Genomic DNA, 244,369 nt, shown 5'->3' on the forward strand with positions numbered 1-244,369 from the left:
CAGTTTAATTCGGAGTTATGGCCGATTATTTGAAGACTTACTAATTCTGTATTGTTTAAAAACTGCTTTTGTAAAGATAGGGAAATCCCGGAGATTCGGAATAAATCACAATTCAATATTTTTGTTGAAAATTATTTTTGCGTCAACATCACTAACTTCCATAATATTGGTGATATTGCCACAACTGCCACATGATATAAACAGTCTAATCACAGTCATTTACTCACTCTCAAGAGTTTCAAGTTCAGGCACTTAACTGTAAAATATTATAACAGCTGATGCTTGGGTTGCAGATCATTAAAATTTATAGTTTTATATACATAAATACAACGGCGGATCCAGCAACCTTGCAAGGAGGGGGCAATGAATAAACATTTTCTCCTCACTCGCGTACGCTGGATTCTTTTTCGGTATGGGCTGTTACTTTATTTTTCTTTTATGTACTTTCAGAACGTTGGTTACTATCATAGCTATCTTAATTTTATTCACTGCCACCCTAAATCAACCACGACCTGCTTCTTCGTCCTGGACTGCGTTTGCCTTCTATTTTCAATTGCATAATATTTTGTAGCAACCTATATTTGAAACTTGCGAAAAGAGCGAAAAAACACGTTTTTTTGTCAAATGGGCACTTTTCAAATGTCTGTAGTAGAGCTTCACGATACGATACAATATCGATACTTTTTAAGTAGGTATTGAGTATTGTATTGGTTATGCCAATGAAGTATCGTATCGAGTATCGATATCGGCAATACTTTCTTATAAAAATATCGTATTGATATTGATTTCGATACAATATCGATACAATACTCGATAAAATATCGACATAAAAATAATTATACATCTGAGCTGTGTAGGCTCTTTGTGCCCACTTTTGCTTGCTTAGCAAATGGACATTATTCTAAAAATATTACGAATATTTCTTAAAACTTATAGATTTTTATAAAAATTCAATATGGATGAATGCTTCTTTGAAAGTCGACTAATACTTACTAATTCTGTATTGTTTAAAAACTGCTTTTGTAAAGATAGGGAAATCCCGGAGATTCGGAATAAATCACAATTCAATATTTTTGTTGAAAATTATTTTTGCGTCAACATCACTAACTTCCATAATATTGGTGATATTGCCACAACTGCCACATGATATAAACAGTCTAATCACAGTCATTTACTCACTCTCAAGAGTTTCAAGTTCAGGCACTTAACTGTAAAATATTATAACAGCTGATGCTTGGGTTGCAGATCATTAAAATTTATAGTTTTATATACATAAATACAACGGCGGATCCAGCAACCTTGCAAGGAGGGGGCAATGAATAAACATTTTCTCCTCACTCGCGTACGCTGGATTCTTTTTCGGTATGGGCTGTTACTTTATTTTTCTTTTATGTACTTTCAGAACGTTGGTTACTATCATAGCTATCTTAATTTTATTCACTGCCACCCTAAATCAACCACGACCTGCTTCTTCGTCCTGGACTGCGTTTGCCTTCTATTTTCAATTGCATAATATTTTGTAGCAACCTATATTTGAAACTTCTCATTTCATGTCCAAAATACTCCACTTTTCTCTTCTTGATGCCTTCCATAATCTCAGTAGTCTTCTGAGACGTTCTAGTATCGTGGAATTTCGAGAATCTTCTTCACCCAAGATACTTTTAAAATTCTTCTATAGAACCACATTTCGAAAGCCTCAAGGCGATTTAGGTAAGTAGATCGATTTTATTTACAGTCCAAGACTCGACACCATACAGTAACACCGAGAACACGTACTTTGGAGAAGGAATTCTGTTTTATGTTTTATTCCGTTATTCAGTTGTCAACAGGACACAAAACTCACTATTTATTTTCAATCGTAAATATCTCTTTCTTAAAAAAAAGGCGACACAAGGCGAAGTCTCAAGGAGGGGGCAATTGACCCCATTGACCCCCCCTTGGATCCGCGCCTGCATAAATAATTACTTATGATCTAAATATTCCCCAAAATATAATCCAAACAACTGTGGCGTTTTATTTTTTTTTTCTCGATATCGATATCGATATTTTCAATAATATCGAGGCAAGCGTATCGACAATACAAGAGTATTGTATTGATTTCAGATAATAATTATCGTATCAACATTATAATATTGCTAAGGTATGTATTGTATCGATATCGTATTGGTTTTCGATACGATATCAATACAATATCGATATTTTTATCGAATATCGTGAAACTCTAAAAAACTTTACATAACAAAGTTGTAGATCTTTTCGAAATCTTTCGATTCGTTACTGATTATTGCCTAATTATGGTTGCGTCACTTAAAAGCTATTTAATAGCCATTTGAATATAGATAATTTTTGGTGAAAATTAGGTTTACTATAATTTTTGCAAAAAGGCGCCTTGATATTTGACAAAATGAAAAAATTCACATGAAAAGTAGGCATCAGGTGCAAAAACATGACGTTTTCTAAATCATTTTTGGTAAAGAGGGACCTGAGAAAAAAATTCTTCAAAAACCATTAAAAATGGCTATTTTTGGGCATTTTAAGGCTCACAGAAGGGGCCTCTAGGCGCAAATAAATCTGAAAAAATTCAGAGTTCCTTTTTTTGTAATTACAACCACATTCTAAAATTTTGGGAAAATCGGTAGAGCTCCCCCACAAAATTATAGAAAAAGTTAAAATATTGCTCATATTAGCATAAAAGGAAAATTTGTAGAATGATAAATATTGATGGAACAGGAGAGATATGGAGACACAGGTTACAAAATAAAAAAAATATTAATTGAGATATAGGTACAGTCACTAGATATACACTTTTGAGAGTAGGCGAACAAAAGAGGGAGATTATATTCTGCTATATTAAACCAAATCATATCGAATAAAAAACTTCAATAAGCCGGTCCCATTTTTATTTCTATTCAATATTATCCTCAAAAGATATTATCATCATCCCTTATATAAACCGATTTCTTTCTAAATGTGTCATCACTTTAAAGACATCAACATAGGTAATTTTATAAACACCCTTAATTTAAATAAGTTCCGAGATTACCTGCAGGGCTTATAACCCTCTATATGCCTCTATCATCCCGCCCTGATACACACCTACCGATTCCATATCAGTAGCTCGTTAAAAAATTTTAAAAGGTGAAAATAAAACAATTTTTGGCGATTTCTAAAAAAGTAATTTAGAGTTTTCTATGTTTCTTTTTTTATTTGCAAATATAAAATTTATATTTCGGTAAAATTATTTTTCGTTTTTTACCCAATTGCGCATTAGCTGAGGCATTTTTGAGATTACAAATTCCCCATCATTCAGTTCCGTACATTTAGCGGTATTATGGATGTTTTATAGAATTTTCCCTTCAGATTCATTGGAATTTTTCCGTCACTCACACAACACACCACTTGCTTCTTTCCATTTTATCCATCCAACTCTAATTTTATTGCATGCATCTCCATATATTTCCCCATTACTCTGTAATACGGACCCTAGGTATTTAAAACCCTCACTTTTCACAATCATTTCACCATCCAAAGATATCATTTTATTTGTAATAACTCCATCTTTGAACGAACATTCCAAATACTCCGTCTTTGTCCGGCTAAGTTTTAAACCTTTTTCCTCAAGAGCTTTTGTCTCCACTGTTCCAGTTTTTGTTCTTAGTCGCCTTAACAACACCACATCATGGTGAATACTACCAGGGAATATTACCCTGTAGTTTCGCTGTTATCTGATCTAAAATTAATGAGAATAAATAAGGACTAAGTACCGAGGCTTGGTGCAATCCTACTTTCACAAGAAATTTATCAGCCTCTCTCACACCTGTTCTAATACTAGTTGTTACTCCCTCATACCTATCTCTCACAATCTTTACATATTCTCCTTTCTTATTTCGTGTCCACCAAAGAATCTCTGTGGAAATTTATTGTTCGCATTCACAAGGTATTTTATAAATACAATTCTTTGTTCTTTCTTGTTCATTGTTAGGTTTAGTTTTAGATAGAATATATCTCAACGTGTTTGTTGTTTTGAATGTTGTTGAATTTATTTCCTATTATTTTAAGTTTCTCGGATAGTCCTTTTATATATCGATGGGTTTTTGACAAAACATCGTAACCGACAAAACGCACATCTTACAGGAGACGACTTTTTCTGCTACCGACTTTTTGGCTAATATAATTAAAATTTTGAAACTATGATAAATTTGTACATAAAAAAATATTAATTTAAGAGAAAAAACTCTAATATAACATTCTTTTATTAAATGATGTAACATACGATACTTTGTCAGACCTTGTCTGTGTAAATTTTAGTTGAAGCTTGTCGCTTAAGATAAACATACTATAGTTTCAAGGTATCATTCTATAAATGAATATTCATAAATATCGTAAGTATCTTAACAGAAAAAATATTATTAATAATAAAAATCGACAAAGAAAAATAAAATTTAATACGTATATTAATCTGTGACACTGTACTAAATGATGTACCTACTATTCACAATTATGTACTATTAAAAAAAATCTCAAAAATTTAATTCAAATGATACGACGTCCCAAAAAATAAATTTTTGAGAACTTCGTAGTTTTACAGAATTACTAAGAAAGATATAAAAAAATGTAATACAATAACCCAAAAATATCAGTTAAAAAACTGTTTGTACAAAGTCATCAAAACCTTTTTCTGTACAACTTACCTAAAATACATTTAATAACAAGCTTTTTGAGCTCCTATACAGTATGTCTGCGTAACTTGGAACCTATTGATAACTTTTTATTATCAGTTTATATAAAATTATCAGATATTAAATTTTATTAATTCCATACGAGGTATGTCAAAAAATATGTATCTTGTTCAAGAGTAAAGTAGCTTTATCAATATCGAAAATTGCTAATAAAAAAGTTGTTTGGAATTAAAAACTATGTTTCAATATTCGTTCTATATTAACTCCCCTACATTTGTTTCAGGTTTCAGTGAACGTACTATAAGTTGATATATTTTTGTTGCAAATATAATATTTATGATATTTGCACAAGAACAACTAAAAACATAGGTTGTCATTATCAAATTAGTAAATTAGACTTAAAATTCTATTAAAAAGACAATAAACCATAAAAACAAGTATTAAAAACTTGACGCATATATTGAATAAGAGGATTTATCAAAACTACCACTATTTTCGTTTTAAATTGTTCTAGAGAAATAAAAAATTTGCACTGACTGAGTTCTAACACATTTAAGATACACTGAGTAATCCTCCTAACGGTCATTTTGGTCATTGAATCTTATCGTAAGCGGCAAAACATGCAAACGTAACCGACAAGATTTATGGCGCTTACTATAATCTGTCGGTACTACCTTGCCGTTTACGATACCAAATGCGATTGAAATGCGGTGGTTACGATAAAAATTAAATTCAATTTTAGACACTTAAGATGGTATTATGGGAAAAATAATTGTGAATTAGCTGTAAACTATCGTAAGGAACCATTTAAGATAAAAATCCCATTTTCGGAAAATTGATGCTTACGATGTTTTGTCAAAAACCCGTAGATATGGTATTGATATTTTTCTCGTATTATTTCTTGTGGCTGTTATAGGATCCCGTTCTACGTTGTTCTGTTCTATTCGATCCAATCTTGACAATTCCTTATTTATAATCGATAATCATTTTTTAATAAATCAGATATTAACAATTGTTTTTCTTTTAACAATGAATTTTCGTTAGAACAGGTAATTTTGGCTCTATCATATAAGGATTTAATGATTCCCTTTTTAACGTTGATGTTGTGATTTGTAATTGAGATCTGTTGGTGTGTGTTGGTATATTTTTATATTCTTTTAATATTGGCAACCAAAGCCTGCCTTATTCTGCAGGCGGATTTGTTACACATTTGTCTTCATCAATCAGGATGCTTCTTTTACTTTTCCTTTTTTCATGGTTATTGATGCATCTTTCCATTGTGGTGTGTGCTCCTTATCTCAAACATGTTAGCATATCTGGGATTTCTTGAAGTATCCGATACTGCAGTAACTAGTCCCATGATCTTTACACTCTTAAGCATTCTTCCTATTTTTAAATGGAATTAAAGTCGAAGTCATCCAGTATTTCGTTATTTTAGTAACATTATTTGCATTAAGCAACTTTCCCGGAGTTTTTCAGTGCATAAAACACTTGTTCATTTGTTATCATTTGGCTCACTATTTGTTTCTTTTGTTGTTATTGGTTTGATCCTCGCGTATTGAAAGAGTTTTTTTATATATTCTTCGTTCTCCCAAGTTTAAGTTTCGTCCGCGTACCCATTGGTATCTACTAGTTTGTTACAGTGTCTGCTTCTGGAATTATTGTATTATTTAAATATAAACATAATTTGTTCTTCTAAAGGTGACATCTTCTAGTAATGTTGGCTACCATATTGACCCATTTTATTCTATTCACAGTGGCTCGAAATAGACCATTTGACGTTAGAGCAGTCCATTTCAACAGATTGGTCAGCCAGGATATGCGTCTACGTCCAGGCCATCTCTTGCCTTGTAGTCCCAGACCCATCTGTATAAGTCGGTGTTTATTATTACGAATAATATGTTCTCTACGATGATAATAATTTTTTGTCTTTTCTTAGCCTCTGGAGAATAGTTGTTAGTTGCGCGGTGTATACAGGGTGTTTGGTAGGTCGATGGAAATTTTTGAAGGGATAATAGGGGACGCCATTTGCAACATTTTTTGCTAATAATGTATCGCTCAAACTGTTAAGGTTTCCCAAATAAAGTTAAATTTGTCAATATTCGACGTTAAAAATTATTCTTTTTATATAGATTTATTTATTTGTCAATATTCTATTTCACGTTTAAAAATTATCTAGGCGTACTACCTCCCTGTTTTACGAATGGAATAAAAATGTTAACCTACAACACTGACTCTTCGCATACAATTTCCATTAGCTATCGTCATTCTCCGAACGCATAACAAACAAAAAACAATCTACCTGCTATGCTAACAAACAATCTACCTGCTATGAAGTGGTTTATTTTGGTTTATAAACATGGTTATTGTATGCGTATGAAAGGTGCGTTTTACTGTTTTTACATCCGAATTGTGTTTGGAGTTGCATTAACAACGAAGGGTTTTTGCAATCTGAGCAAGTAATACGTAAGGCATTTTGTATATCAGGGAAGCATCTCGCTTAGATAATTATTTTTAAAAATAAAATAGACGAGCAGTCTTATTTTCGAATATTGACAAATTAACTTTATTTCGGAAACCTTAACAGTTTGAGCGATACATTATTAGCAAAAAATGTTGCAAATGGCGTCCCCTATTATCCCTTAAAAAATTTTCATCGACCTACCAAACACCCTGTATATTAGACCCTCAACATACATCCGCAGGATCACATTTCAAATGCCTCTTTAGATGCCACGTATAGTGCAGTCAATGCGGTTATTTGGCTCCGAATTCCATCCTACTACATTAATTTACTTGATACTTTCACAGCAAGTAGGGAATAGCTCAACAAACAAAGTCTACTCTATATGCTATGGTGCTTTTTATCTTGGGGGCGGTTCCCATTCCCACCCCTTCTCGGGGGTGAAAGTTTTTTGCCCAAAATAAACACGGAAGTGGCTAGAGAACCTAATTCTAAGCTAAAATCGTTCTATATTTTCTTTTTGAAAACTCGATACTTTTTCAATTATTAGTGGTTGAAAATTGGCGATTTTCATTGAAAAATTACACCTTTTCGGACAGTTTTTTGCGAATACCTGAAAAACTGTGTATATAACTAAAAAACTATAGAAAATATTTTTTAGCTTATAAAAAAATAAAGAGATTCGTTTCTTCATAAATCTTCTAGTTATAACGCAAAAAGAGATATGGTAGGTGAAAAAAGTTTGTTTTTTGGTGCATGCTCAAATCGGCGTATTCAACTTGAAATAACAGAGAAACGGTCGATTTTAGGTATATAATGCTACCAATACCTTTTGTAGTGCTTGAAAAGACCTTTAAAACGATCACTATTACCTGTCGATTACATTCATACTAAGCGAGATATAGTGCAAGAAAAATTGATGACTAATGTATTTTAAGAAAAAATGAGAATTGTATTTAACCCCTCATCCACGAGAATCTAAATGCATCGTTTTTCTTCTACAATACCTTTTATTATAGTGTTATTTCTATGTTTAAAAAGTTGGACGGGTTTAAAATGAATGGTTTTAGAAAATAAGATCAAATTATGGAGAGCATTTTCAAATTTTCTTAAAAATCTTCCTTTTTCTCCATGTAACTTGAAAATGAAAAAAGATGCCATACAAAAATGTAGGATTCTTTTAGGTAAAAATTTTGTTTTATTTTTCATTACTGTATCTCTTATCATTTTTAAGTTACAGGGAGAAAAATGAAAATTTTTAAGAAAATTTAAAAATGCACTCTAATTTTTTTCAAAAACCATTCATTTTAAACCCGTCCAACTTTTTGAACACACAAATAACAACATAATAAAAGATATGGTAGAAGGAAAACGGTGCATTTAAATTCTGGTGGATACTTCTCATTTTTTCTTAAAATACATTAGTCATCAATTTTTTTACGCCATATCTCGCTTAGTATGAATGTAATCGACATTTAATAGTAGTTATTTTAAAGGTCCTTTCAAGCACTACAAAAGGTATTGGTAGCTTTATGGACCTAAAATCGACCGTTTCACTGTTATTTCAAGTTGAATACACCGATTTGAGCAAGCACCAAAAAACCAAACTCTTTTCACCTACCATATTTCTTTTTGTATTATAACTAGAAGATTTATGAAGGAAAGAATCTTTGTTTTTTATAAGCCACAAAAATGTTTAATATAGTTTTGTTAGTTACATGCGTAGTTTTTAAGGTTTTCGCAAAAAAAACATCTTTCAATGAAAATGGCCAATTTTCAACCACGAATAACTCAAAAAATATTGAGTTTAAAAAAAAGATTGAAAATATTGAACAGTTTTTGCTTAGAATTAAGTTCTTTAGCCAATACCGTGATTATTTTACCCAAAAAATTTTCCACCCCCGAGAAGGGGTGGCAACCGCCCCCAAGATAAAAGCACACTTCGGCATAGGGTAGACTTTGAATTAGGAGATAAGTAGAGGCTATTCCCAAAATTTCATTAAAATCCATGCAGTAAGATAGAATTCGGAGGTAATATCCTATTTTTGCTTTCATTGACTGGTGTAGTAAGACACCAGCTTTTTACTCCGTGAAGGATGACACTAAAGGCGTAAGTAATATCTAAGAATTCTTATGCGTATATTGATACTTAAAGATAAGTTGGAGATGATCTTCATAAGACTGTTAAAAGAGCTGCTGGCTTTTTCAAGATGAGTATTTATTTCCTGGCTATGATCTCAGGTATCCTTAATATTGCAGCCAAAAAAAAAAGAATGTGTGTGTACTTTGTACGCACGTAAGAAGTTATACTTCTATTATATGATTTAAACGAAATTAATATACTTTTTATTTATATTTTGTTTAAATATTAAACTAATTTATACTTAATACTTCTCAAACATTTTTATTAGAATAGTGCCAAAAATTAAAATAATAAAAGAATAAAACACACACAAACACATTAAACAAGCCACAAATGATGTCTGAACATTAATTGTCGAAAAATTTTTTAACTAAATACGTATTTTCTGAAAATACAATTATATAATAAATATACTTACAATCATAAAATGTATTAAAAAAAAACAAAAAAGAAAGTTTCTATTGGGACTCGAACCAGCGCTGATAAGAGCGGTTGGTATTGGAATTCATTCGCCTTCTCCGCTTAGCCACGAACACTATGTGTCATTATTTACGAAGATCGACTAACTAAACGGATTAAACTTGTGATATTTTGAAAATTGATCAAATTATTTTAATTTTGAATTGAAATGATTTAGAATTGAAAAAATACAACAAAACATGGAGTAAAAAAACAATATATTAGGTGAATATTGATAGAAATTTTGATGGTAATCAAATTATATAAATAAAAGTATTACATACTATGTATTTTGGCAGATCAAATAGGTAGGTTTATACCCATGATACATTAACAATTATTACGTACCTGTTGCTTTTAAAAACTATTTAAAAGTCACTACAATATTATAAACTTTTTTGTTGCTGTCCTCACAACAATAAAACTAATATATTATACATTTGTTTACCTTTACCTCCAAACCACAGCTGCCATATCGGATAATTTTTGACATGTCATTTGAACATCCAATCAGAACAAAGTTATAATGCGCATGCGCCGGGCTGATAGGTTTTAACGTATAAAAAAATCACCCTCTATCGCCGGTAAAGAAATATAATTTCAAAAAGTATATTTTCTACATTCATTTTAACGGTATATCCCTTATTGGTATTGAAATTTGTGTTGGTGTTCTTACTAATGGTTATTATTTTTGTCTTCTTCTCCAAGTCTAAAGCTTTTCTAAATCTGCTACAGATACTAAAACTACCGAGATAATCTGCTTAGATAAAACTAACTGAGATTTAAAATTTCATCGCGTCTGACAAATTGTTCGCTTTTTTTTCGAAACAAATTTGTTCTTAAGCAGTAATCTGTTTAGGTGAGCTAAACTGGCAAGAAAAGACGATATTCTTTATTTTTTTACACGTATCATGTAAAACTAAATTCATTATATGCGCATAATAGTGAGTAAATAAAGCTTGTGATGCAATAGTTTTAACTTTTGCCTGGAGACCATTCAATTCACCACACATCACAGCAACGCCATCATAAGTTTGCCCTACCAATTTATTTTTCATATCAAAAAATTTGAATCTGTTCTTTAAAACACCAAAAATATATTCTGCCTTATTGCTTTTACTCACGTCTCTAAAACCTAAAAACCTCTTATAAATATTACCACGTAACGCGTATCGAACAACAATAATTGATAATTGTGAATGACATGATAATTAGAACTTTCATCTACTTCCAGTGAAAAGCAAATGGTTTTCTAAATCTCAGATTCAACAACGTTATTCAAAATGTAACTATTTAATTATATGTATTAGTTCATTCTGTATTACGAATACACTTCGAATCAGAAAGTAAATAGGTATTTCTAAAACAATTTTATTAATTCTCTATAATTACTTTGATTTTTAACAAATGCTTCGATCCATCATGTCCACTAAATGATAATTCCTGACAACTTAAAAAAATTACAATATCAATTAAACGACGTAAAACGGCGTGATTATTTTTACAATTTCTGCCGATGCATGCTTCCAAATGAAACACCGACCGGCAGACCGAAATGTGCTGTACCTGCCGCTTAACCTGCCATGCCGTATCTGCTATTGCCCACGGAGAGAATGTAATGTTCGCTTGCTCATCGATTTGTTATTTCGTTGAGTTTTACGTGTAAATCGTCAAGCTACGGATGAGTTAGGGACGGCTAGCCGAAAAGTCAGATGAATGGCTCGGATCATTCATTTTTTGAGAAGTCTCGCAGGGATCACTTAACGCTCGGATTGATCAAATCCTTTTAAAAACCATGAATAAAATTTAGTCTGCATTATCTGATAGATTTTTTTTATTTCACAGATACGAATATTAAAAAAATCTATATCTATAAATATGTGGGTCGGCACTGCCGACCCTGACCGGCCGCCACTGTGCTGTTATTCCGGTTGTTAAGGATTTGCATAATTAAAGAACAATAATTATCTTAAATATTTAATCATTTAAACACAACACATACTATAAAATAAAGTATTATTTTTAAAATACTGTCACAATTATTGCATAAAATTTGTTTCAAGCTGGCAGTAAATCGAAATCATCCGACACGTGTACCATCGGCACGTGAGTTTCGTCAATCTTTGGCGTCGACTTTCGATCACAAAGACTTAGTTCCTTCAATTTCCACTCCCAATCCATTTTCTGGACGGCGTGTAGAGATTCAGCTTCGTTATGATGTCTTAACAACATGTGTTCTTTAATTTTTTCCCATTTATCATCTACATCTTGTAGCCAGCTTAAAAAGAGACGACCTACAACCAATGAAAATCAATTAGTACCTTAACTTTGATATAAAGGGCCTAGCCGGGTAAGATGGTGAAAAGTGCCCCCAACTTTATTTAAATTCCATATAGGCCACTTTTTAGCACATATAGAGGAACTCACTTTCTGAAATTTTTAGCCCCCTAGGTGGTCACGTGACCCCCCTAGAGCCTAATTAGGCTTTTTATGTTTTTATTTTTTATCTCAGCCGCATCAAGAGCTAGCCAAAAACTTTATTGAAAAAAGTTGTAAGTTTCAAAAAGATCTATATGAAAAATTTTTTTTTTATTTTTTGGCGGGAAATTCGAATTTTTGGAACAATTTTAGACTTTTAAATAACTCTGAAAAAAAAACTAAGACACTCGTTTTTACGAAAATCAATTATAACGTGTATTTTTGCACAATATTTCACCCTGAATTTTTTCAGATTTTTAAAATTGGTGAAACGTACCTTTAAAAATAAAAAACCGCATTTTTTCGGTTTTTTTTTTCGTTTTTTTGATACAATTTTATACATATTTTTCAAAAAAGGTAACACCGTCACTAGAATAGGTAAAAAACTCAAAAATAATTGGGGTTTGCTTTATAAAATTTTTTTGTAACGCCATCCATTTTCAAGATACAACGGTCTTTAAATTATAATATTATATTATGTAGTTCCTATATTGACAACTATATGTTTATGGAATATGGTACATATTTAGCTTTACTTTCTTACCATTATAGCGAGATCTAGCGTTTCTGTCCTTCTCTTCTTGTTCGGGTGTTATAAGATTGTATACTTCTTCATCCCTTAAAATGGTACAAACTGAAAATGGCAAAGACTGATTGGCTAAAGCTCTTGCAGCTCTGCCATGTACTCTTAGAATTTCTTGTTCAACAGACAATACTAGTTTCTCTTTTTCTATCACATGCTAAAAAAATACATAATTTATACGTAAAGGGGTACATTTATAAACAACTAATAAAAAATATTCCAGACAAACCCATATTTTTGCAAGTAAACTGAAATTGAACAATTCAAAAAGTTATGCATATTATTAGTCTTTTAACTGACTGATAGGGTTCTGATCCAAAAATATTAGGAAAATAACCTTAACAATTTTTCATTCACCCTTCGGTAGCAATATTTATTAAGGAGATAGGCGCAACATCTTAGTGCAATGTCTCTTAAAATAAACAAAAAGGTGCTTTTGAATGAGATATTTGAGATTAACAATCATTAAATTTTCTCCTTTCTTTTCACTCTTATAACTCATTAAAATAAACATTATAGAAGTTTTCAGGGACTTTCGGCCCTCGATAATAACGTAATCTTTCATTCTGCGTTTAAATTTTTCAAAAATACTTATTAGTTTTCTCAGGATTCGAAAAAAAATTAATGCATTTAAATAATATTGCACCAAGATTTTGCGCCTACTCCTTTAATAAATAGCCTCTATTTTGAAATTGGACGAAGGCTATCTGCTGAGTCCTTCTTGATTCTTATTAGTGTTAGATCACATATCAAGGTAACACTACACGGTGCTTAATGTATGCTGATGATGTCGTGTTAGTAGGACAAAGTGAAAGCGATTTAGAACAAAAACTGAAACAGCGGAGACAAGCTTTTGACGAAAAACGTGTTAGGACTTTTAACCTTTATAAAAAATGGCAACGGTGGCAACACCGCGCGCGCCTCAGTGACACCTAAAAACTAGAATTCGGGAACTAATGTTGTTAAGAGTGTAGACAAGAGAACAGACTACAGACGAATACGCGAACCAAGAAGTGTATTTTGTGTAATTTGTACCTCTTTCAATTAATTACAAGTATCATACAGTCCACTAGTGTTTATTTCGATTATCAGCGACAGGAAACGAGTAAATTCCAAACATTTTGGTCAAAAGAGCCGAATTTATTATCTATTAGCCGGCATGAGGCAATATTAGCGCCAAAAACTAGTAGACGCTAACCAAGTTAATAGTTCCAAGTTCTAGTGTCATTTCCAGTGGCCCAATTCAGCGAAAGAGAAGTACGTACAGCAAGGTACGCGACAAGCGACAGCTATTCATCAGGACCACTGCAAATAAAGGTCAGATCCTTCCATTTTTATATATTTCATTCTTAACCGATCATTTTATAATTAGTTGGTTTATTTGACAATAATTATAAACGATTTTATGCAATTCTATCAATATCAATCTAGTTAAATGATATTACCTTCTGTTTGCGATATTTGTGTACAATTATATATGTGTTTTCATATTTAATTTCAATAATAATCCATAGTTAAATTATAAGTACCCATTTGTCGAGTTTATCAATTTTATTTACTAAGATGGCGACCTCAAATGAAGTAGTAGTAGTAGACGATTTAAAAGATTTAGTTAGACTTCGTGGAACAAATAAACAAAAGTTAACTTTGCTAGAGAAATTCATTACTAAAACAAAAGACAAGGGTGACTTTGATATTCAAGATGTTCAATTTAGATATGATAATCATATAAACTTATTAAATGATTTTGATATAGTTCAAACAGAGATAGAAAAGAAATGTTCTGAGGGTCAATTACCGGAGCACTATTCAGAAAGAGAGGAGTTTGAAAATCGATTTTATGCGGCACAAGCATATTTAAAAACCATTTTAAGACCGGTAGCGGTAAACAGTAATAACGTACAATACGGTCAATTAGGTCAATCTAGTGAATTTAAAGCAGTGAGTGATCCCCTGCAAAATGTCCTATTACCGAGAATAAAATTGCAAACGTTCTCTGGGGAGTTTCAATTTTGGGTTAGTTTCAAAAATAGCTTCAATGCGACCATTGCGAATAATGCATCCCTTAGTGATGGGCAGAAGTTTCATTTCTTGAAGGCTTCCTTGCAAGGGTACGCAGCCAGTTGTATTGAAGGTTTAGAGAGCGTAGATCAACCATTTCAGAAAGCCTGGGATTTATTATGCGATAGGTTCGATAAAAAACAGTTTTTAATAGACAGCCACTTTAAATCATTACTAAATTTAACCATGATGCAAAAAGATAATTATAATTATGCTAGTTTTCGAAATATGTTAGACGAGATATCCAAACATTTAACTTCCTTGGAAGGTATAGACGTACCAAAAGAAAAGTTATATGATTCATTTATGATACATATCTTAATCAACAAGTTCCAGAAAAATACTATACGCGAATGGAAAGAAACTAAGGTTGCAAACGATTTGCCTACTTTAGAACATTTTATCAATTTTTTAAAAAATAAGACGGACATACTACAAAGTTTGGATGAATCTCAAACGGCTAAATCACAGTCTTCAAGTTCAAATAAGTATCATAACAGATCTAACAATCTAGTGCACTTTGCGGTTAAAAACCGATGTAAGTTTTGTAGAAAGGAACATTCAATTTATAAATGTCCCACCTTTAAAGCGTTATCAGTCGAAGAGAGGTTTCGGGAAGTTAGAAAACTTAAATTATGCGAAAATTGTTTATTAAGTGGTCATGATAAGAGAAATTGTAAATTTGGTCCATGTCCTGTTTGTAAGACTCACAAACATAACACGTTGCTTCATAAAGATTATGCAGAAGTTTCAATTCGTGACACTAATCATCAAGTAAGTTCACCTAGTACTTTTGATCATAGAAATGATGGTGTAGAACAGCAAATAAGTATAAATTTTGCAAAAAATGAGAAACAAGTTTTACTAGCTACAGTTATGTGTAATATTAAAGACCAAGATGGTAAGTTTCATAAGTGCCGAGCATTACTTGATTGCGGTGCACAAATGAATTTAATCACCGAACGCTTTTGCAATAAATTAAAACTACAATTAACTGATACAAACTGTTCAATTACTGGTATTAGTCAGCGTTCTTCTAACATTAGTAAACAATGTTCATTAAAAATATCTTCACAATTTTCAGATTTCAATTCTAGTATATCATGTCTTGTAGTACCCGTTATTTCAAGTAGATTACCTGCTTATCCTATTGATATGAATAATATTCGATTACCTCACAATATTAATTTAGCAGATCCAGAATTCAATTGTCCTAAAGAAATTGACTTGTTATTAGGCGCTCACATTTTTTGGGATCTTATATTGCAAGATAAAATATCATTAGGTAAAAATCTTCCATTACTAATCAATACTCATTTAGGTTGGGTTGTAACAGGTACAGTTCCAATTAATTCAGATAAATATGTATGCAATTTTGTTGAAGTACACATCCCTGAAGATGATCAATTAAAAAAGTTTTGGGAACTAGAGGATGTTCAAACCAAGAATGAATTTCTGTCTCAAGACGATCTCATTTGCGAATCTTTATTTAAACAAGACACATCTCGTAATGAGAATGGACAATTCGTGGTAAAATTACCATTAAAATATTCTCCTAGTCTATTAGGTGATTCAAAGCAAACAGCTATTAAAAGATTTAAGTCATTAGAATCAAAATTCTCCAATTCCTATTTTAAACAACTCTATTTTGAATTTATTCATGAATATGAAAACCTAGGTCATATGAGTAAAATTTCTATTAATTCAGAACATTCCTATTTTTTACCACATCATGGTATATTAAAAGAGTCTAGTGTAACTACAAAACTTAGAACTGTCTTTGATGGAAGCTGCCAGAGCTCATCAGGATATTCTCTTAATGACCTTCAATATGTAGGTCCTAAAGTGCAAAACGATATTTTAAACATTTTGCTAAGATTCAGAATTTATAAATATGTTGTATCAGCAGATATTTCTAAAATGTACAGACAGATACTCATACATCCAGAACATAAATATTTACAACAAATTCTTTGGCGTGAAAATAATAATGAAGAATTTTCTATTTATCAACTGAATACTGTCACATATGGCACTAGATCAGCACCTTATTTAGCAATTAAATGTATCAGAACATTAGCTGAAGACAATTTAGACAAGTTTCCATTAGCTTCTAGCACAATTTTAAATGATATGTATGTTGATGATTTATTAACAGGATCTAATGATCTAAGCGAACTACAAGAAAGATGCAAATCTATTTACAATATGCTCAAATCAGCTCATTTTATTCTGAGAAAATGGATTTCAAATGATCAGCAAGTAATTACAGATTTTCAAGAATCCGATGTCTCAAATTCAGTATTAAATTTGGGAGATCACGATAGTTGTAAAACATTAGGTGTCCAGTGGCTAAATTCTTCTGATTCGTTTACCTTTAACATAAACAAATTACGTAGTCACGAACCATTTACTAAAAGACATATTCTATCGAATATTGCGCAAATATATGACCCTCTAGGTCTGTTAAGCCCGTCTATTATTATTGCAAAAATGCTCATTCAGCAATTATGGACTCTTCATATTTCGTGGGACACTCCAATCCCTTTGGATTTGCAACAGACTTGGTTACAATTTCAAAATAATATTAATATTTTTAATCAGATATCTATTCCTCGTAAAGTTGTCTCGAATACTTTACTTGACATTCATTGTTTTTGTGATGCATCAAAAGCTGCATATGCTGCGTGCATTTACCTTCGAAGCATCGATGATTCAAATCAATATCACGTTAATCTCTTGTGTTCAAAAACTAAAGTTGCACCAATCAAACTTGTAACTATTCCGAAACTAGAACTCTGTGCTTGTTTATTAGGTGCACAACTAATAAACACCGTAACAGAAGCCATTCAAGTCAATGTTCCTATTTTCATGTGGTCTGATTCTCAGGTAGCACTAAGTTGGATTCATACGGATCCTAGTAAATTACAAGTTTTCGTTGCTAATCGAGTATCCAAAATTCAATCGTTGTCCAACACATTTACCTGGAATTATGTTAACAGTTCAAGTAACCCAGCAGATATTGCATCTCGTGGTATTATGCCTGAAAAATTAATTTCCAATACAATTTGGTGGAACGGACCACTGTTTTTGCAATTGCCACAGTCAGAATGGCCTAATGTGGATTTTAAGTTAAAAACTTCAGAACTGACAGAGTTGAAAAAGACTTCTAAAGTGTTTCAAGTTATATCAGTACAATTGTCAGATTTAATCACTAGATACTCAGATTTTATTACACTTCAAAGAATAACAGCCTATTGTTTACGTTTCATTTACAATTTAAGAAATAAATCTAATAAACGTACGGGTAATGTATCTATTGCAGAATTAGATGAAGCCCATATTAGTATCGTCAAACAAGCTCAATTAGAGTCATTTGCTGACGAATTATCCTTTTTCAAAAGGGGCAAGCAACTTCCAAAAAATAATAGACTTTCTTCATTAACTCCATTTTTGGATAATAAAGGAATTCTTCGAGTAGGTGGAAGACTCAACAATACGTATTTATCGTTCAATACTAGACATCCTATTCTTCTGTTATCCAAACACTATTTTACTAAGTTAATTTTCGAGTATAAGCATAAGCAACTATTTCATCCAGGTCCTCAATTATTGCTTGCATCAGTAAGACAACGTTACTGGCCTATAGCAGGACGTGTCTTAGCAAAACAAACTGTCAAAAATCGTTTGACTTGTTTCAAGTTTAATCCTACACCCTTTTTAAGTCCAATGTCAAATCTACCAAATAATCGAATTAAACCTAATTTTCCATTTGATGTGACTGGTATAGATTATGCAGGTCCTTTTAATATTCTTAGTAAAAAGGGGCGCGGAGCTAAACTATTAAAATGTTATTTGGCATTATTCATTTGCTTTTGCACAAAAGCTGTCCATTTAGAAGTTGTGTCGGACCTCACAAAAGAGAATTTTTTAGCAAGTTTAAAAAGATTTACCGCTCGACGTGGTATACCTAGTACTATTTATTCAGACAACGGCAGTACCTTTGTAGGAGCCAACAATTATCTGAAACAGTTCGGACATTTTTTACAGAAAAATTACAATTCTATTGAAACGGCTACAAGCGAGCTACGAATAAAATGGATCTTCATTCCTCCTTATACACCTAATCATGGGGGGCTGTGGGAAGCAGCTGTTAAAAGCACTAAGCATCATTTGAAACGAATATTAATTAATAATAATGTAACATTTGAAGAATTTAACACCCTTATCGTACAGATAGAAGGTATATTAAATTCACGACCATTGTTTGACATGTCAAATAATCCTAATGACTTATCTCCTATTACACCTTCCCATTTCCTAATTGGTAGACCTCTTACGTCATTGCCAGAGTATGACGTTCACAATATAGCCAGCTGTCGCTTAACCAGATTCCAACATGTGCAGCAGCTGTACCAGCAATTTTGGGGTCAATTTTCCAAACAATATATGTCTCAATTACATCAACAGTACAAATGGAAGGATCCAGCTAGCAAAATTCGATTAGGAACCCTGGTTCTTATTAAAAATGATTCTGTTCCTCCTTGTCAATGGATTACTGGACGAATCACTAAGTTATGTCAAGGTAGAGATGGAGAAACCAGAGTAGCAGAAGTAACCACCATGAAGGGATCAGTTACTCGTTCAGTAAGACATTTGTGTCCTTTACCAATGCAAGAAGACATCAACAATTGACAATTATTTGTGTTTGTTTTATTTTTTGTGTATTTAGATATTTTACTATTCAATATTTTATGTATATATTTTTGAAGGTGCCCTTCAAAAGGGGGGCTATGTTAGGACTTTTAACCTTTATAAAAAATGGCAACGGTGGCAACACCGCGCGCGCCTCAGTGACACCTAAAAACTAGAATTCGGGAACTAATGTTGTTAAGAGTGTAGACAAGAGAACAGACTACAGACGAATACGCGAACCAAGAAGTGTATTTTGTGTAATTTGTACCTCTTTCAATTAATTACAAGTATCATACAGTCCACTAGTGTTTATTTCGATTATCAGCGACAGGAAACGAGTAAATTCCAAACAAAACGTTTAAAACTTAGTAGGATAAAAATGTATTTGGAATGTTCATTTAAACATGGAGTTACTACAAATGAAATGATATCTACGGATAGTAAAATTATTGTGAAAAGTAATAGATTTAAGTATCTAGGATCGGTATTACAGAGTAATGTAGAATTTTTTTTTTTTTTTTTTCATTTAATGGCATAGACATTAGTCATTCAGCCAGTTGCAATAACAATTCTATTCCTAATACAAAATATAATAGATAATTAAAACAATATGGAAATACAATAAATAATAAAATACAATAATAATGCAATAAAAACAATACTGGATCTCGGATAAACTGTTATAATATTTATGATAAAAAAGGATGCAAATCTAAACTTAAATCATAAAAAATTTCATGCTCGCGTATAAATCTTATAGGACCGTGCATGTATCTGACAAGAAATCTATAAGAACTCAATGTTGGGCAGTAAAAAAGAAAGAGGAACAACGAAAGCATGTGGTGGAAATGAGAATGCTTAGATGGATGAGTGGAGTGACAAAGAAGGATAAAATTAGAAATGAGTATATTATGGGAAGTCTAGGTACGGCACACTTTCGTTGAAGAGACTGGACCAGAAATAAAAGAAAGTGAAGTAAAACACACCATTAAAGAACTGAAAACTGGTAAAGCTGTAGGACCGGACGAAATACCGACAGAAATATTGCAACTTATAGCCGACTGCAATATACATGTAATTGTCGAATTATTTAATATCATATACAGAACAGGTATATTACCTAAAGAATTGCTTCTATCAACATTCGTGACTATACCGAAAAAGAGAAACGCCAGACAATGTTGCGAACACCGTACCATCAGTTTAATATGCCACATGCTCAAAGTATTTCTAAAGATTATTCATCATAGTAGTCCAGAAAGCCACTGCGCATCCGCTAGGAAAAATATTCTAATTCGGATTTTATGCACAATCTTACTCAAAAAGGACTCCTTTTAACAAATTTGCATGTTGCCAGGACCAAAAGGTGGTCAAAAATTTTTTAAACGTTTTTTTTTTTTGTTTTTTTCCTAAAATTATTATTTTTGCATGGAAAAAAGTTTTTTTAGGTTTTTTGGATGATTCCAAACAGAAAAGGTCTTTAGTGACTTTTCTCTAAAAATGATAGTTTTTGACATATAAGCGATTAAAAATTGAAAAATTGCGAAATCGGCCATTTTTAACCGTCAAAAACTATGTGAAAAACTGAAAATTTGAATGTTGCCAAGGTAGGTAGATATTCTTTAAACATCGATTGATGAAATCCCGAAGAATTTTTTGCAATACAATATTCAAAACTCCTTTGTTTTTTAATTGCTAATCAAGCGTGCGCGACAATATTTTCCACCGACAGTATGGTGCAAATGAAAGGAATAAATTCGTTATTTCGTAAACTGGCGCTTAAAGGAAAAATCCCGAAACAGGTCGATTTTTATTTTTAAGTTATGATATTGTGGCATATATGGTATACTAGTAACGTCATCCGTCTGGGCGTGATGACGTAATCGATGGTTTTTTTAAATGAGAATAGGGGTCATGTGCTAGTTCATTTGAAAGGTTCTTCAATTCTCTATTAAGTAATATAAACATTTACATAATTATTTATACAGGGTGTCCAAAAAAATTTTATTAAATTAAATTATTTGACAAAAAAATAAGTAGAAGGACACCCTGTATAAATAATTATGTAAATGTTTACATTACTGAATAGAGAATTGAAGAACCTTTCAAATGAGCTACCACACGACCCCTATTCTCATTTAAAAAAATCATCGATTACGTCATCACGCCCAGATGGATGACGTCACTAGTATACCATATATGCCACAATATCATAACTTAAAAATAAAAATCGACCTGTTTCGGTATTTTTCCTTAAAGTCGCCAGTTTACGAAATAACGAATTTATTCCTTTCATTTGCACCATACTGTCGGTGGAAAATAGTGTCGCGCACGCTTGATTAGCAATTAAAAAACAAAGGAGTTTTGAATATTGTATTGCAAAAAACTTTTCGGGATTTCATCAATCGATGTTTAAAGAATATCTACCTACCTTGGCAACATTCAAATTTTCAGTTTTTCACATAGTTTTTGACGGTTAAAAATGGCCGATTTCGCAATTTTTCAATTTTTAATCGCTTATACATATGTCAAAAACTATCATTTTTAGAGAAAAGTCACTAAAGACCTTTTCTGTTTGGAATGATCCAAAAAACCTAAAAAAACTTTTTTCCATGCAAAAATAATAATTTTAGGAAAAAAACAAAAAAAAAACGTTTAAAAAATTTTTGACCACCTTTTGGTCCTGGCAACATGCAAATTTGTTAAAAGGAGTCCTTTTTGAGTAAGATTGTGCAAAAAATCCGAATTAGAATATTTTTCCTAGCGGATGCGCAGTGGCTTTCTGGACTATAGAATATACAAAAAGTTAGAACAAGACATTGGACAAACTCAGTTCGGATTTAGAAATGCTCAAGGAACCAGAGAAGCATTATTTGCAGTAAATGTGCTAATACAGAGATGTTTAGATGTAAATCAGGACATCTATGTCTGCTTCCTAGATTATAACAAGGCATTCGATACGGTGAAACATAATCCGTTAATAAAACTACTAAGAACAAAGAACATCGACACACGGGATATAAGAATAATAAATAAGCTGTATTATGAACAAGAAGCTGTCATAAGAATAAATAATTTAAACACCAATAAAATAAAAATCAAAACGGGCGTTAGACAGGGCTGTGTCTTGTTGCCATCACTGTTTAACCCTTAAACGCCCAACCTTTTTTAGGTTCCATGTACGCCCAAGGGTGGGTAAAAAATGTCCACCTCGAAAATAGCTAATATATTTATTGAGAGTTGTTGAAAATGGATTAAACTTACGGATCTTATGCTTAATAAACACAGCATTTTGTAAAATATTAATATAAACAATTTACAAACCTTACAACAAAATTTACAATGTACATCAAAATTAACATACCAGTAAAAGCCAGTAATTCAAATTTGTCTATTTTCTCCACATTTTTCCTTTCAGCCTCCTCATTGGCGGATAATTATGTCGATTATGTAATTATACGTCTATAATTATATGGATTATGTTCCTACCAACGAGAAATTATATAGAAACCTTTAGTAACAAGTTTTACCAAGGGTGTACTTTATATGCCCACCCATATTTAACTCAAGTTATTACTTTTATTTTCAAAAATATCGGTAGAAACAATTTAACATTCGATAAAAGGCTGTCTTTTTAACAATAAATAATTTTTGGAAAATTTTTAAACACGTAATAAATATGTTTCAAGGGAATACGCATTAGGTGGACATTTTTTACCCACCCTTGGGCGTTTAAGGGTTAATGCATACTCAGAAGATATATTCAAAAAAGCATTAGAAGATGAAGTAGCAGGCATAAAAATAAATGGCCTACCCATAAGTGAAATTAGATACGCCGATGACACAATACTAATAGCAGAAACTACTACAGATCTACACAGAATTTTAGTTAAGATTGTTGCAACGAGTGAAGAATTTGGTCTGTCACTAAACATAAAGAAAACGAAATTCATGGTTATATCAAAGAAAAATATTAGAAACATCAATCTACACGTAAATAATAAGACGATAGAACGAGTTCAGAATTATAACTATTTAGGGACAAACATTAGTGAAACAAACGATTATCCCAAAGAAATCCGAATTAGAATAGAAAAGGCTAGAAGTGCATTCAATAATATGAAACAAATATTATGTAGTAGAGACCTCAGCCTAAATCTTAGAAAGCGAGTACTAAAATGTTATGTATTTTCTGTTCTTTTGTATGGTGTGGAGACATGGACTCTCAATAAACAATGCCTCAATAGATTGGAAGCATTTGAGATGTGGACGTATCGAAGAATGCTGAGAATCTCCTGGACAGACAGAATAACCAATGAGGAAGTACTAAGGAGAATACGGAACAGCAGGGAGATACTGGATTCGATCAAAATAAAAAAACTTCAATACTTGGGTCATATAACACGTCGTGACAGATATGAACTCTTAAAATTAATTATGCAGGGAAAGATTCAAGGAAGGCGCAGCATACGTAGGAGCAAAATGTCCTGGCTGAGAAATCTCAAAGAATAGTTTGGATGCAGCCCAACTGAACTCTTTCGGGCTGTAGTGTCAAAAGTGAGAATAGCAATGATGATTGCCAACCTTCGTCGCGGAGATGGCACGTAAAGAAGAAGGTATGGCACCAATTGATGCCAAAATGAGAGAGCATATATTAAGATGGTTTGGTCCTTTTTAACGTTGAGACGTTAATCACACAATCTGAAGAATTGCTAAAGTGCAGATTCCTTGAAGGAGTAGGAGAAGAAGACCAAAGAAGACCTTGGGGGAGACGATTAGGCAGGACATGTTGGTAAAGTGGATTAACTCTTACCTGAGTTCTCAGTCTATACCTCTCCTTTTCTTGGTCGGTAAACAAATCTTTCATCTGTGGTGGTAATGTTTGCGGATACGTAATATTTGGAGTGGTAGGAGCAGTACCCGCCAATACATACGTACATCTGTTCATTAAATAATCTTTAAAACCTTGAGGAGGTTTGGGTTGTACCGGAAACAATCCTCGGCGCCTCTTGGCAATCTAAAAATAAGATTTCAGTTAATTAAAAACACAAAAGCAAAAAGAATCTTTTTACATGATAAACATGTTTAAGGTTATATTTTAAAGGTAAAATTGGCTGGGTAAAAGTCCATTGTATCCTGTTGTAACCGAGTTGTAGAGAAAAAAAATCGTATATTGTTTTAACATAGAAATAGAACAAAACAGGATTATCTAAATGTAACTATTGTACATAATGAGAATTTTCTGAATGGATTTATGGAATGGAGTTATGCCATCGATTAAGGTAAAATATGTACTAATCCAGTCTTCGATTTAAAAAACATATAAAATAATGTAATAAAAATGTATAGGTACCATTTTTATTCAGTTGCAACGCGAAGGCAAAACTGTCTTAATCTTTACTTAGTTCAGAGAGCGCAAACCAGGACTCTAAATCGAAGATTTTCGCCTCTCGCATCATCAGAGAGGCATAGGTTTGCTTGTCTCTGTCCTTAGAGAGCGTTCAAGTATTACGTAACGCGATTTTTGACCCCCCCTCCCCCCCTTCAACGTCAACGTAAAGGTCGCCATTGGATAGCCAGAAAAAATCCTAGATTACTAGTACTTTTATTTAGTCCAAACTTCTACATGTTGCCAGATAACCAGTAACTCAGGGAATTGGAAACAGAGATATGTCAACAATCCCAGAGAGGCGGCAGCCATCATAGGCTAGAGAGAAAGCTAAGCGCCGGTAGAGAGACATAGATAGACCACCGACCCGAACTGTTCCACGTTACGCTATTTTTCGGACTGGCCTAATCTATTCTGTTATAATATCTATGATTGGAATATCCGGTAAATCTTACAATTTTCTGAGTTTGTGCCTCTATATCTTGAAAATCCTCAATACGACCGAGATGTGCCCATGAGAACTTTTTATCAGGATGATTCAAAGAGTATTTTCCCAAAGTATGAACTAAATCCACTGGGACCTATTTTCCATAAGGTTTGTGCGGGGTACTTTCCAATGAAAAGGTCACCAACAAAAGTGTTTTCATTGAAGAATTAATCTACAGTTGAGTCCGCGAATCTTTACCCGTGAATTATGGTGCAATAATCCCAGAGGTCAGCGATCGCAATCGGCAGTTTTACTTTTTATTCAGCATTTTGATTTTATATAAAAGTAATATCATTGTAATTAATTTCAGTTATTTTCGATCAATTAAAAGTGAAGTATATTTGTAAAAGTTAATAAAGGGTCTTTTTAAAAAGTACCTTAGTGAGTTTAAACCTTTAAGTCGTGCGTCATCATTTAAAGCAGGGGTTCCCAACCGGTGGTACGCGTACCACTGGTGGTACGCGGGATTTCAGGTGGTACGCATCGCGTGTGTGAAACAAGCCAATACGCTGGACCTCTGTCTGCGGAAGTGCCAGTGCTACATTCCTTGAAATATCTCAAATACCAGATGTAGTGGTTGATATAATTTTTCACTTGAAATCTCTTCAAGAAAGTTTTAATAAATATTTCTCTGAAGATTATTCCAAACTTGACAGGATCAGAAATCCTTTTGCAGGAACCTCATCAAATGAGTTGTAATTGCAGGAAACATTCATCGGTCTAACAGAAAATGAAAGACAGCTTTAAAAATAAATCCTCAATTGACTTCTGGATCGGGTGTAAATCCGAGTATCCAATGCTCTTCCGGCAAGATATGCTGTTTTTGATGCCATTTGTTACTAGTTACTTGTGTGAGAATGGTTTCATTGAACTTTTGTATATATTTTTAAATTAAAATTACACCATAAATTGTTTCTTAATAAAAGCATGGAAAAGTGAATGAATAATGGACTATAAAGTTATATTAGTTATTTAATTAAAGTAAAACAAGACAATGGACATGTTTCTGATAGTAAATATGTTTAGAAATTAGGATCGGGGGGAGTGGTACGCAGTTGCTAAAAGGTTGGGAACCCCTGATTTAAAGCATACGAAATAAGTCGATTATAAGTCGGAAATTGAAATTTACTAAACGCAACAGCAAGTGACAGTAAGTGACTTGCTGTTGCGTTTAGTAAATTTCAATTTTCGACTTATCATCGACTTATTTCGTATGCTTTAAATGATGACGCATGGGTAAAGCTTCGCGGACTCAACTGTATCATTGGAATCACAATGAAAAATTAAAGCAAAGTGAATTTAACTGCATTCAAAGTATGCCAAGACGGGTACAAGCGGTAATCAAAGTTAAAGGGAGCTCAACAATATGTTCAAAAAATATAAACATATATGTGATATTTTTAAATGTTTTATTACTATTTATTATTAAATACATTATATTTAATAATAAACAGCAATAAAATATTTGAAAATATCACATACTTCTATTGTTTTAATATGGCCATGTCCGTGTCCATGGACTCCCTAATAACCGCCTTGGCAAGATAATCTTGGAGGAAGCCCCCGCAGGAAAAAGCCCCTTAGGACGCTCACGAATGCGATGGAGAGACAATATATGGTCAGATTTAAGAACAATGGGGCTACCCACTGACTCAACTATCATGGACGGCCGCTCGAGATGGAAGCGAGTTGTGCAATCAGCACAACTCCCCAACGACTACGAACTCCCCCACGCTATCTAGATTTTAATGGGTTCAGTTTTATAGTAGGATTAAAAGCGACTACGAACTGCCCCACGCTACCTAGGTACCTACTCAGATAATATTTTTGTGATAATATTTTATTTTACTTTATTGTATTCCAAAAGGAACCCAATTCCCAAAGCATGAGCGAAAATTTTAAATGATTAAATAATGAAACTATAACAATATAATCGAATAAAGTTTATTTATAAATCTACATTAACTTATATATACAATAACAAAAACTACAGTTAAACAATAACAATGCTTAATTCTAATGTCTGATTAGTGATTAAAATAAGTAAGAGTGAAATATTTTAGATTTTAAAAGTTAGCTGCATAATAATTGCAAACTGACTTAATGAAGTCTAATTTAGTAATGTTTTGATTAACGTAATATTCATTTAGCCTATTTTCAATAAAATCAACTTTTCTTTTTGCCGTTTTATCAAGTTTTTTTTTCGAATCTATGTGCAGTTCTAATTTTCACATATACTTCTGCTTGAAAATTTAACAAAATGTCTGTAAATTTAAATGTCAGGATGTGATTTATAATAACATTAGTTAAATTTCGAGTGAAATGATTCACATGCGTTTGTAGTAAATATAAGAGATGATGAATTTGAAGCCCACCGTAAGGTGGAAATGTTGAATCTTCCGTTAAATTATTATCAACTAGGTAATCACAAAATTGTAAACTTCTGTCATCTTTTGGCATAATATTAAAAAGTTCATCAGAAAAAAAGTCACCAACATCATTTGGATCTAAATAAGGAATGCCGAAAAACAATTTTAAATATTTTCCAATAACAGTTTGATTTTTATATTCCGAGGACAAACCTAAATTTTGAATTTTTCGGTACCAATTTTGTGTTAAATGAAATTTGCAACAAAAAATAATAATGTCGGGTCACACTAACTTGGCTGCATTTTGAATTGCTATTTCAAAATCAGAAATTATTCGCTTCGGTTTTAGTACTTTTGTACGATTGCTGTGATTTATTTGGTAATTAAACTTGTAACAAAATACTAGAGGAACATAAAAACCATTTTTGTAGCCATGTATAGTAAACATCTGACAAAAATATTTATACCAGTATTGAAAAGTTCCATATACAAAGAATCTACATTACACAAAAAGTAAAGATTTGTGAAACAACTAAAAATTGCGGAATTTTTTTTCGTAGATAATAAAAAGTTTTCACCTGTATTTGTTTTTGAATTTAAGTTCACTAACACTTGTAGAACTTCTTCCTGTGACTTGGGCAATAATGGTGTGGATTCTCGCCTTGCAGCATAGATATTTCTTCGAACGCAAGAAATGTCTTTCGTCGTCAGCGATAAATTGCTGAAATTTTCCTTCCTCAATTCCTCGTGGACAATCTTTAAAGGTCTTTCACATATATCTTCTACAGCTTTCCTCTTGGTAGAATTACTAAAAATTTGCCGGTCAACGTGGATATCTGGAGCATAATTATGCTTCACCGATGCTTTTTCAAGAATAACGTAATTTTCATCACCTTCATTTGTGTACACTTTTTGTTGACACCCTTTTTGATGCATCGCCATCTAACTTTTCCATCTTTGGAGACATGGGCCTTTGAATATTTATATTCATTAATTATTAATAAAAGTTCTCCCCTTTGACTAAACATAGTCGTTGGATTCGCCATTTAAAAGTTAAACACTAACGGACAAAACCAGACACTATACCGTATAGTCCAGGGTAATAAGGTTTTTTCCATGACACTCGAGCAGCCAGGGTACTGAAGGGTTTTTTCGACAGGTAATACCTATAAGAGCAAATTGTAACTATTTCCTGCGTAGGATCTGGCGGCCATTTTTATTTATAAACAATTAAGTGTCAAAAATGGCATTTTTCCCTTTTTTTTTTTCAAATCAATGAAAAAAACAGTAAAACTTATGGTTTTTTTAGTACAAATATCTTTGAGATTATGGAAAAAGCTTTAAAATGACGTATTACAAAGTTTGATATACTCATTTATTGTTAATATAATTGCGAAAAAAGGTCGGGATTGCAAAAAAAATTAATTTAGCAATATCTATTGTAAAAATTAGTGTACAGCTTTGACATTTTTGTCATATAAGGGTTCTTTGGTGCTTAATATGTGATAAAAATTTCAAAGCGATTCATTCAATTGTTTAAATTTTATTCAAATTGTTTATCCCAGAGAGCATTTTTTTGCAATAACATAAGTCAGAAAAAAATGACGTTAGAACCATTCCACAGGTGTCAAATGAAAAAGCATGAGCTATATTTTCAACTTGGTTTAAAAAAAGCGAATAAAAAATGCATTTATTAGTAATAAATAATTATGCAAAAGTATCGTAAATCTTTCCTTATAAACTTTTTATTTTGTTATATAAGAAATAATATATATTTATTACATGTTTTCATCAATTATGATATAAATAACATTACTTGGTAGTTGTGCACTTAAAACAGGGTAAAAAAGTTAATTTTTTTGGAAAAAGTTATTCGAAAAGTTTATAAGGAAATATTTACGATACTTTTGCATAATTATTTATTACTAATAAATGCATTTTTTATTCGCTTTCTTTAAACCAAGTTGAAAATATAGCTCATGCTCTTCCATTTGACACCTGTGGAATGGTTCTAACGTCATTTTTTTCTGACTTATGTTATTGCAAAAAAAATGCTCTCTGAGATAAACAATTCGAATAAAATTTAAACAACTGAATGAATCGCTTTGAATTTTTTATCACATATTAAGCACCAAAGAACCCTCGTTTGACAAAAATTTCAAAGCTGTACACTAATTTTTACAACAGTTATTGCGAAAATATTTTTTTTTGTAATTCCGACCTTTTTTCGCAATTATATTAACAATAAATGAGTATATCAATTTTGTAATGTGTCATTTTAAAGCTTTTTCCATAATCTCAAAGATATTTGTACTAAAAAAATCATAAGTTTCACTGTTTTCCATTGATTTGAAAAAAAAAGGGAAAATGCCATTTTTTGACAGTTAATTGTTTATAAATAAAAATGGTCGCCAGATCCTACGCAGGAAATAGTTACAATTTGTTCCTATAGCTATTACCTGTCGAAAAAACGCTTCAGTACCCTGGCTGCTGAAGTGTCACGAACAGGGTATATTTTTGTCTTATTACCCTGGCCTAGTAATACTTGCAACTGAAGTGAATAACTGAAAATATTTATATTCTTACTTTCAACTATAATCAAATTTGGAATTTCCGGTCAATAAGACTTAATCCCCAAATTTCTCGGCGATGGGGCAGCAGGTACTTGGGATTAATGGGCAGGTAGTTCGTGGGGCAGTTAGATAACGCCAGTCAGCAAAGACCCACTCCGGATTGTAGTACTACGAGAAGAAGAAGAATTTATTATCTTACCTGTTGCCGAATATTCAAATACAACCGATAGCAATTCGTAATGGGCTGCTCATGTGGATGCACTTGCGTTTCAGCTGAGGACTCCTGTGAGTCACTTGGTGGAGGAGGAACGTCTTTGTTCTGCTTCATTTTGCGTTTGCGTGGATGAAGTTCTACTTGGGGTGGTGCTGGTGGAGGTGGCGCAGATGTTGACGCTGATGAAGATGAGGTTTCAGCATCCGCATTTGACTGAGCCTGTAAATATTTGACAAATTTGAGCATATAAAAAATTTAGAATAGATTATAAAAATCTGAAAATTATATTTATTTATATAACAATGGAAATTATTTGTAAATATCGAAAAGTACAAAAAACACTACTTTAAGCATAAACTAGAAGAATTATCATGATTAAAGAACCTGAGGAAATGGTTCTCCACAACAACTAATCTATTTAAAGCGTCAGTTAAAAAAATAATTATAGCCAGAATGATCGCTAATATTCGAAACGAATAGGCATCAAAAGAACAAGAGGCATAAATAGCGATGTAAAATTTCCGGGAAGATTCAAACGCCGGAAGTTTCCGGAAACTTTCCGGGAATATTGGAAACATGGAAATATTGTATTTTTTCTTGTTAGTCTATTGTACGTTAGTGTGTATTGTTTGTATGTTGTATGTCTACTGTATGTTAGTTCTGTAAAAATATTTTCTTTTTTATCAATAAACTTGGGATGGTTGGTTAATATTTTGTCTATACACTGCTTAGCTAATATATGCTCTTTATCACTGATGCTTTGTCCTATTAAAACAATCAAGTAAGTTTGCAACATAGTGCACAGGCTTCACTGCCATTTTTTTCTTTTTTTTTTCTAATTTAGATATAAGCATTCCTTTTCCTCAGGCTTACTGATTGGAAGTAATGGAATATTCTCGGTAAAAATATTTGCTATGTCCTTAAATGCCTCGACAACCTGGGATATTTTAAACATGTTGCCTGCCAATAAAGTAATCCATGTTACAATAATTATTATTGGTGTTAGCACAACTGCTACTTTTTGCAACTTTATTCAAAATATTTGATCATCCAGACAGTTTTATTTAAAATTCCGTGAAAATTTTAAACTTTCTCCCTCTATGACCATAAGCATTTGTAAGGCACTTTCAAACACAATAAGGCTATTTTACAATTAAGGATTGAAGGAAGTTTTAATGATATAACTTTATTGTAGTTTTGAAGCTAGATTGTATTAAATCGGACAAGAGATATGTGGGAATTAGTTACCCTTTTTTCAATTTCTTTATAACATGCCTCAACATTTTTAAGAGAATGTAGGTTCATCAAATCAGACACCAGCAAATTTACCGTATGAGAAACACAGGAATATGCTTCAATAAAATTACATTTGATTTTTATCGATCATTTTGCCTTTGGCAAAATAATCCATTGGTGCTGTATTGTCTGTAACAATCCCACAAAATTTTTCTGGCCGACTTCTCTTATATTATATTATTTATTATTTCTTGTGAAAGATATTCAGCTGTGTGCCTTTCACAATCTGTAAAAATTGTTAAGTATACACATTACTGGTGCAGGTGTTGTCAAAGCAGCTATAAATCGCAGCAATTTATCGATATCAATCGAGTTGTTTCAATTTATCGTTGAGTGTAAACTGTACATTGCAGCGATTTATCGGAATTGTGGGATTGGAGTTGGTATCGGATTGCATCAATTTATTGTAACGATCGAGTTGTTTCAGTTTATAAGGCAGCGTTTAGACACAGCGATAAATCCATGCAATTTATCGATATCAATCGAGTTGTTTCAATTTATCGTTGTGTGTAAAAGGTACATCGCAGCGATTTATCGGGATTGGAATTGGATTGGAGTTGGTACCTATCGGATTGCATCAATTTATTGTAACGATAGAGTTGTTTCAGTTTATAATCAATAGCGACAATATATCGCAGCTTCTAAACACCTTTATAAAAATCAATAAATCGTAGCAATTTATCGTCACAATAAATTGCTCGAATTTATCACGGCGCGGCGCCTAAACGCCACTTAATTGATCGCAACAATTTATCGCAGCGTCTAAACAGCTTTAAAGAAAATCAATAAATCGTAGCAATGTATCGTCACAATAAATTGCTCGAATGTATCGCGGCGTCTAAACGCCCTTAAAGTTAATAACAGATTGGTTTCTTATATTTGACCAGCCATCACACTGAATGCCTAATGTAAATGCTTTATATTCTCAAAAGTTCTCGGAAATATTATGGAAAGTTCTCGGAAATATTCTCGAAAGTTCTCGGAAATATTCTCGAGAATTTTCAATTGAAAGTTTCCGGGAATATTCGCGGTCAGGAGAATATTTCCATTTTTTATAGGCGAATATTCTCGGAAACTTTCCAATGTTCGCGAATATTCGCTTGGAAATATTCTCGACTCGCATCACTAGGCATAAACTGGATTAAAGATAAAAAAATGCGATATTACCTTTAAAAGAGATAAGATATTTAAGTAAAAAAAGGCATATTTATAGTTATATATGAGAACAATGTTTAAACATCATCCGCGAAGATTATCAACATGGTTTTCGCCTGGAGGACGTAACAAAAATCAAATAGATTATATTCTTGTCACTAAACGATGGAGGAGCAGCTCAGTAACCAATGTGCATACAAAACCAGCTGCAGACTATGGTTCGGACCATAAAATTTTAAAAGCAGAATTTAGCATTAAGTTGCATAGTAAAACAATTCCAAATAAAAGACAAAAATTGGTTCCAAAACACCCGGGAAGTTTAGAGAAGCACTATCAAAAGCTGACTTACCAGTGACTACCGGAGACCCTGACAAAACGTGGGAATACACAAAGAAGTTGATCACGGAAGCCACCAACAACACAAACCCAAAGAAAAAATAGATAGGAAAAAACATTGGATGACTAAAAAAAACTCTCAACATTGTAGAAGACGACAACTTAAAAACGGTACATCAAATTCAATACAAAAAGAAATAGAGATAGGCGCCATAAATACAACTATAAAACATTTGTGCAGAAAGAACAAAAATAGTGTAACAAATTACATGGAAAACACTACATTCTTACGAAGGAGAAAATATAGAGGAGGAGGATGAAAACAAGCTTGTACTATCAATAACTATTATGTTTTTACTTACTTCATCTGAGGTAGCCCCACTATTTTCCTTTTTGTCTTCACTTTTACTGGTGTTCGCACTGCTTTCGGGACTATTAGTCGTTGCACTGGAATCTTTTTCTTCGGTATTGGTGGAACTTGGAACTACATACGGTAGATGTGATCTTTGCGAACTATTCTTACCATTACGCCCAGCACCGCTTTCTTGCTCGGCGTTACTGGTTTGAGGAATGACGATTTTCAATGGAGGAACCTATAGAGTAAAAAAAATTGCCATAAATATATGATCACGGAATGTTTTTATGCAAAACGTTGAATTATAAACAACTGTTAGGTGTGTGATGTAGTTATTATATAAAAAGGCGAGCAAAATCTATGAGAAAAGTACTAATCATTAAAAAAAAAGACTCTCGATGAAACTCTCTTTATCTCATAGTCTAAGAACTAGTGAACCCTCCGACTAACGGTCGTCCTGTAAGGCTAGAAATTTGTCTAGTGACAATTCATAGCACACCAAGGCTAAAAACCATGACCTGGCAGGCCTCAGCGGTGCACGTGTATCTACCAGGTGAATCGAAAAGTGCAAATTTAGGGGGTAAAATAAACTTTCTCCTGTAAGGTTTAAATTTAAGTATGTGTTTGAGTAAGTCATTTAGAAGAAATGTGTACAATGACAGGCGATTCTGAAGAGCATAAGACCTTGCCAGGCGAGGGGAAAGAAGGCGAGGGGGTTCTCCTAAAATTATTATTTTTGCATCAAACAAATTTTTTTTAGGTTTTTTGAATCATTCCAAACAAAAAAGGTCTTTAGTGATTTTTCTCTTAAGTTAATAGTTTTTGTTATTAAGCGATTGAAAATTTTGATAATTACGAAATCGGCCATTTTTAATCCTAAATCGGACATTTATCTAAAAATTTCAATGTTGCCAAGATACGTAGATATTCTTTAAATATTGATTGATGAAATCCCAAAGAGTTTTTTGCAATAAAATATCGAAAACCCCTTTGTTTTTTTAATTGCTAATCAAGCGGGCGCGACACTGTAGTATAAGTGAGGACGTTTGAGTTTGCATAAATTCATTATCTCGAGAATGGGCAAATTTCAAGAGAAATCCTCAGACAGGTCGATTTTTATTTTTGAATTAGGACTTTTGGCATATACATAATACTAGTGACGTCATCCATCTGGGCGTGATGACGTAATCAATGATTTTTTTAAATACGAGTAGGGGTTGTGTGATAGCTCATTTGAAAGCTTATTTAATTCTCTATTCAGTAATATAAACATCAACATAATTATTTATACAGGGTGTACAAAAATATGTTTTCTTCTATTTGTCAAATTTAATCAAAGTTATTTTAATAAAATTTTTTTTTTGTACACCCTGTATAAATAATTATGTTAATGTTTATATTAGCGAATAGAGAATTAAATAACCTTTCAAATGAGCTATCACACAACTCCTACTCTCATTTAAAAAAATCATCGATTACGTCATCACGCTCAGATGGATGACGTCACTAGTATTATATATATGCCAAAAAGTCCTAATTTAAAAATACAAATCGACCTGTCTGAGGATTTCTCTTGAAATTTGCCCATTCTCGAGATAATGAATTTATGCCAACTCAAACAAAAAATAGGATAATACTGAGGTTGGGGCCTGGTTACCTCTAAATAGGAAATGGAGGAAAAAACCAGGAGCTCGCGTGGGCAGGGGCGCTAAATCCCTGAAGTAAGTCTGCTCTCTATCGGGATCATAGAGGGGTACCTACCCACTACCACCATGAACATGATTAGTTAAAAATATTGTTTTGTTTGCTTCCATTCTAAATTTTCAGAGTTCATTTCTAAGATTAGGACAAGAGGAACACACACTCTGAGAGACTGAGCTAAGCTAAGGGTGTAGCGATGGCTTTATTATTTTGAATTGTTAATTTAACACTGTACATTCGCTGCAGATAAGTTATACGTAGAGAGAGGTTGATAGAGTTGGCAGAGTTAGGTCAAAACAAAAATCTAATGACTTAAGGAAAAATGGGCTAATCAGAGTGCAATTTTGTGGCAACCCCTGAAGCCCTAGAGAATTTTATATAATTTTAGTGTTCAGAACATTACACAAGAATTAGTTGAAATTATTCAAACAGCTATTTTGTAAAGAAGACTTATACAGGGTGTAACAAAAATACAGGTAATAAATTTAATCACATATTCTGGGACCAAAAATAGTTCTATTGAACCTAACTTACCTTAGTACAAATGTGCACATAAAAAAGTTACAGCCCTTTGAAGTTACAAAATAAAAATCGATTTTTTTCCAATATATCGAAAACTATTTGAGATATTTTATTGAAAATGGACATGTGGCATACTTATGGCAGTAGTATCTTAAGAAAAGATTATAGTGAAATTTAGACATCCCATTTAGACATTTTATGGAAGTTTTGTTCCTTTAAACCCCCCCAAACTTTTGTGTACGTTCCAATTTAATTATTATTGTAGTACCATTGGTTAAACACAATGTTTTAAAAACTTTTTTTGCCTCTTGGTACTTTTTCGAAAAGTCGAGTTTTTATGGAGATATTTTGAATATTTGTCAAATCCACCACATATTTGTATATGGTTGTACGATTATGGAGACTTTGTAATAATATGAAAATTTATTTATGATTTACATTTTTAGGTATATTTTGAACCATATTAAAAAAGAAGGCCACATCTCGATAAAAGAAGACATATCAGAAAAATACAAAGAGGCAAAAAAGTTTTAAAAATATTGAATTTAACTAATGCTACCACAATAATAATTTCTTTGGAACGTACACAAAAGTTTGGGGGAGTTTAAGGGAACAAAATCCCCATAAAATATTTATGGGGTGCACAAATTTCACTATAATTTTGTTTTAAGATGTTCCTGCCATAAGAATGCCCCATGTCCATATATAATAAAAAATCTCTAATAGTTTTCGATATATTTGAAAAAATCTATTTTCATTTTGTAACTTCAAAGGGCTGTAACTTTTTTTATGTGAATATTAGTACTAAGGTAAGCTAGGTTCATTCGAACTATTTTTGGTCCCAGAATATGTGATTTAATTTATGACCTGTATTTTTGTTACGCCCTGTATAGTACACGATTAATTTTGCCGTCGTCTATAGTTTATTTATATTATTCATACCTTTAGGTCTGTTTTTCCATCTTCCACTTCAGGATCAGATCCAGGAGGTTTTGGACTAGAACACGGGCTCTTTTTATCCGCACTGGCTTTTGATGAAGTTGAAGCTCCTGATCTAGTTTGACCTCCAGTGGATTGCTTACCACCTTGCCCCTTATTCTGTCCTGTTAATATAAAAAAAAGATATAATAGGCAATGTATTAAATCAATACTTAGAGATTAAAATAAATGAAAAGTCGTACAAATCAGTCATAACGTTTAGTGTTTTCTACTAGGTACACTTCGCATATTACAACGAGATATTTTATGTGTAAGCATTTTGGAAGACGACGTCGCATGTGACAGTAAAAAAAATGCATCCACAACGTGTCCACTGTATGTCACCATAAAAATGCATAGCGATAGAACACCTAGTAGAATGACTAGTATGGTGGGACATCGGCCAGTAGGAAGATCAAGGAACAGGTGGAAAGACGAAGTGAGAAGCGATGTATTGAGGGTGAACAACTGGAGGAGAGCAGCCACGAACAGAGATACTTGGAGGTGGATGCTGGGGAGGTCAGGGCCGACTTGGGCTGTAGCGCAATATGGAGAAAAAGCGCCAACGTCGAAAAAAAAGTATTTTAAGACAACTGTTATTTAATATATTATTCCCTATGCTTCCTCGAACACCGTACCGGCCATCCGGCTACTGATACAGGTTGCGTTCATTACTGCGCAGCACACTTGTACAGGTAAATATATCGAATTTAAAATTATTGTAAGACGAAAAATTTTTTTTTCATTACTTTTTAAACATTATCAGAAATATGAACTATAATTGCCAGACATTTCTGTGGTTTAAAAAGTAATGACAGAAAAATTTTTCGTCCTAAAATAATTTAAATTCAATATACAGGGTGATTGATGAGTCTGATAAAGTTCAGTAGATCCGCTATAGCAATAGATAGAAATAAAAGTTAATAACAAAAATTGTAGCCAACTTTTAGTTTCACATTACGAAATTAGTTAGAATGTTACAGGGTTCGATAACACAGTGGCACACCAAACTTATATTTTTTTAAATAAAACACCCGATATTTTATTTTATATTCAAAATCCTCTTAACTTCCCCATCACAAAAATATAAAGGTTTGTTGTTATATAGGGCTTTTACAAAGTTATAACCAATTTTTTATGAAAATCGTAACAAGTTCAGCTTCCTATATAAATAAAAATAAGCACAACAGCAATGGTTTATTGGTGCCACATTTTTTTGTTGATTGTGAAAATTTTTAAGAATTGTTAATATTGCTAATTTTCCTTATATCGAATACAGGGTGAGTCAAAACGCAGGTACATTCTTCTCAAAAATTTTAAATGGAACACCCTGTATTTTATATCACCATCGAAAAATATCATTACCGTACTTTAATTTTTGTATAATATTCCCTATGCCTAAATTTGTTAGTTTTCGAGATATTTTCATTTTATAGAGCAAGTTATTAATTAGGGTGTTTAGGCTATTTAAAATGACTGTGAAAATAATGTACTTGAGTTTTGACTCACCCTGTATTCGATATAAAGAAAATTAGCAATATCAACCATTTTTATAAATTTTGACAATCAACAAAAAAATATGGCACCAATAAACCACTGCTGCTGTGCTTATTTTTATTTATACAGGGAGCTGAACTTATTACGATTTTCATAGAACATTGGTTATAACTTGTAATACCCTGTATGACATAACAAACCTTTATATTTTTGTGAAGGGGAAGTTAAGAAGATTTCGAATATAAAATAAAATATGGGATGTTCCATTTAAAAAACAAAAGTTTGGTCTGCCACTATGTTATCGAACACCCTGTAACATTCTAACTAATTTTGTAATGTGAAGCTCAAAGTTGGCTACAATTTTTGGTATCAACTTTTATTGCTATCTATTACTATAGCGGATCTACTAAGCTTTATCACACTAATCAATCACCCAGATTTTGTATTTACCTGTACAGGTGTGCTTCGCAGTAATGAAGGCAACCTGTATCAGCAGCCAGATGGCCGGTACGGTGTTCGAGGAAGCATAGGGAACAATATATTAAATAATCAGCTGTCTTATAATACTTTCTCGAAAACGTTGCTAGCTCTTAGACCAATAGGAGAGTGTCACTGTATGGTACGGATTCTGGACTGATGGCATCTCATTGAACAATACTTCTTTGAAAATAACGCTGGTCAAGCAGTATCTGTTACTGGTTCTCGATATTGCAACAGGATAACAGAGTTCTGTCTGCCTAAATTGGATAATATGGATGTATACAGACGGCATCAACAAGACTATGCCACATTCCATACAGGCCGAGAAACAATTCAATTACTGCCTGAGACATCCGTGCAGTTTTGGTTTCGGAAATCAGAAGTAGCCCCCAATATCGTGTGATTTAACACCAGTCGATTTATTTTTATGGAGTTATTTGAGGTCTATGCCAACAAGCCTACAAAAACCCTTTGAAGGAGGAAATTCAACGATGAATCAATGAAATTCAGACATATTTATGTAAAACAGTCGTGGAAAATTTCAAAAAAAAAATGAGTATGTGTCAGCAAAGCCGTGGAGGCAATTTACCTGATGTGTGATTCCATACATAACCATATCATTTGTAATTTATGATTCAATAAAAAATTATAATCTAAAGAAAAAATTAATATGATTTATACTCAATGCAAATCTCGCGAAAATTTTGGGACACCCTTTATAAAATAATATAAAATCAGAAACAAATAACAATAAAGGCAGATAACTAAAATAAGAAATAGAACTATGTGACCATGAACAAGCAAAACATTTTTAATTTTTGTTTAACTTTATAAACTCTTATGCAAAAAATCAATGTTCTGAATGGCAATACATACATATTTACAAAATAAAACAAAATCAGAAATAAATAAAAATAAAGGCAGAAAACTAAAAAAAGAAATAAAATTATGAATGGGCAGGGCAAAACATTTGTTATTTTGTTTGACTTCATAAACTCTTATGCAAAAAATCAATGTTCTGAGTGCCAATATTATCAAAAATAAATATAGATGTAGAACTTACTTGACGACTTATGTCTACGTCTTCGTATTATAAATGTAGACATCATGGAATACAAACGCGAATAATACAGAGACTTTCAACCGAAATCAAAAGAAAATACCAATATTTCTTCCTAGTTATTTAATGCATTCAGTTTTTTTTAATAATATAATACAACTTTTTGCTTTAAAGTTAATTAAGTTTTTATTGGTACATATTAGTTCATTAAATTTGTAACCTGTTGATAATCAAAAGTAAAAACTTTGTTAGTCTTTATATCCTAATTTAATACACTGCTTAAAATAATTGAAAAGGTAGTTAGAAATATTGCACAGACTATGCAATTATTAAATATTGCATTATGTAGGGTTCTCTCCAAATGCTATTAAATTTATTAAACATTATCTTACTAACAGATCTCAGTTTGTGGAAACAAGTTCCGGAATATCTAACAAAAAAAATATATTTTGTGGTGTACCCCAAGGTTCAGTTTTGGGACCGGTTTTATTTTGTCTATATGCAAGTAACGTATCTACTGTTTCAGAAAATTGTAAAGCTTACATTTATGCAGATGATACTCAGATAAAAATTAGTATAACCGAGTTCGATAGTATTATCACAAATGAACGTATTAATACAGAATTGTCAAAACTCGTAAACTTTTCAAAAAGACATCAGTTAATCATAAATCCCACTAAAACTCAAATGTTAGTGTTCGGAAAAAACAAAGACGTCATTTCAGAGCAACTATCAGTCTCAATTGATGGTGTTGATGTATTATCTGTTAATGTGGCACGAAATTTAGGTTTAGAATTAGATACAGATCTCAAATTTGGCAGTCATGTGAATAAGTGCATTAAACGGGCTTATACCAATCTAAAAATGCTTTTTCCGCATCGTCACATTTTAGATCAAAAGACAAAAATTTTATTGTGTGATACAATGGTTCTCAGTCACTTTAATTATTGTGATACAGTATATGGTCCGTGCCTTGACAATATAGAAACAACACGTTTAGCCATAAACTGATTGAAGCTAAATGGTTAAATATAAAGAGTAGAAGAGAGTTACATTTGACCACATTGTGTCATAGAATAATATTATATAAGTCTCCACCATATTTATACAATAAAATTACGTTTCGCAGTGATGTGCACAACATACATACTCGTTTCAGAGGCCAAATATCACCACCTGCTCACCGAACTACTAAATTTCAAGGATCATTCACATATATGATTTTTAAAATATATAACCAAGTACCCCAACATCTAAAATATCTACCAATAAGTACGTTTAAGACTAAGTACAAAAGTATTTTACAAGAAAGTAAATAGCAATTCTTTTTCTTTGTATTTTTTTTTCATGTCATATATCATTTGTTTTTGTTTATAGTAATGAAGGGATGACACTTCATTGTATCAGCCTAGCTGTTTGTCATCTCTTTTTTGCAGAAATGTATTATTAAATTTAATATAAATATAAGTATTATAATGTATTGTTACATATCATTCTGCAAATAAAAACATATTATTATTATTATTATTACTAATTTAGGAATTTGAAGATATGGTACAAACTCTTTCAAAAGCGTAAAAACTTTCCCTAGTGCTGATATTGGTTCCGATCATAATCCAGAAGTGGCGCAGATGGAAGTGCGATTAAAAATATGTAAACCACCACAAAAGAAGACTATTAGACGCATATCCGAACAACTCAATGATGAAAAAACCAAAAAGAAAACAGAAAAGCAGCTGAACAGCAAACTTAAAGAAATTACCAACAAAGAAGACAGAGCACAAGATATAGAACAAAACTGGGAGGAAATCAGACACGCCCTTGCAACGGCAACCGAAATGATAACAGAACAACGACCACGAAAGCAAAGATGGATCACAGAGGAAATATTGGATTTAATGGATGAAAGAAGAAAATGCAAACAGCACAAAGCAATGTACAAAGCAATAAATAGAACCATTAAACAAAAAATAAAAATTGCAAAAGAAACATGGATAACAAAACAATGTGAAGAGATCGAAAACTTATATAAAAAACATGATGACTTCCATATTCATAAGAAACTCAAGGAATTCACAGGCACGACATACTCACAAGGACCAAATAATCTAATCAACGCAGAAGGAAAAGTGATTTCAAGCCCTGAGGAACAGGGGCGGTTTCTCCATTGGTTCACTTGTGCAGTGAACACCCAATCAAATTTCATTAAACTACATATTTTTAAAAATCTCATAAATATCATTAAAATATTTTTTCTTAAATCTCATAAATATCATAGTATCATTAAAATATAACTGTATTTATTAATCACATAATTTGTTTGCACAACACCGCTACGCTAGATGCACGTGGTAAGTGCAGAATTCAAATTGAACCCAGCCACTATACAGTAACCCTATAGAAGAACGAGAGCTCTTAAATCCGTGAACCAGGGATTCTCCTATCTTAAAACATTGACGATTTGTGCACTGCATACAGAGACCGGGGCGAAGCGTTTCGATTCACAGTTTGGCATTTTCTGTTGTGGGATTTTATTAAATACAATATTGGTAGGTAGTTTTTTTAGAATGGTGGAGCCTTATTCATTGAAGTTTATAAAAGAAAATGCAAATAGTTTTGAAAATCGACTTCTTATAAAAAGAATGGACTAACTTGGCCGGAGATAAACTTGGTACAAGAATGTGCAATAAGAAACAAAAAGTTTAAACATTGTTTTAAAGTTGAACAATATAGAAAAACTTAGTGATTATGTGGGTGTGATAAACTACATTCTTTATTTTGTTTTCCATGTTTAGTATTTTCAAAGAATGAAACTATAATTTCAATCTCGGTCTTTGGATGCCGTTAAAATAAACGGATTTTTAAACAGTTTTGACAAAGCCATTTCATTATTCGTAACTACTGCCTCCACCTTCACCACCGAAGAAGCGCCATCATTCAGTAGGTATCATATTCTGCACAAAACAAAAAAGTGTGTGACATCCTGACTAATCGGGTCAAAGATAGGTTTCATTTTACAGAACATCTTTTGGCGAGGCCCCAAAAATTTTTCGCCTGCGGCGCTTATTCACCGTTTGTATAATTCCATTCTTTAATTGAACACCCTCCTTAAATTACCACGAGCCGCCACTGCTGAAGAACAAATAAACATGTGGGAAGACTATATAAAGGAACTCTTCTATGACATCAGAGAACCTCCTACATTAAATAAAGAAAACGAGGAAGGTCCTGTAATACTAAAGTCCGAATTGGAATATGCTCTACGTCAACTAAAAAACAACATATCTGTAGGAAAAGATGAAATACCAGCTGAGCTATTGAAGTTAATCAACGAGGAAAACTTAGACCTTTTTCTTGGACTATTTAATAATGTTTACAATACAGGGGTGATCCCTAAAACATGGTTTGAATCCGTCTTCATACCACTGCCTAAAAAAAAGAACGCCAAATTATGTCAGGACTTCCACCTTATAAGTATATTAAATAACATTCTGAAGCTTTTTTTGCGAATCATACAGAACAGAATATACAGAGTTGGGATAAAGTATGGAAACAAGCAAATATCTTTGAAACGAAAAGAACAATATTTATGAAACTTTGCATGCAAGTAGTGACGCAAAAGGCATCTGATGCCATATTTTTTGTTACTACTCCACTTCCGGTTTCACCGGAAATACCCTCAACTTATTTACTTTAAATGGGACACCCTGTATATTTTTGCAGATTTTAAAAGAACTTGTTATTTTTAATTCATACATACCAAGTTTGGAAGAAAAAACTATTAAAACAAGAAATAAATCTCTTTACAGTTAAAAAATAGGTTAATTTATTTACGTTAGCGTTAGACCAATGATATTAAAAATAAAAAAAATAATTTCAAATGTTGAAAATGACCTCCTGACAACGTGCAAGGCTATAAATAAATTCGTGAGTCACTTTTTGCAAGATTTCTCCACGTATTAGTTCACATTCATCAATTATTATTCTTTGTCTCAAATCCTGCAAGCATGTTGGTCGCCTAACGTAAACACGTAATTTTAGATAACCCAAAGAAAAAAATCTAACGGGTTGAGGTCTGGAGAACCAGCGGGCCACTCTATGAATCCTCTACGTCCAATCCATGGATTTGGAAAATTCACTTCCAAAAAATGAAAATTCACCATAACCTATTATCATTAATATTTCAATACGATCTTTTCCACTTAAATGAACCATTTTTAATACAACTTATTTCGGTCAATTAGTTCATTAACAGTTTTACCTACTATATAATAAATTCAAATAAGCCATGCAGTGCATGTAAACAACAATTTTAGTCTACAGTATATGTAGATGGTACTCGTTTATTTCCTATTACGTTGTATTAATACAAAAAATTATCTACAGACACTTTTTAACAAATTTTCTCTACCAAATTTGGTATGTATGAATTAAAAATATATAGGGTGTCCCATTTAAATTAAATAAGTTAGGGGTATTTCCGGTGAAACCGGGAGTGGAATAGTAACAAAAAATATGGCAACATATGCCTTTTGCGTCACTGTACTTGCATGCAAAGTTTCATAAATATTGTTCTTTTCGTTTCAAAGATATTTGCTTGGTTCCATACTTTATCCCAACCCAGTATAAAAGATGTGACGAGGTCACCGGTCAAGAACAATTTGGCTTCAGAAAAAGTATGGGGACACGAGAAGCAATATTCTGTCTTCAAACTCTGGCACAAAGATGCAAAGATCAGCAAGCAGACCTTTTTGTCTGTTTTATAGATTTTGAGAAAGCGTTCGATAGGGTGAAGCACGAGACCTTAATAGAAAGATTGAACGACATCGGAGTCGACAAAAGAGATTCTAAAATTATAGAGGCTAGTTATTGGAATCAGACAGCAATCATAAAGACCAATGGTAACACGTCGAGGCCAATTGAGATACAACGAGGTGTTAGACAGGGTTGTGTGTTATCACCCATACTGTTTAACGTCTACTCTGAGGTAATATTTGCGAACGCTTTATCGCACTCTTTAGAAGGAATAAGGATAAACGGTCAAAGAGTAAATAACATCCGCTATGCAGATGACACGGTATTAATGACTGATTCGGACCATAGTCTGCAGATACTGTTGGATAGGGTTACTGAGAGTTGTGAAAAAATGGGGATGAAGATCAATACTGCGAAAACCAAAGTTATGAAAATATCAAGGAACAAAAATTTACCTCTTCCAATATATGTGAAACAGCAACAGCTTGAATACGTAAGCCAATACAAATATCTTGGTTGCTGGTTCAACAATCAACTTGATTATAAACAAGAAGTAAGTGCGATAATAGAGATAGCCCGACAGCGGTTTATCAAAATGAAAAGCTTATTTTGTAACAGTAGCATTAGTATCAACCTTATACTCTATTCCACGAATATACGACCGTGTTGGATTATTTCGACAACGAATATTTTATTGTGCAAAATATGAAGAACGAAAATAAATTGCAAATTACATTGCTGTTTATTGGAATAATTATTAGAGCCATTTAATTTCGTACTTCTGATGTTACACACTGAAATATTCGTTGTCGCGTTAATCCAAAACAGTCGTATGTTGATGGAATGAACCATAGATGTCGTTTTCTGCATTGCTATGTGTGGTCAATACTTTTGTATGGAACGGAGGCCTGGACAATCAACATAACACTGATGAACAAGTTAGAAGCCTTTGAACTCTGGCTTTATAGAAGAATCTTGAAAATACCTTGGACAACCCACACCACCAACGAAGATGTTCTGAGGAGAATGGGTACAGATAGGAAACTGCTGAAAATCATTAAAGTCAGAAAAGTTAGCTACCTGGGACACATAATGAGAAACGAAAAGTACCGCCTCGCGCAACTGATCATCCAGGGTAAGATTGAAGTAAAACGGGGTCTCGGTAGGCGCCAGATTTCATGGCTTAGAAATATCAGAGACTGGACCGGCCTTGATTCAACATCTTTGTTTAGAGCCGCATTGGACAGATACAGATTTGCCAGCGTAGTGGCTAACCTCCACTAAAGAAGAAAGCACCACAAGAAGAAGAAGGTACAAAATGGCAGTGTATATGGCAGAAATGTGCAAATTTAAATGAGATGTGGATAAAGAAAGTAACCCAAAGATTTAAAGGATTGATGTGGAATTCAACCATCAATAGAAAGTTCATATGTACGTTTCTCTACTTCTTTATATTGTTACACTGCCACATGTTCGATATCAAGACTATTATAATTGCATTTACAGTTGTTCGAAACAGATCGTTTCTATGCTTTGTTTTTAAACAAGGAGGAGTAAACTAAAAAGATAGATTCACATCCTAGAAAGTCACTATACTAAAATCACAATAAAGATGCACTAGAAATAAACCAACCAAGACACGTTGAATATTACAGGAGCACTCCCAAATCATGATTTACAATATAAATACATTGTAAATCATGATTCATGAGTGCTCCTCGTAACATTAAACCTGTTTTGGTTTGTTTATTTCTAGTGCATCTTTATTGTGATTTTAGTAAATAAAAATCACCAAATACATCTTCTTTTTTGGTTGATCATATCGGCCTTCGACGGTAATCCATAAATATTATAAACTGCGCGTCATAGAAAACGGGCACCCTAAAAAATGGGTAATTCTTGAGGTTGCGTATCTCCTAAACCTGTTGTCCGATTTAAGTGATTTTTTGAATATGTTATAGCCTTGTTATTTGTCAATATCCCTGTAATAATATTTTTGCTAAACAGGTAAATTTTCATTGTATACCGGGTGTACGAATCAGACTGTGTTTTTTTCTCAAAGTTCGCAACACCCTGTGGAATATCCTAGCATTTATAAAATACTGAAATTAAAACTTAACTATAGCCTCAGGTTTTCTCAACATTCTGTTTTTTGATTCATTCGCTTATGTTGGATAATACAAAAGTTAGGTACTTTAACAATTAGCCATGTTCTTTTTCAGTACAGGGTGTTTCTAAACAAGTGCGTCAAACTTTAAGGGGTAATTCTGCATTAAAAAATAATGACAGTTTGCTATATAATCGTATGTCCGCAAATGCTTCGTTTCCGAGATACGGGATGTTGAATTTTTTCTTACAAACTGACGATTTATTTATTGCTTTAAAACCGGTTGAGACATGCAAATAACATTTGGTGGGTTTTAAGACGTAGTTGTTGCACATTTTTTGACATACAATTAAGAATATACATACGGGTAATAATATGCATCCGGGTAATATACACGCCAATAGTGAATATAAAATTCTTGATTGCAAGTCAAAGAATTCGCAATAACTATCTCTTAAAACCTATCAAATTTCATTTGCATATCTCAACCGGTTTTAGGGAAATAAAATAAATCGTCAGTTTGTAATAAAAATTTAACATCCCGTATCTCGTAAACGAAGAATTTGCGGACTTAATTTTATAACGCAAACTGTCATTATTTTTTCATGCAGAATTGCCCCTTAAAGTTTGTCGCACTTATTTACAGACAACCTTTACTGATGAAGAACATGACTAGTTGTTAAAGTACATAACTTATGTATTATCCAACATAAGAGAATGAATCAAAAAACAAAATGTTCAGGAAAACCTGAGGCTATAGTAGGGATTTCATTTCTGTATTTTTTAAAGACTAGAATATTCCGCAGGGTGTTGCGAACTTTGAGAAAAAAACACAGTTTGATTCGTACACCCGGTATACAATGAAAATTTACCTGTTTAGCAAAAATATTATTACAAGCATATTGAAAAAGAATAAGGCTATAACATATTCAAAAAAACACTTAAATCGGACAACAGGTTAAGATACGCGACATCAAAAAATACCCTTTTTTTAGGGTGCCCGTTTTCTATGACGCGCAGTGTATTATACTAATACGTCGCTAAAGAGTTCTAAAAACAATTGTTTTTATACAAAAGCAGACTAAAAATCTAAAAATTAAAGGAATAACGCAGAAAACACAAAAAATCGCCGATATAACTTAATTAACCTATGAAAGGCCAATAGTGTCAAAATCTCATAAATGTCAATAGTTTCAAAATGTTAAAACAGTGGAGTAAACTTGCCGGCAATTGGACCAAATTACAAACGATCATTACGGCGCGGTAAATTTGAATTACTCCTCCTGGTTTAAAAACAGAGCATAGTGTAGCCAAACAGCTACGGCTTGGATTCCTTTGTCATTTGTCCGAATTTTTTCATGCATTATATTTTGAAGACGTGTGCAGTTTTTCCCCTCATTAGATGGCCAAAATATTCCAATTTCATCTCTTTTTTTTATAGTACGTTTCTCAGCAATTAATAATATTTTTGAGGTATTATTAAAGCCTTCAAAGTTTAATAACTCAACTATAAACTTCAAAGTTTATAACTATAATAACAGTTATAAAAACATGTACTGCCTACTTCCTCGACTTCCGGATAAAATTATAGTATAGTCATTGAACTAAAACATCAAGATATTGTAGGACTTCATTTTGGAAAGTGAATTCTTTCTTCAGATTTACTTCTTTTTCATGTACCTTCTTCTCATCGGAGGTTAGCAGCCATTATCTACAATTCTTCTCTGTCTTGTGCTTCTCGTATAATAGATAACTGTGCCGACCTCCCTGATGTCGAACTACCCAAGTAGCACCGAACGGGTTTATTAAGTCTTTTAAGGATGCTTTAAAACTGTAGAATAAAACTAAAATTAAAACCATTTGGTTTTTAAGTAAACCTTAAGGTTGCAATAAAACCGCTTTCAGCATAAAAGGGTCCACTCTGAAAGAGGTCAATAAAACCAAAAATAAAAACCTTTTTAAAACTTTGTTTTCTTAAGCAACTGGTTTTAACGCTGCTGTGGGGTGCTTTTAAAACCATGTTAAAAGACACTTTAAGTGCAGATAGTTTTATAGCAAACTTAAAAAAGTTTTTTAAATGGAGACTTTTAAAGTCAGTTTACCATATTACATGATTCTTTAAACCCATATATTCCATATGGACCAACACATTTTTACATGTATTATGATAGGTCGATACGTATTTGTAACCATAAAATAATAAAAAGTAATTGGTTATTTCTGACTTTCAAGGTAGAAAACACTTGCGCACTCAACTTTATTGATAATGTTAACAAAAATAGGTGTAAATAACTCACGCCCCCTAAAATTTCTGACTTTTGGCGATTAAAAAATAAAAAGAATTAAATCAGAAAAATATTAATTTGAAAGAAAAATAATTTTATCTACAATTTTAATGTTTTAATGTTAAAATAAATCGAATTTATGTCTTTAAGACGCTTATTTATCATTTTTATGTAAGCCTTATATTGTAATCTATCATGGCTTTCAGCATCTCCAGAAAGCAATATGGCCGAAATCCAAATAAAACTATTTGGTCTATCGACAGAGAATTGTTAAGATCAAATGGTTTTATTTTATACCTTTCCAAGAGTATATATCCTACATAAAAGCAAGGTTGCCTTGGAATTAAAACCGTTTAGTTTTAATGCTGCTGTCAATAATGCCACTCGGTTTTAATGTGAATCTAACCTAACATCGAGGCGTCGTAGTGCTGTGTGTGTATGTTTCTTTTACAATGACCAGTTCGTTTATATTTTAAGTACTTGCGACTTATTTCTTCCATACTAACTGTACTTCCACTTCTGTTTCGCTCTAAAACAAATAGCCGACCATTTTGGATATGAAAGAAGAGGGGATGACTTTAGTATTATTGTTTCTAACAAGAAGCATAGTTTAGTCTTTACGGTAACCAAATTGATTCAGTTAAGAGCGTTTTATGAAAGCAACTTTAAAGAAAACTAAAAAATAGTTTTAAGGCATATGTTTTACTGACATAATAGTCTTGAGATCAAGTAGTTTTAATAATAGGTTATATTAGTCATATTAGGAGAATCTTTAAAACTGCAATAAAACTAAAAGGTAACAAACTAGTATCTAATAAAACCAAACAGTCCGTAAGCTTTTCATAAAACTGATTAGTTTTAAAGTGAACTGAGAATAAACCATTTTAAAACTACAATAAGACAAATTATCTATTAAGATTAATTAGTCTTATTTGATACTCTTATTAGATACTTTAAAACTAGTGACAAATGCTTAACAGTTTTGAAGTTCTGGCAATATATCTACAAGGTAACTTTAAAACCATTATCTTCTTATTTACCACATTAAAACCTTTATAAACCTTAAATAAAACTAAAATGTTTTTATTGTGCTACTTGGGTAGCGCAAACTTCGCAGAAAAGAGATCTTCTTTCGTCCGATGCCATTCTACCTTCGATTTTTTCTTGAACTATTCTTACGATGGACAAAATAAGCTGCTATGCTTAGCTTGACTGTTGTTAGTACATAGTTCCTTATCTTTATTCATTATGTTTTCAACACCCGATGCCCTTTCGATCCAGATCGCAAAAGATCTTTGAAATGTATATCAAAATGTAAAGATTTTGCGATGTATCTGACTCTCGATTCAGATATACACATACCCAAACTTATAAGGAATCACCATGTATTTCTAAGTAATATGTAATTCTTTTGAAAAAACTTGTTATTGTTGCGAAGAATAAAGATTTTTATTGAAAATAAACAAATCGATAAGACAATCAGATACTACAGCACGGTACTGTATAGGTTATTTGCTCGAGTTGCAAATTGAACGAAAATAAATAATCTAACTTTTGCGTCCAAAAACGAAAATATACGTCATGTGGGGTTATGGAACTTACAACGGGGAAAGATTATTGGTCTTCTGAACCAAATAATGTTCTCAGAGGGACATAGCTGTAGAGCTAGGCGTTGCACACGGCGTTCTGTCCAAAACCTATGGTAGGTAACAGGACTAAGAAAGCTCAAAAATAAATCAAGGGAAAGTCACCAAAAAGGAATAACGGCTCGCCACGATCGTTTAATTGTCCAATCAGCTGGAAGAGACTCAACCATTTCTCACCTGTAGCTCCAAAGGCAGCTTTTGTAAGCTACAGGTGTAACTCTTTCAGTTGAAACGATAAGAAGAGGAGTTCGTGCCAAGAAGTATACCTCAGGAGAAAGTTATGGGTTCCCGAGTTATTCGGGCAGCACAAGATTGATCGCCTAAATTGGTGTCTTCACCACCAAAACTGGAACATTGGGAATTGACAAAATGTGCTATTTTCAGAAAAAGTCAGGATTTGTATAAAATCAGATGACCCACGAAATCGTGTACTTAGAGGTCGAGGAAGACAAGCAAGAACAAAAACTGTCAGTTCTGTTCACAAACATACAAGGGGAAGTGTAATGTTCTGGAGAGGAATTGTGATCAGTAAAAAAACTCCTTTAGTTTTCATACAATCAACTTTAAGTGTTCACAGGTAACTTGATAACCTGTAGTTAGGCTCTGGAAAGGTGCAACGGGAGAAAATTTAATTTTCTTGCATGATAATGGACCTCCACATACCATTAGATTGACTAGAGACATCATTGAAGCAGAAGGTATCCCTTGTTTGGAGTGGCCTGCTTGCTCACCCGAGCTTAACACTATAGAGTATTTGTGGGATATGCCTAAAAGAAAATTTAGAGCTCGCCGGGATAATCCACAAAACACCGCACGGCTAGTACAAGCTGCTCTTGAAGGATGGAGCAACCTACCACAACAAAAAGTTGATAATTTGATTAGGAGTGTGCCCAAGCAAACTGAAGCTTGCATAAGGACTATAGGTGATAACACTGACTACCAAGAAAAACAAAAATAACAACAATTTAAACATTATTCGTTTTACATTGAATTTTTTTATGCTATTGATTGTAAAAAACTAGATTCAATTTGTTTGTTAAATACTTTATTGTTTTATTTAATTGTTATGTATTTGTTATTAAATTGCTTTAAAATAAATATTGATTGACTTCGTGTGTTCGTTTTTTAAAATTCGCCCGAAATAATAAGAAATATCAGATGATTCCATATAAGTTTGGGTGTGTGTATTTACGCAAAGAACCTAAACACGGTTGGAAAGTTTACATACCTAGAGTAGTTCACATACATGCCGACGGATCAGAAGATGGAAATATACGGAAGAGAATAACGCAGGCAAACAGAACTTATTTTGCTCTCTCCCATATATTTCGGCCTAAAAGTGTCCACCGAAATACAAAGATGAGAATCTATAAAACCTTAATTCGACCAACAGCATGCTATGGCAGTGAAACATGGGTGCTGAAAGAAACATCCAAAAACAACCTCGACACATTCGAAAGGAAAGAACTGAAGAAAATACTAGGACATATGAGGGAAAACGGGATCTTCAGAATTCGAAACAACAACGAGCTTTATCAACTTTAAAAGGAAATACCCCGGCCAGACTTCATTAGAATACTAAGATTGCAATGGGATGGACATGTGATAAGAATGGGAGAGGATAGGCTACCAAAAAGAGCACTGAATGCTAGAATGCAGGGAAAGAGACCGGCTGCAAAGCCAAGAAAGCGCTGAGAAGACACAGTAAACAGCGACGCACAAGCACTTTTAGGAGTCCGTATATGGAGAAGAGCAGCCACAGACAAACAAGGGTGGAGGCAAAAAATAAAGGAGGCCAAGGCTCAACTTGGGCTGTAGTGCCGTAGAAGAAGAAGAAGAAAGAACCTAAACAACAGACCACATATTCTAACTGAAGAACTTATACAAGAAGAACAAGAGGATTCTGAAAAGAGGACTCATGCAGTAATAATATATTTATAACCAAACAACCCATCGAGAAACGAAGTAAATTTAACGTGAACGTATTGACTTCGAAAAAACTTTTGAACGAGTACTTAAATAAGATACAAAAAATAATGAATGATGACGACTATTTCCATACGGCCGTTATAATAGAAAAAAACTATGTACATATATGATAATTAACTATCCACAGCCAAACCTATCGAATTTTGTAAATATTTATATACAAACCTGCATTTCTTTGATTTGTGGATTTCCCTTCTCTAGCGTTATCTTCCTTACGTTTCTTTCGTTTGGTTTCCTCATCTCCAGTGTTCGCAGGAGCTACAGATTCTTCTTGACCTTCATTACCGTCATAAAATGGCCTTTTTGCAGATGAAGATGATGATTCTTCGGAAGCCTGTGTAGTCGGGCGCGTTACACTAAGAGGATCAGTTTCGTCTGTTTCCATTTCGGTACTTCCAGATCCAGATCCTTGTTTTCTTTCAGCACTTGATGTGTCACCCTATAATGAATTATTGTTATGTCATTATATTTTAAAAGATGGCATTAGTTTAAATGTTAGTTAATATTTAATTATCATTATAGTAGTACTTTAGTATATTTATTTATCATTATTGTACACTGGATTACAAATAACAAGACACTAAACCTATCTAATGTACTTTACAGAATTGAAACTGGACTATTTAAGCGGCCTCAGGAATATTTTAAAATTATAAACAATTTTTTGGCTTATAAACAAATAGAATATCTCGGTAAATATTAAACTAAATTAAATTGTGAAAACGGTATTCGAAACACAGCGGTAGGATGCTTCTTTTAAAAGAAAAACCGTTTAATTGTGACGAGTGGTTCCTGAGATACAACCGGTCAAAGTTGACCGAAATTTACGGCAAAGATATAAAAAATAGGATCATAATTTTCAAACCATCACCTTTTTATTTTTGACCTCTTTCTCCACACCAATTTTCATATCTTTAAAATCCTCATAACATATATTATTATAATAAAAACTGTCGATAATACGTGTGAAAATTGCCAAAAATAGCAAAATTCCAATCAAAAATTAGGTTGGAGAAAATGTAACCATCAAAGTTCAAAATCGGTATACGTTAAAAAAAATGCATTTTCTCGGCTTCCCATGGAGCAATTTTCTTCATTCTTTTTTTGTTCCCAATTAACTCGAGTAGAGCCATCGAACTAACGCATTATTAAATGTCAAACTTGCTTTTGTTTTGTTATAATAAATTAATTTATTTATTATAACAAAATAATTTAATTTGTTTAAATAAAAATTGTTTAAATAATTATACAGCTTTCAAATGAGAATATTTATGTTTTTAACTTTAAAAGGTACACTTGTAGTAAGTTTATCTAAAACAAGCCTACAACTGGAAAAAATATGTAATTTTCTGTTCTTATAAATAAATTAATCTATTATAACAAAACAAAAGCAAGTTTGACATTTAATAATGCGTTAGTTCGATGGCTCTACTCGAGTTACTTGGGAACAAAAAAAGAATGAAGGAAATTGCTCCATGGGAAGCCGAGAAAATGCATTTTTTTTAACGTATACCGATTTTGAACTTTGATGGTTACATTTTCTCCAACCTAATTTTTGATTGGAATTTTGCTATTTTTGGCAATTTTCACACGTATTATCGATAGTTTTTATTATAATAATATATGTTATGAGGATTTTAAAGATATGAAAATTGGTGTGGAGAAAGAGGTCAAAAATAAAAAGGTGATGGTTTGAAAATTATGATCCTATTTTTTATATCTTTGCCGTAAATTTCGGTCAACTTTGACCGGTTGTATCTCAGGAACCACTCGTCACAATTAAACGGTTTTTCTTTTAAAAGAAGCATCCTACCGCTGTGTTTCGAATACCGTTTTCACAATTTAATTTAGTTTAATATTTCCCGAGATATTTTATTTGTTTATAAGCCAAAAAATTGTTTATAATTTTAAAATATTCCTGAGGCCGCTTAAATAGTCCAATTTCAATTCTGTAAAGTACATTAGATAGGTATAGTGTCTTTATGAAAAAATCATAGTTATTCTTATGTATCATAATTATTGTCGTTAGTATAGCGACCGTAAATTTTTAATTAATAATTCAATTGTTGCTAAACTGTTCACTCAATTTCCATCGGCTTCTGGAATTATAATCTTTACGAAAAGGGATTTTACATTACCAAGTTATTTAATTATTGATTAACAATTACTTATCTAAAATTTTAGTTGAAAATTAAAGATTTTGTTGGAAAAACCCGCTTTTTCCGGGGAAAGTTTTCATCGAAGTGAATCGGGAAAATACGTCTCTATGCAGAATTTAATTGCGGTGAATTTTTATTCGGGTATTTTTGGTGTAAAGTTAAAATCTTTGGAGTTATAGAACAAAAATTGAAAAAAACACGATTTTCGGGCGCCATTTTGTTTATAAAAAAAGTAGCACGCTATCTGCGGACTTTGCATGCCTATATTATTAATACATACAATAATAAGATTCGATTCCAGCAATAAAATTGCTGGTAAATAACTTTTCCTTGTATTTTGCTAATTAGCCCAGAGTATTACTTAATTTCAAAATTAATGATTAGTAAGTATAACAATAAGGGGGAAAACTCTTTACAAAATTAAATTATCAGAGAGAAAAATGACATTTTTTTATGTACAACCTGTCTGAAGTTTGGAGTGAGTTTAGTACAACTGAGTCTCATTAGAGAGTCGAGATATTCATCTGTCAAGTGAGATCTCTACCGATTTTTAATAAAGTTTATTCTTGATAAAGCGGCTTCGCACACATAAGTTGAGCAAAACATAGTACACAATTTCATGGCCAAACATTTTCAAAATTGCCAAACACTAGGTATATTCTGAATTTATTGACGGTCCGCACAAAACTAGCTCACGGTCCGGATGCGGACCGCGGTCCGCTAATTGGTGACCCCTGGCTTAGGCCACTGTTGCACTCAGGGCCTCATATTAAAAACGATTAAAATAACGGTAGATCGTTGCAAGAATTTTAGTCGAGGCATTGAAGCACAAAAAAAGGCCTTACTGTCGATTTTTGGCGCAGTAAGACGGATTTTAATGCAGTTTGGTGCGTTGGATTCGTGAAAATGTCAGGAAATTTTGTAAACTAATGTAATGAATAAGAAATCTGAAATTGCATTTGTGCATAAGAAAAATTCATTTCAAAAGTGCATTTTGAAATAGGCAATTATTATCAATTTGCAACTCGGTAAATTTTCTTACTCGGGGGTTTTTCGGGTCGCTGAAAACGAATATGAGGTCGGCGAGAGTGTGCAAACTACCTGGTTCCTGCAGCGGGTGTAATAAACGTCTTCCTCTGGAGTATTGTGGTAATTTATCATATAATTGGCTTAAACTCATTACTCGGGGGGTTTTTGGGGTCGCTGAAAATGAATATGAGGTCGGCGAGAGTGTGCAAACTACCTGGTGCCTGCAGCGGGCGTAATAAACGTCTTCCTCTGGAGTATTGTGGTAATTTATCATATAATTGGCTTAAACTCATTACTCGGGGGGTTTTTGGGGTCGCTGAAAATGAATATGAGAGTGTGCACACTACCTGGTGCCTGCAGCAGGTGTAATAAACGTCTTCCTCGGGACTATTATGGTAATTTGTTAAATAATTGGCCCAAACTTGTTACTCGGGGGTCTTTGGGGTCACTGAAAATAAATGTCGCAACGACTAAATTCTAATTTCATGGGATATTATAAAAAAAACAAGATTATTTTGTTCAGGATCTCCATTTTTTTTAATTTGGCGCTTAAATTATGTTGGCAGTATTGATACATTCTTGACTAATTTCATGTAGGATTTATTGCCTTTCTCTCTCACACGTTTGTATACACTAATATAACGGTTATACTGTTAGCAAAACAGAACACGTTTTTTTTCTTATTTTGTTTTCCTGTTATTTAAATAATTTATTATAAAGAAGTGTAAAATTTTTTTTTATTTAAATTAACGTGTTTTAGCAACGCAGGCTCTTGACATGGTTACAAAAGTAAGGTTTACAATATGTTTAAATTACAAGAATTAAGAAAATTAAGAATTTAAATTAAGAAATTACAATATCAGCAAAATGATAAAAAACAACATTTATATGGCGTAGTATAACCGAGTCTTTGAGAAACATTATCACATTATTAAAGTTACTATTATCACTAAGAGTGGTGGTTTGGTCTTCATCCAGTTTACGTTGTCTTCGGGTGTTCGTGTATTGCTGGCACTCAACTAGTATGTGTTTGACGGTGACACGAGTGTTGCAGGTATGACACCAAGGAGGATTTCCCTGGCTCATCAGGTAATCATGTGTAAAATTCTTAGTATTCTCATGACAACTTTGTCCCCTCTACAAAGTGCTGGTATTTGTAAGGCAGGTATTCTGGGTTGAATATTATGGTGTTTTGAGTTTGTTCTATTCCAGAAGTTTTGCCAGACTCTCAATCACATTTGGTTTACTGTATGTTGTACCCCTTAATGAAATTATTGACCACGGCTGCCGACTTCTTATGGCTATGTACAATGCCCCGATAAGTTTCAGGAAACCGAATATTCCTGAGCAGTTTAAACTGAGTAATATCCAATTAGCTGAAACTTACCGATACAGAATGTACTTAATGGCTATTGCCAAAAATAAAAAGATTGTCATTGGAAAAATTCTTTCATCTGTTGATGCATTTACCCAGCATTTAAAAAGGGTATATTTACAAACACAAATTTGGCTGCATGGAGAGGAAAGTAACATTAACATATTAATTCCAGTTAGAATGACTCAGCCACCTGGTCCAGTTAGAATGACCACAAATATTGCATTGGACTCGAGAGAGGAAGGCAATAATGAAGAAGAAAAAATACCACCCTTTTCGATCACTATAGTTACATCGAAGAAAATAGATTACCCCAAAAACCCACGAGTAACGAGTTTAAACTAACTATATGATAAATTACCATAATACTCCAGAAGAAGGCGTTTATTACACCCGCTGCAGGCACCAGGTACTTTGCACACTTTCGCCGACCTCATATTCATTTTCAGCGACCCCAAAAACTCCAGAATTACAAGTTTGGGCCAATTATTTAACAAATTACCATCATACTCCAGAGGAAGACGTTTATTACACCCGCTGCAGGCACCAGGTAGTTTGCACACTCTCGCCGACCTCATATTCGTTTTCAGCGACCCCAAAAACCCCCGAGTAAGAAAATTTACCGAGTTGCAAATTTATAATAATTGCCTATTTCAAAATGCACTTTTGAAATGCATTTTTCTTAGGCACAAATGCAATTTGAGATTTCTTATTCATTACATTAGTTCACAAAATTTTCTGACATTCTCACGAATCCAACGCACCAATCCATATTAAAATCTGTCTTACTGCAAAAAAATCGACACTTGAATCCTTCAATGCCTCGACTATTTCTTGTACTACTGAATTTATCAAACAAAACTTAAAAACTGCAAGATTTAAAGAAAAAAATCAATGGGAAAATCCCAATAGTTGGCTGTATACCATAGTTTAAAAACCAATACAGAAGTAAAAACTTCGAGATGTATTCTGGTATAAAATCGTTTATTTAAAACTATAAAATGTCATCGATTGCAGAACGTTTTCGTTCTAAACAGAACATCTTCAGTGCATCCTGCCGAGTATTTTGAAACTAGCACACTGTAAATAGTGTTAACATCATCATATATGGTTTACATAATGTAATATGTTAAAATGTTATGACTACAAGTCGATGTTAATGGATAAAGTGGAACACATGCTAAAAGGGTGCCATGGTTCCCTGCTCGAAGATGCTAGGTACTTGCCAATTCAATGACCACAGACCACCAATTTAAAGAAAACTTACCTCCTTAGCTGATTTGAACTCGTAGACGTCATCGCCGGTCGTCGTTCCCGAAGCACCCCTTGCCGTTCCGGAGGTATTTCTCGACGATGTCCCAGCCGTCGCTGAGAAAGTACCAGACGCCGTGGAAGTCTTCACTTCCATCGGTTCGTTCTTTTGGGCTTTACCCGATGTTGAGGCGGCAGCACCACTATTTCCGCCGGCAGCGTTGCTGCCACCACTCGCGGTGGAGGCCGTTGAGGTAGATGGGTCGCAGCTTGAGGTGATTTTTTTGTCATCCCTCGATGCGCGAGAAACTACTCTAGAATTCGATGTAGAATCTGAAACAAAGATATTAGATAAAACTATATGTCATTTTCACGATACGAACTATTTTGAACATCACCATCGATGACTTTAACTTTGAGCGCGTTAGAGAATTTAAGTATATTGGAACAACAATAACTGAAGACAATAACGGATCACAAGATATAAACAATAGGATGCATTTATGCCCTTCAAAACCTTATAAAACAAGAAAAAACCACCCAAGTACTTCGAAAAACTAAACATTGAGTCTCTAGAGAAACAAAACACAAAATGGCTGTATAAAAGACGTTTAGAACAAAGATTTGAGATAAACCCAGTAACAACAGGTGAAGGAGTAAATGAGACATGGGCAAAAATAGAATATAATATATTACAAGCCGCAAAGGAAAGCATAGGGGTCAGAAAAATTAACCTGAATGCAACAAAAATATCAAAGCCCTGGTTCAATACTGAAATAAGAGATCTAGCGTATGAGAAGAGGAAAGCATACCTACAATACTGCACTAACAAAACACCAAACAATTACCAACAATACAGAGACACAAGAAATTACATCAATTCTAAGATAAGAAATATAAAAAGGGAATATTGGACACGCTTTACCAAAGAAATGGAACACGATTTGTATGGGCGCAAAGAAAAGTTGGGCGTACATACTAAAAAATAGGAAAAAACCCATTAACGAATATAACAGTTTAAATAAAATAGAAGCAGAACAATGGACCGCCTATATAGAAGAACTATTAGAAGAAGAAACAGGAAATGAAGACGAATCCAACATAGACACAGAACTAGAAATGACAAAAGAAAAAATAAGGAATAACATACGTAAATTAAAAAACAGAAAAGCACCAGGACCCGATGGGATACCAAATGAACTCCTGAAATACGGAGGAGAAACCTTAATCGAAAACATAGAGATTAGAGATCCTCTTTCAAGAAATAATATGTAGCCAACGTGTACCAGACCAGTGGAGGAAGAGTATAACATAACAATACCTATACACAAGAGAGGAAACAGCAAAGACCCTAGCAACTACCGTACCATCACCTTGCTGAGCACAACTCTTAAACTCGTAACAAAAATACTTGCCAATAAAATAAATGAAGAATACACAATTAGTGAGGAACAACAAGGTTTTCGGAAAAATAGGTCCACAATAGACGCCATATTCATAGCCAGACAAATTACTGAGAAAGCACTGGAATATAATAAACCTGCATTTATGTGCTTTATAGATCTGACTAAGGCCTTCGATTGTGTAAGATTGGAAGATGTACTAAGATTGCTAAAGGAGAAAAATCAGCTCAACAAGATGGTAAGGATAATTAAAGACATTAATACGAAGAACAAAACCAGAATAAAAGTCGAGAATGAACTAAGATCGGAAGTAGAAATCAACTCGGGAATCAGACAAGGGGATAGCTTGAGCCCATTGCTTTTTAACTTAGTCATGGACAAAATCATACAAAACATTAAAGGTACTGGAAAAGGATATAAGATGGCGGAAAAACAAATAAAAATCCTCTGTTATGCTGACGACGCAATCTTAATCTCCGATAACGAGGATAACCTACAGCGAATGGCACAAACTTTCAATACAGTGGCGAAGAACTACAACATGAAAATATCAACAGCCAATACAAAATCCCTGGTAGTGTCAAGGGAACCCATAAGATGCAAATTAGTAATTAACAACGAACTAATTGAACAAGTCTCGAGATTCCAATATCTGGGAATCGAAATATGTAGTTATGGAGATGTTAAAGAGAGCGCCCGAAAGCAAGCAAATAAAGCCAATTACGTGTCAGGATGTCTGAGGGATGTCATCTGGAGAAACAAAGATATAAGGTTGGAAGGGAAAGTACGCATATACCTACAAATCATGTGTAAGACCGATCATGACGTACGCGATAGAAACAAGATGTGACACAGCAGAAACCGACAGGATACTGAGAACATCAGAAATGAGAACGCTGAGGTCAATAACTGGGAAAACACTGAGAGACAGAATACCGAACGACAGAATAAGAGATCTCTGTAACATAAAAGATATAGTACGGTGGGGAAGACAGAGACGACGAGAGTGGAATCAGCATGTGACGAGAATGGACAGCGAGAGAATAGCCCGTATAGCCAGGGATTCGAAGCCAACAGGCAAGAAACCAATAGGAAGGCCCTTTAAAAGGTGGCGAGATAGCTGACAGTCAACATCACAGCTACAAATACAAGCTCAAAATCGGTAAGAACAGGCCAAGAGGCCTATTATAAGAAGAAGAAGAAAACCTTATAAAATCGAAACAACTAACAAGATGTAAGAAGATACAAGTGTATAAAACAATCATACGACCCGTTGTGATGTATGGAAGCGAAACATGGACGATAATAAAGGCAAATGAAAAGAGAGACTACGTGTTTGGGAAAGAAAAATCCTAAGGAAGATCTTTGGGCCTGTGCTGGATGAAGCATCAGGGCAATATAGGATAAGAACTAACAAAGAGCTCGAAGAACTTAACCCAGACGCCAACAGCATGAAAGAAATAAAGTCCAGAAGACTCCAATGGGCAGGACACCTCAGAAGATATTCTGACCAAAAAACAGTAAGGCTGGTAAGGGAGGAAGTCCCAACTGGAAGAAGACCACGCGGACGCCCTCGACTCCGGTGGCGAGATAATATAGCAAGAGACCAGAAAGCTATGGGCGTGGAGAATTGGATAGAAGTTGCTCAAGACAGAGAACAGTGGAGGCATGTAGGCGAGCGGCAGACACCCCTAAAATGACCAGGTACTGACCACGGAGAGGTGAATGGCTAATTTTATTCATACTTTATATTTTTGAGGGTGCTGAAAACGAAAATGAGATTTATTTTGAATTTTATGTGGGGGAACATTGTCAAAATCGCAATTTTAACCTAAAAATAAAAAAAAAGAAATCACGTTTTTTTGCGTTTACCTCGCTACAACTCAGTTACCTTATAATATTTTCTTCTGAAATTTTTACAGTATATATTTCTCACCATTCTTAAGAGAATGGTACTTACTTCAAGCTTTCACTCTTATTGTAATCAAAGTTATGAATTTTTTAAAGTGAAAGGTACAGATTTCTGAATTGCAAAGTTCAATCGCAAAAGTTGAGTGACGAAGTTTGAAATTTAGCTTTTTAATCACGTGTATGTTAAAGTATAGAGTACAAAGAAGTTTTTTGGAAAGTTTTAGATCAAAATGTTTTATAGAAAAAAAAATGTGCAACTTTTAATATCAACGTTATAAATCCCCAAAATATCGCTTATTTTTCGAGATATTGACCATAGTGACCATGGGTGGTGAATTGTTAATTTTAATCTTACTTTATGTTTTTGATGGTACTGAATAAGAAAATGAGGTTTATTTTGAATTTTAAGTGAAGAAATATTGTCAAAATCGCAATTTTACCTTAAAAATAAAAACAAAAGTTAAATCACGTTTTTTGCGTTTAACTCGCTACAACTCTGTTCTATTTTAATATTTTTGTCTAAAATTTATACCGTATAAATTGATTTCTACTTGTAGATAATGGTACCTGTTTGAAGCTTCTAGTCTTATAATAAGACCATATTTTTATAATAATAAAGTCTTATAATAATTATAGTAAATGTTATGAATTTTTTAAAGTAAAAGGTGCCGATTCGTGAATTTTAAAGTTTTATCGCAAAAGTTGAGTGACAAAATTTGAAATTTGATTTTTAGTTAGGTTCATATTAAAAGATAGAGTCTAAGTATAAAGAAGTTTTCTGGAAAGTTTGGGATGAAAACGTTTTATAGCAAAGAGGTTGACTCCGCACGCGTCAGCAGCGAACGCGTCTACGGATATAATACTCACATTGTCGTTCGCTAAAACGATTATTACAATTTAAGTGCCTTAACATTTTTTTTTCTAGTGTTTTTTGAAATGTTTCGTATAACATTCGGAATGTTATATAGGTAAAATGTAAATCTGAATATTGGCATTTTATATATTTTATCATATAAAAATAAAAGTATTGTTTAAATATGATGTTACAACTTTATTATAAATTACTATTATTTAAACTTTATATTATATAAACTTTATTATAAATTAAATTCAAAATAAACTTCATTTTCGAAGTCAGCACCACCAAAAACATAAAGTAAGATTAAAATTAGTCATTCACCACCTATGGTCACTATGGTCAGTATCTCGAAAAATAAGCGTTATTTTGGGGATTTACAACATTGATATTAAAAGTAGCACAATTTTTTTTCTATAGGACATTTCGATCTTAAACTTTCCAGAAAACTTCTTTGTGCTCTATATTTTAACATAAACGTGATTAAAAAGCTAAATTTCAAACTTCGTCACTCAATTTTTGCGATTGAACTTTGCAATTAAGAAATCTGCACCTTTCACTTTAAAAAATTCATAACTTTACTCGAATAAGACTGAAAGCTTGGAATAAGTACCATTGTGTTCAGAAAGGTGAGAAATATATACTGTAAAAATTTCAGAAAAAAATATTAAAAGAGAACAGAGTTGTAGCGAGGTAAACGCAAAAAAAAAACGTGATTTCATTTTTTTTATTTTTAGGTTAAAATTGCGATTGTGACAATGTTCTCCCACATAAAATTCAAAATAAACCTCATTTTCGTTTTCAGCACCCTCGAAAATATAAAGTATGAATAAAATTAGCAATTCACCCCTCCGTGGTCAGTATCTCGAAAACTAAGCGCTTCTTTGAGGGTGTGCCGCTCGTGTATGTTGTCAAGTCGGCTAAAACCCACGAAGGGTTGTAACGCCACGGAGTAAGTAAGTAAGAATTATTTTGACTTTTTTTACTGAGTTTGCACCAAATTCACAGTATGTTCTTACTTATGTATTAACATTGTAGTCGCGGACGGACGGACAGACAGGCACGAAGCCCAAAGTATATATTTGTTCTCCTTTTGCTAAGGCGCGTTGAATAATATATCGCTTGTACTATTTCGGCGACTTTAAAACATTACTTCCGGTTGCAACTCTAAAACCGGAAGTCCGGGGTCAAATTTCTCATCTTTAATACCATCCTTGGGTTATAAGCTTCCATTCGACACCTCATTTGTCATTCTACCTCGTATAATGACGGAGAAGTTGTGTTTACAAAGTCCCTGGGACAAACGGACACGGAAAATTCAGTGAAAAACAAAAATGCGTAGAATCACTTAATACCCATTTCTAAATGGATTAAGTACCACTTAGATTTGTAGGGTCAAAGCAATTATCTTAATTGAATATATTTTTATAGAGTAAAATAAGGTGTATTTAATATAATTTAAAGTGATAAACAAAATCGATTTTTGCATGTATATTTGTATATCTAACAAAATATTTACTGGAAAGCATCTTTAGATATTCTTTTATCTCTTTTCGTTCTCCTTAATTTCAATTAGGATATCTTCCCCAACAACTATTATATAAAAAAAAAAGATAAAAGTGAACGCAGTTTATGTTTCCTTTCGATTCAGAGGATATTCACCACCCCTAGACAGCTGTTTCTGTCTCTTAGATGTCTTCAATAGGGTTACGTGAACGCCTCTGAATCAAGACGAAAATAAACTGCGTATTTAATTCGAATTTCAAAAATACTACTATGTATCTTCATATTTTTTACAGGTTTTCTTCTGTTGTATCTGACGGACTGGTTTTAGAGATTCCTATATTAGTTTTTTCTTATCACAATTTTTCATCTCTTATCAACAAAATGCCTCGTCTAGCCAAGATGCCATGAGCCACGACTTATCGACCTTGGTCAAAGTTTGATGTGACGTTCATTTAGGCACACCAGCGACAATCTGGATGGGATACAAAGCATACAAAGCAAAGAAGACAATTATTTCCAAATAGACTTTATTAAAAAAAAACCTTTAACTTTCCTTACTAGTCCTGTCGCCAGTGGGGGTACAACGGCCTCCTTAATTCAGATGGACTTACCTAAGTTTTTTTTATGTATTTTGACCCGTAGAACACTAATTTTTTGGGTAACAGTCGATCCGGATGTCGATAAGGTTGTTATAAACAAAGAACTTGAGGAATCACATAAGAGCGATTTTTCGCAAAACAAAACATTTTTTTGTACTTTCTGGGTCATTCTAAGCAAAAAATGTTTTTACAAGTTTTTTCGTAGGATGCATAGTTTTCGACATAAACGCGGTTAAACTTTTAAAAAATCGAAAAATTGCAATTTTTGAACCCGAATAACTTTTGATTGAAAAATAAAATAGCAATTCTGCTTACCGCATTTAAAAGTCAAATTCTATCGGTTCTGATTACATTCATTGCTACAAATTATTTTTTTTATTGTTAAACAAAGTTATAAACATATAGTGATTGAATGATGTTTTCAATGCATTTCTCATTTGAAATCCAACGAGTAGGCGAGCATACAGACCATTTCTACGTAGATTACGTACATTAAAACGCATGCATTGGGCACGAGAAATACTATGTGTTTATGGCTTTGTTTAACAAATAAAAACTTAATTTTTAGCAATGCAAATAATCAAAACCGATAAAATTTGACTTGAACTTTCAAATGCAGTAAGCAGAATTGCTATTTTATTTTTTAATCAAAAGTTATTCGGGTTCAAAAATTGCACTTTTTCGATTTTTTGAAAGTTCAACCGCGATTATCTCGAAAACTATGCATCCTACGAAAAAACTTACAAGACCATTGTTTGCTGAGAATCACCCAAAAAATACAAAAAAAATGTTTTGTTTTGCGAAAAATCGCTGTTATGTAGTTCCTCAAGTTCTTTGTTTATAACAATCTTATCGACATCCGGATCAACTGTTACCCAAAAAATTTGTGTTCTACGGGTCAAAATCGGAATGGGACGTTTCGATGCCGCCGGTTCATCGCCGGCCGTTTCGATGCCACCGGTTCATCGCCAGTCCATTTCATCGCCGTCATATCTCGCATTTCCTAGAATTTCTAATTAATACTAAAAATAACTAATAATTGTAACTGTCGAAAGTTCGGAAATATATCAGATAGCGATTAATTGACTGGCGATGAATCGGCCGGCATCGGCATCGAACTGGCGGCATCGAAACGGCGGCGATGAAATGTCCTAGACCCGGTCAAAATACATAAAAAAAACTTGGGTAAGTCCATCTGAATTAAGGAGGCCGTTGTACCCCCCCTGGCGACAGGACTATACCTCCTTCACACGGTCTGCGATTCTACGGATCATCACGCAGAGCCGACGACAGACAGACGGCAAGGCACCGCAGACAGAGCTTTTTCCATGGTCCGTGACACTGTGACAGTCTGTGTAGGTCCGTCAGTGTAGTGTTTGATTATACCATTATATTCGCCAGTACTATCCTTTAGTTGATTCTTTATCGACGCTTCCATGCATCGTATATCGTTCCTGTTCTTATGCTCTGGCGCTGTAGAATTCCATAGCGCTGTAGAATTCCAAGTTGGTTCGTCCATTTCATGTTTATAGCAAAAAAACTCCTAAAAACAACTGCAACAAACTTCAGCAACACCACAGACAACTACTCGTGTCAGTGAATGAACAACTTGTGATTCCTGTCTGTTAAAAAAGGGACCGCGTCGCACGGGCCCATGCCGCATATTTGATCTTAAGCGCTGGTTTCCTCGAAAGCGGTGCCGACAACCTCCGATCATAAAACTGCGATGAATGATATCATAAAAAACTGTACCATGCAAAATAATAGCGTTGGTTTCCAAGGATGCGTTGGAAGCCACCGCTTGCTGAGCTTGCACATTCCATTGCCCCAGTGAAGAACCTTGAATTTTTCACCGTAATCTGACGTAATTCATCGCAGTGCTACGATCGCTGTTTGTCGGTGCCGCTTTCGAGGAAACCCAGGCTTTACCGACTCTCGATGGATACCACGCACCAGCACAGACGTGTCTGTGCTTGTGCTACCACCTACCACGGACGGTCGGACGAGGACGAGACACTGAATGAAACACGAAACACTTTCCACGGTGCGTCGGTGAGAGCTGGTCCGCGTTCGTCCTCGATATCGCGGATCGTGGGAAGCCAGGCAGGGTTGCCATATGAAATTTCTGTATCTCCCTAGACGGGAGCTTCAATTTTCCCTAGAAATCCCTAACTCAATTCACAAGCACAGAACATATAATTGTTTACTATTCCGTGTATGATAGAACAAAAAAAAAAGAAAAAATTGGCATTGTCAGCTGTCAATGTCAACAAAAAAAGAAGAAATTGGCATTGTCAGCTGTCAATTTCAACAAAAAAAGAAGAAATTGTCATTGTCATTTTTCAGCTGTCAATGTCAACAAAGAAAAAAGAAGAAATTGTCATTATCAGCTGTCAATGTCAATTTGTAACCCAACATTAAACGTCAACAAAGTTGATTGAAGTTAAAGAAAACTGTATTGCTAAATTTAAATTCTACATGTTTAATCACTGCATGCGGTGGCGCTAGCAATAAATATAAAAATTATGTCACAGTTTAAAAATCCCTAGATTTCAACTATCAATCGAGAAAAATCCCTAGATTTGGGGAAAATCCCTAGACATGGCAAGCCTGAGCCAGCGTTTAGATACCGCAATCTCTATAAATTACCAAATTCGTTTAAAATTGTTTGTTTAAAAATTTACTAATGTTTATCTATGGCTCATTGCTGCTGAATTTATTTTATAGACTTGCACAACATTTGGTTTTCCCTTTTACATTGTAAGGTTCTCTTACTTATCTTAATAACAGAGACACATGTGTGATTTTTGTAATACTTCTAATATTTTAAGTAATTTGTCAGCACACTAAATAGTGTATATGTTACAGTTCAAGTTGATTATCCAGTTGGAGTGGACTCCAACTAGTTGGAGTCAACTCTAACGGCTGGTTTCAGTAAAAGTTGATTATAAATATAAAATGAAGATTTATATTCAACATTTACTAGTAAAAGTAGACTCCAACTAGGAAAAGTATACTCTTCCCAATGCCATTTAGTAAAAGTTGATTCTGATTCACACAAACAGCCGATTCTAGAAATTAAATGTTACTGAATATGTTCAAATTAGTCTAGGCTGTATCGTCGCCCCCGTTAGGTAAATTACTCCGATTCGAATTTTTTGCACAAACTTACTCAAAAAGAGTTCCTTATAACAAATCTACTGGGTGCCAGGCAGTACCTTGATCGATAAATTGTTTAAACACTTTTTTTAGACAAATTTACAAAAATAATTTTTTCTCTTCGAACTTTGGGTTATTCTGAGCAAAAAACGTATTTTGTGATTTTTCTCTAAAATTGATTGTTGTCGAGTTATACGCGATTTAAAATTTGACAAATGCGAAAATAGCCATTTTCAAGGCTTAATATCTCGGTTAAAATCCATTATTATGAAAGTCAGAAAGTGACCAAATCAAAGTTTATAGCCCCTTCTACAAGATCCAGCAGAAATTTTTGTCACTAGTTTATTACTAAGCGTTATCTTTAATTATTAACAATGAGCGCTAAGTGCGTATTAGGCGGCCGTCAATGGTGAGTGCTAAAGAGATGCACCATTCCAGCCGTCCAATAGTGAATCTCACTCGCACTCACATTGACGGCCGCCTCAATACACGGTTAGCGCTCATTGTTGATAATTAAAAATAATATCTTAATAATGAAATAATGACAAAAATTTCTTCAGGATCTTATAGAGGTAGCTTTAATCTTTGATTTTTTTAGTTTCTGACTTTCATAATATATAATATCGTATGGCATTTTTGCCTTTCGGACAGTTCCGGCGCCAATTACATCTTTAACCCTGTTTCAAGTAACTAGTGACGATGTACACTAGCCCAGGGGGACCGACGGCTTAACATGCTCTCCGAGGTACGGTGAGACGGCTCGTGTCATTATTGGAAATGAAAATGGTTTGTCTTTAGGAGGGCTCGAACCCACGTGCACTGGCGTATGAGGCCAGCGATTATGCCGTTACTCCACGGCCGCTCGCTCGACTTTCACAATAATTATCTTTAACCGAGTTATTAAACCTTGAAAATGGTTATTTTGGCGTTTTTCAAATTTTAAGTCGCTAATAACTCGACAACAGTCAATTTTAAAGAAAAAAAGGCCCAACGGATCTGAAAAAAAATTTGTACCAAGTTAAAAAATTACACACACCGGCAAAATTAGCCGAACACCTTAAAAATGGGACATGTTTGATCTCTCGAATTTCCTAAACCTGTTGTCCGATTTGAGTGATTCTTTTAGTAAGTTATAGCCTTATTAGTTAAGAATATCGGTGTATCATTTTCGGCAGTAAAGTAACACTTTGTTGTATTGAAAGAAGAATGTTACTTTACCTGCCGCGATAATTAATCAAATTAACCGAGATTGAATGTAAGTGGTCAATGGCAGAAATCGATTATTTATTTGAGTGAAATTAAAATTTATTTACTTTAATTATTAAAAATATTGTACAAAATTTATCTTATTATTAATAAAATTTATGTCAAAAAGTAAAATTCTGTATGTTTCGCAATTATATTCATACACAATAAATCAAAACTTTACAGATTTAGTAATTAGGTAGGTATACAATATTGATAACTATCGATTAAACATCAAATCCGGCCATCATGCAAAAGTCATTTGTGATTACTGTCATTACTGTCATACGAATTTTTTATTTCGTCTAAACTTAAAAAAATTTCCTCAAAGATGTAAGTAAGTGTTAATGTTTTTTAAGATTGAGGATACAATTTTGTACGCACCACCTCAATACTCTTTATCGAACGCGTCTGTTCCTCTGCTCGTAATATCAGACTCGTTCGATAAAGAGTCACTTTACTGACTGACTTTATTGAACTTTTCGATCGCGGTACCGCGTGACACCCTGCGTATTTGTTATAAGGATTGTTATACGGATGTATTTCTTTAAGTAAGTTTGTGCAAAAAATCGAATCAGAATAATTTACCTAACGGGGGCGACGTTACAGACTATACTAATAAGTAGTTGAAACGGTCAAAACAAAGAAACGCACACTCATTAAAAATGCACTTGAGATTCTCGTATAATCAACATTTACTGAATCGATCCAGGAAGAGTCAACTCCAACTAGTAAAAGTTGATTTAAATTTTTAAAATCAACTTTTACTGCTCGTTTCAGTTGGAGTTGACTCCAACTAGTTGGAGTCAACTCTAACTGAGAATCAACTTGAACTGTAACATATACAAGGTTTGACCTGTTGTCGAAACTCATCAATCTCATGTATAAACTCGAAGAGATTAAGATTTCAAAATATATCCCATTTACAAAAACATAAACCAACATCTTTATAAGTAATAATTTAAGACCAAACCAAAACCAAGATAAATTAGGATTAAGATAAATTTATTAGGGGATTTGTAAACATACATTTAGTAAGGGTGGGTTAATTAAATCAATTTGGTCATAAATAAATCGAACCGTTAGTTTTATTTAACTAAAGGTAGTTACAGTAAACGCTGCAGTATTAATCCTGTCTACCTACTATAAATGCGCCAAAGAGGATTATTATTGTCGGTTTATTACTGCTTTAAAGGATAGCCTTACTAATAAATATGTGTAACAAAGCACTTCTAAGAAAAAAAAAAGATCAATAGGTAAATGTATTACTATTAACATTGTATTTATAACTCAATGCAACTAGTTAAAAATGTTAGGTAAAATCCCGGGTGCGAAACGGTTCGGGTGCGAAACGGTTCGGGGGCGAAACGGTTCGGGGGCGAAACGGTTCGGGGGCGAAACGGCTGGGGACGAAACGGCGGGGCGAAACGTCCGTATCCCATCGTAAAAGGCTGTGCGACTATTTTTAAGCAAGATATGGTTTTTCAAAGTTGTATACTTTTAATGATTTTTGATATATTTTACGATTATTTTTAAATTTCTCATTATAACTTTTTTTATTGTATATATTATATTTAGGTAGGTCCCATTGTGCAATAAAAAAGAAAATTTTATTTACGTTAAAACTGTGTATTGTAAAAAACTCTATGACTATTGTTAAACAAGATATGCTTTTTCAAAATGTCACATACACATTCAGCAATAGGTCCCACTAACTGGAACCATATGGAAATCTTTTTTATTAACTTTATGAAAAAAAGGTATTCTTTATAAAATGCTCTGCCTAGTCTGATACCTAAGATGCTGTATCAGATATAAAATGTTGTCAATAGTGTACGAGGTATGTTAAAAATATGAATTTCGCTCAAGAGTAAAGTAGCTTTATATTTCAAAATATCGAAAAGTGTTATTAAGAAAAGTTATTTGGAATTAAAAATTATGTTATAATGTGCCATTATATTCTTCTAATTGAAAAAAATGAAAAATTTTAAAATTTTTCTCAAATTACGGACACCTTTGGATATCCTACGGATATCTTGTTTAAAAATGGTCCTAAAATTTTTTGCAATACACCATTTTAAAGTAGAGAAAATATGCTTTTTTTATTTTACAATGTATATACCTGAATGTACAAGAAAAAAAGTCATAATGAAAAATTCTAAAAATAATCATAAAAAATATCATAAGTTATAAGTATAAAATCTTGAAAAAGCATAACTTGCTTAAAAATAGTTGTACAACCTTATACAATAGACCATTTTAAAGGTAATTGACTTCTCTTTCTACTAAGTGTACCATGGCATATACCTAGAAATGCGTAGAAAAAAAGTTACAGAACAATGTTTGCGAAATAATGGGGAAAATGGCCCAAAAATGCTGTAAGCGGCAAACTTTGAAAAATCCTATTTCGGAAACTATAAATCCTAGAGACCTCTACCAAACGTCATGTTAACGAGGAAGGATGGTAGATATTTTTCGCAAGGCAATGCCTATACCTATATCCCTGTGGAAAAAAGTTATGGGGCAAAAAACAAAATTGCTTTCTTTTGTGTTTTTTTCTTGTTATTCTTTTGAGTATATTTTTGTAAAAAAAATATTTTTGACTTTAAAATGTGATATTTCGATAGTAAATTTAACCTGGAACAATTTTGCTGTAGACGTGTTTGTACTAAAAGTGCATAGAACTCACCCTAATTCACCCTGTGCCTAGGGGCTAATTCACCCCTTTCTCAAAAACGCACCCATTTAAATGGTAGCACTCCGCGGGTTTTTCAAATTTAGAGGTCCATTGACCATATGAGATAATAAAATCCCATTAACGTTGTAGTTCATTTTAGCTCTCTTATTTTGAACATAATCAATTATTATTATTATCCCAGATTTAGCCATACGGCTCACACTCCCTCTAAGGGGAAAATTGACTCATCCCTAGTGTGACCAACTCCAATTCAGTCGAACTCGGGACAAAGCTGAAAAAAATAACTGCAATCCGGGACTTTTTAATAAAAATCGGGCCATTTTTTTTTAACATAGAACTGTAATATCATTTTATTGATTATTTAACATTTTTATGTTGACAATGATTTTTTTGTTGGGACTAAGCGACAATTGGTTGTAACGATAACTACATTTTTCTTAGTTTTTGACGTTACGACTCCCAATCCGGAAATCGTTCTCAAAAAAGGAAATTTTTGATGTGGTACTAGTATTACAAAGAGCACTAAACGCCAGAATGCTGGGAAAAAGACCGGTTGGAAAGGCAAGAAAACGCTGGGAAGACACAGTAAACAGTGACACACAAGCACTTTTAGGGAGTCCGTGTATGGAGAAGAGCAGCCACGGAAAAACAAGGGTGGAGTCAAAAAATAAACGAGATAAACGAGGTCAAGGCTCAATTTGGGCCGTAGTGCTGCGGAAGAAAAAAAAATTAGTATTACATTCTAGAAATTGTCGACTTTTCTGGGTCCCACCAATTCAATTTGATGTGAATTCTTAAAAGAATAGCGTATTCAAAATTTCAAAATAAAATTTTACCAAAACGTTGAAAATTCGGATGGCCCAGGAGCCTTCTCCGGGACGCCAGGACACTACTTCGTAATTCGGGCCATGTCCCGGATTTTTCGGGCTAGTTGGTCACACTACTCATCCCAGATACCTCTGGTGGGACTCTTTCCGTGTTATCGAGCCCTAGGTGACTTGGAATGCAGGTGTATCTCCCAGAAATTTTCGTACGCATCTGGCCGTCGCGAGTAGTACAGCCTTCTGCATGGTCTTATAAAGATGTTCATTAAGATCCAGCTTTTTTATGCTTTCGAGGAGGGTCTTCGGAATGACTCCAGTAGTAGACATAATAATCGGTATCGTCTGGGTACTTTGCATTCTCCATTGCCTTCGTATTTGAATTTCTAGATCTCTGTACTTGGCGATCTTTTCAGTAAATTTACTACGTAGATTATTGTTGTTAGGTATCGCCACATCAATTAGTGTTGTTTGTCTTGTTAATTTATTAACTAGTACGAGATCTGGTCTATTATGTGCCACTGTTTGGTCTGTGAGCACAGTGCGGTCCCAGTATAGCCTGTAGTTGCCATCCTCAAGCATACTCTCAGGGACGTATTGATAATACGGGAGGTGGTCTGTTTGGAGAAGTCCCAGCTTGATAGCTATCTCTTGATGAAGGATTTTTCCCACTGCGTCATGCCGTTCCTTGTATTCAGTTGCAGCAAATGCCTGGCAGCCCCCTGTAAGATGTTGGATGGTTTCTTGGGCTTGACATCCATATCGGCATCTGTCGTTTTGAACCTGAGGATCTTTGATGATATATTTCAGGTAATTTCTGGTTGGTATAACCTGATCCTGAATGGCCAGTAATGAACCCTCCGTCTCAGGGAACATCTTTCCTGATGTCAACCAGTAGTTCGACGCTATATTGTCGACATAATCTTGGCTGACCTCATTGGGATGTCGCCCGTGCAGAGGTTTACCCATCCAGGCGCGCACTTTTTCGTCCTTAGTAAGGTGGTTTATGCGCATTTCTGGTTCCCTCAGTTTAATCGGTGTTGTGTCATCTACTGCGCAGATAGCGCGATGTAAAGTAGATGTCTCAGCCTGCATCTGAAAATAAGTTCTTAAATTAGCAATTTGTTTATCTAATTGCTCACCTATATCCATAAGTCCTCTTCCTCCTAGATTCCGTGGTAATGTTGTTCTTTCTACTGCACTTTTAGGATGGTGTTTTTGTGCCTTTGTGAGGTGTGTTCGTACTTTTCGCTGAAGAGCTTCTATATCTGTTTTTGTCCACTTAACAATACCAAATGGGTAGCTAAGCGCGGAACATGCGTAGGTGTTTAGTGCCTTAAACAAATTTCTACTGTTAAGGTGTGAGCGAAGCAGCTGTTTTACCCTTCGTATAAACTCAGTAGTTATCTCTGTTTTCATTTATTTATGGTCAATTTTCCGCGCTTGCTTTACTCCAAGATATTTATACATATCGTTTTCACCCATGGCCTCGATGTTCTGGCCATTTTGCATATCGAATCCTCCGGGCTGTACCTTTCCTCTGACTATATTTAAAATACGGCACTTGTCTAGTCCGATGTGCATACTAATATCATTAGAAAAAAGTTTCTACAGTTTTTAGCATCTCGTCGAGTTGGTTTCGAGTGGAAGCCATTAATTTCAAATCATCCATGTACAATAAATGATTAAGCTTCGCCACCACATTGTTGTTATTTTTGATGCTAAAACCTGCATATGAGGAGTTCAATAGCTGAGATAGTGGGTTCATAGCTAGACAGAACCACAGAGGACTCAACGAATCTCCTTGAAACAGGCCCCGGCTGATTACGATATTTTCAGTTTCGATGTTACTTTCACCAGGTATTTGAAGGTGAATTCTAGTTTTCCACTCTGTCATTATATGTTGTAAAAAGGTCACTATATTATCATCGACTTTATATATTCTCAATATATCTATAAGCCATTCATGCGGCACTGAATCAAAGGCCTTCTTGTAATCAATAAAAGCAGTAAATAGATTCCTCTTTTTGGAATATGCTTGATTAGAAATGACTGAGTCGATGATAAGTTGTTCTTTGCAACCCATGGAACCCTTAGCGCATCCTTTCTGTTGAGGCTCTATGATATTGTTCAGAGCACAGTGTTGGTAGATACGCCGGGCAACACAGGATGTGACCAATTTATACAAAGTTGGAAGGCAAGTAATTGGGCGGTATTTTGCTGGATCTTGGGTGTTATTTTGATCCTTCGGTATTAAATAAGTGGTTCCCTGAGTTAGGAATGATGGTATATCCTGCGGATTGGAAATAACATGATTAATTAGTGTTGATAAGCATTCATGAGCACTCCAAAACTTCTTGAGCCAAAAATTTTGAACTCCGTCTGGTCCAGGAGATTTCCAGTTATGAAGCTCTTTGATGATATTTGAGACTTCTTCAGTGGTGAAGGGTTCGTAGAGAGTAGTAGTGTAGTGTTGGCAGTTCTGTGCCGTATCTTCTATCCATCCAGCATTGTTGTTAAGAGCAGCTGGTGTGGAAAGTTGATTTCCCCAAAACTCATGAATTTCTTCTTGGCTTGGGTAAGACTTATCGAGATTTTCTACGGTGGAATTGAGTTTTCGATAGAACGCCTTCTCAGCAGTCTCAAAAAGGGCATTGTCGGATTTTCGGTTGTTACTCACTTTGTACCTTCTTAGTCGTCCTGAATAAACTGAGAGTCTTTGTTTTAATGTATCCAGGCACTGTTGGGCTGTGTTGTTTTCTGGATCGTATCTTGAGTGTCTTGCAGTATTCCGTATTATTATTATTATTATTATTATTCTAATTTTCCTGTTGTTGTAGTTATCTTGATGTACACTCACCGTCACAAAATTCCGCCACCTAAAATTTTTGATAAAGTTTGACAATGTATAACTTTATTATTTGTACTTCGATTTTCAAGATTCTTGCATCAGTTTGTAGGTACATGTATTGATGTCGTTTGTTATTATTCCGGTAACAAAAATTTTTGCTTCAGAAGGCATTATACGGGGGTGAATGGAACTGTTGTTTTTTCTCCCAACAAAAATTCTGTGGAAAAATTGGACGGCTGATTTTGTTTCATACTCCTTTTGTATTATCCTGGAGGTATCACTAAGGTTTTGTTTTTTGAATTATCCGAATATCTCTTTTTGTAAGATCTATAAATAAAAACACTGCTTTGAAAGTTTATTTCATTAAACATATCAAACGCACTAAAATTAACAAAACAAAACTAACGACTGTTCGCAATCTGTTTATCATCGAATAAAGATGTGTTATCCTTGCCTGGGGAATAGCCCGATATTCCTCTACCAGGGCCATAACTGTACCAAATTTTCTGGAGGCCTAGGATGACGGCGAATAGATTTTTTTAATTTATCCCATAAATGCTCAATAGGATTGAGATCGGGGCTACATGCGGGCCATTCTAATCTTATCAATCTAACCTCTATTTTATGAGTCAATCAGTATTTTTATTTACAAAAAATGTTACAGCTCTTACAAGAAAAGAGATATTCGGATAATTCAAAAAATAAAAAATTTAGTGATGTCTCCGGGATAATATGATAGGACTATGAAACAAAATCAGCTATTCCATTTTTCCACAGAATTTTTTTAAAGTTAGGAGAAAATACAACGCTTCCATTCACCCCTGTATAATGCCATGCAAGCAAAAATTTTTGTTACCGGAATAATACCAAACTATTTCAATACTTGTACCTACAAACTGGTGCAAGAATCTTGAAAATCGGAGCACAAATAATAAAGTTATAAATTGTCAAACTTAATCAAAAATTTTGGATGGCGGAATTTTGTGCCGCTGAGTGTATATAGATTTACAGTGTCAATGTTGAGCGTATTTGAATATTTATAATTATTAAATGACACTATAATGTCACACAAAGTTCAGTTTCATTTATTCATTACTTCTGATAAACGATTTGAATAATTACTATAATAAAGATAAATTTACTATAATAAAGGTAAAGTCAGTAATAATTGATGCAGTGTTTAAAATTAATATAATAATTATTATAATAACTAATTAGTTCTGGTTTGGTTAACAAATTATCTCAAGTTCTATTATTCTTAAATTTATAATTTCATCACTTAAGAGGAAACAGTAGCGATCAACAGGTAGCGAAAACGCGTTCCAAGATTGCGGCTATAATTTTGAATATTTTTTCGAGATATTTGGCACACGTATTCGTAATATAATAAAGAATGGCGGTACAGAGCCCAATTTGAAAAATGTATTAATATGTGGAAATTACTCTGTAATTAAATTCAATATTAAAAAACCGAGCCTGTACCGCCATTAAGATGAACAAAAAAATACACTTTCTTCAAATAAACTTTTTTATCCGATGCCTAGATTTTGTGCCAGTTTGGAACTACTAATTAAATAAAAAAATTTAGTAGTTCCAAAATGACACAAAATCTAGGCATCGGATAAAAAAGTTTATTTGAAGAAAGTGTATTTTTTGTTCTTCTTAATGGCGGCACAGGCTCGTTTTTTTAATATTGTATTTAATTACACAGTGATTTCCACATATTAATATATTTTTCAAATTGGGCTCTGTACCGCCATTCTTTATTATATTATGAATACGTGTGCCAAATATCTCGAAAAAATATTCAAAATTACAGCCGCAATCTTGGAACGCGTTTTTGCTACCTGTTGATCGCTACTGTATCATCTTAAATAATCCGTTTAATTTATCGGAATGAACTACAACCACAATATAATTAGTCTAGTCGCAACATAGGGGGTCCCGTGGGCACTTTTAGGTCGCCGCGATTTGATGGTGGTATTATAGGTTTTTTGGGTCGCTGAATCCAATGGAAGTGGTCTGGAAGCCCAAATGTGGTGCGTTTAATTGTTATTAACAAATTATGGTAAAATTAGATGTTTTTCAGGAATTATTAGAAGCCCTGTAAATAAATTGATAGTGTTAAGGTCTTCTCTGGTGTATTTTTGGTCGCTGATTCGAATGCGACCAGTCGCGATTACTCAAAATATGTTCTTATTTTGTTAACAACAAAATAATTGTTTATTCGCCGAAAAGCTCGAAATGTCGAATTGTCATCGATTGTCACTAGTCGTGATAACTTAAACCACGTTCCAGTGGCGTAGCGTGAGTGTCGGCCGCCCGGGGCGGGAGACAATTTTGCCGCCCTCTTATTTAGGTATTTTAATTTATTGTATAACATTACATACATTAATTATAGAGAACTTTTCGGCAAGAACAATCATCGTTATTTTGCATTATACAGGTTGGATTTTAAATAAAAAAAGTTTATCTAAGTTTTACAATCACGTTTATTGATACAAAAATTCTTTTACTTTAACCAATTAGATATATTGATATAACTTAGGTACCTATCACTTAAGATTAGGTACACCTTGACGATCGACAAAATTAAATAAAATCAATTTTTAATTAGAACTAGAACAATACTATGTTATATTTTTATTTTTATTGAAAAGTAAAATGAGTATTTTTGTTGGAATTAAAAACAAAACTTCCGTCTTCAATTAAAAAATTTATACGTCTACTTTTTTTAAGAGCAAAGTCTTTTATTGCACCATCAATGTCTAGCCCATCACACACCTCTTGCTCAATAGACAAAATAGCCAAATTAGTTAGTCTTAGAGTAGTCATTGTCGATATTAAATAATTTCTAATCATTTTCAATTTTGAAAAACTCCTTTCACAGCTGGCATTGCTTATAGCAACTATGAAAAATATTCGGAACATTATTAAAATATTGGGCAGAGTATCTTCCAGCTTGGATTTAACAATAAATTTAAATAATTCAAGTGAGTCTGCATTAATCAATTTCGTTGCCTGTAGCAGCAACGAAAGTCCGCAGTCGAAGTTTTTCCAGCTTGAAACCCTGCTCGTCAATTTCGTCAGATGCGTAGTCTAGATTACATTCAGTGTTGTTGCTGTTAAAAAAGCTCACAAACTTCTACAACAACTCTATCTAACGAGGAAAACAGCTTTCGTCTCAACTCATTTTTCCGTCATCGAAAATATGCTTTCTTGTTATACGCCTCCGAGGTTTTATGGAAATTCCAAGTTCTTCACACATATTTTTGCATAACCTACAGCGCTATTTGTCCATTCCTCTATTTTCTCTGTCAATATCATCTGCAAAGCATTTACTTTCTGAGCGCACAATCTTATGTTAAGTCCCCTTGTTTGTAAATATTTTTTGCATCATTCACTTCATGTAGCACCGGTTGCCACAGGCCCAAAAAACAAAGAAAGGAAAATGACTGCATCGAAACTAGTAAAGCACCTGCATCTGTTCTAGTGTTTAAGCTTTCACCTGCCTCTGTCAGTTTTTCCAAAGTGACGAGAATGTCTTTGTAATGATGCCATGTCACATTTACGGCATCGCCTCTTACACTCCACCGCGTGTCTTGAATCCTTCTCTTGCCTGTAGCTGCTATCAGAACTTCCTAACGATGTGTGGATGAGAAAAAAAAAGAATAGCAACGTTCTAAAATGCCGAAAACAGTTGTGCTGATTGTTAGTCATAAATAGGGAATAAATATCATTCAAAGAAAAGGAATTCCCCGAATTCGTCACAAAATAAGTAAGGAAACATTCCGTGCTCCTTTCAATCTGTCCGAATTTACAGTTGCAGTAAAAATATAAAATGGTTCAAATATTTACTAAATATTTTTATTATAAAATAAAAACGTATACTATTTTTATTCAGTTGCAATGCGAAGCCAAAACCGTCTTAATTTTTACCTAGATCAGAGAGTGCAGCCAGCACTCTTATCGACGATTTCACCTCATGTTAGAGGCTCTTCAGAGAATGCATAGGCTGCTTTCTCTACTCCAGGTAAAAACTTTTCGACATATTAGTCCCCCATTGCAACTGACGTGAAGGTAGTAGGTGCGTAGCGGCATCTGCTAAATGAAAGACTAAGTTTTTCAACCTAATAAAAAGATTTGCAAAATAAAATATTTTTAAAACATTTTTAATTGAAAAACTTATTGGCCCATTTTCCTGGTGACACCTCCAAGGCTTCTACAATATGCAAGCCAGATGGATGCTGCAATGAAGACAAAAGGGAAGGAATTCTAAAGAAAAAAAATTTTTACCTGGAGTAGAGAAAGCAGCCTATGCATTCTCTGAAGAGCCTCTAACAAGAGGTGAAATCGTCGATAAGAGAGCTGGCTGCACTCTCTGATCTAGGTAAAAATTAAGACGGTTTTGGCTTCGCATTGCAACTGAATAAAAATGGTATATATTTTTATTTTATATTAGTATTACTCCTATAGAGTAACTAGGTCCATTTTCCGTTGGAACTTTACCAAGCTGCAGACGAGGGTTGTGAATTGCATAGTGTAGAATTTCTTCCCTTCTTTCTTCACTGCAGCATCCATCTGACTTGCATATTGTAGAAGCCTTTTCACCAGGAAAATGGGCCAATAAATTTTTCAATTAAAAATCTTTTAAAAATATTTTATTTTACAAATATTTTTATTCGGTTGAAAAACTTAGTCTTTTAATATTTTTATTATTTATTGTTAAATTTTGCCGCCCCCTAAAAAGTGCCGCCCGGGGCGGACCGCCCCTGCCGCCCCACTACGCTACGCCACTGCCACGTTCCGACTTTGTTATTAATAAATTATTGCAAAAATAATGGGTTATAGTAGGTTTACTCACGGTTTTTGCTCTGAATTTTAAAAAACCACCTGGATTGACATGGAATTTGGCATGCACGTAGCTAACATGTCAAACAAAACAAGTGATATTGTGCCGATGTGTGCTTTTACCCTGGGGATGAGTTTCACCTCGTTTCGCGGGTGAAAAAAGAAACCTTTAAAATAAGTCAGGAATTGGATAAACTGATTAATTCTAAGCAACTTTTGTTCTATACAGTTTTTTCACTAAGTCAATAATTTTCGAGTTATTTTTGTTTTTTTTTTGTTGAAAAATGAACATATTATTAGTCACTCGCAAATAACTCGAAAAGTATTGACTTGGTGAAAAAACTGTATAGAACAAAAGTTGCTTAGAATTAATCAGTTTATCCACTTCCGGACTTATTTTAAAGGTTTCTTTTTTCACCCCCGAAAAGGGGTGAAACTCACCCCCAGGGTAAAAGCAGACATCGGCACAACATCACTTGTCTTGTTTGACATGTTAGCTACGTGTATGCCAAATTTCATGTCAATCCAAGTGGTCTTTTAAAACCTAGAGCAAAAATCGTGAGTGAACGTACTATAAACCGTTATTTTTACAATAATTTATTAATAACAAAGTCGGAACTTGGTTTAAGCTATTGTCCTTTTCATGATCATTTTTCAGTGCGTAACAAATGATAGGAAAAAGGTTAAGTCCGTGATAATACACATTTATGACATTTATTATAACATGACATTTTAGTTAAATCTGACAGTTGTCACATTTTATTTTCAATTTGGAATAAAAACAAATCAAATGTGTTTCTTGCATTTATAAAATGGTATTTTCTTTGATTTGTATAGTCTTATAAATTATACAGATTATATTTGTAATATTATTATCTAATTAAAAAAAAATTATTTTTTTATTATGGCGCCATCTATCGACAACTAGAATAACTAGAATAAATGTTATAAAAATGTCACCGACGAAATGTAATCACCGACGTGCCTTTTTTTCTGTCACATACAATTTAATGCGTTAGAAAGAAATCGAAAAACTGTGACGCACTGAAAGATGATCATGAGAAATACTGTATCACGACTAGTGACAATCGATTTAGCGTATAAAAATACTATGAAAAAGATTACTACAAACTTGCTGTAGATAACGCATTTCGGCGAATAAACAATTATTTTGTTATTAACAAAATAAGAACATATTTTGAGTAATCGCGACTAGTCGCATTCGATTGAGCGACCAAAAATACACCAGAGAAGACACTTAACACTATCAATTTATTTACAGGGCTTCTAATAATTCCTGAAAAACACCTAATTTTACCATAATTTGTTAATAACAATTAAACGCACCACATTTTGGCTTCCAGACCACTTCCATTGGATTCAGCGACCCAAAAAACCTATAATACCACCATCAAATCGCAGCGACCTAAAAGTGCCCACGGTACCCCCTATGTTGCGACTAGACTAAATGCTAATGAATCAGTTGTGGGAGCACGCAAAATAGAATTCTATTTTAGTGACGTCACGTTGCCTAGCATCCGTCGATTCTTGCATTGTGAAATTCGATTTTGTGACGTTAGCAAAATAGAATTCTATTTTGTGTGCTCAGGGCCCTGTAGGGTCACTCCACAAAAATCCTTTGTTCTCTATGTTCCATTTTAGTGACGCGCGGCGCATCAAAAATTGTATTCCTTCGCGCAGATGAATGACGGATGTTTTCATGAATTTTTAAGGTTATGTTTGGGGAAGTTCTCAGGACTTTATTTGAACCAAATAAGAATGTCTATGCTATCCAAAATTATGTACTTATAAAAGGAAATACAATAACTACTCTACTCATTCACTAAACTAAATTACGTTAGGAAATAAATTACTGCTCATCTTTCTCATTGTATCATTACTGAAGATCAGTAAATTTCAATGATTTTTTATAATTTTATTGTATATCTATTAGTAAATATGTATTTTAAGTTAATTGCATTAATAACCCAACAGTTCTGGTTAATCTTGTAAAAACAAATATTCAAATAATTGCATAGTTGCAAGGCATGACGATTAGGAGGCCTTTCAAATCAGGTCTTCGTTGACCTCGGTTTTTTATTTAAAAAATCATCGATTACGTTATTACGCCAACACTGATGACATCATGCCCAACACATATATGGCAATTGATGTCCATTTAGAAATTAAAATCGACTTTTTTTAAGATTTTAAGGGGTTATCCTACTGTAAAAGTACGAAATTCATATACTTTTTTGAAAATTTCTAAAATAAAAAGTACTGTACCAATTGTTTTGAAAATTTGCATGAGCATTTATTATAAAAAGAAGTACATATAAAACAATTTTCATAAAAAAATATTGAAAATTAAACTATTTATGCGCCATCTACGATCCTATCAGCGACTGGGACTAATAGAGATCCTGAAACATAAAATTTCAAAGTTATTATTGAAATATAAGTTATTTTCTATACCATCAACTAGGAGTTTTTTGATCGGATACAAAACGTCAATTTGGTAGTTTTTGAAACTGAAAATGTTTCTGAAAAAAAAAATAAACTGAAAAAAATAAAAAAAAAATTTCAACACTTCGTCATTTTTACAAATTTTAATATTTTTCAAAAATCCTAGTTGATGGTATAGGAAATAACTTATATTTCAGTAATCACTTTGAAATTTTATGTTTCAGGATCTCTATTAGTCCCAATCACTGCAACAGTGGACCTATGTTTTTATTTTCACGGTGCCAGTAGATGGCGTATAAATCGTTTAATTTTCAATATTTTGTTATCAAAATTGTATTACATATCGCACCCTCAGTAATACAGAGGCACAATTCAAAAAAGTAGATTTTTGGAAAATCGCGTTTAAAGATTCTGGTTTCCAAAATTATAGCTATTTTTTCAAATAACATGCTTATTATTTAAGTTAAAATGTGAAATTTGGCAGATTTGTTATTTGATAATTGCACTATAAATAGCGATGAGACAAAAAAATTAATATAACTAAATTCCATTAATTACATGTAATTGAAAAAAATACTTTCAAGTTAGTCCCATATAGTACAAAAAAAAAGAATGTGTGTGTACTTTGTACGCACGTAAGAAGTTATACTTCTATTATATGATTTCAACGAAATTAATATACTTTAAACAGTTTATTTATATTTTATTTAAATATTAAACTAATTTTAATACTTACTACTTCTCAAAAATTTTTATTAAAACAGTGCCAAAAATTAAAATAATAAAAGAATAAAACACACACAAACAAACACATTGAAAATGCCACAAATGATTTCTGAACAATGTAGGAAAAAATTTTAACTAAATACGTATTTTCTAAAAAAAAAATTTTATAATAAACTTGCAATCATAAAATGTATAAAAAAAATAAAAGTTTCCATTGGGGTTCGAACCCGCTTATCAGCGCAGTTAGTATTGAAATTCATTCACCTTAAACTTTTACCCACGGAGACCATGTGTCATCATGTGCGAAGATCAACTAACTAAACGGATTAAACTTTTGACGGTTCTGAATTTAACCAAATTATTTTGATTTTGAATTGAAATTATTTAGAATTGAAAGAAATATTAGAATACAACAAAACATAGAGTAAGAAAACAATATATTAGGTGAATATTGATAGAAATTTTGATGGTAATCAAATTATGTAAATCAAAGCATTACATACTATTTTAGTAGGTTCTTTTTAAATTTTCCAAATAGGTAGGTCCTACCTATGAAATTTTTTATTAAGATACTGAAACATTTACAATTATTGCGTACCTGTCGCTTTTAAAAACTAAGTTTAAAAAGTCACTACAATATTATAAACTTGCATTTTTCTCTGCCATCACAACAATAAAAACTAATATACACAACATTAATTTGTTTATCCAAAATCTCCATATTGAACAATTATTGACAGATGATTGTAACACCCAATCAGATCCCGTATACCGTTTATACCATACTGTCTGTGTGCGCATGCGCGCAGAATTATGAAATTTTACTCTCAATCGCGCCTAAAGAAGTATAACTTCAAAAATATAACAGAAATAAGGAACTGTTTAAGTTTGATCCCTTATATTATTAATTCCTTTTCACTGTTTATGTAAAATAATGATCTATTATGAATTAGACTCATTTATTTACTATATTTTGCATAATATAACGGCTCAACTAAAAACTATTCTATATAATACAGAATGTTAAAACACAAACTAACCAGGATTTTCGTCATAGAAAGACATGTTACTGATTGCTCCTTTGTAGCAGCAAAAACCAGAGGTGGCCGGGGAGAGTGTGAGAGAGGCATAAATATATTTACCCAACCATTCATGTTCTTTTTCTCCCTCTGCCAATGCTAACCGGTAGATAATTTCATTTTGTGCCCATATAATTTAAAATCACAATTCACACAAATTTTGAGTTGAGCCCTTATATTACTGAGGGTGCGATATACTTCTTTTTATAATAAATGCTCATGCAAATTTTCAAAACAATTGGTACATTACTTTTTATTTTAGAAATTCCCAAAAAAAGTATATGAATTTCGTACTTTTACAATAGGATAGCCCCAGAAGTCGTCTGTTTCTGAAATAATAAATTTATTCCTAATTTAACTGCATCATACTAAACCGTTCCTAACTGCACCATACTAAAGTACATGGTTAAGAAACAAACATTCGAACAATAAATTGTTGCAAAGCCGATTAGAAGGCATTTCAAACGAAGTGCTCCGTCATTAGTCCAACACTGATGACGTAATATTCAAATACCAATTGATGGTGCTTCAAAAATTAAAATTGACGTCTTTAAGATTTTTTTAAAGTCGTTTTCTGTTTCTGTTTCTGAAAGAATGAATGTATTCCATACTTTTGCATCATACTGTATACCGACGGCACCAACAAAATAGGTATCCAAGTCGAAATAACTTTATGACTTTTCCCGTTAACGGCCACATATTTACGGGCCACGTGTTCTCAATATCAATTTAATTTTCACACATATTCTCACGTTTTACATGTAAATAATAATTGCAGGAACGCTGGTTTTTAATGAGTAGAAGCTATATGTATCTGAACCGTGCACTATATTTTTTACTTCAACAAAGAAAAGTGATATTTACTGAGAGAATTGAATATAGTCCAGAGAAATAAGATTTTTCTCGTGACACATCCCCCTCCAGGCCGAAACCAAATTTTTTGAGTAGTATTATGGGCATCTATAATAATAACCTATATGTTTCCTGCATCCGATTTTGATGATATACAATACATAGTTATAAACAAATGTACATAGTTATAAACAAATGAAGATCAACAAACGGTAAATTTTCGCTTTTTTCGTCTATTACTAAAAAGTGAAGTGAAGTGAAGTGACTTTTGAATAATCTTTAAATGTTAAAAAAAATAGTTATAAACAAATTGACGTTTCTCAGAAAGTTTTTATTATATTCTAACTTTAAAAAATAGGTAAAATGCATATTTCAAAGATCTTGAAAATGAATGCTTTAAAACTTTTTTGCAACTATTTGCAAAAAAGTTATGAAACAGCAAAGTAAACATACGATTTCTACGTTGTTTATAACGTTTTTTAATTCTTTCAAAGCGTAAAAGTGAGTTTAAAGTACAAGCTAATTACTTACAAAAAATATCGATTATTAGTTTAATATTTATATTTTAATTAAAGATAATAAATATATTTTTTTGTAATTTACACACGCGAAAGTAGACTAATACAGTACCGTAGCTAAAATTTTCACTCGAGACGACGACCGTCGCGCGACGTGCACTAGTTAATAAATACAATTATGTATTATAACCTGTCCACGGCTCTGTATCAAGCCTACTTTCGCGCTAAAAGTTACAAAAAAAACATTTTTAATCTTTGATTAAAATATAACCATTGAACTAATGTTTGGTATTTTTTGAGAGTAATTAGTTTGTACCATAAACTCGCTTTTAAGCTTTGAAACAATTAAAACAAATTTTAAACAACGGAGTAATCGTATATTTACTTTGCTGTTTCATAACTTTTTTGCAAATGGCTGGAAAAATTTTTTAAAGCATTCATTTTCAAGACCTTTGAAATACACATAATAAGTATTTTTTTAAAATTATAATATAATAAACAATTTCTGAGAAATGTTAATTTGTTTATAACTTTTTTTAAACATTTAAAGATTATGCAAAAAAATGAAAAAATTATATTTTGTCGACAAAATATTAAATAGTCATCACATCTTTATAATCTTTCTAAGTTTGATCAATGTCTCATTGTTGTTATTGCGACTGTAAATTGTTAATTAACAATTGAATTGTTGCTAAAATATTCGTTTAATTTTCACCGGCTTCTGCAGTTATAATTCATACCAAGAAAGCTTCTATTTCACCAAGTTATTTAATTATTAATAAATAATTACTTGCCCAAAAAATTTATTTGAAAATTCGAGATTTTGTTAGGAAAACCCACATTTTCCGAGGAAAATTTTCGTCGGAGCAAATCAGGAAAACATGCCTCTATGTAGAATTAAATTAGGGTGAATTTTTATTTGAGTGTTTTTGGTGTAAATTTAAAATCTTCGGAGTTATAGACCAATAATTGAAAAAAACACGATTTGAGGGCACCATTTTGTTAATAAAAAAAGTAGCACACTAGCTGCTGTCTTTGCATACCTATATTATTAATCTATAGGATCATAATATTCGATTCCAGCAATAAAATTGCTGGTAAATAACCTTTCTTTGTACTTTACTAATTAGACCAGCGTATTATCACTATTTTTTTTCAAAATTTAAAGATTATGCAAAAAAAACGAATAATTTATATTTTGTCGATAAAATATTAAATAAGCATCTCATCTTTATAATCTTAATAAGTTTGATCAATGTATCATGATTATTTTGGTTATTATTGCGATCGTAAATTGTTAATTAACAATTGAATTGTTGCTAAAATATTCGTTTAATTTTCATCGGCTTCTGGAATTACAATCTATACCAAGAAAGCTTTGATGTCACTAAGTTATTTAATTATTGATTAATAATTACTTACCTAAAACTTTATTTGAAAATTAGAGATTTTGTTGGGAAAACCCGCATTTTCCGAGGAAAATTTTCGTAGGAGCAAATCGGGAAAAACAAATCTCTATGCAGAATTTAATTGCGGTGAATTTTTATTTGGGTGTTTTTGTTGTAAAGTTAAAATCTTCGGAGTTATAGAGCAATAATTGAAAAAAATACGATTTGTCGGCGCCATTTTGTTTATAAAAAAAAGTAGCACACTATCTGCAAACTTTGCATACCTATATTATTAATATATAGGATCTTATAATTCGATTCCAGCAATAAAATTGCTGGTAAATAACTTTTCCATGGATTTTGCTAATTAGCCCAGAGTATATAATAGCGATATTGTTGAAGAATAAGGCTATAACATATTCAAAAAATCACTTAAATCGGCCAACAGGTTTAGGAAATACGAGACTTCAAAAATGACCAAATTTTGAGGTGGGCCGATTTCTATGCACGTAAGTTTATTTCTTGGGGATTTTTTGTCCGGGATTTTTTGTGGGGATATTTTGTCCAAAAAAATTTGTGGGGATTATTTGTCCGGGATTTTTTGTGGGGATTTTTTGTCCGGGGATTATTTGTCCGGGGATTATTTGTCCGGGGATTTTTTGTCCAGGGATAATTTGTGGGGATTTTTTGTCCGGGAATATTTGTCCGGGGATTATTTGTCCGGATCCCAGTTACACAACTGCAAGACCAACTGGACGATGGGATTTGTTTGTGAAATGTTGGATCATAGTGACATATATGCTATATTACTCAATTGAGCTAATAATCAAAAGCCAATCACTAGAAGACATTTTATCAATGAACTAGCTTTATGACAAATTGAACTGAAATTGAATTATCTGATTAGAAATTTAAACTCTTAGAAGGGTCAACCAACTGTAATTGGTAGACTAAAGTAGATCAATGCGTACATGTTAATAATTTTAGAGTAGGGATATCTCATGTTCCCGGATAGTTATCCAGTTTCATCGGATAGTTATCCAGTTTCAATTTTACAACTTATAATGTAAATTTCATATTACATCCACCCACTGTTTGGTTCAGGGGCTATTTAGCCAGTACAATGAATTCACTGAGGATGGACTGATAGGTCCGAAAATGTTCTGAACATTTAGTAGTCCATTTTTTTTTAAATTTTAATTCTTAATTAATTAAGGAGTTGGGTTTTAATTATTACAAAAGGAGTTTTTATTTCAATGTAAAAGTTATTTAACTATAAATATCCCGTTTTAATTTAAAATATTCTAGTTTAAGAAGCTCCCTATCAGTGGTTAGTTTTTGTCGAGAACAAATGATTTTTTTATCTTTTACATTTGCATCTACAAATAATACAAGGCTACATTATTATCGTCATCTGACTGATTTTTACATAAAAAGTCTACATAATGACAACTGTTTTAACAAAAAATCCTATACAGTGATGTCCTAAAGTAACGGATAAATTCATTACATATTAGCTAAATAAACATTAGAAACCCCCAAAAGAGGTCGATTTTTATTTTTAAATTCGATTTTTTGGCATATATAGCATACTAGTAACGTCATCCATCTGGACGTGATGACGTAATCAATGATTTTATAACATGAGAATAGGGATCATGTGATAGCTCACTTGAAAGGTAATTTAATTCTCTATTCAATAATATAAACATTAACATAATTATTTATACACGGTGTCCAATTTCATTTGTAGGGTATTCGCGATTTGATTTATTTCCTAAACGTTGAGGCAATGTGTGATATCTCTAATATTTATAACATCGACATAATATAAAAGAAAAGGTAATCAGATATGACAAAGTGGTTACACCAAATTAATAAAAGGAGATATTAGGGCAAAACCAAACGGACCACGCTGCAGCGCTACGCTGTGGATCCACAAAAGTATAGTTTCCGATGATTTACCGGGAATACGTAAATTCGGTCCCAAGAAAGGTTACGCCCTAAATAACGAGTAAATTGGGTCCCAAACTTTATTTCTACCTGACACTGTATATGTAAATTCGGTCCCCATTAAATTATTTTATGAGGGGTTCAGTAAATAATAACATCTTGCTAGGTATTGAATAATTATTTGTGATATATTACATAAAGTTAAAATTATTAGTGTATCTGTACATTAAAATTATTACATTACTTAATTCCTACATGCTAAACAGACTGTAACACAGGGCCGCGTTTAGGTCAATTGACGCCCTAGGCAATCCTCTAGTAGCCGCCCTTCAAACATGTACCATTTTTGCAAAACAAAAAAAAAATTGCAGAAATTTTTATCTAAATAAGAATACACTAAAAATGGATACGATGTTTATATACCGATAACAGAAAAAATTGTCATTTCAGTTCGATCACATCAGAGACTTCTTTTCAAAAAAAAAAATTGCTTGACAAAATCGATAAATTATTAACACGTCCTTGCGTCATACTTGATGGGAAATTATTTTTAATTCTTGACATTTTCGAAAATGGCCTTTCAGCGGACACGTTAGCAATAGCAATGGCAACTGGGATGCACAAATAAATGTACAAAGCAATGTCAAAATTAGGGAAAATATCTTTCAATCCACTTAGTGCAGTCACTGAAGGTTTTCATCCATCGATTTTCATGAAAATTGGTGAGTAGTTAGAGGATACCTCAATAAACAAAGGTGACATGATGCCAACTTGCGCTTTTACCGTGGTGGTGGATGCCACCCCTTCTCGGTGGTGAAAATTATTTGTTTTTAAATAATACCATAAATCGATAGAGAGACAACTTCTAAGCAAAATTTGTTATACAAAGTTATTAATATAAATCAATACTTTTTGAGTTATTAAAGATAAGATTTTATTTTTTCGTAAAAAATGCATGTTTTAAAGCTGTTTTCACGTATAACTTAAAAACTATAAGTTTTTACAAAAAAGTTATTATTACCAAAATTGAAGATAATAAAAAGCTGAATACACTCCTCACTTAAAGAACTAAACTAATGTTAATTCGAAGTGTGTTATCGGTAATTGAATGTATATTTTTTTTTCAACGAGTACTCAAATCTAAGTATTCAAGCTGAAATAACGGGAAACGATGCATTTTATAAAATATATCTGTCAAGCACTTGTCAAAGTACTTCGGAGTACCGGAGTACCTATCAAATGAGCTAAAGTAGAAGTTAATAGCATCACAATTAAGCAAGTTATGATGAAAATAAGAGAACCCTTTAGAACTATTTAGGAAAAAGTGAAAAATAAAACATAAGTACGCCATTTCCACAAAAATTAAAATTTTTAGTAATCCTTAGAAGAATTTCTTGATATTAGCAAAAGTAATGATTTTAACAATTTTGAAGGTTTAGAATGCATATTTTTGAAAAACAGTTATAATTAAAAAAAATCAGAAATTCTAAAAATTTTATTTTCTTTTGATACTCCAAAAATACTCAGTATATACGTAAAAAGTGATATATGTATAACAAAATTTTAGTTTTTTCTGTATCAAATATTTTACCTTTTTACTATTTCTTTATGGTACAAAATAACCGAGATACAAACGTGTAAATCTTAAATTTTGCTGCGAGAACCATGTAACCGGGGCCATTTAACCTTTTATTTAAAAAAAAGTAAGGGGTTTAAAAGATTAGGTGGTTTAATAACCATTAAAATTAACTTTCAAATGTTTTTAGGCAAACCTGATATCGTAAAAATTAACGTAGGTAATTAAAAAAAAACAATAACTTTTTTGTAAAAATTTTTTAAAAGATAAATTCTGAAAAATATTTTCTGTATAAATTTTAATGCTATCAACTTGTCCGGAGGCTCATTTAATAGATATTTCTAAGTACTTTGACAAATGTTTAAGAAGTTTATGTAATAAAATGCATAATTTTCCCGTTATATAAGCTTGAATACTTAGATTTGGGTACTCACCAAAAAAAATATACATTCAATTACCTATATAACTCATTTTTAGTTAACATTAGAAGGTTTTTCCACTAAGAAGTTTATTTCGTTTTTTTATTAGTTTCAATTTTGGTAATAATTTTTTTGCAAAATCTTATAGTTTTTGAGTTATTTATGAAAAATCGGTTAAAAACATGCATTTTTCTCACGAAAAATGAAAATCTTTGATCTTGAATCACTCAAAAAGTTTTAAATTATTTCAATAACTTTATGAATGATGTATCTTAGTCGTCTTTATTTTGTATCAGATTTCCAGCTTGTTTAATAATTTGTTCATTGCTTAATTTTGGCAAATATGTTAATAACACGAAAACGTTGATAAATAAGTCGATAAGATTCCAGACGTCTATTCAGGTCTCTTATCAGAGTGTCGATTTTAATATAGAATGTGTGGATCTTCATCGGATCACTAGTTGAAAAGTTTGGTTCATCATCGGCCCCCTCGTCAAATTGAATTTTTCTTTTTCGCTTTCTTATTTCTTTATATGTTTTATTTGAGCACAATTTTTTTGGCTTCCTTGCGATAAAGTAATTTGAAAGAGCTTCATACTGTTTAATGACAGAACCCAGATCCATAATTTTTATATAAAAATATTTTTTGTACAGTATTTTTGCCGCCCTCTCATAATTTGCCGTCCTAGGCAACTTCCTATATTGCCTAATGGATAAAGCAGCCCTGCTGTAACACCTCCACATTCTCAAAAGACACAAAAAAGTCATAATGAAACCGCACAGTGAAATGAGACACATTTAATGAAATGCATACTACTTTTCAGAATCGATCATTTTTGTAATAATTTCTTACGATTTCTAACTTTGCTGTTAATAATTGTGGCATTCAAATGTACACTCTGTATTTTTACAGTATTTAATAGAGAGCAAATCAAATACAAAGCAATCACTCACTTCAACAGGATTTAGAAAGGTAAGCGCAAAAGTCATTTTATCCATCGTCCCGCGTCGGAACTTTCATCTTTGTACATCTTTGTACGCAGCTGTTAGACCAATTTGTTGAATTTTTCTATACCAATTATTGAAATGAATTAAAATAGGAAATGTTTCGGACACGCGCCAACTCGTAACTCTTAATGACAAACTTTTTTAAATCAAAATGCATACCGGCCAATTCGTAACTTTATACCCCAGGTAGTTGTTAGGTTAAAAGGTAAGAAATAAATTTAAACAGTAACGGATTAAGCCAACATGGGGCATATAGCATATATTATTATGTAAGCGAATGGTTCTTGGTTTGCTTAAAAACATGTTGTGTATTATATGTACCTATAAAAAAATAACAAAAATTGAAATCTCTTGATTGACACAATATTATATGTATAGACCAGTGCGGATCTGTAAAAAAACGTCTATTTGTGGATGTGCGAGGTGGCATTCGTATTTTTGCAGGTAAAGTTAGGTGACAACTTCAATAATAATAATTGACTTATGCTCCTTCTCAAATATACCCGGAACATTAATAAAAAAATTAAAATATTTAAAAATTTGGAAAAAAATTAATTTTTTTCTATATTCTTTGCTTATACAGTATGTCCCTGTAAGTTGTATCCATATGGAAAACTCTTTTATTATTAATTTTACGAAAAAAAGTTATTCTTTATAAAAAGCTCTGCATGGTCCAGAACCTAAGATTTAACCATCAAATATCAAATTTTTTGAATATTATACGAGGTATGTCAAAAAGTTTGAATTTCACTCAAGAGTAAAGTAGCTTTATTTTTCACAATATTGAAAATTGCTATTATGAAAAGTTGTTTGGAATTAAAAACTGTATTCTAGTATGCAATTACATCCTTCTAATTGAAAATTTTTTTTGAAAAATTATGGATAACTAACATTATTTTCAGTTATTTTAATTTAGATAACTCTTTTATTGTTAATTTTACGAAAAAAAGTGATTTTTAATAAAAGGTTCTGCATGGTCTAAAATCTAAAATACAACCATCTTTTGTCAAATTTTATCAATTTTATACGAGGTATGTAAAAAAATATGAATTTCGCTCAAGAGTAAAATACGTTTATTTTTCACAATATCGAAAATTTTTATTACGAAAAGTTATTTAGAATTAAAAACTATGTTTCAGTATGTAACTACATCCTTCTAATTGAAATATTCTGAACTATAAAGATACTTTACTTTTGATCTAAATTTATCTTTTGACATACCTCGTATAAAATTGATAAAATTTGATATAAGATGGTTATATTTTAAGTTTTAGACCATCCAGAACTTTTTATTAAGAATCACTTTTTTTCGTAAAATTAATAATAAAAGTGTTATCAGAATTGAAATTACTAAAAAAATAATGATAGTTATCCATAATTTCTCAAAAAAATTTTTTTTTCAATTAGAAGGATGTAATTGCATATTAGAATATAGTTTTTAATTCCAAACAACTTTTCATAATAGCAATTTATAATATTACGAAAAATAAAGCTACTTTACTCTTGAGTGAAATTCAAACTTTTTGACATACCTCGTATAATATTCAAAAAATTTGATATTTGATGGTTAAATCTTAGGTTTTGGACCATGCAGAGCTTTTTATAAAGAATAATTTTTTTTCGTAAAATTAATAATAAAAAAGTTTTCCATATGGATACAACTTACAGGGACATACTGTAACTTTAAAAATCGATTCATTTTGGAGCAAGGTCGTACGGAATTAAAATAAAGATAATTGAATTTTTTATGATATACGACTAGTTAAAAATGTCTTAAATTATTACCCTTTCTGCAAAATAGCAATAAATACAAAATAAGGGGGCAAAATAAGCCTCTTTATATTCAGTGTTTTTCAACAACTTTGGTTGCACTTAGAACCTTCGTAAGTCGCATAGAAAATCCTTATAACATACTTAAATCGTCCACCAAATTTCATTAAAATCGACCTGATAGATTTTGCATAATAATTATTCAATCTAATTTTTTTTTTAAAAGTTCAAATTGTTTAATAACTTTCTGAACAGAAAGTAGACCATTTAGAAGTCTGCTAATTTTTTTCACATATAAAGAGGCTCTCTACCTATCTAATACACTTTACAGAATTAAAATCGGATTATCTAAGCGGCCTCAGCTCTGTTTTAAAGGTATAAACAATTTTTTGGCTTATAAACAAATACAGTGAGGACGTTTGAGTTGGAATAAATTCATTTTTTTCTCGAGAATGGGCGTCTCTGGAGATAAATCCCGAAATAGGTCGATTTTTATTTTTAAATTCTAATTTTTTGGTAAACATATCATACTATTGACGTCATCCATCTGGGCGTGATGGCGCAATCGATGATTTTTTTTAAATGAGAATAGGGGCCCCGTATGATAGCAGGCCGTATGATTCCGTCGGTATAACAGGTTGACTTGCAACCAGATGCAGAACAGTACCATAAATGTTTTCCACTTTTTAGCACTTCCTTTAATTGAAATTTTAAATTATTTACCACCAATAACTTACACCCACGTGCACTCATTACGAAATCTGTTATCTGTTACAAGAATTTCAGTCATTTTCACAAAATTTATTTGGATTTTCTCTAGTAACTCTTCCAAGAGACAATACATACATAAATGATGAACACCTTTTACACCACCTTCAAAGAGAGTAATTTTTACAAGTACATACCTGGAATACCGGTATTAAATTATCAACATTACTTAAAAATGAAAGTTACTAATTCACCGGTAGTTAGTGGGTTATCGAAGACTTACCTGCGCGCCAGAGTTACGAGTTGGCCTGTAATTAGGATGGGGGATTAAAATAGTTACGAATTCACCGAGACCCAATGTTTCATATCTATGGGAGAAAAAATGTCGGGAATTTCCACCCATAATAATCCTAATTACTTCTTTCTACGAAATCGATTAAACAGCCAAGTATGGTAAAACCCTTAGTGCAATGTCACATTATGCGTTTTGACCGGATGCGGTGGAAACGCATCCGTTTCCAACGCAACCGGACCGACCTGTCACACTATGCATTGTCTGATGCAGTTTGTAAGCGCGTAGATAACGATGTCTAAAAACGCATCCGTTTCCAACGCAACCGGACCGACCTGTCACCAGAGACATGTAAAAGGATAGACTTGGCTAGGGATATGCCACTAAATGCATCGGGTGTAACGTTGACATAGGATTGAGTGGTCTATGCATCTTTGTCAGTCACATGCGTGGGATCGCTTGGTTAAAAGAGATAGATAGACCGCCGATCGACTGTTTCCATGCTGTTTCCGCGTTACGCTTTTTTGGTGAGTATGCCGAGTCTACGCTTAATATGTCAATGCCTGTCACACTATGCGTTTTGACTGGATGCGGTGGAAACGCATCCGGTCAAAACGCATAATGTGGCATCAAACTTAGCAATTAAGATGGTTGGGACCGACTTTACTCAGTGACAAAAGGGTAGAAAGTTTTTAATTCAATCTGCTACCTGGAGGGACCCAAGTTACGATCACCCGATTTACCGTGGGTTCTTATGTAGAGTGGTCGTTACACCCCAGACGAACGACTGTGGCCGTAGCGCTGCAGGGTGGTCCGTCTGGTTTTGCCCTAAAAATCAATTAACAAACTTTAACTAAATGTACAAACATTGAGGCATTCGAGATGTGGTGCTACAGAAGAATGTGGAAAATACCATGGACAGATAGAGTGACAAATCAGGATGTTTTGCTGAAGATGGGGAAGGAATGTGAAGTCGTGAAAACACTACAAATAGACCTCTGTAAAAATATTAGTACATTTGGATGTTGAGAGGTGACTCATTTTTTGCAGAAAACGCTTGAAAATAACTCATATAATAATATCTGAGTTATCCTCCCCTTCAAAAAGGTCCGGAACATTGTCGAAATAATCAAAATATCAAAAAATAAAAGAAAAATTCAATTTTTTTCTTGGTTTTTTGATTATAATTTTAAAAGTATTCATTTCCGAGAAAAGTTGTACTGACATAAAAGTTGCGTAATTAAATTTACTACAATATAGGATTAGTTAAACATTTTAAAAATTGTCACCCTTGTTGCAAAATAGCAATAATTGCGAAAAAACCATTAAAAAAACAAGTATTCGCATTTTATGTTTTTCAACCATTTATGCTACACTTAGGACCTTCATATTTTACACAGAGAAACTTTATGATATAATAAAACAACACTGTAAATTTCATTAAGATCGGTGTAACAGATTTTGCAAAACAAATTTTGCAATCCAGCTTTCGCAAAAAAAATTCATTTTTTCAAAATGTTCCAGGACTGAAAATAAAGCAGACAGCAAGTTGAATTTTTTTTGACATATAGAATAATACTGTACCTTTCATTTGCAATTTTTAAAATTAAAATCGGTTAACTACTACAGCGTCAGGAATTTTTTTAAATAAACATTATAGGTCTGGACCCCGCGTATGAAAAAAAAGTTGATTAATAGCAAGCTGAAAATTTGTTAATAGCTTAAGGGTGTCTAGTCGGATAAACTTTGATATATGAGAACACTGGAACAGGGGCAGTTTTAATTGTGGAACAGGTTAAAAATTTGGAACGGCCACACCACGAAAACGGCACATTTATTTTGTCCGACAGGACAGACTTAAACTCTCCGAACAGAGATTAATCTCTCATGCAAAAAATTAGAATGCTATTTATCACCTGTCATAATTCCTGTCATTTGACATATTCTACATGTTCCACTCATTAAAACGCCCATTTGGTGATAAATAGCAGTCTGATTTTTGCATGAGAGTTTAATCTATGTTTGAAGAGTTTAAGTCTGTTCTGTCGGACAAAATAAATGTGCCGTTTTCGTGATGTGAACGCTCCAAATTTTTAACCTGTTCCACAATTAAAACTGCCCCTGTTCCAGTGTTCCCATATATCAAAGTTTATCCGACTAGACACCCTTAATAGACCTGGATCCCGCGTAAGAAAGAAAAGTTGATTAATAGCAAGCTGAAAATTTGTTAATAGCTTAAGGGTGTCTAGTCGGACAAACTTTGATGCACGGGAACACTGAAACAGGGGAAGTTTTAACGGTGGAGCATGATAAACGTGTCGTCCTGACAAGTTTATGATTGTGAAAAATAGCAAGTTGTTTTTAAGTTTATTCGATAGCCAACGTTATGTAATATATGCGAAAATGTTTGTCCGACAAAAATGTTGGGCATTTTAACGAGTCCGACACGTACAACATGTCACATCACAGGAATTATGTTGGTGATGAATAGCAGTCTGATTTTTGCATGAGAGTTTAATGAAAGGTTAAAAAAGCAATTGGAAGTTCTGTCCGACAAAATTAATGGGAAGTTTTCGTAGTCGGACATTCTAAACAGGTAAGATATAGACAAAAATGCTGGTGATAAATAGCTTTCCGAAAAAGACGAAATTTAATTAACTAAATTATTCCTTACCAAGAATGACTGTTGTCGGAAAAAAATAAGGGGTAGATTTTGTAGTCGGACAATTTAAAAAAATAATTTTTGAAATTTCGATAAGGGGTGATTATTCTATGTCAAAAGTACCTGCAATCAATTACAATCGATTTATCTCAACATCATTTAGATACCTCACTGTAATACATTTTTAGTAGATCAGGCAAATTATATTATGGATTGAGTGGTCTAACTATCTTTGTCTGCCACATGCTCGGGATCGCTTGGTTAAAAGAGATAGATAGACCACCTATCGACTTTTTGCACTGTATTCCCTGTCTACCCTTATGTCTATGAATACATTTCCATTTAAGAAAAACTGTCACTTTTGACAATAATTCATAATAAATTGCAATCGCAACTTCAAATTTAAACTAATCGATTTATTTTGGCAGCAAATTATTTCTTGCCATGTGACATATTAATTACATTGTTATTTCATTTGTAGAAAGTTGAGAAAAATTACGTTATACAATTTTAGTAATAATTTATTTAGGTACCCTTTTTCAATCAAGCAAAGCATTATAGCACGAAGAATGATATTCAATAGAACTTTCACAATTATCTGGCAACTGAACCTCATTGAATTGATGACCAAGTATTTTACTAACTTTCTAAAATGTTCGAAAATTACTCAAAAATGTTCCGTTGAATGGTTTCACTTTTGATTTGGCGACTTAAAATTTAAACTGTTACACTCAAAAATAGACACCAAAACACTCTGAAGCTATTTCCTTGTGGCATTTTTATGATTAATTATTTATATGGGAAATAAGCCACAATTAAAATGAAAAAAATAATTTTATTAACGTTTCGACGCCCAAATCGGGTGCCGTTGTCAAAATACAAAATATTACTAAAATAAACTAAAGTGTTGTTGCTAAGCAAAAAAAATTCTTCTAATAATTTATTTAATCTCACTCATTTATATTGGCAATTCAGACATATATTATACATTTTAAAGTAGAAGACTTTAAAATGATATTGCCAATATTTATAAGTTGCGTTCCTGGGACGACTTACTGAAAGATAGTTCATTCGATTACATGAAATTAACCCCAACTCAAGAATATCCGTCATAAAAAATTATAGCATGTGATATGTCTTTAAAAAGACAACCAAATGCAACGACAGTAAAATTCTCGCGTTAGAGACTTCATAGTAAATCACAAGGGAAAACCAGGAAAAACCCTGTGATACTATCCCGACATCGTAAGTATTTGGTCTTACATTAATTTACTCTCAAAAAATAATACCAAATTCTGACTTGTAACATGTTTAAATTATAAATATTATTAATAATACTAGATATATAAGTAATACTAAAATATAAAATATGTACTAGCTCGATATTATTGACTTACTAATCTTGGTATTTTCTTTCTATTGACTTCCTCTTTCAGTATGGGTAACCACATCCTGCTGTGGTTATGTTACCCATACTGAAAGAGGAAGTCAATAGAAAGAAAATACCAAGATTAGTAAGTCAATAATATCGAGCTAGTACATATTTTATATTTTAGTATTACTTATATATCTAGTATTATTAATAATATTTATAATTTAAACATGTTACAAGTCAGAATTTGGTATTATTTTTTGAGAGTAAATTAATGTAAGACCAAATACTTACGATGTCGGGATAGTATCACAGGGTTTTTCCTGGTTTTCCCTTGTGATTTACTATGAAGTCTCTAACGCGAGAATTTTACTGTCGTTGCATTTGGTTGTCTTTTTAAAGACATATCACATGCTATAATTTTTTATGACGGATATTCTTGAGTTGGGGTTAATTTCATGTAATCGAATGAACTATCTTTCAGTAAGTCGTCCCAGGAACGCAACTTATAAATATTGGCAATATCATTTTAAAGTCTTCTACTTTAAAATGTATAATATATGTCTGAATTGCCAATATAAATGAGTGAGATTAAATAAATTATTAGAAGAATTTTTTTTGCTTAGCAACAACACTTTAGTTTATTTTAGTAATATTTTGTATTTTGACAACGGCACCCGATTTGGGCGTCGAAACGTTAATAAAATTATTTTTTTCATTTTAATTGTGGCTTATTTCCCATATAAATAATTAATCACCAAAACACTCCATAGTTAATATAAATTTTAATTTCCAACACACGTGGCAAACAGAAACTCAGAGACCATGTACATACTTTCAAATACTACTTCGTATAGCACAAAGTGTCACACTGACAAATGCAGCCTTCTAATACATACTTCTAATCATAATGTGTCATATTTACGTCTATTCTTATAAGCACCGAAGTTTTAGACTCTTCACATTTTTCAATGTCGTTTACAGGGTTAAGATTTGAGTATGGAAAAAAATGTATACAACGTTTTTTGTAGGAAATTTTCCGTACTTTCTGATGCGCCTAATTAGAAAACCCTAAGAGATTGCTTTCACATGTTCTTTGACATTTTTTATTGTCATTTGGAGAATATCTAGAAAAAACTCCACCCAAAAAATAATTGTTTTGCAATATATACATGCATTGATACTTACCTCACTGTTTTTGGAGTGTGCATGTATATATATGCACATGCAAATATGTGAATATAAATAATAATATACAACTAAAATAGCTTTATCAATATGTGACCAAGTCATTCTGAAAAAATGTTTTTTTATTTATTTTCTTCGATTTGCCCAAACTTTTTGTCCGACATATAACTTTTTGCGTTACAAAATATAATTTGTACATAAACAAATCAAAATTAGCTTGCTATTTATCACCAACATTTTTGTCTATATCTTACATGTTTAGAATGTCCGACTAGGAAAATTTCCCATTCATTTTGTCGGACAGAACTTCCAATTGCTTTTTTAGCCTTTCATTAAACTCTCATGCAAAAATCAGAGTGCTATTCATCACCAACATAGTTCCTGTGATGTGACATGTTCTACGTGTCGGACTCGTTAAAATGCCCAACCTTTTTGTCGGACAAACATTTTTTCATATATTATATAATGTTGGCTATTGAATAAACTTAAAAACAACTTGCTATTTTTCACCATCATAAACTTGTCAGGACGACACGTTTATCATGCTCCACCGTTAAAACTTCCCCTGTTTCAGTGTTCCCGTGCATCAATGTTTGTCCGACTAGACACCGTTAAGCTATTAACAAATTTTCAGCTTGCTATTAATCAACTTTTTTTTCTTACGCGGGATCCAGGTCTATAAGCTATTAACAAATTTTCAGCTTGCTATTAATCAACTTTTTTTTCATACGCGGGATCCAGACCTATTAATTTTTGGTGCTACGCGCAGGACAGCGGATACGTGTGCTCTGATTGGGCATTCCAATGACCTTTGATAATGATTGATAAATTTTAATTTTTAGTACATTTCGATATAAATAAATGAATTTGTTTATTGCAAAATAAAAACACATACTTTGTCCTTTGAAATTACACTTTTTTTAGCAAAAACTTTCTTTGTTCATATATTTTAACTTAGAGAATAAAAGTTTATTATTTTTAAACATATGCAATTGTTTAAACAATATTTCACAAACAATAATCAAATTAGTTTGCTTTTGTGGAATTAAAATATTAAAATACAACAAAATATAGAGTTAGAAAATAATATATTATTTAAAGAAATTTTGGTGGAAATCAACTTGTGTGAATTGAACACCGCTGTCCTGCGCGTAGCACCAAAAATTAATGTTTATTTAAGAAAATTCCTGACGCCGTGGTAGTTAACCCATTTTAATTTTACAAATTGCAAATGAAAGGTACATTATTCTTCTATATGTAAAAAAAATTCAACTTGCTATCTGCTACATTTTACATTTACATTTTAAAAAAATGATATTTTTTTGCAAAACCTTGATTTCAAAATTTATTTTGCAAAATCTGTTGAACCAATCTTAATCAAATTTATAATGTTGTTTTACTATGTCATAAAGTTTTTTTGGGTAAAATATGAAGGTCTTAAGTGTAGCATAAATGGTTGAAAACCGTAAAATGCGAATTCTTTTCTTTTTTTTGGTTTATTCGCAATTATTGCTATTTTGTAATAAGGGTGACAACTTTTAATATTCTTAACCAATCCTATATTGTAGGAAATTTAATTACGCAAATTTTATGTTAATGCAACTTTTCTCTGAAGTGAATACTTTTAAAGTTATAATCAAAAAACGAAGAAAAAAATCTAATTTTTCCTTCATTTTTTGATATTTTGATTATTTAAACAATGTTCCGGACCTTTTTTTGTGGGAGGATAACTCAATTATTATTAAAACTTTAAAAGGGGGTAAACCCTGTGGTTATCTGTATACCTTCAATATAACAACGTGGTATGAAGTAAACACTTCTGTTGTATGTAGGCATATATGAATTTATTAAAAAATCTTTAAAATTTATCCACGAAGGAGTGGAAGTACAAAACGTTTTCGGTCAGACTGACCATCATCAGTGTAAACGTCCAGTGTACAAGTAATTGCAACTAGCCACTTCAATAGGTATAAAAACCTGTAAAATACATTATTGTTACATTCTATATTAAAAAGTGGTCGACATTAAGTCGATGTCTTAAGATTTAAAGATCACATTTGAATGTATTTCATCCTTGCTCGAAAAATGCACAAGGTAAGTACTTGTGTTCAGGTGAGAGGTTACGAACCATCTCTAACCTGAACACCTACTTACCTTGTGCATTTTTCGAGCAAGGATGAAATACATTCAAATGTGATCTTTAAATCGTAAGACTTTTTTTTAAGACCACTTTTTAATATAGAATGTAACAATAATGTATTTGAAAGGTTTTTATACCTATTGAAGTGGCTAGTTACAATTACTTGTACACTGGACGTTTACACTTTACACTGATAATGGTCAGTCTGACCGAAAACGTTTTGTGCTTGCACTCCTTCGTGGATAAATTTTAAGGATTTTTTAATAAATTCATATATGCCTACATACAACAGAAGTGTTTATTTCATTCCACGTTGTCAATTATTATTATATGAGTTAATTCCAAGCAATTTCTGCAAAAAATATGAGTCACCTCTCAACGTCCATCTCAAAACAGATCCGCCCTGGACTAAAATGAGAAAACTGGAATATCTAGGCCACATAATGAGAAGTGCAAAGTACTCCCTGCTAAGGCTCATACTCCAAGGAAAAATCTCGGGAAAAAGAAATGTGGGACGTAGAAGGATTTCCTGGCTGCGAAATTTAAGGGGGCGGTACGGGTGCAGTTCAATACAATTGTTCAGAGCTGCAGCCAATAAAGTTAAAATTGCTGTGATGGTAGCCAACCTCCGATAGGAGACGGTAAGACGCAAGAAGAACTAAATGGAAAAGAAAAAGGGAAGTCCGAAAAAATTGATATAAGGAGTTTCTGCACTAACAATAAGAGAAGAATTTTAATTTGTTCACAAATTAACTAAAAGGATCTTTATTCTCATTATACATGTTCATTCGTTTTTTTATGTTGAGCACATTAGTATGGTTTCCTCGTTGGTAATATACATAAATCTACTTGCCTTTTACAAACAGTAACAGTAAACACCATATATAGTGAAAGCCATAAAAGTCAATGATAACGTGGACAAGACTTCTACGTACGGATAAAATATTATGTAATCTCGATACTTGTCAGAAATTATTAAACTGTTAACTGTTGTGCAATAATATTGTCAACAAAACAAAAACCGGCTTTATATTATCAAATCAAGAGTAAGTATAAATACAAAGTGATACAATTATGTGAAGTTTCTTATCCATCGAACAAAAGATGTTACAAATTATGTAATATTTAGTTATAGTTATGTTTTTTACTTATCAATATACAGGGTGTAACAAAAAGACAGGCCATAAATTAAACCACCTATTCTAGGACCAAAAATAGTTCGATTGAACCTAACTTTCCATAGTACAAATGTGCACATAAAAAAGTTGCAGCCCTTTGAAGTTACAAAATGAAAGTAATTTTTTTCCAATATGTATATCGAAAACTATTAGAAATTTTATATTGAAAATGGACATGTGGCATTCTTATGACAGAAACGTCTTTTTGTGCACTCTATAAGGTTTTTTTTCACTTAAACCACCCTCAAATATTTGTGTAAGTTCCAATTAAATTATTATTGTGGTATCATTATTTAAACACAATGTTTTAAAACTTTTTTTACCTCTTAGTACTTTTTCGACAAGCCAGTTTTTATCGAGATATTTTGAACATTTGTAAAATCCACCACATATTTTTAAACGATAAAGTAAGATTATATAATATAGAGACCTGGTAATAAATATATTTAACCCTCTAACCGTTATGACCGTCTGTAGACGGTGTTCACTTTTTTCTAGTTAAATTCAGAATTGTCAATACCCATAGCTTAAATGGTATTTTTTGCTTTTAAATGATCTTATAGGTGTACATTGGGGTGCATCGAAAAAATAAATGTTGGAAATGTTATATCTAATAGCGTGAAAAAGTTGCTAGTGTTATTTTTCAGCATATTAGTATTTTTAATTTTTTTTTCTAAGCGAATTTTCTGCCCCCCCAACGACTTTGAATTTTATTAAATATCTGATTTTTATGGAAATTTCAATTTATATTATTTGGAATAAAATATGTGCTAACTCGATCTAAGATCGATTAAAGAAAACTTAAAATGTTGTCAATTACAAATTTAAACGATATTTAAAGTTCTATTTGTTTTTTCAGTCTCCCCAACCCTTTTGAAATGCCCCTCTTCGTGAGTCAGTGCGTGTAATTATTTTCACTTATGTTTGTGTGAATCGAACACCGCTGTCCTGCTCGTAGCACCAAAATAGTATATTAAGTATGGAGAACGGTAAGGGTTTTATACCGATCGAAGACAATTGTTTGGAGGAGGAGCGGAGCGACGACTCCAATTATTGTCTGAGATCGGTTACCCTTAACGTTCGACATGCTTATAACGTTTTTTGCACGATTGATACCATTATAAATTATAAAATTAAACATTTTCGTCATATTGACTAGTTTCATTCATTTTATCAAGATAGATACTTTGGTTGTTAGGTAGTAACTAGGGTGCATAACAACAATGGAGAATTGAGTTTTTATTTAGTTGTCAATAATTTTAAGTATATAAAACTTCGTCCATTACAAGTAAAATCAAATCATTTGTTCTTAAGATACGCCAAAGGAAAATGTTGTGCTCAAGTAATAGGGAAAGGGACAATCGGGGGCTGGCCTTCTCAAATTGCCAAATTCTTAAATTTGCCTAATCCCGAGAACTATACTGGCCATTCGTTCAGGAGGACATCAGCAACGCTTTTGGCTAATAAAGGTGTTAATGTCCTCGGATTAAAGTGTCATGGAGGTTGGCGTTCATCGACAGTGGCAGAAAGCTATGTAGAAGAATCTCTTCAAAATAAAATAGATTTTGCCGAAAAAATATTGTGCAATACTAGTAATACTACTAATGTATGCGATTCTGCAGGAGTTTCTGTTAGAAGTGAAACCACAGCCCAAACAAGTGGGATTTCATTAAATAATTTAACAAATTGTACCATAAGTTTCATTATTAATAAATAATTCGTTAGTTTTCTTTATTCTTTCAAAAAATAAATTAAAATTAAGAGATTTTTTAACTCGACGGTAAGTGAATTACTTACCGTCGAGTTGGAGTACTTACCGTCGAGTTGGATTACTTACCGTCGAGTTGCTAGTAAATGTCACCTACTGACGTAAAATCTGTCACGGTAAACAGTCAAAAATGATCAATCGTGCAAAAATTAATGTTTATTTAAAAACATTCCTGACGCCGTGGTTGTTAATGGATTTTAATTTTAAAAATTGCAAATGAAAGGTACAGTATTCTTCTATAAGTAAAAAAGAATTAAACTTGCTATCTGCTTTATTTTCAGTCCTGTAACATTTTGAAAAAATGATTTTTTTTTTGCGAAAGCTGGATTGCAAAATTTATTTTGCAAAATCTATTGAACCGATCTTAATGAAATTTACAGTATTGTTTTATTATGTCATATAGTTTTTCTGGGTAAAATACGAAGGTACTAAATGTAGCATAAATGGTTGAAAAACGTAAAATGCAAATACTTGTTTTTTTATGTTTTTTTCGCAATTATTGCTATTTTGCAACAAGGGTGACAATTTTTAAAATTTGTAACCAATCCCATATTGTAATTACGCAATCAAAGTTATAATCAAAAAACGAAGAAAATAATCGAATTTTTCCTTCAATTTTTGACATTTTGCTTATTTAAACAATGTTTCGAACATTTTTGAGTGGGAGGATAACTCAATTATTATTATAGGAGTTAATTCCAAGAAATTTCTGCAAAAAGATTCACCTCTCAACGCCCATCTCAAAACAGATGCGCCCCCTGGACTATTAATCCGTTCACGAGAAAATCAAATTTTAAAATGAGCATAATTTTTGTTGGTTACTTACTTTTTAAGGAAGACACTGAGAAACAAATAATATAAAGATATTTTTTTGTAATATGTAAACTCTTAATTAGTATGTTTAGTTTTTCTCTAAATTTCGTGCGATACGATTGGGGCTAAGAAAATTGTAACATTTAAAAAAAATATGTAAACAGTTCTCATAGCCCAACTTCCTGTGTAGTCATCGTAAGTTATTTATAGTTATCAATTTGCCTTCATCACTTACAGAAAAACACCATTAAATCGTGTTACTTAATAAATTGTGTGTCAGTTATCACTAATTATATGTTTATACATTTCTCTAGCAATAATTTATCGAAATCTGCATAATTATCAACAACAATATTTGTATAAGGTGTAAGTTATGTACACATTCTTGTGAAATGTGTCAAGATCAAAACACATTGTGTTCTCAGGTGTTACTGAATAATTTTAATTACGGTTTCCATAAATACATCGTCGGGTCTTTTTATTCTTATTATTCACCCGTTCTTCGCTTGGTCTTCTCTTCATTGCCGAGATTGGCAACAAGACTGGTTAAAGGCTTTTTTTATTTGAGCTATAATACGAAAAACCTTTTGATTCTGATTCACTATCTGATTTCTTTCATTTATGAACCCTTTGAACGACTTTTTTCATTTTACAGTCAGTTTTGACTACTAAACTTACGTGCATAGAAATAAATCGGTCCACTTAAAAATTTGGTCATTTTTGATGTCTCATATTTCCTAAACGTGTTGGCCGATTTAACTGATTTTTTGAACATGTTATAGCCTGATTCTTTAACAATACCACTGTAATAATATTGTTGCTAAATAGGTAAATTTTCATTGTATACCGGGTCTACCAATCAAACTGTGTTTTTTTTCTCAAGTTCGCATCACCCTGTGGAATATTCTAGCACTTATAAAATACTGAAATTAAAAGTTTTAGGGGTTTAATGGGTTTTAATTTAAAACCCAACTATAGCCTTAGGTTTTCTGAACATTCTGTTTTTTAATTCATTCGTTTATGTTGGATAATAAAAAAGTTAGGTACTTTCACAACTAGACATGTTCTTCATCAATACACGGTGTTTCTAAATAAGTGCGACATACTTTAAGGGATAATTCTGCATGAAAAAATAATGACAGTTGGCTTTATAAATGTATGTCCGCAAATGTTTTGTTTCCGAGATACGGGATGTTGAATTGTTTCTTACAAACTGATGATTTATTTTATTGCTTTAAAACCGGTTGAGATATGCCAATGAAATTTGGTGGGTTTTAAGAGATAGTTATTAACCAGTTGAGATAATATGCAAATGAAATTTGGTAGGTTTTAAGAGATAGTTATTGCTGAACTGGTTTTAAAGCAATAAATAAATCGTCAGTTTGTAAGAAAAAATTCAAGATCCCATATCTCGGAAACGAAACATTTGCGGACATACGTTTATAAAGCCAACTGTCATTATTTTTTCATGCAGAATTACCCCTTAAAGTTTGTCGCACTTATTTAAAAACACCGTGTATTGATGAAGAACATGTCTAGTTGTTAAAGTACCTAGCTTTTGTATTATCCAACATAAAAGAAGGAATCAAAAAACAGAATGTTAAGAAAACCTGAGGTTATAGTTGGGTTTTAATTTCAGTATTTTATAAATGCTAGAATATTACACAGGGTGATGCGAACTTTGAGAAAAAAACACAGTTTGATTGGTACACCCGATGTACAATGAGAATTTACCTGTTTAGCAACAATATTATTAGTGGTATTGTTAAAGAATCGGTTATAACATGTTCAAAAAATCACTTAAATCGGTCAACAGGTTTAGGAAATATGAGACATCAAAAATGACCAAATTTTTAACAGGGCCGATTTCTATGAACGTGAGTTTATAATTAATTTAACAGGCATGCATATTTTTGTCTTCTAATATTGTGAAGAATTGTTTCATATCTAATGTGCCTTTTTTCATAGCTCCACACTCTTGAGTTCAGCCCCACATAACATTTTTTTTAAGTTATGCTTAGTTGAAGTTGAGTATATCCAACTAATCAAAGTGGAAATGGCAGAATAAAAAGCCGAAAATGTAATATTAAAATCAGAACTAAATTATATAAATACACAACATTCTATCCAGAAGAAAACAAACAAGGTAAAATGGTACAGCATTTATGGTCAGCAATAAGATAAGAGACAAAGTTACAAATTGACGAATGTCATGCAAAAAAAGAAAAGAAACAAGCCAATATGAAAATTATTATAAACATACTGGACCAAGAGCTAGCAACGTCGGAAAAAAATCATTTTAAGACGGCTGATTCTTTCATATATTGTTCCCTATGCTTCCTCGAACACCGTACCGGCCATCTGGCTACTGACACAGGCTGCGTTCATTACTGCGCAGCACACTTTTGTACAGGAAAACATATCGAATTTAAAATTATTGTAAGACGAAACATTGTTTTGTCATTACTTTTTAAACATTATTAGAAATATGAACTGTAATTGCCAGACATTTCTGTGGTTTAAAAAGTAATGACAAAAAAATTTTTCGTCCTAAAATAATTAAAATTCAATATACAGGGTGATTGATGAGTGTGATAAAGCTCAGTAGATGCGCTATAGTAATAGATAGCAATAAAAGCTTCACATTACGAAATTAGTTAGATTGTTAATTGTTACAGGCTGTTCGATAACATAGACAGACCAAACTTGTTTTTTTAAATGGATCACCCTATATTTTATTTTATATTCGAAATCCTCTTAACTTCTCCATCACAAAAATATAAAGGTTTGTTATGTTATCTAGGGCTTTTACAAAGTTATAACCAATTTTTTATGAAAATCGTAACAAGTTCAGCTCCCTGTATAAATAAAAAAAAGCACAACAGCTATGGTTTATTGGTGCCATATTTTTTTGTTGATTGTGACAATTTTTAAGAATTGTTGATATTGCTAATTTTCCTTATATCGAATACAGGGTGAGTCAAAACGCAAGTACATCATTTTCTCAGAAATTTTAAATGGAACACCCTGTATTTTATATTACTATCGAAAAATATCATTATCGTACTTTAATTTTTGTATAATATTCCCTATGCCTAAAGTCAGTTTTCGAGATATTTTCATTTTTCAGAGCAAGTTATTAATTAGGGTGTTCTATTTAAAATTACTGTGAAAATTTTTTGCTCAATTAGAAATCCAATGAAATCAATTAATTTGTGGTCATCTGATTGAATACAACCAATAAAACCAACATTATACTGAAAACAGATCCCATGGGCTGTTTTCACTCAATCATGTAGCTATGGATACCTACATTTCGTTTCATTTCGATTTTGACATTTCAAATATTCAATATTTCAAAATGTCACGATTTGGTTGTAATACTGATGAGAATATTAATGAAATTATCGAATCAAATATACCAAAGAATACTGTTTACAGTAAAAAATTTGTATGTTAATTGCACATTTAAATAAATTGTTTCTGCTCTGTATTTTTTTTTCATAACCAGCAAAAAATTTTCTATCCGAATAACCCTCGAACATTGATAAATGCTCAAAAATTTTTTAACAACTTTCTCAAGCTTGTTGCTTACAGGCAACAGACCTCCGCCTACGGCGTCGGTCTGTTTCCAAGCAACAAGCTTTCGAAATCTGTTATAAAATTTTTTCGAACAATTATCAATGTCCTTGGGTTATTACTACTGAAAATAACATTGGTGTTTTTTTTTGTTTTCTTATGCCGAATACGTAAAATAGTGCAGCCGACATGTGAAACAATTGTGCATTTAATGATAGAAGTATATAATTTGGACCACATATACCTACTACACATATAAAGGTTCAAATTTTGATACGAGGCTATCTCAGTTTTTGTTCCTTTTACAAAAATGGCGGGCATTCAAAATGGCGACTATACATATGTGACTAATAGCACGATAACTTTTGAACGAGACGTCAGATTTCAACCAAATTTGGTATATAAGTTTTTTCTGATGAATAATATCAAGGTCTTGAACCGGAAGAATAGGTTTACCAGAATTTGTGTTTTTATTGTTTTTTTTTATGTAAAAATATGTTGTTTTTTTAATCCTTTCACCCTGTATATATAAATTTTTCAAAAAGGTAATACCGCCATTGAAAAGAGTGTAAAAATATTTTTTAGGAAATATTTTGAACTTTTCAGTTGTTTTAATTACCATTTAATTAATGCATAATGTCCGCCATTTTTGTAAAAGACTAAATCTGAGAAATCTGAGATGGCCTCATGTCTAAATTTGAATCGTTGTATGTGTAGTATGTGTAGTCCAAATTATATGCTTCTACCATTAAATGCACAATAATTCTTATATCATTATTTGCACGAATCTGCCGTACATAGGTACCTACAGGTGAAGATTCGTTATGCATTTATTAAATGGTAATTAATATAACTAAGTTCAAAATATTTCCTAAAAAATATTTTTACGCTCTTTTCAACGCTGTTATTACCTTTTTGAAAAATTAATATATGTGTGTGTTTAGATTTATGACCTTGGTTTGAACCAATTGGCCAGCTCAATTTTTTTTATTTTCATAGACACAATTTCCTAATTTTAACTGATATACATTATATTTTAATAATTACAAACATATATTACATACATTACATTAAAAATACATACTAATATTAAACACTATTACTAAATATATACTAAACCACTAATTGATATTAAAATATTTTTTTTTTCAGCGCTAAGACCTAAACCCGATTCAACCTCGCGGAGGTTTAGGCCTTCTTTGTGATTTTTTTTGCTTTTTTTTTGTTTTTTTTTATTGTTTTTTAATATTTATTTCTTTTTTTTTATTATTTTTTTCTTTTTTTTTTTTGTTTTTTTACATATTTTTTTTTTAAATTTTTTTTATATATTTTTTTTAAATATCAATTTTCATATTTTTTAAGTGGTTATAAACAATTTTATACAAATTTATATTTCGTGTACATAAAATGGAATTTAAATTGGTGGGGAGAGTAACTCCTACTTTTTGTAGATTCATAAATTAATATTATACAGGGTGAAAGAGTTGAAAACATAAACAACATACTTTTACAAAAAATTAGGAAAAACACAACTTCTGTTAAACCGATTCTTCCAGTTCAAGAGCTCGATCTTATACATAAAAAAAAACCCATGTACCAAATTTAGTTAAAGTCGGACTTTTCGTTTAAAAGTTATCGTGCTATTAGTCACATATGTATGTATCGTCACCATTTTGAATGCCCGCCATTTTTGTAAAAGGTAAAATCTGAGATGGCCGCATATCTAATTTTGAACCTTTATATGTGTAGTATATGTGGTCCAAATTATATGCTTCTATCATTAAATGCACAATTCTTATAATATTGGCACGAATCTGCCGCACTAAAAGTGGTTACTAATTCACAAAATTACCCAATGTATAAAAGGCATTCCTTGTTAAAACTGTCTCGATTTATTTTTCAAGATACATAATATATTTGTTCATCTAAAAGTAAGGAAATGATCAAGATAAAGCTAAATTTGAAATGTGGTCATACCGGAAAATATGAACAATATCATAGACTGAACGGTATGTCATATTATAATTAGACAACACTTTAGCATCTGTTCTCACTTCGTCTATCCACCTCTTCCTTGGTCTTCCTACTGGCTGACGTCCCACCATAGTTCCGCTGAGCGTTTTAATAGGTGTTCTGTTATTATCCATTCTTAAAAGGTGACCTACCCAGCGCAATCTTTGTATTTTTGCATAAATTGCAATAGAGGGTTATTTATAAAATTGGTATAGCTCGTGGTTGAACCCTATTCTCCATATAATAATAATAATAATAATAATAATAATAAGAACACGACGGGGTACTAATAACGGAAGGACTGGTAACAGAATTGCACCCTGGGAAAAAAGACTTCTCGGAAAAATTGAATTACTGCGTAGGGATATTGGTCAAGTCACAGAATATATAAGAGGTGTAACAAGTAGAAGAGTTATTAAGAGAGCTGAAGAAATAATGCGGAGCACTGCAAGACACTCGAGATACGATCCAGAAAATAACACAGCTCAACAGTGTCTGGATACATTAAAACAAAAACTCTCCGTCTATGCAGGACGATTAAGAAGGTATAAAGTTAGTAACAACCGAAAATGTGACAATGCACTTTTTGAGAACTCTGAGAAGGCGTTTTACCGAAAACTCAATTCCACCGTAGAAAGTGTCGACAAGTCTTACCCAAGCCAAGAAGAAATTCATGAGTTTTGGGGAAATCAACTTTCCACACCAGCTGCTCTTAACAACAATGCTGGCTGGATAGAAGATACGACGCACAACTGTCACCACTACGTCACTGCTAACTACGAACCATTCACGACTGAAGAAGTCTCAAATGTCATCAAAGAGCTTCATAACTGGAAATCTCCTGGACCAGACGGAGTTCAGAACTTTTGGCTTAAAAAGTTTTGGAGTATTCATGAGTGCTTATCAACATTAATTAATCATGTTATTTCTAATCCGCAGGAATTACCATCATTTCTAACTCAGGGAACTACTTATTTAATACCCAAGGATCAAAATAACACCCAAGATCCATCCAAGTACCGCCCAATTACTTGTCTTCCAACTTTATATAAATTGGTCACATCCTGTGTAACCCGGCGTATCTACCAACACTGTGCTCTAAACAATATCATAGAGCCTCAACAGAAAGGATGCGCTAAGGGTTCCATGGGTTGCAAAGAACAGCTTATCATCGACTCAGTCATTTCTAACCAGGCATTCACTAAAAAAAGGAACCTTTTTACTGCTTTTATTGACTATAAAAAGGCCTTTGATTCAGTACCGCATGAATGGCTAATAGATATATTGAAAATATACAAAGTCGATGATAACATAGTGACCTTTTTAAGGCATATAATGAGAGACTGGAAGACTAAAATTCACCTCCAAATACCTGGTGAAAACAATATCGAAACCGAAAATATCGCAATCAACCGGGGCTTGTTTCAAGGAGACTCGTTGAGTCCACTGTGGTTCTGTTTAGCTTTGAACCCCCTTTCCCAACTATTAAACTCCACTGACTCAGGTTTTAGCATTAAAAGCAATAATACTGTAGTAGCGAAGCTCAATCATCTGTTGTATATGGATGATTTGAAATTAATGGCTTCCACTCGAGAACACCTAGAAGAGATGCTAAAAACTGTAGAAACATTCTCTAATGATATTAGTATGCAGTTCGGTCTAGACAAGTGCCGTGTTTTGAATATAGTCAGAGGAAAGGTACAGCCCGGTGGATTCGACATGCAAAATGGCCAGAACATCGAGGCCATGGGCGATAACGATATGTACAAATATCTTGGAGTAAAGCAGGCGCGGAAAATTGACCATAAGCAAATGAAAACTGAGATAACAACTGAGTTTATAAGAAGGGTAAGACAACTGCTTCGTTCACAGCTTAACAGTAAAAATTTGTTTAAAGCACTGAACACCTACGCTTGTTCCGCGCTTAGCTATTCATTTGGTATTGTTAAGTGGACAAAAACGGATATAGAAAATCTTCAGCGAAAAGTACGAACACACCTCACAAAGGCACAAAAACACCACCCTAAAAGTGCAGTAGAACGAACGACATTACCCCGGTATTTAGGAGGAAGAGGACTTATGGATATAGGTGAGCAATTAGATAAACAGATTGCTAATTTAAGAACTTATTTTCAGATGCAGGCTGAGACATCTACTCTACACCGCGCAATTTGCGCAGTAGATGACACAACACCGATCAAACTGAGGGAACCAGAAATGCGCATAAATCACCTTACTAAGGACGAAAAACTGCGCACCTGGATGGGTAAACCTCTGCACGGGCGACATCCCAATGAGGTTAGCCAAGACTATGTCGACAATACAGCGTCGAACTATTGGTTGACATCAGGAAAGATGTTCCCTGAAACGGAGGGTTCATTATTGGCCATTCAGGATCAGGTTATACCAACCAGAAATTACCTGAAATATATCGTCAAAGACCCTCAGGTTCAAAACGACAGATGCCGATATGGATGTCAAGCCCAAGAAACCATCCAACATATTACAGGGGGCTGCCAGGCATTTGCTGCAACTGAATACAAGGAACGGCATGACACAGTGGGAAAAATCCTTCATCAAGAGATAGCTAACAAGCTGGGACTTCTCCAAACGGACCATCTCCCATATTATCAATACGTTCCTGAGAGTATGCTTGAGGATGGCAACTACAAGCTATACTGGGACCGCAGTGTGCTCACAGACCAAACAGTGGCACATAATAGACCAGATCTCGTACTAGTTAATAAATTAACAAGACAAACAACACTAATTGATGTGGCGATACCTAACAACAATAATCTACGTAGTAAATTTACTGAAAAGATCGCCAAGTACAGAGATCTGGAAATTCAAATACGGAGACAATGGAGAATGCAAAGTACCCAGACGATACCTATTGTTATCTCTACTACTGGAGTCATTCCGAAGACCCTCCTCGAAAGCATAAAAAAGCTGGGTCTCAATGAACATATTTATAAGACCATGCAGAAAGCTGTACTACTTGCGACGGCCAGAAGTGTAAGAAAATTTTTGGGAGATACACCTGCATTCCAAGTCACCTAGGGCTCGATAACACGGAAAGAGTCCCACCAGAGCTCAATCCTTTTGATACCGTAGGTATCTGGGATGAGTCAATTTTCCCCTCAGAGGGAGTGTGAGCCGTATGGCTAAATCTGGATAATAATAATAATAATAAATCAACTTTCCACACCAGCTGCTTTTAACAACAATGCTGGCTGGATAGAAGATACGACGCACAACTGTCACCACTACGTCACTGCTAACTACGAACCATTCACGACTGAAGAAGTCTCAAATGTCATCAAAGAGCTTCATAACTGGAAATCTCCAGGACCAGACGGAGTTCAGAACTTCTGGCTTAAAAAGTTTTGGAGTATTCATGAGTGCTTATCAACATTAATTAATCATGTTATTTCTAATCCGCAGGAATTACCATCATTTCTAACTCAGGGAACTACTTATTTAATACCCAAGGATCAAAATAACACCCAAGATCCATCCAAGTACCGCCCAATTACTTGTCTTCCAACTTTGTATAAATTGGTCACATCCTGTGTAACCCGGCGCATCTACCAACACTGTGCTCTAAACAATATCATAGAGCCTCAACAGAAAGGATGCGCTAAGGGTTCCATGGGTTGCAAAGAACAGCTTATCATCGACTCAGTTATTTCTAACCAGGCATTCACTAAAAAAGGAACCTTTTTACTGCTTTTATTGACTATAAAAAGGCCTTTGATTCAGTACCGCATGAATGGCTAATAGATATATTGAAAATATACAAAGTAGATGATAACATAGTGACTTTTTTAAGGCATATAATGAGAGATTGGAAGACTAAAATTCACCTCCAAATACCTGGTGAAAACAATATTGAAACCGAAAATATCGCAATCAACCGGGGCCTGTTTCAAGGAGACTCGTTAAGTCCACTGTGGTTCTGTTTAGCTTTGAACCCCCTTTCCCAGCTATTAAACTCCACTGACTCAGGTTTTAGCATTAAAAGCAATAATACTATAGTCGCGAAGCTCAATCATCTGTTGTATATGGATGATTTGAAATTAATGGCTTCCACTCGAGAACACCTAGAAGAGATGCTAAAAACTGTAGAAACATTCTCTAATGATATTGGTATGCAGTTCGGTCTAGACAAGTGCCGTGTTTTGAATATAGTCAAAGGAAAGGTACAGCCCGGTGGATTCGATATGCAAAATGGCCAGAACATCGAGGCCATGGGCGATAACGATATGTACAAATATCTTGGAGTAAAGCAGGCGCGGAAAATTGACCATAAGCAAATGAAAACTGAGATAACTACTGAGTTTATAAGAAGGGTAAAACAGCTGCTTCGTTCACAGCTTAACAGTAAAAATTTGTTTAAGGCACTGAACACCTACGCTTGTTCCGCGCTTAGCTATTCATTTGGTATTGTTAAGTGGACAAAAACGGATATAGAAAATCTTCAGCGAAAAGTACGAACACACCTCACAAAGGCACAAAAACACCACCCTAAAAGTGCAGTAGAACGAACGACATTACCCCGGTATTTAGGAGGAAGAGGACTTATGGATATAGGTGAGCAATTAGATAAACAGATTGCTAATTTAAGAACTTATTTTCAGATGCAGGCTGAGACATCTATTCTACACCGCGCAATTTGCGCAGTAGATGACACAACACCGATCAAACTGAGGGAACCAGAAATGCGCATAAACCACCTTACTAAAGACGAAAAACTGCGCACCTGGATGAGTAAACCTCTGCACGGGCGACATCCCAATGAGGTTAGCCAAGACTATGTCGACAATATAGCGTCGAACTATTGGTTGACATCAGGAAAGATGTTCCCTGAAACGGAGGGTTCATTACTGGCCATTCAGGATCAGGTTATACCAACCAGAAATTACCTCAAATATATCGTCAAAGACCCTCAGGTTCAAAACGACAGATGCCGATATGGATGTCAAGCCCAAGAAACCATCCAACATATTACAGGGGGCTGCCAGGCATTTGCTGCAACTGAATACAAGGAACGGCATGACGCAGTGGGAAAAATCCTTCATCAAGAGATAGCTAACAAGCTGGGACTTCTCCAAACGGACCATCTCCCATATTATCAATACGTTCCTGAGAGTATGCTTGAGGATGGCAACTACAAGCTATACTGGGACCGCAGTGTGCTCACAGACCAAACAGTGGCACATAATAGACCAGATCTTGTACTAGTTAATAAATTAACAAGACAAACAACACTAATTGATGTGGCGATACCTAACAACAATAATCTACGTAGTAAATTTACTGAAAAGATCGCCAAGTATAGAGATCTGGAAATTCAAATACGGAGACAATGGAGAATGCAAAGTACCCAGACGATACCTATTGTTATGTCTACTACTGGAGTCATTCCGAAGACCCTCCTCGAAAGCATAAAAAAGCTGGGTCTCAATGAACATATTTATAAGACCATGCAGAAAGCTGTACTACTTGCGACGGCCAGAAGTGTAAGAAAATTTTTGGGAGATACACCTGCATTCCAAGTCACCTAGGGCTCGATAACACGGAAAGAGTCCCACCAGAGCTCAATCCTTTTGATACCGTAGGTATCTGGGATGAGTCAATTTTCCCCTCAGAGGGAGTGTGAGCCGTATGGCTAAATCTGGATAATAATAATAGCTTCATTGCCCAACAGTTTCCCATTTACAGGACAATGATAAAAATATTACATAATTTATAACACCTATAGGTAAGATAAAGATTTAAGCAGTAGTACCAAAAAAATAACATTAATAATACAAGTTAGACTAAAATTAATATAAATTCAAACAGAAAAAGAAAATAAATTAATAAAAAAATAAAATAAAAAATTAGTGCTTATTTCAGACACTCAATAGCTACTTTTATAAAGTTCCTTTGAGAACATGAAAAAATGTCACAATGCTTACCAATAATATTAAAATTTCTACACATTACATTAATAGGAGCCTTACATAGAATATTTGTACGAGCTCTTGTACACCTAAATAATACATTTGTTCTGAAATTTGACCTTGGAATGTTAAAATTAATATTTTCTAATATTGAAATACAATCAATTGCATTATTAACAAGTTTGTACAAAAAAATTAAAGATGCAACTTTTCTTCTTAATTCTAAACTACACATACTAAAACGATCACACAAGTAATTATTATCTACACCTCTAGCCGGATAAAGACCATTTACTTTAAACATTAAAAATTCTAGAAATTTTCTCTGAACGCTTTCAATTGCAATGTTATGACAATCATAGAAAGGACTCCATACAATACTGGCATATTCAAGTTTAGAGCGGACATAAGTATAATATAGCAATGTTAATGACTTTATATTATTAAATGACTTACAATTGCGAATTAAAAACCCATAAGCCTTCAACGCTTCAGAAACTTTAACACACATATGTTCCACAAAAGTGAGTTTTGTGTCAAAAATTACACCCAAATCCTTAACCGTGTTCTGCCTTTCTAATATTCTATCGTGACAACTATAGTTAAATACAAATAAACTTGATTTCCTAGAAAAAGTGACTACTTTACATTTTTTTGTGTTAAGTTGTAATTTGTTGCTGTTGCACCAATTTTGCAATATTTCTATATTCTGCTGAAGTTGGTTACAATCATCCAGCTCCCTAATAGTAGAAAATATTTTCAAATCGTCAGCAAAGCCCAGTCTTGCGCATGAAATATTTTCCAGAAGGTCATTAATAAATAGTAGAAAGAGCAATGGACCGAGGTTGGAACCTTGAGGCACACCAGACGCAGCAAGATATTTTTCTGAGACATAACCATTATATGCTACAAACTGCATCCTTCCCTGAAGATACGATTTTAACAATAAAAGAGCACTGTCAGTAAAACCAAATGTTGAAAGCTTGCTAAGTAATACTTCATGATCAATTCTGTCAAAAGCATTCGAAAAATCGGTATATATAACATTAACTTGGCCATTATCGTCAATAACTTCAGAAAGATATTGGGTAAAATAAACCAAGTTGGTTACAGTTGATCTTTTATTAACAAAACCATGCTGATGAGATGAAATATAAAGTTGAACAGAAGATAAGATCCTATTATATAATACGATTTCGAAAACCTTTGAAAAATTAGATAAAATAGAGACAGCTCTATAGTTTTCTATTTCTGACTTCACCCCAGCCTTAAATATCGGACACACCCTTGCTTCCTTCCATAGTTCTGGATACTTCATTTGTTGTATAGATAAGTTTATAATCTTGGTTAAAGGTATGACAAACGCACCAGCGCAATCTTTAATAAGAAACAAGGGAATCTTGTTAGGGCCTGATGTCATCTTATCTTTTAACTTTCTGATAGCAGCATTTATTTCATCCTCTGTAACCGAATGAAAATTAATTGATGTCATATATGGGTTTATTGGATAATTGCAACCACCTTCATCATCAGAAACTAAATAAACACTACTGAAAAATTCCGCAAAAGCATTCACTATGGCTTGCGGATCTTTGTAATCACTTCCCTCAAAACTCATGTTGCCAGGAATTCGTGATGATTTATTTCTAGAGTGAATGTAAGACCAGAACTTAGTTTTGTCTTGAGAAATATTTGTTTGAATATCCTCCAAGTAATTGTCATATGCCACCTTGACCTGATATTTTATTAGTCGTCATAATCTTTTAAACTCAATAAAATCAGAATGAATCTTAGATTTTTTATATTTGCGTCGGAATTTAACTTTTAGTTTTATGTTTTTTATAATCGCGGAATCCATATACCATTGTCGCAAATGGGTCCCAATATCCTCCTTAATATCTTTCTCTCAAAAGTATTAATAAGGTTTATTGTCTTTGTTGTCAATGAGACAATACAGACTGATGAATTCAAGAATTTAGATGAATTCAAGAAATATACAATATAGAAGGAAAAAAATATCATAGCTGTGTAATTGAAGAGGTTGATTCGACTACATGTAGTTGACTTTTTAGATCGACAGTAGATAATGTAAAAATAATTATGATTGTAGCTAACACGACAAGAATTAGCGTAATTGAGTTCAGATTCTCTTAAGCATTTATAACGCATACGAGGTACGTACCAAAAGTTCCTGACCTTTGTTCTTCTAGCGCACCTTGCGGACGTAATCAGTAATTCTTTACAATAACCAACTTTAAAATTTGAAGCTTACAGCTACCTCTGGTTTTTGTAAACAACTTTTTTAGTATCTTTCATAAATACAGGTGTAACATACTTTGTCACAAAAGGATACTTTTGAGAGATAAGATTTAATAATAATAGTATCCCTTTTTATACCGCTGACGCGGCTTTGGGATTGTAGCAGGACAGTCTGCTATCTCTAGTGTCTTCGGTATACAAGAAAGGAAACAAGGCCAGTGCTACACTTCAACAGTCTATTATTACCCGTGGTTTTTACCCAAGGTACTCAGTCTATTTAGGCTGAGTCGACCTGGGGCCTGTAGACATTTTTGTAAATGCCTAGAGATGTTCTCGCTAGTGTTGCCCAAATGCAAGACCAAGACGAGACTTAGACAGTCTTGGTCTTGCGCCAATACACCTGGTCTTGGTATTGCGCTCTCGGTCTTGGTCTTGCAGCAAGAGTCTTGCACGTCTCGCAGTCACACATTGGCCTATTGCTATTCTTTAATAGACCAGGGCGCATCTGTAAAAATAGTAGTACATTTGGACGTTGAGAGGTGACTCAAATTTTTCTTTAGAAATTGCTTGAAAATAACTCAAATAATAATATTTGAGTTATCCTCCCTCTCAAAAAGGTCCGAAACATTGTTTAAATAATCAAAATGTGAAAAAATGAAGGAAAAATTCGATTTTTTTCTTGGTTTTTTGATTATAACTTTAAAAGTATTCATTTCCGAGAAAAGTTATACTGATATAAAAGTTGCGTAAATAAATTTCCTAATAACATAAAATTGGTTAAAAATTTAAAAAATTGTCAGCCTTGTTGCAAAATAGCAATAATTGCGAAAAAACCATACAAAAACAAGTATTCGCATTTTACGTTTTTCAACCATTTATGCTAAACTTAGAACCTTCATATTTCACCCATAAAAACTTTATGATACAATAAAACAATACTGTAAATTTCATTAAGATCGGTTCAATAGATTTTGCAAAATATATTTTGCAATCTAGCTTTCGCAAAAAAAATTCATTTTTTCAAAATGTTACAGGACTGTAAATAAAGCAGATAGCAAGTTGAATTTTTTTTTTGCTTATAGAGTTTTTTGCTTATAGAAATTTTTTATTGCTTAATAAGCTTTTGCTTATTAAGTGTACCTTTAATTTGCAATTTACAAAACTAAAATCGATTAGCTACCACGGCGTCAGGAATTTTTTTAAATAAACATTAATTATTGGTGCTACGCGCAGGACAGCGGATAGTTTGCTCTGATTGGGCATTCCAATGACCTTTGATAATTATTGATTCATTTTAATTTTTATTACATTTCAATATAAATAAATAAATTTGTTTATTGCAAAATAAAAACACATACTCTATCCTTTGAAATAACACTTTTTTTAGCAAAAACTTTCTTTGTTCATATATTTTAACTTAGAGAATAAAAGTTTATTATTTTTAAACATATGCAATTGTTTAAACAATATTTCACAAACAATAATAAGAATAGTTTGATTTTTGTGGAATTAAAATATTAAAATACAACAAAACATAGAGTAAGAAAATAATATATTAGATAAAGATTAAAAGAAATTTTGGTGGAAATCAACTTGTGTGAATCGAACACCGCTGTCCTGCGCATAGCACCAAAAATTAATGTTTATTTAAAAAATTTCCTGACGCCGTGGTACTTAATCGATTTTAATTTTGCAAATTGCAAATGAAAGGTACAGTACACTTCTATAAGCAAAAAAAAATTCAACTTGCTATCTGCTTTATTTTCAGTCCTGCAACATTTTAAAAAAATGAATTTTTTTTGCGAAAGCTGGATTGCAAAATTTATTTTGCAAAATCTATTAAACTGATCTTAATGAAATTTACAGTGTTGTTTTACTATATCATAAAGTTTTTCTGGGTAAAATATGAAGGTCCAAAGTGTAGCATAAATGATTGAAAAACGTAAAACGCCAATACTTGTTTTTGTATGTTTTTTTCTCTCAATTATTTCTATTTTGTAACAAGGGTGACTATTTTTTAAATTTTAACCAATTCTATATTGTAGGAAATTTAATTACGCAACTTTTATGATAGTACAACTTTTCTCAGAAATGAACAGTTTTAAAGTTATAATCAAAAAACCAATAATAAAATCGAATTTTTCCTTCATATTTTGACATTTTGATTATTTAAACAATGTTCCGGACCATTTTGAGTGGGAGGATAACTCAAATATTATTATTTGAGATACTTTCGAGCAATTTCTGCAAAAAAATTTGAGTCACCTCTCAACGTCCATCTCAAAACATATTATTATGCGGCCTGGACTATAAGCGTTTGGCCACACGGGCGATTTTTTACGGCCGCCGTAAGAGCCGTAAAAATCAGCGCGAAAATGGGTCCCACGGTGAGAATAGTAGATGGCCAGACTGAGCTGTAAAATATCGCGCAGCAACAGTCTGGCCATCTACTATTCTCACCGTGGGACCCATTTTCGCGATGATTTTTACGGCTCTTACGGCGGCCGTAAAAAATCGCCCGTGTGGCCAAACGCTAAGCGTTACTTTAGATCTTAGAACAACGTAGGTACAGTGCACAGATTCTAAAGGTACCGGTGGGGGACGCCGTCTATTCGCAGTATTATAGTCGGTCTATCAGAGAGAAAGTATTCAAAATCATGAAATAACAAATTTTATATTATTTGTTATTTCACTATTTCGAATACGTTCTCTCCTTACACCGACTATAATACTGCGCATAGACGCCATCCCCCGCCGGCACCTTCAGAATATGTAAACTGTAACAAAGTATACCTTTTTGATCATTTTGATTCTAAAAAAGAACACACCCACCGCCTAAATATTTCGTGTTGGTATCGTGTCACAGGCTATGGCGCGGATGACGTGCAACGGTAAGTAAATTGGACGAGGTATAGGTACATTTTAATCTTGAATTATCATAGCCATGGTAATGATCAAACAAAATTAATAAATGTCTAAACTGACATTAGGTAGGTAAGGCATGAACTCACGATCTAAGCGATCCGTGCTTATACTCTAACTAACAACTATTTACCATGGCACACGGGAGACAGTCTGTTTCTTAATAAACGTTTGCATTTAAGGTGATACAGTAGCATGAACAGGTGGCAACAAACGCGGTCCAATATTGCGAAAGTTCTGCGAACTTTCAAAAGTGAGGCAACAGTGCGTCGGTAATTCGACACTGACAGTGACGTTTATACTATCAAAAACAATAATTTTTATGCACATAGGCGTAAAATGTTGCCAAGTCAGTGACGTTCGATTTCTTGTTATAAAAAAATCGATTTTTAGTAGTTCCAAGATTACACAAAATCTAGGAATGGAATAAAAAAGTTTATTTGAAGAAAGTGTATTTTTTTGTCTTTCTTAATGGCGGTACAGGCTGCTTTTTTCAATATTTTATTTAGTTGTAGAGTAATTTCCACATACTAACATATTTCTGAAATTGGGCTCTGTACCGACATTCTTTATTATATTGCGAATATGTGTGCCAAATATATCGACAAAATATTCAAAATTAGAGCCGCAATCTTGGAACGCGTTGGTTGCTACCTGTTGATCGCTACTGTTTCCTCTTAATAAGCTTACATGTGCTAAAACATGGTTAAAATACAAAAAAACAAATTAATGACAATGACATAAAGTTGACTGTATTTCAAAGAACATTATCTGTCTAGAAAAGGATTGATCGACCCTCACCTTATATGAAATGGAATAAAAAAGTTATACAATTTGCCATTTATTTAAATAAAATGTAAAATACAATACAAATTAAATTACAGAACAGTACGCAATTGATTTGACTTTATCTTTATATTAATTTTTTTTAGCAAGAATTAATACAAAGATTCTTTTATACTCGTTACTATCCAATACCCTAAGTAGGATATTGTGGTGTGTGTCGAATGATGAGTTTAAATTTCTTTATCAAAGATAATATATATTATACATATCGAAAAGGTAACATAATCTGTTTCGTGATTAACAACGCGACGTTCAATATAATAGAAATATACTGTTATTAGAAAAAGCCGCGCTTTTTCAGCAAATTTTGGTTTGTTTAACGGATATCGCACACTCAGCATAAACGATGTTTAGTCTTAATAATTTGGGCCGACAAGATTTATTATATTATTATATTTTTTATCAGCTAAGCTAAGATGACATATATTTCTAAACGGTTAGACGGGGGCTATTGTGGCGCCTATTATCAAAATCCGGACAATTAATTTCAGAGCGAAAAAATCGTCTGCTGGAAAAGCATGTTTAAAATGTTTTATTTTTACATTGTAGTTTTATGACCTCTGAGTACATATCAAATGTGCCAAGTTTTCTTTTGATTGGCTATGTATGCTTATGGTATTGTTCGTAATGCGCGTAAGTCCAATTTTCCAAATTTTTGTTACATATTTTTTGCGTCTCATAGAGCCTATATGCATCTAAGCATATACCCGAACTACTATACTCTCTAAAACGACATTCGGTCCTAACTGCAAGACGCAAGAGTCTCGCTGGGGCAGTCTTGTTCTTGCTCAAATCTTGCACGGTCAGTCTTGGTCTTGGTCTTGCTAAAATTAGGCGGTCTTGGTCTTGGTCTTGCGAAAATGCAAGAACAAGACCCAGACTGCAAGACCAAGACCGATTTTGGGCAACACTAGTTCTCGCAGACACTGGAATTCGATCACCGGCCTTCTGCGCGAAAGTCAGACATCCTACCGCCTGAGCTATCGGAAAATAATAGGTTTGTTGTTTAAAAAAAGAGGGTGTGCATCAGCCATCACAATCCCCCGACCTGAATCCCATCGAGCATGCTTCAGCGAAGAATTATTACTCCATACATGGGAAACATATACACGCCGTTTCGTTTCCGAAAGCGTCTGATAGAAGAATGGGCAACAATCTCGTTTTGTCTATGAACGACAGATGTAGAGCCGAATAAACCAGGGTGGACGCCATACTTTGTATTATTGCTTTTTTTATTACGACCATATTTTGTGAAGAACCAATTTGTTTTAATTGTACTTCTTGTTATTTTTGACATTTCTGAAAGGCATTCTCGTTATTTTTGACATTTCAACAAATTTTGTTGTATATAAAGACTACTAATCACTACAAATCAATTATTACTTATCCAATACAATTAAGGCTATGGGTACATAATTCGCCAATATTTTACGTGTATCCCTACTTTTTCTGTCTTTACACGGCAAATTACGTGTAGTAAAATTCACACTGGTATGGATATGTAAACATTACTAGAATGTCATTCTACTTGAAAATGTCATCATTAATTTAAAGAGATGGCTTTTGAATGTTCTTCGATAACTGTTATTTTTATAATTGCAAATTATTAATTCAGTTAATAAATGTGATAATTTTTTCACTAATACTCAATCGAGAAAAGAGGAAAAGTGTTAAAGTGATTTTTTAATAATATATTGTTATGGAACGCTTACAATTTTGAACATCTTTAACAACAAAATACTTGGATCATAGAATATATTATATTATTATCCTGATGTATTCTCTGCTTGGATCTTCCACAAATAATACACAATAAATAACTTTTTATTAAGTTCACGTCTTAAATCAATTATTTATCAAATACACTATATATCAATAATATTTAATCAATACCTCAAAATATTCCTGATGCAATGTCAAATATTTAAAATTGTCACTGATTGTCAGTGTCGTGACCATAGAGGTATTTAAACGCAGAATGAAAGATTAAATTATTACCGAGGGCCGAAAGTCCCTTAGAATAAATAAAAAGTTTATTTTGAATGAGATATTTGAAATTAAAAATCACACTACATTTTCTCTTAGTTTTTCACCCTCTAACTTATTTAAATAAACATTATAGAAGTTCTCAGGGACTTTCGGCCCTCGCTAATAACGTAATCTTTCATTCTGCATTTAAATTTTTCAAAAATACTTATTAGTTTTCTCAGGATTCGAAAAAAATGAATCCCCATTTGAATAGCATTGCAGCCGAAAATACGTACCGATCCTCTTAAGGAAGAAATTACTTTCTAAAAATATCCCTAAACTTTTCCGATGTATGTATTTTATATTTTTTATTTCTCAAAGAAACAATTGCGAAATAAATCCTGACAGAAAATAGGGAATATCTTTGTAGGCCACTCAACTCTAGTGCCGTACGAAAAGGCTTTGGAGTGTTCATATAAAACAGGGATTAAAAATAGATCAATAATGTTTTATGATGCTCTTCCTGTAAACGATTCAGTATTTAAATGTACTCCAATACTACGTATTTTAGTTGAAATGTATAGAGGTTACCGATTTTGATTGTATGTATTATATTTTTAATTATTTAGGCCAGGGTAATAAGACAAAAATATACCCTGTTCGTGACAATTCAGCAGCCAGAGTACTGAAGCGTTTTTTCGACAGGTAATACCTATAGGAACAAATTATAACTATTTCCTGCGTAGGATCTGGCGGCCATTTTTATTTATAAACAATTAAGTGTCAAACAATGGCATTTCCCCCTTTTTTTTCAAATCAACCGAAAACAGTGAAACTTAAGATTTTTTTATTACAAATATCTTCGAGATTATGGAAAAAGCTTTAAAATGACGTATTACAAAGTTTGATATACACATTTATTGTTAATATAATTGAGAAAAAAAGGTCGGAATTGCAAAAAAAATATTTTCTCAATAACTGTTGTAAAAATTAGTGTACAGCTTTGAAATTTTTGTCAAATGAGGGTTCTTTGGTGCTTAATATGTGATACAAATTACAAAGCTATTCATTCAATTGTTTTTCCCAGAGAGCATTTTTTTGCAACATAAGTCAGAAAAAAATGAGCTTAGAACCATTCCACAGGTGTCAAATGAAAGAGCGTGAGCTACATTTTCAACATGGTTGAAAAAAGTGAATAAAAAATGCATTTATTAGTAATAAATAATTATGCAAAAGTATCGTCAATTTTTCTTTATAAACTTTTTGAATAACTTTTTCCAAAAAAATTAACTTTTTTACCCTGTTTTAAGTGCACAACTACCAAGTAATGTTATCTATATTATAATTGATAAAAAATTGTAATAAATATGTATAATTTCTTATATAACAAAATAAAAAGTTTATAAGGAAAGATTTACGATACTTTTGCATAATTATTTATTACTAATAAATGCATTTTTTATTCACTTTTTTTAAACCAAGTTGAAAATATAGCTCATGCTCTTTTATTTGACTTCTGTGGAATGGTTCTAACATTATTTTCTTCTGACTTATGTTATTGCAAAAAAAAATGCTCTCTGGGATAAACAACTTGAATAAAATTTAAACAACTGAATGAATAGCTTTAAAATTTTTATCACATATTAAGCACCAAAGAACCCTTATTTGACAAAAATTTTAAAGCTGTACACTAATTTTTACAACAGTTAAATGCGAAAATATTTTTTTTTGCAATTCCGACCTTTTTTCGCAATTGTATTAACAATAAATGAGTATATCAAACTTTGTAATACGTCATTTTAAAGATTTTTCCATAATCTCGAAGATATTTGTACTAAAAAAACCATAAGATTCCCTGTTTTCCATTGATTTGAAAAAAAAAAAGTGAAAAATGCCTTTTTTGACACTTAATTGTTTATAAATAAAAATGGCCGCCAGATCCTACGCAGGAAATAGTTACAATTTGGTCTTATAGGTATTACCTGTCGAAAATACGTTTCAGTACCCTGGCTGTTCAAGTGTCATGGAAAAAACCTTATTACCCTGGACTAATTCCCAAATGAAAATATCACTAACGTTGTTTTGTTTCCCTTCTTTTCAACCTTGTATGTCTGAGTAGGCGTTAAGTTTTTGAAAGACAAAAAATATTAATATTGTTCTGAAGCTGTGGCATCTTATGCAAATTTACTATTTTAATTGGGAATAGTCCACTGGGATTTCCACTTCGGAAATCGGTATCAAAATACAAAACATTAATAAATTAAAACAAATTCTGTTTTTTGCTTGGTAAAAAATTCTTCTAATAATTTAATTTTATCTGACTCGTCCATATTGATAACTCATGACATCTATTTAGTTCAGAGAAATAAGGAATAAAAATATCCTGTTGGTGACGCAACCCCTCCAGGTCGAAACCAAATTTTTTGAGTAGTATGGACATCTATAATAATAACCTATACATATGTTTCCTACAGCCAATTTTGATGATATACATAGTTATAATATAAACAAATGAAGATCAAAAAAAGGTAAATTTTCGATTTTTTCGTCTATTACCAAAAAGTTAAGCGTTTTAAACAAATTTGAGAGTAAGAAACTCATAAATCGTCTAAAAAAACTTCAATATTGCTTCAATATGTCGCAAAACATTAATAAATTAAAACAAATTCTGTTTTTGTGCTTGGTAAAAAATTCTTCTAATAATCTAATTTTATCTGACTCATTCATATTGACAACTCATGACATATATTTAGTTCAGAAAAATAAGGAATAAAAATATCCTGTTGGTGACACAACCTTTCAAATTTTTTGAGTAGTATGGACATGGACATCTATAATAATAACCTATATTAGACCAGTAAGGATCTGTTTTTAGGTGGATGTGAGAGGTGGTATTCAGATTTTTGCGGATAAAGTTAGGTGATAACTTCGTTAATAATAATTGATTTATGCTCCTTCTCAAATATGCCCGGAACATTAATAAAAAAATAAAATATTAAAGAATTTCAAAAAATTTCGTTTTTTTTTCTATTTTTTTGCTTATAACCTTAACACGATTCATTTTGGAACAAAGTCGTATAGGAATAAAACAAAGATAATTAAATTTTCTATCACATGCGATTGGATAAGAATGTCTTAATTTATCACCCTTGCTGCAAAATAGCAATAAATATAAAAAAAGGGTGCAAAACAAGCCTGTCCTTATTCAATGATTTTCCATCACTTAGCTTACACTTGTAACCTTCCTAATTCGCTTAGAAAATTTTTGTAATGTGCTAAAACCGTACACCAAATTTCATTAAAATTGACTTATTAGATTTTGAATAATAATTTTGCAATCTAAACTTTTTTTAAAAAATTAAAATTTTTTAAAATCTTGCACAACAAAAACTAGAACATACAAAGATTTGTCAATTTTTTTACATATAAAAAAGCACTCCACCTATCTAATGCACTTTACAGAATTGAAATCGGATTGTTTAAGCAGCCTCAGCAATGTTTTAAAATTATAAACAATTTTTTGGCTTATAAACAAATTAGTCCTGTGGCCAGGAGGGGGTGCTACGGGCTCCTTTATTTAGATGGACTTACCCAAGATTTTTATGTATTTTTTGGCCCGTGGAACACGATTTTTTTGGGTAACAGTTGATCCGGATGTCGATAAGATTCTTATAAACAAAGAACTTGAGGAATTACATAACATCGATTTTTCGCAAAATAAAACATTTTTTTGTATTTCTTGGGAATTCTAAGCAAAAAATGTTCTTACAAGTTTTTTCGTAGGATGCATAGTTTTCGAGATAAACGCAGTGGAACTTTCAAAAATTCGAAAAATTGCCATTTTTTAACGCGAATAACTTTTGATTAAAAAATAAAATAGCAATTCTGCTGACAGCATTTGAAAGTTTAAGTCAAATTATACCGGTTTTAATTATTTGCATTGCTAAAAATTGATTTTTTTATTATTAAACAAAGCTATTTTTTTATAAGCCAAAAAATTGTTTATAAGTTTAAAACATTTCTGAGGCCCCTTAAATAATCCGATTTTAATTATGTAAAGTGTATTAGATAGGTAGAGCACCTCTTTATATGTAAAAAAATTAGACGTGAATTATCCTGTACATTTATGTACAACAGGGCAAATTTATACAGTGATGAGCGCGCTAATAATTGGCAAAATAAGGTGAAAGATGGAAAACATAATACATTGTGAGGTAGAAAGAGATGAAACTAGTAGAGGTGGAAATTATCGATATAAACGTATAAATTAACATTACATTATATAGTTTCCAACCTTTAAACGTATCGGAAGGGTATGACAACTGTCACTGTGACATGAGAATTTTATAAAATACTACTGTAACATACGTCTAAAGGTGGGAAACTATGTAATGTAATGTTAGTTTATACGTTTATATCGATCATTTCCACTTGTACTAGTTTCATCTCTTTTTAATTCACAATGTATTATGTTCGCCATCTTTTGAGTTATTTTGGCGGTTATTAGCGCGTTAATCACTGTATTTAAAAATTGACGGGCTTTGTTTTTTAAAAAATTTTAAAACAAGGCCAGAAATAATAGTCCCTGGGCCCACCATTTAAAAAAATATTACCTCCCTCATGAGATTTTTTTATTTGGTTATTTTATGTCGAGTCGGATAACTTTTCTATTTCGGAAAATTTTCGGGAGGAGGCGTTTCGTAATTATAGAGGTTTCTAAACTTTGGTGCATCCGACAACTGGAATACCCTTAAAATCTTGTCGGACAATATTACCAGTAAATTTAAGTATTTTTATCAAACAACCCTGCAAAAAAATTATTATTTATGACTCCATAGTGCGCCCCCCATAAGAGGGGCGCACGCACCATAAAAAGTAATAAAATTTATACCGTCACAGTTGATTTTTGCAGGATTGTTTGTTAAAAACATTTAAAATTAACTGGTAATATTGTCCGACAATTTTTTAAGATTACTCCAGTTGTCGGACGCACCAGAGTTTAGAAACCTCTATATTTACGAAACGACCCCCTTCCCAACATTTTCCAAAATAGAAAGGTTGTCTGACTCGGCATGATTAACTTGAATAAAAAAAAGTCTGATGAGGGAGGTAATAATTTTTTTAAACGGTGGGCCCAAGGACTTTAATTAATTATTGTATTTCATAAGTGGTTTCCAACCTATACACATAACAATTGTATTGGTTCATAATTATTTATTTTATTACTTATATCTGTTAAAGCAGTTTAAAAAATTAAACTATTCGACATTGACACTCGAATAGAAAGTTACTCTCAAAATAATTTTAGTAGTAATGATAATTCATTTAATAGCATAATTTTCATTTGTTACTCAAACATAAAAAAAATTTCGAAATACTAAACATTGTTTATAAACATCATATTACCGCAAAATTAGCGAAGTGACATAATAAGATGTCAACAGAAAATAATCTCGTGTAATATCGGCAACTCAATTACTATTCTTAACCTTAACCACCAATAAACAAACAAAAGAAAGTAGGCGAATTAAATTTAAAATAGCAACAGTAAGTACCTACCCAATCTGTCAAATCAAGATATTCGCGACAACAAATCGGAAATCCCTCAAAACAACAAACCGGAGAAACACAGACCCGGTTCAAGAACCAAATAACCGGCTTTTCGGCAATCAAATCATATCAACAACGCCCGTACGTCAATAGTATACAACACCGTTTCCTAAAAAATGTCGAGAAGGCAGAGGCAGCCATGTACATGTAAAATAAAAAGACACGGCACGACGAAGTAGTTGGTTCGATTATTGTCGAGAGTGGAACAACTTGTGGGGAGCCTATCCCGATGATTTTCTAGACCCTAGTTTGACATTTACCTTTATGCTGTTGAGACGAAGCCCCCCGACGCATCTGGTTGCTTGCGTTCGTCCTATCGACACCTCTTTTGCTCTCGCTGTGCCGTAAGCCGCGTAAGCTTCGCTTTACTTTACAAAACACATACACACTTACTTGATCTCGCGCCCGCAAGAGAGAACAGAGTTTATTCGCGCGCCGATACAAACTGGATTTCCGACCATGTTGCCGATGCAAATGGCAATTCTGTAAAAACGCTTTTGTGCTCCGAATTACAATCGTGGCTGCTCGTGCGTTATCAGTCATTAGAAATTTGATTAGAAAGTTTAATAGCTGTAATAAATGAAACCAAATTAGATAAACGTGGTTTGTGCATACTTCCTGAGTTCGACAAATGATTCTTACCTCTTGCATTTTTGATATTTTTTAAGAGCGGTCGTCAACAAAATTGTTTTAGTCTATAAAATAAAACATAAGAATGTGAGTTTCAAGTCCTTCTCCCAATGCTTGTGGCCAGTCTTTGAGAAAATCTCAGGTCCTCCTGAATCCAGAGCGGGCTGACCTGGCGATAGCTCTTCTAAACATAATCAAAACCAATAAATCACCTAATGATTTATAAAGCTAATAGCTAATGACCCTATAGATAGCAAGATCAAAATAATTATCACAATATTTATATTATTATCAAGATCCATACCACCTACAGTGAAACTTGGATAATTCGAATCTCAGGGGACCGTTAAAAAAATTCGAATTATCCAAAAATTCGAATTAAAAAATAAATCTACAAAAACAACGATTACCTACAAAAACACCTGCAAATGATAAATATCAGTAACTGATCAGCAAAAAAACAGTAGTTGATCATTTTCATCGCTTGGAAATGTTTTTGTTCCTATTCTTGCCCGAGTTTTGTCAACCTAAAAAAATGGACCAACAAAATTCGGCCAAAAATACCAATTAAAACATTTGCAAGCTATAAAAAAGACCGACTTTATTTTTTTCCAAAGAGATCCGAAATTTTTAGCTGCGTTTTAGAATTTAGTTTCTCAGTAATGACAAAAGATTCTAAGATATTCAGACAAGATTGTAGAAAAGTTCGAATTATCCAAAATATAATTCGAATTATTCAGGACTTTTTACCATTACTTATATAGGAAATGCTAGGGACCAGTATAAAAATTCGAATTAAAGAAGATTTCGAATTATGGAAGTTCGAATTAAACAGTTTCCACTGTATATGCAAATCAAACCCAGTAACAAGCAAAATTAAGGCAAGAATATGACAAATGCCGTGTGATAAAATAGCATCATCATCAATGGCGTTACAACTCCTCGTGAGTCTTTGCCACGTTTACTATTATTTTCCATGTTTGTCGGTCCTGTGCCACTATTTCCCATTCTCTCACTCCCATTTTCTCCAGATCTTCTCTGACTGCATCCTTCAACCGTTTTATAGGCCGTCCTATAGACCAGGGGTCACCAATTAGCGGACCGCGGTCCGCATCCGGACCGTGAGCTAATTTTGTGCGGACCGTCAATAAATTCAGAATATACCTAGTGTTTGGCAATTTTGAAAATGTTTGGCCATGAAATTATGTACTATGTTTGGTTCAACTTATGTGTGCGAAGCCGCTTTATCAAGAATGAACTTTATTAAAAATCGGTACAGATATCACTTAACAGATGAATATCTTAACTCCCTAATGAGACTTAGTTGCACTAAACTCACTCCAAACTTCACACAGGTTGTACAAAAAAAATGTCATTTTTCTCTCTGATAATTTAATTTTGTAAAGAGTTTTCCCCCTCATTGTTATTCTTACTTTTTGAAATTAAGTAAGCTGTAATATAAAATTGTCATGTGCATTTTTTTATATTCATTTCCTCTCTACTATATTATGTTAAGTAGGAGTACTTTTCAGATGTGCATTTAATTAAAATAATTTGCAGATTTAATAAGTTTGCAACAAACACCTTGCATTGAAACTAATATAGAAAAGATAACATGTTAATTAGGATTTTGTACTATGATTATTTATTTTAAATTCCTCAGTTTCCTTTCTACAAAAGATGTCTAAAAACTTCATTAGCATTCAAAATATAAATTCCTAATTTTTAAAATATTCTCAGTAACAATTTACAATACTGCTGTTTTCAAAATATACTGATAATAACATCAAAACAATACACAATGAATTTATATTTTATTTATTGTACCAGGAAAACTTACAGAAAAGTACACAGTAACCAAAAAACAATCAGATATTATTAGTTTTCCTTTCCATATTAGTCCATGTGTGAGGCCACTTCCGTATGAAAAATGTTTCTGACTCGATTTCTTTGCGGATTCATGTTAAAAAAATGTTCCCTTACAAATCAGAAGGGTGCCGGGTGAAACAATTTTTTAAGCAAATTCAAAATTACTTTTTCGCCTAGAAAATGTATTTTTAGGTTTCTTGGGTAATTATAAACAATAAAGGTCTCTTGTCATATTTCTGAAAAGTTGATAGTTTTTGAGTTATAAGCGATTTAAAATCTAAAAAATCGCGAAAATATGCATTTGCGATGCTTGAAAGCTCTTTTTAGTTTTAATAAGTTTTAATAGAAGCTTTAAGTTTTAAGAAGTTTTAATAAAATGACACATCTTTTTTATTTAAGATGATCCAAAAATGCTAAAAACATATTTTCGCGGACAAAAAAGGTGATGTTTTGAATTTGTTAAAAAAATATTAAACAATTTCTACCCAAAAATTTCCCCCGGCACCCTTTTGATTTGTTTATAGGGGATATTTTTTAACAAGAATCCACAAAGAAACCGAATCAGAACAGTCAGACACAGGCAGCATTAAACCCGGACCCCGGAAGTGTCATAGGTTTTCGAAACGGACCCACAGGGAAACTAATTGGTGACCCCTGCTATAGACCTTATCCCATCTGGCATTTCCCAAAAACACATTGTTTATAAGTCCATTGTCGTTACTGCGTATCACATGCCCTGCCCATCTGAGTCTATTGGCATTTATATATCTGACTGAATTTTCCTTTCAGAAGAGAGACTCAAAAAGAAATCGTTGGAATACAACAAGCCGGCATATTTATGTTTCGTGGACCTTATGAAAGCATTTGACAGGGTCAAATTAAAGGAAGTTATCCATTTGTTATACTCGAGAGAGGTACCTCTAGGAATAATTAAAACGATCGAAAACATCCACCCCAACAAAATAATAAAAGTAAAAGTGGAAGATGAACTAATTGACCTAATTGAAGCCGGCAATGGGATAAGACAGGGGGATTCCTTGAGTCCTTTATTGTTCAACCTGATCATGGACGAAATAATAAAAAAAGTAAGAACTAAAAAAGGATACCAAATGGGAGAAAAACAACTTAAAATATTCTGCTATGCAGACGATGCAATATTAATCTCTCAAAGTGAATATGATTTACAACGTATGCTACACCAATTTAACATAACCGCCAGAAAATTTTACATTTCTCCAAAAAAGACAAAATGCATGGTTATAACAGCAGATCCAGTAAGATGTAAATTGGAACTGGAAGGTCAGATAATAGAACAAGTGATGGAGTTTAAATACCTAGGCATCACACTATCTAGCTACGGAAGGCTCGAAACAGAAGTGGAAGATCAAGGGAATAGAGCAAAGAGAACTGCAGGTTGCCTGAATGACACAATATGGAGAAATAAAAATATCGGAAAAGAAATGAAAAGCAGAATTTACAAAACAGTCATCAGACCAATAATGGCATGCACGGCAGAAACACGTCCCGAGACAGAGTGGTAAAAAGATTGCTCAAAACAGCTGACATGAAAACCCTTCCCAAAATTGATGGTAAGACTCTATGGGACAGAGCTAGAAGTACAGATATACGACTTAGATTAAAGGTGGATAACATTAATAACTGGGTAAGAAACAGAAGAATAGAATGGGATGACCACATAAGCCGAATGACAACAAATAGAGTAGTCAGGACAGCGAGAGACGGTTCCCCAATAGGAAGACGATCAGTGGGAAGGCCACAAAAACGATGGAATGCAAACCTTTCTAGAGGCACATTGAAAAAACAGACAAAGTCATGTCTATACAAGAAGAAGAAGAGACTCTAAACTCGTTACTGTATCTGCGCCTCCATTCGTTCGTCACGCTGTCTCTACAAGGGACATACAGTCGGAAAAATGAAAGAATACCCATGAACGAACATATAAAACACGCTGTATTTTCCTGTCATCGTGTCACAAAGAAAATTACCCAGCGCAAATACATGTAATAATAATTATTACATGTACTTACGCTGACTAATTTTTTGTATGACACGGTGACAGGAAAATACAGCGTGTTTTATATGTTCGTTCATGGGTATTCTTTCATTTTTCCTACTGTATATCATTTGAAGGTTTTTACGTTCCGACACCAGCAATTTATTGATAAAATGTGATAAAATATGACAAACAAAATTAAGAGAGTCTAAACCGCAAATAGACCAATACACCAACACCAACAGCCAATAAACACATCAAACAAGGACCAATAATTTGAATCTAGTAATCTTATGACTGGGGAACGATATTTAAACCCAATACCCATGTAGATATCAAAATCAACAGAACTTAAACCACTGACTGACAATTATTTAAACTCAATTATCGGATACAGTCGGAAAAATGAAAGAATGCCCATGAACGAACATATAAAACACGCTGTATTTTCCTGTCACCGTGTCACACAAAAAATTGGCCAGCGCAAGTACATGTAATAATCATTGTTACATGTACTTCCACTGGACAATTTTCTTTGTGACACGGTGACAGGAAAATGTTTTATATGTTCGATCATGGGTATTCTTTCATTTTTCCTACTGTAATTACCAGCAATATCGACTGAAACGAACGACACACCATAAATCAAATTAAAGGGCAGTAAAATACACTAAGCATCAAATTAACGCACCACCTTAAAAAGGGGATATTTTTGATGTCTCATATTTCCTAAACCTGTGGTCCGATTTGAGTGATTTTTTAGATGTTAAAGCTTCATTCTTCAAGAATATCGTTGTAAATAATATTATTGCTAAACAGATAAGTGTCATTGTAGACCGGGTGTAACAATGATAGTGTGTTTTATCCTCAAAGTTTGGAACACCCTGTGGAATATTCTAGTGTATATAAAATATTAAAATTAAAACTCAACTGTAGCCTTAGGCTTTCTTAACATTTTGTTTTTGATTCATTCGCTTATGTGGGATAATAAAAAAGTTAGGTACTTTAACAACTAGCCATGTTATTCATCAATACAGGGTGTTTCTAAATAAGTGCGACAAACTTTAAGGGGTAATTCAGCATGAAAAAATATGGACCGTTTGCTTTATAAACATATGTCCACAAATGCTTCGTTTCCGAGATACGGAATGTTGAATTTTTTCTTACAAACTGGCCATTTATTTATTGCCCTAAAACCGGTTGAGATATACAAATGAAATTTGGTGGGTTTTAAGAAGAAGTTATTCCGCATTTCCAAGTTCCTTAGAATAAATATAAAGTTTCTTTTGAATGAAATATTTGCAATTAAAAATCACATAAATTTTATCTTTTATTTTCACCCCTGTAACTTATTAAAATAAACATTATAGAAGTTTTCAGGGATTTCGGCCCTCGGTAATAATGTAATCTTTCATTCTGCGTTTAAATTTTTCAAAAATATTTATTAGTTTTCTCAAGATTCGAAACAAAGGAATACATTTAAAACACATTGAAAATTTTGACATGCGTCAAAATTTTGCATTTTGCTTCGTTCTACTTAAGAATACTCAAAAAGAAACTTATATAAACCGCGAAGAAAATATTTTCTAAAAAGACATTTAACGTTCGCCACAGAAATGTAAGGAAGACAGCAAACCAAACAATACATAAATTTATAATTTTGGCACAAATAAGCTAATATACACTGTGTCCGTAAAGTATGGAACAAATTCTTTTTTAGCTAAACAGAGCATTTTAAGAAATAATCCTGAAACACATCGATTTTTGATTTTAATTTACCGTATTTTAAAATAATATTCTACTATACAGGGTGAATTACTTTCGAGTAATGACGTCACCGTCATTTTTTTTAAATGGAACACCCCCATTTTGTCTCAATTTTCGGATTACTCTAGCTGAGCTGATTCCAAAAATGTATCACATGTTGATTCAAATTGGTACAGGGTGGACAAAAATACAATAGCTTTGTGTGTGTTCATAAAGTAACGCGTTAGTTAAATTAACAATATTATCAAAAATACTTATTGTATTTTTGATATTTTAATTAATTTTTGATTTTAATTAATTTTTGATATTGTTTAATTTAATATTTTAATTTAATATCAAAAATTAATTAAAACTTAATATTATGAGCACACACAAAACTATTGTATTTTTGTCCACCCTGTACCAATTTGAATCAACATGTGATACATTTTTGGAATCAGCTCAGCTAGAGTAATCCGAAAATTGAGACAAAATGGGGGTGTTCCATTAAAAAAAAATGACGGTGACGTCAATACTCGAAAGTAATTCACCCTGTATATTAGAATATTATTTTAAAATACGGTAAATTAAAATCAAAAATCGACGTGTTTCAGGATTACTTCTTAAAATGCTCTGTTTAGCTAAAAAAGAATTTGTTCCATACTTTACGGACACAGTGTATAAAAAATCGTAACAAATTGTATTTTGTTACGTTTTGATAACAGTTTGATATCAAGCTTATTGTGAAACTATTTTCTTGTGGAGTGTTTTTCATTTGATTACTAAATTTTTCGGGGAATGAACCACAATAGTTGTTATGAATAAAAATACATATTTTATTGACGTTTCACTTCCAGTCCGAAAATGATACGCAAAATGCAAATTTTAAATAAACGGTTATACAGGGTGAGTCATGAGGAACTGTACATACTCCTACCTCGTATAGAGGCCCCTATGGGGAATAACAAATGACCATTAAAAAGTGTCTGCTCCCATTGTTTAATAATATACAGGGCGAGTTTCGCATTTTGACAGAAATTTATATTCGTCATAATTTTTGAACGGTCAGATCGATGTGTCTCTTATTTTGGTCAATCGTTACACTATTACCACCTAATCAACTGATTTATTCAAACTAGAAAAAAATCAGGTCCGGCTTTAAAAAATTAGTTCGTTTGGGTCTTAGAATTAGGCAAGTAGGCAATTAAAATGACATATTTATTTTTTCCCCACACGATTACTTAATTTAAAATTTGGTAAAGTGAACCATAGATTTAAAAAAAATTAACATTTATTACAAAAATTAATTTTTTTAAACAAATATTTGATTTATGTTACCACCCAATGAACTGATTTATTCAAACTAGAAAAAAATCAGGTCCGGCTTTAAAAAATTAGTTCGTCTGGGTCTTAGAAAAAATTTCACCCTGTATACGCTTTTTGAAAACTCTAATATGAATTTTACAAATTAGACAAATAGGCAATTAAAATGGCATATTTATTATTTTCCCCACACGATTACTTAATTTTTTATTAAAAAATCAAATTTGTCAAAATCGCAATTTAACCATAAAAATAAAAATATTAAACAACGTTTTTCTTAAAAATAAAAGGTTCACCATTTTTTTTTTCTATAACACGTCTAGATCTAAAACTCCCCATAACACTTCTCTTTGGACTCTATAGTTTAACATAGACGAGAACAGATAGATAAATTTTAAATTTTTTCACTTAATTTTTGCGATTTAACTTTGCAATTCACGAAGCTGCACCTTTTATTTTTAAAAATTCATAACTTTTACGAGAAGAAGACTGAAAGTCTACAACAATAATTGTCATAGTCTTCACAATGGTAAGAGATATGTGCTGCAACAATTTCAGGAAAAAAAATTTTAAAATGGAACGTTGTAGCGAGTTAAACCGTGATTTCATCTTTTTTTTTTTCATTTTTAGGTTAAAATTCCGATTTTGACAAATTTGATTTTTTAATAAAAAAATTAAGTAATCGTTTGGGTAAAAAAATAAATATGACATTTTAATTGCCTATTTGTCTAATTTGGAAAATTCATATTACAGTTTTCAAGAAGCGTATACAGGGTGAAATTTTTTCTAAGACCAAAACGAAATATTTTTTAAATCCGGGCCTGATTTTTTTTTTTAGTTTGAATAAATCAGTTGATTGGGTATTAATTTTTGTAATAAAAGTAGATTTTTTTAAATCTATGGTTCACTTTACCAAACTTTTAATTATTATTCATAGTCAAATTTGATTTTTTTATAAAAAATTAAGTAATCATGTGGGGAAAAAAATAAATATGCAATTTTAATTGCCTATTTGTCTAATTTGTAAAATTCATATTAGAGTTTTCAAAAAGCGTATACAGGGTGAAATTTTTTCTAAGACCCAAACGAACTAATTTTTTAAAGCCGGACCTGATTTTTTTCTAGTTTGAATAAATCAGTTCATTGGGTGGTAACATAAATCAAATATTTGTTTAAAAAAATTAATTTTGTAATAAAAGTTAATTTTCTTAATTCTATGGTTTACTTTACCAAACTTTTAATTCATAGTCAAATTTGATTTTTTTATAAAAAATTAAGTAATCGTGTGGGAAAAAAATAAATATGCCATTTTAATTGCCTATTTGTCTAATTTGTAAAATTCATATTAGAGTTTTCAAAAAGCGTATACAGGGTGAAATTTTTTCTAAAACCCAAACGAACTAATTTTTTATAGCCGGACCTGATTTTTTTCTAGTTTGAATAAATCAGTTGATTAGGTGGTAATAGTGTAACGATTGACAAAAATAAGAGACACATAGATCTGACCGTTCAAAAATTATGACGAATATAAATTTCTGTCAAAATGCGAAACTGGCCCTGTATACTATTAAACAAGGGGAGGAGACACTTTTTAATGGTCATTTGTTATTCCCCATAGGAGCCTCTATACGAGGTAGGAGTATGTACAGTTCCTCATGACTCACCCTGTATATCATACTCCAGTAGTAAGAGACAAAAATGCACAGAACCTCTAAAAATCATACGAATAGGCTGAATTTTGTTAAGAACGTCAATTTTGGAACAACAAAAAAGATGCAAGAAAGTTTGAAAAACTAGAATCTATACGTCGTAAGCTTCAAATAAGAAATGTAGCATGTAGCTGAGATAATTGTGAACAAAAATGTTTATTAGAACTTTTTGTGTAAAATTAATAGTTCTCTCAGAAATAATGCTTGAAGAACCGGCGATTTTTAATGTCAGTTATGAGCGCGAAATCAATTTTTCAAATAAAATTTTAGACCGGGCTGTATCGTCGCCCTTGCTAGCGAAATTATTCCGATTCGATTTTTTTGGCACAAACTTACTCAAAAAGAGGTCCTTATAACATATCTACAGGGTGCCGGGCGGTGCCGTGGTTGAAAAATTGTTTAAACAATTTTTTTTATACAAATTCACAAATTAAATTTTTGTATTTCGAACAATATTTTTTTAGATAATTTGGGTCATTCCGAGCAAAAAAGGTATCTTGTCATTTTCCTCTAAAATTGATTCTTATCGAGTTATATGCGATTAAAAATTTGAAAAATGCGAAAATGGCCATTTTCAAAGCTTAATAACTCGATTAAAAATTATTATTATGAAATTCAAAAAGTGACCAAATCAAGTTTCAAACCCCTTCTTCAAGGTCCTGAAGAGATTTTTATCATTATTTTATTACAAAGCTTTAAATTATTAACAATTAGCGCTATGCTATAGTCCATAATGTATCGTCGCCCCCGTTAGTGAAATTCCGATTCGATTTTTTTGCACAAACTTACTCACAAAAAGATCCTTATAACGTATCCACAGGGTGCCGGGCGGTGCCGTGGTCGAAAAAGTGTTTTTCGACCACATAAAAAATTGTTTAAAAAACAATTTTTTTAAACAAGTTCAGAAAAATAATTTTTTCACTTCGAACAATTTTTTTTTAGATAATTTGGGACATTCTGAGCAAAAAAGGTCTCTTGTGATTTTTCTCTAAAATTGATTGTTGTCGAGTTATACGCGATTTAAAATTTGAAAAATGCGAAAATGGCCATATAACTCAACAACAATCAATTTTAGAGAAAAATCACAAGATACCTTTTTTGCTCAGAATAACCCAAATTATCTAAAAAAAATCGTTCGCAATGAAATAATTATTTTATTGAATTTGTTAAAAAAAAAATGTTTAAACATTTTTTTGACCACGGCACCGTCCGCGTCCGGCACTCTTTTTGAGTAAGTTTGTGCAAAAAAATCGGAATAATTTTGCTAGCGGGGGCGACGATACAGTCCGGTCTATTTGTATTAACTCAACGGTAAAAATTCGATATCTTTTGATCAGAATGTCCTATTGACAAAAATTAAAATTCGTTTTAATGGTGAAGAGTGCAGCTTTCGTATGCAATATTTATATTTTGCATAAATAAAGTTCGTTCTATGAAGCTGTTAAATATATTAGGGTGGAAGGTAATTATGGAATAAAATTATTTCTGCCCTTGTTTAAAAAAAATTTAAAAAACGCTGAGACCCGTCAACTTTTATATATAAATGTCAGCTTTTTAAACATTAATTTGAATGCACAGGGTGATTCACTGATTCACGCAAGCCTAGCACAACCCACGAAATTTATTTTTAATGGAACACCCTATATATTTTTAATTTTTAAAAGCTGCTTAAAAACTTGATTTCAGCGAACTATATCATGTATGGTGTATTATGAATAATACAGGATGAAATTTTGAAATTATAACTTATGAAATATAATTGTTTGTGTCCTTATTTTAGAAAATTATAAAAAAAACGTTAGAATATGTCATATTTTAAATTTAAATATGCACTGTTTAAACATAAATTTAAATATACAGGGTTATTCACGCAAGTCCAGCATAGTCCATGATCTTTAACTTTAATGAAATACCCTGTATATTTTTATGTTTTTAGACGGTGACAAACAACCTCATCTCAAAAAAGTGTATTACCTAGGGTCTATTATTAAGAGGAAACAGTAGCGATCAACAGGTAGCGAAAACGCGTTCCAAGATTGCGGCTGTAATTTTGAATATTTTTTCGAGATATTTGGCACACGTATTCGTAATATAATAAAGAATGGCGGTACAGAGCCCAATTTGAAAAATATATTAATATGTGTAAATTACTCTGTAATTAAATACAATATTAAAAAAACGAGCCTGTACCGCCAGTAAGAAGAACAAAAAAATACACTTTCTTCAAATAAACTTTTTTATCCGATGCCTAGATAAAATTTTAGTAGTTCCAAAATGATACAAAATCTAGGCATCGGATAAAAAAGTTTATTTGAAGAAAGTGTATTTTTTGTTCTTCTTAATGGCGGTACAGGCTCGTTTTTTTAATATTGTATTTAATTACAGAGTAATTTCCACATATTAATATATTTTTACTTTTACATATTAATACTTTTTTATCCGATGCCTAGATAAAATTTTAGTAGTTCCAAAATGATACAAAATCTAGGCATCGGATAAAAAAGTTTATTTGAAGAAAGTGTATTTTTTGTTCTTCTTAATGGCGGTACAGGCTCGTTTTTTTAATATTGTATTTAATTACAGAGTAATTTCCACATATTAATATATTTTTCAAATTGGGCTCTGTACCGCCATTCTTTATTATATTACGAATACATGTGCCAAATATCTCGAAAAAATATTCAAAATTACAGCCGCAATCTTGGAACGCGTTTTGGCTACCTGTTGATCGCTACTGTATCACGTTAATAATACAAGGTGAAATTTTAAAATTATGTATAATTTTCGTCAAGATATTAAATAGGTACATCAAATTTTGAAATTACTAATTTATCATACATTAAATAGCGGTATTATTCTTTTAAATTAGTTAAAATAAAGACGTACATTTTTTTTAACTAAGTAGGTACCAATACATTGGGTTTTGTAATTTATAAATAATTTCAAAATTTCACCTGGTATTATTCACAATAGACTCTACGTAATACACTTTTTTGGGATGAGGTTGTTAAGTAGCTTCTAATAATATAAAAATATATAGGGTGATTCATTAAAACAAAAGATCATGGACTATGTTAGACTTTCGTGACTCACCGTGTATATTTAAATTTATGTTTCTAAAGCGCCCATTTGAATTTAAAAGTTGACGGGTCCCAGTATTTTTTATAATTTTCTAAAATAAGAAGGACACAAAATATTTTATTCCATAAGTGGTTTCAATACTTTATAATTTCAAAATTTCACGCTGAAATATTCATAATACACTCTACATTCTACATAATATAGTTCGTTGAAATCAGGTTGTTAAGCAGCTTTTAAAAATATAAAAATATACAGGGTGCTTCATTAAAAATAAAACTTATGAACTCTGCCAGGCTTGTATGAATCAGCCTGTACGTTTAAATTTATGTTTAAAAAGTGCCCATTTACATATAAAAATCGACTGGTGTCAGCGCTTTTTATAATTTTGTGAAACACAGATAGAAATAATTTTATTCCATAAGTGCCTTCCACACTGTATAAAATTTTACACGATTTTTACAATTTTTTATATTCTTATAAGATCAACGAAATTTATCATTTCCAGTGACCAGTCACTTTGTAATTTCCATTGTTATAAACCTATAACATGAAATTTCGATTTTGAGTTCTAGTAACAAATATTAGGTATTTGAAACATGCCTAAAAAACTGAATTTAAATTTTCACATTACAAATGATCTCACGTCACAGGAAATACCTCCACGACTGACGAAGGCACTTGGTGGAATTTGTAGCTGAAGTTGAGTAATTTCGAAAATCGTAGTTGTGCAATCGAAAGGAAACAGTTTTAAACGTTTTAGATCGTTTGTAATGCGAAAGCTTAAATTCGACAATTTTTAGGCATATTTCAAATACTATATATGTTGCAAAAACTCAAAATCGAAATTTAATGATATAGTTTTTGAAAACTAGGCTCTAACAAATGAAGTTTCAGAATGAAAAGCGAGTGGAAATAATAAATTGTATTGATATGAAAATCTTAAAAAATGGCGAAAATTGCGCAACGTTTTTTTATTTAACAACTTTATATAACTGGCCTCATTTGCGGCAATAATTGCATACGAAAGCTGTAACGATGTGCTGTCCGCCCGGCGTTCAACAGAGGATGAACGCGTTTCTATACCAGCGCAACTCCCACTACGTGCCACCTCTCCGACGGAACCAAGGAGTGATGGTTACCGAGAGTGTACTTAAACTTACGAAGAGAATCGAGGATCATGAAATAATGAAATCAGTTCCAATCAATGTACATACTGAATTGAAAGGAACTCAAGCCAGCGGCAGTTTTGCGATGGAATGAATCCAAACCTGCCGAGGTGTTTTTCTTTTGCCTGCTTTATCATTCTTCTTATCTCGTGGTTAATCTCCCTGTATTTATTGTTATCTTTGTTCTTATATTATCTCCGCTGTAGCCTCATATTAAGTATCTCGTCGTTCATACATTCCTCTTTTCTTTTTGCGGAAGTCTTCAGTATTTCTTTGCAAGGTTCTAGTAGACAATGTTTTGGTCAGTCGATCCCAGTGCTCGTCAATGTCATTGGTGTCTATGTTGAGTTTGCCACAGTTCATATGCAGTTCGTGTTGGAGGCATTCTTTTAAATTATATTATCTCCGCTGTAGCCTCATATTAAGTATCTCGTCGTTCATACATTCCTCTTTTCTTTTTGCGGAAGTCTTCAGTATTTCTTTGCAAGGTTCTAGTAGACAATGTTTTAGTCAGTCGATCCCAGTGCTCGTCAATGTCATTGGTGTCTATGTTGAGTTTGCCACAGTTCATATGCAGTTCGTGTTGGAGGCATTCTTTTACGTTTTGTTGTCTCACCACACCCGGCCCACACCATGTCCGACCACACAAGGCAAACTATACTGGAAAAGTCCTTAAAAAAATCAAGTGGGAGGTGTTTCCTCATCCGACTACCACTTGTTTAGAGCAATGAAGACCTGGCTTGCAACGCAGCGCTTTGATGACGACGCGGAACTACGAGACGGCGTGAACACGTTGTTGAAGTCTAAAGCAGGCCGCGCACTGAATCGGCATGGAGCGATCGGCTTGGCTAAGAGCAATCGGCAGATTTTGCTATACATGGAAATAAATGAGCCACCGCGCACCGCCTAAGAACGTTCGACATTCGACAGTCGAATTATTTCCATGTGTGGCAAAATCTGCCAATTGCTCTTAGCCAAGCCGATCGCTCTATGCCGATTCAGTGCGTGGTTTGCTTCAGGCTGCAGAATTTTATGATGCTGGTATTTTAAAACTAATTCACCGCTATGATATGTGCCTGAATTTGTAGGAGATTATGTAGAAAATGTCTCTTTCAAATGTGTATAATAAAATCTTTTTCCAACTACCTCTACCCAAAGTATACATTTCCTGACCTGATTGTAGGGAGCAAAGCCGTACTTTTCCTCCCTAGGAAGACAAAGTACTTTTACTCCCTAGGGAGTAAAAGTGACGTCATGATATGTCAATGATGAAATAACTTATTGGCGCCCTTTATAAGATTCTATTGTCTATTACGTAAGTATCTATACATTTTAACGTTTATTTATAAGAACACTCTGTATTTTGCAGAATGGTAAAAAACAGTAAATTGTTATTTTGATTTAACAATGTTTACATTAATAATGTGACATATTTGACAGTTGACAGTTATGACTGTACCTACTTGTTAGTTTTAGTTCTCGAATAAATTTTATTAGTTAGTTACATAAGTAAATTATTTAAAAATGAAAATATGACTTGTTATTTGAGGAAGGTGGAAAAATCATATGTATAACATGGTAGTAAAGTGCCTTTTCCTCCCTTAAATGATTACTGCCCGATGCGTAGCAGCACTTTACTCCCTTGTTATACAAATAGCTATTTCCACCTACCTCTATCCAAAGTATACATTTTCTGACCTCATTGTAGGGAGCAAAGTCGTACTTTTCCTCCCTAGGGAAACAAAGTACTTTTACTCTCTAGGGAGTAAAAGTAAAAGTGACGTCATGGTATTTCATTGATGAAATATAACTTATTGACGCCCTATACAATTTTATTTTCTATTGCGTAAATATCTATACATTTTAACGTTTATTTATAGAACACACTGTATTTTGTAGAAAGGTAAAAAGCAGTAAATTGTTATTTTGATTTAACAATGTTTACATTAATAATTTGACTTATATTTGACAGTAGCAAGTAGCACTTTGCTCCCTTGTTATACAAATAGCTCTTTCTTGTACTTGTTTTTTTTTTTCTATTCCAAAACGTAACATACTTTCTGGATAGCCCTCGTATAATCGCAATCCACCATAATCAAGCCGAATTATTACATTAACATAAACTTTCCATGATAGAAAGCCTAATCTAAATATCTAAAGAAACACTTTACGCGTGGCAACATTGCTCCATAAAACTTTCGGACTGTAATGCTCATAAATTTTGCCCGCTAGCGCATATTAATTAATAAGTTTATATTTGCTACAAGGCTATACACAGCTAAAATAATGTTCGCGATAAAGACCGAAGTCGATTTGTCGATTATAATATAGCGAATTTCAGGCGTCCCCCCTACGACAGAAAATAGTATTCTTATTTTTGTTCTTTTCGCCCTCTTTAGTGAAACGCTTACTCCGGAAAATGTTGGTATAGGTCGGGGATAATATAATGTAATTATTAACACACGATTTCTTCTTTCCGGTTGTATAGAAAAAATGCGTGACGCTTGGTAGGAACTACTTTTTTTCTTTTGATGGTCTTGTCGGTTTTGAATAAAATAATTTGAATTGAACACACACATAAAAATTATGTACTCTAACTTTTCCCATGCATGAAATTATTCAGGAATTACTTTTTATACTAGGTCTCTTTTTTACTCACCGAAACTAGTATCGCAAAAATAAGCCGCCTGTCCATAGAAACCACAATAAGTTAAACAAGGATAAACAATATGGCATGTCGCTGATATCTTGTTTACTATGAATTATGACGTTTATCATTTTAAGTGATAGTGACATTAAGCACATTTTTGTCGTACATATTTGGTTTATTTGCATTTATTGTTTATTTGGTTTCATAAATCTTTATAAAAAACTTTTATTTACTTATCAATAAAGTTTATTTGGTTTTATATTTATAAAAAATAAATATATTTCAGTTAAATAAAGGAAAATTTGCAATTCTGCAAACCGAAGCTTTTCACCTCGCAATTTTTACAGAATGGATGGATTTGCCTGAAAATTTAAGAATAAGTAGTGGATAGTCCAAGGAACAAAATCTATATGATGCCGAAAGGCGCTTTTACCATGGGGGTGGTTGCCACCCCATCTCGGGGGTGGAAATTTTTTATTATATTTTGACCGCAAAAGTTGATAACATCCATTCTAAGCAAAAAATGTTCTATACATTTTTGTGATAAAATTAATAGTCTTCGATTTATTCGCTATCGAATGTGTTAGTTTTGTATAGAAAAAATCAACGTTTTTCGATATACTCATTTACGATTCACTCAATTTTTGCCGTAGAAAATTTTTTTTCAAACCAGGTTCTTAGGAATTAAATAACCTACAATTTTATACCAAAAAAATTTTTTCGTATCTCTGATGCTAATCTTTCTATTCTGAAGAAAATGGCATTTTTTACCAAACTACAAAAATTCGTTATTCGCTTTTAATTCCAGTTTTTTTAAAACTAATCATTCTAAGCCCGTCAAACTTCTAGAATCTATTAATAATACATAAATAAATTAGAATGAATAAGGCCAATGACCAAAAACACCTCTACCTTACATTATTATGCTTACAATTGGATTTCTCCTTTTTTTTTCAAAAAAAATATTGATTTTTTAACCGTAATATTTTTATTTTTTATCCTAGAAAGTTGTTTAAAAAATGATTTTGTAGGTTTTTACAAGATCTATAAGCCGTTTTTACAAGATCTATAAGCCTATTAATATTAAATCTTTTTAAAATCCTCAGTCGCAAAAATAGGTGACTTTGAAAGGGTTGGTAAAGGTGGTTTTTTCATGTTATTACAAGTTTTAATTGTCAATAGCTCACTCAATTTTTGCCGTAGAAAAAATGTTTGCAAACCAAGTTCTTGGGAATTAAATCAGCTACAATTTCATATTTAAACATTTTTTCGTATCTCTGATGCTAATCTTGGTATTCTGAAGAAAAGGCCATTTTTTTCCAAACTAAAAAATTCGTTATTCGCTTTTAACTCCATTTTTTTCTTAAACTAATCATTCTAAGCCGGTCAAACTTCTAGAACCTATTAATAATACATAAATAAAAAAGACCAAATAAGGTCAATGACTAATTTTAATTAGGGTGGTGATTGGGGGTTCCCTGCGATCACTTTTTCGCTGAAAAAAATAGGGACAACATTCTTTTCATTATAAGTCACTTAATTTTTGAGCCAGAGACTTTTTTTTATTTCTGGAGATAGATATTTTTAAGTACTTTAAATTAGTTTGAATAAGTTGTCCTTGAAAAATGCATAGTTTTCCCGTCTTTTGACTTTGAAACTACCATATTTAGCATTTGACAAAGAAGAGCCAACATATAATAAAGTATTATAGTTCGGTTACTATTGGTCTTAAAGAAAATTTAGAAAAACGGTTTTGTTTATTTTTTCAAAAGGTACATTTTTGTTAAGTAAAGTTGTTTAGATCAAACGAAAACTTTTGGAGTTATTAGCAGAAAACTTATTAAAAACATTGATTTTTCGATAAAAAAAACTAACACTTTCGAAAGCGAATAAATCGAAAACTATCAATTTTATCAAAAAAATGGATAGAACGTTTTTTGCTTAGAATGAACGTTTTAACCAACTTTTACGATTAAAATATAATAAAAAATTTCCACCCCCGAGATGGGGTGGTAACCACCCCCATGGTAAAAGCGCCTTTCGGCATGATATAGATTTTGATCCTTGGACTATCCACTACTTATTCTCAAATTTTCAAGCAAATCGATCCATTCTGTAAAAATTGCGAGGTTTTGTCCTATTTTAAGTCCTACTTGCACTAGTTATTAATATCGTAGTGTTGATAACTCAATTTGTGAAAAACTTGCGTTTGTATCACTGTTTCCCCAAAGGTGCGATACAGTATTAAAAATATTAATTGTTTTTTACGTAATTCACTCGATGGTTTTGTATTTCTCAATAATCTCACCGTCTTGTTTATTGTTATTCTTATATCATTATACCTAGGTATGTACTTATATTATTGTTATTGTTACTAAATTTTTGTAGATCGTTTTTGAACACACCTATGATGTTGAAAGGAAGCTACAACTAGCTTACCTTAGCTTAGTACCATCTTTTTATTTCAGTACTTAAATTACGTCTCAACAGCTACTAAACTAATTTTTCTTCGTTATTGATATGTCATATTGTGACTGGGTGATTGACATAAAGTCCACGCCATTAAAAAAACCTTAGGTAATATTAAATCTTCTCAACAATAGTAACTTTGTTGTTGTGGTTTTTTTTAATTATTTATTTTTTACCGTTCTATATTTATCTTTATATTAGTAATAGTTTGTATGATGTTCAAGCTGTTTAATGTTGAGTTTATCAATCTCCTCAATAGTGAAAAAGATTGAACACTTCAATAAAATAACCTTATAAAATACACTCTAGCATGGAAGTAAAACAACTTCTATGTAATAGGTATAATATAATAAATTCCTAAAAAATCCCAATGGATTGTATAAAATGTGTTCAGATCAGAATGAACGTTTTCGGACCTATCAGTCCATCATCAGTGAACTCATGTACTTGCTAACTAGCCCCAGAACCAACCAATGGTTGTAATTATAATTCAATATACATTCTAAGGTGTTGAAGGGCCACGAATGTCTGCCAATCACATTCGTAGCCCAAGATGGTTGTTAAAGTTCTTGTTAAAGGTTGTTAAAGGTTATCATCTAACATCGGCGTTAAGCCTTCTCAATTTCAACACCTGAGAATGTAGATTGAATTATAATTACAACCATTGGTTGGTTCTGGGGCTATTTAGCAAGTATTTAAGTTCACTGATGATGGACTGATAGGTCCGAAAACGTTCATTCTGATCTGAACACATTTTATACAATCAATTGGGATTTTTTAGGAATTAATTATATTATACCTATTACATAGAAGTTGTTGTACTTCGATATTAGAGTGTATTTTATAAGGTTATTTTATTGAAGTGTTCAATCTTTTTCACTATTGAAGAGATTGATGGACTCAACATTAAACAGCTTGAACATCAAAAACCAAAACGATATTTTTTTAAATCCGGGCCTGATTTTTTCTAGTTTGAATAAATCAGTTGATTGGGTGGTAACATAAATTAAATATTTGTTCAAAAAAAATTAATTTTTGTAATAAAAGTAAATTTTTTTAAATCTATGGTTCACTTTAACAAACTTTTAATTATTATTCATAGTCAAATTTGATTATTTTATAAAAAAATAAGTAATCATGTGGGGAAAAAGTAAATAAGCCATTTTAATTGCCTATTTGTCTAATTTGTAAAATTCATATTAGAGTTTTCAAAAAGCGTATACAGGGTGAAATTTTTTCTAAGACCCAAACGAACTAATTTTTTAAAGCCGGACCTGATTTTTTTCCAGTTTGAATAAATCAGTTGATTGGGTGGTAACATAAATCAAATATTTGTTAAAAAAAATTAATTTTTGTAATAAAAGTTAATTTTTTTAAATCTATGGTTTATTTTACCAAACTTTTAATTCGTAGTCAAATTTGATTTTTTTATAAAAAATTAAGTAATCGTGTGGGGAAAAAACAAATATGCCATTTTAATTGCCTATTTGTCTAGTTTGTAAAATTCATATTAGAGTTTTCAAAAAGCGTATACAGGGTGAAATTTTTTCTAAGCCTAAACGAACTAATTTTTAAAAAAAGAAAAGAAAATAATCGTTTTCGTTTTGATTCAATTCGAGTCTCTTGCCATCCTCTGACACCGTGTTTCGGGGTCTCTACCCCTTATCAAAGAGGCTATGCAAGTAGACTGAATTGAATCAACTCGAAACGAAGAAGAACTGCATATATTAAAATATCTGCAGCAGAGTGTGGTTAGACTGTCCTCTAACGGGGAATGACAAAATAAATAAAAATAATAATAAATTTCGACCACGAGTCAGGATTCTGTTAACCGAGGTACTATAGTACCAAGCGGCGCCGCTAGGAGGAGCACTCCAACAATGCGTCTCAGAATACTTGAAGAACAAACCGAACTTTCATCACCAAGGCCGAACTGGCCCAAAAAAGGTGCATTAACTCTAAACGGAAGGCGCCAGTATTTCTCTTCTCCTAACCTTTTTCAACTTTTTTGAAATCCTAATGCATGTAAATCAATATTATTTAAGAATTGATGGATTCGACCGATACTTGATGGAAGTTTATTTTCTCTAACAATAAAACACTGAAAACGTTTGTTTTCTATACTTCCACAAAATTTATTATAACTATGTGACTACAGCTGTTTCGGCAGAGTGCCTTTCTCAAGTGATTTAGTTTACTATGGGTTTGCCTTTTTAAAGTCTTTAACTAAAGAGGTTGAGGAGTGGGGAGCTGTTTGTCTCGAGTTGGTCATTCAGAATTATATCTGTATTTCTCAATTTATTAATTTCCATTGACGCTAAAAGTGATAGCTTAAGGCCTTTATTTTGAATGTGTAGAATTTGAAACTCTTCATTGAAAGAATGATTATGATCTAGAAGGTGAAGTGCGTATGTAGAAGTGTCTGTTTTTCTATTGTTGAAAACCCTTTTGTGTTCTGCTATCCGTTTGTCAAAGGTTCTGCCAGTTCGAGACAAACCAACCAACCTGCAACCAACTCGAGACAAACAGCTCCCCACTCCTCAACCTCTTCAGTTAAATACTTTAAAAAGGCAAACCCATAGTAAACTAAATACTAAATCACTTGAGAAAGGCACTCTGCCGAAACAGCTGTAGTCACATAGCTGTAATAAATTTTGTGGAAGTATAGAAAACAAACGTTTTCAGTGTTTTATTGTTATTTAAGAATTATTTTAAATTTTACTTTTAATTTAAATCAGTTTAGACATTTGAGAAAACATGCTGATTAGTAGTCGAACTAAATTTCTGAATTTATTTAGATTTTTTAGTGAGCTCCAGGGCTCCACAAATAATACGTCCAACATAAATCCTAACATAAATCAGCCTTTATATTATGACGGGGACATGGACGATACGGCTGTCTTACAGGGCACGTTGAAGAACCGTCTGATATGAACACCGTTGACTAGTTTATTGCCGGATTTATACGCAGCCATTGCAACTGCTGCTGCTGCTGCCCCTGCCGGAAATAAGATATCGACGCGAGTGAGGTGTTCACATCAGTTCCTCGCCAATGTCCTCACAACTCATTTACCGAGCGACTCTCAAGAATGGAATGTGACGACAGCATCGACTTGCTCACTTAATCACTTGCCGCTTTGCCGGCGGCAAGTGAGAGAGAGAGAGAGTAGTTGAATGTGAATACTCACTCGCGCTCGCAGTCCTTTGACTTCCGTCCCAAAATTCCGACTTTTTGGGGAGCGCCGTACAATGGCAGTAGCATGAGCAGCGGCAGCGCGAGTGAGCTATTTACACATTCACGCTGCCCACTTCCCTGCCCAATTCGCTGCCCAACAGGACCGAGTGTAAATGCGGTATACCATACAACGGAACGGGGCGACGGGAATGTGCTGTGACGTGCGCTTTCTATTGTTCTACGGCACGTATCGTTCACGCTCCGTGCTAACATAATAATGTAATATTATCAGCCTTTATAATGCAATATATAGGTTTTAATTTTAATTTTTAATATCTAGTAATCACAATATTTTATTAATGAGATGACACGACACATGAATAACATCTGCAAAACAGATTTTACATCTCACATGAATTATAAAAAAATGAAACGATGATTAGAAAAGTGTTTATTTTTCAACAGTAGAGGATCCGATATAATTTTGATCTGCGCCGAGCTGTTTAATGGATAAAAATTATTGGATATGTAATTTAGTCTGTTAACAATTGAGGGGATTAGATGCTAAGGGGTACAAGTGACAAAATATTGTAAACTGAGTTAAGTGCACAAAATAATACTAGATAGTACATATTAAAAATTTAGTGGGAAAGAGATACGGGTGAATTAAACTACTGGTGGTGACATATCGCAGATTCTAGTTTGACTACTTACAAAATATTTAAAAAGAGTTTGGGACAAACAGGTATAACTACACTTGTATCCGTTTGACTGTAAGGTGTTGGATATTATTTTTGGTGAATCGCTTAGCATCTTTGCAAATCAAGTCCTTATAGTCCATGTGGTGACACCGCCTCCGTCTGGAAAAATTTCTGATTAGGTTTCTTTGTGGATTCCCATTCAAAAATGTCCCCTTTAAACAAATCTGAAGGGTGCCGGGCGGAATTTTTGGGCAGAAATTGTTTAAATCGTTTTCTTTAAACAAATACAAAATACGTTTTTTGCCCTGGAACATATATTTTTAAGTTTTGTGGGTCATTCTAAACAAGAAAGGTATCTTGTAAATTTTCTCAAAAATTGATAGTTTTCGAGTTATAGGCGATTTAAAATTTGAAAAATGCGAAAATACGGATTTTGGAGGCCTAAAAACTAATAATTATGTTTAAAAAATCGGATAAACACGCATATTTAACAATTAAAAAACAACGGTATAAATTAAGGTTAGACGAAATCACTCTCCAGAATCTTAAAGCTAAATGTTTAATCTTCAATACAAGTATCTGGCAACCTCAAAAATATTAATTTAAATATGAGTTTTTAAGCCTCGAAAATGTGTATTTTCGCATTTTTCAGATTTTAAATCGCATATAACTCGAAAACTATTAGTGTAGGAAACAGAGGTTGAACCTTGCAAAATGGACACAAGTCCGGTTTTATTTTTTTTTCTGGTATATCAAGGGGTGCTTATTATAAGACTAACTTTTTCTGAAAAAATTTCGCCCCGGAACCTCCCTTTTCACCCCTTTAAAGGGGGTAATTTGTGGTTTTTGCGGAACGTAGCCCTTCCTGTAACTTTTACAAAAAATTTCTTTTATAGAAATATGAAGAGAACTATATTTTCTACGATTTATTTCCAACACCATCTCTCTATCATCCACCGTTTAGCGGGGGTGGCGCCCTAAAGTTGACAAGTTTTTAAAAAAGATGTTTTTAAAAAATATATATTTTTCCCTAACTGTAACGGAAATTAAGAAGAAATCCTGCGGAAATTATTCACAAATAATTGACTGATTTTTTGGTATAGGTTTTACTTAAGGGTAATTGCTCTTTTTTTAATTACAGGGTGTTACATTTTAAAAAACCTCTTTTTATACCATCTGAACCGTTTATGCTAGAGTAAAAAGACTTTCAGCGATTACCCATGTACTGGTGCTATTTACAAATTTGTATAATGCACCCCCATTTTTTCCCCGGACCACCCCAAAAAAAAAGAAGAATTAATAAATAAATTGATTTTCTTGGAATCCTTCACACACAATGCCCTTTATTAATATGCTTCATACATCATTTTGTGGACGTTATTATTACCCATGCATGGACACCAAAAGCAATTTCCTAGTGCAACCCCTGAAGCAAAAAAAAATAAATAAAATGGGGGGTTGAAATTTTTTTTTTGTTTTTTGCTTTTTGATCCATATGGGCATATGCTTCATCAATAGTGCTTTTCAAAAATATATATGGTTATTGCAACATCTCTGCGAAAACCACCCCTATCCTTGAAAATATACTGCAGAAACTACCCCTATCCCTTGGCGAGCATGTTTTTACGATTTTCTCATTACTTATGTATTCTTTTTAAACAAAACTTATACATGGTTAAAGACCACTATTTACTCTAAAAATTAAGTCCTATTCATTTTTTCGTATAAGTCACCGTTACGGCACAGTGGCGCCGTAAACCTCATATATGCTTTGGCGGGCTCCAGTTTTTGTTTTTTTTTTTTCGTCATCTGTTCGTTTTATTGATAAAGTACTTATGCAAAATAAAACAACACAGTGTAACCTACAAATGATGACTTATGCACATTTTACATTCTTTGCTCCCCAAAGCCACAGTGGTGGCCCAAAATAAATTTTTGCATATTTTCGCCACCTACATGCATTTTATTGCATTAATGCTACCTTAACAGCACAATATTTACCCTTAGGTGGTCACTACGCATTGGCGGATCCATCACCTCCCCCCCTCTCAAACCAAGTGATATTCTATTCAAAGATTATAAAATTATTCATTTATTTTTATAGAAATTTAACCAATTGGCACCCCCCTCTTAACGATGCTGGATCCGCCACTGTCGCTAAAGCATAAAAAGTCATTCTTATAAAAATAATATTAATATAATATAAGTATTTCTATAAAAATAAATGAATATTTTTATAATCTTCAAATATAATATCACTTGGTTTGAAAGGGGTGGGGGTGATCGCCCCCATCACCCCTCCCTGGATCCGCCACTGCTTAGCGACCACTTAGTGGTGAATATTGTGCTATTAAGGTAGCATTAACGCAATAAAATGCGTGTAGGTGGCGAAAATATTAAAAAATTTATTTTGGGCCACCACTGTAGCTTTGGGGAGCAAAGAATGTAAAATGTGCATAGGTCACGATTTGTAGGTTACACTGTGTTGTTTTATTTTACATAAGTACTTTATCAATAAAACAAACAGATGACGAAAAAAATAAACAAAAACTGGAGCCCGTCAAAGCATATATGAGGTTTACGGCGCCACTGTGCCGTAACGGTTGCTTAAACGAAAAAAATTAATAGAACCTAATTTTTAGAGTAAATAGTGGTCTATAACCTTGTATAAGTTTTGTTTAAAAAAAATGAATAGGTAATGAGAAAATCGTAAAAACATGCTGGATAAGGTAGAGGGGTAGTTTCTGCAGTATATTTTCAAGGATAGGGGTGGTTTGCGCAGGGATGTTGCAATAACCATATATATTTTTGAAAAGCACTATTGATAAAGCATATGCCCATATGGATCAAAAAGCAAAAAACAAAAAAAAATTTCAGCCCCCCATTTTATTTATTGTTTTTGGCTACAGGGGTTGCACTAGGAAATCGCTTTTAGTGTCCATGCATGGGTAATAATAACTTGCACAAAATGATATATGAAGCATATTAATGAAGGGCATTGTGTGTGAAGGATTCCAAGAAAATCACTTTATTTATTAATTCTTCTTTTTTTTGGGTGGTTCCGGGGAAAAAATGGGGGTGCATTATACAAATTTGTAAATAACACCAGTACATGGGTAATCGCTGAAATTCTTTTTACTCTAGCATAAACGGTTCAGATGGTATAAAAAGGGGTTTTTTAAAATGTAACACCCTGTAATTAAAAAAAGGGCAATTACCCTTAAGTGAAACCTATATCAAAAAATCAATCATCTATTTGTGAATAATCTCCGCAGCATTTCTTTTTAATTTCCGTTACAGTTAGAGAAAAATATATTTTTTTTAAAAACATCTTTTTTAAAAACTTGTTAACTTTGGGACGCCACCCTTGCTAAACGGTGGATGATAGAGAGATGCTGTCGGAAATAAATCGTAGAAAATATAGTCCTCTTTATATTTCTATGAAAGAAATCTTTTGTAAAAGGTACAGGAAGGGCTACGTTCTGCAAAAACCATAAATTACCCCCTTTAAAGGGGTGAAAAGGGGGGTTCCGGGGCGAAATTTTTTCAGAAAAAGTTAGTCTTATAATAAGCACCCCTTGATATGCCAGAAAAAAAATAAAACCGGACTTGTGTTCATTTTGCAAGGTTCAACCTCTGGTTCCTACACTATATCAATTTTTGAGAAAATTTACAAAATACCTTTCTTGTTTAGCTTCTTTAGAATGACCCAAAAAAACTAAAAATATACGTTCCAGAGCAAAAAACGTGATCTTTTGTATTTGTTTAAAAAAATTGTTTAAACAATTTCTGCCCAAAAATTCCTACCGGCACTCTTCAGATTTGTGTAAAGGGGACATTTTTGAATGGGAATCCACAAAGAAACCGAATCAGAAATTTTTTCAGAAGGGAGCGGTCTCCCCACATGGACTATTAATAAATTATTCAAAATAAGTGAAATAATAAATGTACCAAGTAATTTTTCATAATGAAAAACGTTTAATTTTTACGTAATTTTTCTTTTATTTTACTATAAGAAATTCGTAAGATGGCAGATTCGTTAAGTGGCAAAGAGAAACAAGTGCAAAATTTGAGGCAGAGGGGTACAAGTGCGAACTTTTTTCAAAATTTCAAATATTTTGAATGAAAATAAATACTAACGTTACAAAAGCTTTCACAATTAGATAAATAAAATGTATAAAATTAATTCAAAATAAGTCTATAAGTAATTAATTCGATGTAGAATTTACTATGTAAATTTAACTTTGACTTCGTTTTTCTCAACTAAGCCATTTGATCACTTGTACCCCTTAGCATCTAATCCCATCAATTATAAAAAAAGAATGTGTGTGTACTTTGTACGCACGTAAGAAGTTATACTTCTACTACATATTATGTGATTTTTAAGACAATACCAAAAATTTAAAAAAAAAATAAAAGAATAAAACGCACACAAACACATTGAAAAATGCCACAAAGAAAAAATTATTTCTGAACGATAATAATTGTTGGCAAAAATTTTAAATACGCATTTTCTGAAAAAAAAATATATAACAAATATACTTACAATCATAAAATTCATAAAAAAATAAAAAAAGAATGTGTGTGTGTACTTTGTACGCACGTAAGAAGTTATACTTCTATTATATGATTTAAACGAAATTAATATATGTACTTTTTATTTATATTTTATTTAAATATTAAACTAATTTATACTTACTACTTCTCAAACATTTTTATTAAAACAGTGCCAAAAATTAAAAGAATAAAAGAATAAAACACACACAAACACATTAAACATGCCACAAATGATTTCTGAACATTAATTGTCGGAAATTTTTTTAACTAAATACGTATTTTCTGAAAATAAAATTATATAATAAATATACTTACAATCATAAAATGTATAAAAAAAATAAAAAAATAAAAGTTTTTATTGGGATTCGAACCAGCTATCAGCGCGGTTGGTATATTGGGTTCATTCGCCTTAAACGCTTCGCCACGGAGGCAATGTGTCATTATGTGCGAAGATCGACTAACTAAACGGATTAAGCTTTTGACATTTTTGAATTAAATTAAATTATTTGGATTTTGAATTGAAATGATTTAGAATTGAAAAAATACAACAAAACATAGAGTAAGAAAACAATATATTAGGTGAACATTGATAGAAATTTTGATGGTAATCAAATTATGTAAATAAAAATATTACATACTATGTATTTTGGTAGGTTCAAATAAGTAGGTACCTATGATACATTTACAATTATTACGTACCTGCTGCTTTTAAAAACTATTTAAATGTCACTACAATTATAAACTTTTTTGTTTCTGTCCTCACAACAATAAAACTAATATATTATACATTTGTTTACCTTCATATTGAACACTTATTTATTATTGACAGATCATTTCAACACCCAATCAGAGCCTAATACCATACTGTCGGTGTGCGCATGCGCGCAGATCAATATAAATTCACCCTCAATCTCAATCGCGCCTAAAGAAGTATAACTTCAAAAAATAAAAACTTGCATCGGGAATTGAACCCGTGAATTTCGGGGCGCTTTGATTCGTAATCGAAGCCTAGACTCACTCGTCCAATTCCACATTATTTGTCATGTGGAAAAATAGGGTAACTGAACGTTTTACTGTTTGACAGTTGTTTTGAATATAATTAAATTATGCAGTTTAAATTTTGTGGAAGAAAATATTAAAATATAACGAAACAGTAAAAAAACAATATATTAGATGAAGATTGGTAGAACTTTTGTTGGTAATCAAATTAAGTATGTAAATCAAAGCATTACCTACCTACTAGATAAATAAATCTACGCCAAAAAATCATAATTTAAAAATAAAAATCGGACCTAATTTGGGATTTCTCTCTAAAATCCCCATTCTTGAGAAAAAAAATGTATGTATTCTAACCTAATCCAAATGTATAATTACAATACGACTATAATAAGAACTACTTACCAAATTAGAATGAGTTTTCCTTGTCCAAAATAGTCCAAAAGTCCAAAAATATATGTATATGAAAACTATTTAAAAAGGCAGTATAACTATTAACTAACTTTGTTTCTTTTCCCACAAATTTCAAAACGCAACAACCATAAATAATCAAACTACGTACAGCTGTGCCACAGCCGCCATATTGAATAATTTTTGACATGTCATTTGAACATCCAATCAGAACAAAGTTATAATGCGCATGCGCCGGGATCATAGGTTTTAACATATAAAAATTCACCCTCATATCGCCGGTAAAGAAGTATAACTTTAAAAAACAAGGGGTGCCGATTAATTAATAATTGAAAAATGACTTTTTTATAAATTAAAAAAATTTTTCGATCCTGGCAGATATTTCAGATTTTTTGGATGATTATAAACAAAATACGTCTTTTTGTAATTTTTCTCTAAGTTGATCGTCCTCCAGTTATAAACAATTTAAAACTGAAAAAGAACGAAACATGACGATTTTTAAGTCTCAAAAACACATAAGAAAGATTATTTTTGTAATCATCCATCAAGTACCTAAACTCGAGTTCAAACCTTCTTCTATCAGGTAACGATAAGAATTTTTGCCATGTTTTATTCTAAAATTCTATTTTTTAGTTGTTAATGTGGAAAACTCCTTATGGAAGACGGGCATTAACAACTAAAAAGCAATGTTTTAAAATTAAATAAGTCCAAAATACTTATCAAGGCCTGAGAGAATAAGGTTTGTACTTGAATTTAGGTACTTCGTAATTTCAAAAATCATATTTTTTACTTATGTTTTTGAGCCTTGAAAATCGTTACCTTTAGTTCTTTTTTCAGTTTTAAATTATTTATAACTCGAAACCGATCAACTTAAGGGAAAAATTACAAAAGATCTTTTTTGTTTAGAATGATCTAATTTTTATCCATTAAACAGATCGGTACAGATCGACCTTAATATCGTATCTTAAGACTACAAGTAACCTGTTTGTTTAAAGCACGAAATAACTACATCAGACTAAAATATATACAGGGTGGGGCATTAGTGTGACAAAGTCCAATTGCTCGTTTGTCATAAGAGATACGAAAAAAAGTTATTTAGGTAAAAGTTGGGGCACCCATAGTACCATAATTTAAAAATATTCTCAAATATACAGGGGCGTCCGTACTGACAGGGTGACACAAACTTATGTTTTTTAAATAGAACACCCTGTATATTTTTACATTTTTGTATTTTCCTCAATGTTTACTTTCTTAAAATATAGGGTTTTGTAATATTATACGAGGTATTTTAAAAGATAATTACGTTTTTTTGTTAATTTCTTAGCAATATTTACACCCTGTAGAATTGTAGTGATTCAACATCAAATTTTCTATTTATATTCAAACGATTTTTAATATAGTCTATTAATGTTAAACATTAACAGTATAGCGAAATGTTTAATTTTAATATACAGGGTGGGTCGAAACTCGGAATGAGTATTTTCTGAGTTTTCTTAAATGGAACACCCACCCTGTATTTTAGTATTGTAATAAAATTATGTTTTATGATACTTTTTTATTTTTTAAGCATTCCCTATACCTAAGTGCTTTAATTTGTAGGTTATTCGTGATTCTTTAAGCCAAACATTAATTGCAACAAAAATTACGTGAAATTTTATTAGGGTGGCTGTGAAAATATCCAATCGAAAATAATTTTTCAAAAAAAATACATAATAATCTAGCATGATCCTTAATTTATTAATATTGGATGAGATGTCCAAATACATTCGTAGTTAAGGTTGTTGGTGCTTAAAATATTAATCAAACATACAAAATTCTCCCTAGTTGGCTATGACACACAATTTGCTCAAACATTTGACATACTATTTATATAGTTCAAGTTCATTTGTTACCATGACTAATATTAATTTTTCTAATCAGGAACTGATTAAATTGGCTTTGTGCTAAGAGAGTATAACAAAAATGAGCTACTTGCAATAAAAATTTATCATCAGCAATTCCCTGATAGACGACAACCAAGAGGAGAATCTTTTGAAAGTATACTAAAACGGTTTCAACAGACTAGATACTTACTTAGATTGGAAGAACGGTTGTACTAATATGCATATCCTCAGCGACACTAAGGATTACATTTAATTCCTGTTTTCTTTATTTACAATAGTTTTTGTTCGATCAGATTTATCATAATCTAAGTATCCAGTTCGTTGAAACCGTTCTAGCATATTTTCAAACGTTTCTCTTCTTAGTTGTCGTCTATGAGGGAATTTCTGATGAAAAATTCTTATTGCTAGTAGCACATTTTTGTTATACTCCAGTAGCACAAAAACCTTATTAATCAGTTCCTCATTAGAAAAATTCATATTAGTAATGGTAACAAAGCAACTGGAACTATAAAAATAGTACAATGTCAAATTTTTAAGGAAAAGTGTCATAGCCGACTAGGTGGAATATTGTATGCTCTTATTAATATTTTCAGCGCACCAACAATCAACTACGAATTTATTTGGATATCTCATCCAATATTAATAAATTATGGATCAGGCTAGATTATGATGTACTTTTTTTGGAAAAATTATTTTTGATTCAATATTTTCACGGCCACCTAATAAAATGTCAAGTAATTTTTCTTGCAATTAATGTTTGGCTTAAAGAATCACGAATAACTTACAAATTAAAGCAAGTAGGTATAGAGAATGTTTAAGAAATAAAAAAGTACCATAAAATATCATTTCATTACAATACTAAAATACAGGGTGTTTTATTTAAGAAAACTAAGAAAATACTCATTCCGAGTTTCGACCCACCCTGTATACTAAAATTTAATATTTCGCTATACTGTTAATGTTTAACAATAGTAGACTATATTAAAAATCGTTTGAACATAAAATAAAATTTTTATGTTAAATCACTACAATTCTACAAGGTGTAAATATTTCTACGAAATTAACAAAAAAACGTAATTATCTTTTAAAATACCTCGTATAATACTACAAAACCCTATATTTTAAGAAAGGAAACATTGAGGAGAATCCAAAAATGTAAAAATATACAGGGTGTTCCATTTAAAAAAAACATAAGTTTGTGTCACTCTGTCAATACGCACGTCCTTGTATATTTAAAAATATTTTTTTCCGTAGCTCTTACTAGAAACGAGTAATTGGACTTTGTCACACTAATGCCCCACCCTGTAGATAAAAAGCATAAATAGTACATTTAAAAAAATGTACTCACCTGGTAAAGGCAAAGCGGAATTTAGAAGATAAGGCTTAACGGAGGCGGGAGCCACGTCTAGTGGAGTCTTCCCTTTAGAATTTTTTGCATATATATCCGCACCCTTTTCCACCAACAGCTTGACGAGTTTGAGGTGTCCGTTGACAGCTGCGTCATGGAGAGGAGTGTCATTGTCCAAACCGCGCGCGTTTACGTTGGCACCCGATTGGACAAGACGAAAGGCCACTTCGTACCAACCATGGTTGCAGGCTTCGTGCAGGGGAGTCCAACCTGGAAAACAGTAAATGTTAATACGGTATTCAATATGCGGAATAGGGTCACTAAAGCACAACGCTACATAAACCTCATACATAACCCACAAACCAGGATTTTGGAAACTATAGTCAATTTAGCTGGTGCAGTGTAAAAAATTTGCATATTGTACAATCACAACTGACAGAAAAGTTCAATCACAAAGTAGCATGCAAGATAGTACAGTTAAAGGAAATAAGAATTTAATTATGGTTTGCAAGTAATAGAAACCACGAATAGGCGTAACTAGAAACTTGGTCCAATTTAAGCAGATGTCGCTACGGTATCCATATAGATTTATTTATTGTAATTTGGTATTGGGAAGCTGGATGTTTTCAGTTCGTTCAGAGGTAGCCATGTATACAAATTTGTTGAACGAGTAGACAACTAACAATTTTCCTATAAAATCTGGTGTACCACAGGGCCGTGTTCTTGGACCAATATTATACCTGTTATACACAGCAGATCTACCCTACAACAATTAAACCATCACTGGTACGTATGCAGATGATGCTGTCATCCTTGCAGCCGACGTAAATCCAATTATAGCATCTAACATTCTACAGGTACAACAGAATGAAATAGAGACATGGTCAAACAAGTGGAGAATTAAAAGGAATGAAACAAAATCAGTCCAAGTGACTTTTATTACCTTGAGAAGAGAACAGTGTCCCCCAGTTTCACTTAATATCCAACTTCCTCAATCTTCTAGCATCAAATACCTAGGAATACCTCTTGACTCAAAACAATACATCTTGACTCAAAACTCAGTTGGAAAGAACATATTCTTAAGAAGCGAAAACAAATTGACCTAAGAATGAAAGATGTAAACTGGCTAGTAGGTAGGAAATCGAAAATGACCCTAGAAAATAAAATCCTTGTCTACAAAGCTGTCAAAACCTATCAGGACGTACGGGATCCAACTCTGTACGCCAGGAACCGAAGCTTTTCACCTCGCAATTTTTACAGAATGGATCGATTTGCTTGAAAACTCGAGAATAAATAGTGGATAATCCAAGGATCGAAATCTATATGATGCCGAATGGCGCTTTTACCATGAGTGTGGTTGCCACCCCATCTCGGGGGTGGAAAATTTTTATTATATTTTGACCGCAAACGTTGATAAAAACATTCATTCTAAGCAAAAAATATTCTATACATTTTTTTCATAAAATTAATAGTTTTCGATTTATTCGCTATCGAAAGTGTTAATTTTATATCGAAAAAATCAATGTTTTTCGATATACTCATTTACGATTCACTCAATTTTTGCCGTAGAAAAAATTTTTTCAAACCAAGTTCTTGGGAAATAAATAACCTACAATTTTATATTAAAACATTTTTTCGTATCTCTGATGCAAATCTTTCTATTCTGAAGAAAATGGCATTTTTACCAAACTAAAAAAATTCGTTATTCGCTTTTAACTCCAGTTTTTTTTAAACTAATCATTCTAAGCCAGTCAAACTTCTAGAATCTATTAATACATAAATAAATAAGAATGAATAAGACCAATGACTAAAAACACCGCTAACTTACATTATTATGCTTCCAATTGGTTTCCCCCTTTTTGTTTTTCAAAAAAATATACTGATTTTTTAACCGCAACTTTTTTATTTTTTACTTTGGAAAGTTTGGTAAAAAATAATTTTGTAGGTTTTTACAAGATCTATAAGCCTATTAATATTAAATCTTTTTAAAATCCTCAGTCGCAAAAAGAGGTGACTTTGAAAGGGTTGGTAAACGTGGTTTTTGCATGTTATTACAAGTTTTAATTGTCAATTTATTTATTTATTTATTAAGCTCAACAGGCCTTGAAGACCTAGGGCTGAAAGATTAAATTTTTTTCTTACAATTACAGTAGAACTCCAATTATCCGGACTTCAATTATCCGGATCGCCAATTATCCGGATCAGATTGAGAATAAGAAAAAATCAAGTTTCTAAAAAAATAATGCATTTTACTGTGATTCAGTATTGTGTGTCAATATTACGTAATGTAAACTGTCATTTACATATTGTTGTGTATACTGTATTGTTTTTCATAATAAATACCGTATATGTTCTCCATTGTGTTTTGCTGTAATTACGTTTCTTTCCCGGAAAAGGCCTTTTTTGAGAAAAATCCAATTATCCGGATTTTTGATTATCCGGATCGGGTCCGGTCCCAATTAATCCGGATAATTGGAGTTCTACTGTACTACTACATTATATATTTATAACACTATATCCTATACTACTATACTATATACATACAATATTACATTCATTTATATAAAACACTTAATATTCCTTATAGTCTTTCCATACATTTCTTGACCACTTCCTTCCATTGTTTTCTGTCCAAAGCTTTTTCTTTCCAGTTCACAATATTACTCTTTTGTAAGTCTTCATATACGATCTCTTTCCATCTCCTTCTTGGTCTACCTATTCTTCCTTTTTGGATTGGCTTACGTGATAGTACCATTTTTGGCATTCTTTCCCTTCCCATTCTTTCAATGTGTCCTAAATATCGGATTCTCTGTGCTTTGATTGCCGTCGTTATTTTTGGTTCGTTATAGAGTTCTTCAAGTTCCTTATTATTTCTTCTTCTCCATTGACCATCTATTTTCACGCCTCCATATATTGCTCTTTGTATTTTTCGTTCCCATCTTTCTAAAAGGTCTATTTCTGATTTTTTAAGCACCCATGTTTCACACGCATATGTAGCTGTAGGTCTGATAACGGTTTTGTAGATTCTTATTTTTGTTTTTCTTGACACATATTTTGATTTCATTAATGATCGCAGTGCCCCATACTTTTTCTTCCCTTTTGCTATTCTTGCTTTTATCTCGCCTTCCCCATGTCCCTTTTCATCTATTTTTACACCCAGATAAGTAAACTCTTAAACTCTTTTAAACGAGCATGAATTTTCTCCTTCTATCTCCAATGTGAAATTGTCCTCTTTTTCTTTATCTGTTTCTCCCATTATCATGTACTTTGTCTTTTCCTTATTTATGAGGAGACCAAACTTTTTTGCTTCTTTTATTATATTTCTCATTAATTTTTTTAGCTCTGTCTTACTTGTCGTTAGCTCACTCAATTTTCGAAAAAATGTTCGGGAACCAGGTTCTTGGAAACTAAATAAGCTACAATTTCATATTTAAACATTTTTTCGTACCTCTGATGCTAATCTTGATATTCTCAAGAAAAGACCATTTTTTCCAAACTACAAAAATTCGTTATTCGCTTTTAACTCCATTTTTTTAAACTAATCATTCTAAGCCGGTCAAACTATTAGAACCTATTAATAATATATAAATAAAAAAGACCAAATAAGGTCAATGACTAATTTTAATTAGGGTGGTGATTAGGGGGTTGCTTCCAAACACTTTTTCGCTGAAAAAAATAGGGACTGATATTCTTTTCATTATAAGTCCCTTAATTTTTGAGCTAGAGACTTTTTTTATTTCTGGAGATAGATATTTTTAAATACTTTAAATTAGTTAGAAAAAGTTGTCCTCGAAAAATGCAAAGTTTTCCTGTCTTTTTACTTAAACTACAATATTTAGCATTTGACGAAGAAGAGCCAACATATAATAAAGTATAGCTCGATTATTATTGGTCTTAAAGAAAATTAAAAAAAAAGCTTTTGTTTATTTTTTCAAAAGGTACATTTTTTAAGTAAAGTTGATTTGATAAAACGAAAACTTTTGGAGTTATTATCAGAAAACTTAGTAAAAATATTGATTTTTTCCATATAAAACTAACACTTTCGATACCGAATAAATCGAAAACTATCAATTTTATGAAAAAAATGTATAGAACGTTTTTTGCTTAGAATGAACGTTTTTACCAACTTTTGCGATTAAAATATAATAAAAAATTTCCACCCCCAGATTGGTTTGGCAACCACCCCCTTGGTAAAAGGGGCTTTCTGCATGATATAGATTTTGATCCTTGGACTATCCACTATTTCTTCTCAAATTTTCAAACAAATAGATCCATTCTGTAAAAATTTCGGGGTTTTGTCCTATTTTAAGCTTCATTACTTGGACTACAGGGGATGTGCGAGAAAGTCAAATACAGCCATAAAAAGAAGCCAATCGAAAATACTACGAACGATAACTGATGCACCTTGGTATGTATCAAACCTAACGCTTCATGAAGACCTATGAATCGCGTTCATACAGGATGTGATCACTAAATCACCATGAAGGACTGGAATCTCACAGTAATTTCCTAAAGCAACCTCTAATAGAACATCATGCCAATAGGAGATTCAAAAGAATCTGGCTAGCTGACCTAAAAAAAACAGTTAACACGTTGACGGACAGAACGTCTATAGACGTCTAATTTCCATTTATGTAATGTAACATAACGTCTATAGACGTTGTATTTTTCCCTATTCTACTTTGCAAAATACATATAGTGTCACAACAATTGCTTATACATCAACGTGTTAAAGTGGTCTTGTCACTGGAGAAGACCTCACCAAGCCAATAGGAGCCCTTTACTCCGCAGCCAGCAAATTAGCTTATAGAACCTTATTTGTGTTTTGATTGCTAAAGAGTGTGACTTAATAAAAAAAAATAAAGAGGAAAATTTAAAAAAAATATAATATTTATGCAATAGTTACCAAGTGACCATCGTTTAATATGCCGCCTCCATTTAACCATCGTTTACTAAGTTTTTACTAGATCTATTAGACTCTACACCTCAACCAGTAAAATGGCACTACCAAACGAACAACTACATCCCAAAGTCTTAGTCACAACATAACAATGAACCGCTGATAACAAACATTTAATACACAATTAATAGATTTGAAGCAAACTTACTGCTTGCATTTAAAAATATTTTATCAATGAATAAGAAATGCCTCAACTGGTGAGATATTTCAAGGTGCAAAATCGATATCCTAACAATAACAAAAGATAACAAATTATTAACATTAAATTTTATGGTATTAATGTTTAAACGAGACTGAAAGGATATTTTAGCGTTAAATTCGAAAATAACTCCAATGCTGTTCAAATTATTCAGTTTTATTTGCATATAATTAGAAATTCATCTGTCAACCTTTTTATATCTCGTAGTATTCAGATGAGATACACTCCTATAAACAGGAGAATAGGACTAACAAGGGCAGCTTAAGGAAAACTGAGTTACGGAAAATCTCAACCGGTTTTAGAGCAATACATAAATCGTCAGTTTGTAAGAAAAATTTCAACACCCCGTATCTCGGAAACGAAGCATTTGTGCAAACATACGTTTATAAAGCAAACTGTAATTATTTTTTCATGCAAAATTACCCCTTAAAGTTCGTAATATTATTTAAAAACACCCTGTAAATATGGCTAGTTTGATGAAAAACATGGCTAGTTGTTAAAGTACCTAACTTTTTTATTATCCAACATAAGTGAATGAATCAAAAAACAAAATGTTAAGAAAACCTGAGGCTATAGTTGGGGTTTATTTTCAGTATTCTATAAAAGCTAGAATATTCCACAGGGTGTTGTGAACATTGAGAAAAAAACACAGTTTGATTGGTACACCCAGTATACAATGACAATTTACCTGTCTAGCAACAATATTATTACAGCAATATTGTTAAAGAACAAGGCTATAATATATTGAAAAATCACTTAATCGGACAAAAGGTTTAGGAAATTCAAGACATCAAAAATTACCCATTTTTAAGGTGTCCGGGTTTTTTTGGCCAGGAGTGTATTTACCTTTAGTTAATATAGCGAGTAAGTATACATAGCTGCAGATGTTAAGAACACCAAAAATTTTATATTAACAGCAAAATAAAATGATACATATATTCAAAATAATTTACAACATGCATATTACATGGAGTGGAATTATCAAAAAAAAATTCAAATAAAAATTTATACAAGTCTCATCAAAAAGTAGAAAATCATAAAGCCATGCATGAGCCACCATACACAAAGTAATCGTATGCAAAAATATGATTTTCAAGCTATGCTTCAATGGTAGAGACAGAAAGAAGTTTAGAATAGAATAGAAGATAACAGCTGTTCACGTTACAATGTGGTAGCCGTATTGTCTCTAAGCACATCGATGTGATATTTAATATTTTTAAGGGTTTTTACCCTAGATCGGAAGCAGCCCTGTATCAATTTTAAATTTAATATATTGTTTGTCAACAATTACTCTTCTGAGGTTTTTTTCCTCTGGTGACGGCATTTGCTATACCGAAAGTACTTAGCGGATTTTAATAAATACTTTTTTTAGTCCAGGAACCGAAGCTTTTCACCTCGCAATTTTTACAGAATGGATCGATTTGCTTGAAAATTTGAGAATAAGTAGTGGATAGTCCAAGGATCAAAATCTATATGATGCCGAAAGGCGCTTTTGCCATGGAGATGGTTGCCACCCCATCTCGGAGGTGGAAATTTTTTATTATATTTTGACCGCAGAAGTTGATAAAAATATTCATTCTAAGCAAAAAATGTTCTATACATTTTTTTGAGAAAATTAATAGTTTTCGATTTATTCGCTAACGAAAGTGTTAGTTTTATATCGAAAAAATCAATGTTTTTCGATAATACTCATTTAGGATTCACTCAATTTTTGAAGTAGAAAAAAGTTTTTCAAACCAAGTTCTTGAGAATTAAATAACCTACAATTTCATATTTAAACATTTTTTCCTATCTCTGATGCTAATCTTTCTATTCTGAAGAAAATGGCGTTTTTTACCAAACTACAAAAATTCGTTATCCGCTTTTAACTCCAGTTTTTTAAAAACTAATCATTCTAAGCTAGTCAAACTTCTAGCATCTATTAATAATACATAAATAAAGAAGAATGAATAAGGCCAATGACTAAAAACATCGCTAACTAACATTATTAGTGTGACTAACTAGCCCGAAAAATCCGGGACATGGCCCGAATTACGAAGTCGGGTCCCGGCGTCCCGGACAAGGCTTCCGGGCCATCCGAATTTTCAAAGTTTTGCTAAAATTATATTTTGAAATTTTGAATACGTTATTCTTCTAAGAATTCACATCAGATTGAATTCGTGGAACGAAAAAAAGTCAACAATTTCTAGAGTGTAATACTAACACCACGTCCAAAACCCATGCATTTTATATCGTGCTATTATAGGTTATAGTTCTACGGACTATAGGATATCGTATAGAACTCCTATAGTCCTTATAGGACTGATCGGGTTACAAATGAGGAGGTCCTTAGAAGAATGGGGAAGAACCGAGAAGTACTAACCACCATCAGATCTCGAAAGTTGGAATACTTTGGACACGTTATGCGAAATGAATCCAGATATGCCCCCCTACAAGCCATTCTGCAAGGAAAAATATTTGGAAAGCTAGATCCATGAAGAAGAAGAACATCCTGGTTAAAGAACCTCCGAACCTGGTTCAACACAACATCTGTGCAGCTTATTCGCGTTGCTGCAGATAAAGTGAAGATTTCCATGATGATCGACACCATTCGTCAAGGATAGGCACGTCAAGAAGAAGAAGATAGTTCTATAAATACTAAAATGGTGGATTTTTTCGTTTCTGTATTTTAATTATCGTTTTCTTAAAAAATGGCCCGATTTTTATTGAAAAGTCCCGGATTTCAGGTATTTCTTTCAGCCTTGTCCCGGATTCGAGTGACTTGGAGTTGGTCACACTAATTATTATGCTTCCAATTGGATTTCTCCTTTTTTTTTTTCAAAAAAATATATTGATTTTCTAACAGTAACTTTTTTTATTTTTATCTTAGAAAGTTTAGTAGAATTTTGTAGGTTTTTACAAGATCTATAAGTCTATTAATATTAAATCTTTTTAAAATCCTCAGTCGCAAAAAGAGGTAACTTTGAAAAGATTGGTAAAGGTGGTTTTTGCATGTTATTACAAGTTTTAATTATCAATAGCTCACCCAATTTTTGCCGTAGAAAAATTTTTTCCAAACTACAAAAATTCGTTATTCGCATTTAGGTAATTCCGTTTTTTTTTAAACTAATCATTCTAAGCCTGTCAAACTTCTAGAACATATATTAATAATACATAAATAAAGAAGCTATTTCCTTGTGGCATTTTTATAATGATCTGTTTTAAATGGGATATAAGCCACAATTTTACCAAAAAAATGAAGTTATTAACGTTTCGACTTCCAAGTCGGGTGTCGTTGTCAAAATACAAAATAATACTAAATAAACAAAAATGTTGTTGCTTAGTAAAAAATTCTTCTAATAATTTATTTAATCTGACTCATTTATATCGGCAATTCAGGCATGTATTATACATTTTCAAGTAGAAGACTTTAAAATGATATTGCCAATATTGATGAGTTGTGTTCCTGGGACGACTTTACTAAAAGATAGTTCATTCGATTACATGAAATCAACCACAACTCAAGAATATCCGTCACAAAAAATCATAGCATGTGATCTGTCTTTAAAAAGACAACAAATGCAACGATGGCAGTAAAATTCTCGCGCTAAAGATTCCATAGTACATTACGAGGGAAAAACCAGGAAAAAATCTCGTGATACTATCCCGACATCGTAAGTATTTGGGCTTACATTTAGTTTACTCTCAAAACTAATACCAAATTCTGACTTTAATGTATGTATGCTATTTTAAATTATAAATAATATTAATAATACATAGAAATTATATAAATAAAACTAAAATATAAAATATGTACATACTAACTCGATATGTTAATGACTTACTAATCGTGGTATTTTCTTTCTATTGACTTCCTCTTTTAGTATGGGTAACCACATCCTACTGCATTCTACCGAGGAATTTGCGACACAATTGTTTTCATTTAGCATAATTAGAGCCGCTTCTTTGATTTTTTTCTTTTTACTATCTGTTTCTTTCAGGACTATACTTGAATCTCTCCACTGAACTCTATGTTCATTATCCCATGCGTGTTGACATATTTGAGATCTATCAAATTCTCTATTTTTAATATAAGACTGATGTTCACTTATTCTAACGTATAATGGTCTTGATGTTTCACCTGAATTAAATTGTTCGCATTCACAAGGTATTTTATAAATACAATTCTTTCTTCTTTCTTGTTCATTGTTAGGTTTAGTTTTAGATAGAATAGATATCAATGTGTTTGTTGTTTTGTATGTTGTTGAAATGTTGAATTTATTTCCTATTGTTTTAAGTTTCTCGGATAGTCCTTTTATATATGGTATTGATATTTTCCTCGTATTATTTCTTGTGGATGTTATAGGATCCCGTTCTACGGTGTTCTGTTCCATTTGAACCAATCTTGGCAATTCCTTATTTATAAACGATAAAGGATAATCATTTTTTAATAAAACAGATGTTAACAAATGTTTTTCTTCTAACATTTGTTAACATCTGTTTTATTAAAAAATTATTATCCTTTATCGTTTATAAATAAGGAATTATCAAGATTGGATCGAATGGAACAGAACAACGTAGAACGGAATCCTATAACATCCACAAGAAATAATACGAGGAAAATATCAATACCATATATAAAAGGACTATCCGAGAAACTTAAAATAATAGGAAATAAATTCAACATTTCAACAACATTCAAAACAACAAACACATTGAGATCTATTCTATCTAAAACTAAACCTAACAATGAACAAGAAAGAACAAAGAATTGCATTTATAAAATACCTTGTGAATGCGAACAATTTTATTTATGTGAAACATCAAGACCATTAAACGTTAGAATAAGTGAACATCAGTCTTATATTAAAAATAGAGAATTTGATAGATCTCAAATATGTCAACACGCATGGGATAATGAACATAGAGTTCAGTGGAGAGATTCAATATAGTCCTGAAAGAATCAGATAGTAAAAAGAGAAAAATCAAAGAAGCGGCTCTAATTATGCTAAATGAAACCAATTGTGTCGCAAATTCCTCGGTAGAATGCAGTAGGATGTGGTTACCCATACTGAAAGAGGAAGTCAATAGAAAGAAAATACCACGATTAGTAAGTCATTAACATATCGAGTTAGTACATATTTTATATTTAGGTTTTATTTATATAATAGCTATGTATTATTAATATTATTTATAATTTAAGATAGCATACATACATTAAAGTCAGAATTTGGTATTAGTTTTGAGAGTAAACTAAATGTAAGCCCAAATACTTACGATGTCGGGATAGTATCACGAGGTTTTTTCCTGGTTTTCCCTCGTGATTTACTATGGAATCTTTAGCGCGAGAATTTTACTGCCATCGTTGCATTTGTTGTCTTTTTAAAGACAGATCACATGCTATGATTTTTTTGTGGCGAATATTCTTGAGTTGGGGTTGATTTCATGTAATCGAATGAACTATCTTTTAGTAAACTCGTCCCAGGAACGCAACTCATCAAAATTGGCAATATCATTTTAAAGTTTTCTACTTTAAAATGTATAATACATGCCTGAATTGCCGATATAAATGAGTCAGATTAAATAGATTATTAGAAGAATTTTTTACCAAGCAACAACATTTTTGTTTATTTAGTATTATTTTGTATTTTGACAACGACACCCGACTTGGGCGTCGAAACGTTAATAAATTCATTTTTTTGGTAAATTATATCTTATTTCCCATTTAAAATAGTTCATTATAAATAAAGAAGACCAAATAATGTCAATAACCAAATTTAAATTAGGCTGGTGATCACGAGGTTGCTTCCCATCACTTTTTCGCTGAAAAAAAAAATAGGGACTGACATTCTTTTCATTATAAGTCACTTAATTTTTGAGCTAGAGACTTTTTTTATTTCTAGAGATAGATATTTTTAAATACTTTAAATCAGTTTGAACAAGTTACCCTCGAAAAATGCATAGTTTTCCCGTCTTTTGACTTTGAAACTACAATATTTAGCATTTGACGAAGAAAAGCTAACATATAATAAAGTGTAGCTCGATTACTATTGGTCTTAAAGAAAATTAAAAAAAAAACGGTTTTGTTTATTTTTTTAAAAGGTACATTTTTGTTAAGTAGTAAAGTTGTTTTGATAAAACGAAAACTTTTGGAGTTATTACCAGAAAACTTATTAAAAACATTGATTTTTTCGATATAAAACAAACACTTTCGATAGCGAATAAATCGAAAACTATTAATTTTATCAAAAAAATTTATGGACGTTTTTTGCTTAGAATGAATGTGTTTACCAACTTTTGCGGTCAAAGTATAATAAAAAATTTCCACCACCGAGATGGGGTGGCAACCACCCCCATGGTAAAAGCGCCTTTCCGCATCATATAGATTTTGATCCTGGGACTATCCACTACTTATTCTCAAATTTTCAAGCAAATCGATACATTCTGTAAAAATTGCGAGGTTTTGTACTATTTTAAGCTTCATTACTTGGACTATTACACAATATCAGTTTTTGAGAATATACACCTGTTGTCGTTTGGACTTAGAAAGAAGTTTCTCTGATATTCTTTTTCTCATGATCATCTTTCAGTGCGTCACAGTTTTTCGATTTCTTTCTAACGCATTAAATTGTACAGAAAACTTGTGACAGAAAAAAGGCACGTCGGTGATTACATAGTCCTGTCGCCAGGGGGGGTACAACGGCCTTCTTAATTCAGATGGACTTACCCAAGTTTTTTTTATGTATTTTGACCCGTAGAACACGAATTTTTTGGGTAACAGTTGATCCGGATGTCGATAAGATTGTTATAAACGAAGAAGTTGAGGAATTACATAACAGCGATTTCTCGCAAAACAAAACATTTTTTTGTATTTTTTGGGTCATTCTAACCAAAAAAAGTTTCTACAAGTTTTTTCGTAGGATGCATAGTTTTCGAGATAAACGCGGTTGAACTTTCAAAAAATCGAAAAATTGCAATTTTTGAACCCGAATAACGTTTGAATAAAAAATAAAATAGCAATTCTGCTTACCGCCTTTAAAAGTTTAAGTCAAATTATACCTATCTGTTTTGAATATTTGCATTGCTAAAAATTTATTTTTTGATTGTTAAAAAAAGCTATAAACACATAGTGTTTCCCGTGCCTAATACATGCGTTTTAATGCATGCTACTTAGAAATATCCCCGCTTGTACTTTTACCTCCTCTACGTACTCGTTCGATTTTAAATGAGAAATCATTGAAACATCACTCAAGCACTAGGTGTTTATAGCTTTGTTTTAACAATAAAATAATACATTTTTAGCAATACAAATAATTAAAACCGATATAATTTGACTTGAACTTTCAAATGCGGTAAGCAGAATTGCTATTTTATTTTTTAATCAAAAGTTTTTCGGGTTCAAAAATTCCAATTTTTCGTTTTTTTGAAAGTTCAACCGCGTTTATCTCGAAAACTATGCATCCTACGAAAAAATTTGTAGGAACATTTTTTGGTTAGAATGGCCCAAAAAATACAAAAAAATGTTTTGTTTTGCGAGAAATCGCTGTTATGTGATTCCTCAACTTCTTGGTTTATAACAATCTTATCGACATCCGGATCAACTGTTACCCAAAAAATTCGTGTTCTACAGGTCAAAATATATAAAAAAAACTTGGGTAAGTCCATCTGAATACAGGAGGCCGTTGTACCCCCCCTGGCGACAGGACTAACATTACGTCGGTGACATTTATAACATTTATTCTAGTTATTCTAGTTGTCTATAGATGGCGCCATAATAAAAAAAATATTTTTTTTTAATTAGATCATAATATTACAAATATAATCTGTATAATTTATAAGACTATACAAATCAAAGAAAATACCATTTTATAAATGCAAGAAACACATTTGATTTGTTTTTATTCCAAATTGAAAATAAAATGTGACAACTGTCAGATTTAACTAAAATGTCATGTTGGAATAAATGTCATAAATGTGTATTATCACGGACTTACCCTTTTTCCTATCATTTGTTACGCACTGAAAAATGCTCATGAAAAGGACAATAATAGGATTATAAAATTCATTGTACATTACACGTTAATTTTTATACCCAGATTTCTGATTAAAAGAATACTTTTTGGAGATTTAGAATAATCATACTGTCGGCATTCCACACGCGCGTTAATGGTTGCTGTAGGCGGCACTGCTGCCTATGTGCTGCCGACACATATATTATCTACAAATGAAAGTGGTGTAGGTGTAATGTGTAATATTATAATTCTCGTCCTCACTATCACACTGAGATTCAGACTCCGTACCAGGGCCGGATTTAAGGGGGACAGGCTGGGCAGCTGCCAGGGGCCCCCCACAAAGCCTCAAACGTAAAAGATATCAGCAAATTATTCACATAGAATTCTTTTTGTTTTATGCAAACATTTGTGCCGCCCACTCTCTAAATTTAGTTGCAAAAGCTGCAGCTGAGTGTTGTCCTGCTGCCACAGCATTCTTTGATTTCTTATTAGAACTACATATATGTATTTTTCACTTCATCTACATATACATAGATACAACTTGTTAATTTAATGTTTAAGCACTATTTAAAGGTTATAATCAGATTAAAATTTCATCATATTTTAAAAAAATCATTATCTAAAATTTCAGAAGACAATGAGCAAAAATTTAAAACTCGTAGCGATGCAAATGGTTTGTATAATCGAATGTGTTTACTGGAAACAGGAATATTTGCAATATTATGGAATGAAATCTTAGAGAGAACAAATAGCCCAAGTCGTATTCTTCAAGATCCAAATATTGCCCTTAATTCAGTAGTGGAGGCACTTAGATCACTTAAAGAATTTAGGCAGTCAAGACGTGACAATTTCGAAATACATATATGAGATTAGAGGCACGTTGGTAAGCTGAAGTCAAGACTATTCGACATATAGGAAACGACTATTGAATATTCGACTGACCACTGGATTATGGAACATCTCAAGAGACTGAAATTGCATCGGAGAAATTTAGGACTCAAAATTTTATCGCTATTATAGATAACTTCATTACCTCTTTTAGTCAGAGGCTTTCTGAATATGAATCCATTCATTCCTATTTTAGATTTTTACTTCTTTTGAAAAATTAACTCCCAATGAAATTGAAGCTCACTCACTAAAACTGACCGACATTTATAACAACGATTTAGATGAAAACCTAGGTGTCGAACTAGTACAATTTGAAGATTTTTTCAATTCATTTAAAGAAGAAATCGGCTCATCAAATATAAGCACAGAACTTCAAATGCACCGACTGCTAGAAGAAAAGAATGTGAATGATGCGTTTCCAAGCGTTGAGGTGACACTTCGTATATAATTTAGTTCTGATACTAACTAACTGCAGTGGGAAGCAGTCATTCTCAAAACTTAAATTAATTAAAAATTGACTTCGGTTTATGATGGGCCAAGAGCGTTTGAATCATCTCTCTATAATGAGCATTAAACCAACTAGACATGTCCGATACAATCAAGGAATTTTCAATAAAAAATCTCGAAAAGTATAGATGTTTATAAAAGAAGATCAACATTTTTTTAATGGTAGGACATAAGGCCCTCGCACCAATTCTGCCCAGGGGCCTCCACTGCCTTAAATCCGGCTCTGCTTGTACCATCTCATAGTCGTTGGCGTCACTTATAAACGAGTAATCACTTCTCTCTTCTATTCTTTTTTAAACCAACAAGATCCATCAATTTTAGGATAGAGTTATGAAAATATAATTGCAACAACACCGGAAACTAATGAATAAAATCAAGCATACAATAACTATAACCCCACCCCCCCCCCATGGTTACGCCTATGAGCGTACCTTTTCGTGAAAAATCGGATCTTTTTCGAGCGATCATAGGATAATCTAGAGAAATGCGGTTGGCAACACTGTTCTAAATATGTGCGACAAACTTTAAGGGGTAATTCTGCATGAAAAAATAATAACCGTTTGCTTTATAAATATATATGTCCGCAAATGCTTTGTTTCCGAGATACGGGATGTTGAATTTTTTCTGACAAACTGACGATTTATTTATTGCTCTAAAACTGGTTGAGATATGCAAATGAAATTTGGTAGGTTTTAAGAGGTAGTTATTACGCATTTTTTGACATACAATTAAGAATTGTATATTGACGATTGGCGTGCATAAGGGTATAAACATTTTAGATACATCCCGTATGCACGCCAATGGTGAATATAAAATTCTTAATTGTATGTCAAAAAATGCGCAATAATTACCTCTTAAAACCTACCAAATTTCATTTGAATATCTCAACCGGTTTTAGGGCAATAAATAAATCGTCAGTCTGTAAGAAAAAATTCAACATCCCGTATCTCGGAAACGAAGCATTTGTGGACATATGTTTATAAAGCAAACGGTCATTATTTTTTCATGCAGAATTACCCCTTAAAGTTTGTCGCACTTTTAGAAATATCCTGTATTGATGAATAACATTGCTTATTGTTAAAGTACCTAACTTTTTTATTATCCAACATAAGCGAATGAATCAAAAAGCAAAATGTTAAAAAAGCCTAAGGCTACAGTTGAGGTTTAATTTCAATATTTTATATACGCTAGTATATTCCACAGGGTGTTCCAAATTTTGAGGAAAAAACACACTATCATTGTTACACGCGGTATACAATGACACTTACCACTTTAGTAATAATTAATAATATTATTACATCGATATTCTTGAAGAATAAAGCTATAATATACTAAAAAAATCACTCAAATCGGACAACAGGTATAAGAAATACGAGATATCAAAAATTTCCCATTTTTAAGGTGGTGCGTTAATTTTGATGCTTAGTGTACTACCAATACAAAAGATTTGGATATTGAAAAAGCACTCTAACATTAAAAAGGCTACTTACTATTTTAGTCCAGAAAGCCACTGCGCATCCGCTAGGAAAAATATTCTAATTCGGATTCTTTGCACAATCTTACTCAAAAAGGACTCCTTTTAACAAATTTGCATGTTGCCAGGACCAAAAAGTGGTCAAAAATTTTTTAAACGTTTTTTTTTTGTTTTTTTCCTAAAATTATTTTTTTTGCACGGAAAAAAGTTTTTTTTAGGTTTTTTGGATCATTCCAAAGAGAAAAGGTCTTTAGTGACTTTTCTCTAAAAATGATAGTTTTTGACATATAAGCGATTAAAAATTGAAAAATTGCGAAATCGGCCATTTTTAACCCTCAAAAACTATGTGAAAAGCTGAAAATTTGAATGTTGCCAAGGTAGGTAGATATTCTTTAAACATCGATTGATGAAATCCCGAAGAGTTTTTTGCAATACAATATTTAAAACTCATTTGTTTTTTAATTGCTAATCAAGCGTGCACGACACTATTTTCCACCGACAGTATGGTGCAAATGAAAGGAATAAATTCGTTATTTCGTAAACCGGCGACTTTAAGGAAAAATCCCGAAACAGGTCGATTTTTAATTTTAAAATATGATATTGTGGCATATATGGTATACTAGTGACGTCATCCATCTGGACGTGATGACGTAATCGATGATTTTTTTAAATGAGAATAGGGGTCGTGTGCTAGCTCATTTGAAAGGTTCTTCAATTCTCTATTCAGTAATATAAACATTTATATAATTATTTATACAGGATGTCCAAAAAATTTTTATTAAATTAAATTATTTGACAAAAAAAGAAGTAGACGGACACCCTGTATAAAAAATTATGTAAATGTTTACATTACTTGATGGAGAATTGAAGAACCTTTCAAACGAGCTACCACACGACCCCTATTCTCATTTAAAAAAATCATCGATTACGTCATCACGCCCAGACGGATGACGTCACTAGTATACCATATATGCCACAATATCATAACTTAACAATAAAAATCGACTTGTTTCGGGATTTTTCCTTAAAGTTGCCGATTTTCGAAATAACGAATTTATTCCTTTCATTTGCACCATACTGTCGGTGGAAAATAGTGTCGCGCACGCTTGATTCGCAATTAAAAAACAAAGGAGTTTTGAATATTGTATTGCAAAAAACTCTTCGGGATTTCATCAATCGATGTTTAAAGAATATCTACCTACCTTGGCAACATTCAAATTTTCAGTTTTTCACATAGTCTTTGAGGGTTAAAAATGGGCGATTTCGCAATTTTTCAATTTTTAATCGCTTATATGTCAAAAACTATCATTTTTAGAAAAAAGTCACTAAAGACCTTTTCTGTTTGGAATGATCCAAAAAACCTAAAAAACCTTTTTTCCATGCAATAAAAATAATTTTAGAAAAAAAACAAAAAAAAAACGTTTAAAAAATTTTTGACCACCTTTTGGTCCTGGCAACATGGAAATTTGTTAAAGGAGTCCTTTTTGAGTAAGATTGTGCAAAAAATCCGAATTAGAATATTTTTCCTAGCGGATGCGCAGTGGCTTTCTGGACTAATTTAGGTTTTGAGATATATCAACACTTAAAAAAGTTGTGTAAAAACTAAGAAAACATAAAATTATGTGTGAGCTTTATATAGGGTGTCCCAAAAGTAGCGGCACGGTCGAATATTTCGCGAACTAAAGATTGGATTAAAAAACTGAAAAATACGTGTTCAATCATTTTCAAAAATCTATCCAATGACACCAAACACCAATCCCCACTACACCCCCTGGAGGTGGGGTGGGGGCTAACTTTAAAATCTCAAATGGAAACCCCCAGTTTTTCTTGCAAATTTGGATTTGTTACGTAAAAGTAGGTAACTTTTATTCAAGACATTTTTTCGAACTGTGGATAGATGGCGCTATAATTGAGAAAAACGATTTATCCTGATACCATAGGTAAATTATAGAAACGGTCTAATATCTCACGAAATACACTTCCAAATGAGAAACCAAAAAACAGATTTTTAATCTTTTTCGAAAACCTATCGAATAACACCAAACATGACCCTCCAACCCACCCCCTGGAAGTGGGGTGGGGGGTAACTTTAAAATCTTAAATAGCAACCCCCACTTTTTACTGCAGATTCGGATTCGCCATAAAAAATTAAGCAACATTTATTCGAAACATTTTTTAAAATTTCTGATAGATGGCGCTAATAAATCGTATTTTTTCAATTAAAGCGCCATCTACTAACAATTCTAAAAAATGTTTCGAATAAATGTTACTTAATTTTTCGTGACGGATCCGACTCTGTAATAAAAAGTGGGGGTTGCTATTTAAGATTTTGAAGTTACCCCCCACCCCACCCCCAGGGGGTGGGTTGGAGGGTCACGTTTGGTGTTATTCGAAAGTTTTCGAAAAAGATTAAAAATCTGTTTTTTAGTTTTTCATTTGAAAGTGTATTTCGTGAGATATTAGACCGTTTCTATAATTTACCTATGGTATCAGGATAAATCGTTTTTCCCAATTATAGCGCCATCTATCCACAGTTCGAAAAAATGTCATGAATAAAAGTTGCTTACTTTTACGTAACGAATTAAAATCTGCAAGAAAAACTGGGGGTTTCCATTTAAGATTTTAAAGTTACCCCCCACCCCACCTCCAGGGGGTGTAGTGGGGGTTGGTGTTTGGTGTCATTGGATAGATTTTTGAAAATGATTGAACACGCATTTTTCAGTTTTTCGATCCAATGTTTAGTTCGCGAAATATTCGACCGTTCCACTACTTTTGGGACACCCTGTATAATATAACTTACCGTGAACTGGAGCATTAGTATCATTTACATACATTTTTAATATGACGTGGATATCTTGATTTCAAGAGAATTGTGTTGTTAATTTTTAGGGTGTGATGGAAAGTACTCGATGTAATCATATTTGAACGTAATTTATTACTTATGGAAGCTAAACTAGTGTATATAGAAGACGAACTTTTTTAAGTGTTAAGGGCAGATGGGGTTGAAAGCTAAAGATATAGTATTTCTCTAAATTTCATCGATTATTTTCATTGGAAAACATATAACTTGTGTTATTATAAGATAGTTTATAAGGAGAGCAGATTCAATAATACGATTTTCCTTGAATAAACTAATCGAACACATAACAGTAAAAGCAGCAACAATTCTAAATAAAAATTCAGTTTAAAAGATTGCTTCGTGGCAGGGAGGGAAAAATCATATTTTTTAAGACAAAAAGTCAAGTAAATTACAACTACAGCTAACAATACACCATTACGTAGACAAACCTATGAAAAGTCATCTACATACCATAATATTAAATATTTGAAAGACACAATTAAAGTATTTGCTTGTCATATTATTTTCGATTTAACGGCTACTGATCTTAAAAATAATAAAAATCAATATATATTGAAAATATACATTTAAATGCAAATATATGTACATCTAAGTATACATTTATAGAATCCTAAAATGTTTTAAGCAGAAAAAAAGATTGTAATCTTTCATAAATGATTTTAACTATTACTAGTCCTGTCGCCAGGGGGGGTACAACGGCCTCCTGTATTCAGATGGACTTACCCAAGTTTTTTTTATGTATTTTGACCTGTAGAACACGAATTTTTTGGGTAACAGTTGATCCGGATGTCGATAAGATTGTTATAAACCAAGAAGTTGAGGAATCACATAACAGCGATTTCTCGCAAAACAAAACATTTTTTTGTATTTTTTGGGCCATTCTAACCAAAAAATGTTCCTACAAATTTTTTCGTAGGATGCATAGTTTTCGAGATAATCGCGGTTGAACTTTCAAAAAATCGAAAAATTGCAATTTTTGAACCCGAATAATTTTTGATTAAAAAATAAAATAGCAATTCTGCTTACCGCATTTGAAAGTTCAAGTCAAATTATATCGGTTTTAATTATTTGTATTGCTAAAAATTTATTATTTTATTGGTAAAAAAAGCTACAAACACCTAGTGTTTGAGTGATGTTTTCAATGATTTCTCATTTAAAATCGAACGAGTAGGTAGAATAGGTAAAAGTGCAAGCGGGTCTATTTCTACGTAGCATGCATTAAAACGCATGTATTAGGCACGAGAAACACTATGTGTTTATACCTTTTATTAACAATCAAAAAATAAATTTTTAGCAATACAAATATTCAAAACAGATAAAATTTGACCCAAACTTTTAAAGGCGGTAAGCAGAATTGCTATTTTATTTTTTATTCAAAGGTTATTCGGGTTCAAAAATTGCAATTTTTCGATTTTTTGAAAGTTCAACCGCGTTGATCTCGAAAACTATGCATACTACGGAAAAACTTATAGGAACATTTTTTGGTTAGAATGACCCAAAAAATACAAAAAAATGTTTTGTTTTGCGAGAAATCGCTGTTATGTAATTCCTCAACTTCTTTGTTTATAACAATCTTATCGACATCCGGATCAACTGTTACCCAAAAAATTCGTGTTCTACGGGCCAAAATACATAAAAAAAAACTTGGGTAAGTCCATCTGAATTAAGAAGGCCGTTGTACCCCCCCTGGCGACAGGACTATACCGTTTCAAAATCCTTTTGTACATTCTACATCTTTATAAAAAATCTTTGGGCAATATGTATTAATTACTTTTTGTTTTCGTTCTTTTAAAACTCCTTTGTCGGCTTATTATGTTCACATTTATTCTGATTTCATACTTCATACTAAAATGAAAAAAAAAAACAAAAAACGAAAGACACACTTGTTATTTGATCCTGAAGAAGAAGTTCCTTATCTAAGATGAATTATGCAAAAAATAAAAGAACTGATGGAAAGAATCCTAATTTTAACGAAAATGTATTTGATACGTTTAGTCAGGATAAAAATATTGGAAATATGAGCTGGATTATAAAAGGTAGTTAAACGAAATTCCAGAAAAAAATACAGGAGAAGAGAAAGCTATATAGATACAAGAAAATAGGTCGGACTGTCGGACACAAAACTATAAAGTCGACAAAAAGGAAGCGAAAATAGCAGTAACAAAACCTAATGTAGCAAATTAAATTTTCTATAATTTTATATCTATTACTTTTTATCGTCAAGTGTCGAACAAAAAGGTTATAAACAAAAATAAGAGAAAATTTTGTAACAAGTTTCCTTTTGGAGGTTATAACTTTTTTGAAGTTATACTTCTTTAGGCGCGATTGAGGGTTAATTTATATTGATCTGCGCGCATGCGCACACCGACAGTTTGGTATTAGTCTTTATACGGGCTCTGATTGGGTGTTAAAATGATCTGTCAATAATTGTTCAATATGGAGGTTATCGGTAAACAAAAATATTGTATAATATATTAGTTTTTATTGTTGTGAGGACAGAAATAAAATCAAATTTATAATTATAGTGACTTTTTAAATAGTTTTGAAAAGCCACAGGTACGTAATTCTGAATGTTTCAGTTGTATTCCAATAAAAAATGATCTTCATACCTATTTGGAAAATGTAAAAAAAATAATGTACTTACCTAGTACATACTTGCTATGCTATATTCCTAGTAGGCAATGCTTTAATTTACATAATCTGATTACGAACAAACTTTCTACAAATTTTCATTTAATGTATCGTTTTCTTACTCTATATATTGTTGTATTTTAATTCGACAAAAATCAAACTAGTAAAAATTCATATAAACAAAATGCCAAAAAGTTGTTCAGTTTGTGTATATTCCCACATGACGTATACGCGAAGGTGGTGCAGTTTGAAATCGCTTCGACTCTCGTACGGCGGGATACACTGGAAGTAGGTTCAAGCCCAATGCAAGTTATATCATTTTTTTTTTTATTTTTTTTTATAGATTTTATGATTGTAAGTATATTATTATATAATTTTTTTCAGAAAATACGTATTTAATTAAAATTTTTGGCAACAATTATTGTTCAGAAATCATTTGTGGCATTTTTCAATGTGTTTGTGTGTGTTTTATTCTTTTATTTTTTTAATTTTTGGTATTGTTTTAATTAAAATTTTTGGAAAGTAGTAGAGAAACTGTTTAAAGTATATTGATTTCGTTGAAATCATATAATAGAAGTATAACTTCTTACGTGCGTACAAAGTACATTCTTTTTTTTTTCGTTCATTTTACAATAAAATGGCATCATAGCAATTTTGTAGAAGGTTTTTCAACTAACAATTTCCAGTATAAAGTTGTTTAATATTATTTATTTATCTAGGTTTCACAACTCTCCAAACTTAACCAGATTCTCGAATGCTCATAGTGATACAATAAAAACGAAACCTTAGGCTTATTTTTATATCTATATATTTTTTATTCATACAATTTATTATGATCTTAATATTCCTATGCTATTATTAAACTATTTTTGCACCTTTTCCATTGGCATTATTCATAGAGGATGAAATGATAGTCTAAGAGCTAGTGAACCCTCCGACTAACGGTCGTCCTGTAAGGCTAGAAATTTTTCTAGTGATAATTCATAGCACACCAAGGCTAAAAACCATGACCTGGCAGGCATCAGCGGTGCACGTGTATTATCTACCAGGTGAATCGAAAAGTGCAAATTTAGGGGGTAAAATAAACTTTCTCTTGTAAGGTTTAAATTTAAGTATGTGTTTGAGTAAGTCATTTAGAAGAAACGTGTACAATGACAGGCGATTCTGAAGAGCATAAGACCTTGCCAGGCGAGGGGAAAGATTAGGGGTTTTTCCTAAAATTATTCTTTTCCTAAAATTATTCTTTTTGCATCGAACAATTTTTTTTTTAGGTTTTTTGAATCATTCCAAACAGAAAAGGTATTTAGTGATTTTTCTCTTAAGTTAATAGTTTTTGTTATATAAGCGATTGAAAATTTTGAATATTGCGAAATCGGCCATTTTTAACCCTAAATCGGACATTTGTCTAAAAATTCAAAGTTGCCAAGGTAGGTATGTAGTTTAAACACTGATTGATGAAATCCCAAAGAGTTTTTTGCAATACCCTATCGGAAACGCCTTTGTTTTTTAATTGCTAATCAAGCGGGCGCGACACTGTAGTATAAGTGAAGACGTTTGAGTTGGCATAAATTCATTATCTCGAGAATGGACAAATTTCAAGAGAAATCCTCAGATAAGTCGATTTTTATTTTTAAATTAGGACTTTTTGGCATATATGTAATACTAGTGACGTCATCCATCTGGGCGTGATGACGTAATCGATGATTTTTTTAAACGAGAGTAGGGGTTGTGTGATAGCTCATTTGAAAGGTTATTTAATTCTCTATTCACTATTATAAGCATTAACATAATTATTTATACAGGGTGTACAAAAAAATTTTTTTTAATAAATTAACTTTGATTAAATTTGACAAATGGAAGAAAATTTTTTTTACACCCTGTATAAATAATTATGTTAATGTTTATATTACTGAATAGAGAATTAAATAACCTTTCAAATGAGCTGTAACACAACCCCTACTCTGATTTAAAAAAATCATCGATTACGTCATCACGCCCAGATGGATGACGTCACTAGTATTATATATATGCGAAAAAGTCCTAATTCAAAAATAAAAATCGACCTGTCTGAGGATTTCTCTTGAAATTTGCCCATTCTCGAGATAATGAATTTATGCAAACTCAAACGTCCTCACTTATATTACAGTGTCGCGCCCGCTTGATTAGCAATTAAAAAAACAAAGGGGTTTTCAATATTTTATTGCAAAAAACTCTTCGGGATTTCATCAATCAATGTTTAAAGAATATCTACGTACCTTGGCAACATTGAAATTTTTAGATAAATGTCCGATTTAGGGTTAAAAATGGCCGATTTCGCAATTTTCAAAATTTTCAATCGCTTATATAACAAAAACTATTAACTTAAGAGAAAAATCACTAAAGACCTTTTCTGTTTGGAATGATTCAAAAAACCTAAAAAAAAATTGTTCGATGCAAAAAGAATAATTTTAGGAAAACCCCTAATCTTTCCCCTACACATTTCTTCTAAATGACTTACTCAAACACATACTTAAATTTAAACCTTACAGGAGAAAGTTTATTTTACCCCCTAAATTTGCACTTTTCGATTCACCTGGTAGATACACGTGCACCGCTGATGCCTGCCAGGTCATGGTTTTTAGCCTTGGTGTGCTATGAATTATCACTAGAAAAAATTCTAGCCTTACAGGACGACCGTTAGTCGGAGGGTTCACTAGCTCTTAGACTATGAGAAAAGGTACCAAATCATCTTTATTTAATGCCTTTACACCAATGGAACGACCCTGTAATAACAGTCACAGAAGCCACTTTGTTATCGATGGTGGTTTTCTGACACATAAAGTGGCTTGGGGTAGAAATTCCACTTTTAACAACATTCTCGATAAGTATGTTCCGTATGTGCAACAACATTATGGAGTGTTCACAAGTATAGTATTTGATGGCTATTCCGAAAATCCTAATAATATCGCAGGAACAAAGTCATGGGAGCGCTTGCGTCCCACTAAAAAGCACCAATCGACAGAGGTACGGTTTGATAAGAGCACCGTACCAACAAATGAAACGTACCGTACCATCGTAATGAAACGAACAACGCTAACTTCATATGCCTTCTGAAGATGAGTTATAGTGTCGGCCAGGCTGAATCTGATGCAGATGCTGTCATCGTCCGTTGTGCGCTTGCTGCATCAATATCAGTCATATGATTCGGCGACAATCATATGAGAACATTTCGACATCCTTGTTTTGCTCTATGCATTAGGAGGAAACCAATCTAATGTATTTTTAAAGCCTTCAAAAGGGCGTACATCCGAACAATTGTACTGTCCTTCAAGTTTTATATATGACGACGTAATTTCAGAGCATTTGCCGTTTGTCCATGCCTTCTCAGGATGCGTCAGCACTGGATAATATGGGCAAAGTAAAATTCATAAAATTTTTGCAGAAGTATCTTGAGTTAGCTAGTGGAACAACATTATTTGTCAGTGAGAAAGTCGAGCCATCTTTACTCAGTGTTGTTGGCGAACGTTTTTTCGTATCTTTATATGGCGGAAATAAAGACGATTCTCTGGACACCCTGAGATAAAAAAGATTCGCTAGGTCAGTGACAAAAAATGCATTTAATCTCTCCTCACTTCCTCCAACATCAGATGCCGTTTTAACAGTCTCCGAGTGTATCACCAGATTCAGTCATGGCTCGGTAAACATTGTGATCCGAAAGATTGGGGCTGGAAAAGGCATGGAAAATATTGGATACCAATCCAAACTTCCAAGCCTCCAGCACCCCCCGAGCTTATGAAATTATTGATCTTTTGCAGATGCAAAGGAAACTGTGGAAGTGGATGCGGTTGCCGAAAAGCAGCCCCTCAAATGTGTGCCTCCATTGTGGTGGTGAAAGATGCAGCAACGTCGTGGACATTTCAACATTAATTGAAGAAAATGAATTGGAAGACGAATTACCGACAATGACGCCAACTCTTAATACCATTATACCACAAAAATTCACCTCGGATACTGATTCAGATCTTAACTCAGCCTGGACCATCGAAAAAATGCGAAAATAATAACTATGATAGACCTTTTTTAATATATAATAATAAATAATATTATTTTGTCTAGAAGTTGTCCGTGGATTAGGCCCACTGAGGATACCACACAAAAAACGCGCCTCCAGACTCTACCTCATGGGTAGTGGGGAAAAGGGTCAAAAATACTTTAATCACAGTATAGGAATATTAAGATAATAACGTTTTGTTTTTATTGCATCCCTATGAGCATTCGAGAATCTGGTCAAGTTTGGGGCGCTGTAAAACCTAGATAAATAAACAAAATTAAACAACTTTATAGTGAAAATTGTTTGCTAAAAAACCCTCTACAAAATAGATGTACTTAATGTTATTTTATTGTAAAATGAACTGAAAAAAAGTTATAACCTCCAAAAGTAAACTTATTAAAAAATTTTCACTTATTTTTGTTTATATCTTTTTTGTTGGTTACTTGACGATAATAAGTGATAGAAACAAAATTGTAGAAAATTTAATTTGGTACATTTTATGTGTTATTAAATTTTTTGTAGGGTTGGTAGTTTACGAGATACAGCGCGAACCCCCTTTGCACCCCTTTTCCAAGATGGCGGCCGGGGGACAAGGGTGGCGACCCCAAAAACTTGAACTTAAGCTTTTACTGATCCCCCCTACATATTAAAAAAATAAAATTGACTCCTCTAACAAATGCAAGGTATGGCCTAAAAAATGTAACATTTCAATGGACTAATATCATTTTTGAAAATTAATGGTAGAATTTGCAGAGAATTGTTATTTTTCAATTGTCCAAACATTTTTTTAATAAAAATACATAAATTTTTTTCTATAGTCAGATTGTTTTAAACATATGATTTACAAACCATTTGGTAGGTATGATCACGGTTATTGGTCAAAATAAAGGCTGATCTATCGGCACTTTAAATCCACCAATACAAGTTCTTGTTAGCTGCCAGATAAATAGGAGTTTTAATTAATATATTTTAGCTGTAAAATAGTTGTAAAATAAACTATAGAAACCTAAGGATCTGAAAAATATTCAGGTAATTTTTAAAACTACATCTTTATCTTTAGACTTTTACTAACTAAGCTGGTAAAAATGATTTCATAAGCCCCATTGCAAGAAGCATAATTAGTTGATAAGCAGTGATGTTGTATTTTAAAAGTAAAATCACACACTGTTGATCTGGTTTTTGGTAAAGAAAAGTATTTTTTTATCCTTAAAAGAATCAAATGAGTGGTAGTCAACCTTAATTATTAGAAGTAAACTATTCCAAATATGTGGCATAGCATGTATTTTAATATTTCATGTAGTGCGGCAGATTTGTGCAAATATTATAAGAATTGTGCATTTAATGATAGAAGCATATAATTTGGACCACATATACTACACATATAAAGGTTCAAAATTAGATGGGAGGCCATCTCAGATTTTGCCTTTTACAAAAATGGCGGGAATTCAAAATGACGACTATACATACGTGACTAATAGCACGATAACTTTTGAACGAGACTTCAGATTTCAACCAAATTTGGTATATAGGTTCTTTTTTTGATGTATAAGATCGAGGTCTTGAACCGGAGAATCGGTTTACCAGAAGTTGTTTTTCAACCGTGTTGAGCTAAAAATTAAAAAACAAATAGCCCTGATTTATGAGCTATTTATGAGCTTTCATATTCCGCAAACTAAAAATTTTGAGCTCGTTCCACTGAGCAGGAATTTAATACTTTAGTGGGGGGGCTGAGTCAGCCCCCCCCCCCATTACTTAAAAATAGGAATATTGAATCGGTTTTTGCGGCAGAATTACGAGCTATTTATGAGCTCTTGAAATTGTATAGTTTCGATTTTTGAGCTCATCCCTTTCATCACCAAACAACCCTTTAATTGATTTAACTTAGAGAAAAATGCTGAGAAATCTTAAAATATATCGTATTGCGGATATAATTCCTATAGCTTATATACTCTAAGAATAAACTATTAAATCACGTGCATTTCGATTATTGAGCTACAACCCCTTCGCAAGAAAACCACCCTATCTTCCCGGCTTAAGAGAAACTTGTACTTAAATGCATTAAATTAATTATTTGGCGACTACATATCATTTAATAATTTATAAGCTTCCAAATTACGCGCTTTTAGATCAGTAAATTGCAATTTATTTTGTATAGTGCAGTCACTGAAGGTAAAAATCAACGATTACCTTCAATTTCGGTGAACCTTCATCGATTTTCACGAAAATTGGTCAGTGGTTAGAGGATACCTCAAGAAACAAAGGTGACATGGTACCACCTTGCGCCTTTACCCTGAGGGTGGATACCGCCCCTTCTCGGGATGGAAATTATTTTATAAAAAATAACTGCACAAATCTATAAAAGAACAAATTATAAGCAAAATTTATTATATAAAGTTATTAAAATAAGTCAATACTTTTTAAGTTATTAAAGATCAAAATTTTTAATTATTCGTGAAAAATATGCATTTTTTGAAGCGGTTTTTCGTAAATCACTGAAAAACTGTAAGTTTTTACAAAAAAGTTAATAGTAGTTTAATTCGTATAGCTTATATTCTAAGAATAAACTCTTAAATCACGCGACTTTCGATTATTGAGCTACAACCCCTTCGCAAGAAAACCATCCCATATTCCCCGGCTTAAGAGAGAGTTGTACTTAAAATAATTTAAATTAATTAATTGGCGACTAGATATCGTTTAATAATTTATGAGCTCGCAAAATATGCGCATCTCAATTATTGAATTGCCAGTTTCTTTCTATAGTGCAGTCAATGAAGGTAAAAATCAACTATGACCTTCAATTTCGGTAAATCTCCATTCATTTTCACGAAAATTGGTGAGCGGATTTTGATGCTATCAACTTTTTCTGGAGCTCATTTTTGATAGGTATTTCTAAGTACTTTGACAAGTATTTAGTACCTAAGTGTTATAAAATGCATCTCTTTCCCGTTATTTAAGCTTGAATCCTTAGATTTGAACAGTCGCAGAAAAAAATATACATTTAATTACCGATAACTTACTTTAAATTAACATTAAAGGGTTTTTCAAGTAAGCAATTTAGTATATTTTTTATTAGCTTCAATTTTAGTGATGAAAACGTTTTTGCAAAAACTTACAGTTTTTGAGTTATTTATGAAAAATCGCTTTAAAGCATGCATTTTCTTTCACAAAAATTAAAATATTTGATCTTTAATAACTCAAAAAGTATTGATTTATTTTAATCACATTATCTAACAAATTTAGCTTACAATTTGTCCCTCTCTCGATTTGTGGGGTTATTTTTAATAACGTAATTTTCACCCCCGAGAAGGGGTGACATATACCCCAGGCTAAAACCGCAACTTGTTATTGTCAATTGAAGTGTCAGTGACTGCACTATAGAAAGAAAATGGCAATTCAATAATTGAAATGCGTATATTTTGCGAGCTCATAAATTATTAAACGATATGTAGTCGCCAAATAATTAATTTAAATTATTTTAAGTACAACTCTCTCTTAAGCCGGGAATATGGGATGATTTTCTTGCGAAGGGGTTGTAGCTCTATAATCGAAAGGCGCGTGATTTAAGAGTTTATTTTTAGAATATAAGCTATACGAATTAAACTACTATTAACTTTTTTGTAAAAACTTACAGTTTTTCAGTGATTTACGAAAAACCGCTTCAAAACATGCATTTTTTTCACGAATAATTAAAATCTTTGATCTTTAATAACTTAAAAAGTATTGACTTATTTTAATAACTTTCTATAATAAATTTAGCTTTTAATTTGTTCTTTTATTGATTTGTGCAGTTATTTTTTATAAAATAATTTTCACCCCCGAGAAGGGGCGGTATCCACCCTCAGGGTAAAGGCGCAAGGTGGTACCATGTCACCTTTGTTTCTTGACGTATCCTCTAACCACTGACCAATTTTCGTGAAAATCGATGAAGATTCACCGAAATTGAAGGTAATCGTTGATTTTTACCTTCAGTGACTGCACTATACAAAATAAATTGCAATTTACTGATCTAAATGCGCGTAATTTAGAAGCTTATAAATTATTAAATGATATGTAGTCGCCAAATAATTAATTTAATGCATTTTAAGTACAACTTTCTCTTAAGCCGGGAAGATAGGGTGGTTTTCTTGCGAAGGGGTTGTAGCTCAATAATCGAAATGCACGTGATTTAATAGTTTATTCTTAGAGTATATAAGCTATAGGAATTATATCCGCAATACGATATATTTTAAGTTTTCTCAGCATTTTTCTCTAAGTTAAATCAATTAAAGGGTTTTTTGGGGGTGAAGGGGATGAGCTCAAAAATCGAAACTATACAATTTCAAGAGCTCATAAATAGCTCGTAATTCTGCCGCAAAAACCGATTCAATATTCCTATAGTTAAGTAGTGGGGGGGCTGACTCAGCCCCCCCCCCTCTAAGGTATTAAATTCCTGTGGAACGAGCTCAAAATTTTTATTTTGCGGAATATGAAAGCTCATAAATAGCTCATAAATCAGGGCTATTTGTTTTTTGATTTTTGCAAGTGGGGGGGGGGGGGCAGCTCAACAACGTTTTTCCTGGTTTTTATGTAAAAATATGTTGTTTTTTTTTTCAATTATTTCATCCTGTATGTATTAATTTTTGAAATAGTTAATACGGACATTAAAAAGAGCGTAAAAATATTTTTTTAGAAATATTTTTAACTTTTTAGTTATGTTAATTACCATTTATTAAGTGTAAAACGTATCTTCACATGTACCTATATGCGGCAGATTCGTGCAAATATTATAAGAATTATTGTACATTTAATGGTAGAAGCACATAATTTGGACCACATATACTACACATATAGAGGTTTAAATTTAGATACGAGGCCATCTCGGTTTTTCTTCCTTTTACACGGACATTCAAAATGGCGACTATACATATGAGACTAATAGCATGATAACTTTTGAACGAGATGTCAGATTTCAACCAAATTTGGTATATAGGTGCTTTTTTGGATGAATAATATCGAGGTCTTAAACCGGAAGAATCGGTTTACCAGAATTTGTGTTTTTACTGTTTTTTTTTTATGTAAAAATATGTTGTTTCTTTTTCAATTCTTTCACCCTGTATATATTAATTTTTCAAAAAGGTGATACCGGCGTTGAAAAGAGCGTAAATATATTTTTTAGGAAATTTTTTTAACTCTTTAGTTATATTAATTACCATTTAATACATGCATAACGTATCTTCACATGTAGGTACCTATGTGCGGCAGATTCGTGCAAATAATAATATAAGAATTATTGTGCATTTAATGGTAGAAGCATATAATTTGGACCACATATACTACACATACAAAGATTCAAATTTAGATATGAGGCCATCTCAGATTTAGTCTTTTACAAAAATGGCGGGCATTCAAAATGAATCTGCCGCCCATAGGTACATGTGAACATACATTATGCATTTATTAAATGGTAATTAACACAACTGACAAGTACAAAATATTTCCTAAAATATATATTAAATATTTTACTCTTTTCAATGGCGTTATTACCTTTTTGAAAAATTTATATATACAGGGTGAAAGAATTGCAAAAGAAACAACATATTATTACATAAAAAAAAAACAGTAAAAACACAAATTCTGGTAAACCAATTCTTCCGGTTCAAGACCTCGATATTATTCATAAAAAAAAACCTATATACCAAATTTGGTTGAAATCTGACGTTTCGTTCAAAAGTTATCGTGCTATTAGTCACATATGTATAGTCGCCATTTTGAATGCCCGCCATTTTTGTAAAAAGAACAAAAACTGAGATGGCCTCGTATCTAAATTTGAACCTTTATATGTGTAGTATATGTGGTCCAAATTATATGCTTCTACCATTAAAAGCACATTTTTACGGTATTTGCAATGGTGGTATTAGCTTTTTGAAAAATTAATACATACAGGGTGAAAAAATAGAAGAAAAAACAGCATATTTTTACATAAAAACCAGGAAAAACACAACTTCTGGTAAACCAATTCTTCCGGTTCAAGACCTCGATCTTATACATCAAAAAAAGAACCTATATACCAAATTTGGTTGAAATCTGAAGTCTCGTTCAAAAGTTATCATGCTATTAATCACAATGTATAGTCGCCATCTTGAATCCCCGCCATTTTTGTAAAAGGCAAAATCTGAGATGGCCTCATATCTAAATTTGAACCTTTATATATGCAGTATATGTGGTCCAAATTATATACTTCTATCATTAAACGCACAATTGTTTCACATATCGGCTTCACTAATGGGAAAATCACATAAATCCACATAAATTGTGAGATAGACTTTATATTAACGCTTGGATTTCCACGTAGGAAACAGTACTCAAAACACAATTTTAAATTTAATGACCTGCGCTCTGCACAAAGAAAAATCTACCTAACACTCACTCTAATGTAATTTTTTAACCTAATAGTCCTGGATCCCGTGTACCAAATAAAAGATTATTAATACCAAGCTGAAAATTTGTTCATAGCTAACGGTGTCGAGTTGGACAACTTTGATGTATGGGAACACTGGAAAAGGGCAATCTTTAATTGTGGAACATGATACATGATAAACATGTCATCCTGACAAGTTTATGATTGTGAAAACTAGCAGGATCTTTTTAAATTTATTTAATAGCTAACGTTATATTATGAAAAATTTTTTGTCCGACAAACATGTTGGGCATTTTAACCACTCCGACACGTAGGTGACCGGAATTATGATGGTTATAAATTTTTGATCATTTATGTATGAGAGTTTAATGAAAGGGTAAAAAATCAATTGGAAGTTCTGTGTGACAAAATTCATGGGAAGTTTTCGTAGTCTTTACCAAAAACCATTTTATTCTACATTTTAAAATAAAGCCATCACTGCAGAAACTAGTATATTAGCTTGCTGCATTTAGCATCTTACAATGTATAAGTAATTATTAAACTGAAAATTACCAGCAAAATCAGCTACATTAGGATCAGTGTGTTGTGCAAGCAATTTGCAAACTTGATCAACATCACCCTTAATAGCTGCTAAATGCAATGGAGTTTCACCTCTTTCGTTCCTTTCTCTCGTTCGTGAAGAACTCGAACTGGGACTTCTTGACCCCAACTCATTGCCTGAAGTCATCTGCATCAGCAGCGCCATCTGTTGCCTCTCGGACATTGGGGCTACCGATTGAGCCCTACTGCCTGTATTTGAGCCCTTAGGTCTGACTGGTCCAGGCATTTTTGGAACATTAATATTCTTCTTTTATCTAAAATTAATTTTAATTCGTTTATTAAGGAATAAAATTTTATTACTAATAAATTAATTTATTTGTAATTAAATTAGATTAATGTTTTATATTTTGATATTGATTTCCAAAGCAGAAGTTGAAACGTCAAATAAATTTAATTTTAAATTTAAATTTTGGCATTATTCCCAAATAAAATAGTATTTTATGTATCGTTATTATAGGTACAGTGGATGTGAAACAACATGATCTGGTGATATTAGGAGAATATATGCACCTACAAATAAATGACACTATAAAAGAGGTAAACTGAACAATAATTATTTCTTGGAGTAATTTACAAAATCAATTACCCCCCATCAAATCATTATACATATGTATATTATGATACAGGCAAAAGCACAGAATCCAATGAAAATGCATTTCAGTAAGTAAATCCCGTTAACGAAGATTTTAGTACAAAACGATTTTCGATTGTGATTTAATAAAAGGAATTTCACAGGATTGAAGAACATGGAAGCATAGAGTTTTTTTTTATGGCATAGACTTGGGTGTCATTTAGCCAGTCAAAACTTTTTTTGTTTTCTGTTCATACATAAGGAAGGCAATGAGGTCCTTAGAGTTCCATAGCAAACTCTTCTACAGCTCTCTACTCAGTAAGAGTAAGTCTAAGCATAGAGTAAGTCCATAGATTAGTAAAACATAACAGCAACAACCTTGAAAATAAGCGATATTGCTTAACAGCGATTCTTGATATAAGCCAAGCATTCGATAAAGTCTGGCACAAAGGTCTACTCTATAAACTGAAAATCCTATTGCCTCATCTGTATTATGAACTTCTAAAATCTTACCTATCTGACAGATTCTTTTCAGTTAAATACCATTCAGAATATTCAGAATTATGCCAAATAAAATCAGGAGTACCGCAAGGCAGCGTATTAGGACCAATGCTGTACTAGCTTTTTACTGCAAATCTACCAACCTCAAGAACTACAATAACAGCAACCTTGGCAGATGACACTGCAATACTCGCCTCACATCATGATCCAGTAATTGCCTCAAGAAACTTACAAGCCAGCCTCAATAATATCCAAGCATGGTTAAAACAATGGAAAAAATGAGTTAATAAGACCAAATCAATCCATGTTACCTGTTACCTTTACTCTAAAAGGAGGTATATGTCCAACAGTGTTACTAAATAATCAAATGATTACTTACAGAAACGAAGTCAAATATTATTTAAGTTTACATCTTGACAAAAGGTTAACGTCGAGAACACATATGTTTACAAAACGAAAAGAACTGGGTCTCAAACTAAGACCACTTTACTGGCGTATTGGCAGGAAATCACAATTAAATCTAACAAATAAGATCTTAATATATAAAGCCGTAGTCAAGCCAATATGGACGTATGGCATTTAATTATGGGGTTCTGTTAGCAACTCAAACTTAGAATTCGTACAAAGATTCTATAACAAAGTTCTTAGAATTATAACCAATGCTCAGTGGTATGTTTCTGACAACGTAATAGAAAAAGACCTCCAAGTTGAATCCATAAAAACTGAAGCCACAAAGTACAGTGAAAAATACAAAAACAAAACTAGTGTTCACTCTAATGACTTAGTGTGCGAACTGTTTAATGTCAACAACGAAGTGTGTCAACTAAAGTGTTTTAAGCCTACAGACTTAATCAATAGATTCAGATAAAATTAGCTAAACTTGTATCATTACATTATTAACTTTAATTATTACATCGTCATCGTGGATGGGAAGAGAGCTAACCCACATTTTCTCAAAAATGAGTTAACTGCAGCATCGCAATCAGAAAGAAAGGTTCCATGTTGTAGTGAAGAAAAGTGAATCTGTTGTTTCATTCAAAATGGAACATTTCCAAAACATGGAACCTTTTTTTCCGATTGCGATGCTGCAGTTAACTCATTTTTGAGAAAATGTGGGTTAGCTCTCTTCACATTCATGACAACAATATATTAAAGGAAGCCTCTAAGAGGCTGAAGAAGAGGCTTCAAAAAGTACTGGAGACGTAACGTTTCAAAAGTCTTAGTGAAAGCAAAGAATGGCAAATGAGCTTTGTGACAGCTTTATGAAAACTGATCCATCTATGGAACAACATCTTATTTTTAAGAGGCAAATAATTGGACGGCATTATGCATAACTCGACCAAGCGCCATTTCTTTAAAATCGAGATAACAGCGGATTCTGGTGACACATAGCTAAAACTATCTTGGAAAAACTCCCTGTTATTGTCACGTTAACGGTTATTAAGAAAACAAAATTAAACCAAGCGACATTCTGTCTATTAAGGGTTTTTAGTTTTGCATAACAAGACTATATCCATAACGGCCATTCTTAGTTTCGCAATAGTAGACTAATCGCCGACTAAGCGTCTTTGGTCTGGTTATGCTAAACTAAGCGTTTGGCCAGAATAACATTTTTGTACCCCTTAATGTACACATTAATTTTGAAGTTTAGATTAAAAAATGATCGAATTTTTTTAAAGTGAAAATGTTGTGTTTATGTATAATAAATTGAAAAACACAAATAATCTATATAAAATCTTTATATATAAGACATAAAATAGTTCTAAGAATAAAAAACACTATTCAGCTTTGTATAAAAACAAAATACTGAAAATTCTACAAAATTCAATTCATATCAATTGTCAATGGTTGGAACTGCAAGTTATTAAAAAATAAATCTCATTTTACAATGTCTTAACACTGTCTGAGCAATAAAAAAAGGTATCTATGTACCACTGTTTAGTACACTAAGGCTTTGAATAACAACAGATTTTTAACAATTCGACAAAATTCAATTTATGCATTCTCAATGGTCCCTACTGCAAGTTAATAGATAAATAAATATCATTTTACAATGACAACACAGTCTTGGCAATAAAAAAAGGTCTTTGCTGCAATTTATACCATTGGATGCAAAACCAGTGTATAACTCCTTGTTTAGTAACAATAATGTGGAAGATGACATTGAAGGATTTAATGGTGAACTTTATTTTCCAATAGATGACCAATCAAGTTAACAATCTAACACACTGTACATTTTTCTTGGTTTTTTTATGTAATGATTCTTTCTAATGTGTAGATTAAATTTTTTTTATTTAAAATTGGTTTCTTTAGTTTTCCTTGTTTAAAAACTCTGTATACTCGAATTTTTTATTGATATAATTTTAACCGTATTGGAATTAACGCTATTGAATGGTAAAATAAATTTAGAGCAATAAAATGCAAAAAATATATTTAATGATAATTTAATTGATTATGTTGTAGCAATACACGTTTAACATTTAATTAAAAAAATACTAGTTTATTCATTTAGTGATTGCAAGAGGCATATCGCAATATTTTGTTTTGCATTAATAGACCAAATGACATAAACGGTAGATGGTCTAGTAATGTATAACAGCTAAACTTCCTAAAATATATTTAAAGCGTAAGTAGACCAAGCGACATTTTATTTTTTTTTCTAGAATATGGTAGGTGCGATTATATTGAAACTTTGCAACCAAAAAGAGTTATAGGTGATCATTCTTCTGTTAAAATTTTGTGCAATTATGTTAATAAATGCATTTTTAAGAAACGAAAAACTTTGAAGCCATTTATCTCAAAACTATGTTTTGGCGCTTGGTCGAGTTATGCATGTCCAATTGTTAATGCTGCTACTGAACATCAGTCTGGATTAAAGGATTTATTAAAAACTGCCAAGCAAAAGAAAATACCAAATTCTTTAAACTATTGCCTAAACCTGAAGATAATATACAGGGTGTCCCGAAAAGATTGGTCATAAATGATACCACAGATTTTGGGGTCAAAAATAGGTTGATTGAACCTACTATTGAACTTACCTACATGCAATGGTGTACACAAAAAAAGTTACAGCCCTTTGAAATTATAAAATGAAAATCGATTTTTTTTCATATCGTCCCTGCCATTTCCAACTATCGAATGTGAAAAGTGGTACGTTTCAGGAGAGCAATTAGAGACTCCTAAATCAGTGCATTGAGAATTGGGAAAATTTTTATATTTTTTATATGTAATGTTTAATCCTTGTTAGATTGACAACAAATTTGAACTGGTTATCATTTTTTTCTTTCCAAAAAATCACATTCGTTATTTTACTTTTTGTATTAATCAAAGATTTGTTTCGGTCCAATGTTTCAAAGTAGTGAATGTATAATAGCGAATAACTGTACATATAACCAAATAATGAAAATCCGTTAAAATGAAATTATAAACTGCCTCACAAGAATTTCTTGGAAGCGATACTGAAACAAGATTCGCACAAATTGTAAACACATGCATTTTGTTCTTCTCAGCAGTTTGGCATATTCGACAGTTTACAGATTTTTATTATTGAATAACTGTTATAAATTACAACACAAACTAGCGTTGTACAAATATACCTTTAGTTATATTTATACAAAAAAAAGTATCGAATATACCATTTTCGTCAGTTTGCAGTCAACCAAATGGAAAAATATTCATATTCGATAGTTTAAACAGCATATTTCCCATGCTCCTAATCAAGCTACAATAACGAGAATTTGCCATAAGATGTATTACGTATAATGCGAGGACAAGGTATTGAATATGAAAAAAGTCGATTTTTCACTTCAACAGTTGGAAATGGTAGGGACGATATATCGAAAATTCTTAGAGATTTTTTATGGAAAATGCACATGTGGCATTCTTATGGCAGGAACATCTTAAAAAAAACAACAATGAAATTTGTACACCCCATACAAATTTTATGGGGTTTTGTTTCCTTAACCCCCCAAACTTTTTGTATGTTCCAATTAAATTATTATTGTGGTACCATTAGTTAAACACAATGTTTTTAAAACTTTTTTGCCTCTTAGTATTTTTTCGATAAGGCACTTTTTATCGAGATGTGGCTTCTTGACTCTTCTCTCAATATGGTTCAAAATATACCTAAAAATGTAAATTATAAAGAAATTTTCATATTATTACCAGGTCACAATAATCATACTTAACCATATACAAATATGTGGTGGATTTGACAAATATTCAAAATAGCTCCATAAAAGCTGGCTTTTTGAGAAAGTAAGAAGAGGCAAAAAAGTCTTAAAAACATTTTATTTAACTAATAGTACTACAATAATAATTTAATAGGAACATACACAAAAGTTTAGGGGGGTTTAAGGGAACAAAACCCCCATACAATTTTTATGGGGTGCACAAATTTCACTATAATTTTTTTAAGATGTTTCTGCCATAAGAATGCTACATGTCCATTTTCAATAAAAAATCTGAATTAGTTTTCAATATATTAGAAAAAATTGATTTTCATTTTGTAACTTCAAAGGGCTGTAACTTTTTTTATGTGCACATTTGTACTAAGGTACGTTAGATTCAATCAACCTATTTTTGACTTTGACCCCAGAATCTGTGGTATAATTTATGACCAATCTTTTCGGGACACCCTGTATAATTAATCAATAATATAATCAACTATTTTCAATGGGGAATAAGCCACAATTTTATTTTGTATTTTGACGACACCCGACTTGGGCGTCAAAATATTAATAAAATAATTTTTTTGGTAAAATTGTGGCTTATTTCCCATTGAAAATAGTTGATTATAAAAATGCCACAAGGAAATAGCTTCAGAACAAAATCAATAATATGTATGGTCAAAAACTTCAGTTAAAAACTGATTTTTTATGTATTTGCTTTTTTATTTCATCGCCTACGTAACCCCTACAACCCAATATAAAATGCCATTTCATATTCACCGTTTCTGTATTTTGAAGAGTATTTTCGTAACATATACCCCACGAACAAAGAGTTTCTACTGTACACAAAAAAACTGAGTTTTCAACAGATAGCAGGTCCTGACCTATCTAGCGACCACTGAATCTTCAAGACATGGACAGAACAAGCGGAGAACAAGTTTCAATCCCTTTTTAGATGCAAGACTCTAGAATGTCTAGTTCTATTTATTACGTTTCATTCTTTTTATTCCAGGTCCGGTCTAGAATATTGGAGAACATGGGCTCTTAGCATATAAGTTAAATTGTTTGGGCTTTACAGCTCAGTTGTAATTTTAAAGTCAATGTTACAGGCACGGAATTTGAAATGTAACTAACTTAAGTTCTTATTGTAAATGCGATTTTTAATAAATTAAAATAAGTGTGTAGTGTGTGTAACAAAAAAATATAAATTAAGTGTTTTTGTTTAAATATAAGTGTTAAAAAATATAAATCAGTAAATAAATAATTACAATATGACAGTTTTACATAATAAGAGCATAAGAATATCAATAAATAAAAACAAAACTTATGACTTTCGTCACTTGCTAATTATCTACGCAGCTTTAATATACTTAATGGTAATGTGGATTAGTTTGATGTACAGGATGAAACGCTTTTTTCATAATGGCTCTGTAGGTCTGGAATTATGCAGTTATAATTTAAAATAATCTGTGACCCTAAAAATATGTATGAACAGATTTGGTGGCTACACAAGAGAAGATCCTTGGTCTAACCATAACAAATACGAAAACACAGCTCATAGCCTCTTTTTTTCGAGAATGCCTACGTCAGAAGGCAGATAAGGCATTATAAAGCCGAAAATATTTACAGTTAGCAGAATAATAATGAGGTGAGTTGGTAGGTATCTAGTTAGCGTTAGATGTGTATTATATATGAATAGTGGGAAAAGTAGTAAAAGTTTCTTAATTATAACGTTCTACACTAGTAACAAAAGCGATATTTTACTTATTCTAACTGTTTTTTAGGAGAGCATTGTTTACATAACCTCTAAATAAAAGTTTTAATTTATATAGATCCTTAACTATAACATTGTAAATTGAAGTTATTTAAAATTGTACTTCATTTTAATAAACATTATTCTTTACCTTTTGTAAACTAGACTAATTATTGCTTTCAACAATATTTACATGTTATTAATCAACAACTGATCACAAAACACTATTCATTGACAACTGACAACTGAAAGTCGTCATAGACCGAGTCAAAAACTATTTTGAATACGCTGTGTCTAGGTACACGCTAGCGTGTACGTAAATAAAAAAGTTAGGTACACGCTAAACGTCATCAAATCAGTGATATCACTATTTAGCGTGCACTCTGACTAATTTTTTGGTAACTTTTTGGTACCTACACGCTAATTTGAGCCGCGTGTATGCTGTGGCAAACATCTGTAAGCATCTCGAGTGTCAGAATGTGGTTACAATTTATCTAATCGCGTTCTGTTTATACTTTAATTTATTAGAGAGTGTTTTATTAATTGGTAGAGTGTTCTTATTTTTTATTTGTTTAGTGTTTTTTAATTAACTATGTAGTGTGGACAATTATTTATACTAAATTTACATTCAAGGTGCACTAGAAATAAACAAACAAGGACCCGTAAAATGCTACTAGGAGCACTCTTGAATCAAAATTTACAATGTATATACATTGTAAATCCCAAATAATGAATTCCAAAGTTTATATATTGTAAATTTTGATTCGAGAGTGCTCCTAGTAGTATTTAACGGGTCCTGGTTTGTTTATTTCTACTGCACCTTGAATATAAATTTAGTATAAATAATTGTCCACACTCCATTCCATAGTTAATTAAAAAAAACACTAAACAAATAAAATATAAGAAAACTCTTTACCAATTAATATTAAAGTGTAAGTGTAAACAAAACGCGATTAGATAAATTGTAACCACATTCTGACACTCGCGATGCTTACAGATGTTTACCACTGCATACACGCGGCTCAAATTAGCGTGTACCAAAAAGTTACCAAAAAATTAGTCAGAGTGCACGCTAAATAGTGATATCACTGATTTAATGACGTTTAAGCGTGTACCTAACTTTTTTATTTGCGTACACGTTAGCGTGTACCTAGACACAGCGTTTTGAATCACATTTGAATTAACTACTACGTTTTTTCTGGAAATACCAAATCAAAGAATACATATCTCCCAAGAACCGACACAAACGGATTATCTATGAACTAAATTTTTATGCGCATGTGCCAGATCGGCCATTTCTCAATTTGTATGAATAGCAAATAATTTTGGTGACATTTGTCTTGTACAGGATCGGCGTTTGTTGTCACAGTTGTTTGTTTGGCTTGGCTTGGCGTTAGTACTTTGTTTTTGTATCAGTTTGTAGCTCATAATATTTTGTATAGACTTATTTTCTATATAGCCTACAACTATTAATTGTTATTTTCCAACATTTATACAATTTAATTCTTTTTGAGATATCTTGATTATGTGAATTAATTATTTTAAGCTTTTTCATGAACTATAAACTATCGTATAAAAAAATTAATTTTGTATTTATTGGGATTTCACAAAGAATTTGAATCTAAAATATCATACAAATTCTCTAACCTTTCTTTGACTTCTACTGTACCAAATGCATCTGCAGGAAGAGCACAAAGTCATATTTTATATGTGTTCATTCCACAAGCCACGTGATGTGTTTAAAAAGTTGAGAATCCAATACTCACAAAAACTTCCATAAAGCACTTTTATCAGCAAACCTAAATTAAATTTAATAAACTATGTTTCATTAAATTGTTTCTGTAGTTTGTATAAAAGAATAACTTAGGTCAAATATATAAAACAATTTATGACTGACTACTTGAAATTCAGGATTTTCAGGAGTAACATTATATAATTTAGCTAATTCAAAAAGTTTGATCCAATATCACTTGAAATTGTTTCAACATTCAAGTTAATGCTTGATAATTGACAATACACTCTTCATAATAGGTTTACATTCTCTTGATTATACTTGCGTTCCAACAAAAAAAGCTAAAGGCTGCTTTCATATGGAATATAAGCTTCTGACCATAATGATCAAAACGTTTCCATATATATATTAATTAATATATTAATTAAAAAAATTACTTTTTCTCTTTTCTCGATTGCTTATTAGTTTTTATTGTATACTATATATATTTTTTCAGTTATTACATCTTTATATTTATAGAAATAAAATAGTACAATACTTATTGGTTTTTTATTTATTTACCCCGATATTCGACTTTAAAGAATGTACTGGCTGGTTTTGGCTGGAATGTACGGAATATTTTGGCTGGTTTCCAAGACAATAAAAATTGAAAATATTGACATTCGATTTTAACATACAGTTTCTTGTTGTTGATCACGAACATTTGTCATCCAAAAAGAATTGAATTCCGTGACGGTTACAACGGCTGTTATTTTTCGATTATTTTACGAAATAACGAATATAATGAATTAGGAAATACCTCGACAAACAAGAATATTGGTCCTAGGTTTTCACCCAAAGTAATCGAAAGTAGAACTGGAAGTCGATATTGGAACTCTTCGTGTAACTTTGCGTCGATTGATCTACGATTTTACTAATTTTGTCATCTTGTTTTACATTCATATCATATTTTGAGTGACTTTAAAGCAGTACCTACGGTTGTAACTCTAAAACCGAAGTCCGATGTCAAATTTCTCATCTTTAATACCATCCATGGGTTATAAGCTTTCATTCGACACCTCATTTGTCATTCTATCTGTATTAGTAACTGAGGAGTTGTATTCGCGGTCGGACGGACAGACAGTCATGAAACCAGAAGTATATATTTGTTCTCGTCTTGCGAATGCGCGTCGAATAATATATCACTTGTGCTATTGCGGTGACTTTAAAAGAGTACTTCCGGTCGCATTTCTAAAACCGGAAGTCCTAGGTCAAATTTCCCACCTTTAGTACCATCTATGTATTATGAGCTTTCATTCGACACCTCATTTGTGATTCTACCTGGTATAGTGACGGAGGAGTTACATTTCCGGTCGGACGGACAGACAGTCTAGGTCAAATGTCTCACCTTGAGTACCATCCATGGATTATAAGCTTTCATTTGACACCTCATTTGTCATTCTACCTGGTATAGTGACTGAAGGAGTTATATTCGCGGTCGGACGGACAGACAGCCTATTAGGTCACACCAAGTCGTTCAAATTCTCACCAACTTGTTCACACTTTTTCAAAATTGGTGAAAACAACTATAATATATTTTATTATTGGTCTTTCAATGCTAAAATCAGGATAAAAAAAGGTATTTTATCCATGGTTTTAATCAATATAATTCTCACCATTACTTTGTGTTGTATTTGCAACCTTTTGTAAATCAAAAATAATTCCACCATATTAAGAATGTCAACAAAAGCCGGCCCTGCATGCAACCTTTCTCTCAGTGCAACTAAAATTTTATTGATACACGCCAGAAATGTGCGAGACTTTTCTCAGTGTACTCGCGTGTACACTTGCCAACTGGATACTAAAATTAAGTACATGCTAACAACAAAAGAATCGCCGTCCGTGTCGGTTCTTGTGAGAGATATGTATTCTTTGACCAAATCAACAATCAAATTAAAATTATATAAAAGTAATTTTTATTTTCGATTAAATAATTTTATATGGTTATTTACCATTTTTTAAATTGATTTGAGAACTATGAAAATCCCAAAATATGAAAATGATAATATTAGGCCTACCTAGTACAAGACATATACATCCACTAAACAATAAGAAGAATTCGATACAGTGACAGTTGACCGTGACGTTTTCCTAATCCTAACCTAAAACTGCAGCAAAATATTCATACTGTTTATTTTGTTAAACATAGTTTGTTGTGGACGTATTTTTTAATACAAATAATATACTGTGCATGTAGTATTAGTATTTATATATCGAAAATCGCAAACAATGCCGTTACCAGCGGCGTTAGCTGCAAAATTAAGCAAACGAGGAATTATTCAAGGTAATAAACTATTCATCCAATTCTGAGGTGTCTCATCTCAGTGCGTTTATTATGCTGTTATGTTTTTTCAGAATTGTCCAGTTTTTACTTGCATAGAGAACAATTAGTATCACTATTGTGTTATATATTTTTATTCTTGTCCCGTTGTCCCTCTTGGGAGGCAATATAATATTGGGGCTAAGGCATAGTATAACTTTTTTGATTTCTTTGCTCTATTTGTTATTTCCCAGTCTATTTTTACGTCGTTATAATTATAATTATACTTCCCAGGTATTCGTAAGTAGCAACCACTTCGAGTTCTAAGTTTTTACATTGTATTTTCATTTAATTATCTTCTTTGCCATTGATTATTATTATCTTACTGTTTTCCTAATTTATTTCCATGTTTAGTTCTTCCAGTTGCTCTACCCTTATATCCATTCGTTTCTGAATTTTACTCTCTGAATCTGCTTGTATACTATGTCATCTGCATTTTTGTTAAGGCTATGGGTACATAATTCGCAAATATTTTACGTGTATCATCCCTACTTTTTCTGTCTTTACACGGCAAATTACGTGTAGTAAAATTCACACTGATGTGGATATGTAAACATTACTAGAATGTCATTCTACTTGAAAATGTCATAATTAATTTAAAGAGATGGCTTTTGAATGTTCTTGGATAACTGTTATTTTTATAATTGCAAATTATTAATTCAGTTAATAAATGTGATAATTTTTTCACTAACTATGTTTTCAGTGGTTGTAATAATTTATTTGTACAACAAAAACTAATAATCAATCGAGAAAAGAGGAAAAGTGTTAAAGTGATTTTTTAATAATATGTTGTTATTCTGGAACGCTTACAATTTTGAACATCTCTAACAACAAAATACTTGGATCACAGGATATATCTGATGTATTCTCTGCTTGGATCTTCTACAAATAATACACAATAAATAACTTTTTATTAAGTTCACATCTTAAATCAATTATTTATCAAATACACTATATATCAATAATATTTAATCAATTTCTCAAAATATTCCCGATGCAATGTCAAATATTTAAAATTGTCACTGATTGTCAGTGTCTGACTGACAATATATGCTGACAATATTATATTCGGTTGAGTGCGTTGTAAGACAAAGACAGATTTGGAAAATATTACCACGGCATTGTGTTCATTTTTTTCAAATCCTGAAAAAACCAATAAATATTTTTGAAAAATTTAAACGCAGAATGAAAGACTAAATTATTACCGAGGGCCGAAAGTCCCTTAGAATAAATAAAAAGTTTATTTTGAATGAGATATTTGAAATTAAAAATCACACTAAATTTTCTCTTAGTTTTTTCACCCCTGTAACTTATTAAAATAAACATTATAGAAGTTCTCAGGGACTTTCGGCCCTCGCTAATAACGTAATCTTTCATTCTGCGTTTAAATTTTTCAAAAATACTTATTAGTTTTCTCAGGATTCGAAAAAAATGAATCCCCATTTGAATAGCATTGCAGCCGAAAATACGTACCGATCCTCTTAAGGACTTAATGGTTACAGGTTGTAATCTATGGTATCCTATGATTTTATGTAGTTGGTTGGTTCTTACTCTAGTATTTCTTATCAGTTGGTTCATTACTATTAAGAATAGCAAAGGGCTGAGATTATCTCACCAATTGGTTTTACACCAATAAAACTTGTGATAATAGAATATGTATTTATTATTTTTGTAGGAAAACAAAAGCCTAATGAACCGATCAAGAAGCAAGACTTTAAAGGCTCTTCAACTTGTCCCAATAAATCAAATATCTACCATGAATGTACTGTATGGTGTGAAACTCACTGGAAGGGAGTACAAACGCCTGATCCAAAGTATTTTAGAAACTTGCAAAAGTTATTAGTGAAATACCCTATTCCATCAAATTGGACTGAAATATTTGACAAAGGAACGTAAGTATTATTCCTTTTTGATTAAAATATTCAAGCGAATATACAGTAGACTCCCTTTATAACGAAAACTGAAATGGCAGACTAATTACCTCGTTATAAGCTGATCTCAGTAATTCTTCACATAAAGGTTTTCGCCACACTGTGTATTCATTTTTAATGGACAACACATTCTACAGTATTGATGGATTTTTAAATTTTTAAGATTTTTGCAACAATAGTTCTAAAAAAAATTTTTATCTGTAACTTTTATTTATTTCTTATTTATTTTATTGTAATCACTGTTTTATTTTAATCATGTGTACTTTTACTATATATTGTACTCTATTGTACTAGAATTTTGACTAGTCCGATAAGATTTATACATTTTTTTTTGTAAGAATTGTGTAAACTTTGTGGATGAATAAATTCTATCTATCTATCTATCTTGTTATACTGGGTTGGAATAAAGTATGGAACCAAGCAAATATCTTTGAAACGAAAAGAACAATATTTATGAAACTTAGCATGCAAGTACAGTGACGCAAAAGGCATCTGTTGCCAAATTTTTGTTACTATTCCACTTCCGGATTCACCGGAAATACCCCTAACTTATTTAATTTAAATGGGACACCCTATATATTTTTGCGGATTTTAAAAGAACTTGTTATTGTTAATTCATACATACCAAATGTGGTAGAGAAAATTTGTTAAAAAGTGTCTGTAGATAATTTTTTGTATTAATACAACGTAATAGGAAATAAACGAGTACCATCTATACTGTAGACTAAAATTGTTGTTTACATGCACTGCATGACTTATTTGGATTTAGTATAGTAGGTAACACTGTTACTGAACTAATTGACAGAAATAAGTTGTATTAAAAATGGTTCATTTAAGTGGAAAAGATCGTATTGAAATATTAATGATAATAGGTTATGGTGAATTTTCATTTTTTGGAAGTGAATTTTCCAAATCCATGGATTGGACGTAGAGGATTCATAGAGTGACCCGCTCGTTCTCCGGACCTCAACCCGTTAGATTTTTTTCTTTGGGTTATCTAAAATTACTTGTTTACGTTAGGCGACCGACATGCTTGCAGGATTTGAGACAAAGAATAATAATTGATGAATGTGAACTAATACGTGGAGAAATCTTGCAAAAAGTGACTCACGAATTTATTTATAGGCTTGCACGTTGTCAGAAGGTGAACAGCAAACATTTTCAACATTTGAAATTATTTTTTTTTATTTTTAATATCATTGGTCTAACATAAATAAATTAACCTATTTTTTAACTGTAAAGAGATTTATTTCTTGTTTTAATAGTTTTTTCTTCCAAACTTGGTATGTATGAATTAAAAATAACAATTTCTTTTAAAATCTGCAAAAATATACAGGGTGTCCCATTTAAAGTAAATAAGTTAAGGGTATTTCCGGTGAAACCGGAAGTGGAGTAGTAACAAAAAATATGGCATCAGATGCCTTTTGCGTCACTGTACTTGCATGCAAAGTTTCATAAATATTGTTCTTTTCGTTTCAAAGATATTTGCTTGGTTCCAAACTTTATCCCAACTCTGTATATCAGTCTCAATATTATAGGCTATTCTATAATCAAACAATCAGTCGTTATTTTTGTACTACTGCCCTTAGATACAACTATCTTTACTTTCACAGTGGAGAATAATAACACGTTTTTCTTTAACCCACAGTGGTTTTTAGAACAACCCTTTCTGTTATAGTTTCCTGTTTGATAACATCATGTGTATTGAATCAAAGTTCGCCTAAATAAGTTGTATCTCTGTTTAAATCACGGCACCATTTTATTTTTCCATTCCATTATTGGCATTCGTTTATCTAACTTTTTATATTTATACAGGGTGTTTGGTAAAGAATTGGCCATAGCTTAGTCTTAGATTTCTTAGCTTAAAATAGGGCGATTTAAGCTAACTTACCTTAGTACGAAAGTTGATAATAACTGAAGTATAGGGTGTCAAAGTTAAACTTTTATTGTAGGTATTTATTCTTGAATATTTCTGACAGGCATGAGTCATGAGCTAACAACACGAAATTTGATAAGCGCGGATTTTTTGGGACTACAAATCTAAATTCACTCCCAAAAATGATGCATTGCCCAGAGGGCACCACATACGTCTTTCAGTGCTCATTTAATACATACAATTTATTTACCCCCAACTCTACATACTTTTTGAATCAAAATTTTTATTCTCTTGTATCATATCATTGTAGTTACATCCGAAAAATAAACTTAAGCCATAATAATTTCCAAAAATGTATCACAAATTTCTTCTCATGGAATTTGCGATTCAATAACATAAATATGAGAAGTTGCACAATTATTATGGTTTTAAGTTTATTTTTCGGATGTAACTACAATGATATTATGCAAAAAATTATGTTGCATCGCAGATTTAAAATGCTTTTATTTCGAAAATGGTTAAGTTTAGCGACATGAATGTAGTATATCTTTTTTAAGTAAAAATATTAAAAGAATAAAAAATTGGATTCAAAAAGTATATAGAGTGGGGCATAAAAAAATTGAACGTCTTAAATGAGCGCTGAACGACGTATGTGACGCCCTCTGGGCAATACATCATTTTTGGTAGCGAATTTAGATTTCTCGTCCCAAACAATCTGCGCTTACCAAATTTCGTGTTGTTAGCTCATGCCTGTCAGAAAATATTCAAGAATAAAAGTTTAACTTTGACATCCTGTATTTCAGTTATTATCAACTTTCGTACTAAGGTAAGTTAGCTTAAATCGTCCAATTTTAAGCTCAGAAATCTAAGGTTAAGCTATTCTTTACCAAACACCCTGTATAAAACAGAGGCCAGAATTTCCAAAGATTTGTAGTTGAATTTAGGAAACTCATCAGTTTTCACAATTCAGTTTTAAAGTTGGAGCTGTATTATCATTGTAAAAAATTTAAAACGTCTTTACAGTACTGTTAACACTACCCAATTCTTGATTTAGTTGTTTTCGTTTTAAAACATGATCTTAACGTCCCCAATGTAATTACTTTACATATAGTTGTAAATTTGAGTTTTGTTAATTCATAAACCCTCGCATTATCGAATTACTTAAAAAGAAAAATTTAGACATGGGAGACATCAGGATCATTAGCGCTATCTATTATAATCAGATCGCTGTGGCAAAAGAGAACAATGTCTTTTCAAATGAAATACATATGGAGAAGGGCGACAGGCAGGGATGTGTCCTGTCTGCTACTTTGTTCAACTTGTATTCAGAGGAACTAATCCAGGAAGCACTAGAAGAACCAACTAAGGAAATAAAAGTATATGGTTGACTAATCAATAGCATACGGTTTGCTGACAACACTATTTTATTTGTGGAATGTCTTGAGGATTTACAACAAATGGCTGACAGAGTGGTAGAAAGAAGTCAGTGAAGAAAATGGACTGTTCCTAAACACAAAAAAGGCACATTTTATGGTAATTACAAAAGCCCAACAGCGCCATGAAAGCATAACAATACATGGAAAACAAATTAAAAAAGTTGAAAAACATAAATATCTGGGTACAATAATTAATGAAAATAATGAGTACACAGAATAGATTAAAGCAAGAATAGGGCAGGCAAGAAATGCTTTCAACAAACTGAAAACAGTATTCTGTAACAGGGACATTATAATTCCTTTAAAGATAAGACTTCTGAGGTGCTACATGTTCTCCGTATTATTTTATGGGTTAGAGTCAGTGTTTCCCAACGTGGGGGCAATTTGAGTGTTAAGGGGGGCAATCCGAAAATGGATTCGACAGGAGTTTATTTATTTTAAGTGTTCGAAGCACAGTTTTCCAGGAAATTTTGTAAAATGGTAAAAATATATTATGTTATCTATGCGGTGGCAGTGTAGTCAATGTGTTATATCCATTTAAATACATGTGCACTTTTTAGCATTCGTTTACTCTATGTCACATTAAATTAATTATAACACACTTTAATTCTAGTTTTTTAATTGATCTTATATTAATTTATTCCTTATAGCCCATAGTGAAATGAGTGGTGCAAGCAAGAAAAAAACTCGGATAAATATTCGGAAAAATATTTAAAATTTGTTGCTGTCCACTGTTCAAAATGAGCGGATTCCTTGTTGTCTTTTATGCCAGAAATGCTTGACCATCGTCATCAAATCAATGAAACGAGATCGTCTTGAGCCGCGTTTAAAGGCTAAACAAATCTGAATTAATAATAGTCCAGGGCGCATTTGTTTTGAGATGGACGTTGAGAGGTGACTCAAATTTTTTTGCAGAAATTGCTTGAAAATAAATCAAATAATAATATTTGAGTTATCCTCCCTCTCAAAAAGGTCCGGAACATTGTTTAAATAATCAAAATGTCAAAAATTGAAGGAAAAATTCGATTTTTTTCTTCGTTTTTTGATTATAACTTTAAAAGTGTTCATTTCCGAGAACAGTTGTACTGACATAAAAGTTGCGTAATTAAATTTCCTACAATATAGAATTGGATAAAAATTTAAAAAATTATCATCCTAGTTGCAAAATAGCAATAATTGCGAAAAAAACATACAAAAACAAGTATTCGCATTTTACGTTTTTCAACCATTTATGCTGCACTTATGATACAGTAAAACAACACTGTAAATTTCTTTAAGATCGGTTTAATAGATTTTGCAAAATAAATTTTGCAATCCAGCTTTCGCAAAAAAAAATAATTTTTTCAAAATGTTACAGGACTGAAAATAAAGCAGATAGCAAGTTGAAATTTTTTTTGCTTATAGAAGTGTACTGTACCTTTCATTTGCAATTTTCAAAATTAAAATCGATTAATTACCACGGCGTCAGAAAATTTTTGAAATAAACAATAATTTTTGGTGCTACGCGCAGGACAACGGTGTTCGATTCACACAAGTTGATTTCCACCAAAATTTCTTCCAATCTTTATCTAATATATTATTTTCTTACTCTATATTTTGTTGTATTTTAATATTTTAATTCCACAAAAATCAAACTAATTTTATTATTGTTTGTGAAATATTGTTTAAACAATTGCATATGTTTAACAATAATAAACTTTTATTATTTAAGTTAAAATATATGAACAAAGAAAGTTTTTGCTAATAAAAGTGTTATTTCCAAGGATAGAGTATGTGTTTTTATTTTGCAATAAACAAATTTATTTATTTATATCGAAATTTAATAAAAATTAAAATGTATCAATCATTATCAAAGGTTATTGGAATGCCCAATCAGAGCAAACTATCCGCTGTCCTGCGCGTAGCACCAATAATTAATGTTTATATAAAAAAATTCCTGACGCCGTGGTGTTAATCGATTTTAATTTTGCAAAATTGCGAATGAAAGGTACAGTACACTTCTATACGCAAAAAAAATTTCAACTTGCTATCTGCTTTATTTTCAGTCCTGTAACATTTTGAAAAAATGAATTTTTTTTACGAAAGCTGGATTACAAAATTTATTTTGCAAAATCTATTGAACCGATCTTAATGAAATTTACAGTATTGTTTTACTGTATCATAAAGTTTTTCAGGGTGAAATATGAAGGTCCTAAGTGTAGCATAAATGGTTGAAAAACGTAAAATACGAATACTTGTTTTTGTATGTTTTATTCACAATTATTGCTATTTTGCAACAAGGGTGACTATTTTTTAAATTTTTAACCAATTCTATATTATAGGAAATTTAATTATGCAACTTTTATATTAGTACAACTTTTCTCGGAAATGAATACTTTTAAAGTTATAATCAAAAAACCAAGAAAAAAATCGAATTTTTCCTTAATATTTTGATATTTTTGAGGACCTTTCTGACCCGGACCTTTTTGAGAGCTTTGAGATTTGAATTGCTTTAATAAAGGAAAATATTTTGAAAAATAATAACATTAAAATCTCTGTTTACTGCTTATACTTCAACTAATAATCGTGTTTTTCAGAGAAGTTATCGAATTTCTTTGTTTGTCGATAAAACTGAAAAAAATAATACTATAGTAGAGAATTTAATAAAACCGTAAATATCAGCATTTCTTAAAAAGGCTCTTGAACAAGATGACAAATATGTAAAAGCTATGCCCCTTAATAACAATATTGTTAGCAGAAGAATAGACGAAATTAGTCAAGATATTGAAAATAACAAGGAAAAACTGAAAACAAAAGATTTTTTAGTGCAAATGGATGAATCAACTTTAGAGGGACAATGAGGCAGTATTAATAACTTAACTACGTAAGATATATTAATAAAGGGCATATTGCCGAAGAAATTTTGTTTTGTAAAAGATTAGAGAGCACAACTATACCTCCAAAGAATTGTTAACACTTCACTTGTTATTGTCAATCATCTGAATATTCTATCGGATGATTTAAAAGAAAGACTTTCTTATTTAAAACAAACTGATTTTCCAACATGGATAATGCAGCCAAGGTTAGTGGATTTGTCTGATATATAAACAGGGTTGAAAAAAAAACATTTTTTTTTATTTTATACAAAACAAACGTTTTTTTTTTTGTTTTAAACGGTTTTTTTGTTTTAAACATGTTTTATTCTTCATTTTTAAATTACGTGTTATAAACAAATAAAACGTAGAAAAAAACATTGTTTAAATCATATTTCTTACAATGAGAAGGATGTTTGAGGAATTAGGCAGCACAGATACATATAATAACTTATGGCTGTTCAGCCCATATTATGAACTTACTTGCCCACGAAATAGAAGTGCCAGGAATAAAGAACAGTGTCAAAAAATTGCAAATATTGGTGATTCTGCTCTTGTATTGCATTAGGATGTTCGTTGGAATGCTTTATCGGAATGCTTATAAAGTTAGTTGAAAAACCGGCCAATATTATTTCACATTTGCTCTAAACTATAGAATAAGTATTAAACAAATTGGAAAAAAATCCTTTGTAAAAGGTATTGTTCGGGAATCCTTATTTCTTTATTTTAATATTGCTATGATTCTACTATTTATTTATTTTCGGGTAGAATAAGCTTTAGACAATTTAATTATATTTAGTTATTTTGGTATGCCCCCTGTAAAATGACGCGGAATAACCTTCTTAATGTCAATTTTTAAAATTATCCACAAGCTCAAAGCTTATCGCTTTCGGTACGCATGTATAAAACTGGACATGCGTTAAGTACTTTAAGGACAAGGTACCACTACTGTGATTTCGCTTCAAGCTTTCAACGAAAAAGGTACTCCCTTTCGTGATCTTGACGGTACCGTCCCGCGTTCCACGTGCATCGCGAATTCCATGGAAGGAGTCCAGAATTGAGTCACCCATTGGATCTACAAGTTTACCATATCCTAAACATCACCGATTTCCAGGTAAGCGATATTGTGCAAAGCTTGTGGAAACATAATTTTTAAATTCTATTTTTTTACAACTCAGTTTTCATATTTCCTGCAGTTTTCATAACATTTTGAAACATTTCGGTCCTTCGCAGCCATATTTTGAGCCTTTTTTCTATTTATTTTACATAATATAAGCTTATTTTGCGTCATTTTTAAACCTTGTAAGCTTCTATAAACGACAAACGTTATAGGCTTTTTATTAACAGTCACTTTTTTGTAACTTTTAAAAACTTTACAATACGATACCTAAAGTAAATTCTCGCACATATTTTTGAATCGAGAAATTGAACGGTACATCGCTTTCTAGTTTTTGCTTTTCTAAACCTGTCGCTAATTATTATTATCGGTTAATTTGATGGGTTCACGTTAATTAGGTTTTCTTGTTTATTTTTATGTCGATTTTGATAAATAAAGTTACTTGCTGTTGTTCGCTTATTTATAACAAAACAATTATTATTTGAATTACGTTTATTATTTAAACCACTTGTGTCTTTGATTAATAAATTTTTTATTCGCTATTTAGAATACAAATCAATCACATTTAAGTAAATTTTATTAGACTATTAATTTGTTAAATTAACTTTCTAACATGTCTGATAAATTAACAAAAGCCAATTTAAAGCGAACTACTGCTTTTAAACGATTACAAGAAACTTACGAGTGTGGTCTTAAAGTTTCGAATGATGAGTCTTTAAAGCCTGAATTTCTTGCTAGAGCCAATGCTATTGATGGCACTTATAATGAATTTCAAAGTAATCATAACACTGTTATTTCATTAATCAATGATGATGAATTTTCTTCCTATGATGAGATGAGATTAAATGCTGATAAAGCCTTTTATGGAGTTTTATCACTAAAACATGATTTTTTGTTGAATGACTCATCTTCTCAAGCGGCAAACATGTCTACTGTAGATAATTCTAATTCTTCTAACCGTAGAAGTGTCGTAAACCTTCCAAAGCTTTCCTTGATGCGTTTCGAAGGTTCTTATAAAGATTTTCCTACTTATTTTGATGTCTTTAACAGTCTAATCCACAATAATCCTGACATATCTAATGTTGAAAAGTTTCAGTATCTGCTTACTTCTTTGGGTAACGAACCCCTAGCTTTAATCAAAGGCATTCCTCTTACTGAGGGCAATTATACTGTAGCATACGAAAAGCTGGAAAAAAGATATAAAAATACACGTATCTTAGCTAGCCACTATTATAATGAAATTTTTAATGCTCCCTCAATTTCAAAGGCAAATTCTTTTGAACTAAGAAAATTATTAAGTGTCTTTTCAGAAAATGTTGCTGCTCTCAGGGTAATGAAGTTGCCTGTAGATCATTGGGATTTTTTGCTATTTAACATGCTTCTTAATAAATTAGATTCAAAAACCAGAACCAATTTTGAACTGGAACATAGCCTTAGCCAGGAATTGCCAACTTATAGGCAATTAATGTCGTTTTTAGATAGACAATGCATCGCACTGGAGTCTGTTCAGTATATTGCTTCGTCATCTCACAATCCAAAGGTGAACAATAAAAAACACGTATCTAGTTTTCTGGAGGAATCCAGCCCTAATTCAGTTGAGCAGTCTAAGTGCATCTTATGTTCTTCGCCTCATGCCTTATATAAGTGCGGAATATTTCTTTCTAAATCCCCTCAAGAGAGGTTTTCTATTGCTAAACAACACAAACTTTGCGTTAATTGTTTAGTTTCGCCACACTCTATGAGGAATTTTGTGTCATCTCATAAATGTCGTGTTTGCAAATTCCCCCATCATACAACATTGCACTTTGATAAAAAATCAAACGATACAGCTTCTGAGCAGAATTCAAACGTTCAGGTTACTTCTTCCAACCCCTCTGTTGGTCCGTCAGTGGGTTGCAACCCGTCTACTAGTTCTTCGATTACCAATACCCTTGTAAATACTTACATCAATTCTGACTGTATTACAAGCACCTTATCACTTCCTCAATCAACTATTTTATTGTCAACCTGTGAAGCGGAAGTAAAGGATATTCGAGGTAACTTTACCCAGTGCCGGTTTAACCTAACTTCGGGCCCTGGGCGCTGGAGGTTTAGGGGCCCCCTTCATTGCTATTCGTTGTCAGTTTTTTAACAAGAAAACACATGCATTAACTATAAAGGTTTATTGTAAAATCTATAAAATATTTCTTTAATAAGCAGAAGTGTGGCAAACGTAAAAAATAATCCAAAAAATATTTAAAAACATAAATAAAAAACAGAAAGTTCCAAAAAAACATATTCTAAAAAATACATAAAGACAAAACATTATGACTACATTAGATCACTTTTTTCCTTGACTTGGCATTCGCAAACTGCCATATAATATTATCACAATTCAGTTTCTCCAGTTCTTCATTCTCTATTTACAATAGTGATAATGCGTCTAGGTTTTCTTGACCCAAATTTGACCTTAAATATGTTTTTATTACTTTTAAAGCCGAAAAAAACGCATTAGACATTGGTATCGTCAAATTTTGCAGTAAAATTAAAATATTGTGAAAAGTTGCTTTTACATCCTGAAAGAATAAAATTTTTCATAAATTGTATGATGTTTATTCAAATTTTGGCATAACGTTACAAAATGGGTAATTTCATTATACAAGTTCTCTTTGGTTTCATCAACATCGGTTTTATGTTTCTCGCATAAAGTGTTCATTAACGTCTTGACTCCTTCTTTACCTCTAGATTAAAAAAAAAACACCTAAAAGCTGATATTACATCTTTGTAGCATTCAATTCGCGATTCTGAAAACAGAGTGATTTTTTTGTCGCAGCGACTACAAATCGCAAGTGGAGTGCTAGCCTTAGAGGCCATTGTATAATGCCAAATTGCAATTTTGTAATCTCTTTACTTTTGAATGTTTGAAAGAGTGTGTACCTATTGTTTGGGTATTTGCTTTTTCGAGAATAATCTATTCTTTTTTGACTTTCGTTTAACTATTTTAAAAGGACTTATTTTGTTCCTATTTTAAAAGAACTTATTTTAAAGCCGAAAAGTGAGATAAATTATTATTTAAGCCCCACAATCCAAAATGAAATTATTAGAAACCAAAAAACTCCGTTTGTGTGATTATTTTGGATATAATTCGAGACATGGACATTGATTAATAACCTACACAGTTTTTACCCACTACCTGGGTAGTTTTAAATCAATGATATGGCGAAAGCTGACAAATTTCTGTAGTTTTTGGAAAAGGGCCCCACCACAAACACTGACAGGGGGCCCTTGTGGGACTAGGCACTGTGTATAGGCGTGAAGAGATGTAACAATAGAACAAAGGCGTTTGCAGTGTATTGGCGTGTATGCGTATGAGATTTTTTTCGGAGAATATGTAAATTATTTAGCGACTTTATTTTTTATAACTAAAAGGAACGGGCCCCTTCGGGCCCCTCCAGGGCCCGGGCCCCTGGGCGCCAGCCCCAAGTGCCCAGTGGATAAACCGGCACTGATTTACCACAATACGAATTCTTCTTGATACAGGTTCTATGGCGAATTTTATTTCTGAATCTTGTGTTCAACGTCTTGGCCTTTCAAAAAGAAATTTTTCGATTCCTGTTGAAGGTCTCAATGGAATATCATTGGCTGCAAACAGTGGTATAGTGCAGTGCACAATGAAACCGTGTGGACAAATCGATCCAACATTTTCATTTGAAGCCATTGTTCTTCCTAAAGTATGTTCAAATCAGCCAAAATTCCTAATTAATCCTTCTGAGTTGACACATCTTCAAACTTTAAAATTGGCAGATCCTAAGTTCCACATACCTGGTCCTATAGACATGTTAGTTGGTGCAGAACTCACTCCGTTTATTTTAAAATCGGGTAGAATTTTTGGAAATCCAAATCAACCAGTGGCATTAGAAACTGTTTTTGGATACGTTCTTCAAGGTAAAGTAAATTGCCTCCCTAATGATTCTTCTATAAATACTCTTGTTAATTGTCATATGTCTCTTGAAACAAATATCGACACGCAATTAAGAAAATTTTGGGAGCTTGAGGAGATTTCTAAATCCTTACCTTTATCCACTGAAGATAAAAAATGTGAAGAAATATATAAGTCTTCAACTCTTAGAGATTCTACAGGTCGATTTTTTGTCCCGTTACCTTTTCGTCAAGAAAAACCTAAATTTCTTGATACTTATTCTCAAGCCCATCGACGTTTTTCGATGCTTGAAAATCGTTTTAGAAAAAATCCTGATTTACGCACAAAATATTGTGATTTTATGCAAGATTATTTAAATAAGGGTCACATGTCTCTCGTTCCTACAGAGCATAGCCATTCTCCTTCGGCCTATTATATCGCCCATCATGCTATATTTAAGGAACAAATTTCCGAATTCGAGATTGTATCTAAAATAAGGGTAGTCTTTGATGCAAGTTTGCGTGACATAAACGGTGTATCTCTAAATGACACCTTACTTGTAGGTCTAAAGCTTCAGAAGGACATTGCTAGTCTTTTTCTTAGATTTCGATTTTATGCCTATGTCTTTGTTTGCGACATTAAGTAAATGTACAGACAAATTAATGTGATTGCCGACTATTGGGACTATCAACGTATTCTATGGCGTTTCTTCCTATCCGAACCTCTTCAGGAGTATCATTTACGCACTGTGACATATGGTATATCTTCTTCACCATATTTGGCATTACGTACCTTGTATGAACTCGCAGCTTCTGAAGAAAATAATTATCCTCATGTAGCTAAAGCTTTAAGAACTCAATTTTATATGGACGATGGTTTACTGGGAGCTAATGATATTCCCTCAGCCTTGACTCTTCAATTTGACTTAATCGCAGTTATGAAAAGAGGAGGTTTTGAACTTGGAAAATGGGCTAGTAATCACCCTGATCTAATTACTCATCTTTCTGCTTCCGATTGTCAGAACTCATCTTATAGTTTTGATAAGGACGAACCTTCATTCATCAAACTGTTGGGATTAAAATGGGATCCGTCATCAGACATATTTTCCTATTCCTATGTCCCTTTTGATCGCTCTTGTACAAAGAGACACATTTTGTCTGAAATTAGTAGGATTTTTGATCCTCTCGGATTTATTTCACCCTGTCTTCTGTTTGCAAAACGTCTGCTACAAAGATTGTGGGAGCTCAATGTCCCTTGGGATGAAATCTTATCCGACGAGATTACCGAAATTTGGACAAAATTCAAAACGGAATTACCAAATCTCGCTGATATTAAAATTGCTCGTTATTTGGGTTCTGAAGCCATATCTCGCGTCGAGTTACATGGCTTTTGTGACGCCTCTCAAGTAGGTTATGCTAGTGTTGTTTACTTTCGAATTGAAGAAACCACTGGTAATATCAAAACCTTTTTGGTTAGCGCTAAGTGCAAGGTTGCTCCATTAAAGACCCAGTCTATTGCTCGTTTGGAGCTTTTGGCAGCAGTTCTTCTGGCTAACTTAATTAATTTTGTTCAAAGAAGTTATGAGGGCTTCATAATGTTTGACGCTGTATATGCGTGGTCAGATTCTATGATAACTTTGGCTTGGTTGTCTTCTTCACCAAGTCGATGGAAGCCTTTTATAGCTAACAGAGTAAGTCATATACAAGAAACTGTCCCTAATTCTAGTTGGCATCATGTGGCGTCTTCACAGAATCCTGCCGATTATGCAAGTCGTGGTCAAAGTCCGCTTCAACTTCTAAATACTTCTATGTGGTGGTCAGGCCCTCCTTTTCTTTCTATGCCTAGAACCACTTGGCCCTGTCAGCCTGCAACTGAATCTTACTCTGATTTATCAATAGAGATCCAAAAGGAGGAAAAACAAGTTGCACTTGCGGTGACAGTTAATAGTGACAATTTTCTATTTAATTTACTTAACCGATTGTCTTCTTTGCTTAAAATTCAAAGAATTTTAGCTTATGTTATAAGGTTTATAAAAAATTCTAGGTCTAAACAAAGACTCAACGAAAACAAAATCCTTACTCCTCAGGAAATAAATTCTTCACTTATACCGATCATTCGATATGTTCAGCTGGATGTTTTTTCTGATATTTTTCTTAAGATTAATCAAAATCAGTTACTGTCAAAACCTTTTCGTAAATTGGCCCCATTTGTGGACCCAGATGGTTTACTTAGAGTTGGTGGTCGGCTTAAAAGATCTTCTTTTAGTTATGACATTAAACATCCTATCCTTTTGCCCAAAACACACAGACTGACAGAATTGATAATAGAATCAGTTCACAGCTCATATTTTCATCCTGGTTTAAAGACTTTGCAATACTTGTTGCTTCAACAATATTGGATCTTATCCCCTAAAGCAGCAATTTATAAATGTTTATCTAGATGTATTACATGTTTTCGTTCTAAACCCAAGTCATATAATCCGTATATGGCTGATTTACCCTCGTTCCGCGTTTCTCAGTTAAAGGCATTCTCATCAGTTTGCATTGATTTCGCTGGTCCATTTTCGCTTTTGATGAGCAAACACAGAGGAGCAAAAACTTTTAAGGGTTATGTCTGTTTATTTGTTTGTACCGCTACTAAGGCCATTCATTTGGAGGCCACATCTGATCTTAGTTCAGAGTCATTCTTAGCAGCTTTTAGACGTTTCATTGCCCGAAGGGGTAGGTGCAATCATATTGTAAGTGATCAGGGCACTAATTTTAAGGGTGCTAATAATCAATTAATAGAACTTGCTCAAATTACAGCACAAAAATTAGACATTTCTTGGAATTTTAATCCTCCCGCTTCTCCGCATTTGAATGGATTGGCCGAGGCTGGCGTCAAGTCATTTAAATCATATTTTTACCGAGTTATGGGAAATCAAATTTTAACCTTTGAAGAATTCTATACAGTTCTAACACAAGTCGAGGCTATTCTAAATTCTCGTCCCTTGTGTCCCATTAGCTCAGATCCTAATGATCTGCAGCCACTTACGCCTGGACATTTTCTGATTTTCGAATCGTTAAATAATCCGATTCCTGAACCCAATTTAGAGCATTTAAGTCTTAACAAACTAAGTCGTTGGCAGCTACTGCAACGTATCCAAAGCGATTTCTGGAAACGTTGGTCTTTAGAGTATATTAACACTCTTCAACAAAGACACAAGTGGACTAAACAGTCTCCTCCGGTTTCTAAAGGAGATCTGGTAGTTATTAAGAATGAGCAGCAAGCTCCTTTGCAATGGGAACTTGGTCGTATTGTTAACGTATTTCCGGGACAGGATGATGTAATTCGCGTTGTCGAAGTCAAAACTTCTCGCGGCACGATGAAACGACCGGTGGTCAAGATTTGTCCTCTTCCAGGCAATTAGGCAATGTAACTGCCTTTTTTAATTAAGTTTAATTGAGTTTAACTTTGGTTTTATTTTTTTTCTTTCTCTCTTACTTTGAAAACATTCGTTTTGGCGGGGTGAATGTTCGGGAATCCTTATTTCTTTATTTTAATATTGCTATGATTCTACTATTTATTTATTTTCGGGTAGAATAAGCTTTAGACAATTTAATTATATTTAGTTATTTTGGTATGCCCCCTGTAAAATGACGCGGAATAACCTTCTTAATGTCAATTTTTAAAATTATCCACAAGCTCAAAGCTTATCGCTTTCGGTACGCATGTATAAAACTGGACATGCGTTAAGTACTTTAAGGACAAGGTACCACTACTGTGATTTCGCTTCAAGCTTTCAACGAAAAAGGTACTCCCTTTCGTGATCTTGACGGTACCGTCCCGCGTTCCACGTGCATCGCGAATTCCATGGAAGGAGTCCAGAATTGAGTCACCCATTGGATCTACAAGTTTACCATATCCTAAACATCACCGATTTCCAGGTAAGCGATATTGTGCAAAGCTTGTGGAAACATAATTTTTAAATTCTATTTTTTTACAACTCAGTTTTCATATTTCCTGCAGTTTTCATAACATTTTGAAACAGGTATAAATTTTTTTTATTAAAATCCCTTAAAGGGGCTACATCACATGACAACCAGGATAATGCCCTGAGGTAATGTATTGAAATTTCCCAACACGTGGGATCCAAATTGAGTTGTTTACATTTCAATGACTTAATGGCAACTGAATGCGAAATGAGTGATGTTTCTGAAAAAACCCCTTTTTTCAGAAACATCACTCATTTCGCATTCAGTTGCCATTAAGTCATTAAAATGTAAACAACCCAATTTGGATCCCACGTGTTGGGAAATTTCAATACATTACCTCAGGGCATTATCCTGGTTGCCATGTGACCATCACAGGGCTTTTTATTGAAGTATGCACTTTTAAGGCTAGCATCCAGTTTATCTAACACTGATGATGATTTTTTATAAAAATCGAAAACGTTTTGTTGTGAATAGCCCTTTTAAGGGATTTTAATAAAAAAAATTATACCTTTCACAAAGGATTTTTTTCCAATTTTGTGGTTGATGGTCTACAGCCAACTACAGGAAAAACATTTTCTTTTCCTTGTGGATTTTTTAGAATAAGTATTGATAAAGATGTAACAAAGCTTGTAAATGATACAAAGTTAAAGGCAAATGCCAAAGACTAGGTATTTATAAAAATTAAAGTATATTGCAGTGCAGGGACAAAGTCCAAACAAATACTTGCACTAAAGGAGAGGCTACAGAGATATGGCTAGAACTTCTGGAAGCATTCGAGACTGAACACGCAAATGGCGAATTTTTGGTAAATGATACGAATAAAGTCAAGGAGCTTATGAAAATGGCTTTGATCCTGGCTCATTTCTTGACAAGTTTGCTTGCTCATCGCTTTAGTGGAAGTAAATTTAGTCAAGAGCAAATAAAAACTGGTACGGAATATGTAGAAACTTCACTTCACATCCAGAAGCATTGCCAATTATTATTAATTACCAGGCAAAGCGTGTACCCTTTAATCCATATATATTTTCTAAACATCTAATGTACAACCATTGGCATGGTGGTGTTCTATGGTCATACAACATAAAAAAATCTCTTCTCATCATACGCTTTAGTCAATTCCAAACTATGTAACCGGCTAGGCAATGTCAAAGCTGCTAAGTTGGTTTCAATTTTTAAAGAGCTTAATTCTATAAGTGATCACGTGGCTGATAAAATTGATGACTTAGATTACAAGATTACTATGAGACTAAAACAATTTGAGAAAATTAGTAACTCTTGTATGCAAAATGTTTTGAGTTTTCCAATTTTTGTTGGGTTCCCATTATTAATAAATAAAAATATATTTGTTACAAAGTCTGTATAATAATATGTATAGGACTTTTTTCATATTTATGTATTATTCACAAAAAAAAATGAAAAAAAACGCTTGTTTAATTTAAGTGTTTTAAACATGTTTAAAACAGTTGTTTAAAACAAAATGTTTAAAACAAAACAACCCTGTATATAAAATAGGCAGTATCAAGAAGAACTCGCAGAATTGCAAAAATATGAGTCAGTTAAAACTTTATTTAACTAATATAAAAGGAGCAATAGCATGGACTTGTGAGGAAACAGAAATCAAACACCCAAATTAAACCAAATATGTCAGAAAACTAATGCTACCAGTTCCATCTTTATATTTATCTGAATGGATTCAGTGCTGTAAATGATTTAGTGATAAAAAACGCTGGACGGAAGGGCCGCCCGAGAACTTTATCGTACCGATCTATTATCGTTATCGTACTAGATACTGGCATTCTATAAAAATAATAAAGTTATTTTGATATTTTAGAAACACCTTGTATACTTGAAAATATTTTATGGTTCTACGCATCATTAATTCCCGCATTTGAGAAAATGTTCGGGGACACACTATTGATTATTGCATAAATCAATAGAATATTAGTCATACTTTCATTTCAAATTAGTCCATTTTTCTGAGAAATTAATAGTTTACAATATTTGCATTTTACTGCATGGATTGTAATGAAATTTTGGGAGTAGCCCAAAGCTCAATCTCCTAATTCAAAGTCTATCCTATATGGCGCTTTTATCATGGGGGCGGTTCTCACCACTTCTCGGGGATAGAACATTTTTATTTTTGAATTGCATGGAGCAAAAGGAAGAATTTTAAGAAAATTTAAAAATGCGCTCTATAATTTGATCTTATTTTTTTCACCCGTCCAACTTTTTGAAAGTAGAAATAACACTATATTAAGAGGTATTGCAAAAGAAAAACAATGCATTTAAATTCTGGTGAATGAGGGGTTAAATGTATGTACTTCTCATTTTTCCTTAAAGTACATTAGTCATATATTTTTTTGCACCATATCTCGCTTAGTTTGAATGTAACCGACATTTAACGGTGCTCGTTTTAAAGGCCTTTTCAAACACTACAAAAGCATGAGCACTTTGAGCATGCACCAAAAAACAAACTCTTTTTACCTACCATATCTCTTTTTGTATTATAAATAGAAAATTTACGAAGAAACGAATCTCTTTGTTATTTATAATTAAAAAAAATTTTATATAGTGTTTTTAGTTTGATGCATAGTTTTTAAGGTATTCACAAAAAACCGTCCGAAAACGTGTCATTTTTAAATGAAAATGGCCAATTTTCAACTACGCATAACTCAAAAAGTATTGAGTTCTCAAAAAAAAAGTATAGATCAGTTTTTCTTAAAAATAGGTTCTCTAGCCACTTCCATGCTTATTTTGACCAATAAATTTTCCACCCCCTTGCAGGGGTGGGAATTGCCCCAAGATAAAGGCGCCATAGTATATAGGGTAGATTTTGTTTCTTGAGCTATTCCCTACTTACTGTGAAAATATCAAGTACATCGATGTAGTAGGATGGAATTCGGAGCCAAATACCCTCATTGACTGCCCTATAATAATGCTCTGCCATGATCGCGTGAGAGGGGACACACACAAGATTCTAGCAAATTGTCAATTTTCTGTAACTTTTTGAGTTTTTGAGTTACAGCAACGAGTTTTATGTCATTGGAAAGATAATTTTACATTCTTTCAAAATATGTAAAAATATACGCGTATGTAAAAAATTAGGATTTTTTTTCATTTCCGGTTAAACCGGAAGCCATATTGTGGGTAAAATTTATTGTGCTAATAGATAACAAAGTACTATATATGTCTGCCAAATTTCAAATTTTAGTTTCTATTACAGAGGTAGTTACGGGCACTCGAATATTTTTTTATAAAAAATTCATAACTCCCCTCCTATGAGGAGTTAAGAAATCTGACCAATGTTATTCAATTTACCGATAGGATGTCAAAGATATATTTAAAAATAAACAAATTCCTTGGAGTCATTTTTGAGAAAATTTAGTTCAAATTTATGTCAAATTTTGACCCCTTAAATATAGGCAACCCATAACTTTTTCTGAAAAACGATAATATTCTTGTTATAGCCCCATCTTTAGGCTATATAAATGTTTTATCAAATTCAATTTATCTTAAACAAGTTTTTAGATTGGTAGGGGAATGTATCGGGTGGGCGGTCGGCCATGCTGGCCGCCATTTTGGATTTGGAAATGTCAAATTCCGTATTTCTATTTACCTATCGATGAGCTAACTTTAAGTTAAATTTCATTCGTTTTGGTCAAAATTTGCAAAAATGGGCCCAAATAACCCCCCTATTTCGGCCCCCCTTTGAGAGGTTTTTTTAAAAACTTAGTTTCTCGACAAAATTCTCTTAAACTTACTCATACCGAATTTCATCGGTCCAGTAGTTTTTGCTGGGCGGTGGCGACATACGTACGTACATACGTACATACTTCCGACATGTTTTTTTTATTTGCTTTTTAGACTCAGGGGGACTCAAAACGTCGAAAAAAAGTGAAATCTGAAAAAATTTTTTTTGCACGATCCTATAACTTTATCTATTATACTCATACTGCGTATGTAGTACGATAAAGTAAAAAGGAATCAGCTGGATATAATACAATGTGGCATCAAAGCATCAAGCACAAGAATCTCACTAAAATAGTAAATTAATATAAAGAAATCTTGATTACAATTCTTTGGAATGTGAATTTCAGTTTTTCTTTATATGTTTTGAAAATTGACTTACAATGTTTCGTTGACAATTTTCTAGTTTCATGGGGGGGCATAGGAATTTTATAAAGGCTAAGGTGGGGCATGGCACAAAAAAGGTTGGGAAACACTGGGTTAGAGGCTTGGATATTAAGGAAAGATGTCTCGGACAGATACAGAAGCCTTCTGGGCCTACAGAAGGATATTAAGAATAAGTTGGGTGGATAGACTAACGAATGTCGAGGTGTTGAGAAGAATGGGAAAAGATAAACAGGTCTTAAATACAATTAAAGTTAGAATACTGCAATATCTGGGACATGCCATGAGGGGCGAGCGTTATAACTTGTTGCAATTAATAATACAGGGTAGAAGGAGTCATGGAAGAAGACATATCTCCTGATTAAATAATTTGAGAGCTTGGTTTAACTGCACTTCTTCTGATCTCTTTAGAGCAGCGGTATCGAAAGTGCGAATTGCCATGATGGTTGCCGACCTGCTTAGGGGATATGGCACATGAAGACGAAACCCTCACAACAAATGCATTATCAGTTATTTTAGTATTTTCTATTTTGAAATAAGGATCCATATTTAGAACCGAAACAACAGAAAGAAACAGTACTTGCAGACTGACATTTCTAAAAAAAACTTGTTGATTATTTTTTATATACTTTTTTTATCCTAACATAATTATTTTATTTTGTTTGTGACATGAATTATTTCAATAAACAAAAAAGTGTTTAAATTATTGAAGATAGAAATTAACAAAGTCTCTGTTTTTATTTTTTATAGAGGACGATATTATTACTGGAATATGGAGAATGATCTTGTTTCTTGGCTTCCCCCAAAGCACCCTCAATCCGTGAAAGGGCAAAGCGCAGCAAAACTTCGTGAAAATCGTTTGAAAATGAAGGAACGGGAAGAACGCCTGGAAAAAGAGAAAGAAAACGAAAAACGGGAGAGGGAAAGGGACCGTGAAAGAGAACGAGAAAGGGAGCGAGATCGGGACAGAAGTTCGGATGAGGAAGAGAGAAATCATCGAAGAAGAGAACGTGAACGAGAGCGAGAAAGGGAAAAGGAGAGGGAGAGAGAAGAAAGAAAACGAAGGAGGGAAGAAAGACACAAAAAGAGAAAAGATGAGATTGATCCTATGGATCCTGCTGCTTATTCTGATATTCCACAAGGTAATACTATACATAATATATTGTATATTGATACGTTAAAAACCTTAATAACAGTAAATAACACAAGTGATTGCTTAATATATTGCTAACTAAATATTGCTTTATGAGTATTAAGATTCATAAAATTACAGTTTTCCTGATAGTATAAATATATTCTTTGTATTTTTCTTCTTGTTTCTTTGTTTCAGGAAAAACTTCTGTTTATTCTGCATTCACCTGTATCAGTATTAGGCGAACGGTTTACCCCTAAAAAGACGCTTAGAAACGGAATATACCGACTATTTTTTGCATTTTCTTCTTTTTACTTCTTGTATGTAGGCTTTAAAGCATGTTTCTTCTTCAATACTAGCCTCCTAAATTGTTCAAATTATCGCACCATCTTTTTTTTTGGTCTGCCAATACTTCTTCGTCCATTTGGTGACTTATCTCGTTGCCAATCTGGCAACCCTGAGTATCACTATCAATTTGTTTGTTTACGAAAGATGGCGATTATCTTCCCTCTTTCCCTGGCTATTGCTCTCTCATCCTGGCCGCATTAAATTCGCTTCATGCCCATTCCATCCGTGTTGACAGTTCATTGATGTCAATATAGGTCTAATTGCTGCTTTATAGATTCTTGCTTTTGTGTCTTGTCTTAGGTGTTTGCTCTTCCAGATTGTGTCATTAAGAGATCCCGGCGCTTTACTTGCTTTTAAGCTTTGTTGTCGTACTTCCTCTTCAACATCTCAGTAACCGGTTATATCATCTATTCCCAGATATCTAAACCTTGCTTCCTGCTTTGTTATTTTCCCATTAAATGTATTTAACTTATTGAGATCTGACAGAAACCAGGAGATTTCTGGCAAAACTAAGGGAGGAGGAGTATTAATGGTAATAAAAAAGGAGCATAAGATTTTAAAAGTAACACAACATTGTTCATCTTTTGAAATTTTGGTTGCGGATTTAAAAATTAATAACAAATTAAGTATAAAATTAATTGGAGTGTATATTCCACCAGATTGTAAATTACATGACTATGCGAATTGCTTCGAATTGTTACAAACACATATTACTGATATTAATAACACGTTTATTTTTGGCGACTTCAATATTGCAGAAATTAAAGGAACCGAAAATCTAGATTTTACTAATGGAAGTGCTAAGTTTAAAAGTATGATTGAGTTTTTAAATTTTAATTCATTTTTGCTTTATAACAATGTAAAAAACTGGCAGGGCAAAACTTTAGATCAAGTAGTAGCATCTGCAGATAATATAAATAGTTGTAAGGTATGTCAAGAGCAGTTACCGTTAGTAAAGGAAGATAGATTACATCCATCTCTGGAAATTCAACTTTCATTTACAGTATCAAGTTTTAGACAAACAGATAAGTTAGTTGGTAATAGATTTAATTTTAAAAAAGCAAATTTTGATTTGATGTGTGATTTGATGAGAAATATGACGTGGGAAGCTGTAACAGAGGAAATAGAGGTAGATAAAGCTCTAGATATCTTTTACTCAAAAGTACTTAATATATTTGAAGGATCTGTACCACAATATAATATTTACAAGAATTATTCTAATTTTCCGAAATGGTTTACGCCTGATATCAAAAAGTTGCTCAAACAAAAAAATAATTTTAGAAAGTTAAGACATGTTTCAATTTATTTTAACAATCAATTTATAGAGACCAGAAAAAAACTTAAATCATTAATTAACATAGAGCACAGGAAATATATACGGCAAATTGAGGAAAATATAGAAAATGAGTTTAACAATTTCTGGAATTTCATTAATAATAAGAATTCTAAGTCTAATCAAACAGAAATATTTTATTTTGGGGGTAAAGAAATAAATCAGAGGAATACTGCTAATGAGTTTGCGAAATATTTTGAATCTGTTTATTCTACCGACATTTCTAGCTATAACACTAATTTTACAAATATTATTAGTAATAACAATGTTTTGAATTTACCATCAATAACAAGCGTAGATTATGATAATGCAGTCAAAAAGCTGAAACCAAAGAAAGCTGCCGGTATAGATGGCATCCCCCCGTATATTTTAAAGGCATGCCAAGAGTGGTTAAAGTTACCATTATTACATATTTTTAATCTAATAATAACTTATTCAAAATTTCCAGAAAAATGGAAACTATCTTCAGTTACTCCAATATTTAAGGCGGGTAACAAAAGAGATATTGAAAATTATAGAGGAGTCGCTATTATGTGTGCTCCATCAAAAATTTTCGAACAAATATTGCATGCTCATGTATATAATCACGTCAAAAATAGTATTAATGATCATCAACATGGTTTTATGTCGGGTCGCTCGATAAACACAAGTTTTATTTCATTCACCGAGTCTGCAAACAATGCGTTAGAAAAACAATTGCAATTGGATGTAGTGTATACGGATTTCGAAAAAGCCTTTGATAAAGTAAAACACGATGTTCTTTTAAGAAAGTTATGTAATTTTGGCTTATCTGATAATCTAATAAAGTTATTTAAAAGTTATTTGCAGAATAGGAGTTTTGTTGTAAAACACAATGGAAATACTTCTGGTAAATTTAAGACTAACTCGGGAGTACCACAAGGGTCTAATCTTGGACCACTTTTGTTCTTAATGTTTATAAATGATTTAGCAAACGTCATCCAGGATTCAGATTACTTATTATTTGCAGATGATTTTAAGTTATTCAAAATAATTCAAACTGTTAGGGATTGCGTAATGATTCAAAGGGATATTGAGAACATTTTATTATGGGGTGACAATAATAAGATCAAATTCAATATAAATAAGTGCTACGTTATGTCTATTACCCGTAAAAGAGAACCAATAGTATTTGATTATTTAATAGGACTGAATGTTTTAAAAAGGACCAGTGAGGTCAAGGATTTGGGTTTGATTTATAATAATCAACTGTCATTTGCTACACATATTGGTAAAGCTGCAAAACGAGCGAACCGTATGCTGGGTTTTATACGTCGACAAACTTGCGATTTTACTAGTATTAAGGGTATAAAAATATTATATAATACTTTAGTTAGACCAATATTAGAATTTGGTTCCATTATTTGGGGACAACAACCTCAAGTACATTTAGAGGCACTAGAAAAAGTTCAGAATAAGTTTCTTCGTTATTTGTATTTCAAAAAACATCATCGATGGCCTGATTATGGAACCATAAGATCAACCATGCTAAGGGAAGAATTTGAAGTTTTGTCTTTGACTAGTAGGCGCAAATTTGTAATGGCAATGATTTTATATAAAATAATTAATAATATTTCAGGTACAATTGATTTACGAATGCGGATACCATTTAATGTTCCTCGAAAAGCAACGAGATATCAGTTGTTGTTTGGAAAAATAAGAACATCTGTTTGCTCTCCTCTAGAGGCCATGTTGAAACTAGCGAACAATATAAATTTAGTAAAAAACATTGATTTTACAATGTCAGTTGGTTGCTATAGACATATAGTGCAAGAGCACTTTAAACTAGTAGATGGATAATAGATATCATTAGTCTAGCTGTTTTTGTGTTAAAGTCTTCTATATCTGCCTATCAATAGTTGTGCTAATGACTGTATATATTAGTTATATTTGTTATATAAAGTTTATGATTATAACTGTCCATGTAAAAAGGTTTTAGGACCTGTTTGGATTTTTATAAATAAATAAATAAATAAATTAATTTCGATTTTACATCGTAGTGGGTATTTAGATGTTGTCATACATTTGGTTTTTCTGCTGATATTATCATATTGTATTTCTTGGCTGTTGTATTGAAGATGTGTGTTAATCTTTGGAGATCCCGGAGATCGTCTTCTGTCTCGGCGATTAATGCGGCGTCGCCTGCATAACATAATATTTGGATTTCTTTGTTCCCCATTTTGTAACCATGACCTTTACATACTGCTTCTATTATTTCGTCCATTATTATATTAAAGAGCAGTGGGCTTAACGAGTCACCTTGTCTGACTCCGCTTTGTACTGGTATAAACTGTATTAGTTTTCCATTTATTACTTCTATAGAGTAACTAGGTACATTTTCCGTTGGAACTTTATCAAGCTGCAGACGGGGGTTGTGAATTGCAACTTTTTAGAATTCTCTCTTGTCTTCACTGCAGCATCCATCTGGCTTGCAATTTTTAGAAGCCATGGAGGTGTTACCAGGGAAATGGACCAATAAGTTTTCAATTTAAAAATCTTTTAGTAATATTTTTTAAAAATTTTCAATATTATTAATGTTGCTATTAGGATTGAAAACTTTACCTTTCAGTTGCCAGATGACGCTAGTCACCTACTCCATACACGTCAGTTGCAATGCGGGGATAAACTTTCATGGTTGGGTCACTTCGAGCAGAGAGCAGCAGGCCTACGCCTCTCCGATGATGACTTCAATAAGAGTCAAAAATCGTCGATTCAGAGTGCTGGACTGCGCTCCCTGTTCTAAGTGAAAAATAAGACTGTTTTGCCTTCGCATTGCAACTGAATAAAAATGATATACATTTTTATTTTCCATTTATCTTTGCCTGTATTCGATGGTTTGTATAATATTGATTTATATGTTTCTTCTATCTACCGGGTGGTGAATTGGAAAACGGGCCATAGGAAACTCAATGTAAAATTCTAAATTGTTGAATTCCTGCTTCCTTAATTATTTTACTTCAAATGTCATGAGAAACTATTTGTAGAGGAATAAAATCTGTATTAAAAACAAAAGTTAAAATTGTTCTACGATTTAAACCGAGTCCAAAATTTTGAACAATCGAATACATTTGCCATACCTAAGTAAGCGCGTAAAAGTAAGGCCACACGTTACTATTTCTGACAGTACGCAAACTATTGACTGAATAAAACATCTTTATTATTACTAATTTGTTCTCAACTGATGACATCTTTTCGACTTTATTGTTTTTTAAACAATAAAAACGATAAAATAAAAATACTGACAGTTCAAAATATTGTTAATATAATAATTTCATTGTGACCGAAGGCAACCTTATACACATTCTTGCACTGTGTGGCCTAAATTTGGCAAATACACACACCGGCAAAATTAGCCGAACACGTTAAAAATGGGACATGTTTGATGTCTCGTATTTCATAAACCACTGGTCCAATTTGAGTGATTCTTTTAGGATGTTATAGCCTTATTATTTAAGAATATCGGTGTAATAATATTGTTGCTAGACAGGTAAATGTCATTTTATACCGGGTGTAACAAGCATACTGTGTTTTTTCTTAAAGTTCGGAACACCCTGTGGAATATTCCAGCATATATAAAATATTAAAATTAAAACTTGATTGTAGAATTATGCTTTCTTAACATATTCTTTTTTGATTCATTTGGTTATGTTGGAAATTAAAAAAGTTATGTGATTTAACAACTAACCATGTTTTTTATCAATAAATCCTCATAGTAGGGGAGAAAAGTATGCTTTTGCAATTACTCGAGCGTTCTTGGGACCTGGAGTGGATTGTGAAGAGTGGGTGCTACAACCAAAAAAAGTTAAGTTAAGTTTTCCATGAAGTGTGGGACTCTCCATTTTTCAATTTAATTTTCCATTTCCACCAATCGTTTTTTCCGATTATAGCGCCATTTATCCATAATAGAAAAAAATGTTGCGAATAAAAGTTGCTTATTTTTACGTCAAGGATACAAATCTGCAATAAAAATTGGGGGCTCCTATTTAATATTTTAATGTAATACCCCACCTCCGTGGGGGGTCGTGTTTGGTGCCATTCGCTAGATTTTTGAAAAATATTGAATAGGTGTATTTTGCAGTTTTACGATCTGATGTTCATTTCGCAAAATATCGCAGGGTTCGTATTTATAATTTTTAATTTACCCCCACCCCTCTCCGTGGGGTGTCACGAGCCCCCACGGAGGTCGGGTGGGGGATTTAATTTAAAATCTTAAATAGGAGCCCCCAATTTTTATTGCAGATTTGGATTATTTACGTAAAAATAAGCAACTTTTATTCGACATATTTTTTCGAATTATGGATAGATAGCGCTATAATCGGAGAAAAATGATTGTTTCAAATCGAAAATTAAATTAAAAAATGAAAAGTCCCCCACTTAATGGAAAACTTAACTTAACCTTTTTCTGATTTTAGCACATACTCTTTACAATCCAATAGGTCCCCATAACGCTCGAGTAACTGCAAATTTAGTATACTATGAGGATTTATTGATGAAAATCATGGATAGTTGTTATCGCACATAACTTTTTTATGAACTCACATAAGTAAATGAATCGAAAAGGAAAATGTTAAGCAAGCCTAAGTCTACAATCTTGTATAAATTCTAATATTTTACATAAGCTAGAATATTCCACAGGGTGTTCCAAACTTTAAGAAAAAAACACAGTATGATTGGTACACCCGGTATAAAATGGTATTTACCTGTCTAGCAACAATATTATTACAAGGATATTCTTAAATAATAAGGCTATAACATACTAAAAGAATCACTCAAATCGGACCACTGGTTTATGAAATACGAGACATCAAACATGTCCCATTTTTAACGTGTTCGGCTAATTTTGCCGGTGTGTGTACTTTGATAAAATTTATTATATTTTACAAAATTTTGTAATGTGTTTAATTCGTAGAACAATTTTAAAAATTGTTTTCAATAAAGATTTCAATCCTCTACAAATAGTTTCTCATGCCTTTTGATGTAGAATAATTAGGGAAGCAGTAATTCAACAGTTTAGAATTTTACATTGAGTTTCCTATGGCCCGCTTTTCAATTCACCACCCTGTATACAGTAAGTGTAAGACGTCTTCGACTTGGATGCTATCGAAAACCTTTGTCAGGTCGATACAACATAGATATGCTGGTTTATTGTACTCGATGGCCTTTTCTGTGATTTGTCTCAGTACAAATACAGCGTTTACGAAGGATCTTCCGGATCTGAATTCTTGTTCATCTGATAAAGTTCTTATTTTATTGATTTTGTTAGTTAGGACTGTTGTGGTTAGCTAAGTGCGGTGTTTAGTAGTGTTAAATGTTTTTGAATTTTTACTGCACCAAATTTTTTTTATTCGATTCACACAGATAATTTAAAAAAAAAATAAGTTAAAACAAATTATACTAGACCAATAATTAAATGCAAAACGAAGCCACTCAGTTCTAGTTCTCAGCTTCCATCCACTCGAAGCAAACATATTTCAAACTAAGTGAAATATTAGATTCTTTTTCTGGACCATCGGTCTGTCTATTTCTTTTCATTTATATTAAAAAATAGTAGGATTATTTTTATTACAGTTGCAGTAATGAAGTATATATCTACAGTATTACTGTAGATATACATATTATCTTTGCTTCCCCTAATTATTCTCATCTACAGTAATACTGTTCCCATTTCTTCATTTATTTCTTCCTTATCTACATTTACACTTTCAGACATTCCACTCAATTTTCGATAATCATCTGATCCTTTCTTCAAAAAAATTTTCTCCCAAATAATTCATTTTAACGATTTTTACAACATCTATTTGTCACAACTTTTGCACAACTATATCTAGTCAATATCTCTCCCATTCTCTTTACATCATCTTTGTCAACCTGGTCTTCGTTTATGCTCCAATCATTTATTCCATGTTCTCAACTCATTTATCCAACAATACATACAATAATTCAATCAAATTTCTCACATCAAGTTATTCTATCAACCCACCTTCTCTACTCACATCATCAGGTTTGTTTGGTTGTTGGGTCTCTTGAGTTCCCAGTCTCTCAATAATGATTATCATTAATTGTCATAATTGTGATATCAAAAATTTTTCATCAACAACTTTATTTATCTATCCACCGTTCTTTTATTCTGGTTTACCTTTTAATTTTATTAAATAAACACAATTTTTAAAAAAGATTTTTCCCCATTTACTCATCAATTTTCTCAACACTTAACTTCATCTGACCTCACGTTAGACTTAGCTTAGATACTTTTATCCAATTTTATTAATTTTTCTTTGCCCTAGATGTTATTTTACATAAAAGGACAGAATAAGGAAATTTTGACTAAGCTTTAAAACAACCTTTTGAGTCATTTAAATTGTTGTTGTTGAATCCATCTATATCCTATTAACTATAAACAAATTTTTTTTTGCACTACAACATTCCTCAGCATTCGATATCACAACCCCTATTCACTTGTCTCATCTTCATGCAGCCCTTTTTTATCAAACATCATTTGTGTTCGTTCACAAATATTAATTATCTAATTTTAACACAAACCACAAAACACGTCTACTGTATTTTGGTTTGCCTATCTTTACTTCATCAATTTATATACACCTCATTGATGATCATGGAATTTCAAATTCGCCCATTATTTTATAAATCTTAGATAATTTATTTTCACTAAGTTCTTGTAATTTTATATTTCCAACACACTGATGTTAGCTGTTATCATTGCTTGTACCATAAATAATTTTAATTTTAGTAGCTGCGTAACCAACATTTCATAAAACTTCAATCATTGACAATTGTCGTCCTGACATCAGACAGATTCGCTTTTGAAATCTCATCTCTTAGTTGCCTGCCACCTCTCATAACATAATGACCTAGTTACCTTTTGACCCACTTACCACGTGTGGGAGTCATATGTTGCCCTAGGGCCGTATCCTTAGGAATTTTATCCATCCTTTGGATTTTTCGATGTATTTTTTTATACTAGATTTTTGTCTGTTTTTCGACCTTGTATTTTTTGGTTGGCTCACCATGTTCTTGTAAGTATAACCAAACTTTACTTTTACTTTGGTCATCATTTTAACTTTAACATTTTGCTTTAATTAATATGGTTATACTTATATGGAGCGAAAACGTTTTGTTCATATGTTTGTAGCCCTTTAGGGCTTTTTAAACTAATATACCGTTTATCAAGAGGAAAATTTTTTATTAAATTTCACATTTATAACATTTATTCCAACATGACATTTTAGTTAAATTTTACAGTTATCACATTTTATTTGCAATTTGGCATAAAAACAAATCAATTGTGTTTATTGCATTTATAAAATGGTGTTTTCTTTGATTTGTATAGTCTTATAAATTGTACAGATTATATTCGTAGATATATTATATAATTCGAAAATAATTTTTTTTCGATTATAGCGCCATCTATCGACAACTAGAATAAATGTTATAAATGTCTGTAATCACAGACGTGCCTTTTTTTCTGTCACATACAATTTAATGCGTTAGAAAAAAATCGAAAAACTGTGACGCACTGAAAGGTGCCTATGAGAAAAAGAATACCACAGTGTCTCTTCCAATTAAACATTCATTGGCTCTATGAAGAAGTTTTTGTAATGTTTATATTCACAACATTTTTTTTAGGTGGGTGGAGTGACGGTTTGGAAAATAACAAAAGGGCAGATAATACAGCATCTGGTGTTCTGTATCAGCAAAGACCATACCCTGCACCGGGAGAAGTTTTAGCGGCTAATAAGGACAAGACAAAAAAAGATAAATAAGTTTTGTATAATAATAAATTATAATGTAATATAACTAGGAATTGTTTTATTTCTGCAAGATTGTAAACGCTAGATAAACTGCACGGGGACATAGAAGATCTTTTGTATAATATACCCTACGTTTAAATTTGTGGCTATAGGTTTTAATTGCTGCTGTGGAGCCTCTTGAGTCGAGATATTAGTTTAAAAAGATACGTAAACCAGCTCACGGCCACTCATAATCCTTCCTCCTCCTTGCTGACCTTCATCACGCTTTTTTTGTTTATTACGGATTGTCTTCCACTCTGTTGTCACACCTCAAAGATCATGACTAAGTATGAAGGCCGCTACACTGTGAGACAAAGTGTCACTACTTTCGGAAGGTTTGAGGGATAGAACTAGAGAAGCATAGAAAGCAAATTATAGCGCGAAAATTCTACAAGAGGGTTAATCAGAACAGAAAATAATTCAAACTAGACCAGGGCGCATCTGTAAAAATATTAGTACATTTGAACGTTGAGAGGTGACTCAAATTTTTTTGCAGAAATTCCTTGAAAATAACTCAAATAATAATATTTGAGTTATCCTCACTCTCAAAAAGGTCCGGAACATTGTTTAAATAATCAAAATGTCAAAAAATGAAGGAAGAATTCAATTTTTTTCTTCGTTTTTTGATTATAACTTTAAAAGTATTCATATCCGAAAAAAGTTGTACTGACATAAAAGTTGCGCAATTAAATTTCCTACAATACAGAATTGGTTAAAAATTAAAAAAATAGTCACACTTGTTGCAAAATAGCAATAATTGCGAAGAAAACATACAAAAACAAGTATTCGCATTTTACGTTTTTCAACCATTTATGCTACACTTAGGACCTTCATATTTCATCCAGAAAAACTTTATGATACAGTACAATAATACTGTAAATTTCATCAAGATCGGTTCAATAGATTTTGCAAAATAAATTTTGCAATCCAGCTTTCGCAAAAAAAAATCATTTTTTCAAAATGTTACAGGACTGAAAATAGAGCAAGTTGAAAGTTTTTTGCTTATAGAAGTGTAATGTACCTTTTATTTGCATTTTGCAAAACTAAAATCGATTAACTACCACGGCGTCAGGAATTTTTTTAAATAAACATTAATTATTGGTAATAGGCGCAGGACAGCGGATAGTTTGCTCTGATTGGGCATTCCAATGACCTTTGATAATGATTGATACATTATAATTTTTATTACATTTCGATATAAATAAAAAAATTTGTTTATTGCAAAATAAAAACACATACTCTATCCTTTGAAATAACACTTTTTTTAGCAAAAACTTTCTTTGTTCATATATTTTAACTTAGAGAATAAAAGTTTATTATTTTTAAACATATGCAATTGTTTAAACAATATTTCACAAACAATAATAAAATTAGTTTGATTTTTGTGGAATTAAAATATTAAAATACAACAAAATAAAGAGTAAGAAAATAATATATTAGATAAAGATTGGAAGAAATTTTGGTGGAAATCAACTTGTGTGAATCGAACACCGCTGTGCTGCGCGTATCACCAAAAATTAATGTTTATTTAAAAAATTTCCTGACGCCGTGGTAATTATTCGATTTTAATTTTGCAAATTGCACATGAAAGATACAGTACACTTCTAAGGGCAAAAAAAATTCAACTTGCTATCTATTTTATTTTCAGTCCTGCAACATTTAAAAAAAAATGAATTTTTTTTGCGAAAGCTGGATTGCAAAATCTATTAAACCGATCTTAATGAAATTTACAGTGTTGTTTTACTATATCATAAAATTTTTCTGAGTAAAATATGAAGGTCCTAAGTGTAGCATAAATGGTTGAAAACCGTATAATGCGAATACTTGTTTTTGTATGGTTTTTTTCTCAATTATTGCGATATTGCAACAAGGGTGACTATTTTTTAAATTTTTAACCAATTCTATATTATAGGAAATTAAATTACGTAAATTTTATGTCAGTACAACTTTTCTCAGAAATGAACAATTTTAAAGTTATAATCAAAAAACCAATAAAAAAATCGAATTTTTCTTTCATATTTTGACATTTTGATTACTTAAACAATGTTCCGGACCATTTTGAGTGGGAGGATAACTCAAATATTATTATTTGAGTTATTTTCAAGCAATTTCTGCAAAAAAATTTGAGTCACCTCTCAACGTCCATCTTAAAACAGATGCGCCCCAGACTAAACCTAGATCATCAATTGTTAGAAATAAAACAGAAGAGATTATTCGTGCTCAGGGCCAGTCAGGCACAAAACTTTAAATATAAGAAGTTAGATAGGGTTGAAAGAAGCAGAAATACAACTCTAAGATATTTAAGATGAAAGAGAAAGAAAACAAAACTCTTGCAGCATGTGCCAGAACTTATTTGAAAGCGGGTATAACTATCAGACGACTAGAATGTACAACTCCCGGAACGGACCATAGCTGGTGAGAGAAATTTTGTCTGTGTAGAGACTGTAGAGTTTAGGTGGGCGTACGACCGTCGACAGCGTTTCTCATCGGCCATGGTTCATTCCGGGAGCTGTAGCATTGTTTATCTACACAGTGGTCTAGTTATACAATGGCTGTAGGTATAATTGTACCTATTCAACGACAGATCAAACAACCACTAACAAATACAGAGGAATTACCCTCCTAAACGTGACCTACAAACTATTGGCCTACATTATTTACGATCGGCTATCAAAATATTGTGAACATATAATCGGTAAATACCAGTGTGGGTTTCGCAACGAAAAATCAACGATACATCAAATATTGAATTCCTTCCAAGACAAGCTTTAGAAAGTACATATGAATATGGAATTGATGTAGACTTCGACAAGGAGATAGCTCATGCCTTCTATTTAACGTTGGTTTAGAAAAACACATTAAAGAATCTGGAATAACAAGAAGAGCCATTATTATAGGGAGTGTTGGTACAAATACTAGCGTATCTGAGGGACCTCGATATGTTTCGTACCGCCAAAAGAATCGGACTCGTAAATCTTTTACTAATGTATTTTTAGCAACTGTGAAACTGGAAAATGTTTATCTTATGGAGATAAAGTGGCTCTGAGTTGTTTATGTAAAATAACAAGTTCGCTCGTGCAATATTGCAAACGTTGCGAAAAGCTTGGGAAACTATTTAGCTGAGATATAGTCATCAGAATTTCGTTTGGTTTAATCCTATTTGCAGGAGAAAGAGTTACTGCCTTTGAGGGCGCGGTTGAAATTTGCTTAAATCTTTTCTATTCGTTTTGAAATGAAGAGTGGAAATTGACTAATTTTTTGATTGGTAAAACCGGACATGGTTGAGTAAGATAGAAGGATGGAGAGATGGAATGAGTTTTGGGGTTGTGAGGGAGATTCGAGATCAGTTCTGAGCAGTCGAGAGTAAGAAGCTGGTGCCTTTCCGTCAGCAAGCTCTTTGCCTTGCTGACGGAGAAAATTGTTGATAATAGTTCAATGGAGATAGTTGTTAATGGATAATATTAGTACAGTTCAGTTTTTGTTCCAGAGCCGAAGTAGGCTTAAGTGGCTGCTGTGGTCGTAGAGTGTAAATTCTCGACCGTATTTTGTGTTTCTAGTAATGGATTAAACTGATCCATTGGTTTTCTTTTGCCGAAAAGTTCTTCGTTTCTTGTAATTAAGTTATAACAATAATAGTATCCAAGTGTTGCATACAATAAACGAACTATGGAATTTCATCTCTAATATAATTAATAGCTGTACTTTATTTGTCAAAATGAGTGTCGTTATGTGCCGTGACAACAGATCCGGCCCGTGGGTAATATTTCACCCGTGCGAATTACTATTTTGGCGCCCCCCCTCTCGAGGGGGCAATTCAAAAGTTCAACTTTATAGTAAAATCATGGTTGTAAAAGTAAGGTTGTAAGTATCATGTTTTATTTGAACTTAAGTTGACAAGTTATACAATTAGATTTTATTTACAAGTCCTGAATACAGTTTCGAAAATGGTTATACAAATTTAATCACTATGGTTATTTATCAATGAAAAAATAGTTTTAAATTAATAAGAATTAAGCTTTAAAATGAATAAAACTTGAAAATAACAATGTTGAGCTTTGGACATAAAGTGGTAGGCCTTGTAAGGCAATGAGACATGACATTGTGTTTTTATGTTATAGGCTAAGTTGAACAAAGTTAACTTTTCTAGATTTTCTCTGGGAAAACTCATTTACAACTGCATTAACATCAATATTGCATCGAGCACTGCAAACTCGATTGAAATCAAAGCTAGTCACACCAATCTGTCTTGTGACATGGAAGACCTCAGATAATTTTTTACTATTTTCAACTTGGAGAAACTCCTTTCTCCACTCGCGACAGACACTGGGAAAGTAAGAAGGATTCGCAGTGCTAGTGCTACACACAGGTTAGGAAAGTTCTCCACAAATCCGTTGTCTGCTAAGTAGCTCAACATGTCAACTGGGCTTTGATTTTGCCTTTGTCTTCTTTTTCGACATTCTGAATCACATTTTTGACAAGTTTCAATTCAGAATATCAGAAGACTATCAATGTCACTGTGCTGGCTATTAGTGAGAGCAATGTGTAGGTCCTTGCAGCATGTTAATAAGGTTTTGTCAAAACTTGTGGTCTTTAAATGTAGAAACCCAAACAGTTGGTGATAGTCTTGAAGCTGCTCAAATCTGTCTCCTAGAGAAGAGATACACTGATCCCAGACCGCGTAGAAGAATTTAGTTTTGAACACGATCTCAGGATCAAGAACTGTTTCATCACTTGATTCATAAGAAATCATTTTCTTCTTTTTTCTCGGCCGCAGTTCACTTTCCTTAGGGAATGCTGGGCCAACTTCAATCATTTCGGCCACTTCCCTGCAATCGACTAATATTCTGTTGAATCTTGCATAACTCCTTGTTTCTTGAAAAAAATTGCTTCGTTGAAGGAATCAAAGCAAGAGAGTTTGCTATGTCCATGTTAACCTCTTGAAGTTTCTTGCGTATGAGGTTTATCTTAAACAAAATCATATGCCACGTTACTAAGCAGCAGATGAATCGGAAACCTTTCAACTTTTTGGCCAAACTTGTAGCTGTATTTCTTGCATATCCGTCTAGCCTTTTTTGGTCTTGACTACATTCAAAAAGCGCGTCATAGACTTCCCCAAGCTGATATATCAGTGGCACAACCGCATTAATTCGACTCTTCCACCTAGTCTCACTCAAAGGTTTCAGGGTCAAGTTTGTTACTTGTTGTTTCAGAACATCCCAACGATGTGGTAATCCTGCGAAGAAATTGTAGACCTCCTGGATGATTCTGAACATAGAAATTATTTGTCTATAAAAAATTAAAACTTACTAAGGCCTTCTGAAATATTACTAATTCATTATAAATGAATGAATAATTGGCTTAAAAAATTGACATAATTTAATAATTTATCGCATTTTAATTTTTTTTGGGGTGGAAGGAAATTCCCCCCAAACCCTTGGCGCCCTGTGCGGGCGCACGGCCCTCGGGCCGGCTCTGCGTGACAACAAATGTACTGTAACATCAGGACAATGTTTAACACCTTAACAGCCGCATGGATGGACTATGGATCAACCACGGTTAAAGAACACAACAAGGTACTTGCGCTATTTTTAATTGTTGAACTCTTACGTTTTCTCGCCGATTGGTAAAATGAATAAAGACTTTTTTTGATAACAACTTTACTAAATTTTTA

At 32.4% G+C, this 244,369-nt stretch overlaps 2 protein-coding genes across 4 annotated transcripts; one reads left to right on the plus strand and one right to left on the minus strand.

Annotated features, from left to right (window-relative positions):
• Positions 1 to 11,709: 11,709 nt before the first annotated feature.
• Positions 11,710 to 203,023, minus strand: LOC126887175 (ankyrin repeat domain-containing protein 12). 3 transcript variants are annotated; one of them, XM_050654560.1, is made up of 11 exons: positions 202,905 to 203,023; positions 195,811 to 196,013; positions 163,223 to 163,492; positions 58,587 to 58,903; positions 52,922 to 53,195; positions 36,902 to 37,062; positions 33,744 to 33,974; positions 30,580 to 30,813; positions 24,376 to 24,579; positions 12,768 to 12,963; positions 11,710 to 12,039 (listed from the first exon to the last, which is right to left on the minus strand). In XM_050654560.1, the coding sequence occupies exons 2-11, from the start codon at positions 195,983 to 195,985 to the stop codon at positions 11,804 to 11,806; spliced, it is 2,298 nt and encodes a 765-aa protein (XP_050510517.1). In that variant the 5' UTR covers positions 195,986 to 196,013; positions 202,905 to 203,023; the 3' UTR covers positions 11,710 to 11,803. The 3 variants fall into 3 exon arrangements, with proteins under 3 accessions (XP_050510517.1, XP_050510516.1, XP_050510518.1); XM_050654559.1 differs by having other exon boundaries at positions 195,712 to 196,013; XM_050654561.1 differs by lacking the exons at positions 163,223 to 163,492; positions 195,811 to 196,013; positions 202,905 to 203,023 and adding an exon at positions 131,755 to 131,945.
• Positions 203,024 to 206,605: 3,582 nt separating this feature from the next.
• LOC126887176 (polyglutamine-binding protein 1-like) lies at positions 206,606 to 238,705 on the plus strand. Its single transcript, XM_050654562.1, has 4 exons — positions 206,606 to 206,808; positions 208,520 to 208,736; positions 228,810 to 229,201; positions 238,535 to 238,705. Exons 1-4 carry the CDS (start codon positions 206,754 to 206,756, stop codon positions 238,669 to 238,671), a joined length of 801 nt encoding a protein of 266 aa, XP_050510519.1. The 5' UTR covers positions 206,606 to 206,753; the 3' UTR covers positions 238,672 to 238,705.
• The last annotated feature ends 5,664 nt before the right edge of the window (positions 238,706 to 244,369 follow it).

The sequence above is a fragment of the Diabrotica virgifera genome, chromosome 6 (assembly GCF_917563875.1).
Source record: "Diabrotica virgifera virgifera chromosome 6, PGI_DIABVI_V3a".
In the NCBI taxonomy this organism is placed as follows: Eukaryota; Metazoa; Arthropoda; class Insecta; order Coleoptera; family Chrysomelidae; genus Diabrotica; species Diabrotica virgifera.

Excerpts from the sequence above, each read along its gene's own strand:
- LOC126887175 (XM_050654559.1), bottom strand. The coding sequence starts at position 195,985 with ATGCCTGGACCAGTCAGACCTAAGGGCTCAAATACAGGCAGTAGGGCT. Across the intron at positions 58,904-163,222 it reads TTCCGCTTTGCCTTTACCAG|ATTCTACATCGAATTCTAGA; the intron begins GTGAGTACATTT and ends TCTTTGTTTCAG. Across the intron at positions 37,063-52,921 it reads CACAAATCAAAGAAATGCAG|GACAGAATAAGGGGCAAGGT; the intron begins GTTTGTATATAA and ends TTATATTAACAG.
- LOC126887176 (XM_050654562.1), top strand. The coding sequence starts at position 206,754 with ATGCCGTTACCAGCGGCGTTAGCTGCAAAATTAAGCAAACGAGGAATT. Across the intron at positions 206,809-208,519 it reads CAAACGAGGAATTATTCAAG|GAAAACAAAAGCCTAATGAA; the intron begins GTAATAAACTAT and ends TTATTTTTGTAG. Across the intron at positions 208,737-228,809 it reads GAAATATTTGACAAAGGAAC|AGGACGATATTATTACTGGA; the intron begins GTAAGTATTATT and ends TATTTTTTATAG.